Genomic DNA, 223654 nt, shown 5'->3' on the forward strand with positions numbered 1-223654 from the left:
TTTTATAAGCATACTCTTCACTTCTTCATCCAAGTGATTAATGAAAATATTGAAGAGTACTGGACCCAGGACTGACCCTGCGGGACTCCACTAGACATGCCCTCCCAGTTTGACAGCGAACCATTGATAGCTATTCTGAGTATGACTTTCAACCAACTGTGCGCTCACCTTATACAATAGAACCTGAAAGTTATGAATAACTCGGGAATGGAGGTTGTTCGTCACTCAGAACAAAACTTTATGGCTACTCTTTCAAAAGTTTACAACTGAACATTGATTTAATACAGCTTTGAAACGTTACTATGCAGAAGAAAAATGCTGCTTTCCCTTTTTTTTTTATTAGTTTACATTTAACACAGTACAATACTGTATTTGCTCTTTTTTTGTTGTTGTTCAGGGAGTTCAGGGTGCGGAAGGGTGCTCCGGGCTGGGACTGAGGGGTTTGGAGGGTGGGAGGGGGATCAGGCCTGGGACAGGGGGTTGGGGCGTGGGATCAGGGGTGCAGGCTCCAGGTAATGCTTACCTCAAGTAGCTCCCAGAAGCAGCAGCATGTCCCCGCTCCAGCTCCTGTGCGGCCAGGAAGCTCTGCGTGCTGCCCTGTCTGCAGGTGCCGCCCCTGCAGTTCCTGTTGGCCTCAGTTCCTGGCCAATGGGAGCTTCGGGGGCAGCGCTTGGGACGGGGTCTGTGTCCGGAGCCCCCTGGCTGCCCCTACGCATAGGAGCGGGAGAGGGGACATGCTGCTGCTTCCGGGAGACGCCCAGAGTGGGGCAAGCCCCGGACCCCACTCCCCGGCGGGAGCTCAAGGGCCAGATTAAAATGTCTGCAGGGCCGGATGCAGCCCCCGGGCCATAGTTTGCCCACCCCAATCTAGACTGTGTTTCCCTAGTTTGTTTACGAGAATGTCAAGTGGGACTGTGCCAAAAGCCTTACTAAGTTTAAAGACAGATCTGATATTGACCTATTGATATTGACCTATTGATATTGCACAGGGGTGTTTTTAACCTATTGTAGGTACTATAGGATCCCCATTACCGTAGTATCTGAGTGACTCACAGAATCTGGGCTGAGGTTCCTAAGGCTCTCTGTTCTTGTCCTCTAGGCTCTGCTTCCCCACCACACCAATGAGCCTCTGTACTGAGCTCCAGTGCATCACTACTGCTGGCTTCCTGTTCACCAGCGCATGCTGGGACCCACTATTGAGCTTGGGCCATCAGACTGGGCTCTGGAGCAGCTCCAGCCCAAGTAGGTTGGAGCACACACAGTCCGGTGGGAGGAGACTGCTACAGGGGAGGGCAGAACTGGGTTAAATTGGTCCATCTGCCCACTTGGCAGGCACCACAAAATCTGGGTGTGGATGCTAATATGCCAGCATTTGGGATGTTCCACTCCAGGGTTTGATTCAGGTCCATCAACTGCAAAGACCTGACCCAGAGAAAGCATTTATAAAATAGACAAATCAAATGGCACTTAACACTGCCATCGTGTGTTTCCTATGGGAACATCTCAAACCAATCAATGAAAGGTGCGTAAATACCTTTATCCCCATTGTACAGATGAGGAAACTTAGGCCTGGAGAAAGGAAGTGACTCTTTCCTCATCACCCAGCAAGTCAGTGGCAGAGACTCCCAATTCCCTGCCCTAACCACTAGACTACACTCCTCTCCAGGGCTGAGACTAGAACCCAAGAGGCCCAGCTCTGAATCCAGTGCCATACCTAGATAATAGTCCCTTCCCAGAGCCAAAGCCAGAAACCAGGATTCCTTAATCCCATGCCCCCTGCTCTAACCACTCAACAACCTTGTCCTTCCAGAGCTGGTATAAAACCCTTTTTCTCATGCCCTCCACACTTTCCAGTGCACCAACCCCCAGTGCATTCTTCTGCAGAGCAGAGCGTGCAAAGGGTTAAGTTTCAATTAGCATCTCCTTGGGAAGCACAACATTGAAGCAGGAGGAACTTTTTTAAAAAAAAAAGCCTGAGTGCAAGTCTGCTTTTAAATTCAAATGTGCAATATGGGCCAGTGCCTTGGAACCAGACTGAAACAGTGTATTTGGGCAAGGAAACATGGAATATTTCACTTCAGCTCAGTCCAACCCATCTTGATTTACACAGCACTTTGTGTGGAGAGAAAGAAACATTATCTGAGGGCTTTGCAGCTTTAGTAATTAACCCTCTGCCTACCGCCCCATACAAGGGGCAGGTTACAATGGAAAGGCACATGTCAGAAGGAGGGAATGGCTCCAGGGACTGGCAAAGTTAGGCCAGGTTCTCTCCTCTGGTTCCAACAGCATCAAATCAGTGAGGACTCAGAGTTGTGACTCTGATGTGTGGGGAGCCCCTTGGATCAAGACTCAGCAAGGGACCCTGTCTATACCAGAGTGACTACCCCTTGTTAGCAATGGCACAGCTGAACCAGTGCACAGGTTAGTTACAAGTCATAATAATAACAGTAATAACACCTACCTCTGACATAGCCAGTGTATCCAGAGATAAGCCATGCCCAGCACCATTTCAGTCACCAACGTTACACTCTGCTCTGATCAGGGTGCTGTATTGGTCACATCTGCATGGCACAGGCATGTAGGTAGCACTCACTGAGCTTCCAAAGTCCTGTCCCAGCCTGCACTGGGGTCAGGTCAAATCTAGGCTGGATTAACCAGGGCAGCCTCTTCTCTGGTTGTTCCAAAGTCCTGGTCAGGACTCCAAAGGGGAGGTGCGCAGTTACCCTCACGTTACCTGATGTGCTCATTCAGTGACCTGCATGAAAAGAGTTGGGAAGACTTGGGCCAGTTCCCAGAGGACTGGCATGCTCATGACTAACACCCCTTGCTCCCAAGGACACTCTGGAAATCTTTGCAGTAAGGGCAAGAGCTAACCACTCTGGAGGTGCAGTGAACAATCCTCTGTGTATGTGTGCAACGCTAACAGACTCTGGCCATCGGCAGGTAGGATCGAACTGCGGACCTCTGGAGCTTAGTTGATGAACCTCTACCGCATAAGCTAAAAGCCAACTGGCTGTTAGCTAAGGCTGTAGAGCAAACTCATTAATCTCTCTCTCAGTGGTCTCAGTGCCACTAGATGGGACAGAACAACACACCCAGGAGGTGTGTGGGTTACATACACGCACGTGCACCCTCCAGGGCCAAGCTGATCAGCATGTGGGGAAGCCCATACTACATGTGCTCTGCAGATCGATACAGTACTTCTGTCTCCAGAGATGTCAGTCTGACACCTTTTACCAGCAGGAATTCACTTAAACCACCCACCCAACCAATCACAGCGCCAGTTTTCTAAAAGGGTATTGAGTTGCTTGACTGCACCAGCAGAGGAGCTCAGGGCAGAAAGCACACGGTTTTGTGTCAGTGCTACATAAACACTGGCTATTGATAGCCCACACACAGTCAGACAACTCAGTGGTGAACATTAAAAGCCTCTCATATACAAGACTAGATAGAAGATCCAATCATTCCCTGTACTCTTCAACCACACCTTCCTGGCTATTCCAATGCTCTTTGCAGACTAGCTAAACAGACCCCTTTCAGCTAGCAAGTGCTTTGCTGAGCCAGCTGGGAGAGACACAGGCCAAAGAGCCCCTGGAGGGTGACTTACCCAGACAGGCCTGGGTGCCTGCTGGCCACCATTACCTAGAAGCCCAGCTGGAGAGCAGCTCCAGGTGCCTGGGGCCATCTGCCATGGCAAAGCTAAAGGGGAAGGACCCACATTACATCTGTGACCTGAAGATTACAGGGCAGCTCCAAGGTCAGTAAGGGGCAGGGATCTATCCACAGGCTACTGATCTGGGGAGGGGGAATGCAACAGGGCACAGAACAACTAGAGTAAGGGAGGTGGGGAGAGAAGACCAAACCTGGGGGACCCAGCTACTAGGTGGCTGGAGTGAGATATGGGAGATTGAGAGCAGCAGGATCTCGGGAGACACCACTGTCCTCTGCTGGTTAAATGAAAGGATAGGTTTTTTCCAGACACATCCCCGTCATGCAGCCCTTCCCCCCACCCCCACATTCTGCACAGTGAGACTCACCTATACAATCACCCTCCTGTGCACAGAGACACTCACACACCCCTACCTTCCTGCACATGGATACACAACCTCCCCACACCACAAAGATACATTCCTGCCAAGACACCCATTGCTATGCATCCTTCTTCAGAGACTCACTGTGGCAACACACATAACCATACATCAGCAAACAAACCCACACTCAATAGCCTGCACAGCAAGACAAAATCTATATACTCACCCTACCATGCGCATGCACACGGAGGTGCACAAAGGCTGCTGAACTCAAAGAATGACCTGTGGCAGCTTCCATTCCGTATCAGGCCAGCCCTGCTCAGGGTTTACAACAGTTATATTAAGAAAGCCATTTTTCTTCCTTAAGTTTCCACTTTACCAACACAATATGCCCAACTTTGATCATTGGTGCATCCAAAACCACTAAGTACCTGGCAGCACTCCCATCTCCCACAGGCCTGCTATGCCTCTGGCCCTGGGGAAAGCTCCTGTGGAGCTTACAAAGTCACCCAAATAGGACTGCCAACCCTCCAGGATTGTCTGGGAGTCTCCAGGAATTAAAGATTAATATTTAATTTAAAGATTATGTCATGTGATGAAAACCTCCAGGAATACATCCAATCAAAATTGACAACCCTACGCCCAAAGGAGGGTACGGGTGTGACATAATCAGCATGACACGAATTAAGCTGAAGCAGAGGTAAAGGGAAACAGTGGTTCTGAGCACTCCACACTCACACACAGGGTCCCCCAGCTCTTGACTGCAGGTCCAGAAATAGACTCAGAGCATATCAGCTTTAATCATACACTGTAGGGAGTGGAACGCAGGAGAGGGCGCTCCCAGCAGTGAAGCGGGCACAGGAGCTGCTGTTAAGCAACACTAAGCACCTTCCCTTACCTGTGGGTCTCAATCTCTACTTAACTATTTCTATAATATGCCCATCATGATAGTATCTGGGCTCAGTACACAGTATTACCAACCCCAAACACTCAGGCATCATGTGCCAGGCCCCAAAACTTCATGAGATTGACTTAAAAAACATGAGGGTATTTAATAATAATAAATGCGGGACTATTTTACACATATTCTCTGGTCTCCAGGAACAGGGCTTTAAATCAGGAGACTCATGATAACACCACGAGAGCTGGTAGCACTGGCATGTTCTCTGTACAGCACTCCTAGCCCCTGCCAGATCAATACCCAGGAGACTGAGACTAGCACTTGGACCACAACTTGCATGGCTGGGGAAAGCTCTAACTGCTAGGCCAGACACTTCATCACCCCCAGCCTGGGATCTGAAGCCAGGTCTCCCACAGGGTAACAGCTTAGAGCTGGGCAAAATATGCCCATTGCTTTTTGTGGGAAAATAATGTTTACACTGGGGGGTGGGGAAGGTTTTATTGTTATGGGTTTTTTAATTTCCCAATTTGTTTTTCCTGTTTCTTTTGGTTTTGAAAATCATTTTCAGCAACAACTTTCAGTTTTCAGACAAAAATACATTAAAAAAAGATTGGTTTTCAAAAACTGAAGGCTTTTACCAAAACCCAAAGTCTTTACTGAATATTTTCAGTTCTAACTTTAAAAAGTGGAAAATTTCAACCCAATTTAAAATCCCCCAGCAAAGTTTCCTTTTTGGATGAAAAAAACATTCAAAAAAAAAAAAAGTGTCACTGAAAACTTTTCAGCTCGCTCTGCAACAGGAACACGACTCCTTCGGTCTGGAGCCAGTTCCAAAGCACTCCCATCTCCTCCTGGCTTCGGTTCCAAACCCAGCTATCGCATAGCGGGCTGTATGTGGGCCATGCTGTAGCACTCAGCCCCTGCCAGTTCAGGATCTGAACCCAGAGCTCCTGTATGGTAGGAGAAAGTGCCCATCCTTGGGCCCTGGACTGGTCTCCATGGCATTCCTTGCTCCAGCCCACATGGGAAGTCTCCCACGTGGCAGGGCAGCTTCTTCTCTTTGGTGTCAGTTTCCTTGAAGAACCTTTCCTAGAAATGTTGGCGGCAGTACAAGGTGCCATCTGTCTCCCTCCTGGCTCAGAGTTGGGCTCACGCACCAGGCAGGTTGTGTCACAGAGTCTTCTGCTGGCCCAAGTTCCCTTTGAGAAGGAGGAGGCAGGCAAGCGGGTGATACCAGCAGCTCCATACGGACTGACAGGGATGGAGGGGCCCAGGTCTGAGGGAGCAGATACCAGAAGGATCGTCTCGGGGTTGAGAAACTGCAGTGAGATGCAGAAGAGCTGGGTTCAGTTTCAAGCACTGACTCACTGTGTGGTGTTGAGAAGTCACTTCCCCAGCTGTAAACTGGATCACGATTACAGCCGAGTAAATAACTGATCTCTCAATTTGGGGAGTTTCCAACTCAGATCATTCTGGAGTGTTTTTCAGCTTATTTTTTAATAGCTACATTTCTAAACAAAATGCCATTTCAAAATGAAAAATCACAGTTTTTAATTTTGAAGTGGCTGCAATCAAATGTTTCCAGTTTTTTGAATTTCCCCCATTTTTTCCAGACCAAACATTTCAATAAATTCAATCTGAATAGTTTCATTGTCTTGAAAAATGATTTTTTGGGTGAAATTACACTTCCCCTCAGTTATTGTAATAATGATCTTTCCCTACCTCACGGGGAGTTAGGCTGGACACACTGATCTTTGCAAGGGTCTAGGTACCATAGAAAAGCCTATCAAGATAGGAAACACATGCCCATCCCAATGGCTAGCCAGTTTTTGGGCTAAGTGGATCCTCCAGGGAAGGGGTAAGAACAGGGCTCTGATGGAGTTGCTCTCTGAATTCAATCATCTTCAGGTTTCTGATACATCCCTAAAGGAGCAAAACTGGGTCAGATTGGAGCTCAGGCTCCTTGCCTTGCTGTAGCAGCAGCAGGAAGCCCGGGCAGGTGGCACGAAGCAGATGTTAAGGGAAGTGGGGCGAGAAATGGGCTGCAGCAAACGGTGGGGTGACATGGGTCCCAGGCACTAGATTCTCACAACATTTGCCGTTGGCAGGAGATGCTCTCTGAAGGCCAGCAAGGCAGCTGCCATGGTCCATGCAAGCATCACTGGAGTCTCTAGGGCACCTCGCCCTGTTGATGTGCATCAAAGGGAGGCCTAGTGCTCTCTCCTCAGCTGCTGTGAGGCAGGCGCCATAGAAGAGCCGGGAAGCCTGGGATCCTCCATGCAGGATCCCCCCCTCCCAAAACCAAAGAGGGAGGACAAAGCTTAGCAAAGCTGGGGGAAAGTGGAGGTTGCTGACAATCAGGTGCCCCAGGTAACCGTGAAGAGGCCAAACAGCAGCCAAACCCCTACCTGCTGTGCAGCATGATCAGAAATCCAAGGGGGATTCATGCAGCAGAAACCCTGCTTCTCCTTAGGGCTGACAATTGCACTGGCTGAGACAACAGCTGCTGAACACTGATGAGAGCCCTGGCAAAGAAAGAGGGAGAGCAAGTGAGCGCGCAGAGTGCACGGCCTTTACCCCAGGCACACCACAGGCCTGAGCCGACAGCTCCTGTGCTGCTCCAGCTTGGCACAGCTTAGTTCTGTCCTAGCTGCTCATTTGCCTAACGTGAACCTCTGGGGAGGCAGCAATCAGGGGCAGCTACAGCCAATGAGCCTGGCCCCTGGGAAATGGGCCTATGGGGAACAGGGTGTGACTGAACAACTTGGGAGAGGGCATGGGGGCTGCACAGCAAATGGGGAAAGGGCCAGACTCCAGTTAATCCCGTGATGTGGCACTGACCACGTGGCCACCACAGGGCATCCAAAATCTACAGAGACAAGTAGCCCACTGCAGTAAAGAGCCAGAGAGCATCAAACCCCAGCCCAGCCCCGAGAGGGCCACTGGCCTACAAGGAGTATAAGCATCAGACAGGAAAGCAGCTGGCAGATATTTTTTAACTAATTCCCCCCCCCCCCCCCCAAAAAAACAGATTTTTTTTTGGAAAACAAATTTTTTGTGAAAAAATTATTTTTTGTTTTTTGTTCAGCTGAAATCTCCAAAGGAACATTTTTCAGTGTTCCCTTTTTCCCTCTCCCCCCCATTTACAGTGGCAAAATAGTGGGGGAGAGGTGAAAGGGAAAGAAATGGGGGGAGGTTGAGAGGACTAAAAACCAACATTTTTGGTAACTGAAGATTTTCGATAACATTCTGAGTTAACAGAAACGCCTCTTTTTCAAACCTGAGGAACAAAAACTGGTTTGGAATATTTTAATTTTTCATGAGCAATGTCATCCAGTTTTTGCCCAACTCAAGAGGACAACGGGACCTGGAAGTGCTCAGCACCTCTTAGGAACAGATCTCATATCTCCAGACATGGGAGAAAAAGAACCATAAGAGCCTAAGGTTAGAGACCCAGTCATTGCCTCTGCTCTGCCCACCCATGACAGGAAGGGGTAAGAGCCCTTGGCGAAGTCAGATGGGCATTGAGGATAAATGCTGCTGTGGACCATTAGGTCTTATCCAGGCCCCTCGGTCTCTGAATCCCACCATGAAAAAACAGACAAGCATGAAAACTCATCAGATTTTGCCAAGAGCCAGATGGGCCTATTACCCTCTGTATCCCCCCAGCACAGAGCCAAAGGGCAGGGCTTTGTTCCACAGCGGTGCTCTTCCTTCAGGCCTCCCATTGCCACCCCAAAGTTAGATCATACTCTTTGTCCCAGCAACACCCACACTTTCCCCAAAGCCAGAAGATGGTTTTAATGGTTAGAATCTGCAGACACTTCTCACTCGTAAGGTCACTAGGTTAGTTCATTAGCCTGTGATTTTAGACACCTGAGCTGGGTTCACATTCTGCATGGATCATAGACTTTAAGGCCAGAAGGGATCATCATGATCCTTTAATCTGACCTCCTGCACATTGCAGGCCACAGAATCTCACCCACTCCACTCCTGTAATAGACCCTGAACCTCTGGCTGAGTTACTGAAGTCCTCAAATCATGGTTTTAAGACTGCAAGTTACAGAGACGCCACCATTTACATTAATTTAAACCTGCAAGTGACCCATGCCTCATTCTGCAGAGGAAGGCAAAAAACCCCATCCATAAGTGAAATAGGTCAAGTAGACAATCCCCAGCAGATCTGTGTTTACAACACAACATGCACACAATTCACCATGCCACAGCTTCTTCCCACTCACAAAAGATGGATGGGGGCAAAAGAGCCGGGCATCTCCTATGGTTCTATATCAATACATAAGAATAATGTCAAGTACAACTTGTTAATTTTATACTATATACTCCAGTCCTGGAACAGGCATGCTCAAACAGCATTCATGCAATCCCCCGTTTTAGGAATCTGAGCCCAAACTTCAATTCCCAGTTCCCAGGATGCAACTCTGTCTCAAGAGTTAACTCCAGCTTGAGAGATTACGGCGGAGAACAAAGTTCCATACTGATTACCACAGCTCCCTGGAAAAAAACACTTCAGAAGACTAATAACAACATAGTGGTTTCCTCCAGGACTAATAACATGCTAGCCCGCGAAGAAGAATTTGTAACACTCTGTGTAACAGCACCATCTAGTGATCCCTGCCAGGACAATCATGTTTCTGCTCCAAGGGGGCCTGGGACTGAGCTAGTTGGGGAAAGGGACTGGCTGATGATCAGTCAGACTGGAAAACAGGGGTGCTGCGGATCACTGAATTGCATGGGAGAGATGGGGAAGGACAGGGAAGTGTGCACAGAGCTTTCCTGTAGTGCTATAAGCCTGGCCTTAGCCTAGGACTGCCACCCATTCTGGTATTTCTGAGATCATCCTGCTTTCAATGGGGTGAATCCTGTACCCTGCTAGCACAGCTTGAAGGCACATCTAGTACATCTCAGGGTACATTGCCTGCAACATGAGGAGACTGGACTCAACTCAGGAGTCCCTTCCAGTCCTATGTTCCTGTCTTCAAAGGGAAAATGAATCATGTTGGAAATGTTTTAGCTAACACTATGTTAAACATGACTTTGATAAGGACCATTGTGATTAGCCACAGCCAGGTAGCATGCCTGTCCTTGTCCACACTAAGGAGAATGTAATATTAATAGTGTGTTAGTTAACAATTTTTTTTATCCTGATGAGCCCTAAGGGACATTCCTGGGTCCCAAAAATCACTTGGATGGTGATGCTGCAGCAGCATGTTCGGATACAACACAATGATGTTACAGTAAAACACCATCTGTTGAACTCAGATATACCAACCGAGTGTCATTCTGCAGACATCAGAGTCATAACTGCTGCATTTGGGTTGTAGCCTGCAGGTACAGGGATTTGCAAGGTAAGGCATAGGCACAAGTTAAGGCAGTAAAGCAATGAGCCTACAGGCTTCAGGCGTGTGAGACAATACCTTAGCTAAACAAGGCATAAGCCCCAAAAACCTTAGCATAGGCAGGTAACCAGAAGTCACCCCAGATCCTAAGAGAATGCTGTAATGACTAAACTGCCAACAGGTAACCACAGGATTCTAGTTTATACCCGCTTGGGATATTTTAAGTTAGGAACACCCACACATGTCTGACCACAAGAATGCCATGGTAACTAACTGATGTATATTCTAATAAGCTTGAGGTAAAAGGCCTAATAACCTGTGGGAAAAGGGAATTGTAAATAAGGGAAAGGGGAGAAACCCCTACTGAATATGCATTAGGCATAGTGGTGTCAGCAGTTGTATACCTGTCTGTGTGCTTTGGGGAGGGAGAAGCATAGCCTTTGGGAGGTGCCAGGATGACAGCTATAGATAATGGTGCTGAGGAAGGAGATGATGATGATGAAGATAATGACTAGCATCTATGAATGTGTGCATGTGTGTGGGTATGAATGTGTGAGTACGCAAAAGGGTATGGATTTGTGCATTCATGAATATACGTGAATGTGTGTGCAGACACATGCATGCTGGAAAGCCACATACCTGTACAAATCCACATGCATGTTTCAATGTAGGTCTGGCCTTAGGGGCAGGTGATTAGAGTGGTCACCTGGAGTGCCAGCTTCTGAGGGCATTGAATCAACAGCTTGATGGGGGAAGGGGGCACCCCATCACTCAGTGTTTGGCCATTTTGGGGTGTAAGGGGGGCTGTTTGGCCATTTTGACCAGCCTGTTTTTTTTCTTTAACTCAGCCGTTTGCAGGGCGCCAAAAGCATTTTCCACCCTGAGTGGAACACCTACGGCTGGCCTTGCATGAATGTGTATCATATGTACCCATGTGAGTACAGATAGGAATGCATTGTGTGTGAATACATGTGCTTTGGTGCCTTGGCAAGGAAATCCTTGTACCATCTCCTATACAGGTGGGTTTCAGAGTAGCAGCCGTGTTAGTCTGTATCCGCAAAAAGAACAGGAGTACTTGTGGCACCTTAGAGACTAACAAATTTATTTGAGCATAAGCTTTCGTGGGCTACAGCCCACTTCAGGTGGGGTGAGTGTTAAAATTGTTCTAACCGAGGAACAACGCAGGCCGATTCACATAGGGGGCACTGCTGGCAGGATGAAATGGAGAACTCCCACTGGCCAGAGCAAGGGGAAATGAGACTGCTTTCGGGAAACAGCCTCTTGCTGGGTCCATGCAAAGAGAGAGGGAGGGGAAAGGGGCAAAGTTCTCCCCTGGCACCCACCAGCCTTCATTCATAAACAGAACGTAACTCGCTTTGGCATCTACTTGCTGTGGGATGACGTGTGCGTTCAGTGCTTGAGGCTTTCCAGGAATAATAAAGGGGTGGGATGAGAAGGAAAGGAGAGAGACACGTCCTTGGGGGTTGGGAAATGCAGGGAAGACCCCACAAAAGCTTGTCATGAATGTCACCATACATTCCTCACAGAGCGCCAGGCGGAGGTAGGATGCCTTGTTGCTATGACACATTTACTAGGCAGTGAAAGGACAGAGGGGCTGCTAATTCTAAAAGAAATGACATTATAGTCTTCTCCTTCCCTCGCCAATCCCCCCCCCCACATGCACTTGCCTTTTAAATTTCCCCCCCTTACAAGTTACAAGCAATATGCATGGGCTGGGAGGGGGGGAACAACAGTAAAAAAAAAATCTGCTTCACAAATTGCTGCTAGTACCAAATGTCCCTTCTTATCAGGACTGGACGGGTATTCAATTTTCTTTTCAAACGCCTGCCTTCTGAAATGGTAATAGAATTTCAAATCTGGGGGAAAGGGGGGGGGAGCTGAATATGTGAGATAACAATGAGAGAGAGAGAGAGAGAGAGGAAGAAATTATACTAAAAACATATAGTTGGAATCTTTGCAGGAATTAATTAAATACAAATATAAAGAGAAAATTAACAGTCATGCTTAGGAAGGGGGGAAAAGGATATATTTTTAGTTTAATTAACCTTTTTTTGGCCAAGAACAATAAAGGGATGGGGGGGGAGGGGAAGAAGGGCAAAGAGTTCTAATTGTTTTGGCTTCCAGGAGATAATTAAGGAAGCAGACCCTGTTTTGTGTCAGTGTGTGTTTGTGTGAGTTTGTTGTGTGTGTGGTCTCCGGTTTGGGTACGTCGGAATTGTGTGCGTATAAATAACTCATGTGTTGCTCCTAATTGGTTGAGAGAGAAGAGAACTGTCTGAGGAGAATGCAAGTCCCCTATAACAACAGGGACCACTGAGCAGTGCTGAGGAGCAGGGGGGAGTTTTGTATGTCTTACCCACCCCCAAGGTAAGTAGGTAATTGGTAAAATGCAGCAACTGTTCCCAAGAGCTCATGGCCCTCCTACACCCATGGTTGAAGGGTTCGATATTTGGAGATGTAGGTCACTGGCTACCAGATGAGGTGGGAGCACTATATGGAGCAACTGGATGCCAACTTAATGGCACTTATCATCAGCACTCTTCATTAGGGGAGAAGAAAATGGGGGCGGAGGGGAAGGAACAAGGGAAGAACAATAACAACGATCAATTGTTCTCCATGTTCACTAAATGCAGGGCAAGAAGCAATCAGCTTAACCTGCAGCAAGGGAAGTTTAGGTTAGGTATTAGGAAAAACTAACTCTCAGGAAAGTTAAACATTGGAACAGGCTTCCAAGGGAGGTTGTGGAATCCCCATCACTGGAGGTTTTTAAGAACAGGTTGGACAGATACCTGTCAGGATGGTCTACATATACCGGTCTTGCCTCAACGCAGGGAGCTGGACTTGATGACCTCTAGAGGTTCTTTTCAGCCCTACATTTCTATGATTCTCTGAGAAGGATGTGGGGAGGGGAAAAGGGAGTTGGGAGATCTGGGCTGTACAACCAATTTGCATAACCTTGGGCCTGACACATGGAACCTATGTGAGAGAGCTGGGCCTATATGCTGGTAAATGGCCAGCTGGGCATCCAGCAAACTCTCAGTGCCCACATACACCTGCTGTGCCCACCGTTGCAAAGTGAGCACACACCTGCAGGAGGCAGGCTGAAAAACAATCCCTTCCCCTGGCTGCATCTCCATGTCTCTATCTGCTGACTGGGGTAACGGCACCGATGCTTCACTCACTAGCGCTCAGTCCCTTGGCCGAATGGTGCTTGGGAAAGGCCAGTGACTCCCTAGAGTCACTCTTTGTACCGTGCTTTGAAGATACAAACTGCTACGTATGACTCACAGGACAGGTATGGCCCAGGCAGCAGAGTAAGATGTAGCTCACCATTCCCAGCCAACGCGCTCTGCTCTGAGTTCTCCACAGCCCCGTACGCTGTGGTTAGACACGCGGCTATCACAGTCATGAAGCTGTTTCCAACAGACAGCGATGGCAGCATCTGAACTCTGCTCCATAGCAAAGTCTCCCTTCGTCCCAGCAAGCTCAAGGAGAAGCTGCACCTTCTTAGCTACAGCTGTTACCTAATGGGTCAGTCATACTCGGGTTAAGCTCAGCACTGCCCACAGGTGCGCACACACTCATGGGCTGATCCATCATGCTGAGCTAGCCATGGCCTTTGGGGGGCTAAATGTTAATTTGACCACTTGTCTGGAATGACTAGTATGAGTGGCTGAGCTCCAGCTTCCACCAGATCTACTTCCTACAGCCTTAGGCCACTGAGGGGCATGGCTAGACCTTTCTTATTGCAAGTGTGTGTTTTTCACAGGCTTTCCCGAGGTTGCTGAGATGGCACAAAATCTGGTCTCTTCATGCTATTGCAGGTCCTGGAGGGTGGACATACTGTGAGGAGAGCAAAGCTTGGTCCAGCTCCTGAGGCGCTGAAGACCCCCCTAAACACAAGCACTGCAGCATTTCAGTTCACCTGTGTGTACCTGACTACAGAGCTGTTCGGGTTCACTCCTAATTCTTCAGAACCCAAATTATCAGCCCTAAGCCCAGGCACTAACAGTACAACTGAAAGAAACGAATAGGGTCAGAAATCTCTTGCCAGCTGGAGTTTAATGATTTGCACAACAGGAACATGATGGGACACCAGCATGCACACTAGCTTATCACTGTCACTGGATGACAGTTACTGAGCTCTCTGGGCCTGCAAATGGTGGGCATCGCCTACACACCATGGCAATGGGTGCTTACACTGACCAGCCCCTGGGTCAGCTACCATGCGTCCAGTCATGCTGTTTGCCATTTCAGATTACCAAGAAAGGAAGCTGCAGTCTCCATCTTCACATCTGTCAAGCACCCTTCATTCCCTCCCTTCTAAGAGGGGCTGCTGCCACAGAGGCAGAGGAGAGGGAGAAGTTGACTAAGAGAAAGGAGCTCTCATCGGCTAGATAAGCATCACTCTGGGCCTGACTTTACGGAAGGAAGACTTCAGGTTAAGTTGGCAGGAGAGGGAAGGGGCAGACCTGGGCCCTGGTAATTTGGCCCCATTGCAGTGGCCCATAGTGGCCACTACTAAAAGGCAGGGGTTGCGTTCCACGTTGGGTGGCAGGGCATTCTGATTCCCCAAGGCAGGACTGTGGCACTTTCAGCCAGGCCCCAGAAGTCACTGCTGTTATGTGGGCAGCAGGCTCCCTGACTGAGGGAAGCACTGTCAGTTTTCCCTTTCCTCCTCAGTGTACATGACAGGTGGAGTGAAATCACATACAACAACCAACAACTGTGTGGGAGTGTTTTGACAATAGAGCTCCTGTTCCATTTCTCTGCTTCCAGGATGAGCTGGAGGGTTTCAAACTAGTTTGTGTTGTTGGGATTGTAGCATGTTTTCTCTTTGTCCCTGTGGAAAGGCTGCAGTCTCTCTCTCTCTCTCTCTCTCTCTCACACACACACACACACACGCACGCACGCACGCGCTGCATGGCTCTGGAGCAGACAACAGCAGCTCAGTTGCACGAAGCTTCCACCTGCTGGTCTGGGGGAACGTGCCTCCTTCCTAGAATAGTACTTAGAACCCATCATCTTAATAAGGCGTTGGCCACCACTTCTCCCCACCCATGTCTCCGCTCCAACTCCCCCATTAGCTCCCCGCACTCTTCCCAGTGCTCTCACTCTACAGCTCCCTCCAACAGCTGCTCCCACTCTCAGCGAGCTGCCTGCTACCCTGGCTTCCCGGTTCCATTTGGAGCATTCTCCTGCCCACTGAGTCCCCTCTCTCTTCTGAGCTCGCTCTCCACACCCAAACTCCACTTACTCTGTTCTTCTTGCCTTCCCTTCCTTACAGCTTGATCCTTGGAGGTGCTCAGCACCTGCAACTCCCCTGAAATGCAGTGACATGAGGCAGGCAGCAATTCAGTTCCTGAACCTCACAGTCTGCTCCTGCAGTCAGAATCCCCGGCTGGGACCCTTAACTCCTGGCAAGGGGAGCTGGAGTTTAATGCCTCATTGTGCTGACATACCATGCCTGATTAGCACCTAAAATGCTGGACTGGATCTTTTATCCCTCTCAGTTCATTGCTTCCCTCTAACCTGTTTCTTTTGGCTGAGATGGAAGAACAAGGATAATGAAGTGTCTCCCTCTGTAGAAACAAGGCAACAAAACTCCTCTGTAGGAGATCTTGCAGAGATAGCCTCATAGACAATAGGATCAGATGCAACATTTTTGAGAACACCTGAGCAAGGCCTGCTGAGGGTGAACACAGACCCTGCCAGGTTCAACCCCGTTGGGAAGGTCAGTGGGGTGGACTATGCTAATGACAAGCCCCTGTCACTGCACTAAAGTCCCGAGCATGACGGACAGGAGCAGGCATTGAAGAAACCTTCAGCAAGCCTGGAAACAATTGACAGAGGTGAATCGAGCAGCCAAATTCATATATACAAGAGCAGCCCTGAAGAGTTCAGCACTTTACAATGGAGCTGAGAACAACTGCTGTGGATGGGTAGGAATAGCTTTTGGCATGCAGTCATCTTAGAACAATTGATATGGATGGACACGGCTTTATCCCCAGTTAGTAGCATATTGAAACCACCAATTGCTCCTTGTGTTTATTTTAGCCTTGTGGTGTAGCCAGGCAGTGAGTGTCCCGGAGACAGACAGACCCCTGCAGTGACCTGTGCCTTATTCCCATCCTGCATAGGGGAGCACTGCATCTTGCTGAGAAAGGGATCCTAGCACTAACTTCCCAGCCCTGGAAGTCCCAAAATGCAGAAAAAAAACTTCAGAGTTATTCACTTGATACGCCAAAGGGAGCAACCAGGGAGAGGAAGTGCACAGTTTGAAAGACAGCCAGTTATTGGGCGTGAGACAAGGGAGAAAGTCAATGGCCTGTGCTAAACAGGAGGTCAAACAAGATGATCTAAGGAGCTCTTTCTGGCATTAAACTATGAATCCATGAGCACTTTAAAAGCCATGGTCATAGCAGTGGGGTCTCTCTCTCTCTCACACACACACACACACACTCTCTCTCTCTCTCTCTCTGCTAAGTGAATACCAAGGCAACTCAAGATCTCTGCATCAGATTTAGCAAACCATAGGGATTGGCTTCAACCAACCACTGCCCTGGAGCTGAGCATCCCTGGAATAGAGAGGAGGGAGGTCTGAAGTCCAGCCTTAGATCCAGATGCAGAATTTGCAATTGGTCCATGAAGAGACTGATAGCTCAGCACACACACTAAGGACAGGCTAACTTTAAGGTTTCCTGGCTTAGAACCAATTTGAACACTTGGCTGTGAAATCTGCAGCTATGTATATGTGACACTGCTATGTACATATGTGTGACACTAGCCATGCCTTGCCCCATTGTTACTGTGGGGATGAAGAAGCCAGTAGGCAGCCCCCGATGGGAACTTTCCACCAGGGCATAGCTGGGTACCCAATGCAATTACTGACTTGGAAGAACTGAAACTCCCTCCCATGGGAGGTAGGGAACGGGATTGCTTTTTGACAGATGCTAATTTGTCACAAGTAACTAAAACCTGAGACCTGCTGGGGACGAGGCTCTCAGCCTGGGAAGCCATCTGCTAGGTAATGCTTCCACTTGGTTATCTTGCAAGAGACAAAGCAGCATTAGCAACACAATGGTCCCCACGGTCCTGATCCCATTATCCCTGAGTGTTTGCTAGGGAGGAGAGTTGGCAGCGAGAGGGATTGCAGGACACTGTGTAAAGTCACTTTTTTAAACTTGAGATCACAAGAGTCTAGATGAAAAGTCTGGTCAGTTGGAGACTGGGTCAGGGTGTGGTGGAGGAGGGATGAGGAATCCCCTGCTGCCTGAGGTCAGGTATCAGCCCATCAGGTCAGCCTGCTGTATTTAGTGGGAAAAAATACACTTCTCATTCTCTTCTCCCCTTTCTTTGTCCCTTTCACCCTCTCTTCTCCACCCTCTCCCAATCCATCTCCTCTGTTTCATTCTCTCCAGACTCACTTGCCATCCCAGCAGCTTATGTGTCCCCCTCTCTCCAGAGCTAACTCTCTCCAGGATACAGCAGAAGAGCAATAGGGAGAACCAGGGAGAGATGAGATTAGCACTGTGGTTCACCAGCCAGGCCATGTGGAAGCTGTGGGCAGGCAGCAGTGAGGGGCCATATTTCACACTTCGGGCTCTGTGGCAGCACTGGATCAGCTGATGCTAAAAACTTCCATGGTTCACTGTTTATCCTTTTTCTATTCAAGTTGCTTAAATGATTTCCGTGGTGTTCACACACCCCCCCCACACCCTCTCGTGGGGTTGCTCCATTCACCATCCCTGACCTCATACACCCATGCCCTCCTCAACCCACTTGCTCTGCTCATCCTGTCTTGGCTTCACCACATGATTTTGTGCTGCCCCATCTACTCAGTGTCCCCTCTTTCTCCTCCTGAATCACTTCCTGTTGCTAAATCATCCATTTCTCTGTACTGTGCAAGCGACTTTCCCTGGAAAGCATTTTACAAGGTTGGGTCCATGCCAATAATTTGTAGTATGTAGGGAGGGATAGCTCAGTGGTTTGAGATTGTGAGACCAATCCTTGAGGGGGCCATTTAGGGATCAGGGACAAAAATTGGGGATTGGTCCTACTTTGAGCAGGGAGTTGGACTAGATGATCTCCTGAGATCCCTTCCAACCCTGATATTCTATGATTCTATGAAAGCCTTCGAGAAAGAACAAAGAATTCCTGCATGAAAGCAAAAGAGTCTAACGGAAAGAAATAGTTGAAGGAGGACATGACCTAGAAGGGCCAAAGTCTGACCTGCCTTAAAATTCTTCCACTTTGGAATAGGAACTTCCTCAGGATGCTAGATGTCAAGGTTCTTTAATCCACCATTCTGCCATCTTTTTAAAAAAAGATGTTGTTTATGTAGGACCTACAATATTATAATAAATCCATGGCCACCTAGCACTTAAAGGTTGTCCTGATGCTGTAAGACAACTTAAAACTTAGCTCCTCCTGGTTGTTGCTCCCCTACCACTTGAACTAAAGGAGAATTTCTTTTAGTTACTAGCAGTATAAGAACCTGACACCCAGCTGAACAGATCTGATTCTATCTCACCGGGAGGCAGTGGTATACACACTAACCAGCCCCTTGCAATATGCTATGCTCTGCCACTACAGAGCCAGTTAGCTGTGAGCACACTAGTTAACTAACAATCCTACTCCCAAAGCAGTGCTGACATCACTAATGCTGTAGCAACTAAAAGGAAGGAAGGAAGCCAAACCCAGCCACATTGGCCTCAGCCCCCTATAAACACAGGTGAATGGGAAATCCATGTTACCCATTGAAAAAGGAGACGAGAGCTGTGTGGTTAAGACAGGAAGGTTGCTCCATCATCTGAGAGAACCAAGCACAAAACAAGTTGTCATGGAATAAGAGGGAAGGTCCTCTCATGGATCAGTAACTGGTTAAAAATCAGGAAACAAAGGGTAGAAACAAATGGTCAGTTTTCATAATGGAGAGAGGTAAATAGTGGTGTCCCTCAGGGGTCTGCATTGGGACCAGTCCTATTAATATATTCATAAATGATCTGGAAAAAGGAGTAAACAGTGAGGTGGCAAAATTTACAGATAATATAAAACTACTCAAGGTAGTTAAGTCCCAAGCAGTCTGCGAAGAGCTACAAAAAGCTACAAAACTGGGTGACTGGGCAACAAAATGGTAGATGAAATTCGGTGTTGATAACTGCAAAGTAAATGCATATTGGAAAACATAATTGCAACTATACATATAAAATTATGGGGTCTAAATTAGCTGTTACCATGCAAGAAAGAGATCTTGGAGTCACTGTGGATAGTTCTCTGAAAACATCCACTCAATGTGCAGCAGCAATCAAAAAAGCAAACAGAATGTTGGGAATCATTAAGAAAGGGATAGATAATAAGACAGAAAATATCATATTGCCTCTATATAAATACAAAGTATGCCCACATCTTGAATACTGTGTGCAGATGGGGTCGCCCCATCTCAAAAAGATATATTGGAATTGGAAAAGATACAGAAGAGGACAACAAAAATGATTAGGGGTATGGAATGGCTTCTGTATGAGGAGAGATTAACAAGATTGGGACTTTTCATCTTGGAAAAGAGATGACAAAGGGGGGATATGATAGAGGTCTATAAAATCATGACTGGTGTGGAGAAAGTAAATAAGGAAGTGTTATTTACTCTTCATATCACAAGAACTAGGGGTTACCAAATGAAATTAATACGCAGCAGGTTTAAAACAAACAAAAGAAAGTATTTTTTCAAACAATGCACAGTCAACCTGTGGAATTCCTTGCCAGAGGATGTTGTGAAGGCCAAGACTATAACAGGGTTCAAAAAAGAACTAGATAAGGTCATGGAGGATAGATAGATCCATCAATGGCTATTAGCCAGGATGGGCAGGGATGGTGTCCCTATCCTCTGTTTGCCAGAAGCTGGGAATGGGCGACAGGGGATGGATCACTTGATGATTACCTGTTCTTTTCATTCCCTCTGGGGCACCTGGCATTGGCCACTGTCGGAAGACAGGATACTGGGCTAGATGGACCTGTAGTCTGACCCGCTATGGCTGTTCTTATGTTCTACATTCATTAAACAACATGAAAAACACCTTGCCGAATGTCTCTTTAAGAGAAAGAATAATTGTACCAAGGTGGATTATGTAAGCAGCTGCTGACCTTGTGACAGGCCCAAATGTCCATGTGTGAGGTAGCTGCTTTGGGCTGGATCTCTGCTGCCGCCTCTAATACACATTTAAGAGTTACCATTTTAAAAATACCTACAAGTGAATAAGGTTAAAGCTGAGTATCTAACTTGGGCAGGCAGATGCCAGGAAGCACATGTAACACTAGGAAAAACCGACCCAATTCACACATGTCAAAGAAATCAAAGCCCCACAAACTGTTAGGAGCACCAAACAAAGAGGCTGCCTAAGCCCCACCAACCTGAGACTGTCAAAGGGCACGCTTCATTATGTATATTTTAAGATCAGATTTTCCTTTAGACTTATTATAACTACTTCCCCAAAAGTAAATAAAAAAAGCTGTTGCAGGAGAAAAGAAAAGTTTTTCCTCCATCGAATGCAGTTGCTGGTTTGTTGTGGTAGGGTTGCTATTGCATTGTGGTTTATCAGTATCAGTGTTTTCCTCAGGAGGTCTGGACTGTGTATATCAGTGTTAAAAGACCATTTTCAAGCCCCAAGTGAGGTAGCCAGAGAGAGGTGCAGGATGAGTTTGCAGCACACTGCTCTTGAACGTGATTTATCTTTGCCCCTTTATGTGGACTGGCTTGTCTGCCATGCAAGCTGTACCTCCCATACAGTCCCCATGTTTATTCCTCCCCCCTTCCCCCCCCCCCCTCTGTTCCTCAGACGTTCTTGTCAACTGCTGGAAATGGCCCACCTTGATTATCACTACAAAAGGTCCCCTTCCTCCCTCCCCCCCACTCTCCTGCTGGTAATAGCTCACCTTAAGTGATCACTCATGTTACAGTAAGTATGGTAACACCCATTGTTTCATGTTTTCTATGTATATAAATCTCCCCATTGTATTTTCCACTGAATGCATCCAATGAAGTGAGCAGTAGCTCACGAAAGCTTATGCTCAAATAAATTTGTTAAAAGAAAAGGAGTACTTGTGGCACCTTAGAGACTAACAAATTTATTTGAGCATAAGCTTTCGTGAGCTACAGCTCACTTCATCGGATGCATTCGGTGGAAAATACAGTGGGGAGATTTATATACACACACAGAGAACATGCATCCAATGAAGTAAGCTGTAGCTGACGAAAGCTTATGCTCAAATAAATTTGTTAGTCTCTAAGGTGCCACAAGTCCTCCTTTTCTTTTTTAGTAACAAGGTGAGCACTTGTAAAAAGTGACCACAGCAAGAGCCAGTAGAACAATGCAGATGGGCTTAAACAGTGGAGGAATCATAAGGCTAGGAGGATGTCAAGAGGTTGTGTAGTCCATCCCCCCACAGTGAGACAGGACCAAGTAAACCTTTCTGGTGGCCGTCTAACCTGTTATTAAAAACCTCCAATGACAGGGATTCCACAACAGCCTTTGGTAACCTATTACACTACTTAACTGTCTTTACAGTCAGAAAGATTTTCCTAATAACTAACTGAAATCTACCTTACTTACAGATTAAGTCCATTACTTCTTGTCCCATCTGCAGTGGGCATGGAGAACAATTGATCCTCCTCCTCTTTATAACAGGCCTTAACACACTTGAAGACTTATCAGGTCTCTGCCCCCGCTCCCAGCCTTCTTTTCTCAAGATGAAACATGTCCAGTTGTTTTAACCTTTCCCCATATCATGGGGCCCCGCACCTCCCTATGATTCTATGAATTGCAGAACACACAGTCTGCCTCCCAGCAGAGGAGCATGGCTGCTCTCAGACACTTGTGGAAAAGGGTTACGCTTCCCTCGGCTATGCAATCTAAATTGTATTAGGGTGAACTATTTATATTTTGGAAGGGCATCAAGAATGGGCTGTTTTGGCTCCCAAACCATGTTTGGTCCAACATGCTTGGTGAAGCAAGTGTGGCCGTTCTCCCAGATGCAGGCCTTGCTCTGCTTACCCCAGCCTTTGTCACCTGAGTTCAGACTCCTGTAACGTGCTCTGCTTGGAGCTACATCTTGAGACAATTTGCCAGAATAAGGCAAATCACTTAATAAGTGGAGCTTTATGTTGGGACCACACACTACTAGTGCTTAGGGAGCTGCACTGGCTGCCTGTAGCCTTCCAAGAGGAATCCAAGGTGCTTTTAGCATTTGAAGAGCTAAAGGGCTTCAAGGCCTGTCTACTGGAAAGGCTGCCTCCCCTCTCGTGGCACACTGCTATGACTATGGTCAGCTGAGGCTCTTGAGCAGGGACATCCTCAGTACAGCTCTGGTCCATAAGGCTGTCTGTCTGTCAAGGCATTTACACCTTGCTCAGTAACATGGTGTTTTACCGAGGCACAGAAAGGTAAAATGACTTGCCCAAGGCCACACAGAAATGCAGTACAGAGCAAGGAATAGAAGTCATAGGACCCTGAGCCCCACATCTCAGAATCTAACCTCTTAGATTGCAGATCCCATGATAGCCCCCGCCCACGGACTGCCTTAAACCCTCGCACCCCGTCCAGCTGTGCACCCTCCTGTAGAAGAAGCTACTGGGCTTTTCCCCACCACTTGTAATTCCTTGTGATTGTGGAGCAGTGACAGGGGAGCAAGCATAAATCTCAGGGTAAAAGGTGGCATTGGAAGCCTGCAGCAGATAGATACAGCAGCCAAATTCACTCCATGTGCAACGCTGGTCCTCACAGATGCACAGCATTGATCTGTTTAATCCAATAAACTGCAATCCAAGGAAATTATTGTTAATTGGCAATGGCAAACTGGAAGCTAAGGAGTAGGAGGGGGGAAAAAAAACAACCAAACCCAACACAAAACAGGCTTGCAGAAGAAAAATAAGTAAAATAAGGATTAAAGGGAATATCAAGGCTCTTTTATTCAAGCAGCCCATAAAGATCAATTTCTCTGCCTTTGGTGAGCTTTTATTTCAGCTGCTATGATTTAAGCTAAATCCTGAATGGGCATCTCCCCCTGGCTCATCAGGAATCATGAGGCTTGGTTGCCGTTACTAACCAGATTTCTTCAGCAATTAAAAATGCTAATGTAGAAAACTAAAGAATTAATTTGTTTAAAAACCAAACGTTGCATCGTCACATGGCACAAAATCAGATGGCTCCCCCCGTCCATCCCCTCAGTGGGTACTGCCAGTACTGGCACAGCTCCTACTTACTTGCTTTATGACATTTGTAACAAGGAGCTCATTAAATTAATAGCTGTGCTTTATTTTTAATGTTGTGTTTAGCTAATCCTGATTTACAATGGCACTCCCTGTTCATGTAAAATATTACTAAACGCAAAATCATGATGCATTCTATTGCAGAGCCAGAATATCAAAGGAGATGCTCAAGTGGTCCCTGCCAAATAGCTGGCTTGGAAGGAACAGGTCCTCTGATTCTTGCTGTGGGTAGAATCACTCAAGTATCCAACTTGGTTCCTCGTTTAAGTGAGCTCAGGTAGTTCAAAATCTAAATCTCACAAACCAGTTAGGACCCAATTAAAACCATTAGAAACTTAAGAATTGCCCCACCAAATTCAATCCAGGGTGCATCTAGTCCAGTATCCTGTCTCGGATAGTGACTAGTACCACATACTTCTGAGGAAGGTGCACAGTTTCCTCCTGAGTGCAATAAGGAAAAAACTTCCCTCATGGGCATTTATTCCATAACTTTGCTAGTTAGAAATTGGCTTATGCACAAAGCAAAAGAGTTCATATCCCTTCTCTTTTCTCCCTATCTACTGTAGCAGTGGATGTTCTCATTATCCATACAGAGGTATAACCCTGACTAAACTCTTGGCCTCAGAGAGGTCATGTGGCAGTGGGTTCCACAGGTTAATTATACAATTGTGTCAGAAAGTGTTTCCTTATCTCAATTTTAAATTTTCTACTTTGTTTTCCTTTGAGAAGGAGCACTAAGGCCTTATAGTTTGATCATTTGGGGACTGATACGTTGATGGCCTTCCCATCTTTGGAGGGTTCTTGTAACGTATAAACCTCACGTAGCTGCCTCCACACCTGAGAAGCTAGCAAAGCCATTTCAGTGCAGATGTCACAAACCCAATATAATGTTTGAAATACACATGGAGACTGGCAGTGGTCAATAACTACTGGGGCACTGAGCCTTTCACCTCTACAATACCAGGTCAAAAGCAACAAGGGGTAATAGTGACCAAAAACAGTTAGGGTGGGATCCACCAAGGTACTTTGGCACCTAAGTTTCAGGTTTAGGATTCTAAGTCCCAGTTGTCACTCTACAGTGATCTAGAAATCTCCCATCAAACTGCACAGGTGCCTCAACTCGCTTGGCACCTACGTTTTTCAGTGTAAAAGTTCCCTAAGGGCATACATTCCTGCTTCTGGGCACGTGTGCTGCTGCCTTCCTCTAGGTGTCTGGATGCCTGTCTCCCAACCAAGCCGCAGAATGATCCACAAACTAGGGGGAGATAGGTGTTCAGCCACCTAAAAGTCATGTGTGGGGCCTGATTTAGTAGGCAGCCTCCAAGCACACCTACTGGATTGGGTCCCATTTAGATGTGACCAGAGGCTCAATGACTATTTATCCACAGTGGAACAGTCATTGGGCCAGAGAGAGACAGAGAATGGGAATGACTCTACGGTCTAGTAATTACTGCACCCACCTGGAAGGTGGAAACCTCAGGTCCTATCTCCCTGATCCAACTACTCTGTCATCATTTATCCAGAGTGCAACAACTTCAACAGGAGACTGAGGGAGCTCCACATCAGCATAGCCTATAGCTCAGAAGTTAGCGCACTCTCCTGCAAGGTGGAATACCCCCACCTCAGTTCAAATCCTCTTCCCCCCCTCTGGCAGAGCGCTCTAACGGCTGAGCTAAAAGTTTAAGGTGGGCACCACCTCCACCTGTTTCATGTGGAGCAAGGCAGGTGTCTAATGTGCATTCCCTCTAAAAATGTTTTAGGGTATCTCTACATGGCGATAAAAAACCCACTGCACCGTGTCTCAGAGCGTGACTCAGCTGACTCGGGCTGTGGTGCTATAAAATTACAGTGCTGGCTTTTGTGAATCATATTCTCAGGCTCGATCTCTCTCCCCATTCATTACATCAGAGCCTAGGCACCTAAAGTGGCTTTGTGGATCACAGTGTTGTTTCTGTGATCTTCTAGATGCCTAGAAGTTAGGCACCATGATGCTTAGCAATCCAACATCTAGGTTCCTTTGTGGATCCCAGCCTTACTAGATAAGAGCTGTTTGGCAGCTTATAGGGCTGTTTGCACTAGGTAAGTTCACTGGTTCAGGCACAACCAATTCAGCTGAGTGGTGCTAGGCCCACTCTTCATTGCCATGGGTTCATAGCATCCACACTAGAGCCAGCCAATTGTCAGGTTCCCCAATTACTGCTAAAGTAGTGACTGAAGCTTCTAGCCCACTGGTCCCTACGCCAGACCATTCTAGTACAGCAGCATGGGGAAAGCTGTGGCAAAGCAAGTGTAATTCGTAACAGGTTTTTATTATTAAAGTACATTTGATACTTATAAAAACTTGTACTGATCGTGTGTCTCCTGGTTAAGGTTCATGGGGTACCAGACCGAGCCAAGATCACTGAGCACGGCCTTGGCGCCACTCAATTCTCCTGGGTGGGTGAGGTTGCATTGTGTCCTATGTTACACATGTGGTCAGACTAGAAAATCTAATGGTCCCTGCTGGCCTTAGAAGCTATGGAGAGAGCAGGAAACTAGGGAAAAGCATTAGAGGACTGAGCTGAGATTGCTGGCTACTACATTTGTGGTACCCTGCCAGGCTGGCATCATAGTAGCGTACAGTTAAATTGCGCAGACACAGCTATTATTAAGACATGCTCAGAGAAGATACAATCAGAACATTAGTGGCACCACTTGTGCTAGGGTGGAAGTATGGTAGGTGGGTGTGTTGATAATGTATCTTCAATGCACTGCAAGTACTCCACAGCAAGTCACTCCGATGTCGTTAGAGAAAAATGGTGTCACTCCAATAGTACATTGGACTTCCTGTGAAGTGAGTTAGTGGTCTGGCTCTGGTTTCTAATGGACAAGCATCCCGATCACAAGAGACACCACAGTCATTGGTACCAGTTGCCTGACAGACCCAGCTGAGAAACCAAAAACTGCATGTTCCCTGGGCACTGAAATGCCCTCTCAGCCCAAGAAGTGGCACCTTTGGTCAAAGGTGAGGGGTAAGGACAACCTTCTCCAAGTCTATCCACCCAGCACCTCTCTCTGGTACCTAGTTCACGACAAGAAATTGAAAATAGATAAAAGACAAGTTAGTCAGCCTGGGGTTTTGCCCCAGCAAAATCTTTGGGTAAATGACATAAGCACATCTAAAGTGCGACCCGCACCAGCATCCCCTTTAAACTACTGCAGCTTCTCCTTTCCCTGCTCTTCCCTTTCAGTTATTTGCCTTTGGTTTTAGTCCAAGTGGTATATTGCTATTCTAAACCTACCTCGCTTAAGAGATTGAGGGTTTTGGTGCCTGAGTCCCATGCACCTTTGTGCAACTCCATACAGAACCATTTGATGTGAATGGTCTTCCTAGGGCCAATACTAATTGGTGAGCTTCTGTGCCCAGGAGATCAGCAGCAATGTTTACGCTAAAACTAAGCATCTGAAACCAAAGAGAATCAACTCTACACTCCATTGCTCCCACCCCCGTCAAGTGCACATTCCAGGGGAGGCACTGCTCAAGAAGACAGCAAAGAGGGCATGTAATTTGGGGCATTCAAGGACAGATGGGGGTTGCCAGCTGTGGTTTGTTTCAGACTCCAGAGGAGCAGTTGAATTTACCTTTAGTACAGAAACAACAATTTGCTTGTTCGTCTTTCCAGTAAAAGAGAGAAGAAGTTCCTTGCCGTGAGCGGACCGGCTGTGAACATATGAAGAGAGAGAGCGTAGTGCTTAAATGCAAGAAACAAATTTTGGACGTGGAGGCCTGCTAGTGCTAGCAGCTGCTTTAGTCGCTCCCTTTGGCTCTGCCCCAGGTTGCCCACAGACTACCGGTGCAGGTGTCATTAGATACCCGAGGGGGAGGGGTATCATTACTTGCACAGAACAATTGTGGACACAAGGGAGGTCGCAAAACCAGGCTAGGAAGAGATTTTAATCAATCACCTCTCAACATGGAGAACTGGGGAAATGAGGAGACAGCAAGACATGCACACACAGTGGTGGTGGTGGTGGAGGAAGATTATAAGGAGATCAGTTCAAGAATATTACAGCCACCTTCCCCAAGGACAACTATACAGAATTTCATTCAAGAGGAGCAGGTGTTAGGGTACAGGCCTACACGACTCTGTACTGCTGTTCAGATTCTGGTTAAAGATAGCCAGTAATTTCTGATTGTGTTGCACCAGCTGGAGAGGGAAGAGAGTCTGGTAAGAACATAAGAACGGCCATACTGGGTCAGACCAAGGGTCCATCTAGCCAAATATCTTGTCTTTTGACATTGGCCAGTGCCAGGTGCTTCAGAGGGAATGAACAGAACAGGCAATCATTAAGTGATCCATCCCCTGTCATCCACTTCTGGCAATCAAAGGCTAGGGACACTCAGAGCATGGGGTTACATCCCTGACCATCTTGGCTAATAGTCAATATGTATTCTAATGCAGTGTGAGTTGTAATGGCTAATCATGTGTTAGTCTTTGTGTACACACAACAGGCCACTGCAATTGTAGACTATATTTTAAATAGGTACATTTCTACAACAGCAATTGGTAGAGGAGTGGGGGGAGGGAAAGCCGGGGACGTAGAACCTATATTTCTTCCACTCCCATACAGACTGTGACAGTCATTGCAACAGGCCACCATACAAAGTTAAGGACCTGATCGTGAAAGGACCAGTATGTCTGCAATGGAAGCTCAGTACCTCTAGGGATCAGGCCCTGTTTAGCAAGCAAGCTACAGAAAGGAACTTTTAACTAGTTTGGCAATAAAATAAATAATACCTTAAAAGACAAATGGAAAATTCTGCCTGGAAAAGGAGTACACAGCATGAGAACACAGGATTCAGCAGACTATAAAGTGAGACTAACTCTTCTTCCCCAACAGCTGCACAAACCCCTCCTACAAAGATTACAGACATACTTGGCAATTGCCTTCCTCCTTCAGCCTCTCTCATTGTGGACAAGGCAGAGTTGGTAAAAGCACAGATGCAAAAAGAGGATATTAGATAAAGCATCTGGTAAAGTCAAGCGTGAAATATTAACCACAGGAGGCGATGGGTTGTAGTTTTATGCAAGATCACAAATTCAGTGTTTAGAGAGCCTGAGATGCCGCTGTATATTAGAGCTTCCAAGTGCTTGTTGAATGTTGCATTTAAAGAGCCACTGAGGCCTCTTGGAAAATTTTGAACAACTACGTTTTTATTTACTGTATTTTCTCTCTTTTGTTCTTGCTGTTCCCTTCCCTTACCATTATGCTAGGGCCTTTTGCATGAAAACAAATTGTTTATTTAACTCCCATTCATTCAGCCAGTTTGTGCTTGTAACTGGGCATTCTGCAAGCCTAATTTTCACATGCAGTTACCGCAATGGTACACCCCACATGCTAATGACTAGTTGCATTTGTGCAGCCCATTACCTATTTGCACACACAACTACATTAACTGCACAGGCAAAGTAGTTATGCAGATGCTCAGCTGAACTGTCTGAAAATCTGGCTGTATGAGAATTTTGTGCAGGTGAAAGAGGCTGGAGCAATAGTCCTCGATACTGAAGTCCTACTTATCCACTAAATGTGTAGCACAGACTGCAGCAGAGAAAGCTTCCCCCATAATCCTTCAACCTTGCCTTGAAGGGACCCTCTTCTAAGGGTGAGAGTGCAGTTCAGTTTCTACAGTCCGCTCGGTCCTTGTTTATTCTGGTGGAGACTGCTAGGTTGCCAATTAGCGCCAACTGTGACAGGTTGTGTGGTGAGGACAACTATCTGCCACTGAATACTAGGCCGTAATCATAACAAACTTTGCCACTTAGAAGTTTAACTGACACCTGCCATCACAATTCTCCATGAAAATCAAACTCAAGCTCTGCAGCAAGCAACAAAGATTTCTCGAACAGTCAAGGAATCAAGTTGGGAGATAACCCACAGGAGCTGATTAACGCATGGTACAGGGTGTCTCCTGTCTTTGCAAGGCCCTTATGAACACAGGACAGGGGAAAAGGAAGAACACAAACCAGAGAACACTCATTAGAGATGAAAAAGAAAAGGAGTACTTATGGCACCTTAGAGACTAACAAATTTATTTGAGCATAAGCTTTTGTGAGCTACAGCTCACTTCATTGGATGCATCCGATGAAGGTACCCAAGGCTCTAGAGCAGGCACGGGCAAACTTTTTGGCCTGAGAGCCACATCAGGGTTCTGAAACTGTATGGAGGACAGGTGTAGTGTATTGAATTGCTCCCCGTCGGAATGTGCTACTTATGGCTGCCAGTCCTGGTGCTCTGAGCAGCATGTTAAGGGGGTGGGGAGCCGGGGAGTTTGGATAAGGGGCAGGAGGTCCCAGGGGGCAGTTAGGGTACAGGGGGCAGTTGGATGGGGTGGAGGCAGTTAGGGGATGGGGAACAGGGTGGGTTGGATAGGCATGGGAGTCCCAGGGGGCCTGTCAGGGGGTGGGGGTGTGGATAGAGGTCAGGGCACGGGGAGGTTGGATAGGGGGTGGGGTTCCAGGGGGGCGGTTGGGGCGGGGGGCCCTGGGAGGAGCAGGGCGGTTGGATGGGTCGGGGCTTCTGAGGGGGGTAGATGGGGGCAGGAAGTGGGAGGGGGCAGGGGCCAGGGGCCAGGGCCAGGCTGTTTGGGGAGGCACAGCCTTCCCTACCCAGGTGTAGTGTATGAAATTGCTCCCTGTAAGAATGTCTATATATGGCTGCCAGTCCTGGTGCTCCGAAAGTAGCAATTGAATACACTACACCCCCGGTGGCTCTCGCAGCTGCACTGCCCAGAGCACTGGAGGCACGGCAACTTGAGGCTGTGGGGGAGGGGCCTGGGGTTAGCCTCCCCGACTGGGAGCTCAAGGGCCGGGCAGGATGCAGCCCACAGTCCATAGTTTGCCCACCTCTGCTCTAGAGCCAGGATTTCATTTTGGGGTACCAGTGTGAGAATTCCAAATAGATCAGTTTTGTCCCAAGCCCAGATGACTCAGAGGAAGATTGGGGGCATGTGACAGCTGGCATCTTTCAGTGGCATCATTCAGCAGTGAGGGGGCAACAAGGGTGGTAGATTTTCTGGAAAGCAGGTAGAACCACAATTCCATCCTGCAAGGAGACATCCTGACACCTACCAAAACTCATTTCATAGCCATGCTCCTAGGAGAAGATCAAGCCAATATCCCAGGGCTAAATGGCTTTCAGCCTCACTACCTCCTAGACAGCTGGCTTTCTTGCCCCATCACTGGGCTGCACACAATGCGTGTCAGATGGGTTTATTTCAGTCTTTATATGTATTTTGTTCGTGCTGAATTCTTCTGAATCTGGACTTAAAGCACCAATATGTAAGGAATATGAGAGTCATATGACAGTGAGTACAGAGGCTACAAAATGAGTTGACTTCTGTCATGACCAGCCTCACTCCACCATCATCTCATCTACGATTTCTGGTGAGACGGCCCCACAGCAGACTGGGGAGGTGACAGAAGGGCAGAGGGAATAAAGGTAGTTAAACTAATCGAGCGCTTCATTAGGAAGTACCGGGTGGCCTCAGAGTGATACTCTATCATCACTGAGGCTGCAAGACAGTGGTAGTGCACCTGGCCAGCATTAGCCTGAATGAGGGCAGAGAAGTTGCATTTGCGTTTTTATGACTGGATCTCCCCCTCCCCCACTATCCATTGGGTTCATTTTGTGAGCGATCACATCTGTTTATGTTTCACAGACACCTGCATATCTTGAGATGACAGCAACTCCCTGAATGCTGTAATCAGTTATTTCTCAACAGAGAAATTGCCAATTTGGTAAATAAAGCTAATTATGAAAGAACATGGAAATGTATTACAGTTGCCTCAGGGAGAAGATTGCCCTGCGCAGTGCAATATTCAGCTCTGGCATCATAATCCATCACCACCTCCACCCTCAAACTGGGGCAGCTGAAATGCAGGTCATGCAGATTACATGTGCCAAACAAACCTAGGAGAGAGGTGGGACACACCTCTAACAAGCTAACAAGGACAATCACCCCTCCAAGCCAACTATTCCTCCAAGCCAACAGTAATTAAGAAGTTGTCGTCACCTGGAGATGAACCTTACCCCTCTAAATTTCTGCAGTGAGTGGCTTTAGTGCTCTGCTCCACAGAACGTACATGCTGTAGGCAGAGCAGGAGCCATACCCTGCTGGCATGGCAGCAGCACAGAAAGCCCTCCCAACTCTGCCAGCAACAGATCTGAGGGCACAAAGTGCCCAGCTCTGAGTCGCGAAGCTTTCCCTCCTCTCCTAGGGCCAGTAGGTCTGACCTGCACAGTGCAGCAAATTTGGAATTAAAGGGATATCTGTGACTTTAACAAAGGAAGGGCAATGAGTGAGTGAACACAGTGCCTTGTATAGTGAACAGGGCTTTGCAGTTCAGTCCTGCTTGATTAACAGCAAGTGTAAAAGGTCAGGAAACTGAGCTGACATATAGGCACATTTCCAGTTGAACTGCACCCATGACGAGTGGCAAAGTTCAATAATGACTCAGTAGGTGGCACTCTACTACTGAACCAAAACACCCAAAAGAGCTGTGAGGGGCACTGTAATGCTGGAGGTGCAACATTTTGGCTAAGACGACAAACTGAGGTCCTGATCTCATGCGGTTATTGAAGACATGGTCCATCCTTCAGTAGCTTTAGTGCTGGCTGGATGTCATGGCTAAATTCCACCCCTGCTCATTTCATTTTGGCTCTAGGAGAGGAGGGAAAGCTTTGGAGAAGTTATTCTTCATTTCCTGTCCCAAAGTACTACAGAGTGTTCTTGGAATGGGGAATCATGAATCAGGTCCCAACCTACAGGTGGCTGCATGTCAAAGATAGGAGAACAATCTTCGCCTGTGCTATACCCATAGGTACAGAGTGTGCAAAGCAATAGAGATGTGTTCCGTCACAGGCCAGAGCCAGGCAGTGCCGATGCTAGGAAACACCCAAAGAAATACATTCCAAATAGACGGACTGCCTCGCAACATGGATAGGGATGCAGTGCTACACATGCTGTTCCCTACTGCCCCTTGTTCCACAAAGAGGGAACACAATGGAGTGGGGGCTGGAGGGTGAGGGTGAGAGAGAGAGAAGAGAATTTACAGCAAGCGGGGGAGAGAGAGTGCCCAAGAGACTGGTGGAGTGAGGACTCTGTATTAGATAAGAAGATTTTGCAGCATGATTCACCACAGCTAGTTCCCTTTTGGCCAAGGCTTTGTCCCCTTCCAAGTACTTTCAGAAAAGCCAAAGTCATTCGACCCCTGGCCTGAAACAAACAAGATTTTTAATTTACAAACTGTGATTGGAACTATTCCTATCCCTATTCCTGATGCTTATTGGGAATTGACAGATTTTCACTGCTGGCAGGGGCCAGAACGAGAGTAAGGAGCAATTCTCAAACTCAGGGCTGAAAGCATCTCACGGACACAGTAACCATTAGACAGTTTATTGTTCTTAGGAGGGAGCCTTGGAAGGAAAGGAATGTGTCTGCTGGTGTTAAGGACAAGCTAGGAACAGTTAATCCTAACAAGCAGGTCAGGGTTGCTTCCCCCAATACTTCAGATGCCTTTCTCTGGAGCACAAGGACAAAGGCAACAGCACTTGAAACACAGAATGCATAAGTGAAACCAAAACTAGTGCGGAGTTAACTGGGCCTTGGGTCACATGGGCCTCTAAGCTATGTGTCCTGCTGTGGGCACTTATGTTGACAGGCTTCTTTTCACAATGAACGAATATAAAGGGTGAAGCACATTTGGCAGAACAGTGCTGCCCCTCAAGCCCTCCCCCCGCCCCAACTCCAAAAACATCCAGTGAGACAGATACATGCAGACGTTTAGAAGAAGAATTGTGTCGTTTTCTTGGACTGCTACAGACAGAAGGCACCGATTTTGGTCAGCATAAATCCGGAAGGATGCTGGGCTTCCAAGGGCCTCTGTGGTCCCTGTGCTCTGCTCTTTGGTGGCTGCCGGGTTTTATTCATCATTAACCAACATTGCCTGGGAAAGAGGGAAAGAAGAAGACAAAGGGAAGAGCGGGCTGGTTAGTTATTCAACTGCTGACACTGGACTGTTTCTTTCTGAGATGAAGGAGTAACATGGGCAGGGATGAGATATAGCTCACACCCAGACAGGAGAAACAGCACCCTTCAGAAGATTATCAGGTATTCCTGGCTGCAAAACAAAGCAAGATGTGGGGGGAAACAGGGATCATAGAAAAGGTCACTGAAACACCCAAATGGCAGAGGAAGAACATTTCAAAATGTGCAACTGGCCCCTCACCTCTTTCCACTCTGTTCCACCCAAAATCAACATGATCACACCCCAATTTAAAGGTCTGTAACATTTCAGGAGGGAGAAGTTAAAAATCCCAAAGCTCCATTTGCTTCCTGATGAGCTTTGAATGAAGATTCTGGAACTACACAGGGTAGCTCTCAGTAGCAGAGATGTTCACACTGCCATTAAGCTTTCCTCTCAGCCTCTAGCAAAGTCAAAGTTGGTATGAAGGGGAGGAATGAACCCAGTCCCAGCAGTTCACTTGCTCCAAGATTGTTTTCTGGATCGTCACCCCTACACATTGTGAAACAACAACAGACCTGGGTTTCTGCTCAGGCCAAGAAAGATTTCTTCCAGGTTCTCACCTAACACCTCGTCAGCCCTTGCACCATGCAGCTTCTGGGAGTTAGTGGCAAGAAACCCCAAACCAAGCTAAAGCACATTAAACCCTCCTTGTTTGTCCTTAGGGCTGACCCAAACTAAGGCTGCTTGCTAGGGGGTCACTCCCCATCCCCTACAATCTCTGCCTGGCTGACCCCATCTCCTCCTCTGATAGTGGAGCTGGAACAAAAGGAAACACCTTTTTGCCAGACTCCTCTGATAACAGGTAAGAGGGGAGGTAACTTGTGGCCTGATTTGCCACCTTTCTGGAATCTTGGGTCCCACAAATGGTAAGGCTGACCCTGGGACAAATGAAAGAGGCCCAGGATCAAACATGAGGCACAAGCTCTGGTGAGGGGGACAAGAAAAAACTTGTCCAAGGAAAGATTTAACAATGGGGATATAAGGACTTCGGTGAGAAACAGCAGGTCTCTAGCCTCAGATTCAAGAGTCAACGTTCCCAACGTAAATCACACTGGAGACGGATTATTTTTTCCATCATATATTTATACAGTGCCCATCATGGCAGCAACTTGGCCTCTTACTGTAAGTGCCAAACTGACACATAGACAGATCAGGATGACAATAAAATGTCTGTTCCTGCCTTTTGATGGGCCTGGGCCCTGACCCTACCCTGATTAAACAAGGCAGTTTACTGCAGGCCACCATGAACCTTGAGCTCTGGTAGACCAGAAATAGCAAGTTCCCCAGGTGAGGGCTCTCCACTGACAATGAATTCTCTGACAGTGGCATTGGAAAGCTCTGCTCCAGTAAATCAACAGCAAGAGTGATGATCCTCCCATGACGGTCCATGGACAGGTGGGAAGAGAGGCTGCAGTCTCTCAGCTAGGCAAGTTCCAGATCAGCTATGGGGAACAGTACAACACCCCATGGCAGGGTTGACAATCTGGTGCTGTGTTCACTATCTAGGCCCAGCAGGGCTTGGAGCAGTTTGCTCAGCCCCTATGAAGCTGAACACTTCCTATCAATCTATACATACACACACTCCACCTGACACTTGAACAAGTGCAGACAAGCTTAGAAGGGAACAGCACCCTATCCTCCTTACAGACAGTCTGACATGAGAAAGATAGAGGATGAAGAAATAGAGGGTCCCACAGACCAGTCTCACCCCCCACCAAAGTTTGAGGGACTTTGGCTTTTAATCTGAGTGACACAAACCATCCTAAAACCCGGATCAACCTCATGTGCTTTGTCCCCAGAGGAATCTTTTAGCTTTTTTGAACCCTGGTTTCTACTTACACTCCATATTGTGCTAATGGTAAGAGAAGACAGAGGCCACAGAAAACCTGCGGGTCTGTTCAAACCCTTTTTAGGATATCATGGTGGCTGCAGCACATGCCATGGTCTCCCTGTCTTTACTCCTACTTCTCTCATTTCTAGAAATTAAAAGAAAACAGCTGTCCTGTAATGAGCTCCTACCTCCTCCCCTTCCTGTGGATGACAGCACAGCTGATGCCAAGTGAAGGCTTCCCCGTATCAGCAACAGCAGCATCCTACCAGCCACACATTCAGCAAATTGACAGTCTGTCTAAACTACAGTGAAAAGCGTGTTGATGGAACTAGTTATGTTGGTTGTCTCCCCTACTGGGTAAAAGCATGAGGACCATTTTGCAGGGCAAACAGAACCTAGACATATTTAAAGAACCCTGCTAAAGCCAGATACAGAAAGAAGGCTGAGTGACTCATGGATGATAGGGGTCTCACACAGCAATCCAGAGGTTCAGGCTAGATTTGAGCTCTATCCCCCTGTCTGCCTGGTGGTCTTCCTTATGGGAGAAGATGCTTTTCCTGCAAGCACTGGCCCAGAAAGGGGGGTCCTTACAGGAATGATGTCACTGTGCCAGATAATGTTCATCTGGCAGCTGGTGATGTCACTCCAGCAGTAACCTAATAATAGGCTCATGTATGCTGACTGGGTTCCTGCAAGGGCAATTATTCAGCCCATACCTTCTCTACATCCTCAGTATGCTCCTATCTCTAGCATTAAGGAGTGGGAGGGAGTTGGTAGTGATGTGAGGATAAAGAGAAACGTTATTTGCCAAATTATCTAGTCAAAGCTTATCAGGAAATCATCGATATTACTTGACCAGCTCTAATTTCTCAAGTAATTTTCCTGATCATTAGAAAGTTAAAGTTTTATATTCAACAGTACATTTTAAAAACGGCAAAGTGCAATAAGCAAAGAAGCAATACAATTCACAGTAAAATAATTCATTATATTCATTCTGCAACATTTTAGTTAAGTGTCAAGGAATGCTGCATTCTTTAATAAAGCCACTAATGCACCAACTCACCCTTCAATTATATTTTAAAACTTTTAAAAAGCACTTTTTCTTCCTACAGATTGTGATATCAGTTATTTTCATTTGTTTTTACTTGCTGAGAGAAAGACAATTAGCCAGCACTTACTGATTAAAATCAAATCCATCCAACCCCAAACCATCTATGCACCTCTAGGGATATATCAACCTGAAGGTTAAGAACCATTCCTAATCCTAGAACATCACAGGATCCATCTCAGAGGGGTGGGGGGAGAGAATAGAACTTGATGAAACTCCTTGTCTAATAAGCATTGGGCTCCAAAGCTGGCAGGGTGCAGAACAGAGCTGCCCACCTGCTTCCTGCCATGCAGCTCGCATCAAGGAAAGTTTCTATGAACAAAGGCTGCAGTTGGATAGCACTATCAATCAGCCAAGGCTGCTCCCAATGGAGGCCTGATACAATTACATCTAAGATCAACACGCACTGGATGGAGTGACTAATTAATTTCTGCCCTCCTAAGAGGGTATTGTATGTTGTGCTGATGAAGGTTATGGGACTGGCAGTGCTTGGAGACTGAAGTACTCTCAGCACATGGCTGATTGGATACAGGGAAGCCTCTCACAGCCATGACCACTTCACTGCTTGGCACAGAGACTCAGACCCACTCTGAAAGCATTTACCAAAGCAGCACAGACCAGTGCTATCCTGTCTCCAGTAGCATCCAGTGACTGATGCGTCAGAGGGACAAGGAAACCCTCTTAATATGTACTTAGGTTCCTTTTACAAAGAAAGCAAAAAACATGGCCTCGTGTATGAGCTGGCTAATGTGTACACCATTGCTCCTCCTCAATGGAATCAACTGTGTGTCACGAACCCTGTACTGTTAACAGTTAATGATGCTGGTGGCCTGTGATTTTGGTGCCAGAGATCAAAGTTCTATGACCATAGCCACTGTAAAGCTATAATCAGTCATGATGTGCTGCACAGTGAAAGCCCGGGGGAAGGCGTGGGGCGGAGGGGGTCTGATTTGTTACAACATTCTATGCACATACACTTACAATGAAAGTAGAAATTGTCTCACTTATCATAGGCTATCCAATTAAACAAACCGCTGGGTGCTTACCCTCCGCATCCCCACAGTATGCCATTCTAGATTTCACTGAATGAACCAGACAAATCCCTCACCTGGCATACACAGCATTCCATCCCTACACAGGTCCAGGGCAAGTTCAAAGCCAGTCCAAGTCAGCTAGCAACCAAGCGTTGTTCCTATGCGACGGCTGTTCAGTGGCCCACAATGAAATGAGTTTGAAGCTTCAGCTCTGGCACTAAGTATTCTCCTTGTTACAATTTCAGTAGTGAAGCCAGGGACCAAATGGGCATGGAGACCATACTCCCTGGTCACACTTGGAGGCACAAGGGGGGAGCTTGCCATGCTGCTGCCCAGGATATACATGATCTGTAGATGGAAGAATTCAGTCTCTAGGGCTGCCAGTCTAGCATCTGTAAACTAAAGTATGTGTGTGAATGTATTATATTTATGTACCTCACACACACAAGAATACAAGATAGTTCCTCACAACTTCAGCTCTAGCAGGGAAGGAAATTTGTCCAGTCTAGAAAGCATCTCCAGCTTTGCTTGTCTCTACCTCCCCTCTCCTGACATGCAGCAATCTGAACTACTAACCGACAACTCTTCACCACTGTGAGGCTTTGCCCCTCAACCAACAGCACTGAAAATCAGCCAGCTGCTAGGCTTCCAGTCTGTCACCTACTCTCCACCCTTGATTCCATCAGGGTGGACAAGAAAGGGTCAGGCTCTGCAATCATTTCAACTCAAGACATTTTGTCCTTTCCAAGGGCGTGTTTAGCTGTGGGGAGTGGGGGCTCCCCCCTACTCATCCTAGTACCAACGTGGGGGGCCAGGTAAACCCAGCAACAAGGTTTTCTAGTGCTGCTCTATTATCTTCCTCCCTTTTATTCTCTGCCCTGTGCGGTGCCTGCATCCAGAACGGTAGCCAGTTAAGATCACTTGGGTCAGTTTAGAGCTGTAGTGGGGAATCTCTCCCCCTTAGCCCCATCAAGGCTGGGTTGATCTAGCTGCCAGGGTCCTGGGGTTGCCTGGCACTCACAGGCAGATGTGGAACGTTCTCAGTTGACTGCCTCATACCCTGTGAAACTTGCTCCCTCTGGTGGTTTGCCAGAAGCCATGTTTGGCAAACCTCAGCACTGGGCAAGGCACATTTGTTAAAATTAAAGCCTGAGCAAACACCAAGGCAGCAAACCCTGCCATTTGCTGGGTGACTCTGATGGACAATATTTTACATTTGTTTTAATATTATTTTCAGTGCTCAGGTTCCATGGCAACAGGATCAGGATTGCCAGCCACAAGCCAAATCTCTAGGATCCCCCTTCTCCCCTGAATCCCTCCCCCAGAAGGATGGTGGAGAAAAAGGGGAAAGTGGATGTTTTTAGCTTCTCCCCATGGTTGTAGCTGTAACCTCATGCCACAAACCTATCAGTGGACCTCCTTGAGCAGGGTACAATCAGCTGGGTGCAGAACATTAATTCCTCATTGCACTTGTGCAGCAGATGCTGACACCTGCTGCCTTATCTTTAGCACTTCTGAGGAGCTTTCCCTCTCCAGAGAGCTTTACAAACATCAGTTACCTTCCCAGCATCCACCTCGTGGAGATGGGGAAGTGTTATCCTTATTTTACATGTCGGAGACAGGCTCAGAAATGTTAAGTAACTTGTTCAAAGCCATGCAGAGGGAGTCAGTGGCAGAGCTGGAATTATAGCTATGGAGTTCATGGCTCCTTGCCCTATGCTCATACCATACCTCTCCACAGCAGCCTTAATACTGGTGCACATGTTGTCTGCCTTTAGCCAGCATGACTGCAGAAGTGTTTTTCACTTTTGCTAACTTAGAAGAAAAGAAAAGAAAAGAAAAGAAAAGAAAACACAAAAAACATTGCCAGTCCCAAGATGGGTATTCAAGGCCTTTTTACTGGCTAAGGCATTTGCTCCTGGACTATTAGCACCTCAAACTATTTTTAGGGGCATTTGTGTCACTTTGATTCGATGTATGCTGCAGGTATTTTTCAGTTATGTGCAATTTGTATTGTTGCATTCAGTGTACGGTCTATTCCAAGGAGCAGCTGTGCTGACAAATGGATCAACACACTTTTATGCCATACACTTACTGCACAATAATAAAGCAGCTTGATACCTCCTCTCTATCTCCCGTCCTTCAGGATAACACACAGTCCAAGGGTACTGGGGAGGTCCGCTTTCCTTCTCGCAAAGATTTGGATTAAGAGGGGGCAGGAGGGTATTTAAGCACCAAGAAAAATAGTTAATTCAATAAACAACCCACGAGTTCTGCTTCCTCATCCCCTACGCCGTTAATTTTTTCCAGTAGCTTTGCAGAGACAGAGGAGGAACAGAAATAACTAGCTTCTGGCCTACTTTACTCCTGGATATAGAAGTAAGCCGGCATGATGGCAGAATGGAAAGCCTCCAAAAAGGTACAAGGTATTGTGGGGGAACCACAGAGAGCACGTCAGCATGGAAGCCCCCCCACTTGGTTTACACAGCCTGATGGAAAAAAGGAAACAGATCTTCTCTACTTATTTTATTTTCTCCTTGACTTGAGAGACCAGATACACTGTTTGCTTTGCTCTGTCACGCCACTACACCTCCTGTCGTTTGTGTACGACTGGAAGATGGAGTAAATCACTAGCTCCACTAATCTCTAGTTGTTCTGAGACTCACCTGTTTGTTCATGCATTATAACATATTGATTTCCAAGGCACAATCACTCATCATTGTTCTAACTCAGAAAGAGCCCTCATCATTACACCTGCTTTATAGGAAATGTTTTTCCACTGGCTGAGAGTTTCTGCAATTCCGAGAATGCTGTAAACAAACAAACAGACTCCATTTGGGGTCCAGTCCGCTAACAAGTCAGCAGCCCCAACATATTACTACTGCAGGGAGTACACAGCTTTTTTTATTGTGGACATGAGCTGGAAAACGAGAGGAACAAACATAATTCTGTGAAGGGTCACTCCCGAGAGAATGATTGCTAACTTATTGCAATAAATACCGAGGGTGCTTTTTGGTAAATTAATGTCCATTGCATTTAATCTTGCTTTCACCATTAAGAAAGCTCACCAGGCTAGAGCGATGTTCCTTGTGCCTGGCATGCAGACTCCAGCCACGCCTAGGAGGTGATGCAAAACGAGAAAAATTTAGAATAATTCATTTGTGAACTCCTCTTCGCTCCACCCATCATTAAATGGATTTGGAACAGGGTACATTTGACAATTATTAAAAATATTTTTTATTTTTCAATATAGACTTACTGAGGGATGAAAATTGTATAATGAGCCCTTCACTGCTAGATGAATCCTGTTGTTCTGATGCTGGTACCTGCTCAGAGCTTAGCACCTACATCTCCCTATTATTCCAGTCCTGAATCCTCTCATGTCTCGGTCATTGCACCTCAACTCTTCTATGAGGCACTCTCTGCTATTCTAGCCCTGTGCCCCACACACAGCTCTGTCCCTGCACTTCAATCCTGAACTGAAATCTCACCTGCTATTCCTATGCTGACCCCTCCCCTGCTCTGCTAGTGCCTTGCCTTGCTATTACAATCCTGAACTTCTTGATCCAAAAGTGCCATATCATGATGAATTCTGTCAGTCACTAATGTTTTGTAATATGAAAAAGTATCTGCTATTAGACAAGACTCAGACCAAGCTCATTTGCCTTGTAATTTAGCCCACATTTGAAGCCAGCCCTTCTAAGATAAAATGCTGGTACATCTGCCTATTACATCACTTAGTTCTATTGACTGTGCCAATATCTGAACTGCAACATCTTAAAGAAATATGATGTTCCCCCTCTCTCTCACCTCTGCAAGAATAGAACCTTGGATCCCAGAGGCAGCGTCACAGCACACACAGCTAAAGGGGATGGGGAGGACTTATGGCTATTGTCTTATTTGTTTCATACAGTATTTAGTTCATTTTTAGACTCTGTATATAACAACAATCATCAAGACTAGGTAAATGAGTCTCCCGTATGGCAGCACAGAACACTAATCATCAGAACCCAAGTCCAGGGCTGGAACTTGCAGTTTATTGAATATTTTTGTTCAGACACTCTGCAAGTGTCAGTACTACATCTTATTGGAGGAAAAGGACATACAACTGCTGTGAAGTGGGGGCTGAGTTTCTAGTGGCATGAAATGGCTCCACTAGAGTTGGTCAAGATTGCTTCAAAATTAATTTCCCATTTGGATTGTGACCTCTCTCTTTACAACCAGACACAATGATTCCGCCTTGGATGAAGATAATTACATCCCACTATACACATTAGAAGGTACAACCACAACAATGCACTTTATAGGAACAGACTGAGAGAAAGGAATGTATAGGGAAAGGACAGAACACTAGATATTCCTCTCCCGTGCAACTGGAATAATCCCTTGCACCAGTGATGAGCTGCCAAAATCTTAACAACGGGTTTCCTCCTCACCCCACGAGGGGGTCATTGTCCACCCCCGCACCCCAGGACTCCTGCCCCATCCAACCCCCCCGTGGTCCTTGACGACCCCCCCCCAGGACCCCATCCAGTGCCCCATCCACTCCCCTCCCCTGTTCCCTGACTGCCCCCAGAACCGGGCAGGAGGGTATCATGGGCCACCGTAGTGGGTGCCCACCCCACCCCTAAGAGCCGGAGGGTCCTGCCGGGGGGCGAGGTGGAGAGTCCCGGAGGTGCTTAACTGGGGCAGCTCCCAGAAAGCATCTGGCAGGTCCCTCTGGCTCCTAGGGGTGGGGGCACGTAGCTGGAGGGGAGCAGGGGGAGCGGCCGCTCCCCCACTGATCACATCAAAAGTGGCGCCTTAGGCGCTGACTCCCTGGGTGCTCCGGGGCTGGAGCACCCACCGGGAAAATTGGTGGGTGCAGAGCACCCACCAGCAGCTTCCCACCCCGCGCCTGGCCCCAGCTCACCTCACCTCCGCTCCGCCGCCTCCCCTGAACCCACCGCCCCGCTCTGCTTCTCCGCGCCCCCCCCCGCCCCCCAGCTTCCTGCGAATCAGCTGTTTGGCGGGAAGCTGGAGAGGGCTGAGAAGCAGGCCGAGGCTTCCCACTCAGGCCGAGGGTGAGCTGGGGCGGGGAGTGGGGCGGGGAGCTGCTGGTGGGTGCTTTGCACCCTCCAAATTTTCCCCTTGGGTGCTCCAGAGCTGGAGCACCCGTGGAGTCGGGGCCTAAGGTGCCACTTTTGGCTGGTTAAATTTAGAAGCCCCTTTAGAACCGGTTGTCCCTCGCGGAACAACCGGTTCTAAAAGAGCTTCTAAATTTAACAACCGGTTCTAGCAAACCGGTGCGAACCGGCTCCGGCTCACCACTGCCTCGCACTCTTTAAGCTTGTAGTTTACCTTAAACTCAGGAGGGATAAAGGAAATCAGTAGTTACCTGACGTTTTCAAGAGCAAAATAATTACAACTTGTGCAAATTCAACCCTAGTTTTAGGTGGGATTAAAAGAAATGTTGCTAATACTTATAACTGCAGCCAGGGGAACAATACTCACACTTCCAGAGCCAAAAGGAATAGAAAATCACCCCAGTGATGCAACATAAAACTTTGGTCCTAGAAACCGTAACCCAAAAGCATTAGTGAAGTAAGGAGAGAGGGTAGCAATATTGTTGCGGGTGTAGAAAGGTTGTGGCTGCAGGCACTTTTAACCACTGTTGTGTTTTTACCTTGCTCAGAGCAGATCTAAATGAAACAGAGTATATATAACTTGGCTTCTTACCATTGCTACAACCAGTTGAACTGAACAATTGGACCAACAGTGGGAAATTAAAAGAAAAAAAAATACTAGTACAGACACGGCCAAAGAAACTTTGTGGATCAGTCTTGTCACCTCTCTATGCTGCCATTTCCCCACATATAAAATGGGGATAATATTTACCTGTCTCACAGGGGGTTGAGAGTGACAAGGTGGGTGAAGTAATATATTTTATTGGAGCAACTTCTGTTGGAGAAAGACACAAGCTTTAGAGTACACAGAGCTCTTTTTTAGGTCTTGGAAAGGTAATCAGAGCATCACAGCTAAATACAAGGTGAAACAAATTGTTAAGCATAAGGAGTTAACACAAGCTGCAAGAGACCATTCAAGATGACATGGGCAATTAACATCTCAGCAGCTGTAGAACAAAAGAAAAAAGAGGGTTAGCGGGTTACAGATTGTTTTAAAGAGACATAAAACCAGTGTCTCTACAAAGTCCATGGATTTTAGTAAAGTTATGAATGTAAGCTCCCAAACTCATCTTTTGCCGATGTTGTGCAGGTTTCCTTTGAGGACAAGGACTAAAAAAATCAGACGGAGAGTGATTGTTTTGTGAAAAGTGTTTGCCTTGGGATGATAAGGCAGAATCAGTGAAATAATTCTTTTAGTTCTCCATGTTAGTTTGGTATCAGAGTCTGTGGTGGAGCAGAAGTTCAGTTCCTTGGAAAATACAGATAATTCATCTTAAATTAGGGAATTCTTGATAAACTGATGATGTTGGGACGTTGTCTATGTTTTCCGCCTCAAAGAATCCTTTGACAACAAAGATGACATCATCCACAAAGATCATGTCCCCACTGACAATCATAGGAAAAAAGAATAATCTGACAGGCCACCCCCAATGGACACATACTTGATCATTACATTGGGTTTTGGTTTTTTTTTTTGTTTTGTTTTTTTTTTAAACTAAAGCAATCAATCAGACCGGAATCTGTAACAAACATCACACCCACGACCCTCATTCCACCAGAGGGAAGAGCTATAGAGCCCCTGAAATCCAACCACCAGATAACAATCAAACCAACAGACAAAGGGGGTGTCATCATAGTTCTCACCCATGATTATTTTGTCAACAAGGCCAACCCAGAACTCTCTGACACCACCTACTATAAAGAACTCAGACAAACTCGCACCACAATTTACCCAGGAGTTTAAGAATATCAACAAATCCTTCCCCAAACAACTCCAAGAGAAATTCTCTAACCTCACCGCCCAAGAACTCATCCCAGGGACCTTCTATATGTTTCCTCAAATACACAAATCATATCTGGCCACAGAACTCTTACTGAGGGAATATCAGGACTCATAAAAACCATCCTCAAACCACTCACCACACAGAAGTCCATTTTCCTCCAAGACACAATTGATTTCCTCTAGAAACTCGCAAGATTAACAACCTCCCTCGGAACACCAACCTTGCTTCCATGGATGCAATCTCCCTGTACACCAACATCCCTCACCATGATGGCATCACTGCCTGCCTCAAACATCTACAAGACAATGGACAACACTCAGGTATCCATCCCAAACACATAGCCAAACTCATCCATATCATCCTCACCCATAACCATATATTCAAAAATAAACACTTTGTCCAAACCATGGAAACAGACATGGGTCCTAGGATGGCTCCCCAATATGCCATTCCCTGCATGGGCCACCTCAAGAAAGAATTTCTGGCAAAATGCACCTCGAAGCCAAGGATATGCCTGAAATACATCAGCGGTATTTTCACCCTCAGGATAGATTACCTATACTCCCTCAAATTTCCACCACAACTACAACCACCACCACCCATCCATCAGACTGTCTCAAGAACACTCCCAAGCCAGCTATCAATATCCTGGGCACCATAATCAGCTTCAACAATGTAACCCTACAGATAACTGTATACAAGAAACCCCTGGATCACCACACTCATCTTCATAGATCCAACTATCACCCCAGACAGAACAAGAAATCTGTTGTCTATAGCCATATACTCAGACATCATAGAATATGCTCTGAGGAGAAAGTCTGGGATAGACACCTTAACACACTTAAAACCACCTTTGCCAAACAAGGACACTCCACCAAAGAAGTAGATCACATGATGGAATGGGCCAACCAAATACCTCAGGAGAACCTGCTTCAATACCGGGGGGGGGGGGGGAGAAGAGGGATAGGGGAGGGCGGGAAGAACCTCAATGACTACACACCCTTAGTTGTCACAAGAAATCTTCCCCAAACTCCTCTTCTGGCCCTCAAACAATCCTCCAACCTCACCAACAGAAGCAAGCTCCCCACAGACCCAGGACACACCCATTCAAAGCAGCACCACAGCCTGCCACAACAGATGAAAACCCTGTAGACATACTTCCACTGCTATGATGATCAACACCCACCATAACACACCTTTCAAGATAAATGGGTTCTACACATGCCTATCACAACACACGGTGTACTTCACCCAGTGCATCAAAAATCCCAACAACTATGCTCTTGAATGAACTCTCACAGAAAAACGATAAGACACAAAAACATCTTATCACCCATGGGCAAACACTTTTCATAAAACGATCATGCCACATCTCACCTCTCAGTCCTCATCCTCAAAGGAAACCTGCACAACACCATCAAATAGCAAACCTGAGAGTCTAAATTCATAACTTCGCTAGATAGTAAAAATCATGGACTAAGGCCATGTCTACGCTTACAGACTTGCAGTGGCACAGCTGTACTGCTGTATGAGTGCTTGTGTAGCTGTGTTATGCCGATGGGAGAGAGTTCTTCCATCAACTGAATAAAACCAACTCAATGAGTGGTGTTAGCTATGTCGGCAGTAGAGCGTCTCCCGCTGACATAGCACTGAGCACATGAGCGCTTATGCCAGCAAAATTTATTTTGCTCAGGAGGGTGTTTTTTAAACAACATTGAGCAAGAAAAGTTTTGCTGACATAAGTGCTAGTGTAGATATGGCCTCAATAGAGACACTGGTTTTATGTCTCATTACAACAATCTGTAACACACTTACTCTCCTTTGTCCTATACCTGCAGAGGTATTAATTGCCCACTTCATCTTGAATGGTTTCTTGCAACATGTGTTAACTGCTTATGCTTAATTTGTTTCACCTTGTATTTAGCTGTGACATTCCACTTATCTTTCCCAGAGCTGAAAAAGAGCTCAGTGTAGCTCAAAAGCTTGTCTCTTTCTCCAACCGAAGTTGGTCCAATACAGTACATTACCTCATTCATTGTCTCTCTCATATTCTGGGCCAAACACGGCTACAAACAAAACTACAAATCACAGTGGATTGAGAGATTGAAGTAAATAGTTGGAATGTAGTTCAAATCTCTTGAACTAAAGGGATAAGAGAAGTACAAAGCACATGATACAAAACAGTATAAAACAAAACACCAGTAAACTGCATCTCTGCAAGAATGAGAACCAAACCAGGCAATGACTTCTGCAGACTTCTGGGGAAAGGAAATAGGAGGAGAGAGATTGACTCCAAGATATCGAAAGAGTATTGGCTTTGAAGCCTGTAGTTTGGACATCTGAATTCAGAATGTCACTCTGTTACTTAATAAATCTACTTCATCCCAGCAAAAAAACATAAATGGGCAAGACTACAGGAAAGAAATAGAGGAGACAAAAAAGTCAGACATGCAGAAATTCATTTTGGGATCAGTTTACCCTTGGACCCCTCAGGATTTCAGATTCATGAGTGTGTATATATATATCCAATATTCCAAAAATAATTAATTACAGATTCTATGCCGGCATTACTTTATCACAGGGGTGGGCAAACTATGGCCCCCCTCTGGCTCCTACGTGCTCCAATAGCCCCCTGCAATGCTCCAATGGAAGCCGCAGGGGCAATGCCTGAGGACAGGGCAGTGTGCATAGCTGCCTGGCCGTGCCTCCACATAGGAGCCGGAGAAGGGACATTCCACTGCTTCCAGGAGCCACTTGAAGTAAGCGCCGCTCGGAGCTTGCACTCCTGAGCCTCTCCCCACAACCCAACCCCCTGCACCAGCCCTGATCGCCCTCCCGTCCGCCAAACCCCTAGATCCCAGCCCGGAGCACCCTCCTGTACCCCAAACCCCTCATATTCAGCCCCACCCCAGACCCTGTACCCAACCCCCTGCCCCAGCCCTGATCCCCCTCCTGTCCTGAACCCCTTGGTCCCAACCCAGAGCCCCCTCCTATACCCCAAACTCCTCATCCCCAACCCCACCCCAGATGGAACCCTCCCCTACCCACACTCTACTCCCCCGCCCTAGCCCAGAGCCCCCTCCTGCACCCCTGAACTTCTAATTTCTGGCCCCACACTGGAGCACGCACCCCCAACCAGAGCCTTCACCCCCACACACACCCCAACCCCAATTTTGTGAGCATTTGTGGCCCACCATACAATTTCTATTCCTAGATGTGGTCCTTGGGCCAAAAAGTTTGCCCACCCCTGCTTTATCATGTTCAGAACCACTGATATCTGTGAAAAAGCTCCTTTAAATAATTTTTTTCCTGCCTCATTAAATGCCATTTGACTGAGTTATAACTAAAGTCAAATGAACACACTCTAGCCAGACACAAGAATTTTAGATTCTTTATCCCCCTTCCATTGATCATTCAGACTCTCAGCTCAGTTCACTCACTAGACTTCCCACAGAATTAAATTCCATAGTGCATTAGTGAACCAGGCAATTCTGATGCTGTCCAATTTTGATGTCATTGGGAATCCATGTTAATCTGAAACCAAGCCCACTAAGTCTGGTCAAGACATGACTTCCTCTGAAGCACTGTCATTCTGATAAAGAGAAAATACCCCCTGAATTTCTTCTGTATCCCTAAAGACTGTCCAACTTCTCTCCTGCATATCCTTAACCCCTCAAAGCTCCAAACGGCAGCCATTGGCTGGAAGATCAAGGAAAACAGGATGCTGTTCTGTTCCGAGGCAGTCAATGCTGCTCCTTAATCACCCATAAAGGGTGCTCAGAAGCCGTTCTTCCCTCCATTTCCTATTCTGCTCACCGCCCTTGTGGCGCTGTTCCATAACTAATCATTGGATACATTATTAAATTGATGCCTCCTTCTTTCCTTTTCAAAATATCACGTTTATCTTGTGAATTTCAGTGCTCATGAAAGTAGAGACAAGTTCGCAACACCCAGACCCATGTACAATGTCAGCAGTTTTTATGTAAACTTCACCACCACACAACTCTGGCACCATGTCTCAGTCCTGTCCTGTAGCATCACCTGCTACATCCCATTCCGAGACTCTCCTTAGCAGAGGCTGAAAGTCTTGCCATACTATGCAGTGGTTCTTTGATTAATAGGAAGTAAGGGTGTTTAGAGGTGAGAGAGCATGTGTATGATTCAGAATTCCTGGGTTTTATTCCCAGCTCTCCTACAAACTTCACTGAATGACTCTAGGTAAGTCACTCTCTGCCTCAGTTCCCTCTTCTGTAAAACAGGAATATTGCTACTTACACACCACACAGTGGTCCTGCAAGGGTCTCAGTGCATTAATTATTTGCCACTGGAAGATGCTAGAGAAGTACAAATTTTTACCACTAAATTCTCTTGGGATTTATTTCCACAGCAAGATTTGAACTCAGGCTTCAGAAAGAAAAAGCTAATGCATTAATTTGCTCTGTTACCCAGCACCCTTCTGTTTTGCTTAAAAAGACTCCTGCAAAGTACTGTGTATTTTGATTACCACTTCAGCTCCGGGATAACATTTTTACAACTTGCGTAAGGCTAACTCCTCTCCAGTCCAGCCTCATATATTGAGTGCACACATGCGGGCAGGAATGACTTCCCTAGATATCCCTCTTCTGTGCCTAATTCTATTTCTGCTCAGTGATTTAGTGAAATTCCACCCAGAAGTATTATGAGCTCAACTGGCTTTATTTGTTTAACAGTTCCCATTTTCATTAAACTGTTGCCATTCGGCAGCCAGTAATTTTATTTGTATGATAGCTGTATTCATCTCATGCTTATGGGTGTTAACATCGATTTCTCTTCCCCTTGCAGAGAGAAAGGGTGCAAGCAGAGAGTGGAACAGAGGCAAGGCTGCACTCACAATGCCTATTTGCAAGTAAGTAAGGAGTATAACCTTCCCTACCTGCTTTTATAAAACACCTACCAATGACTGACTGTTTGGCGTCAGAATAAATAATCCAAGGGTGAATCAGAAAGCTATTTTACACAGAGATTAACTGAAATGCACAACCGTAAGAGCTGGAGATGAAATACCCTCCAAGCAGGACTGACTCCTTCAGATCAGTGCTGCAGCACTTCAACACTGGAAACTTATCTATAAAGCTACCTAGGCATTTATACCACATTCAGCTCCTGCGGTATCCAACAGTGCCTAGAGACTTGATTAGAGCACAAGGGGAAGAGTAGTTTTATGGTCTTGTCCACACTAAACCCCTGATTGATGGGCCTCTGCAGAGCTGCAATAGCCAAGCACAGGAATGTAACAGGCATTTCTCATCATGTTTTCTGATGTGAACAAACTGACAAACTAGGCTGCAGCTGAAAATTAAACTGTCTACTTCCAAACCCACACCTCATTGGTGGAGACTCCAGCATTCATTCACCAAATTCAATCGTTTCACTTCCTTACATTTGCTGGCAGATCCTGCCTTTCTACTGTGTCAAGGAGCCAGGAAACATGGCAACCTGGGTTTCTCAACTGGCACATAAGGAAGACTTGGCACCCATAACAGGAAATGCATGATCCACTGGATCACTGATGGGCATAACACAAAAGCCTGAATAGAACAGGAAAGCTAACAAATGGATTAAAAATGGAGAGGTGCTTGGCCGTGCACCCACATGCAGATGCCCAGCCATGAACCAATGGTAGACTTGACCAGCTACCAACTCAGATGCATGCAGACACTAGGCCACACACATAGTTGTCATTACTCCTTGACACTGCAGCAAAATGGTTTTGTATAGCTGACCATTTTTATCCAACACACCCAATGCTATTAAACATAATCACATACATTGTGCTACAACTCTGAATGCAGCACTAACAAGTGAAGGGAGAGCAGCAACGACCCTGAGAAACAAGGATGTTTCTCCACCTATTGCCTCCTCCTATACAAGTCAAATCCAAGCCCATTTCCAAGATTAAAATCCATAAAAAAAGCAGTATTTCTCCACATCCTCTCTCTTCCTCAGGTTGGAATGTGACACTTCCTGGTTATGAGATGGAGGCAGCTGGGATAAGACACTCGGGCTGCCTAAATTATCATCTCCCCTTTCCATCGCTGCAAACTTCTAACTCCAGATACATAGAGTGGAGACCTGCTGCCATTTAAAACCATCTTTTACAAACAGGACCTGAGGTGGGATGTTTAACTAGAACAGTTTAAAATGCATAAGAGACTGGAAAAGAAAGCAACACTTTATAAATATACTAGGCAAGTGTCTTGTGGACACAGCTCAGGCCGAGGGTATTTTAATTTTTGACGAATGGTGCTCGTTGCGTCTTGTAATTTCCCTCACTGTGGAGCGTGTCTGTTTGTGATAGATACCAGCACAGCTGCTTGGGTGTCCTTTTATCTGCAGAAAAGTATTGTCTGTTTGGAACCAACTCATCCCGAAACAGGAGCCCCTGAGGGAGGAGAGAGAGAGAGAAGGGGATGAGGGAGCTGTCAAGTGGGAATACATCAATGCTTCTGATGTAAAGGCTCTGGCAAAGAACAGGCTTCATTCTTCAGCTGAATCCTTTCCTCACCCCTCCCTAACCATTCTTTACCTGTAGCACTAACACCTACTTATCCTCTTTCCACAAGGCCTAAACATTTAAACAAATTATTTAATATTTGCATCATGATAGCACAAGGATTGAGGCTATGGGCTTGTACAAATACACAGGAACACACACTTAGCCACCTGAACATCTTATAATCCAAGACAAATAACACAACAGAGAGGAGACACGGAAGAGAGGTACAAAATCAAGATTTACACACCTTTTGTATTCGGGCAGAGACTGTACATATCCCCACTTGCCTTTGATGAACTGGCCAATTTCCTCCAGGCAAAACAAACCATCCAAAATATTTTGCTTTCCTGTAGAGCCTTTCAGAAGAGGATCTCAAAGAACATACAAATATTAATTGAGGCTCATAAAATCCTGAGATATGTGCTATAATGAAAACAGAGCAAACTGACTTTTCAGTTCAGGGGCTGCAAAAAAATAAATAAATAAAATAAAATAATAATAATAAAAAAAAAATCAGTTCTGTTTGAACTGAAACTGAACTTTTTCGTTACAACAAAAACCCACAAAAATTTAATTTTCAAACAAAATGTTTTGTTTGACCCAGTTTTTTGTTTAATTTTGGGTGAGGATCTGGGTTTGTTTTCTTTTTCTTTTTTTTTAAACTTTTTTAATTAGCTAAATTCTAAACAAAAACACAGTTTTGAAGCAAAAAGTTGAAATGTTTCATTTCAGAATGGTCAAAATTAATAATTTAATTTCAAGAGTGTCAAAATGGTTTGTTCTGATTTAGAAAAAAATCCCCATTTTTTTTTTCAGACTACACTATTCATCAAATTTGACCCAAATTCACAAATAGCTTTGGTGAGCTGAAAAAATGCATTTTTCAGTGAAATTATTCATCAAAAAATTTCACCCAGCTCTAGTAATAACCCTACAGTACAGATGAGGAAATAGAGGCAGGGACAGATTAAGTAATTTGTCTATGGAAATATAATGAGTTCAGAGGCAGAGCCTAGAACAGAATCCCTGGGACTCTGGCTCCCTGCTCTAATCAGTACTTCGCACTCCATCCCAGAGGTAGGAACAACACACTGGAGACCTAGGCCCCAATTCTTACTGTAACCATCATACTGCCTCCCTCAAGCAAAACAAGAATCTTGAATTAGTTATTTTTTAGAAAAAGAAAATTATAGTGATTAACTATAGCTAGGGAAGAAAATACTCTTATTAAAACATGATTTTTTCCAAAACAGTGTTTAGAATAGCTATTAATATTTCACTATTGCCATAATTATGAATGGTGTCCGAGTGGAAACAGCCATGTACAGTCACTTCCTGTTTAATCTAGGAAATGCAGCTGCCACATGAATTCATGGAAAAGTTAGAACTTTCAAAAAGTTTAAAAAGAGCTATGCGATTTTAAAATATACCAAGCTACTACTGAATACAGCAAAACTAATTATTATTAACTTAAAACAGAGACATTTTTAATATTTAACTCATAGTATTGAAAGCCTGAGCTTTCCCATGTGTCTCATCTGGATTCCTTCAATCCTACTCTGGATCACATCATGAAGATGGCAGTTTTCCATTTGATTTTACTATATTTAAGACATTCCCAAATGTGAGTGATTTTCTCTTGTCATGAATGATCAGACTTCTGTTCACACTGGGAGTTTTCCTTTAAAATGGATAAAGTTTGCAAAGAAGTTTCCACCCAGGTTTTGATAATGTGGTTACTCAGGCGTCAGTGGGGACACAGGTAACTTGGAATCTGAATTGTAAGGTGCTGGCCTTTGCTGTACAACTGGTACCACTATGAAAAACACTAAGGGCATGGCTACACTGGAAACTTCAAAGCGCTGTCGCGGGAGCGCTCCCACAGCAGCACTTTGAAGTGCGAGTGTGGTCGCGTGCGAGCGCTGGGAAGAGCTCTCCCAGCACTCCTGGTAATCCGCCTCCATGAGGGGATTAGCTTCCAACGCTCAGAGCCTGTTTACACTAGCACTTTAAAGCGCTCTGACTTGCTGCGCTCGTGGGGGTGATTTTTCACACCCCTGAGCCAGTAAGTTAGAGCACTACAAAATGTAAGTGTAGCCAAGCCCTAAAAAAACACTTCCTATGCCATCGTGTTTAAAGTTCACTGTGGTACTTGTGGCTGCTTCTGTACATGGACCAGGAGATCCTGTGCAAAAAGCAGGAACCAAGCCACATTAAGTGTCAATTTGGTGTTTTAATACAGCAAGAGCTACATTCCTTCCATATATTTGGGTGGGTGGGTACACAAATGGTTTTCACTGGTGATCTTCTTGGCCAGGCAAGGACAGCCATGACCAGGGGTTCTCAGCATGAGGCACAGAATTATGGAGACTGAAGGTGATTGCACTGAAACCAGCCAGTCTCTGCTTTCCATCTGTCTGCAGATAAAATAATAATGAAAAAAAAAAACCCAAAGCCAGCCCACGCAGCACAAAGAGGACAAGCGGGTCGTTTAATTGCAGAGAGCTATTCCATTTGTCCCACTCCACTTACTGCAGTGTTTGAACAGACAACCTGCCCCCTTTCATGTGCGCTGCGGTGGCCATTTCTCTAGAGCTGCCCATCATTTCCTTATCAAGCAGGAAAAATGAAGGATCACTAGAGACAGAGCTTAGCCTCGCTGAGATTTCACTCTCTCGGTGGGTTGTAAATGCCCCTATAATGTTGGCTTTTTAAATCTTGGGTTATTATTACCCACAGCTGCCATTCAGCCTGCAGAAAGTAAAGCACTACGGCTTTCAGGACAACACAATGACACTGTGCATTTGCCAGTGATTGGGAAAACAATGCTGTTGAGTTTCAGCTTTACTGGAAACCTTTATGTTGTGGGAGTCTGACTGCACATATGCCTTCACAATAGAACCTGTTCAAACAGATGCAAATAGGGAGGGGGGGATTTTGCACCTGGTTTATGTTACCACCATTCATACATCCCATTTGTCTATCAGTTACTAAATTATCCACAATCCATCAACAATTCAAGTCTCTCTCCAAGAGGCAGAGATTAACTAGGAATCACTATGCAGGAATGCTTCATGTCTCTCTCCAGTGAGATCAGTTCATGAGGAGTGTCCTGGGTGTTTGGGAACCAAAGAGGGTTTTGTGAGCTGTTCCTTTAGAGAGCAATGACAGACACATAAAGAGAACGGAAAACACTACCATCAGGAGGTGAGGTACTGTAAGGCAGGAGGTAATGGCTTTCAGATTCATACCGTGATCCCTTTTATTGAGCACACGTGTGTGCCTGGAGAACTGGAAGCTGCATTTCAGTCCAAGCAATAATGCAAATGAGATTTTCAGGGAAAAACAATGAAGCTAGTATGTAAATATTAATTTAACAATCTACTCTACAAAGCCTCAGCTGATCTATAAATAACGGTTTTATTAAAAGGTGATTCTCAAGGCAGCTATCTTGACTCCCATTCCCACGATCCTGTGCCATCTTGTTTTCATTATCCCTGGAGACATTGTCTCTCACTGTGTATGGCTTGCTCCTCTTCCAGCACCTGCAGTGTAAAGGAGCTCATTCCTACAATACAATACATACTCACAGAGCCCCCGGCAAGACAAAAATCATGAAGCACCGTGCAGACAACAGTTCACAGAGCTCAATTAAAGAGTGCAAAAGGCTTCAGAGAAACAAAAATTAATGCAGCCCTCTTTTAAACAGAACTAACTAGGGAACTGGCTAAGCAGACACTGACAGGCATTCACAGAATGACTGACAAGGGCCCTGGCACTTTCTGTCCATATTTACACCACAAAGCCTGCCAACATATTATCGGGTGTAAGTGCCTAGAATGTGCATACTAGGAAGCTGATGGCACCTTCAACTACTCTAGGCGAGGAGATATCAGACAGCATCACCCGACAAAGGGAGAGTCTTACTACCTGGGATAATGATGGTAACCCAAATCCCAAGGTCCTTCATCAGTTTTTACACACCCATTAGAATTATTTATATTTCATAATAATTATGTATTTCTCTACCACCTTTACAGTTATACACACCAAAATAGTATCTTCCATTGTTGAAATGTAGCCATCCTTAGGGTCACACATGACAGCACACAGCACCACAACAGGTTAAGGCAGGAAGTAAAGAACACTGCATTCTGGTGAAACTGCAGAGGCAATTTAGATTAGCAGAATGCAATTATCCAAACTGAAATGTGGCCAGAAACTACATTCTGAAGTTTTAGGATATTCACGTAGATTTTGTATGTGTGCTCCAAAATGTAAAGTATCTGTCCTCCTTTTGCTTTGAAGAACTCTGACAATATACGTCATGTTGGGCCTGCAAACAGACAGGTTGAATATGAAAGAAAAGGAATGGCCTTCACTACTCACCCTCTCATTTATCTTAGACATATGTTCACTCTGAAACCCACTTATACTTAAGACACTAGCAGTTACACTTTCATTGCTGATCACAGTGCCAGAAACATCAAGCCAATACATTCAGCAAGTGTGCACAATATGCCGGTCACATTATTATTCTACGTTTATATTGCAGTAGCATCTAGAAGCTAACCAGATCAAGGGCCCCCTTGTGCTGAACACCATGCAAACATATAGAAAACGATAGTCCCTTCTTCAAAGATTACAAACTAAAAGATCACAATAATCCATTTCAGGGAAATGGAGATTTCCTATGGTACAGGATTTGAACATGCAAAGAGCTGAATATTCTTTCATTAATTTGGATTAGAGACATTTGCATCAGTTTAAAAATTAGTGTTGAAGTAATGTATACAGCACTGTATATACATTTAAGAGGGTCAGACTCCTGCAGCTTGGCTCATGGGACCCTCAAAGTCATGGTGGGATGTGGTGCGGTTTCTAGAATAGCAGCAAAAGTAGATCAATTTAGTAAGCCAGTACCTATCTGCGAATAGTCCTGCTTGTACTTTACAATATTTACGCAATAGGACACAGGAGGCTCGTCCAGCAGAACAGAAAGCAGAAGAAACAATGAGAAATCACAAGGATTTTCAGGGGTGGACAAGTGCTACAGATATTATCAATTGGTCTATCATTTTTATGATCATAAATAAAGGGCTCAATTAAACTCACAAGTCAACATGAAGAAAACAAGTAATGGATTTGTGGTTAACTTTACTGTATTATCTAGTCTAATAAAAGCTTTTGTAAAGCTAATAGCAATTGACTTAAGCTGCAACAAACAAGGAAAACTCAAGAGAAATGTGGTAAGAACAGCTGAGGCAATGGAACAAGCTGCCGAGAGAGACTGCAGAATCATCTTCACTGAGATCCAAAGCAGATATCAACCCCTTTCTATCGGATGCAGAATTAGATGACCCAGAAGCAGCACTTCCAACCAAAACGACCCTAGGATAGTTCTCTCTTGTAGCTATTATTAAGCTGTGAAATCTTACCCTATACTGGAATTTTCATTCACCAGATCCTTAATTTTGAGGAGTGTCCAGTTATAATCCAGGAGCTTTAACAAACCAGCGCCTGAAGAAAAGTTAAACTAAGTTTGCTTCTCTCTGAAGCAAGTTTCCAGCAACTAGAGCGCAGATGAAATCCAACTTCTCTCGTCCAGACAGAGGAATTCATTCTTCACGCTTGTTTAAACATGGTCACTCACCAAGCGCAGCCTGGCAGCCTCTTTGTAGGCTGTAGAATCTGCTTCACTACCCGGATTTATGCTGAGACAAGTCCATGTCAATGGAGACAGACTGAATCCTTTGGCTCTGGGACAGAAAGATCAAACTGCCGGATGGGCTCTGTCCCTTCCCGGGTACACTGATTTTTATCAACGGGAAAAGCCAATTAAAGTCGATAAAGATATTCTCTGCTGATTTTCCTCTGCCCACTGCTCAGTACTAGAATAATGGATAATACTCTGCCAGTGGGTGTATTTTTCTAAAATCTGTCAGTTCTGACAGCATTTTGGCACCTGGATAACTCAAGATTTATGTCAAGGGTCCAGGACTACACCATCTCTCAGTAGCTGATGGGTACATTTTTCAGGGCTTCCCTAATTAAAGGGATAGAGATAGATGGGATCAGATTGATAGGTTTTGCATTCAGATATTTCACACTCAATTTGATGAAATATAAACCACTCCTGGAACTTCTCTTAAATATGTGAGAGGAAAGAAAAAAAATGTAATGAGAATACAGCAATGGGTCCAAAATACCCTGACATTGTCACTTATTTTCAAATTCCACCTTCTGTTACCCATGGCAAGGTCCTGACAACAGGTGCAATGCTAACTACAAAAGCTAAAAGGAAAACAGAAACTCAGAATGACACGTTTCAGAGCAGCAGCCGTGTTAGTCTGTATCCGTAAAAAGAAAAGGAGTACTTGTGGCTCCTTAGAGAGATTAACAAATTTATTAAAGCATAAGCTTTCGTGAGCTACAGCTCACTTCATCGGATCCGATGAAGTGAGCTGTAGCTCATGAAAGCTTATGCTCTAATAAATTTGTTAGTCTCTAAGGTGCCACGAGTACTCCTTTTCTTTTTACAGAAACTCAGAAGAAGACATTGCTGCTCTCATTGCTTGCTCTGCCGTAAGAGAGACCCAGGAGGTACTGCCCGCCTTAGAAAGATCAGCACAGGCTGGGAATTTTGCATTAGTTTAGATTGCCTCCAAACCATCTGTTGGCAACATCCTACAGCAGATTAGTGGACAGCTTTGACAGGGGAGTTCTGTCTTGTCCTCAGCAGTCAGTGCGGTGGCCGTAATAGATGGGAACTGGAGAGGGAATATAGCATTTGAGCACTTCATACAACTTTTTAGACATATGAACTAATTATCTTCTCAAACCACTTTCTGGTGACATTATTCGCATTCTACAGATGGGGAAACTTATCCAAAGAGTCAAGTGGCCTGATTTTTCAAAAGTGATGAGCACCCACACGACTCATGCTGGTTTCAATCGGACTTGCAAGTACTCAGCACCTGTGAAAAATAAGGCTATAAGTGATTGGTCAAGGTCACACAGCGAGTTAGTGTCAGAGATGATATTAGAACTCACAAGTTCCTAGCACTCAGCCCTATTTTCAGACCACACCATTGTCACAGAGGCTTGAAGAGAAACTCACAGAATAACCCTCTCGAGAAGGGGAGAAAGAAAATATCCTTTCTGTGCATAACTTATGAAATAAAGCAGAATGATTACAATGCAGAGCAACAAAGATGTGAAAGCACTGCTTTCCAGGCACTGAAAGGTTAAAACTATTATTTGAACAGCTGGGAAAATTAAAATGGTAAAATAATAGCTACCCTTCAAAATTCTACAGATGCAGAGACACTCTTCAATGAATAACTGATAAAGGGGAAAAACATTTTAAAGAGAAACTGCTTCATGCATGAAGGTCAAACTAGTAACAGCTTCTGAGAAGTACCTAGATTTTCACACTTGGCAAGCAATGCAGTAGCAGGGTTAACACAACAGCCTTTTACCTCTAGAGACCTTGGCTCAAAGCCCAAGTACACAAGTGACAGCGACCATGGGCATGTCTTACCCTACTCTACCCTTTTTGGAGGTTTATCCATATCACAAAATGATCAAAACAGTGACCGTGTCTACACTAGCATTATTTAAAAATAATAAATAAAAAAAATCCCTATCTCTGCACTACCACTGGCACAGCTCCACAAAAGTGGCAGCACCTCTGGGAGCATAGGGGTGGACAGGACTCGGAAAATTATACTATCCTGGTGCCTAGCCTTATTCTGAGCACTAAAGCTGCTCTGGTAACAGAGTGCAATTTTTAAGAAAAATGTTGTAGACACAGCAAGCGAGGAATGGTTAGCAGACTATTCAGGAGAGATCAAGTGTGGAACAGAGACTACAGCAGGTCAGGACCACAATGAATCAGCAGTGCTGTGTTGAGAACCCAGGTTTGAAACAGCAGAGGGTGCTACTGATTAGGATAGAGGGACATTGGGAGAACTATATAGGGAGCTCAAAGCTCCAATAGCAAGGCATTCTGCAGGTCAGGAATGACCTACATCAGCAGAGCTGGGGATGCTTGTCATATTGCTTGGCTCTTGCCAGGACCATCAGACCCTTCTTTTCAGGAGCATCAAATTCCCCCCTGCCACTCAACATTCTTTTTGTTACAAAAACGAGAAAAACATACTGTAGAAACTAAAGGGTAAATTCACAGCATGGCATGTGCCAATTCATCTACACTTGACAGTTTTTACCTCTCCTTCTCCCCGACCCACTTCATCTGCACAACTTCCTAAAAATACTAAACAAATTTTAAGTAGAACAGCAGCTGAACATACGTAATCAATCAAGGCCCTGATGCTTCGACAAAAACTGCCAGCATTAGAACAGAAGGCAACATCTCCCCACCCAGTCCAGACTTCAGCTCTTCTGATCATTTTGCGTTGACAAATCACAAAGGAAACTGTGGTTTCATAGACTCTTCCTCTGTGTTAAAGAGGGAAGACGAGTGGAAAATGTGTAGCAGCCACTCCTTTGTATTTATTTTGGGAACTTTTTAAGCAGCGGTTTTCATGAAGGATGACCTCCTCACCCCCAGAGCACCCTCTTCCTTAGCGTTGCTGGAGTCTCTCTATATAATACTCCTTACATTGTGTGTGAGAGTTCATTTTCTCTCTGCCTTGGTGCTTGGTTTAACTGGGCCACTCTGGGCAAGGATTCTACCCTTCTCTACTGGGCAGTGATCTGGTGCTCCTCCTTTGTTTGGGCAGGCATCTCACATGCCAATGATACTTGAAGATTGGCTGGCACAGATCCTGCAACTATTCCTGTAATTTACTTTGGGAGAACTGAGGTGATCACAGCTTAAACAGGAATAGGCTTCATCACTTTGAGTATGAGAGACCACCAGGGTGTTACAGTAAAGAGTGGCATTCTTCTCTCTGAATTGGTATTAAACCAAGTGCTAGAAAAGCAATGTGATGTTGGAAGTACCAACATTCACAGCAAGCATAAAGCAGAGTCCCTGACCCCCCATGATCATTAATGATCTTATGGCACATTTTGCAGAAGTCAGGACCACAGTGTCCTGCCAAACTGCAATTTGGATAGTTAGATTCAGCCTAACTAAAATTACTCCTGCAGTGACAACTCAGTATACTACCCTTTGCTTCCTGTCCTAAGCTGTTGTGCAGAGTTGCTGGATTGCTTAATAGGTACTCTGCTTCAACCTTCAGGTGGCTGCATCTCAGTGTGGGAGAAGGGTTCCCTGTACATATAGCTGCACAGCAAAACCATCAAGGAAATTCATCGAGATCTCCACTTACCCTCCTTTACTAGAATGATAAGCTACTAATCTTTTACTTGCCCAAGGGAAACAGAATTTTGTTAAGGTGTAAAGTTGATGCATAATTACGTAAAGCACCTCGGGAACTGTTCAGAGTTGAAATCCCTGGTATAAATGGAAGAGGAGAGAAGGAGAAAAGTGTGAGGATTACACACACAACCCTCCCCCATCGTCTTTCCCAGGGGTCTCCCTCACCATTGTTTTGAGAGTCACTCCTATTCCTCTCCCCTGTGAAACTTCACCTTTTAGCTTTCTAAACCCTTGTTCTGCAAGAGAGGCACAAGGAATACAGACCCATGCTCTATGTTCTTATGAGCCTCCAATACTCAGAGCCTAGAGATTTTTCTGCTCCTCTGATCAGCCATGTTGAGATGTATATATTAAGTAAGACAGGCACTGAACTCTGTCTTGCGCCCTAAGGAAACTGCAGCCTCCTCTTTCCAAACTGCCAGTTCAGTGCTACAAAGAACAGGTATCTTGATGTCAGCTCCAATTCAGATTTAAAAATGAAAGGAAAGCAAAGAAAGAACAAAGCAGAGGACAGGACAGGAAAAGAGAGAGGGAGCAGAGAGAGAGTGGAAGAAGGCAGGTGGAGGACAAGGGCAGGCAGATATAGAGGGGAGGGAAGAAATTGAGCATGGACTCTGGAAAGAGATGCGTAAATCAGGAACATGAAGTGCTAAGAGACAACAGGGGCAGCAAGAGCAGGATTGAGGGTTCTCCAGCTGTCTTTAACACTCTAAATGGCAAAATTCTTGGGATGGTGGTGAATGCCTGGTCACTTTCCTTTTGAGTGCGCATAGTTGGTACATCTTACATTTTATAAGTGGTTTCCACACACACAATATAGCCTGTCCATAAACCTCCCATGGCTTGAATTCTAATCTAACAGCATTTCTTAGAATGGGGGAGAAGTGTTCTAGTGCAAGCTACACAGGTCCTCCATTACTTCTGCTGCTTTAAACCCCTGCTTTCAGGGATCATATCACAACCAGCATCCCTCTGGTGAGGAAGACTGGAACCCCCACCTTTGGAGCTCACCAGTACCAGCCACCCAAGAGGGTAAAGATGTCTATCCCACACCACCCTCAGACTCTGCCAGGTCGTGAAGCAAGAGGCTGGGTCGGTCTGAGATTCAGTTACAAGTTTCCCGCAAGGTGACACATTGCTACAGCAGAGCTAGTCCCATGTATAGCCATGTTTAACTCCTTTGTGAAGGGGCATGCAACCTCTCCCATTTATTTGGGCTGCATGATCTCTTTCTCCACTGCTTCACCATCCATGGAGTGTAGCCACCTCCCCACTATTTCACTGTTCAAACTCACCAGTAGAAAACAGGATGGCTCAAAGAGGGAGAGTCAAAATTTATGGTTGGGAAGAGCGGACTTCCCCTATAGAATCAGGTACAGCATCAAGCTCCAGGGCTAGGTGGTAGAACTACAGTGAAGGGGCTGCACTTGTTCCACAGAGGGAACACAATTCACATCCACCACAGAGATGGAAGCAGAATCTTGCAGGCTTTGAGAGAAGCCACAGTAGAGGATACCAGCTGAGTCAGCAAATCTGCTTCCTACTGGGGATTTTTAAATTGTTTTCCTCCTTGTGGAGTTAGACTTCAGCCCCATCAGCACTATGACAGGCTCTGTGAAAACTTCAGAGATGATCCACTTTATTCTGACTGGCAGCTATGCTAGTCCTGAGCTCCCCCACCGCTCTGCTGATTTGCCTCCATCTTCAATGACAACACTTCCCAGCCTCCCATTAAATCCAGCTGTTGAATGAGGGTCTGTCAATCATGCCACACTGCGCTGAGTGGACTCGTATTCATTGGGGACTGGATCAAGATGACCACACTTACCTTGTGATCCAGATCTGAGTCAAGTCTCTCCAGGCACAGGGCACATGTATTACATCCTGCCAATTACACTGAGTACCTGCTAGTGGGAGGTCTTTGAAGGGTATTTATTGGACACCTCTTCTCAGCTGACAGAGGCGACAGAAAGCATTCTCCATGTAAAAGAGCAAATTGACTCAGATATGTTCTTTCCTATTAGTCTGGTCCTTTAACTCTCTACATGAGCAGATTATGAAGTCCCCCTATCCCCCACCTCAATCACTGCCCTGCCTCCGCAGTAAGCAGTGAAAACAAGCTACCAAGAAATTGACATCTGGCTGACAACTAGCCACAAATAAGGCTGATCAGCAGGAAAAAGTGCTCAGGCCAGCTAGAATTAGCAGCTGCTCTGGATTCAGCTGGTCCCAAATGCTTACATTTTCCAAGCATGAAATATCTGACTGGACAACCCATACCGGGCAAAACTAAAAGTAGCCTTAAAAACATCAGCTCTCTTTTCCTTGCAAGACTATTCAGATGGTTGCTCATACCCAACCATACCACCTCCTGTTTTGTCCTAGAAAGAAAAATGAAACTATATCCATTGAGAGGGGTTTTGTGGGTAGGGCTGTTAACTTCTCATAAAATAGGTCACTCTTACAGTATCCAGCCTTCAGAAAATCAAGGTCATTTCACAGCACAATGGGAGGTTGTAAATAACCTTGCCTTCTCTTTCCACCTCTCTAAAGTCTGAAGGGCTGAAGATGCCCTCTGCATGGTCTCACTACCTTGGTTTCAGCTATTCCTTGACTGAGAACAGACAAGTTCAGCTTGGTTTCATTTTTGTAGGTAGTCACATAGCACACAATATTGTCTTTTATTTATATTTTTACTGCATGGGCCCAGGCTGTAATCTTCAGGCACAGGAGACCTGATGAGACACCCACATGATCAGAGAGGCTTTACTGGGTTTTATGATGGTTTACTGCAGCAAACATCAGGATTTGGCAGTACATGACAATGCTTCACGAAAGGTGACACATGCAGCTTGCCATCTCTCTCTCCCTCTCCTCCCCTCCCTTTTGGTTTGATACTGCATTATGCAAGGAGCTTAAAAGCTATCTGCTGTCTCAAGTCCCTGCTGTTGCTTCTTTGTGAACAGACAGCCCATTTCTGAACAAGCTGGTGCAAAGTGTCAGGTTTACATTAAATGGCTTCTGAAGCACCTTTCCACCTCTGCAGAAAGTAGTGCCAATATGACCCAGAAAAGACACACTGGAGTTTAGGACAGGCTGGCAGGACTGAAATTGATATGGCTTTTTTGGACATTACTCCCACATGTGCTCAACAGCAACCTTGACCTGCTTTCTGATTTACATTGTATAGATGAATTAAGTGCTCATGAACACTGAAATGCAGTCACACATGCAAACACCAGACAGCGTGGCACACACAGTCAAGCTCACCACCTGCTGCTCTTCCAGTGCACCTCAATCCTATTCAACAGTACCCAGGTCATTCCAGTTCAAGGTTCCAACTCTGCCCTCCAAATGCATCTCATTCTTGTCCTATAGTACCACCACTATTCCAGCCACCTAGGGTCTTCACAAACCTCACTACTTCTGACACCATGCCCCTTTGAAAGTGCACTGTGACAGCGGTAACAGAATTCTGATCCTCCTGACTCAAAAGCCGAGGACCAATTTAGCTAAAGGAGGTTCTTAGGGTCCGACTACACAGGGATAAAAGATCCACAGCACAGCAGCGGCTACCTGGGTCAGCTGACTTGGCTCAGGGGCTAAAAATTGCTATGTAGACATTTAGGTTCAGGCTAAAGCCTGCATTCTAGGACCCTCCACCGTCACAGGGTCCCAGAGTTCAGGCTCCAGCCTGAGCCCGAATGTCTACACTGAAATTCTTCAGCCCCAGAGCCTGAGCCCCACAACTCCAAATCAGCTGACTTGGGCCAGCCATGTTTTTTTATGAGAACAAACAGGACAGCTACCGGTCATGAGTAGGAAACACCATGAAGGAAACAAAGCAGAATTTTAAAATTATCCAAACAGGCTATTTTGAATTAAGGAAGCAAAGAATATCAGAGGCTGTTAATGTCTATTACATTTAAAGGTGCCTTTGTTCAATTTGCTTATTTTTCTTCCCAGGCTAGAGCATTTAGACCCACTTTTCAGACTTCCTGAACAGGAGATTGGAAGATTCAATGGATTGAAGGTCATTGGTGGCCTCCATGAAGTGAATAGTTGGGGCTTACACCCACTTCTTAAAAGACAGGTGTACACATAATAAAAATCACCAGCACACGTGTAACTAACTGGCCCTCTTAGTCTCTCTGCTAAGATTGCCAACAAGGATCAAATGTGCACTGGAGAATCAACTTTCCTCTTTCCATGAGTGGAGGTCCAACTAGGTCAGAGTTGAGGATCATCACATACAAAGCAGCATATAGAGGAAGATGGAACCATCGGAACGGTGGTTTACCAGTTCTGGGGTTAGAGGACATCAGTCTACTGGGATTACCTTTGCCCAGCACTGAACTCACTCTTAAAAAGAGATGGGGATTAAATCCCTGTGAGTAAAGGATACAGTGACCATTCATCACAGTAGATGTACAGATGTTCTGCAGAGTTCCCAGATACCTGATCCCAGAGTGCCTATTCTACTGGGAAATTAGGAGTCTTCAAAAAATATGAAAACTGACCTGTGCTTGGCAGGATGGATTGAATCTGGTAAATATTATTTCTCTGTTACTTGATGTGGTGAAGTGGCCCAGCAGATGATCCACTCAGAAAAATAGCAAACTCCGATCTTGTGGACAGTGGTGCAGGCTGATTGGAGTGGAGTAAAATTCAGAGCCAGATGGTTGGAGGCAATGGGACCTGACAGAAAGATAACTGGGCAGAGGGCAAGCAGAGAGTTTGAAGAACAGAGGCAGAGGAGCCAAGATTTTACAGGGTATAAAGTAAACATTTTAAAGATAAAAACTGTTTTCTGGTTGCATTATTTTTAAACCGCTCCCCCTAACGTACCCAGGGAGCCGCCAGCTAGATCATGATCTTCAACCTATCCTCACCGTATCTTATCAGGCTAATTCAGAGCAGGAGGCTGGCTGAACCTAAAGCCCATTTACACAGGACAAACTCAGCATTCATCAGGGACAAAGACTAAACACATTGTCAAAATAATTTTTCCTGCATTTTTGGACATATGAACAGCAGAATGGTAGGCCAGTCTCTCTCTGGAAACTATTCAATACATGTAATGCTGCGGCACCGAGTTACCTCTAAAGACTGTGCATTAAATGTTTGCCTTATATTGCAAAGGTAGCAAGTTCAAATCCTAGCATGTGAGCAGTTTTGCAAATAAATTCTAAGAATACTTTGCATTTATAAAGGCCCTTTCACAAGATTTTAAAGCACTTTACAAAGGTGAGTAAGCATTAACCTCATTTTACAGATGTCAGAACAGAGAGATTAAGTATCTTCCAAAAGGACAAAGTAAGTCAGTAGCAGAGCTCACTCCAGGTTCTATGCTTTAACCACTATAACATAGTGCTTCCCTCAGGTCTTCTTGTATCATTAATTGAAGAGTGTCAAGCATTAAGGAGGCAGAAAGATTATTTATGGTGGTTTGAAAAGGTGTAGTTAGGAGTAATGGCGTGCCATTACTCACAAAATACACATGGAGTCTTACGAAATATCTCCTAGTAAGAAGATCGGTTAGATGGCAGAACAGTCTCACAAAGGGATGGAAGTTGCCTTTACTGGAGATATATACACAATACAAAGTTGAACCAAAACATATGAATTTTAGATTTGGTGAAAGGTGCCAATTTAACAGCCCTGGAGACAGAAGATCTCTATCCACGGAGAGTACAACAAAAGCAGTAGTCCAACACTTCCCCTCCCATGTCCCATAGCCCTAACCTGAAAGCACCACTTCCCAACATCGTGCAGAGGGGGAGGTTCAGTGTCCCTGTCCTCATTTCTATAACTGCCAGCAAAAGCTGCAATTAATGCTTATTGCAATGGTCATGTTTGATGCAGACACTTTCCCATTGGACTAGGAGCAAACAGCCATCAGAGTAACTACTTTCAAACACTACCAACCAGGGATGGATCTGAATTGACTGGCGAAAGGGACTACATCTGATTACTAATCCTGGAGCCATTCAGACCACCTCCTGAAGACAATAAAAGCTAAACACAGCATTTTGGAGTGGATAGAAGGAAGGAACAAACTTCATGTTGTAGGGAACAATTGGGCACTGACCTCTCAGGGTATGAACTACATGGAACCCAATAGTGATAGACTTAAGGAGCTCAATCTCTTCAGTTTAACAAAGATAGGTGAAGAGGTGACTATAAGTACCTACGAGGGGAGCATATATTTGATAAAGGGCTATTCAGTCTAGCTGAGAAAGATATAGCATGATCCAATGGCTGGAAGTTGAAGCTAGACAAATTGAGAGGGGAAATAAGGCATACATTTTTAACAGTGAGGGTAATTAACCATTGGAACAATTTACCAAAGGTTGTAGTAGATTCTCCATTACTGGCATTTTAAAATCAAGATTGGATGTTTTTCTAAAAGATCTGCTCTAGGAATTATTTTGGGGAAGTTCTGTGACCTGTGCTACACAGGAGATCAGACTATATGATCACAGTGGTTCCTTGGACTCCATGAATAGATCTCCAGTTTCTACAGCTCTGATGGAAAGCTATATCCAGGTTGCATCATCCCTCGTAAGTCATAACCAAATTAAGCTCCATTCCATGACAACAGGTTGCACATTTCAGGGCTATTTTTGAACTTCTTGGGAGATTAAAGCCATTTGGCCACTGACCTTGCATTACTAACCTGGCAGTTGCTACCAATTGCAGTTTTTGTGGGTCTGTTTCAGTCTATCCTGAGTCTCAAACAAATATCACTCTTCAGCTGGGAAATCGACTTCTTTCTACTTTCGGCTGCTTGGACACTTACGTCTCACATAATTTTTTTAGATAAAAACGCCCACACGTCCAACATGCCAACACAGTGCTGTGACATCATGAAATCATGAAAAATGCAACACTGCAGCACTACAATGCACTGCTACATTCCTTTTGGCCCTGAAGAACAAATTCCTAAACGCAATAACCCTCACCAAAGATATGCTATGTTCACTCAGGAAGACACTGCCTATTTTTGTGTATGTTACATCACTAGAGAGTTATGCATTCAAACCCAGAAACACAGAATTAGGGAGTCCTGTTAGGTATAATAGTTCTGAATACTCCACTGTATACTCACTATCTAGGAATTTATCCTAAAAATGATCTAGCTTAAATTCGCTAGGATAGAAGAGGTCCAAGCCTTTCCAAAATATTGTATACAAGAGGACATACCCACTTCTTGCTTCTAATTAGTAGTCAGCCAAACTTTGGTTGAAATTTTAAATTTTCAACATCAGCAGAATATTTTCAGTTTTACCCACTCTGAGCCTAACAGCGCTGATACGATAGAGAACTGAAATACACAACAACCCTCCTTCCAGCACTGGACTTATTTTCAAAGATAGTCATTCCAACACCACCAACCAGGTGACTATGGAGGAGGTTCCTACACAAGCAAATACCTGAGATTACCTCTTTCCTTGAAAAAACATCCAGGACTTGTCCAGCTCCTGTGTTTACAGCCCCCACCCTTAAAAATCTCTGGTTTTGACCTAATCCCATTCAAATTAGCTAGTATTCCACAGAAGTGGGTGAATAATTAAGAGGAAATAGTTTATTTCAACTGATTTATCTTTTTTTTATGAATTTTCCAAGAGCCGCTTACAATTTTCTCAAATCTGTTTGCCAAATTTCCATAAACAATTTTTAGCTTGCATATTTTCATGAGCAGTTTGTGGCAAGTATTCAAAATCAGTTTTGGTTGGATATACCAATTACAAGGCAGCTGGCTAACTCTGACTGCACATAAGTTATGTGGCCTGATTTCTGTTCCCTGACTTCGATGTGCATAATTCTTATACCTTGTCTATACTAGGGAAATTTTCCAACTGGTTTAGGTAAACTGATTTTAAAATCATTAAGAGCTATAATGTAAATAAGGTTTAAAATGTTGCGACATGGCCTTACCCATTTTTACTAGGCTGGTTTCAAGACTACCGTGGGAATATGCATATTGACATTAACTTTACCTGGGAGTGGGCCAGGGATAAGAAGAGCCATTAGGAAAGAAGTCAGGCCCTAGAGTAACCTGGTCCCACTGGGACCAAATGAGAATAGCAGATGTGTACAGGAGACTCTTCTGAAGAAGAGAACTTGGGGGTATTCAAGTCCTTCTTTTTTCATTCAAAGTAGTGGAGTGGTTAACGGTGTAACAAAGTGGGAGTTTTTTTGTAATACCTTTTATGAATCCTATGTATGCCTCAGCTTCCCCTGTACCTACACAGCGGGGAATGTGTCTGTTGTTGGGGCAGCACAGACAAAGAGACAAGTGTGTGGGTGTCATCCAGCTATCTGAGCAATATGAACAGGTCATTAAAAAGGACTGGCATAGACTGACTTATCAATGGAAAATCTGAGACACAATGTAAACTCCAATGATTCTACAATCAATCCTCAACTACGGAAGCCCCAGCATGTAGGGTTGTGAACTCAGTATGGCCCTGCCTTGAGAACAAAGGACTGAGAGGCGTGAGGTGGGGAATAAATGCTGGTTGCTGGAGGAAGCTGGGAGCACCGGAGAGGGGAATGAACTAAAAGTCAGGGAGATGGAGTCCGTCACAGCTTGGCTAGCCCATCAGGGCCAGAATGGACTATGGTGTAACTTCTGCCTCTCTGTGCAATCCTTAGGACCCTGATTGTGTGCCAGGTGACTAATAAATTGTTACCTTGTTTTGAAAAGGCTGCCTGTATCACCGTAAATACTCACTGAGAGCATTGTGCCCTGCCAGGGCACAGTACAAGCCTCCCGCAGGAATCTGCTCTGCTTCAGGGAGACACAGAGAGAGTCAGGGAATACTCGCAAAAAGAAAAGGAGTACTTGTGGCACCTTAGAGACTAATAAATTTATTAGAGCATAAGCTTTCGTGAGCTACAGCTCACTTCATCACGAAAGCTTATGCTCTAATAAATTTGTTAGTCTCTAAGGTGCCACAAGTACTCCTTTTCTTTTTGCGAATACAGACTAACACGGCTGCTACTCTGAAATCAGGGAATACTAGCACTGAAGGCCCAGTCTTGGCGGCCATGGACTTGCTCCTAGGTCCATGTATCCTTGCGGCCTGGTCCACTAAAGGGGTCATGGCTAAGAAACTGTTACGGGATACCCTGTGTCTGCATGACACACAACTAAAGATAAAATTCCATGTTGCCCTATCAGGCGAACAAGGACTTTTGCCTAGAACATGCCACCCTGTTAAGCGTTGATCTTGAGGGAAAAGGTTAAGTGAGTCCTGCTGAGGCAGGTGACTTACCTGGATATAAGGCCTCTTTGGAGTGTAGGGGAAATGAGGGATATAGGTTGTGGGCAGAGCAGTACTACAAGAAGAATCTTGGTGCACAGCCAATCATGGGGAGAAGTTCTGAGCTGATTTTTATGTTCAATCATTGCTTTCTTGAATAATGCCAAACTCCAGAAAGGTGACACATTTGGACTTTACATAGCATGTGGACTGTGTAGCACAGATAAGGAAAGGCACTTGTTCACACCGGTTAATACATACTGATGATATGCCATCTTGGAAACACCAGGGCTTTGTGAAGCTCTGTGATACAGAGCAAAATAAAGAACTTGTGCCTTTAGCTTTGTAAATACTGGGTGCATGCAGCAGCCATTTCCATTTTAAGTAGGCCAGCATTTTACTCTGGGACATGCCTCATATATTAAGAGGGCAGTTTATATCCTTTCAGACAAATCCATATTTTTACTTTTTCCACCAATGAACACTAGGGCACATTTTGTGTATGGATCAAATAGAGACTCTTTGGAACCAGGAACCTCTGCCATAGGATCTAAATAATAACCATTTCCAGTTCTTTACAATTAGAAGCAAAATACGGATCATTTTCACCTTTGCAAATAATAGGCTAGGAGAACGCCTGGGTACAGTTAATCTGACGCTGCTCTCCTCAGAGTTTATGACTAAATAAACAGCAGCTGCTTGCAGCTTGCGGCCTCTCCACTGATTCCCTTGTGAGGGCCATTTATTGAGTCATAAACTCTTCCGATAGCGTTATCACCACAGCGTTTGCACAAACAAAGGTTGGAAGAGAAAGATTAAAAACTGTTTTCACAGGGAAAACGAGAGAAAACTTTACAGATCCGTTGCATTTTAAAAGGTAGGTAGACATATGCAGACAGCAGAGTGGCAATAGGCCACAGGAGATGGCTGAGTGCTCCAAGCTCCCGGTATAAAATACAGACTTCTCTGAAGCTACATTTGGATTCTAGAAAGGAAGCCTTCTGAGTTAGAGATATAGTGTTCCATGTGGTGTACTTTGAGTATATGTATGTATCTTTTCAACAAGGTCCAACCTGCTCTACAAGGTTGTTAAAAATCCTTTGGCACACCTCTTCAGAGTAGGCATTCACCTCAGCATACATGGCCGTTTTGCCTCCCTCATACTTTTGTGCAAGGTGGTATGTAGTACAGAGGTAGAATGAAAACGACGAGCGAGAATTGTGAACTCCTCATAACTTTACGTAGGTACCTGCTACTGACAAGAGAGAATGGTAATGTGGCAGGACCCTACTGAGTGAAACCTGTGTGTGGCCTCAGCCTTACATAAAACACACAGCCTGGCCATAAGCTTCTGATGAGCCAAAGGGCGGATTGATGGGCAGCGATCGATCCAGCAGGGGTCAATTTTCCCTGTCTAGCATAGACACGATAAATTAACAGCCGATCGCTCTAGTGTTGACTCTGGTACTCCACCTCAACGAAAAGCGCAAGGGGAATCAACGGGAGAGTGTCTCCCGTCAACACACCACAGTGAAGACACTGCGGTAAGTAGATCTAAGTACGTTGACTTCAGATACATTATTCAGGTAGCTGAAGTTGCATAACTTAGATCAGTTCCCCCCCTCCCATAGTGTAGACCAGCCCAAAATGTCAGCTTGGCTGGTCCAGAAGAAAAAGGTCCTGGTGACACTAGGGTGCAGTCTTAGGGAAGAGGCAACTACTCACACAAAGGCAATCCTCTGCAGGTATCTGTGAGAGAGAGAAGGGTTAAGGTGTCAGGCTCACTGGCTCACTCTTGTAGGTCACCCTTTCTGATGGGAGATTTGATTGTACAATGACAGGTTATGTAACAAATCAGGCAGAAAATTCTCTAACTAAAACCGTAGGTGAAATTCAGATTCTGTCTACTCTCGAGGGCAACAGGGGAAGGAGACTTTTGAAGAGCAAACACCGATAGGGACATATTTACAGAAAAGGGAAACAGGGAGGCAATAAAATACTGCTCAAAGCCTAGGGGGCCAGATTCAGGATGGGGCCCGGAGGCTTGATAAAATACAGAGGCTTTTGCTATTTGCTCACAAAGACACGTTTCCCTACCTGCGCTCCAAGAAACAAATTAACCAGATTTCCATTGGCCCCCTTCTCCTCCCCCTTGGCATGAGAGAAAAGAGCAGCCTGGTCTTTCAATTCTAATTGTATACAAGTTGTGGTAGCTCCTGATGAAACTTGCAGTCAATAACTAGAGACATCTGAAGAGACATAATGGGAACTGTCCCTATAGCTTCACCATTATCCAGCTTTTATTAAGTCTAAAATCAGTAATTTTATTCTTTTTTGTCTGAAGTTCTGCAGAGATATGAAAACAGACCCAAACTAAACAAGACACATCACAAGCAGGCCACTGTGATAGTCAATGTGCTTCCCAGCAAGCAGGACACAGCAAGCTCAGGATGCTGGTGCTCCAATAATGGAGAGTACTTACTTAGGTGGAATAATACCCACTCGAGTCAATACTGAGGCTTCTAAACTTATTGTTAAATAGGTTCCAATAGAGATTTGAAACCCAGTCTCACAAAGTGCCTCCCCAAGTTCTTCTCCTTTGCTGGGAGGAAGAGACATTAGAAAAGTAGATTCATAGATACTAAGGTCAGAATGGACCATTATGATCATCTAGTCTGACCTCCTGCACAACACAGGCCACAGAATCTCACCCACCCACTCTTGCGAAAAACCTCTCACCTATATCTGAGCTATTGAAGTCCTCAAATCATGGTTTAAACACTTCAAGGAGCAGAGAATCCTCCAGCAAGTGACCCGTACCCCATGCTACAGAGGAAGGCGAAAAACCTCCAGGGCCTCTTCCAATCTGCTCTGGAGGAAAATTCTTTCCCGACCCCAAATATGGCGATCAGCTAAACCCTGAGCATATGGGCAAGATTCACCAACCAGATACCCAGGAAAGAATTTTCTGTAGTAACTCAGATCCCACCCCATCTAACATCCCATGACAGGCCATTGGGCCTATTTACCATGAATATTTAAAGATCAATTAATTACCAAAATCATGTTATTCCATCATACCATCTCCTCTATAAACTTATCGAGTTTAATCTTAAAGCCAGATAGGTCTTTTGCTTCCACTGCTTCCCTTGGAAGGCTATTCCAAACTTTACTCCTCTGATGGTTAGAAACCTTCGTCTAATTTCAAGTCTAAACTTCCCAATGACCAGTTTATATCCATTTGTTCTTGTGTCCACATTGGTACTGAGCTTAAATAATTCCTCTCCCTCTCCGGTATTTATCCCTCTGATATATTTATAGAGAGCAATTATATCTCCCCTCAACCTTCTTTTAGTTAGGCTAAACAAGCCAAGCTCCTTGAGTCTCCTTTCATAAGACAGGTTTTCCATTCCTCGGATCATCCTAGTAGCCCTTCTCTGTACCTGCTCCAGTTTGAATTCATCCTTCTTAAACATGGGAGACCAGAACTGCACACAGTATTCCAGGTGAGGTCTCACCAGTGCCTTGTATAACAGTTCTAAAACCTCCTTTTCCTACTGGAAATACCTCGCCTGATGCATCCAAAGACCGCATTAGCTTTTTTCACGGCCACCATCACATGGGCAGTTGATAGTCATCCTATGATCAACCAATACTCCAAGGTCCTTCTCCTCCTCCCTTACTTCCAATTGATGCGTCCCCAGCTTATAACTAAAATTCTTGTTATTAATCCCTAAATGCATAAGCTTACACTTCTCACTATTAAATTTCATCCTATTATTATTACTCCAGTTTACAAAGTCATCCAAATCTTCCTGTATGATTTCCCGGTCCTTCTCTAAATTGGCAATACCTCCCAGCTTTGTATCATCTGCAAACTTTATTAGCAAACTCCCACTTTTTGTGCCAAGGTCAGTAATAAAAAGATTAAATAAGATTGGTCCCAAAACTGATCCCTGAGGAACTCCACTGGTAACCTCCCTCCAGCCTGACAGTTCACCTTTCAGTAGGACCCACTGTAGTCTCCTGTTAACCAATTCCTTATCCACCTTTCAATTTTTATATTGATCCCCATCTTTTCCAATTTAACTAATAATTCCCCATGTGGCACGGTATCAAACGTCTTACTGAAATCTAGGTAAATTAGATCCACTGCGTTTCCTTTGTCTAAAAAAATCTGTTACTTTCTCAAAGAAGGAGATCAGGTTGGTTTGGCACAATCTACCTTTTGTAAAACCATGTTGTATTTTGTCCCATTTACCATTGACTTCAATGTCCTTAACTACTTTTTCCTTCAAAAAATTTTTCCAAGACCTTGCATACTACAGATGTCAAACTAACAGGCCTGTAGTTACCCGGATCACTTTTTTTCCTTTCTTAAAAATAGGAACTATGTTAACAATTCTCCAATCATACGGTACAACCCCTGAGTTTACAGATTCATTAAAAATTCTTGCTAATGGGCTTGCAATTTCGGGTGTCAATTCCTTTAATATTCTTGGATGAAGATTATCTGGGCCTCCCGATTTAGTCCCATTAAACTGTTCGAGTTTCACTTCTACCTCAGATATGGTAATATCTACCTCCATATCCTCATTCCCATTTGTCATGATACCATTATCCCTAAGATCCTCTTTAGCCTTATTAAAGACTGAGGCAAAGTATTTCTTTAGATATTGGGCCATGCCTAGATTATTCTTGACCTCCACTCCATCCTCAGTGTTTAGCGGTCCCACTTCTTTCTTTGTTTTCTTCTTATTTATATGGCTATAGAACCTTTTACTATTGGTTTTAATTCCCTTTGCAAAGTCCAACTCTACTTGACTTTTAGCCTGTCTCACTTTATCCCTACACGTTCTGACCTCAATTAGGTAGCTTTCCTTGCTGATCCCTCCCATCTTCCACTCCCTGTATGCTTTCTGCTTTTTCTTAATCACCTCTCTGAGATGCTTGCTCATCCAGCTTGGTCTACAACTCCTGCCTATGAATTTTTTCCCCTTTCTTGGGATGCAGGCTTCCGATAGCTTCTGCAGCTTTGATTTAAAGTAGTCCCAGACCTTCTCTGCCTTTAGATCCATAAATTCTTCAGTCCAATCCACTTCCCTAATTTCCTTAATTTTTGGAAGTCAACCCTTTTGAAATCAAAAACCCTAGTTCCAGATTTATTTTTGTTAATCCTTCCATTCAGTTTGAACTGAATTAGCTCATGATCACTTGAACCAAGTTTATCCCCTACAACCATTTCTTCTATGAGGTCCTCACTACTCACCAAAACCAAATCTAAAATGGCATCCCCTCTAGTCGGTTCAGCAACTACTTGATGAAGGAATCCATCAGCTATTGCATCTAGGAAAATCTGAACCCTATTATTATTACTAGCACTCGTCCTCCAGTCTATATCTGGAAAGTTAAAGTCTTCCATGATCACGCAGTTTCCATTAGTATTTACTTCATTAAAAACATTAAAGAGGGCTCTATCCATATCCAAATTATATCCTGGTGGTCTATATCACACCCCAAGCACTATCCCAGGGGAGGCTCTACTAGTTTTTTTCCGCAATGTGATTTTTGCCCCGATGGACTATGTCTTATCCATTACATCGCTTCTTATTTCTTTACATTCTACCTCATCATTGACATACAATGCTACTCTACCACCTTTACCTTTATTTCGGTCTTTCCTAAACAGCACATACCCTTCAATACCTGTAGTCCAGTCATGACTACCATTCCACCATATTTCTGTTATCCCTATAATATCTGGTTTCACTTCCTGCACCAGTAGCTCTAGTTCCTCCATTTTGTTACCTAGGCTCCTCGCACTGGTGTACAAACATCTTAATTTTTGCTGTTTGGTCTTGCTCACATTCTGTACTCTATTAGGCACGGTCATTCTACAGCCAGTATAACCTAGACTGGTATCCACACTGCCCTTTCTCCTTATATAAATTCTCCTATCCACGGCTGTATCCTTTCTTACTTTGTTTTCTTCCCTCTCAATGCTAAAATCCAGCATGGAGATTACCTGGACATCTCCCAACCATCTCCCCCAAATTCCTAGTTTAAAGATCTCTTAATCAGTTGTGCCAGTCTCCATCCTAGAAGTCTATATCCTTCTCTACTCAGATGAAGTCCATCTGGAGAGAACTGTCCTCTGTCCATGAATGCCTCCCAGCGGCCATACATCCCAAAGCCCTCCTTATTGCACCACTGCCTAAGACGTCTGTTGATAGTCATAATCTTGTCATGCCTTTGTTGCCCTTTTCTAGGAACAGGCAGAATCCCACTAAAGATCACCTGAGCCTCGATTTCCTTAAGCGTCTTCCCCAGCCTAGCATAGACTCCCTTAATACTTTCCAGCGAGAATCTAGTCATATCATTTGTTCCCACATGAAGGATAATTAGGGGATTCTTTCCCGCTCTCTTTAGGATCCTTTTCAACCTCAGGTCTACATCCAATATCTTAGCACCTGGAAGACAGCACACCTTTCTATTCTCTGGATCAGCTCTGGTTACAGGCCTGTTTATTCTTCTCAGTAAAAAGAGTCCCTGATCACATAGACCTGCCTTTTCCTGGTGATGGTGCTATTCTCCAGTCTATCCCCTGTTCCCTCTGGCTGCAAGTTCTTTTCATTCCTATTATCCCTTGTAATCCTCTTCAACCCATCCTGTATCCTCCTGGGCTCATATTTGGTGTAGTCTCCATTGACTCTTCCCCTTTTCCTATAGGACCAGCTCCTCTTCTCTTTTCCTTGCCCTTCCACCTTCAGTGACTACCTGCTGAGCCCCTTCTTCATTTTCCAACTCTGCAAACCTGTTCTTAAGCTCCATTTCTCCTTCACTAGCCCATCTTTTCCTCTGCCTGGTTCTTTTAGTCACATGCTTCCACTGACCACTTTCCTCACCTAGTTCCAGTCTCCCCTCAGAATTCCTCAATCCTGCTTCCATCTGCAAGTCTGAGCTTTTCCCTTCAGATACTTCATGTCTTTGCTCCATAATCTGCTCAAACCCCTTTCTAAACTCAACCAGACTTTCTACCTGCATCTCCAAACTTCGGATCTTTTCCTCCATCAGCTCTATCAGACGGCATTTCATGCAGACAAAACTCTACCAGGTACCCCCTCCAGGATCATGTACATACCGCAGCTTCCACATCCAGTCATCTTCATTGTGTCTTCCACTACGTGAGCCACTCCCACTGCTGCCTCTGTATCTGTCATAGCCTTCCCACCTAAGTCCTGTTAATCTAGGAAACACAAACCACACCAAAATACCACCACCCACAGAAAAAACAAACCCAAAATAAGCACCACAATACAAACTCCCCTGTTTACAGCTCTGTTTGCTAGCTCCTGTGCCGTTACATTCACTTGCATGAACTGCTTAAGAGGAAGTAAATAAATGAAGAATAGTCTTTGGGTCAAAGCCAGTGAAGAGGGGATTTCCCTTACATTTCCTCTGCACACACCTTCACTTCATCCTTGCCCATTAGCCTCTGCCCCATCAAGCCCACAAGAGTAAAAACAGCCACCATCTTAAGAGGACCCAAAGGGTTTTCCATGGTCTGGCACAGGTAGCAGTATCTTTATGGCACAGAAATAGAGTCCAAGAGCCAAGGGGACTCTTCTTCCCTTGTCTCACGATTTTCATCAGGTGAACAGCATTCCCCCCTTCCCCTTCATAGACTCATAGAATATCAGGGTTGGAAGGGACCTCAGGATGTCATCTAGTCCAACCCCGTGCTCAAAGCAGGACCAATCCCCAACTAAATCATCCCAGCCAGGGCTTTGTCAAGCCTCACTTTAAAAACTTCCAAGGAAGAAGATTCCACCACCTTCCTAGGTAACGCATTCCAGTGTTTCACCACCCTCATAGTGAAAAAGTTTTTCCCAATATCCAACCTAAACCTCCCACACTGCAACTTGAGACCATTACTCCTTGTTCTGTCATCTGCTACCACTGAGAACAGTCTAGATCCATCCTCTTTGGAACCCCCTTTCAGGTAGTTGAAAGCAGCTATCAAATCCCCCCTCATTCTTCTCTTCCACAGACTAAACAATTCCAGTTCCCTCGGTCTCTCCTCATAAGTCATGTGTTCCAGTCCCCTAATCATTTTTGTTGCCCTCCGCTGGATGTTTTCCAATTTTTCCACATCCTTTTTGTAGTGTGGGGCCCAAAACTGGATAAAGTACTCCAGATGAGGCCTCACCAATGTCGAATAGAGGGGAATGATCATGTCCCTCGATCTGCTGGCAATGCTCCTACTTATACAGCCCAAAATGCCATTGACTTTCTCGGCAACAAGGGCACACTGTTGACTCATATCCAGCTTCTCGTCCACTGTAACCCCTAGGTCCTTTTCTGCAGAACCGCTGCCTAGCCATTCAGTCCCTAGTCTGTAGCGGTGCATGGGATTCTTCCTTCCTAAGTGCAGGACTCTGCACTTGTCCTTGTTGAAACCTCATCAGATTTCTTTTGGCCCAATCCTCTAATTTGTCTAGGTCCCTCTGTATCCTATCCCTACCCTCCAGCCTTGTTCACAATGGCTCTTTGGGGATGCTCTTTTACAGAGTTGGCTTTGTACCAAGAACCCCTTACATTGCAGAGTATGCTGAGGAGACTGGTCACTGACCCTCGCAGTTCAGCCAACAACGCCAAACTCTCAGTCCTGGAGCCTCTATTGCTCTCTCATTCTCCTCTCTCCATCATTCTACTGCCTCATTAGAAGTCCCAGCTCTTGGCCTGCAGCCAGACAGCTGCCCTCTCCCCTTTGTTCCTTAATAAAACAGCAGGTTTGCAGAAGTCCAGTGTCATCCTGGTCACTCTTTCAGAACTCACTGGAACCCCAGCAAAGGGCTAGTGCAAGAGAATTAGCTGAGACAGGCCAAGGAACCAGGAAGGGAAGGAAATGCCTCAAATATATTTTCGAACTAAAGGGGGTGGAATTAAACAAGTAAAAAACAAAAGAAAGAAGAGAATTCTTTTATCTATTTGTTAATGGGGTTGGGGATCTCAGGGCACATGCAATACTTCTGGTTCAGGGAGATTTTCAGAGAGAGTAGGAGATTTTTCAAAGGACAAGCTCTGACCAATACAGGCTCTGGAAGAGGTGGAGGAACAGTAGCCATCTATTGAGAGCTGCAATTTTCACTTCTATCATAGTTCAGAGTCCTCCCATCCTGTGTCTAGTTTATACGAGGGGTTCTCACAATAAATTTTTTGATGGCCTCAGAGTTCAGCCACCGCTCTTGCTGTTGGCCGCTATGACAATTTTTCTTAAAATACTTAATTAACTTTAGGAAAAAATAAATAAATATGCACATATACATGTGCAATCATTTCAATTTATTTATGGAAGATTTTGGTTTTTTGCAGACTCAATAATAAAAATAATGTACAGTTCTCTATTCTTTACTGGATCTAAACAGAATAGAAACAAATAAGGTGCTTTGCATATTCTTGTCTTTTGTTGTTGTAGTTTTGTTTTTGGTTGCTTTTTTTTTTTAAAAAAAGACTTACTAGCTAGTAATTCTGCTGCAAAAAGTAGTATCTGTATGTTTGCTAATATCACTTTTCATAGCAGAATTATTAGCTAGTTAGGAGGCTGTGATAAGTGATAATAACAACCGTATAAATATCAATTTTCACAGCAGACTTACTCAGCCCTGGCAAGCCAGGGCACAAATTAAGCCCTGGATGGGAAGGTGGGTAGAGGGACAATGGTCGCCAGGGGAAACGGGGAGGACGCGAGCCCAGGTCAGAGCCCACCACCTCACGGTCCGAGCCTGAGGAGACTGTAGGGGGGCCAGGGACAATGAAGGGGAGGGGAGTGTGAGCCCGGAGCCAGCACCCGCCGCTGCGTGGCTGGGGTTCAGGGCCGGAGCGCAAAGTCCCATGACTGGAACCTGCCACCCGCCGCCCCAGGGTTGATGCCCGAAGCCCAAGTCTCATCATCCCTGGGAAGGTGGGGAATTCACTGGCTGCCTCCAGTGGCTCCAGAGGTGGGGAAGGGTCCAACCCCTTCTAGTGGCCCTGGGGGAGAGGCACTGCTCCCCCCCACCCCCTTAACTGCCCAGGAGGCTGTGGCCATTGTGGCCACATTTGAGAAACACGGATTTAGGTCCTGGGCACCTTTCTGTCACAATCAAGGGAAGCTCTCAGAGCACTACAGGATTCATTAAGTAACATGATGAGCATTACAAGATCTTTGGTGAAGGAAGTGCACTAGTGAGGGAAAAGCATATGTATGCAAATGAACTAAACTCACCTGTATACAGTGGTTAGTGGGAGGCCAACACCCCACTGTCTAGAAATCAAGCTCAGTTTAAAAACACCACAAAGTTGTCTTCCCTCTTCCCCACCCTTCTCCAAGGTGAATCTACAAACGTGCAGAAGAGCTTGAGGCAGCGGGGCATTCGGTATAAGAGGTAAATTTAAGAAAAGTCTTTTTTTTTTTTTTGGTTAATCTTGCAATAGCCTTTCATGAAAAATAGCCAGCAGCCTGTGACCGAGACAATGAACACACCTTGGGGTTCAGAGGACACCATACAGCAGTGGGGTTAACTACCATGGCCAGAGTTAAACCTGGGGTAAGCCAGATAACTCACTGAAGCTGTAAGAGTTTACACCAGGGCTCCATTTGATTCAGTGTTTTCAGAACATTTTAATTCACAGATTATAAAGCCAGAAGGCACTGTTGTGATTATCTCATTTGACTTCTTGTACAACACAGGCAACAGGACTTCCCTGAATTAATTCCTGTTTGAACTAGAGCATATCCTCTGGAAAAACATCCAATCTTGGTTTAAAAATGTCCACTGATGGAGAATTCACCACATATGATAACCTCAGAGCTCACAGTTACCCTGGCAGTAGCCTCTCTTCCCTCTCAGGACGTAGAGATTTCCTTCCACCTTGCCATCGCCTGCAGCACATGCATCCGATGAAGTCAGCTGTAGCTCATGAAACCTTATGCTCAAATAAATTTGTTAGTCTCTAAGGTGCCACAAGTCCTCCTTTTAATTTTGCGAATACAGACTAACACGGCTGCTACTCTGAAACCTGTCATGAATGTAACATGTGCTTCAATACCCTGCCAGCACCTCTTTCCAGCAGATTTCCACAACACCAAGGGAAACTTTCTAGCAAGGTTCACTGTACACAGAATTCTCTGGGAACTAAAATTGCCCAGGTATTTGGTTTATAAAGAAAACCTCACAACCTCCAAGCTAACAGGATCTTTCACTGCCCTCTGCTGTTACCAGTCATTCAGCCTCCAATTTACTCTTTAATAATGTCAGGCTGGGGCTCAGGACTGGCAGCTTCCCAGCTTCTTTCTCAGGCGAGTTGGAGCTGCAGCTTGTGAATATGCTGAAGTTTAATGCAATCTGTCTTCTTTGGTAATCACATTCCATCTGCACTAGGCGCAATAAAGATGTATTGTAATGCATTTGCTAAAGATATATTCTGCTGAAAAGGCTACCAGCCTGATTTACAGAGGGCAAGGAGGAAGCATTGCCTAGCAGAGACTGGCAAGAGATGTGCCCTGCTCTGCACACAGCAACACGGGGCAGAGACTGAGCAGCAGGAGCACAGGGCCTGTTTTACTTTAGAGCTGAGGAAGAAAAAGAAACCACGTTTTAGGAACTGGTGACTTTAAAGATATCAGAGAAAAGACCATTCCCTGGCAGCTTTAACCTTGCTGATTTGCAGACATACAAAGACCTTCTTTATAAACAGAAAGGAAAAAAATTCCAGTAGGACTTGCAACAACATTTGGTCTAATATATCCTGACAATTTTCCCATCTCCTTCTGTCGGGGCTTCTTCTGGGAGCTGGCTGGCAGCTTGTTTCACGTTAGACTTAAATCAGGCAAACAGCTTCCCCTCACAATGGTAATGCAAAGGAGAGAAGCTCCCCTCACAATAGTCTCAGATTCTCCCTTTCAAACAGGTGATCCCATGAGAAGTATCTCAGTCTCATATTCCCTACAAAGCTCTGCTTTTTCCCTGAAGTCCACCCCACCATAAACCACGACACCCTTCAAGAAATTGCTCAATCAGAGCAGATGGCCCTGTACCTGGAAGGACACTTTCCTCTTTCCTTACACACTAGAAATCCCACATCTTATACTCTCCACCACCTCAAAGACTATTTTTGCCAATTGAAAGCCCTGGAAAGTGTAAATTTCTAGTGGAAGTGGTCTGTGAATTGTGCACGTTTTCCATTCCCTTTCTTTTGTTCAAATACTGATGGCCTAATTCTTCCAAGATGTTGAGCAGCCAAAATGGATGGATGTTAATGGTAGCTGTATGCGCGCTGCACCTCTGAAAATCAGATCATAAGGGGTGCAGGTTTCCTATGCTGAGACAGCAATTTTGGGATACCCATAATACCTTAGAGAACACACCTTGGTCTAATTTGCCAATCTAGGGAAACTAATGGCAAGCAGCAACAATAGGAGGCAAGTCCCCCAATTTGGGGTGCAATACTAGGAGACAGAGCACTTAGTGCTCTGGTCATTCAAAAATATTGCTGATGTTGGAAATATTGCTTTGCCATCTTAAACGAGAAGGGTGCAGCTTGCATGGTCCACAGGAAAAGTTGAGATTTGGGGAAAATGACAAGATTCATGAGAAGCTTAGCAGAAACCCAACAGTGGTTGGCAATACTGTCTCAAGATACTAACAAAGAGCATCAGCCCCTGCTGCAACTGGGGGGGGGGCGGGGGTCAGCAGCCTGTGTGGAGGTCCTGGGGAGAGATTGAGGCCTGTGAACATTCTGACCTTGCCATCAGGGCCACAGCAATCTGAGAGAAATCTCCTCATAAGGAAAACACCATACAGAGAGGACAGCAAAGCCAGCAGGATGCAGTGGGGAAGTAACTGTTACCTTCTGTGCTGAACTAACACAGCGCTGGTACTCCTTGGCCAACTCTGAGCACTTGAGCACTTCATGCTTGTTTTCTTGGTAGCACTTCAGAATCTCAGACTGCAGCCCTCCACATATAGGCTCAGTGTTCCTCCGCCTGTAGGGAAAACGAGAACAGGAGGATCTGTGACAAGGGTAATGTTCACTTATTTACTTCAACTCTACCAGTTCCCATACATATGCCAACCCCTGCACTGGAACCACGAGAAAAATCTTCATAAAAAAAGTTATCCAGTAGGAATAGCAACCACCAAAGGAGTGCCATTTCAGTTGAGGAGTTCAAAGCACTTAGCAAATATAAGCCTCAATCTCCCATGAGGTTAGAAGGGTTAACCCTATTCAGTAAGTGAGGAAAGAGAGAGAAATTGCATGATTTGCCCAGATCACACAAAAAATCTTTGGCAGAGCTGGAGGTAAATCCCAGGAATCCGGGCTGAACCACAAGACTCTCCAAAACAACCAGAGGTCTACCCTAAAAGTCGGAGGAGCAACCATGACTTGTTGAATAAGCCATCTCATTCTCCAATTTATATCAGAGCTATTCAAGTATGTCAAAACAAAACAAAACAGAGCAGGTTTGGGTATGTGACTGCAGCTCAAGTAGACATGCATGAGCTAGCTTTAAGCTAGCTAGAGCAATAAAGCTGTGGCAGCACATGTTTCAGCATGGACTAGTCTCACATGTAATTACCCAGGGTTCTAGACAGGCTTGTACAGTCTGCATTGCAGTCCATGCTACCATGGCTTCACTGCTTCAGCACACTAGCTAGGTAGATTAAAGCTAGCTCAGATATATCTACTAAGGCTGCAATCATACCCCATGATTGTCATGTAGACTTGCAGGAGGTGTCTGAAGAGCATCTATAACTTGTTGAATAAATCACCTCACAATCTCCAATTTAAGTCACAGCTATTTAAGCATTTCAAAAAAACCCCCAGCAGGCTTGGGGTCATCATGACCATTCTAGTGGCCAGAAAAAGTAGGGAGTAAGAGTGTGACTAAATCTGTTTTTTTATTTTTTGAAATAGTCTATTTAATATTCATCTATAGGTGACATTTACAGCTACCCAGGGATAATGTGGGATCATCCCTCATATACTGTAAGATATGCATGTACATACAATTCACAAGCAGCAACAGTACAAATAATGGAGAAGGCAGAGGTGAAAACACCAGCAATGATGGTACTTAGATACTAAGCAAAATGCCATCATCTACACAGACAGGCATACACAAACTGCAGGATTTGCACCACACTTTAGAACTTGTGTGCAAGTGTGTGCATATGTTAAGGAGGGAGTGCACACAGGAAGAAATTCTCAGATGTAATCTACTACACCTTAAATCCCCACTTTTCCTGCACTGCTATATTTGTAGGGTCTGTCTCTGAACATTGAACCCAGCTCTTCTTTCCACAGCACTTGATCCTACAGGCAAGTTGTAAACCTGTGCTATGACATCACATTCATTTCCCGAGCAACAAACACAGTGTCATCAATGCATCCATACGACTTCAGTGCACAGTCACAGAGGCGCTGAGAAGGAGTTTCTGGATGTTGCACCTGCTGCATATTCAAGCTATTATTTGAGTCATGTTTCTTTCTACTGGGCAAAAAAACTAAAAATTCTGTGCTTCTTGGATCCTTTGTGATTGTAGTGAGGATGCGGGGAAGGGAGCTCAGACATGAACTTCCAGCCCTCACATTTTTTAGTTTGGGGATGCATTGGGGGGGGGGCATGATGAGGGCAAAATATTCTGTTATATCTGTATACTTCTCTGAGAAAATTGTACTAGGATACTGTCCAAGAAGTACACCTTCAGCCTTGATCACACCACCAAGTCTCAAGGGCAAAGCTCTAGCATTTATCAGGAACAACATGCCCCACACACCAGCCACAGTATGAAAAGTAACAGCAACATTGCTGTGCTTGGATTAGACACAGTCAAATAATTTAGACCCTCCCTCCCCCTGAAATGGTATGGTCTTTAAAAAGAAGGTAATTCCTATGTAGGATCCCTGGAGTATGTTAATTATTTTGTGTGTCATATTAAACAAAAAAATCTTTTAAAAGACTTCCAAAAGTTTGAAATGGAAAAGAACTTGCAGGGAACTTCAGAAACTCATACGGTTGGCATTTTGCTCTGTCACTGCAATTTTAATATCATTCTAATCAACTCAGTGAGTCCTTTGAAACAATACCAAACAGGGCTAGGTCAGGAAATATCACCAAATCCCTCAATTCATTGGGAAAGTTAAGACTTTTTAAATTAGGTTTTTAACTCAGCGTATTAAAAAAAACCTAAAGTGTATTTTGTAACTTCATCCAACAGGAGGGAAGGAGGAAGAAAGATACAATACATTATGAAATCATTCCTCTATATTCACCTGAATTTAACAGTGTGATATAAGCTTCTCAGATGGATGGATACATTTTAGAGTGTTTGGGTTTCACTTTGCCAGTCTCAGAATGGAGGGCCATTAAGCCCTTATTTGTTGGTTCCTCCCCTGCTATGGTGCCTGCCTTCACTGACTAAGATCAATGATAAATTAGGACAAACTTGAGAGCTCATGGCACCCTCTTGCCCAGACTGTGCCAAGGGGCGCAGGCAGCACTGCATGGAGTTAAAAACATAACCAACTTATAGAAAGCAACTGGTGACATGCTTACCACTGCCTTCTCCCCTGCAAGAGGTGAGAGACCAACCCATGAAAAATGACAGAGGTTGCCTGGGGGACAGCTGCATTACCAGTGTATCTGCCACTGCTTCACAGAACACCCCAAACAGCAGAGAGTTTACACAGCAACTGAATTTCAGTTGGCCAGAGTTGTCATAAACACCTTATCCCTGCTTCAATAAATTAATATATTTTTCAATATGAAAGCCAAGATCTAATCTACACACAAGTTGCACCAATTTAAACAGGTTTAGATCAATAAACTAGAGGAATAAAACACAAAGACAGTTAAGTTGATTATTGATTTAAGACATTCTTAAATTGATTTAAGAGTGCCTGCACAAGTGAATTGCACTGATTTAACTAAATCTGTTTTGTAGCCTTACTTAGGTAAATCAGTAGAACTTGTATTTAAACAAGGCCTTTGCTTTCACTCAAAAAAGGAGTCTCATAGTTGTAAAGAAAACCTTAAAAATTTGAAGGAATGTAACCAATGCAGTAAAGTCTGCTGAGTTTGTAAATAGCCTAAAACAATAGCTCTGAAAGGAGTGGACTGTCCCATCTATGAGGTGCCCAATAACCATTTAGATGCCAGGTCTGTTAACTATCTCACTACTGCTCAAACCATGTCACGGATGGAGCAGGAAGATCACAGAACTGCATGATCTACTGCAAGTGAAAGCTGATTTTGGTGCTATAAGCAGGTAGCATCTAGGAGGTTCCACCATTTCTCCCTCCAGCCCTCAATCTGACCTGGGGAGCTAAGAAACTAGAGGGGAAGAGCCTAGCCCAGGGGTCCGTGCAAACCCCCCCATCAAAGGGGTCGTTATCCTGGAGAGCCCAGTGGGACACCTAAGCCCGTGCCTGCCTGGCCCCACCATGCTCCCTGAATGAAGGGGTGCCTGGACTGCTCTGGTGGCGAATGTAAGGCTAAGCAGTTTCTTTCCTAGTTCCAGTGGCTGCTGCTCTTCCTTCTGTTCGAGGCTAGTGCAGGCTCAGGCAGACATCACTGTGCTGCTTCCTCTTGGATCATGTTTTTAATTGTTGTTTTTAAACCTGGGACCTGTGATTGTGACATCACTGCATGACTGAGAGCTGTGGCCGCAAGCACCTGTTGGGCCTATGCCTTCATCTGTCCCTGCTCACGGGTGTTTCTGAACTCCCCCTGAGAAGGAGCCACGCCTGAGGAGCCTAGTGGAATCCAGCAGAATGTCATACTTCAGACACCTTTATAATCTCCTGAGAGTGATATCCCATTTTGGCCTCTGAAGCACCTTCCTTCCCACCCCATCAACCTTGGTTAGCTACAGCCAGTAGGATCAGACTTCTCTGAGGAAGGTTTCAGAGTAGCAGCCGTGTTAGTCTGTATTCGCAAAAAGAAAAGGAGTACTTGTGGCACCTTAGAGACTAACATATGCTCAAATAAATTTATTAGTCTCTAAGGTACCACAAGTACTCCTTTTCTTTCTGGGAAGATGGCATTCTAGCCTCCCCACTGGGCTGCTGTTGGTAAGACAGGGTACTCAGAAAAAAGGGGTCTGGTGCAGTGACACATCTGGGGCTCTCTTTAGAAAGGTTCAAGGCTCATTCTGTTTTTTAAAGGGAAAAATAAAACGTATTCTTTTAAAAAAAGACTATGCTGGCTCCAGAGAAGGCTAGACTCTTAGACCTTGTTTAATATATTGAGTTATAATTCCCACCAGTGTTACTGAAACGGATAGATGGGACTCATCTACGGGGCTGAGAGAAGGACAGGAGGCAGGGTTGCAAGGTTAGGGGCTTGAACAATGCCCCAGAAAGAAAAATGAAGCATATCCATATGAAAGTCTAAATCCATAATCTATGCCCCTGTCTGCATATCGGGCAAGGTGTAAGTCAACAGGTGGAAAGAGGAACAGCTGAGACTAGAAATAAAACAACTCATTAGTTTTGCCTCTCTCATCAAACTGGGGGAAAACAAACCTTTGCTTCTCTGCTGTCCAATGAGAAGGAAGGCTGTGTACACATGAAATCCAGGATTTCAGATCCTCCTCTCCCCCTCCCACTGAGTAAGCTAAATCAGGTCTTTGTCTGGAAAAGAAGGGAGAGGTTTTCTTAAATGAAACAAAGGGCATCTTTCTCTCTGCTATCCCTTGAGGTAAGCATGGAACCAGAGAGATCTTGCTGCATTTCGACACGCTGAGAGTTACCAATTCCTATCTCTTTCCATGTATTCCCTTTATTTAATAAATGAAATCTCATCAACTTATCCTTCTTCTATTATCACTGCTGACATCAATCTGATAATATTGGCTTGGCGTGGAATCGTGCTATTATATGTCCTCCTGATATTTAATTTAAGAGAAACGTCTGCAGTGAGGTGAATATGTGAAACAAGCTTTTTATTACTGGCAGCAGTAAGGACGCTGGGAGTGAATTAGACATTCATCTTAGTCAGGACCAATCTAGTGGCTCAGAAGAGGTTTTCTCTTTAACCCTCTCTTGGCTGTTCAGCAGTGGCAGGTAACTGCTACTCCAGCCAACAGCTGCATTCATCTGTCTTGGCAAATTCATCTCTGTGTGAATATAAACCCAATGAAGAAGTGCAGAGTGCCTGAGAGGTTAAAGCAAGGTTCCTAAAGAATTTCCACCATACATTCTGGGCTAATAAAAGAGTGTTTGTCAAAATGTTTGTCAATTAATCAGACAGTAACACTTCCCCCTCCACAACACACACACTGAGACAGCCAGCTATTACAGGGATAGATTAAGGCAAGATCCTTGGGATCTAGGCCCCAGGGGCAGATGCAGAAACAAGGCAGAGATACAGGCCACAGGGAAGTACCCTGCTGTTTGCTAGTGGTAGGCTGTCTCCTTTAGGAGGAAGATCATGGACTCAGGATTGGGAGGTGGTGAGGAGGAGAGCCTTCTGCATCTGGGAGGAAGACCATAAGGCTATGTCTACACTACGCAGCTTTTACAACCGTGCCGCTAAAAGGCATGCAGCGTAACTGCTGTTTGTTGGCAAGAGAGAGCTCTTCTGCCGATAAAAAAAATTCCACCCCTAATGAGCGGCAGCAGCTTTGTCCTGCCGACAAAGTGCTGTTCACACCAGCGCTTTTTGTTTGTAAAACTTTTGTCGCTGGGGGTGGGGTGGGGGTTTATCACCCCTGAAAGACCAAAGTTTTGCCAACGAATTTCCAGTGTAGACAAAGTCTAAGTATCTGCATGGTGACAGAAGGTTTAACTAAAAGAAGAGTCCATCATGGAGTAGCTCAAGGGTGGTTGTTGCACAAAACTTTGGTAGAGGTAAGTGACATTTAATCTTAAACTTATCCCTGGGGTTAGTTGCACTGAGAAAACAGGGCTGTAAATGCTGCAGTAACAGAGAATGGCAGGAGGATATTCTGTTCTAAAGATTAATGGAAAACATGCTCATTCTTCCTAGTCAGTCAGAAAAGGGAGACCAGACCAGTGCCTGCCCACATAAACCTCTGTCTTTCCACCACAGAGTTGGTTCCTAACTTTCCCCAAGTTCATGAACTTTCAGATAAAGGATTTTGGTTCAGGCCCTGTTCTCCACCTTTCTGGGACAGAGTTCCCAACTCCGGAAGTCAGTTTATTTACCCAACTGCCTCAAAAAAATCCCTAAACCCTTCCAGTATTCACCACTGTTTTGTCCTGCAACTAAAAATACACCAGCAAAGTAAATATCTAGCCCTATCATTTTAGGACATAGCAGCCCCATAGGCCAGTGCAGGAGAGCAATTTCCTGGTGGTTACTATACACCAGGCAAACTACTTGATTGTTACAGAGGTCCCAGATGTAGTCAAAAGATGCCACAGAAGGTTGCTCCTTTACACACTGGTGAACTGTATACTGCAGTTACAAATGAGTTTGTGGGGGAGATGGGGTGGAATCTAAACCTAGACATTTTCATGCATTTACTCAGGAAAAGCACAGGGCTGAGATATCAGGTGGTGGCAGGTCAGAAATGAGGTGCATTGACAGAGCTGTATGACAGCCCAGGGCATAGATAGCTCAGGGTGTTGCAAGTCAGGATTGACATACACTAGTGACTTGTGATAGAGGATACATCTACACTCTGAGCTGGGGCTGTGACTCCTAGCTTGTGTAGACATACTCACGCTAGCTCTCCCCGAGCTGGTGTTCTAAAAACAGTCATGTAACTGAGGTAGTATGGCAGTGGCAAGCAGCAGCACAGGCTAGGTGTGCTAAGTACAAAGCAGCCTGAACTCTGTGGACACATGCTTGGCACAGCTAGTCCATGCCACTATTCACTGCTGCCTGTGCTACCTTGGCTACACTACTATTTTTAGGGGGCTATCTTGAAGGGAGCAAGTGCTAGTATGTCTACAGCAGCTGGGAATCACATAGTGGGATGTTTTTGCATCACAAGGCAGGCTGTGAGTATTTTAGAGCGAGCATGTTGGTGCAATGGTCAGGTACTGTGGTATGTTGTGGTATGATATTGCACATATACAAAAACCTATAAGTGGCTAGCTGAGCTAGAAAACTGCATTCTCCCTTTGATACTATTTGGCTGTCACAGACAGCTTCTCTTTAACATGTTAGGAAAATAACTCTGGAGGAATACATCGAACAGGACAAAGAAAGGTTTCTTCTTTTCTAATTATCGAATCCTTATAACTGACAGACAAAAATTAAACACAACTGAAGCATTTCATTTATAAATAACAAACTCACCACCACGGAGAAAATAGCTGTGGAAACTATCTGGGAAGCTGTCAGCTGGTAATCAAGGAGAAGGACTACAGAATGCTGCAATATCAAAGACCTTGCACCATGATCTCACTACTTGCTTTGGAATTCCCTGCCCCAGCATGGCAGTTCAATAATATAGCTAGAATTAAAAAGGGGGTAGTCATTTGGTGACTGATTTAGCAGGAATATTGAGTGGATAATCGAATAGATCTCTTCCATCTCTGACTTCCATGATCCAATAATATTCTATTACAAATACTAAGATGAGGTACCCAAATTGTATGTTTCAGGAGTATAACCTCTGTGGTCAGGAAAAAAACACTCCTGCTCTTACTCAAGTAATCAAGAATACTGTTCAACAGATCTGGTTTCACCTTCCTCCAAAGCATTGGGATTGGACACTGCTGTGGAATAGTTACCACGCTGGGCAGAACTAAAGCCCCATCTGCTATGACAATACTATGTTATGTCAAGTAAGAGGACAATGTGGACCAAAATAGAGAGAACCACCCCTGGGACTTCTCATAAGGATAGCTCCATTAGCCTCGGTGTCCTAGTTAAATTCCAGTTCAGATAACTAAATTCTGTGTCCTGGAATTCCCTCTGCTGTTTCCATTGGATACAATATGCTGCTTTACTTCCTGTCAGCATAAACAGTTGTGCAGCACTGCAACTGAACAGCTGCTGCATTCCACCCCAGAGACAGCTGCATTTCAGTGGTGGGTGAAGCGATTGCTATATTCTAGTGGCACGGGAGTGCCACTATTGTTAAGGTTGAATTGTGCCACCTGTTTAAAGGTGGACCTTTCCAAGTTCTCTAAAAAGAACACCTTTAGTTGGTTTCTTTGAAATTTAGTGTGCCTCAGGAGGGTGCAGGATAGTGTTAGTGACCAAAATTTGGAGTTATTTGAGCCAAGGGTTCCAGACATACAAGACCCCATAAATAACCATTTAAAAAAAAAAAACACCTGTAGGTGAGGTTTTGTTTTTTGGTATTTTGCACAGAGCTAGAGATCAAACCATTGATGTGATGCAGGTCAAAAAGGTCTCAATCTGTCAAGTTTTACCCAAGTTAGTGTATGGTACCCACCAACAGCACCAACTTTTAATGTGCCATAAATCAGCTATAGCCTGATCCAGAAAGTCTACACTGCAATTAAACAGACACGTGAGCCCGAGTGAGCTGGCACAGGCCTGCCATGGGTGTCCAATTGCAGTGTAGACATACCCTGAGTTTCATAGTACAAGGTAGCAGAAGGAAAGCAGTCTTTGGGAGGCCTATAACTCAGAAATCCGTTTCTCTTACCCCAATAAAAGATATTACCTCACCCACCTTGTCTCTCTAATCTCCTGGGACCAACATGTCTACAACACCACCACAAACAGCAGATTTTAGAGAGAGGCCCCCACTCCCACCCCTTCACCTGAGCTCGCCTGGCCCTCGCTCCTTCCCTCAGCACCTCCTGCCTACTGCGGAACAGCTGATCTGCAGCAGGCAGGAGATGCTGGGAGGGAGGGGGAGATGCTGATCCACGAGGCCGCCAGCGGACGGGAGGTGCTGGGGGGATGGGAGCTGGCTGCCGGTGGGTGCTCTGCAGCCATCATTTTTTCCCCCATGTGCACTTCAGCCTTATAGCACCCATGGAGTCGGCGCCTACGGTATCCACTAAATGTTTCAGGAATCTAACTTGAAGAAAATGTACACTTTTTATATTGCACATGCACCAGTACAGAAAAACAGCTAGAGGGGTTTCCATGCCCACAATTTTATATGGTTTAAACTTGACTCTTGTAAGTGCCTCTCTAAAATCTGCTGTTTGCGGTGTTGTTGTAGACATGTTGGTCCCAGGAGATTAGAGAGACAAGGTGGGTGAGGTAATATCTTTTATTGGGGAAAGAGAAACGGATTTCTGAGTTATAGGCCTCCCAAAGACAGCTTTCCTTCTGCTACCTTGTACTATTAAACTCAGGGTATGTCTACACTGCAATCGGACACCCATGGCAGGCCTGTGCCAGCTCACTCGGGCTCACATGTCTGTTTAATTGCAGTGTAGACTTTCTGGATCAGGCTATAGCTGAAGCTCTGGGACCTTCCACCTCCTAGGGTCCTACAGCCCAGGCTACTGATTGAGCCCAGACATCTACACTGCAATTAAACAGCCCCACAGCTCAAGTCAGCTGGCATGGGTCAGCTGTGGGTTTTTAACTGCAGTGCAGACATACTGCCAGAGGTACTCATGACTGTATGAATTACAGACCTCTTGATAACTGTGAACTCACCCCACAATTAACATATCTAAGGATAAGTTAATCACAAACCTCCAGCTAAGACAAAAGGAGTTTTGCACTTAGGGAATGTCTCCACATCAAAAAAAGAGACGAGCAATAGAGAGCCTTAGAGCCCATGTCAACTGCCTCGGGCTAGGTGGCTCACACTGCAGAGGTAAAAATAGCAGTGTAGATGCTTAGGCTGGAGCCCAGGCTCCAAGATCCTTCCCTCTTGTCGGGTTTCAAGCCAGGCTCCAGTCCGAGCCCGAATGTCTACCCTGCTATTTTTAATACCCAATAATAATACATAGCCCCTGTACTAAAGAGCTTTAACAATATTAAATTTCACAAATACTCCTTTGAGGCAGGTAGTCTCCCTATTTCACAAATGATGAACCTCACTGCTTCAGTTTAACTGACTTGCCCAAAGTCACAAAGTCTGAGTTCAAGGCCAGAAATTATAATTTAGTCTGATCCCCTGTATATCACAGTCCAACACCACTACCCAGCACCCACATACTAAGCCCAACAACTGAAATGCGACCAGAGTATTACAGCCCACAGGATACTAAACTACTATGTGCCACAGGCAGAGAACAGAAGAGACTGAGGTGCACCAATGCCCAAGGCCCCTGCAATTGCAGGCAATTGACTGAGAGGTATACAGATAATCCCAGCAAGTGACCCATACCCCATACGAAAAACCTCCCAGGTCACTGCCAGTCTGGCCTGGGGGGAAATTCCTTCCCGACTCTGCATATGGCGATCAGTTAGACCCTGAGCATGTGAGGAAAATCAGCCAACTCAGCCTGTGAGACACAGAATGCTTGGTGCCACCTCAGAACCCTGGCCCACGCCATCCAGCGTCCCATCACCAGCCATGGCCATATCTGATGCTTCAGACAAAGGAGACCAAGAAAACGCAGAGTACATTGTCAGAAGGCGGGGGGGGGGGGAAGGGAAATGACCCTCTCTGACTCCTGCAGGTGACCAGCTGAAGCCCTGAAACATGAGCTTTTAGGAATATAAAACACAAACCAGAAGGGACAAAACTGGGACCAGAACTGACTGTTCTGGACTCCCATAATGTACTCAGGCAAATACTGTATACCATACTACTTCCCGTGCTCTAACTTGTTTTCTTAACCTCACTAAACACAAGCAGTCATTCTCCATTTCACTGATGAGTGCCCCTAGAAGGCTTCAATTTATATCTCAGGCTGTTTTGCTAGACAAAGTCAAAGTAACTTCAATGACTGACCGATATAATCTCTACAAGTATGGATACTTATGTTATCTGTTGAATGCCAGTACTCTCAAAACTGCACAAAAAGGAGGATGACATGGCCCCATCCCATTGAGCCTGCAAATTAGGTAACTATTCATCTCTACTGGCATTTTGCATGGCAGATGGCAACTTGTGTGTTATAATAGAAAAGACTTTTTCACAGGCAATTCAAATGTATATTTGGACATAGATTCTTTACTAGTGATGAATATAGGATATTGACTTGGGAGGAACTCTGCCAGTTTTGAAGCGGAAAGGAAAATTACAGCCTGTTCTTTTCCTTGCCAGGAGATACTGAAGTTAACAGAAGTTGATCTCATGCCTGCAAACACCACACACCATTTCATCCAAAGATGCCAAGCTACCAAGGTTGACAAGCAAAGATGAAGAGTCTAAAGTTAGCAGTAAAATGGCCTTTGGAAGCGAAACAAGAATGAGTCAGAACCTTGTTGCTGGAAGGAGCTCTCTGAATCAGAAAAGGAGGATGGCTGAGCTCCCCACAAGGCAGAAAAGCAATACAGCAAGCAGTAACTGCATCTGAAACAAAACTTACCCCTACAGGTGACCCAAACAGGCATTTATTTTTTTTTAAAATAAGATAAACAACAACACTTAAGAACAGTTAAGACCTCAGATCAGGAATGGAATATGTGCAGCTCACTGAATGCATGAATTACTGGCTCTAAGAACACAAAACGTTGGGATGATCAGCACTACAGCATTTAGGGGGTAACTGCCTACTGAGAAAATACCAAATCTACACAGATTTGAAAATTCCAAAACCAATTCTTATCTATTGTACCTGCAAAACCTGAGGCCTGCAAGAGAGGAGTTTATGATGTTCTCACAAAGCTAGAGAGATGTTTTCCTTGTAGTGATACCCCCTGCATCATACTTTTTGACTGGATGAAAGGGGGTAAGTATTTTGGCAGCTTCCTACAGTATTTACTTCACCCACCACCAAAATGCAGGCATTTCTGGGGTGGACAGGACAACAGCCACACTAGATACACTATTGTATGTAGTGTATATAATGTATCCGACTGAAGCTTCAGGTGAAATTTACAGAGACAGAATTCAGTTATCCAAATCAGAATTCAAGTGAGACACTGGAACTAAACACTTCGGCTTAAAGACCCCATGGCACTTTCTGCAATCTAATGAGGATGACATCTCTTGCATAAGGTGATGCCTTCAGCCCTACAGCACATCATACTTACACTATGTTGTGTGATTCAGTCACTACTGATTCCACCACCATTCAACCACCCTTTTAAACACTGGAAATTTTGCTGTTGCAGGAGAAACACAAAGCCTTGAACTCAGGTCTTGGCAAGCAAAACAATCTCAACAAAGTATTTAAAGAACACAAGAAATTCCAATAGAAAACAACTTACGTGTACATGGTTTTCAATTCACAGGAAACCATATGCTTTTAAACTGGCACCGAAAGCCTCTCATGCAAGTTAACATGACCAGTACAGGGTACTTCAGCTATTCAGGGTAACTGCCTTCAGCTATTAATGATAATCAGAGTCAGCTCCAGCTTACTGCTGAAAACAATTCTCCAAGGAAGTATCCCTATGGACCACTCTGGAGTCAGTAAGTGCTGCCTTTTACCAAATTAGACATGGGCCTGGAGGGCGTGGCAGAAAAGCTGGGTGTGCACCTGTCCCATCATGCAGGAAAGAGACCTCCAGAGGTCAACCTCAGGATTCAGGGAAGAAGCAGAAGGTAAGGATGAGAAGGGTGAACCAAACTCCAGCAGACCTAGGCATGCTGAAATTAGGCTGAGGGTCTACTGATTGTGAGGTTTCAATGTTAACGGGATTCTATGTGGAAAGCTACTGGTTGCACTAGGGTTTACACGAAAATGTATTTTAGAGGAAGAACTTTGACCATCCATAAAGTGCTCATTGGAATATGATGCTATAAAATGATCTCTCACTCTCTACAAGGAAAGGAAAGGTGCAGCCAATAAAACCATACAGCTTGGATACTGATCTCTGGGGAGACAGCTCACCATGTTGGAGGCTTGTGTAGCTATGTCATAACTATCATCTCCTCAGAAGGAGGAGATTCAGGGCATGTATTGGAATATAGAACCTCTGACCTTCAGAATATCAGTATCTCTCTCCTCAATACCTCTCAAATACTCTCCAATATCACATCCCCTTGTTTCCTATCACCCCACAAGGAGAATTTAACATTCACTAATAAATGGAAGCATCTCACATACAGAGCATATAATTCAGAAGCATGAATACAATTACTGTTCAAAATAGCAACACTGCCCTTGAAATCAGTTGTTAGTGAATTAATGACCAGATTGTTAGAAGTGTTGCCTCAGCTTCGCCTTGGGCTTCTAATTAGCAAACAAGTCATTAATTCACCGGTTACAAGTGGTTTCTGAGGCATTATTGCTTCTGACATCTTTAATTCACCATTTTTTTTTAAAAGGCTTCTGCAGATGACCTGAGCCTCATATCAGTCCCTGGCCATTACCACCACCAGCACACAGAAAGGCAGCTGCAAACATCCAGTGCTGGCCAACCTGAGGTCACTAATCAATATGCAAGACACCTTCCCTGGGAAAGGAAAGAGAAGGCCTAAAAAGTCACTAGTATGGAGTCACGGAGGAAAACTACATCCAGGTGAGTCTCAAACATCCTGAAACTGTAACGTTCTTGCTTCAGTCATGTTGCTTTTCCCACTGCACAATCCCCAAACCAACCATTTCAGTGCTCTGGTTCCATTTTCACTTTTATTCTTGATGAAGTCTGTGTCTTGCAGTAAATTTGAGCTGCCAGCCAACTTTGTTTAACATGTTTTAGACTATGTTAACTGTGGTCTTGTTTTAAGGGGGTACACATTATTGCTACTGAAAGTAATCAGAATCAGCTCTGTCAATGCATTTTATACTATTCACCTGTCTTAGGGTTTTATGCTTCCACCCATCACCACAGTATGAGTGCCTTCCATGTGAAATCAATAGCAATAGTTAAGTCGCTAGTGAACTCCAGAGTCTGCATTTCTTCCCCTGCTAATCCAGTCCCAACCCCCGATCCCCACCCCACAGCTACACCATTGCACCTTGATTTTGACCTACAGCAACTGCTGCACTTATGAGGAGAGATGGTTATTTTCGCACTGGTTTTGCAGTAGTGACAAACCTGTACAGTTTTCGTACACTCATTTTCACTCATCATCCCAAATAATGCAAGAAAGTAAGAGGCAATATTCTAAATATAGAACTGGGATATCGTTAAATGAACTGGGCCTCAGGAGGGATATGCTTTTGTTTAAACACAAGCATTTTAGCAATCCCTAGGAATTGCAGAGTGCAGATGTGATGGGGTGACGACTCACCGCTGCAGCATCTCCTGCTGGTTGTCCAAGTAATTAGCTCTTTTCAGCCAGGAGTACCCTCTGCCGGTCAGTGTCTCGCCTGCCACTGGCCTCGTACCACTCCCAGCCCCTGGTGCCCATCTAGATTAGGGTTCTGCCCCCTGGCAGTACCCCCTTAGTCTGGGTCTACCCTCCCAGGGGAACCACCCACCCCCTATCCCTCCGTTGCCTCAGTGGCTACTGTCAGTCATCGTCTAGCCCCCGCTCCCTGGGGCAGATGCAGCCTGTACCACTCATCATCGGCAAGGGGGGTCAGACCAGCTGCCTCTGTCAAGGTCAGAGCTGCTCCTCTGCAGCCTTAGTACCCTTATGTGGGCCTTTACTTTGGCCTGCAGCCTGGGGCTCTGCTAGGCTGGAGCTCCCCAGCTCCCTCTGCCCTTCTCCAGCACTGGTCTGCCCTAGGTACCCTCTTCAGCTTCCCCGGCAGCCAGGCCCTCCTCTCTCCATGTAGCTAGAGAGAGAGTGTCTCTCAGCTCCTGGCTAACAGCCCTCTTATAGGGCCAGTTGTGGCCCCACCTGTGACTGCTTCCCACAATCAGCCTAGCTTTCCTCCAGCTACAGCCCTCCCTTAGGGCTGTTTTAAGCCCTACAAGGCATGGCGGGGTGACCACCCCACCACAGCTCACTTTATGCAAACTCTCATGTCTTCTATGTGGTAACATTTCACTGTGGCAGTAACTGTTTAAGGCTTTAAGAAGCACTCCCAGGAAAAGTAAAGTGAGCCAACTGGAACATTTATGCAGTTCCAGCACAGCCAGTGCAACCCTCATTATAATACCCACTCTCCCAGAACAGAAAGGACCACGAGAACAGAAAACTTACAACTAGTCTGAGTGCAAGACCCTGAAATCAATGTATAGCTAGAAACAGTATTGAAAATGGATAAGTGCTAGTGTAAATGGGGCAAACTACCTTCAACTCCATTTAAGAAAAGATAATTAACTCGTTTCTATAAATACTTGCTCACACTTTCTGAAATGGCATTAATGCCAGTACTGTCCCATCTACTATAGCACTTGAACCATTTTACATATCACTTCGGGGGAACACATTCCTCAAAGCCAGTTTCAGCAATACTTCAATTTCCCAACTTAGACCAGGTTTGGAGGCACAAGGGGTCAGTGCAGTGCAGGCCAGGCTGTCATGGAATCCCTTTACATGAAATGCATGTGGAACAGAATCACTGAAAGCAAGGCTGGGAGCAACCAGCATGAATAGTGTTAGAAGGAAGGAAGAAGAGCCAGACTCTTCTTCTGTGGGGTAACAGTCTTGCTCTTACCTCAACATGAAGTGAGAATGAGCTCCAAGGGGTAGCTGGTGCTGTATCCCTGAAAGTTACCATCTCCCTATTGCCTAGGCCCCTAATTTCAACCATGTATGAATCTATTAATCTAATAATAGGAGGAACCTCACAGCCATTTTGCTTGAAGCCTGTGATGTCCCTGCCTCTTCCTCTTGTGCTTCAGTACTGTCCACTTAATGTCTGCTTCAGAATTCTACCCGTGTGCAGTCAGAGTAGAAATATATGGGGCTAGTTAAAAATTGTCTCATATCAGACTTTAAGATTTCATGAGCCAATGAAGTAGCACCATGCATGATCCTTCGAACTTTCCCAGACTCTAAAGAAACCAGTCAAAAAGCTGGTAGTTCCTTGGGGATTTGCTCACAATTGCCACTTTCAGTGAAGGCCTGTTGCTGCTATAAAGTCTGTTATGAAATTTAATAAGACCCTCATTTTTAGGGGATTGAACTACGGAATAATTTGCTGTTCCAAGCTCACAGTCTGTCCAGAAGCTTTTTACCCCATGCCTGTGCCAAGTCTGTGCAGTTCTCTTTTCCATACAAAGCCTAGGAGGATACCTACCACTTGTCAGTTTCTCTAACATAATCACCTTAAATACTCATGTCCATTAAGTTTAAAGATCCTAGAATCATTAAATGAACTCTTAGATAGGAGGTCCCATATGGAATAAATCCTGATGGCAGACTTTCCATTGGAAAGTTGCCTTGGTTTCAAAGCTGATCTCTATCAGGATGACAAGATAGGAGCATTCTTTAAATTCTCATTGATAACTGTGCTTGGCATATTCAGTCCACTCAGCATAGCGAGCTAAGCAATAGGGCTCTTGGTAAGCAGCTTCAGAGAGAGTTCAACAGACCATAAGACTATCTCAGAGGGAAATTATTCAGCTCCAGAACAATTTTATCTCTTAACAACTTCCTAATCCCCCTACCCCAGTCTGCAGCTTTACCTTTTAAAGAATACCATATGCCCACACCCATCCATGCTGATCCTTGCTTCCAAATTTAAAAAACAAAAACAAAAATAAGATAAAGTCAAACTTAACAAAAGAAAATAAATGAAATTAAAAAAACAGCACTTTGAGGATAAATCTTGAGTGCCTGCACTAAGCCGTAACTTCTTCACTGATTCTTTTTTCCCCTTAACAGATTCAGGGGCGGTAATAACATTTAATCCTCAGAAGCTAATCTAAATGTAACACTCAAAAGAAGACAAAGACAACGCAAAAGAAAAAAATGTGGCCACTGCCTTTTGGGACTCCTGCTTTATCCCAGGAGCGAGCGCATTAATAGAGCTTGAAATGAAATGCCATTTTATTCTCTGTAGCAGGGAGGGGATTAACAAGTTGTCTTCTCTAAACCCAGTCTGAGTCATGGCTCTCTGAGCACTGAGAAAAGGAAGTGAAGAAAAGTGAAGGGTGGGGAGCACTGGTCTTTTTTTGTACATGCTGCTTCTTTTGTGGGTGGTTACTGATGTGCAGAGTTTGCTAAACACGGAAGGAGGGAGGAAAAGTTCTGAGTTCCCAGACTTTAATTCTACTGGTTAACAAAGGGCAAAATAATAATGCAGCAATTATAATAAAATCAGACAGACAATGTGTCCCTGGCAGTGCTCCAAGTCACCATAGCACGCAAAGAACAAGGGCATGTTACTGAAGGTACTCAAAGAACTGCCCATTTTCCAACGTCTGTTCAGTGGCTTCCTGTTGCTAGGAGGTGGTTCTTGGAAGAGAGACGCAAGCTGGATAGAACCCAGGACCGGACAGTGAGCAGTATGCAGGGAGGATGGCTGTGCAATTTCTTGACATACTTCACAGGAAGGTGGAGTCTAGGTTCAACTAACATGGTTAGGAACAAAGACTGTCACACAAGACCAGACCACTAGTCCATAACACCCAGTAGCCTGCCTTCAGCAGTGGCCAATACCTGGTGCTTCTCTTGCTGACTCACTATGTGGCCTGGGGCAAAGCACTTCATTTCTCTATTTGCCCTCCTGCAAGATGGGGATAATAAGGCTTACCCACCTGGCTCACAGACACATTGTAAAGACTCGTTAGTTAAGATCTGTACAGCACTCTGAATATGTGAAGAGCCATATAAATACGAAGAGAAAAAAACAGTAGTGCACTTGGCCCCTTGTGCAAAGCTGCAGCTGTTTAAAAGAGCTGGAGAGTGAAGGAAAGGGATACTCAGATGCCTATAAATGCCACAGAAGCAGTCTCCGTGATTTGTGCTGCTTTGACCTTTGCTGCAGTATGGTCTCTGCAAAGTAGAATTTACTCACTGTAGGGAAAATCCCATTTTCATTCCCCACCCCTCAGTACACTAAAATACAAATTCAAATGTGGTACTTGATAAAAGGTGACAAAACGCAGGATAGCTGAGTCTGATTAGGTGTGTGCGCATGCAAGGTAGAGAAGGTAAATCCAGTAACCCACCATGATTGATGGGATTGGTGTGTTATGGGCTGAGAGAGATATTATGGAATGGAGACAGAGCATCCTACAGAGAGAAGAACCGCCCCACTTCCCATTTCTTCTTGTTATACAGGAGCAGTGGTGGTCAAGTGCACTGTGCATGGGGCTGGGAGCTGGCAGACCCGAGTTTCATCCCTAGCAGAATCTGTGTGACTTTGTTTGAGTCTGAATTCCTCTATCTGTATAATGGAGATAATCAAATTTATTCACTTTGGTAAACTACTTTCAGATTTACAGATGGTCTAATGCTTCAAGACTAAACAGCATGACTAGTCTGCTCCTTCAGTTGGTTTGTTGCTCATTGAGTTCAGATAGAGGTGGCAAATTCTGCATTCTTCAGTACTCAACAAACAATGCCTGATAAAGGGACCTTGTAGCATAAACAAATGTTTGGTCCTACCCAGTAAGTTCAGAATACTGAAACATATACCCACAAAGGAACTTTCTCTCATTCCATCCAAGACATAGCTCTGTTCTAGTTTTAGGACTGTAAGCAATTTGGGCAGGAATTGTGTGTTCATATATGTTTGTACACCACTTAGTACAATGACGCCCAATCCTAAATAGGGCCTCTGAGAACTACTGCAACACATGCACGCACTAAGATGGTGAGCTGGCAGGGAGAAGCAAGGTGGTCAGTATGATTAACATGGGGCACCATCAACCCCTAGATGGCATATTCCAACGCAGAGCCCAGAATGTAGGGCAGGGGTGGGCAATCTACAGCCTGTGGGCCGAATCTGGCCTGTTAGGGCTTTGGAACCGGCCCATGGGATTGCCACCTCATGGCACTGTGGGCCCTGCGCTGCTCCCAGAAGCAGCCAGCATCAAGTCCCTGCGGCCCCTGGGGAAGGGGAGGGAAGAGGGCTCCACATTCTACCCTTGCCTGCAGGCACCGGAATGGCCAATGGGAGCTTCGGGGGAGGTACCTGCAGGCAAGGGCAGCGCGCGGAGCACTCTGTCCCCCGTCCCCCAGGGGCCGGAGGGACGTGGTACCAGCTGCTTCTGGGAGCAGCATGGGGCCAGGGCAGGCAGGGAACCCGCCTTAGCCCCACTGCACGCCACTGCCACCCCAGAGCTGCTCCAGATTAGCGGCTCCGGGCCAGAGCCCGCACCCCAACCCCCTGCCCTGAGCCCCTTCGTACACCCACACCCCTCCTGTGCCCCAACCCCTTGTCCTGAGCCCCTTTCTGCACACTGCACCCCCTCCCTACAGAGTGTCTCAAATGCAGCCACATGCGGCCACCAGGGGCTTTTCTTGCAGCCACATGTGGTCACCAGGGGCTTTCCTGAGGGGGATGCAAAGCAGTGCCTCTCCCCCAGGGGCCAGAACCACAAACTCTGGAGGAGCAGGCAGCCAGTCAGTTCCCCACCTTCCTGGGGGTGTGAGGCTTGAGCTTCAAGTCTCAACCCTGGGGCGGCAGGCTCCAGTCATGGGACTTTGGGCTCTGGCTCCGGACCCCAGCCATGCAGTGGCGAGTGCCAGCTCTGGGCTTACCCCTATCCCCTATTGTCCCTGGCCCCCACAACCTCCTCTGGCCCCGGACTCTGTACGGTGGCAGGCTCTGACCCTGGGCTCACCTCACCCCCCATTGCCCCTGGTCCCCATTGTCTCCCTACCCACCTCCGCATTCAGAGCTTTACTAGCTAGCAAGTCTTTTTTTTTTTTTTTTTTAAAAAGGCAACCAAAACCAAAAACAACAAAGGACAAGAATGTGCAAAGCACCTTATTTGTGTTTCTATTCTGTTTAGATCCAGTAAAGAATAGAGAACTGTACATTATTTTTATTACTGACTCTGAAAAACAAACAAATCCCTGTATAAATAAATTATGATTTGGACATGTATATGTGCATATTTATTTGTTTTTCCTAAGTCAAGTAATATTTTAAGAAAAACTGTCATAGTGGCTACCACCAAGAGTTGGTGGCCGCACTCTAAAGTCACCAAAAAATTTATTGTGAGAACCCCTGCTCTAAGAATCTCCATTCTAAAAAGAGGTAGATGATACGAGGAACTCTTTCCCCCTCACATTTACCAGCCCTGCATAGCCTGTCCTTTCCCAATAATTAAGGCTTCCAGTGCATGGTTCCCAAGCTATTTTTTCAAGACAACAATGTGAACTTCAAAACAGATACCGCATTGGAGCCAAAGATAGTCCCCGGGGCGGGGGGGGGAGGGGAGGGCTGCTGCCATCTAAGTGAACCCAAAGAAAGTCTTTCTATTTATAGTGGCCAAAGTCTGCTTACTCTTCCATCAGAAAATATTACAAGAAAGGGCAAGTAGGAAATCTCAGAGTGGCTGCTCTTAGGGACACAAAGAGAAGGGGAAGGGACCTCTAAGACCCTAGAACATTCTTGCTAAATCTCAGGAAATCATTAACTTTTGTACTGATCTCAACTGTTTACCATTTCGAGGAATGGCTGCATTACCAGATGGTAACATATGCTGCAGATCTTCATCTTGCAAGGAACAGGGGAGGTCAAATAAACCTCAAGGGAATCCAAGTGAAGGCTGTCCTAAAAACAGGTTTGACACATAGCCTATGACAACAAATACAGAATATAACCTGGGGTCTTAATCTCCTCTAAGAATTCATTATTTATATTGTATATTATATCCTTGTTACATGTATTCTCACCAACTGGCTACACAATTCTGGACGCACACTCAGATAAAATATCTTCTCTCTGCTCCAAGGGGGCTAAAGAAAGGACTGTCAGGTCTTGATTACCACATCTACAATTTTTAAAATTTAAGTTAATAACAATTTAAATTTTACTAAGGAGAGTTATCTGAAAATGTCTGGGATGTATCAGTGCCTTGATTTTGTAAGTACACTGCATGTGAGCTTTTACAGCAAACAAACTGTCCAAGCACCAGTGCAGAATTATAACAAGTTATGTGATGCTTTGGCAGCCAGTCATAATAATAAAAAAAAAATACAATATAATATGCTGTGCACCCCACTTACATACACCTGTATAGTCCATTTATGTAGTTAAATATCATGCAGTCTTGATCCGATCCAGCTGGACTGCATATGTTGTTACTTCAGTTTATTGCATATGCGCCAACTGTTTGTTGTACCAAACTGAGGTATAAAAGTTGCTCTTAACAGTATAATTTCTCTGGACTCATGAATAGTAAAGAATTCTCAAAAACTTGTATTTTTTCTTAGACAGCTGTTAGTAGTACATGTGGAACAATGAGTTGGAAAATGCTACTGGCACACAAAAATGGAGGAATTTAGAAATGAAATGCACTATAGTGGCAAAAGAATACACACAATATTAAAGGACTCCGAGCCACGATAAAAACCATATTTCAGAAAATACATTTCATCTCTGTCACTATAAACACACGACACTTAAAACAGATTTTAGTGTTATTTAGGTGTCACCATTCATGCTATTTACTTTTTACATTTCTCTTGCCTGTACAATGAAAAAAAAGTTTCACTTTCCTGCTCTTATGCACTAGCCCAGCAATGTCTGGGTTGCAAACACTGTGGAGGACAGTTTAAATGTAAACCAAAAATACTTTTTATTGCTATTCTAAAAACCTTGAAAACATTCTAATCCAATTTGTGTTTTCTAGACCCCATCCTCATCTCCTTCTATTTTTATTTTCAAAGAAATTCTACACTTTGACCCTAAACTTTCTCCTTTAAAGTTAGCACAACGAGAGAGTTTACAACTGTTCAGGTCTCTAAATACTTATTCTGCGGTAACATCACACTTCATTTATGTAAATATCCAGAGGCTATTCGCACACAGTGTATTATAAATACAAACAAAACTGTTGAAAAGAACCAAAATGACTTCTTACTTTATGTGGTTCTCTGCACCAGTGGCTGCCTCATGGAATTGCTCTGATGTCAGCTTGTAGATTTCAGCATTCTGAAACAAAGCAAATATTGCTCATCATTCAAGATTGTGCTTTTTTGTATCCTACCCTGTGATGTAATTGTCTTCTATAATAAACAACATTCATTTCTCACCCAGCAGGCACCATATTCTGCTACAAAACAACTTAGGCTCCACCAATATAAAATATGAATATGAAAGAACATATGCACTTCTCAACAGATCACATCAAGGCAACAAACTTGAGGCACACTGCGGAAGACACCTCATTTGGGGAGGGGTAGGCCTCTTGGCCAATGCTCAGTTTGTGTTATTTCATCCAAACTTATTTTCCAGCAGGTGCTTCCAATGCTGCTTGGGGTTTGTTTTGGTTTATTTAATTGCTGTGGGGAGCCTGTAGGTTACTGACTTGCAAGTGTCAAAGCTAGCTGCCAACATTGTTAGCCTAACAAGAGAATTAATTTTATATTTCAATCCCACTGTCCATGTAACTTGCTTTTTAAGGAAAATTCCTTGAGCCAGTTGTAGACTAGTTACCATGTTTCCTCTTTAACAGCATAGTGAAGAGTATCAGACTTGAGTCAATCTGAAAGAGTAGATGCAAACTTATACAAGAACCACCACTTTTTAAAATAAATGAAGAGATGAGATAAAAATAGTCTTGGGGGGTAAAGACTGAAATTCACCATAGGGCCCATCCTTGCTGTTCTCCTACCTGTCTCCTGATTTTGTCATTTTATATTAAAACACAGTTCTCTTCCTCCCAACTTTTTCTCCTGTGATTGCAACTCTGGCCCTTCACATCAACTCTGGCCCTCCACTGCAAGTATTGTTCAGTGGTTAGAAAAGAGAATAGGGCAAGTCACCATCTGTGTGTCTCAGTTTCCCTTCTGAAAAGTGGGGATAACACCTGCCTATTCCACAGAAGTCTTGAGATGTTTAGCTAATGGGAAGGTTTATGAAGTGCTCCGTTGAAAGGTATTTATTTGTCATTTCTATACATATCTCTATTTATGTAACACACACAAACCATAGGAAGGCATTTGTTTTCACAAATTCTGACCTAATAATTGCTCTTAGACCTGATAAATCATGGATCAGTAATCAATCCATAATAAAAGTTTTGCCAGCAAGCTGTCATGAATGTCTTTGTTCGCTTATGTTACATAATCGTCAAACTTCTATGTTGCAAAATCCTTTTTACTTCTTTCAATAACAGAAGTTCAAATTTTAATGGAGCCTTTTTCTCTGCCCTGTAAACAGATCCGATGACTTCCAGCTCCCTGCTGTTGCTTATTCACATATGAACCTACAAAACTTATGTGCCAATTAATTAAATTTGCCATTAAAAATGATATAATGTGTAAACATACGGTTAGTGTTATTCTCCATGAGTTTCATAAGTCCCACTGTTTCTCCAATTACTTCCCAAGCAATTTTCACATTCCATACCACCCGATTTCTCAAAGGGTCTGGATTTGTGAGATCAAAACGAGAGAAAGAGGAAAAGCGAGAAAGAGAGAGAGAGAGAGAAAGGAAGGTAGGAAAATTAAGCATTTTTCCAGCGATAGGAAGTAATGCCATCAGACTCCATTAGCCAGCAGCAATTTGCAGTGGAACAGCAGCAGGAGAGGAAAACAGGAACAAATAGGTTATATGTGAGGCCCAGCATGAAGCTGGCATTTAACCCACCTAAGGAAGGAAAAAGAAGCAGAGTTGTTTGTTAGTAGGACTGTAGAATTAAAGCACTTGTGCAAGGGCCTTTGCGTGGTTTATGAGAGTGGGAGAGTTCAACCCAATGATTTTATTGTGACAGAGGTAGTAGAAATACTGATGATGCCACTACTGCATCAAGTTCCTGCCTGAGGCCCTAGGCAACATTGGGTGGGATCCTCAAACATGGACAGAAGTACTGAAGCATGGAAACAGTAAGACATCAATCCGGCTCTCAACTTGGCTGGGAGGCAGGCAAGTGAGAACCTGCCTGATGGGGAGGGGCACCACAACCTCAGTGATCAGGAGGGAGGGAAAGATGACATTCCTGCCAGACCACATGCCAGACCACCTGGCAAGTCTGATGTGGGTGTCATGTGGGAGTATAATGGTAGATGGGGGCGTAGGAGGCACGGAAAGGAATTTAAAATGCCAAATTTAAAAGGGGAGGAAGGAAATCTAAGCACAGATTCTATAATCCCCTTTCACACTAATCTAGATACCTCTCTGGTTTGCTTTTGGGTTACTCCTCTGTTTTTCATTTTGGGAAGACTTACTGCTTCCAGTGTTATGAATCAATATTGTTAAGTGCTTCCAAAAGAAGGAAAAGTTCCAGATTGGCCATTCAAACTCTGGCTTGCTCAGCAACTAGAAGTGTTAAAAGATTTCCCCATCCCTTTGGGCCTCTTCCTCCTTGGGGGTTGCTCATTCACCTGAGCCAAATGTGGGAGCAGAACAAGGTGGTTGCTCATTCACTTCTGTCCTTGCTTCATATTTATGACATACATAGAACCATACAAATGTAGGGCTGGAAGGGATCTTGAGAGGTCTTCTAGTTCAGCCCCCTGCACTGAAGTAGGATCAAGTAAACCTAGAGTGGACCATACCTGACAGATATTTTTTCAACCTGTTATTAAAAATCTCCAATGATGGGGATTCCACAACCTCCCTGGGAAGCCTATTCCAGAGCTTAATTACCCTTATAGTTGGAAAATATCCCCTAATATCTAACTTAAATCTCCCTTGCTGAAGATTAAATCCATTACGTCTTGTCCTACCTTCAGTGCACATGGAGAACAATTGCTCACCATCCTCTTTATAACAGTCCTTAACGTATTTGAAGATTTATCAGGTCTCGCTCTCACGCTTCTTTTCTCAAGAGTGAATATGATCAGATTTATGACCTTTCCTCATAGGTCAGATATTCTAACCCTTTGATCATTTTTGTTGTTCTCCCTCTGGACTCTCTCCAATTTGTCCAAAACTGACCCAGTACTCCAGCTGAGGCCCCACCAATGCTAAGTAGAACAGGGCAACTAGTGTAGGAATGTTGTATTTAATATATCCAGAATGATATTAGCCATTTTTGCAATTGCATCACATTGTTGACTAATTCATTGATCCACTATTACTCCCAGAACCTTTTCAGGAGTACTACTGCCTAGCCAGTTATTCCCCATTTTGTAACTAATTCTTTTCTTCCTCAGTGTAGTGCTTTGCACTTGTCTTTATTGAATTTCAGTTTGTTGATTTCAGACTAGTTCTCCAAATCATTTAATTAGAACAAATTCCACCCAACTGCCTCTCAATCTGAGCACTGAGCAGGGGTGGTTCTACACTTTTGGGGTTTTTCCCTCAGTGAGAGTAGTTTTGAGAGTTCCTCACATTCAATCTACATCTGCAAAATTTGCTGCCTCTTGTCATAGTTTGAATCCTCCCAGTGTGATCCTGTGCACCACCACATTGTGACAGAACATTCCAATGGCTAATATTAATCCAAGACTTTCTAAGTGTCCTGAAAGCTCAGAACAAGCAGCCAAGTGAAAATGAAGAACCACCTTACCCACATTACACTAGGTGACAATTTCATCAGGTCATCTGTAACCACAGGTACTGTTGGTGCATTGCTCAACCCCAACAGAGAGACTATTGGCCATATATTTATTGCGTAAAGAACCCTACATTAGGAAAGGAGATTCAGCTGCAAGCCTGTGTAAAAAATATGCTCAGAAAACATCCCACACTCACAGTGTTGCCGACTTTCATGATATTTAATGTTTTTCTTAAAGCCCAGCTCCTGGAGACAAGTGGTTACATGAGAATTTGAGCTGCCATTAAAAAAAAAATTCTAAATTTCCAGCCCTTATGGTGCAGAAAAAAAGTTTGATAATGTGCCCCACATGAACCCAAAAGGCTTGAAGGAAAAGAATCTGAAATGTATTTTTATCTAAATCTCATGAGTTTTGGGGGCCTGACTCATGATTTTTGATGTTTCGGGTCGGCAATTTTGGGATTCTGTCTTTAGAGTGTGAACAAGCTACACTGATGCAGTGCAAATTCAAAGGGTTTACCACTTCTGGAAAGTAATTGGTTGATGGTAAGAATATGAAAATAGAGTCTCAGATCTCGCTCTTTCACACTCACACACGCACGTGCACACACCTTGAAATAAAAACTTCCCTTCCCCACTAAAACTGAGGTTCAAAATAAATTTTGGTTAATTCCCCACATACACACAGGCTCTAGTATGTTTTCCTACTCTTCTGCATGTCTGGTTTCTTCCAAGAGAGAAAGCAGAGAACTCAAAATATAGCAAGGAAAGCACTTCTTGGTTTATTTCAGAAATAGAAACAGTTGAAGTGTCATGAGAAAAACCCTGCCAGCTCAGTTTTGCCCTTACATTGAAGTCCATTACATACCATCTCAGTAGAATGTGCATTGTTCACTATGATATGCGAAATACTTGACACAAGAATGTAAGTGAAGTGAGAAAAACCTGAAACTAGTCAGATTTTGGGTAAAATGCTGTGCTAACCTTAAGCAGCAGCAAAAGCTCTAACACCAGAACACAGATTTATCCATCAGGTTAAGAACTGGGTCAGTGGATCAGAGGCTCTTTGGATATAAAAAGATAACAGATACCAAAGCTATCTTGAGATATTTTGACACCTTGGTGTATAGAATCTTGTCAGTGGTCATAGTGCTTAAAGATACAAAGAGGATTAATGGCTGTTGAAATGTTGCCAGCCTAGATGAATGTTAGCGATACTTCTGATGAAGCAGAACAGGCCATTGGAGGCCTTGACAAATGCTGCGGACGACAGTTGCGGGATTAGATGGTGAAATCTGTCTAACACCTGACAGATGTATCACTTATCTCGCCGCTGCCCCCCATGCCCCCAAAATCACCATCACCATGTCTGTGCGCACGCTGCAGTATTCAACAAACTTTCTAATATGTGGCCCTAAAGAAGCTGACAGGAATGGGTGTCACCCATGTCCGCTAAAAGGGAGGAATATGCACATGAGGATTAATACAAAATGAAAGGCGAGGAGAAGGGGCAAGACAAGGGAGACTTTACCATCTCTGCCACAAGTGTCTACAAAAGATTTTAAACCCCTGCTTCCCAATGCCATTGAAGTCAGAGATTAAAACTCACAGAACACTCATGAGAACATGCATGTCTGCTACCTTCTGTCGTCTGTGCACAGAGCTCATGAAGCAGCTGCTATAGATGTTTAGAGCAGCGGATCTCAAACTGGGGTCCATTGACCCCAGAGGGTCCTTAGAGGGGGTTTGCACATCTGCTGGGTGGCCCGCTGAGGTGAGTCAGGGGGTGGAGGGGGTGCTCCCTCCCCGAGCACCACTGTATGGAGCTAACCTGAGCTGCCTGGCATCACCGCTCTCCCCCTGTATGTTCCTTTGTACCCCCTGGTGGTGCAGAGAAATGTTTGAGGCGGGCAGCAACACGCAGCGTAGCTTCGGGAGGGAGCGCCAGAGGTTTTCAAACTAGGGGTGTGGAGGAATGTTTGGGGAAGGGGAAGACAATGCCATGGGGCTCAGGGAGAGAGTGCCGGAGGTTTTCAAACAAGGGGGGCACATAGCAACATTCGGTGGGTAAGCAGCAACACCAGGCTGCTTGGGCCGGCCCTGCATGGTGGAGCTCAGAGAGGGAGTGCCAGAGGTTTTCAAACAAGGGGTGTGGAGAAATGTTTGGGGGTGGGGAGACAATGCCATGGGGCTTGGGGAAGGAGTGCCAGAGGTTTTCATATGAGGGGGGCACAGAGGAACATTCAGGTGGGAGAGAGAGTGGCTGACACCAGGTGGTTCAGGCCAGTCCTGCGGGTGAGTTTCAGGGAGAGAGAACCACCTCCACTCCTGACTAACCTCATTTGGCCACCCAGCCTGTCTAGGTTGGAAGGGGTGCAATCAAAAATTTCAGCATCACTGCAGGAGAGAGATCTCTCCCTGCCATCAGAAGGGGTTGCCTCACAGCTATTCACTCCATCAGTAGGCGCAGCGAGCCAAGGAGACACACCACTTCCCTGCCCTGCTACATCAGAACTTCAGGGAGCAGGATAAAATGGAAGGCAGAAATCTGTGGGTGCACGTGACCCCACGTCTCACACACACACACATACACACCCTGCATTGCTTCTCCATCACACAAGGATAGATAGACTCTGCAGTCAGAAGCAGGAACACCCATCTGACTAATATCTGTAAGTACTCTTATACTCTCTTTCTTAAAGCATTACTAACAGTACATATTTATATGAAGTACACACATAGTTTTGTCGATCAGTTTCTCAGTTGGGGGTCAGTGATTAATACTGCATTTGAAAAAGGGGTCCATCAACAAAGAAAAGTTTGAGAACTTCTGGTTTAGAGGTTGCTCAGAAGGCTACCACTCTCATGGGAGCAAAAGAGGAAGGTCAACCAAAAACTTCAGCTAGCGCAGACTACAACAGTCAGATTTGCTCAACAACATCTCCTATAAGGAGCACATTGGACCTGTGCTCCAGAGACTATAATAGCCTCATTTTTTATATTCAGATGTAACTCAGGTTGTTGGTTCTCAACTATAAGTCATCCCCCATAGATTGGAACCTGCTAATTTGAGAGTTTTTCCCCCACCCATAAATCCTGAAGTTGCAAGCAGATAGTCCCTTGAATTAGTCTTTTTCAGTGGCTGACCCTTTGGTATCGCTTCCCATATACACTCGTGCTTTGGTCTGAAAGAGCTGAGTTTTGGATCTTCAGGACACATTGGATCTTCAGGACACATCTTCAGGACTTACTTCAGTGCAGGAGGTCGGACTAGATGATCAGAATGGTCCCTTCTGACCTTAGTATCTATGAATCTAAGTCTCGGGATGGGGCTGTTGCAGAACTCCTGTTTCTTATTTGCTGACATTGGTCCAGCAAATACACATAGCTGATGTTTTCCACTGTTGCTACATGTAAATGTACGTGAAGGATAATCAACAAGCACTCTTTGCAAACGGAAAAATGAACATATAAAGCATGCTACATGTGGCTCCTGGGAGTAATGGATTAAACTGAAGGGCATCTTTTATGAGAATTTACTTCCTTTCGCCTAGGCTTAGCATGGGGAAAATACAGGGAATAATAGGAGAAGTGCCGTTACTATCCAAAGGCAGCTTCTAAATGAAGCTCTGGCATTTGCTGTTCAAGGTGGGCTCATCCACTCCTACTGGAGCCTGCAGTGAAGTCAGAGTGCTGAATCTGTGACACCCAATTCATTCCCTAGGCAACAGGCTGTGAGATCATAAATGCTACATTAGGATTCACTGCAGAAAAGGAAAAAAGCTACATCTTCAATACTAGCAAAGGGGAAATTAAACTAGTCAGTGGTAGGAGCATATTTCTGTTTAAATAAATCTGCTGCAACTCTACCCATGGGTGAAAGCAGGATAATACTTAATAGAAAGCTTTTCATATCCAAAGTGCTTTACAAATATCAACTCTCACAATGCCCCCTGGGAGGGAGATGACTGACTAGCCCTATCTTGCAGGTGATGAAAATGAGACACTGAGTGGCTATGTGACTTGCCCTAAACCAAAGAAGGGTATGCATCAGAAACAAGACTAGATCTCAGGACTTCCTAGTTCCCAATCCTATACTCAGGATTGTATCAGATTAATAATACATTTACAGTCTGACACTGGGCTTCGATAATGCTGGGGTCACATTCAGCAACCAGGGTGCCTTCAGCAAGATGGCTCCAGAGAGAAAACACTAGTTAAAAGCTTTATTTGTAAACACATATCCTGTTTTGTGCACAGGGCCAAGTTTCTCAATATGTGCCCTTCAGAAGTCCAAATTCAGCAACTCTTCCTTTAGAAAGCCATTATGTCTCATTGAAAATATGAACAAAAGTCTGAGTTTAAAAAACTTCTACTGATATAAAAAAACCTGAATTCTATTTCTCTCCCCGTCCACCCACCCCTCCCTTCATGGAAACAGGTCTTATAGTTCTTTAGAAGTCAGTGTTCCAGCAGCTCAATCCTCACATGTGGTTATGAGACCAATAGCTTCCGGTTGGAAAGACAAGCAGTAGACAAACAAAAACTCAAAGAATGAATAACCCTAGCAATAATAAAGGGAACCAAAAAGCAAAAAATGTATCATGTTACGTAGAAGCAGGACTGAGTTAAAGTAGAAAGCTTGCAAAGTTTGCTGTGAAACATCATTGGTGCTTTAAATACAGAAAAGCAAAATCACCTTCACGGAGAAAGGCCATAAAATGCCAGCAGGCAACAAAGACTCTCTGACAAGGACAGCATCGGTCAATGCAAAAGCCCCAGAACCACATTTAAAATGCCTTGGAAGAATACCCTCACACCCTTTCTTTCTAGTTTAAAGTCTAATATAGGAGTCAGAAGTCCTAGGTGAGGAATTCACAGTAAATGCTGTAATCAATTATACCTGACAACTGCAGGTAAACAGGCCTCACCAGCATTGATTAAGCATCAAGGTTTTTCCAGCATCTGCTTTACAGAACTCCTCAACCTGTTTATACTGCACAGATAAAGCAGCACTCAAAAGCCTTCAGGGCATGACAGTTCCTGCTCAGTGCCTCTGCCTGGGTAGCATGGCAGCACTGCCAGCCACACAGCAACAGATGGATCCTATCAACACATCAGGGTTACAAAAGCAGAAAGGTCTCAGGGCAGATTGCTTCTTACAACTCTAACAAGCATACAGTAACTATATTAAGGCCTGGTCTACACTGGGGGGGAGGGGAATTCGATCTAAGATACGTAACTTCAGCTACGAGAATAGCGTAGCTGAAGTCGACGTATCTTAGATCCATTTAGAATCACTTACTTTGCGTCCTCGCGGCGCGGGATCGACGGTCGCTGCTGTACCGTCGACTCCGCTTCTGCCTCTCGCCGTGGTGGAGTTCCAGAGTCGACGGCAGAGCGATCGGGGATCGATTTATCGTGTCTACACTAGACACAAATCGATCCCTGATAGATCAATCACTACCCATCGGTCTGGCGGGTAGTGTAGACGTGGCCTAAGAGTGGGGTAAAGAGCAAGTGGCTTGTGAGGGGGGCAGGTGGAATCGTCTGCATAGCCAAAAGCTTCAATCAAGATAATGACCAACACTTCATCAATAAACTGAACAGTCTTCAGATAACTGCTGTATATTAAAAGGCGGATATTACTAAATACATTCCACTGCCAACCTCCTCTGAATTAGAGGGATTTTGATTTGTTTAAAAGACTAAGGACTGTCCAAAGGCTAGTATTTGCAGAAGCCTCCACCACGGGTTTCTGAACACCAAAGCCCCTCCTCCCACCAAGACTGTTGTGGCTAAAAGTCTGGGGTTTCTCACCAACAATGCCCCCGCCACACTAAATCTTATTTAGGAACTGCAGGAGGCTGGCCTAGTAAGCAACCTTTGTCCCTCCATACAAGAGACCTGAATTACATTCTCAATCCTAAACTTTTGCACAACAGGTAGTCAAAGAATTCAGCTGACTGGGTTCCAAGTAGTATCCAGTGCCCAGGATGGAGGGCAAGGAGGCCTTACGGACAGGAAGTACATGCAGAGGGGAAGGAGAACAGAAGAAGGTGGGTCATGTCAGTGCACCAACATGGGCACAGAAAACCCCACGGAAAAAAATAAAATTACCTGGCTTTTTTTTTTTTTGGTTTGGAGTTTTTTTTGGGGGGTGGGGGCGGGGGAAGAGAACAGTCTGGCCTACAATTTTCCTTTTTTTCCCCCCTTCAGGTTTTTCCCCTCCAATTGCAAATTACTCTGCATGCAGTTTCCAGCAAATCAAGCTTTGCTAAGTAACCCTGACATGTGCAGGGCTGAGAACCAGCCAACAAGCAATGATGAGATGTCCCCAAAATGATTAAGGAAAATACAGAGTATCTCAGGTTACATATGAAGCCTGTTGTACTTTCGCCTCAGCGCATGGGCGACGCTGTAAGCGCTGTTCCCAAAACCTCTGATATTCAAAAGCTCACTTGGTTGACAGGGAGCCTGTGGGTTTGTGCACAGATTGTCACACAAACTATCAGGTTTTTAGAAAGACGTTCAGACCTCTCTCTGCCTGCGTTATGGAGCACATCAAAGGCACAGAAGATGAACCACACACACAGATCTGACTGAGTGGTGGGTGTATATGTTCAGAGCACTATACTAGTGGGAGGGGGGCGGGGGGCAGGGAGAGAAGAGAAGGGAGGTTTATAATGTGAATAATCAAGGGCAGAAAGTTCCAGAAATTTGACAGGTTTTGGCAGCAATTCTCATCTTTGCATTTATATATTTATGAGACACATTTCCACACTAAGAGCGAACTTGGGAGAGAAATAAAAAATTATACAAGCAGCCATTTAATTTGCCACCACAGTTTTTTCCTCCCTCCCCTATTTCTGAATATATTTGTATTTTGAATGCGTGCTCACTCATATTCAGAGCCTGGAGCTGCAGAAAAGGAGTGGTCTAGTGGTTACACTAAGGAAAAGGAAGCGATTTACTGTGTTGTAACTGGAGTTGGAGATGCATGGTTGCTACGTGCATTCCACTGTGGATACGCATGTGCTCCATGGGCCTGGAGAATTCTTGCAATCCGTGTCCGTTGATCTGAACCTGCACCCCTGCTCTCCTTGTGCTCCATACTGGTTGTAAAGGGTGGTTCAGACTCACCACCTACTCCAGTTCCTTCTCTACTGCGAATCCAGTCATAATCCAAAGCAGATGGGAAGAAAGTACGTAGTGGAACACACACACAGGGACCATCCCGCTTGGAGAATTCCGGTTACAACAAGGTATGTAACTTTCCCTTCTTCTCCGAGTGCTTTTCCCTCAGTGTATTCCACTGTGGGTGACTGAAAAGCAGTGCTCAAAAAGGAGCAGGACAGGAGGATGTATGTAGTATAGCGGCTTGTAGAACAACTGCCCCAAAGGATGCATCAGCAGAGGCGTCTTAGACCAAGGCATAATGTCTTGTGAACATGCAGATGGAACTCCACATAGCTGCCTTGAAAATGTCAAGGAGTACCACCTGTTGAAGTGATGCCACTGAGACGCATTGTGCCCTTGTAAAGCGAGCCCTTACTTTGTGTGGGGCAGGGAGTTGGGCCAATTGGTCGAGCAAGATACTACCAGAGAACCACTTAGACTTTCTGGGAGTATATAGCTTGACCTAGAATTCATTCTGCTACAGCAACAAACTGTCTAGGTAACTTTCTGATCAGTTTTGTTCTCTGTAGACAAAATGTCAAATGTCAACTGAATGTTGAGGGAATGAAGTCTCCTCTCCATGCCTGAGAGGTGGGGCTTCAGGAAAAAAAAAAAAAAGACACAAAAGAGTGAATTGACTTGTTTATGTGAAAGTCTGTAATTATCTTAGGAGTGAATTATTGGTATAAATTGTAGTGAGACTTTGTCCTTATGCAATTTTGTTTATGGTGGATCATACATCTATCATCCTGGCCAAAGTGTTGGCAAGGAGGAATGCAACCTTCATTGAATAGGTGAAGCATAGAATATGTAGTTAGCAGTTCAAAGGATGATTTAGTGAGTGGCGAGAGAATTAAATATAGGTCCCAGTGAGGGGTTGGTTTCTTTACTGACAGAAAGGTTCTGATCAGGCCTTTCAAGAATCTGGTTGTTACTGAGTGGGTAAAGGTTAAGTAACCATCCAATGATGGGGGACATGCACTGACTGCTGCCAGGTAAAACTTCAGTGAACTAAAGAAAAAGACCTGATGTCTTAAGCATAAGGAGACACTGTAGAATAGTGGAAATATCCACTATCTCTGGAAAGAGATGATTTTTGCTGGGCCCAGATAGAAAAAACATTTCCACGTGGCCAAACAGCATTTCCTGGCAGAATGCTTTTGGCTATTAAGAATAGTTTGCACAACTTCAAAGCAGGACAGTTCTAGGGTTGACACTCATCAAAATATCAAGCTGTGAGATCATGTGCTTTGGGGTTGGGATGCTGGACTCTGCCATCACCTGGGTCAAGAGATTTGTAAAGAACCGGACATTGATTGGCGGGCAGGATGACATTCGCAGGCAGCCTGGAAACTAGAAGTGCCTGGGCCATTTGTGGTTGATGAGGATGACTTGTGCTTTGTACTCTTGAATCTTTTGTAGACCCCGAGGATTGGAGGGAAGGCATAGCTCAAGTGATCTGACTAGGGAAGGAGGAGAGCATTGCCTCTGGAGTGCTTTCCTTAGGTCCCCTGGAGCATTATATGTTGCTTTTCCTGTTTTTCTGGGAAGCAAGCAGGTCCCAAGTGGGAGCGCCCCACTACATGAATATGCTGCTCACTACTGAGTCACGTAACTCCCATTTGTGATCAATGGCAAAATGCCTGCCAAGGCTGTCTGCCAATGAATTCTGGGCTCCTGGAAGACACATTGCCAATAGGGCAATATGGTATGAATGGTAGAAAGGCTTTGCAAGCTTCTCAGAATGCTGAGAGTTCCAGAAAACTGGTGTGCATTCTGGTCTCTCAGGGCATTCAAGTGCCCTGAAACATGTAACTATCCATGTGAGCTCCCCAGCTTAACAGGGAGGTATCTGTAATGATCATCTTGCTGGGTGTAAAGGATAGGAAAGGAACACACAAACAACACTGGTTCTTGATTCTTTTGCCATGTTACTGAGATCCTCACCCTGGTAGGAATTGTTACTATGGTGTTCATCCAACATTTGGTTTGTACATAAACTGTTTGAAACCTATCCTGAAGACAACAGAGGCGAATGGCATAATGTAAGTGCATGATCCCATGTGTCCTTGAGGAAAAAGGCAAGTCCAAACAAACCAGATTATGCACAACCCTCAAACATCAATCACACTGCTCGTGATGCAAAATCTGTCCTTTGGGAGATAAACCCTTGCCCTGAGTCTAAGGCCTTGTCTACACTACACAATTTTGTTGACAAAAGTCAGGTTTCGTCGACAAAACACTGGAGGTGTATACACAACAATGCTCCTCCTGCCAATTTAACTCTCCTGCTACACTGACATAATAAAAAAAGCTGTCAACAAGCAGCATGAAGCTTTTTGCAACAAAGTTAAAGCAACCCAGTGTCAGTGTAGACCAGTGGTTTTCAAACTTCGGGTTGCAACCCAGTACTGGGTTGTGGAATGCAAGGCACTGGGTCACCTTGCTCAGCACCCAGGGACTCTGGCGGCCAGCCAGTAAAAACTAGTAGTACCTACCGTTCTGACACACCGCACTGCACCCCAGAAGCAGCCAGCAGCAGGTCCAGCTCCTAGGCAGGGCTCCGCGCATTGCCCTGACCCCAAGCACTGGCTCTACACTCCCATTGGCTGGGAATTGGCCAATTAGAGCTGGGGGGGCATTACCTGCGAGCCTCCACCTAGGAGTCGGAACTGCTCCTGGCTGCTTCCGGGGTGCAGCACGGTCCATGGTGCCATGACAGGCAGAAAGCCTGCCTCTGCATCCCGGCTGCACCATTGACCAAGAGCTGCCGAAGGTAAGTCCTCCCAACCCTGGAGCCCCAATCCCCTGCCTCAGCCCTGAGTGCCCCCCCAACCCCATGTCCCAATCCCCTGCCCCAGCCCTAAGTGCCCCCCCAAAGCCAGAGCCCCAACCCCATGCCCCAGACCTGAGTCCCCTGCCCAAACCCAGAGCCCCAATCCCCTCATCCCCAGTCCCACCCCAGGGCCCTGAGCCCCCTCCCACACCCTGAACCCAATATTCCCGCCCTCACCCCCACACTCTAATCCTCTGCCCCAGCCATGAGCCCCCTCCCACGCCCCTTATCCCCAGTTCCGTTGGGTTGCAGTCATCAACAATTTTCTTCAACTGGGTCGCCAGAAAAAAAAGTTTGAAAACCACTGGTGTAGACAGTGAGCTTGCTTATGTTACCTTAAGTGGCCTCCAGGGGGTGTCCCACAATGCCCATCATGACTGCTCCTGTAAGCAGTTTCTACTCTGCTGCCCTGCAGCCAGGTACACGGGCACATGCCCCTCCCACTTTAAAGCCCCAGGAATTTTTGAAATTCCACTTCCTGTTTGCGCAGGGTGGACAGCTCACATCGCATCTTCCCAGCTGACCGTGCCCACTTTCTGCAGCAAAAGCACTCCCACCTGCCGTACATCAGAGTTGTTGGATCTGTAGGGACTGTGGGGAGAGGAGGCTGTGCAGTCGCAGCTCCGATCCAGCCATAGGAACTTTGACACCGACAAGCAGATAGCTCGTGGCATGGATGAGAAAGGGCACAAAAGGGACATATAGCAGTGCAATGCTAAGATCAAGGAACTGAGGCAGGTGTACCAGAAGGCAAGAGGGGACAACCATCTGTCTGGTGCGATGCCAAAAACATGCCACTTCTAGAAGTGGCTGCACACCATCCTCGGCAGCAACCCCATCTCCACCGCCAAAAACCCCGCAGATACTTCGAGGGTACTGGAGGCAGCTGAGTCAACCCCAAGGACAAAGAGATGGATTTGGAGGTTGAGCTGGAGGACGACGTGAGACAGGCAACAGATATGTCTGGTGGCATGGCAGCAATGACCTCTTTTTGATTCCAGAGTGGTTTAGCCAGTTCCACCTCTGGCGTCCCTGAAGCTGGAGAGGAGAGCTCCGGTAAGTTCTCCTTTTGCTTTGATAGTGCACTGTTACATGAGCTAGAGGTGTCCTTTATTTTGTTATGTGGTGCACGTGGGAGAAGGGATGAAATTACCACCACCAGGTGCTGTTTGCATCTGCTTCACATTTCCCTATGCAGTTACACAGTGGGGGGCCTCGTGGAGAAGTTTGTTAATGCACACACATCTCCTGGGAATCCTCCAGAGATCTCTCTAGGAAACTTTCCTGCAGATACTCTGCAATCTTCTGTCAAAGATTCCTTGGCAGAACTGCTTTGTTTATTCCCCCGTTGTAGGAAACTTTGTCGCACCAATCAGCAATTACTTCTGGAGGAACCAAAGAAATACGCAGGCAAGCAGCATACAGACCTGGTCTGAAGTCACACGCATGCAGGAGATACATCCTTGCATCTTCGGTTACCCTCAGTAGTGAGATATCAGCTGTGATCACCCCCATCTGTGGAAAATGGTGCCAGTATTCAGAATAACATACCTAGATGCTTGTACTGATCCCCTTCTGAACTCACTCAGACCCTTTGTCCAGTTTTGAACCCCCACCCCGGTGAACTCACCATGTTTAGTGCTGGCTGTGCTGTGTGCTTGCCATGGGAAAGTGAGGAAGAGGTCTATGTAACTATGTAACTTTTATGATTCAAGACTGAGGGCACACACAATATTGACTCTGTGTATTGTTTCTTTTGCTTCTGCAGCTGTGCCCTTGAGGGCCAGCTCCACACCAGCAGAATGCCTCCATCAAATAAAGTAGTGAACGAGGAGGAGTAAGGAGGACATATTTCATAAAGTGCTGCAATCATCAGATCAGGCCAATAGCGAGCATGGAGAGACACAATCAAAATACTAGAAATGAATAGCCAGCAGATGATACAGGGCCAGGAGCAGATAAAGTTCATGTAGGACCAAACAGATACTGAGGTCCCTGATTGCGCTGCAGCAGGAACACATGTGTGCTTGACTCCCCCTGTAGCCCATAAAGAACTGCCTTCCTTGCTCTCCCAAAACTTCCAACACACATTCCTCTCACGTTCCTGGCCTGTCAAGTACCCTTGTACTCCACCGCAGGGACATCTTCCATACTGACAGCTGGACTTACACACAGCTGTGAGATCCTCACTTCAGAGAGTGCTGCTCACTGTCATGTCCCTTGTAAGAAATGTTGATCTGTGTATTGCTGTTTAATAAAAATTTAGTCTTACAAAGACAGTGATTCTGTATTTGTGACCTACACAGGGTGGTTGCCACAGAAATTCATACACAGTGGCAACTGGCACATTTGCAGACTAAATTAACACTCAGGCAGGAATCATTACAGGAGTCATTCAATGTGGCAAGTAAACAATGCCTGGCGCAATTCATTACAGAAAGACATTACTGGGACTCATTGTCAAAATGCTGCTTCAAAGCCTCACAAATTTGAATCGCCCCCTGTTGAGGCCCTCTTATAACCCTGGTGTCTGGCTGCTCAAAATCAGCTGCCAGGTGACCCACCTCTGCCCTCCACCCCTGGGGAAGCTTTTCCTCCTTGGCTTCATAAATGTTATGCAGAACACAGAAGGCTGTTATGACCACAGGAATATTTTCCTCATTGAGGTATAACTTGCCAAAAAAGCAGTGCCAGCGACCTTTTAAACTGACAATTACACATTCTACAGTCATTCTGCACCTGCTGATTCTGTTGTTGAAGCACTCCTTGCTGCTGTCAAGGTTTCTTGTGTATGGCTTCATGAGCTATGGAAATAAGGGGTAGGGACTAGGTCTCCCAGGATCATTATGGGCATTTCCACAGCCCCTATTGGAGTCTTCTAGTCTGGAAAGAAAGTCCCTGCACACATCTTTATATACAGGCCAGTGTTCCTGAAGATGCGTGCGTCATGCACCTTCTCTGACCACCCTGTGTTGATGTCAGTGAAATGACACTGGTGATCCACCAGTGCCTGCAATCCCATAGAGATGTAGCCCTTTATGTTCATGTACTCCATCACAAGATGGTTTGGAGCCAAAATTACAACATGCATGCCATCTATCACCCTGCCACAGTTTAGTGAATGTCACTACCGCAAAGCCATCTGCTATTTCCTGCACATTGCCCAGAGTCATAGTCCTTCATAGCAGGAGGCGATTAACAGCCTTGCACACTTGCATCACACAACCCTTATGGTGGGCTTCCCAACTCCAAGATGATTTGCGACTGACCATTAGCAGTTTGGAGTTGCCTGCGATAGGCACACACTTTTCCATCATTAGGACAGTTCTCATTTTGGTGTCTTTGAGACACAGGGCAGGGGCGAGCTCCACATGGAGTTCAAGGAAGGTGGCTTTGTGCATATGAAAGTTCTGAAGCCACTGCTCATCATCCCATACCTGCATCACAACCGATCCCACCACTCAGTGCTTGTTTCCTGAGCCCAATAGCAACAATCTACTGTGTGCAGCTACTCCGTGAATGCAAACACCAATCTTGAATTGTTTCTTTCCACGGCACACAGCAGGGCAGGCACCACAGATTCTTGTGGATCTTGTGGATCAGATCCACAGCTCATGAAATACTGCAGGATCAGCCATGTTGTGTTGATAGCACTTATCATAAGAATGGTGAGCAGTGCAGGATCCAGGCTGTCAGGCAGAGATGGTGGGCACAAAGTTTACAGGGGCAGTTGAAAAATGGTGCGAAACACAATCAGAAGCCTTTGGAATTACGGAACAGAGAAAACTGCATCATAGGGAAGTGATCCCACCCCCCAGGATGCACCGCTATCCATTCCCAGAACTCTAAGTGGGAGAAGGTGGTGATTTGCACAGTGAGATAGCTACCCATGGTCCACTGCTCTTCGGTGCTAGAACACCAACTGTGGACATGCTCTGCTGACACAAAGAGCGTTGTGTGAACATGCACAAGCGATGTAATTACAACCGTTTACAATCATTGATGTAGCTTAAGTCAACTTAACTCTGTAGTGTAAACATGGCCTAAGGTTGCTCCTATAAATTCTTTAATCTGCGTTGGGATTAGCATAGATTTCTCCATGTTCACAAAAAGAAAAAGAGTACTTGTGGCATCTTAGAGACCAACAAATTTATTTGAGCATAGACTCTTGGGGATGACAGATGCTGAAGCAGCGATGAGGTTGATATGAGGTCTTCCTGGTGTGTCCTGCCAAAGAGAAGCCAATCATCTAAATCTAGGAAGAAGGGTGACAACAGTTTGCCTGAACTGCTCTACTACTACTGGAAACACTTTGGTGAAGACACTGGGTGCAGTTGCTAGGCTGCAAATGGGAGCACCCTGTATTGACAATGGTTGGAACCCACCATAAACCAGTTATTTTGTGCTCAAGAATAACTAGTGTTTCCTTTTTTGGCTTTTAAATATTGTGTTTCAAAATGGGCTAAGATTCTTCCAGTGGTAAGTAAATAAATAAATAAATAAATGGTAGTTATTCTGGGGGAGAGAGTCCTGCTGGCCTGCAGGAAAATGGCAGGTAAAGCATTTGGCGGGAAGAGAGATGGGAGGGGGGGGGGGAGAAAGAAGTCAAATAATATTTTTTAAACCATTTCCTTTTCCACAGTTTAACAGCCACATTCTCTTTGTTTTTAAGTATATTCTTCTTCTCCTTCATGTAATTTTTGGAGCTTTCCTGATTCCTCTGAAGAGAATGAAACATCGAGGAGGCTTCTTTGTTGCTGGCAAAGAGCTTAAAAATGATAAGTACATGAACCAATCAGAGAGGAGGGATAACAACAGCCAATGAGATTAGAAATAGATGCTCAGTAGAGTTACTGAGACGTAACCATGATTAGGCAAATCAGACAACCACAGCAGAGTGCAGGGTACTGCATAACTGAGGAGGAAATCTACATCCCTGCACTCTGGCTGAGACATTTCCATCTGACTAGATTATTATTACAATCCTCATATATGATATCAGATGTGGCCTTGAATGCTATTAGGTCACCACAATTTAAAAATTATGGTCTCATTGCAGGATCAACTAGGAAAAAGGGTTTCCTTCCTCACAGCTCACAATAAATAGTTTATTATCTATTTTTCAAAACAATATTTAAACCAGGAAATTGCTGTTGAGATGAAAAGTCAAGTTTCCAAGGGCATCCTGGGAGCACAAATGGATGAAGTAGGAACACATGTACTTACCAGAGTCAAAACAATAAATTTAATGTAAACACATCCACATTCAGAATTCATTCTCTACACACCAAAAAGGTCTCCTCCTCCCACAGCAAAGGGTATTTCATACAAAGAAGGAATTTGGTCCACCAGCTAAATGAGAAACCATCACATATAAACCTCCTAAAACAATTCTAGATACTTACACTTAAATTACAGCTGAGACTTCGTGGTTGTAGCTAACAAAACATACAGAAAGGAAAAGTTTTATTTTTTTAAGTGACTTTAGTACAGGTTAAAGATGTATCCTTATTAGACAACTGCACTGGTGGGTAGAGCCCACCAAAAACAATGAAATCTCTCCTTCCACCGCAGCTGAGTTGGGGCCATAGAGTCTGGAAATAAACAAATCATGAGGGACAAAAAATGAAAAAAAAAAAAAACCCAGGAATGCAGTTGCAGGTAAAAAATATTTTTGTCTACAGTTGTAGAAACCTCCCATCATGCATACCAAGAGCCCCTGGAAAATGAAATTCTTGATCCAGAGAACAAATGGATAAACCAAAATGCAAACTTCTCCACCCTGCCCTGCATGCCTGGTCTCTGACCTGGAGAGGCAACCTCTGTATTCATGGCCAGGTCACTCCTTCCCCATCTTCTGAGACTGTCAATTGAGATACAAATTTTTTAGCAACATGAATACTTATATTCTAACAAGACCAAGACTCACCGTTTCACTGCAACCCAAACCGCTGCATAGACAGCAAATGGTAGCCACAGTTAAACCAAGCTGTAATTGAATGAATGACCTAGAGGTGAAAGGTTTCAGAGTAGCAGCTGTGTTAGTCTGTATTTGCAAAAAGAAAAGGAGTACTTGTGGCACCTTAGAGACTAACAAATTCATTTGAGCATAAGCATCCGATGAAGTGAGCTGTAGCTCACAAAAGCTTATGCTCAAATAAATTTGTTAATCTCTAAGGAGCCACAAGTACTCCTTTTCTTTCTAGAGGTGAAAGGCTCCATAACCCATTCTCATTACTAAGTACTGCCCACTTATCACATGAAAGGCAATTTTGTTGTGCACACACAATTGTATTTGGAAAATTGAGATCCCAGTAGATTGACTCCAGAGAGCAGCTGAAAGCTCCCCAAGACATTTACATGTCCAGTTGGGCATAGAGCATAACATTTTTAATGTGTCCAAATGAAAAATGCACATACTGAAAGAGAAAAAAAAAAAGGGACTCAATTTCTTATGTGGTCACTCTGACATAGACATTTTCCCCCTTTTTAAAAAACAAACAAACAAACAAAAAAAAACCACATACAAGCCTGCTCAAAATTTGTTACATGCCCAGGCTCATCAGGCAATTTCTTTGTATTGCTTGATGCACCATAATACACCTTCTGGAACAATCAAGAAGGGAGAAAACCAAGAGTTGCTAGTAGATCAAGACCTGCAAGCCCATGGCAACCCATTTTCTGTAACCAGAGGGCACAAAATTGTAAAGTCTCAGCTTTTATGAAGAAAAAAGAAAAAGTAAGTTTATAACCCTCTTTCCTCAGGAAGTCACTTCAAAATATAATAGCTGGGAGGAAAGCTTGTCATTGCCTAAAGATCACCAGTTATTCACAGTCCTCTCAGACTACCCAGTGCTAGAATTTGGGTTCCAGGGGGGAAAAAAAACCCCCACACACACAGCTGTAGGGTGGCAGACAAAGAAGGAAGAGGTACAATAGAGAAAAGGCTGCTCATTCCCTCCTCTTATTATTTATGCTTTTTTCCTTCTTTTTTCTTTTCTCTGTCTCCCCACCCCTCCCTTCTTGGCTCTCACCTTCATATTGCCCTTTCTCCCCTCTTACACCTCTGATTCCTTTCCACCTCCAAAAGCCTGCCACAATCCAGTCCTCCCCTGTGTTGCTGGCTCTCCGCCTAGGCCTGTAACTGCACTGCACTAACTTTTGCAGCAGCTCCCATGGTCTCGGACGTCACTGGGTCTTACTAGGAAAGGGTGAAGATTGGCTTACAGAGGGGTGGGGGGCATGAGAAGGGAAAGTCCTCATTCGGAATCTTCCTGGAGGGCAAAGTGGCATTATAATTGTACAACAGACCTGAGCCTGGTCCCTGATGTGTGTAGGCATTCACACCCCAGCCCCTTGTCAATTTCACCACCTCAAGTGGCTAATAGCCTGTCTGCTGGGGAGTACAAAAAACAGGATAAAACACTGTTTTCTGTGAATCTTACAGGGCCATTGCCAATTTTTTGGGAAAAGCAGTTACTATTTTTATAAATAAATAGAGAGACTTCAATTCATTAATGCTGAATGTGGTAAGATCATAATGAGCAACTCAGTTAATTTTGGGGGAGAGAGAGGGGTTAAGGGAGAGAGCGGGGCTGCAGTCATTTCTTGGGGGTAGGAGGCATGTTGCAAAATGTTTTGCAGGCTTGGCAAAAAAAAAAAAAAAAAAAAAAAGTGCTAAAGACCAGCCCCAGTGACAGAGGATTTTGTGACAGATGAAACAAATACCATTTGCTAGAGTCCAAGAGCTCATAACAGGCCCTAAGGTATACATATATTTAAGGAGGACATTAAAGCACATTATTTACAAGTTGTTCTGTCTCTTGGGTATGTGTATTATATGCCCAAGAAATTGGAATAGCTCCATTATTCATATACTTCTTTAAAATGCCTGCCTGATGGGGAAAGCCTTCAAAGAAGTGGCCCTGGGCTGTCATGAAGCATATATTTAAACACCCACAGAAAACTATTCCTATTAGAAACACACACACACACACACACACACACACACACACACACACACACACATATATATACTGTTACTATATCTCACGAGGAGGAGGTACACAGTAAGTTCAGTATCTGGACTGTTTCTAATTTAGTGGGGAACTGAGATACTTCATGCAGCTAAACCATGTTATGGACTAATCACTGTCTGCATCATTTCTTCCTCAAAAATCAAGACAAGTACACAACAGAATTTTAAAATAAACTTTGTGCTTAAAAAAGTTCAAGGCTTAAACCCAAGCAAGTAAAATAATTGTTATTTAAAAAAATATCCACAGAACTGAGGCCTTCTTTGCCACATTTCAGCCGGGAGCAGGTTTTCCACAGCCAGGTTAAGAGCCCCTGCAAGAGGGGAGAGGAGAACAATTATTGTACCATAAAGGTGAATACAAGTAAGGAGAGGTACTGGACTGTGAGCCAGAATTTCTGTGTTCTATCGCTAACTCTGTCACAAACTCACTGTGTGACCTTAGGCAAGTCACTTTTCAAGCTCCTCTATGAATTGACCATAATAATATTGACTGGTCATCTCACAGGGATGTTCAGAGGCTAAAATTCTTCATTGTTTGGAAATCATGGGATCTTGGAATCCCTGGAAAGGAAACACTAGTGAAAGACAAGTTTTTGATAATAAATTAACTGTAAGGATCATGAATGTGATCAGAAAGACTTTATTCTCTCCTATTCAAAGTCAATCTTTGAGATAATTTGGTCATTACACCCCTGCTTCTGCAAGAAACTTCATATGAGTTGTTCCTGCACAGGTGCAGGGCTCTGCCTACATGGAACAACTTGCAGGATTGAGACCTAAAACTGGGATAGTCAAAGAGAAGCGTAAGAGACTTAGGTGCCCAAATCCCCTCAAAGTGCCTGAGGCTCCTTTGAATATCTCATCATAAGTTACAGAACATATTTCAGTCAGAACATTTTTTTTCCTATCAACTCATGAAGTCATTTTTTTCCCTTTCCCACTCTACAGATTAATAATGTAACCAATACTGCAGCTAACTGTAATTATATACAAGAACTAACTACATACCACCTGGCTAAACAATTATTTGGGTGCAAGAGGTAGGATTGCTATTTGTTATACTGGGACAGTGTACATGGTACTGTATAGACTTACTGTGGTATGGTTGTACAGCACCAAGAAAAATACTGCCTGTAAGTACAAGAAGGGCATAGCCACGTAGGAAGAATAAGGAGTCCAAAGGCTTAGAATAAGGAAATAATGGGATGAAATAAAGGAAAATAAAGGAAAAAGACTAGATATGAAAAAGAAGTGTCCACAGTGAGCTTTATTAGACAGTGGAACAAGCGGATAAGTGGACTGGACTGAACAAAGCACTCATCTTCTGTAGAGAACAACTGTATTCTGACAAAGAGAGACAAGATTATGTCCTACATCATTTCTACCTGTAAAAAGTCTTCATGTACTTCCATTGATGGGACCAGACACCAGATTATTATCTATATTCAGCTGCTAAATTCAGTGTTAAGGCACCAAGTTCAAAACCACACATTGCCACATTTATTTCATAAGCAAGTCTAAAGATGGATTATTCCAAGATGAAGCAACCCATAAGCATCATTCTTTTCCTGTACAAAGGAACCTTAAACACACCAGAAAAACAAAATCATCATGAGGCTCAGGCAGATCCCCATTCAGCACACAGGCTGCAAATGCATCTCTAAACTAATCATGAAGACTGAAAAGGAAGCAGACACTTAGTTGCTGTTTGCATAGAAGCTGCTTATAAACTGATGTCAGGCACCATACATCAGTCAACACAGTACTTAAGGTGAACATACACTGAAGTGAAGGCAGGCAGACAGTGCTGACATCTAGCACATTTTATTTACCCTAATATAAATGTTTTTTGAGTTCATCAAATTACCACTCAATTTCTCTGGTCTTTGAAAGCAGGTGCACTGAGATATATTAACTACTAAACTTTACAGGCTTTTAGTGAAACAGCGATTAATGGGTGAATCAAGCATAGAGCACTGAAAGCCAGCTTGTAAGTCTAGCCAATAGACATGCACAGTCACATTTCACAGAAGACATAGCCACTGCACGGAAACACCAATAAAAGCTCCTCCAGCTGAACATTTCTAGACCCTGCCAAGACATATGCAGGCCAATGGAGGGATGTGGGAGGCAGGTAACTGGAGAAGAAAACAGGGAAAGTAATTTTTTCAAAAAGTTGACATATGAAGTATATAGTTCTACTAGTGGAAGGCAGCATAGGAGTGAGAGGTCAGAACTTGTTTCAGATGGCTACTCCACAGAGTTCAGAAGGTTCTCTCCCCTCTATAACATTGGGTCTGCCTTTAAGAAAAGTAGTTTAACTTAATACATAAAAAGGTACACTAACTCCCCTTTGCTAAATCCCCAAAGGTTTGAAGGATGACTATGCTGTGGCTTTAAGGACTTCGTGTCACATCAGTGAAGCAAGCATGACAAGAGTGTCTTAGAATCACCCCTGCCTGATGAGGCATGTTCATGCAGGCTCTCCAGACAGACTAAGTAACTGAGGAAACGGTCTGGAGGAACAGAGAGAACCGTATCAACCTATTACAGGAAGCTACACTGGGGGATTATTTTTCGTCTGTTCGTGGATCAAACCATCCGCTTGATGAATTTGGCATTCTACTGTGTTGCTCCATTGGCTTGATAGACAAACCTCTCACAGTACTTCTCTGTACTTGAGAAAACTATTATCAGTCTACAATGCTTTTGATATCAGAATGGTAATTCGGGTGGTGGGAAGTTCAATAGAATAAGAAATGCACAAAAATTATTTTACTGAAGTCAAATCAAGAATGTTCAGATTCTTAAAACAGATCAGAGGAAATCAACCTATCTAGTGATGGGAAAGGAGGAGTTACTTCAGAAAGGACAATGATTTCTTACAGCACAGAATTTGGTTTTATACCAGCCTCTCTTATTCTATGTGTCTGAAGCACTTGACAGAGTGATAAGTTAGGTACTAGCAGTATAGTGACTGGAGGCAAGCAGAGCAGCCATTACACAAATAGCAATAGCTCACATGCAGCCTGAAGACATTACACCTATTTTACTGAGAAAATAAATGGTGTCCATGACACCTGCCAAGAGATATCAACTCATCTAGCAAAGGGCAATGAATATTTAACTCCCATCTAGATGGGGTTAACATCCCATCCCAAGGAGAGCACCTCAGCATAGTCCTTGGCTCAATACTAGGTATAAGCACATTACATTTCATTGATAGAGAAACTCCACATGGACTCCCCCAGCTCCTTCTGGTCCGTCTTAGTAAATTGTTTCAGTTTTCCCTTCATCAGATATCAGCTGGCAGTATTATTTTTCGGATGAGCATCAATGAGTTTGCTCAAAACTGTAGAATACAGAGAGGACATAATGGGATTGCACTGACAGTGGACCACATGAAGAGACAATCTAAATTAATTTTTGTTTTAAGAATTATTTTAGATTTCTCTCTTCAGTGGGTCAATGCTGAAAGACTTAAGAAAGGTGTGTATTGTAAGGAGGAATTTGAATGAAGAGGGAGTGTTTGATATGCCAAAAGTGGGAGACTGCTCTAAGGAGAAGGGGTAAGAAGAATCAATATCAATAAAAATAATAAACAAAAACAACTTAGCACTTCCATTGTGTTTTACATGCCCTAAATGCTTTACAAACATGAATTAATGTTAAGTGCATAGAAGGAAGGAGATTAATTTAACCAAACCAAACAAAGTGAATGCCACACACAAAATTATGAGATCCATGAAACTAAACAGAGGGAAAAGCACATTAGATCTTCATCAATAAAAATGGTATTTATTTAATGCATCCCTTTCCAACCTACAGAAATATGCTCCAGCTGCAACTACCTCTTCTGGTACTTAATGCTTTGAAAACCTATGAGCGGGAATTGTCGCAAATTAATGTATCTACTGCTCAACACTATCAATAGCTACATACTAGAAGTTACTGTAGGAATCAGTGCTTAAGAAATCAAAAACAGAGAAAACCTCACTCTACAGCAGGGAGCTCTGTTTCATCCACTGAGATTACCCTGAGCCTTTCTGTGCTATTTCACACTACGCAACAAGCTACCTATTTTTTGCTTTATTGTAGTATTGTCCTTAACTACTCCAGGTCAGGTTAAATGGAGAAACGGGGAGAACAGCAGAAGAAATCAAGCAAATGTCTACATTTCCCCTGGAAAATAACTGTATATTCAACAAACCCCATCAGCATCTGAAGGGTTTAAAAGGCGGTTGAATTGGCTTTTCATTCCACTTTAGTAGGGATGCATCTGCCATTTGCAGTGGCGAGCACCCACACTTCACACCCCCATATAAAACGCATGCAATTCTCATCCAATTCTGAACAGAGTATATGCTCATTTTTTGTCCCAAGTTACCACTTCCTGGCATTTATTGGTAACTTAAACATTACAACTCAGCCTAAGCTTCCTACCCAAGCTTAATTGTTTCTATGATTCTCTCTAAAGGACTTCTCTTTCCAGTCCCTCGTTCTCCTTATCCAGAAAAATGCTCCAGTAAAAACCCTCTTGACTGGAGGAGACCTATTTCAAGACCTATCTCCTAGCATAATACTGCAGGAATTACACAGGATCCAATACAAGATGGCTCAGAGTAGCACTGCATCCCTATACAGGATATTAGAATCTGCTATCCTCCTACACAGAAAATTTATTCTTATTCCATGAGTTATAAAAGTTGACAATGATTACCCATTCTAACTTTGGTCTCAGAATTCCTATCAGAGGTTGTGCTTTCTTTCATGTTACACTCCAACTACTGCTGAAAGAGACCAGAGGGACTAAGGTTCCTAATATCTGCTAAAAAAAAACCTGGTCACTCACATTCTCGTAATTGTTGTTCTTCGAGATGTGTTGCTCATATCCAATATAGAGGTGTGCGCACTGCGTGCACAGTTCACTGGAAGATTTTTCCCCTAGCAGCACCCATCAAGTTGGTGCCTTCATGGTGCCGCATATAGGGCCCTGCGAACCCGCCACCTCTCCAGTTCCTTCTTGCTGGATACTCCAACCGAGGGGAAGGTGGGTGGGTTTGGAATGGATATGAGCAACACATCTCGAAGAACAGTTACGAGAAGGTGGGTAACCGTTTTTTCTTTGAGTGCTTGTTCATATCAATTCCAATTAGACGACTCCCAAGCCTTACCTAGGAGGTGGGGTCAGAGTTTATGGAATCACTGATTGAAACACAGCCCTGCCGAACACTGCATCATCCCAGGCGTGCTGGGTGATGGCGTAATGTGAAGTGAAGGTGTGGACTGAAAACCATGTAGCCACTCTGCATATCTTCTGGATTGGTATCTGGGCCAGGAAGGCTGCTGAAGATACCTGAGCTCTGGTGGAGTGTGCAGTCAGAGCGGGGGCAGGGACCTTAGTGAGATCATGACAAACCCGAATACAGGATCCACAACAATATCCTTTGCGTGGACAACAGGGAGGCCTTTCATCCTGTCCGCCACAGCAACAAACAGCTGGTTTGACTTATGGAACAGCTTAGTTCATTCAATATAAAAAGCTAATGCACGCCGTACATCCAGGGAATGGAATCTCTGCTCATGGCTATTGGCATGGGGTTTCAGGAAAAAGACAGGAAGGAATATGTCTTGACTGGCATGGAAACTCAAGACCACTTTCATGAGGAACGCTGGGTGGGATCACAGTTGCACCTTCTCTTTGCAGAAAATGGTATACGGAGGGTCGGATGATGGTAAATACCAGAGGTGCCAATGATAGGCTGAACAGTAGTATTGTGAATTGGTGGTGGGAACTCCCGACTGTAAATCTTAAGAAGTGCCTGTGAGGCGGGATTATGGAAATGTGGAAGTAAACGTCCTTCAAGTCAAGGGAGGCATACCAATCTCCTGGATCCAGGGACAGGATGATAGTGGCCAAAGAGACCATTCATGAACTGTTGAGATTGCACAGGTCCAAGATGGGTCTGAGGCCCCCTTTTACTTTCGGTATTAAGGAATACTGGGAATAAAACCCCTTTCCCTGAGCTCTGGCAGAACCTTCTCCACACCCTCGCTGATAGGAGGGTTTCTACCTCCTGGATGAGAAGTTGTTGCTCATGAGAGGGGTCCCTGAAGAGGGACAGGGAAGGGGAGTGAGGGCGAGGAAAATTGGAGAGAATATCCCATCTCTACCGTGCGGAGGACCCAATGGGTCTGAGGTGATTTGGGACCACGCTTGATAGAAATGGGATAGATGTTCCAAAAACGGAAAAAAAGGATCCAGTTGAGAGGTTGGTATAACGCCCTCAGGCGCATCCCCAAAATGTCTGCTCAGGACGTGGTGGCTGCCTGGACAACCCAGACCCCCTGTTAATCGGGAGTTGACGATGGCGGTTCTGGTTTCTGGGACGCTTACGGTTCTGGTCCTGCCTAAACTACCCCTGGTGTGGTCGTGTTGTGGGTTGAGGCCTAAATTGTCTACACTGGGTGGCACGGGTGTGCACACCCAGCAATCTTAGAGTGGCTCGGGAGTCTTTCAGACTGTGAACTCTCGAGTTTGTTTTCTCCAAAAATAATGTGGCCCACTCAAAATGGTAGGTCCTGAATTGTCTGTTGGACCTCCACAGGGAAGCCAAGGCCTGCAGCCACGAGCAACAGCACATTGCAATGCCTGAAGACATCATTCGTGTTGCAGAGTCCACTGAGTCTAATGCCACTTGCAACGATGTCCTGACGACCATCTTGCCCTTTTCCATGAGCGCTGAGAATTCCAGTTGAGAATCCAATAGGACAAGGTCAGAGAATTGGAAGATTGCGTCCCAAGACTTGAAGTTATATTGGCTAATGATTGCCTGCTGGTTTGCAATCTGAAGCTGGAGCCCTCCAGTGGAGTACATCTTTCTCCCAAAGACATCCAGCTTCTTTGCGTCCTTAGCTCGAGGGGTAGGTCCTTGTTGCCCTTGCCTTTCCCTTGCATTGACAGCCACCATTACCAACGACTCTGGCAGGGGGTGGGTAAACAAGTATTCATAGCCCTTGGAGGGTGAAAAGTACTTTCTCTCCACTCCCTTAGCTGTAGGAGCCAGAGAAGATAGTGTTTGCCACAGGGTTTTTGTGTTCTCCTGAATGGTCTTTATCAGGGGAAGAGCCACCTTGGTGGATCCTGCTGGAGATAAAATGTCTACCATTGGGTCTGATACCTCGGTGACCTCCTCCAGTTATACCCAGAGGTTCTGAGCGACCAGCCGCAGAAGTTCACAGTGGGCTCCGCTGTCAGGAACAGGGGTCCCTGGATGTCCCGAGGATGTCCCTGCCACCACCTCATCTGGAGTCTGGAATTTGGGAGGGGCCCTCCTGCCAATCCCACTCCTCAAAATGCTGTGGCTCCACTCCAACTCAGAGTCCGCTTCGGAGCCGGCCACAGTACCAGTCGAAGCAGCAGCCACGGTACCATCCATGGTACTAAGTGTAGCCACAGTGCCGGGTACGATGCCGGGTCTGTTGTCAGTGCCAGGCGTGGTACCAGTCGTGGCACTGGTGGTGGTAGCAGTGGCTGATGCCCGGGAGAAATCCCCGGCCCTAGACGCAGTTGGACACGACAGAAAAAGAGAGTACCGAGGAGGACCCCTGGTACTGCTGGTAAGCCTACGGGGTCCAGAAGGGCCACTGGGTCTGCATCGGAGCCAGTACCTGCCATTGCGGTGGTCACGGTACCGGGGGAAAGGTTTGGGTCATCTCCGCTGACTGGGAGTGACGGCGGCTATGACGTCAGCTTCTCTGGGACATACGATTGAGTGTCAGATGAGGCTGCGCGCAGGGATCATGGCAGTGATGTGCCCGTTGGTACCGGGGCGATGTAGATCGTTGCCAAGTCATAGCTGACTTGCCCCAGGACTTCACCAGTGGCCTCTGAGTCGCTGGGGGACTCGGGACCGGTGCCGTGACACCATGGTCGGGGGAGTTCGGACCTGTTAATGTTATCAGGTCCTACGCCATCTCATAAGTCTCGGGTGTGAAAAGATCCTCCACCTGGGTCTCTGCTGGTGGCACCGGACTCACCAGTCCCTCTCGTGGGCCCGGAGTCAATGGTGCCATCCACTGAGCTGGAGGGAAGGTACTGTCTTGCACCAGTCTCCCTCCCTTGGATTCACATTCTCATGCGCGGGAAGGGGATGCCCTCTATCAGTCTTCCTGTGCTTCTTCTTTGGGACAGGAGACCATGAGTGGTGCAGAGAATGATCCTGCGCCATGCTCAGCGGCGGGGAGTGCTGGTAGTCTCTCACCCCAGAGTCCTTCCTCGGCACCTCCCGGACCGAAGTCAATGCCGCGTCCGTGGGCCTCGACTCAGACTGAGGGGCCAAGAGCTGCTTCCAATAGCAGCAACTTTAGTCTGTGATCCCTCTCCTTCATGCAGGAGCAAAAGCTCCTACACATCTTGCACCCATCTGCTTGATAGGACTCCCCCAAGTATTTTACACAAGCTTGTGCAGGTCGCCCTTTGGCATAGGCTTCTGGCAAACTCCACACTGTTTAAACCCCTGGGTCCACGACATGCCCTGGGCCTAGGAGAGGAATTGGGAAGGAAAACATCCCCCCCTGCCCAGTACCCCAAGTCCAGATGTCTAATTAACTATCTTTAACTATTTACAGAAAATATGCTTGAGGATCGCTCGTACGTTCTGACAACCGCCACAGATGGTAAGAAGGAACTGGGGAGGCAGTGGATCATCAGGGCCCTATATGTGGCGCCATGAAGGCGCAACTCCAGACGGCTCCAGAGCTGACCCAATGGGTGCTGCTAGGGGAAAAACCTTCTGGTGAACTGTGCATGCAGCGCGAGCACACCTAGTTGGAATAGATATGAGCAAGCACTCAAAGAACTAGATGTACCCGAGACTTCACCCAATCAGCATAAAGGCCAAAGAAAAAAATTCTTCACATTTCTGTAGCAGTACTGCTTCAAAGCACTGGGCAAATACACTAATCCTCACAGCACCCCAAGGGAAGCAATTATCTATCTACAAGTTATTCTTATTTTACAGATTCAAAAACTGAGGCAGAAAGATGAACGATGTGCCCACATTCAAAAAGAGACGAAACTACCATCAGAAATCAGAACTGCCTTTCTTCCAGTCCTGTGCTCAGACAACGAGATATCACTGCCTCTCTGAAGGTTACAAATTAGAGGGATAATTAATATATTTACCCAGTCTAGTCCTTCAAATTAAGGTCTTCAGCGAAATAACATCTTCAGTGCTACATCCCACAGAACTTCTAAGTTCAGTTCTGGTGACCCTCTGTGATAAATGAAGGGTGTGAGGAAGCTCCCTTTTATGGACACCCAGCAAGCCAGCGAGCTATAAAACTCCTGTTAGTAGCTATTCTCTGTTTGCTTTACCTGTAAAGCATAGGGAGTGGGCACCTGACCAAAAGAGCCAATGGGAAGGCTAGAACTTTTTAAAATGGGGGGGGGGGGGGGAGGGGAAACAAAAACAAAACTTACCCTTTGTCTGGCTGTGTTGCTCTCCCGGAGAGCAGAGACAGGGCTGAAGCTAGAAACTACTCAGCTGAAACGCCAGATATGCAAGTAGATCAGGAAATGTCTAGGAAGACGCAATTAGGTTTATCTCTTTTATTTCTTTATGGCTTGTGGACTCCTCTGTGCTAACCCCAGGTGCTTTTGTTTTACTTGTAACCCTTAAACTGGACCTCAGAAAGCTATCTTGATGCTTAATCCTTGTAATTGTTTTTTTTTTTTTAACCTAGCAAAAAGCCTAAGTTCCAGATGTATTTTCTCTCTTTTGTTTTTAATAAAATTTACCTTTTTCAAGAACAGGATCGGATTTGTGTGTCCCTAAGAGGTTTGTGCATATGTTGTTTAATTATCTGGTGGCAACAGCTGATTTCCTTTGTTTTCTTTCTCAGCTCTTCCCGGGGGGGGGGGGGGGCTGAAAGAGCTTGAGGGTACCCCATAGGAAGGAATTCCCAAGTGTGCCTCCCTGAGTTCTCAAAGGGTTTTTTTCACTTGGGTGTAAGCCGCATCTACCCATCCAAGGTCAGAGAAAAGCTGTAACCTTGAGAGTTTGATACAAGCCTGGAGTGGCTGTATTAATTTTTAGAATCCTTGCAGGCCCCCACCTTCCGTACTCAAAGTGCCAGAGTGGGAAATCAGCCTTGACACCCAATCTTAAAGGCACAGCAGGAGAGAGGTTTCAGAGACAGGCAACAAAAATCAGAGGCCTGAAAAAACTTTAATAGGATGAGAGGTTGAAAAGGTAGGGATTGTTTAGTTTAATGGAGAGATACGCAAGAGGGGATTTGACAGAAGTATAAAAAGATAATGAATGGCACAGAGAAGGTAAATTGGGCACTCTCATTAACCCTATTATATAATACAAGAGCAAGGGGACAGTCAATGAAGTTAAAAGGAAACATTTAAAGCGGATAAAATAAAACGTTGCAGAATGCATGGTTAACCTGTGGAATCCACCGCCACAATATATCATTGAGGCCAAGAACTCAGGAGGATTCAAAAAATGAATTACACGTTTATATGAATAATGGGAATATCCACAGGCTCATTCAATGGTGTAAATTTTTTTTTAAGGGATATAAACCGTCATGCTTCAGGGCATATGTCAACCTCTAACTGACAGACATAGGTGAGGTTTTTTGTAGGAGTGGGTTGGTGAGATTCTGTGGCCTGCATTGTGCAGGAGGTCAGACTAGATGATCAGAATGGTCCCTTCTGACCTTAGTATCTATGAATCTATGACAGCAATCAGGATGACACTTCCCCTGTGTGCGAGTTATTCCATAATTATGCACAACATAGGGTAGTCATTTTTTTTTGGGGGGGGGGGGTAAACTTCTCCTGTTGAAACATCTGAAATTGGCCACTGGACCAGATAAAGCGCTGGTCTGATCCAGATGGCAATTCTGCAATTCCTATGAAATACGCTTCTCCAGTGTGGTGTGATTATCTGATGTCCTATGAAGTGAATGGTTGGTTACTCAGTGGGAAAACCTCAGATGGAGAACTAGGTCTGTTCCTGAAGCCAGCAAAGTGGTTAAAAACATCCCTCGAAAACAGATAAATACAAAAGTCTGCTGCTTTCGCATTCTGTTACCACACGCAAGTGGGGACCAAGCCAAACCCATGCTTCAGATAAGCAAAGTACAGGCAGGGAATTCCTGACAGCTTGTTCTTTCCAAGTATGATTTTGGGTTCTTTAGCTCTATATTGAATCATCACCTCCCCTTCGCCCCCAACTAGCCACCCCCAAACAATCTAGCTTTGGCAATCCAAATGTCCTGCCGTGACATTTTGAAACACTGGAGAAGGAAAACAACAGCTGTTCAGATGCTCCCCCCAACTCGTCTCCCACCAAATCTCAAAGGAAAAAAAAAATGAAAAAAAAAAAGGTTCAATTGGAAGATTCTAAAACAGTGACTATAGAAGCAGTCAAGGTCTGTGTGTATTCAGCAAGTGAAAGTGGAATTATGTAAAAGCAACAACTAATAAAAAAGATTGTTCTGTGCTGTGTTTTCCATCTTTCCAACCATTATAAGAATAAAATTAGCCACAGAGAAAATCGAAAACCTTTTTCAAAACTAATACAATTAAGCTTTATTACACTATTTCAAGTACATCTCTCTCATCTCCCAACCTAGCTCCCACACCTCCTGCTCCAATCTAGACTAACAGTTGGAGACTTTCTTCTGTTTTGTTACCAGTAAAATGTTCATGTTTAAGGGTCAAAACAATCTACTGTTTTGAGGCAGGAAATAAAGTCTGCCCTTATTACCTACTCACTAAAGAAGGAAAAGCTCTATGCACCAGCAATTTGAATGGGACTAAAGGTCTTCCATCTGATCTCAAATCAAGTGAAACTCCTGTAGCCAAAGCATCAGTCACCTTGTATTTAAAAGGTTAGTCCTACACAGGAGGACTGCAAAGGGAACCAAAGAATATAAAAAGGCTTAAGGGGAGAGCAAGGCAGGGCTGGACACAACTTCTTTCCAGCCCACAAGTCTGTAAAAAGAACAGACACAAATACTCCTAGCAGTTTCCACTTTGGGAAACCAAATCTAGAGGGAAAAAATATGAGACACACAGCATGAGACAAAGAAATTGCAAAATTCCCTTTACATATGAGCATATGGAAAACTGTGATAGTTAGAGTGATAGCGGGTGGATTGTTTGTGCAGTGGAATCTCAATCTCCATTATCCATAAACTGAATTAAAACCTGAATTTATTGCAGCATTAAGTGGTAGTTTTAGTAGTTTGTTTTTTAAATTAATTATACAGATAAAAGCGTTGCCACAATGTGCAACATGAAACTGCTCCTGGATATGTTTCATCATTAATGGCATTAAAAGGTACAGTACAGAACAAACATGCACTAGCAAAGGGAGGGAAGGAGGGAAAAGGAAACTAGGTATGCTAATAGGGTCTTCCCATTTTTAAAATGTAATTTTCCAGTGAAAATGGGCCACTATCACACTGCATGTTAGTAGTAAAGCAGATGCACAAATTCCACTGTCTCTTTGTGATCCACCTTCTCCCTCATTGCGTTTTTCTCAGGCATGCAACATCACTAGAAGTCAGAGCTGTGAAACCTCTCTGTCACAAGGTCTAATTGCTTTCCACTGTAGAACATTATTCTTTATGTTTATTAAAAAATAAATACTACTACTTTCATTTTGTCAGGGAGAGAAAACCACTTCAGTTCATAAGGAACAGTGTGGCTGCTCCGATTTTTATTACATCAATTTTTAAAAACTCATCATGTTAAACAATTAAACAGAAGCAAATCCCACATTTAGAGGAGAGATTCAAATCCCTAAATGGATTTTCGAAGGTCATTTCAGGCTTAAAAGATGCCTGACAGTGTCTCTTTAAATCACATTCATTTCAAAAGCTTATCCAGCACGAGACAGACAGTGCATTGCAGCAACACACTTTGATCTGTTGGGATCCTCTGAGAAAAATTAATAATACAACTTTAATTCATATGTATAGCAAGATTTGAGATTATCTTTATTTTTTTGGCCATGGATTTTTAACAAAGGAATAAAAACAAGGCAACTTTGCTTTCAACTAAACCCTGTGGTGAGAGAGAAAAATAAAAACCTGAATTATTATAAACTAGTTTTTAAAAAATCATCCAATTAAGAACCAATTATCTTTCAAACGTGAGTTGTTTAAAGGTTCTGTTTGTGGAGCTGTTTGATTTAACTGCATAAGGTGGATGTGGGGGATAAAATACTGGGGACTGACAGTTCCAGGTTTCAGCACAATGCTTCTTGTTTCTCTTCTCTGCTGATCCACTTGGATCCATGTCTGATCCCATTAGCATTCAGCCACTGCAAATGAAAGACAACATAGCTTTCCTTACCTTCCTCTCAATGCGGGCCAACTGCTCCTTACAGAAGGCGTCTCGTCGTTTCAGCTCCGCCTCCTTGCACTGTAGCTCCCGTGCCTAGGAGGAAGAGCAAACAGCCTATCAACAGATCAGGATGGTGAAGAGGAGAGCTAGAGGGACAAGAATAGCAGAACAAGATGAGGACTGAAAGGAGTCCAGAAACCATACATCACCCAGGACTGGTGTAGAGAGGCTCAAACCAGGTCTCTCCAAATAGAATTCAGTCAGACCTTCACCACATTAAACATACACTTGCTTTAATTTAGGATTGCTCTCAAAGTTCTAAAGAGCTGTCACCATCACACTTCCGTTCTCTACCCAACATGTATTCCTTCTCCCTATTAAAAAAATGGCAATATAAATCATCTAAGATGCATAATCATAGAAGTGACCCATATGACAAATGTAGGACTTTCCCCTGCCTTTTCCAGATTTCCCATCTAGTCTAGACCCAAATCTCTCATATAAAAGGACTTCTACCACTTCCCTTAGGTGTCTAGATGCTTTAAAATACACAACAAAAACCCACCTTCAAGCTCCTACCACTTGGGGTTTAAGAGAAGTCACACAAGAGAGTCAACTTATTCTTAAAATCTTGAGGGTAACCCTGAATATTCAAACCGTATCCACACACACTTAATTGCCCATGCATTTGCTTTTATACTTACTTAGTGCCTAAATAAGGTGGCAAGTTTCTTTCCATCCCCATTGCCTATTGGCCCTCCCCCCGGTCACTTAGTATACATGGCCCCCAACCTTTGTTTTAGGTCTTATCCAACACCCTTTTTTAAAAAATAGGATTTTTTTGCTTCCTTGTAATAAAGCACATGGTTATAGTGTGTTTGACTCTTCAAACAGCAAGTCAGGCATCCTAACACAAGCTTAAAAGTATAACTTAATCATCAGCCAGAAAAAACAGGACAAGAAAAATATTATAGGAACGTAGCTTCCCCATTCAGAGAACAGTTTTGTACAGTTAGGAGTTCACTGCACTCTCTCCCCTATGTTGGAGTGGCATTGAGATAACAAGGCATTGATGGAACTGAACTGATATTTCTTATTAACAACTTAAAATAAAAATCAGCAACATTAAAATTGCAGTTGAGGAGGGGAGGAGGATGGGACCTGTGCCCCCAAAAGTCTGCATGACCACCTAACTTATCACCAGGCAGTGGACCTTTCAAAGGCAAAATTATTAGACCGTTTCATATGAATGCAAACGCTGCTAATACATACACAGATCCCAGCAGCATCATTCTTAACTTTTAACGATGCCCAGTGCAATTGTAGAGGATGCCGGTCCGATAGGATTAAGCAGCCTGGACAAGAATGTCCCCTGTGGGCTCAGATCTGTCATTTTACAGCCAGCAGTCATTGTTAACGAGAAAAATTACATCTGAAAGCGAGTTGCTGTGTGTTTCCTTCCATTTGCTCTCCTGATGAGGGATACGCTGTGGTATAATGAGGGGATCTTTTAAGTTATGGAGGGATGGGGGACGGATAAGGATGCTGGTAAAATAGCAAGGAGGCGGCTTTTTTGTTACATGCATCTTCACAGGGATGGTAATGGTCAACTTCTTTGAAGTGGTAACTAGATTTGAACCTTTCTGGTTCCCACACTTGCTTTCCCTGCCATTTAGGACCAGAATAAGGCACACACATTATAGGCCTGTGCCTAAAGCCCCAGCTCCAGGAGTCATGTGGTTAAAGAAGAATTTCAGCTTCCATATTAAAAAAAAGTTTCTATTCCTCATGGCTGCAAAGAAAAGCTTAAAATGTGACTCAGGCGTAATCAAATCCCCAAGTCTGCAGACGGCCTCGAAAAGACTAGTACCTTTCGTAATTGTTGTTCTTCAAGATGTGCTGCTCATGTCCATTCCATTGTAGTTCTGCGTGCTCGCGACATGCAATGGTGCTGGAAGTTTTTCCCTTAGTGGTATCCATAGAGGACTGGCTCTGGCCTCCTCTGGAATGGTGTGAGAATGCACTAGTATAATGGGTGCCACTGGCTCCCCCCTCCCTCAGTTCCTTCTTGCTGGAACTCCAACAGAGGGGAAGGAGGGTGGGTCGTGGAATAGACATGAGCAACACACCTCCAAGAACAAAAGTTACGAAAGATAACCTTATTTTCTTCTTCGAGTGCTTGCTCATGTCCATTCCATTGTAGATGACTCCCAAGCAGCGTTATCGGAGGCAGGTAGGAGTTCATGGACATGTCGATTGCAACACAGCTCTGCCAAATTCAGCGTCATCTCTGGCTTGTTGGGTGATGGTGTAATGCATTGTGAACGCGGGTACTTAAGACCATGTTGTGGTCCTGCAGATGTCCTGGATAGGGACATGTGCCAGGAAGGCAGCCGAAAATGCCTGAGCCCTAGTTGAGTAAGCCTTCACTTACTTCACAGCCTGCACCAACTCGTAACAATTAGGGATGAAGGTGGTGAACCAACAACATTCTCTGAGAGGACACCGGAAGGCCCTTCATCCTGTCTGCTACTGTGATAAAGAGTTGGATCAATCTGCAAAAGAGTTTGGTGCGCTCCAGGAAGAAAGCCAGGGCACACCTGACAGCTAGAGTGTGCAGCCGCCTCTCCTCATTGGTCATGTGAGGCTTTGGACAGAACACTGGGAGGAAGATATCCCAGTTGACATGGAAGTGCGACACCACCTTTGGCAGGAAGGGGCCTTGTTCTTTTAGAATACCGTGTATGGGGGCTCCGAAGAGCGGGCTTTAATCTTGGCAACATCTCACCAAGGTAATAACTACAAGGAATGCAACCTTCCACGACAAGTGGGAAAGGGAACAAGGAGCCATACGCTCAAAGAGCGGACCCGTGAGCCTGGAGAGAACCAGGTTGAGGTCCCATTGTGGAACCAGGTCCCAGATCGGCAGAAAGAGTCTTTCAAGGCCTTTCAGGAACACTGATCACCATCTCATGTGAGAATACCAATCTACCCTGGATGTGAGAATGGAAGGCCGATATGGCTGCCTGGTGCACCTTGATCAAAGAGAAGGCAAGACCTAGGTGCTTTAAGTGAAGCAGGTAATCCAGGATGGACTGCAGAGACTACTGGGTCGGGGAGATAATCTGCTTCGACGCCCAGCAGGAGAAACGCTTCCACTTTGCCAGACAAGTTGCGCTGATGGAAGGCTTTCTGCTCTCCAAGAGAACCTGCTGTACCTGACTAAAACAGGCTTGCTCCTCTGGATTCAACCACACAGCATCCAAGCTGTAAGGTTCGGGTGCAGAAGTCGACCGTGATCCTGAGAGAGTAGATCCGGGCAGCTGGGAAGTGGCCACAAGGTTGCTATGGCCAAGTCCATGAGCATGCTGAACCAATGCTGGGGTGATCATAATGGACCTGTGCCTTGTCCCTCTTGATCTTCAAGAGGACTTTGCTGATGAGCGGAATTGGCGGGAATGCACACATCAGGTCTCCTGACCAAGACAGGAGAAAAGCATTGGATAGTGAGACTCTGCCAAGGCCTTGGAGAGACCAAAATTGATGACACTTCCTGTTCTGTCTGGTGGCGAGCAGGTCCACCCGGGGAGCTCCCCACTTCTGGAAGAGCATTCTGATGACCTCCAAGTGAAGGGACCACTTGTGGTGAGAGAAGGACCTGCTGAGGCAATCCACCAGCGTGTTCTGGACGCTGGGGAGGTGCAAGGCATCCAGGTAGATTGCATGCTGAATGCAGAAGTCCCACAGACAGAGGGGCCTCCTGGCACAGAGCCAGAGGAGCAATGTCACACTGATGGAGACCGCTGGAAGGGTCCCAAGGCAGGTTTACCCCTCAAACAGGGCACCTCAATGGCCAGCATGGGCGGCACCAGAAGGGACAGAATGTCCTTAGTGGCCTGAAAGGCCTCCAGCATAGACAGCACCTCCACATGCCGAGAGCCTCTTCTACTTCACAGGGTGGCGGGCGGGTCTTGAAGTAGGCTCAACAGCACAGCGGAACCTGGCCACCATCTGGAGGGAAGAGCTGCCCCATGTGGGTCTTTGCTCTCCTCCAGCTCTGTCCTTCCCTTTACAGATCGTAGGAGAACACCCCCTCCTGGTCGGTCTTTGCTTTTTAGCTGGTAAGGGGATGGGGATCGGCGCCAGTTGGAGGCTGCAATGCTTGGAAAAGAGTCTTGTCGGCTCTGAGGCCAGTGCAAGGGCCGACCCCACAAGGAGCACTTGGAGACAAATATCCCGCTCCTTTTTCATCCATGGCCTGAAGCTCTTGCAAATGTGATACTTGTCACTCACATGGGTTTACCCTAAACTAGGGTTGGGCAAACTTTTTGGCCCGAGGGCCACATCTGGGTGGGGAAATTGCATTCAGGGCCATGAATGTATTGCTGGGGCAGGGGTGTGGAGTGCAGGAAGAGATTCAGGGGAAGGGGTTAGGGTGCAAGAGGGGTTCCAGGTCAGGAGGCTGCGGTGCTGGCGGGGTGTGGAATGTGGGAGAGCGCTCAAGGCAGGGGGTTGAGGAGCAGGAGGGGTTCAGGGTGCAGGTTCTGGCCCGGCGCTGCTTACCTGGAGCGGCTCCGGGGTGGCAGCGGCACACAGCGGGGCTAAGGAAGGCTCCCTGCCTCCCTGGCTCTGTGCCGCTCTAGCACCATGTCCCTGCAGCCCCTGGGGGAGGGAGGGGGGGTAGAGGGCTCTGCATGCTTTCCTCTCCTGCAGGTACCTCCCCTGAAGCTCCCATTGGCAGTGGTTCCCCATTCCCGGCCAATGGGAGCTGCGGTGCCTGAAGCTGAGAGCAGTGCGTGGAGCCTTTGTCCCTGTGGCCCCTGGAGGGGGGGGGCAATGGTGCTGGCCACTTCCAGGAGAGGCATGGGGCCAGGGTAGACAGGGAGCCTGTCTTCACCCTGTGGCACCATGGGGATGGCAGTCCCGCTGGCTGGATCCAGCCCGCGGTCCGTAATTTGCCAACCCCTGCCCTAAACACTTCAAACAGCTTCTATGGGGATCACTGACTGGCATAGGATTTTTACAACAGTCACAAGGTTTGAAGCCCGGGGACCGGGGCATGCCCCATCCCTAGGCTGAGTCCCATACTGGACTAACAAACTATTTGTAATTTAACACTAAGGGAACTATTAACTATACAAACTTTAAACAACCAATTCACTACTAGACAAGATAAGAAAACTTGCCCAAACAAGGAGACGTCCCAGCACCATCACTGGCGGTAAGAAGGAACTTGGGGGTGGGTGGGGGGGAGCCAGTTGTACCTCTTATACCGACACATATGCGTGCCACTCCAGAGGGCGCCAGAGCCGGTCCCCTACGGATACCAGTGAGGGAAAAACTTCCAGAACCAATGAAATGTGACGAGCACACCCACCTACAATGGAATGGACATGAGTAAGCACTCAAAGAACAACAATAGTTTTGAGCATGGAGAACTGCCCCATGCATCTCAAAAGGGTGTTAATAGCAAGGAACTGCTGCTGTGGGGGCCTCACCAAGACTACCCCAACACAGAAGACTGTCTGTGTGCTTTAAAACCAGACGAAAAAAGTGAAGTAGGTCCAGCAACCTACTCAAGTAGATACTGCAGCTGCTGGATAAGTACTGGGAGGACTCCTGCTACAATGGGTCTATCCTAAGCCAATCAGAATACATTGGTCAATTATGGTCCATTGAGCTGTTGTTATTCTCCTGCACCAGCATCCAACTTCTATCCAATAAAATAACTTATCAAACATCAACCCTGAGAGAAAAGGTGCTATAACTGCAAAGTCTTATACAGGAATGAGCTTGTTTACAAGACAAACAATTTAAAACATAGGTTTCAGAGTAGCAGCCGTGTTACTCTGTATCCGCAAAAAGAAAAGGAGTACTTGTGGCACCTTAGAGACTAACGAATTTATTTGAGCATAAGCTTTCGTGAGCTACAGCTCACTTCATCGGATGCTGTAGCTCACAAAAGCTTATGCTCAAATAAATTTGTTAATTTAAAACATAATCACCATCTCTGCTTCTCCTCACCAGTTCATGAAGTAGCAGGAAACCGTTATACTGTGGGCAACATTCTATTCCAGTGGCGTGAAAATATAGCATAAGGAATAATACTGCAGGGTTGGGAAGGGTGTTGACAAGACAGGAGCCTACCTATCCTTCCAAAGTACTATGTAGTCCCCATTTATCACAGTACCTGTGTACCCCACAATCTTTAATAGATCTGTCCCAAACAACCTGTGAGGCAGGGCTGTGCTAGTATCCTAATTTCACAAATGGGGCACTGAGGCATAAAGAGACTAAGTGACCTGCCAATGGTCACACAGGAAGTCTGTGCCAAGCAGGGAATTGAAGCCAGGTCTCCTGAATCCCATGCTAGTCCCCTAATGACCGGACCATTCTTCCTTCCAATACCTCTTTTCCAATGAGCTTCTCTGATCATTCTCTCCACTATCACCATTATCCAGTTGAACTACAGACCAGAGATTCTACTGAAAAAGTTTTACTTGTAACTCAGACATGTTTTCAATGATTTGCTCATTTTAAATAACTTCACTGAAGTGCTTTGAGAAAGTCTATTTAGACACGGATCTGCTTGAAAGTTGCTTTCTATTTTCCTCTACCCCCAGCTGTTATGACTAGGAACTTTAGTACACTTTATCATAATGTTTGAAGTATATAGGGTACAGTCAGAGCATGTGTCATTTGAAATATTCACTATACCAAACATTACAAAACTGGGTTAGGCAACTAGGGACATTTTGCCTTAATGCAGGATATTTATTAAGAGCTCCTCTTGTCCTGCTGCTTATTCCCCACCTGAAATCAGAAGCCTGTGATGTCCCAAACAGAGCTGGCTGCTGTGGAGAGGATTATAAATTTCACAGAGGATTGAGACTGCAGGAGGCAAACAAAGCATCAGAACCACTTTTAATGTAAAAAGTTTCAGTAACAAACGATGGAGGAAGAAAGAAATATGTAACACCACACTGGTTTCTAAATAGGATGCTGCTGATCCATTTTGTGTCCATGTTTAAGAGGCTGAGTTGGGCTTGGGCATGTTGTGTGAGGAGTGATTGTGTTCCAGAGGAGCATTTGAGAGTAGAATACTAACTTCTCAACAACCAAATTCACACTCCCCTTCTCAAATGAGTGATATATAAGCATATCTAAAGCGAAGTGGAAACCACTTAGGGGAGATGGAATGTTTCACTAAAGGGGCACACTAGGCAAGGAGATTGAGGAGGCAGGGCAGAATGGACAACAGAGAGGACAGCACAGTGCAAATGGCCTCTTCCCTCCTATGCAAGGAGGAGGGCATAAGATGCCTGAGAATTGTCCGTAATTGTATTGGGAACTGAGGGCTTGTTTACATGCCGCATTACTGCATGGTAAGCTAAGGTGTGAATCTACAGGGCATTAGCTTGCTGCAGTGCGCTTTGTCATACTTCCATTTCAAAATGGAAATAGGACAAAGCACACTACAGAACTTTTAGTGCACTAGTTAGTGCGTGGCAAGCCAGGCTGTGACTGCACATTAGCTTGTTGTGCACTAACTCACTGTGTAGATAAGCCCTCAGTGCTCTGTACTCTCAAGGTGGAATAGTGAAGGTCCAGTGCCAGTGCACTACCTCATCTCTGTTCAACAGAGCAGCTGTTGCACCAGGGTTAGCGCCTTCTAATTCCAAGACTCAACTCTTAACCATACATCAAACAGATGTTGGTGAAGTTTATTCAGTGAGAGGGGGAGAGTGTGGAAGGGCCTTCCGAGGTTCCTCCTAATTTCTCTCTTTATATCTTCCTCCCACCCTATACACCAAAAGGCTCTTGGTAGAAACAATCTTCTTTTCAGCCAAGGAAGTCTGGACTTATCTCCCCAAAAACCACTGCTCTTGGGTCAGCCATAAGGAGCTGTTGCAGAGCAACATATGGCCTTCCTTCCATGCGCCTCTCACTTCACCATGTAAGATGTTATGCATAATTACGAAGGCACCTGTGTTGGTTACTAAACTGGTTGGTTATTCATCATTGAGGAGTTGAGTGCACTGCTCCCACAGGCACAAAGAGCAAGAAACAAGCTCGGTACCCAATCTGAGAACTCCAGTGCTATGGCAACATAGTACTGGAGTTTTGAGGACTTCGGAATCAGTCTTCTCATGCAGGGCTCATGGCAGGTATCATCCCAACTGTGTTAATGTATGTTTTATGCCCTTTAATCAAAATACAGTTCTCAGTTTTACATTTTATTTATCTCTTTTCACTTGTGCAAAGGTCAGGCTTCCAGTACACATCTGTGAGATATGTACATGCAAACCAGAGAGAAAATTTACAAGTAAAAGGAAGTTTGTTGGCAGGGCCATATTAAAGTAGGTTAAACAGGATTCAAGAATGAGGCACAGCAATAGTGCACAACTCACAACTGTCACCAGGCTGCCTCACTTAAACAAGACTATCCAGGACCCAAAATGTGGAAAAGACAAAAATCCATTTTAGGAAACTGGTTGTCTCTATGCGAAGGGAGGTTTGACATAGGAGAAAAGGTCCATAACACAGCCCATGGGAGTTCTTCCCAGAGGCAATTCACAGAATCTGGTAACCGATACTTCTGAAATTCATTTATCCATGAACACCACTCAACTGGGCACATATGGTCTAAGAACTTTTACTCCTGGGGGAATTCTGCATCACTGCTCACACACAGAATGTATGTCCCCTGCAGATTTCTTTGCTTCCCTGCAGAAAAATGACTGTGACAGGGAAGCAAAGGAAAGCCACAAGAGCGGTCATGCAACCCTCCCCAGCAATATGTTTCAGGTGCCCAGGGCAGCCGGCAGAGAGGTAAATCACTGTGGGGGCAGGACTGGGGAAGACCCGGCTGGTGGTTCCTACCCTGCGCCGGGCTCAGCTGCTAGCCCCAGCTGGGCTGGGGAGGATGGGACTTTCTCTTCCCCTGCACTGCATCTGGGGCAGTGTCAGATCCACTCCCAGATTTCTCCTCCAGCTGCAGGAGACTCTGCAAACTCCTCCCCACCTCACACCCATGTGCTTTCTGCACACATCACTCCTCAGCTACAGGGGGAGGAATCACTGTCGGGAGCTGCTCCCCCATCCACCCAACCCCCATGCATCCAGACCCCCTCAAACCCAGACCCTCACGATGAGCCTCATCCTCCCCCCCGGAACCGAAATCCCCACCCTACTGAGCCCCAACCACCTGCACCTGGATCCCCATCCCCACTAAGCACCACTCCCCAGCATCTGGACCCCCCACACCTAGACTCCCTCGCCCCCTGCTGAGCCCCAACCATCTTCACCTGGATTCCCTGCAGACTCCCATTACCATTGCAACCAGAACCCCCCAACAAACCCCTGTGCATCCAGATCCCCCCCGCACCCAGATGTCCAACTGAGCCGCCCACACTCAGATTGCCCCACACAGAACCCTCTCAGCCCACACCTGCATCCCCCCACACTTGGATCCTGCCTTACTGAGCCTGCCTGCCTGCACCTGGTACAGAGGGGCAGGGTCTTAGGCTGTTTCTGGGGCAGGCCTGGTCCTTGCACTATGTCAGGGTTGGATGCAGCCTCACTGCTGAGTCCGTGTCCCGGGGGGGTGAGGGGGTGATCTCCCACCTCTGTGCAGCCAGTGGCCTGTGCTCCCCAATCCCAATACCTCCACGTTTATTTGACAAATAAAATTTGGAGAGTTTTGCAGAATTTTAAAATATTGTGCATAGAATTTTTACTTTTGTGGCATAGAATGCCCTCAGGAGTAACAAACTCAACAGTATTTTACAGGGTCAGAGGCATGGGACACAGCACCTCCTTACACCCCACCCCACTAGAAAAAAAAAATCTAACCTCTCTTACAAATGCCTTTTTTCTATTTTAAATTATTTTAATGGGGGGGGGGGGAAGAATCAGTTTCCCCAAATGAATCCAGTAGCATAGATAAGAGGTCTCATCTGGAGCACCTCAGTCTAAAAATTGCAAACACTTGTTGCTTGTGCCTGCCCATATGTCTTCTTCAGTCACTGGAGCAGACAGGATATTGAAGAGAACCCTGTTCAGGACCCCAGGACTGGAATAACAGGTGTGCTACTAGTCAAGATTGAAGTGCACCAGCAAAGTATGTGTTCTAGAACTGGAATAGCTGGAGTGCTGCTAGTCAAGACTAACGGGCAATGGCTAAGCTGAAAGGTGGAAGACAAGACTGAAATAGTAAGGGATTCTGTAAATCAAGACTGAGATCTGTGTATGGAGGGGCATTCAAGATTGAAATAACAAAAAGGTTATTTAAATCAGGATTACGTTACATTGGCAGAAATCTAGCCAATCAACAGTGGTTGGTACAGTTCTCAATGTCTAGTTTAGGCAGCTCAGCCCTGCAAAGTCACCCTGGAGTTCTTTGTCCCCAAAGTATATTACAGGTAGAGCCCTGTGTGGATTCAAAATTTATATCAGCACTCAATCCTCAAAAGTGGTCTGTGGATATAAAGCGGATATCTGTGGATTTGCAGGGCTCCAATTACAGGTTCTCTAGACTCCAGTCCTACTATCACTTCCACTGAAATCAAAGGAAGTTTTTAACCACCAGCTAGTGGGTTCAGACTTAAGCCCTAATGAGAAACATTGGAGAAACCTTCGTTTCCTCCCTGCCTCTGCTACCCACTTAGCCCCACATACACATACCCATCACCCTATCAAGTTTGGTCTCAGCAGCTGTAAGCTACACAAAAGGAACCAGTGAAAATCTTTATGGAGGAAATAATATGCAATTTTCTAGCTGAACACCTTTTAAAATGTAATGACAAAATAAAATCGTGCATCTGTGCTCGGCAATAACAATCTGTATGCATGCGGTAACAATATGACAACTTGGAATAAGCAAGATGCAGACAAAAAGAGAGCTTACCCAGGCATCCAAATCTGCAGGCTGGGGGGGGGGGGGGAAGGAAAGAGGGGGAAGGGGGCGGAAAGAGGGGGGGAAAAAAGATATCAATAACTTATGGAGGCTGCCTACTGCTGCACAATACAGCTCTTAATATAATGAGTTCAGAAAAGTTCTTTAAAAATGGCAAGCATTTTAACAGTGCTCCTATCTCCCCTGTTAGCGACAGTGCTGTAAATAGAAGCTGTTAAATGGGCTTAGGTTTGGTAGTTAAAGAAAAACAAAACAACCCAACCCCCACCCACCCACCACGCACTCTCTCTATCTCTCTCTCTCTCTGCAATGAATGCCGCACAGTGCTCCCTATTGAGCAGATGATAGGCAAAGACAGATGTGATGCAGCCAGAGTCATACAAGGGACTGCACAACATTAGAGATACTGATATCAGTAGCAGCACACAGCAAGGGGTGTGGTAGTATCAGGTGCACTGTGAGGGACAAGGTCAAAAGCCCCGCTGCTTCCAAACCCCCCAAGAGGAGCAGGTACAGTATCTCCTGCACAAGAGCAGTTTTATATACTCAAGGAGACCTTGCTAGCAAGTCATCTTCACTCATGTAGTTGCACCGGATACCTTACAGTTGACAGCTCAGTCAATGAAAATTTGATCAGTCAATGACCAGATTTTCAGCCATGCCTTCTTTCATAGGCAGACCAATATTCCTACAGTATATAGTCTGAACCTCTCTGCCAAATCCAAGCTGTCTTGTTTTGTTCCCTCATCTTTTGCTTGTAAGGTCATTGTTTAGGGACTCCACAGTGAAGATGCACAGATTACAAGGATTTCAGTATCTCCTGTCTCTCACTTTTTATTATTATTTTTGATTTAACCAATAACCCGGCAGCAGCAAAGCAAGTACAAGATGATAAACATCTCTAATGCCCATAAACAGCCTGGCTTCAGACTGAGATGTTTACAAGGCAGTCAGAGTGCTTATTCGTTGTCAAGGACTGCTGCATCTCCCCTACTTCTTGGGGATACACTTGCTTGGCAGAACATTCTGTAAGTGGTTACTTTGGAAGGGCTTGCCTTTTTTATCACAATTATTTATTGGAGGGGGTTTGGAGAAGCAGGAGGGATGTTCTTGTTGGTTGTAGTTCAGTGCCAGAGACAGCAGACAGCACAGAGCAATTGGTTTATGGAAGCTGCTGTTGTTTTAATGGCACAGAGCAGCCACCTGAAGTTGTGGAGGGATGAAGCGTGATTAGTTATGCAACCAGTCTGTCCTGATCCTCTGCAACAGCAGAGAGGGGTGGAACTGAACGTCTACAGCTCATCTGGGTAAAGTCAATTCCCTCCTTTCTGCAGATGCATCACAACCAGAAACAAGTCTTCAGTCCATCAAGCCAACATGTCAAGCATCACTAACAATCGACAACTGATCATGACAGTAGCCCGGTTTCAACAATATTTTTCTTCCTATCTTTATTTGCAGTTTAGACAGGATGTGCTGGTTTAGTTTATTTTAACCTCTCCATTGCTGTACTATACTCTGCCCTCAATAGATGGATGAGAGGGAATGGGTGCAGGTTGTAATGCATATTATTATTTCAGAAGATATGCCATATACAGGTAGCTTTCTGCTGGTTTATGTCAGTCATCAATAGGACACTTAAGTAATTAACTATCATGCTCCTAGGGGAAAAAGATGTGCATCAAAAATCCATAAATGTTGGCACTGACTCACTCTCTTTTGGGCAGCCTCAGCAGAGATACAAAATATTAAGAATGAACTTGCCCCATCACATTTGAGGGGGCCTCTCCATGTCAGGTTTGAGATGCAATGGTGTATATGTGTGGGGGTAACTCTGCAAGGAAAGTTTGTATTACTGCCATCCTATGCCTGTTCTGTGGATACAAGGCTTCACTCTCAAAGACTTTAAATTTGGCACTGTTCACAAAGAATAAAATTCATTTTAAGAGAGTCATTAAATGGAAACAGAAAAGTTTATCACAGTCCAAAATGTAACTAGACCAGCTCCTGTACTGGAAAAGTCAATCACATCCTGAGTAAGGGCCCAGCTAAGAGGAAAATAAGGAAAGAGAGATTCAAAAGAAAGCCACCTCTGGGGTCTACTAGGTTAAAATCTGCCATTTGGCAGGCCTGTGCCAACAGGTTTTGATGGACCTGCATTAACTAACATTGGCTGACAACAATGTACCCAGAGTGCCTAAACACTTGTTTCAGAGTTTAAGTTGCCTGGCTAAAAGAAACAACGTCTTGTATATCTTGTTTCCCAGCTGTGTAGACTCAGCTCTGAATTGCCAGCTAAAGGCTTCCATATTTTATGCTCTCTGCACCAATACTTAAGCCACATTTTCAAGCCTTTGATCAACTCTGCAGCATCCCTGTGCTGAGACAAAAAGAGTACAAAGTTAGATTCACTTCCCACACAACCCGCTATGGAGGAATTACAGTAAACCATACCGCTGGTAGATTACTTTGGAGCCCAAAAGAAACAAAAATTCTTCCTTTGACTGTACCAGGTGCGTAAGGTTACTTCCGAAGCTGACACAGATGTCAGCCCAGGAAACCTTCATTCTGGACATCCACATAGAAAAGGACCGATGCCTAAACTGCCCTGCAGTGTCTACCTGGAGTGGACTCTGGCTATGTCCAGGAACTATGCAAGTTATAAGTGTATGTCGGGAAAGTTAATATTCAAGTAGAGACTTTGCACCAGGCAAGGGGTAGAGTCCCAAGTATCTATTAAGTGGTTCTCGGTCCAGTACACAGTGAAATCATCAACACATGATGTCCCTTTAAAATGAGTCATCACAACCTCGTGGTGCATATCTGTCCATTTGTATGGATCTCCGACATTTCATTCCTCTGTATGATACAAACACATTTCAGCATCTAGCCAAATCATTTCTGCCATCTACCTTGCAATGTACTACAATCAGGTGGTTTCAGAGTACCAGCCGTGTTAGTCTGTATTCGCAAAAAAAAAAAAAAAAAAAAAAAAAGGAGTACCTTTTAACCGCCCCTCCCCCCACTCTCCTGCTGGTAATAGCTCACCTTAAGTGATCACTCTGGTTACAGTGTGTATGGTAACACCCATTGTTTCATGTTCTCTGTGTGTGTATATAAATCTCCCCACTGTATTTTCCACTGAATGCATCAGACGAAGTGAGCTGTAGCTCACGAAAGCTTATGCTCAAATACATTTGTTAGTCTCTAAGATGCCACAAGTATTCCTTTTCCTTTTCCAATAAGGAATGGGCTTTGGGGCAGGATGATGCCAGTGAACAGCACCAACAATTGCCTTGGAGTTATTTCAGCAGCTGCTATGTTGAGATAGGTCATATGCCCATCCTGCAGAGTGCCCAAAGGCTCAGTAGGAATCTGGGCCAATGGCTAGATGTCTCCTTCATTAAAAGTCAGCATGCCTGGAAACTGGCACAATGGTTTATGGGACACTGCCAGCTTCAGGACAGTGGAGTGTGACAGGAGTGAGATTGAGACAGAACCTACAAGAGACTTGAGCAAATCTGACAGAGCAGATGCTTGGATACAGGGAAGGGCATAAGTTCACAGTAACCTAAGCAGCTGCTGGTAACTCCTTTAGGGGTAACACAGCAGAGTTTGAGGAGCTCTGCATCAGACATACGGGCATCCGGATGGCCAGACTTCATCATTTGAATGGGCAAACAGTGAGGTTTCTTCAAGGAGAAAATCTGGAAACTAAAATGTTTCCATGGTGATAAGTATTAGAGAACTTTGAGGTTGAGACTAGACCCTCATTACCCATGTATCTGTCTGTCTCACATTTCCAGACCCCTCCCCTACTTAACATTTCCACTTTAATGGGAGACAGAAGCCAACATCAGTGTTAAAGCGTAACAAGGCAGAGATATAGCCAGCCAACTGAGGTAGGGGGAAGAGTCTCTCAACTGAGCTGCAAAAAATTTCAAGGAAAGGTTGTGCTGAAACTGCCAAAGCCTAATGTACACCAAACATGTACGATTGTATAAACATAGAAGATGGAAAGTCGCAGTAAAGGCCTCTGTACCTTTATGATTCAGGGACAACAGCACCTCTAATGCTTATGGAGTTGCTACAAACAGGTTTGTAATGTCCATAGCTGATGGGTCTTTTATTTTAAATTAAAAAACTATCTATCTATTTTACAAATTTCAAAGTAAAACCAGATGCTTTCATTGTTTACTTTAATACTTACCTCCACTTCATATTCATTTTCAGGCTGCCATGCAGCCAAGAGTACATCCGGTTCTTTCACTGCTACACTTAACCACCCCATATACTACCATCGCTATACACACACAGCTCATAACACAGGCTGCCACAAGACAAGCCATTCAATGTCTACAGGAAGTCTGTGATGAGCGGAGGCTTTCCAGACATATGCTCAAGATGTTCAGGCTATGGCTACACCACGAGACTTTTAGTGACACAGCTGTGCCGCTACAGCAATGCCGCTGAAAGGCGCGCAGTGTAGCTGCTGTTTGTCAGCAGGAGAGAGCTCTCTTGCCGAAAAAGCGCTGCTCACACCGGCACTTTTGTCTGTAAAACTTCTGTCGTTCGGGGGGGGACGACGGTGTTTTTAACACTCCTGAACAACAAAAGTTTTGCCAACGAAGTGCCAGTGTAGACAAAGCCTCAGTGTCTGATAACAGGTGAAGTAGCAAGTAGGCCAGGTGTGGGCAAACTACTGCCCAAGGGCCGGATCTGGCCCATCGGCCGTTTTAATCCAGCCCTCGAGCTCCCACTGGAGAGCGGGGTCTGGGGCTTGTCCCGTTCCGGCACTCCAGCCAAGGGGCAGGGTCGGGGACTACTCCATACGGCTCCCAGAAGCAGCGGCATGTCCCCCCTACGGCTCCTACGTGGAGGGCAGCCAGGGGGCTCCACTCTGCACGCTGCCCCCGCCCCAAGTGCTGCCCCCGCAGCTCCCATTGGCCAGGAACTGCGGCCAATGGGAGCTGTGGGGGCAGTGCCTGGGGATGGAGCAGCATACAGAGTCACCTGGCTGCGCCTCCGCATAGGAGCCAGAGAAGGGACATGCCACTGCTTCTGGGAGCTGCTTGAGGTAAGCGCCGCTCGAAGCCTGCACCCCCGTGCCTCCCCCCGCGCCCAAACCCCCTGCCCCAGCCCTGATCCCCCTCCCGCCCTCCAAACTCCCCGATCCCAGCCCAGAGCCCCCTCCTGCACCCCAAACTTCTCATCCCCAGCCATGGAGCCCCCTCCCGCATTCTGAACTCCTCATTTCTAGCCCCTCCCCGGAGCCCACACCCCCCAACCAGAGCCCTCACCCCCTCCTGCATCCTAACCCCAATTTTGTGAGCGTTCATGGCCTGCCATACAATTTCTATTCCCAGATGTGGCCCTTGGGCCAAAAAGTTTGCCCACCCCTGAACTAGGTAGTCTAAACCTTTTCTTCCTCCCTTAAATTCCTCTTCTGCATACAAGGTTGAGTCCCCGAGTCTCCCCCCCACCCCCCAACTTAAAGAGGAAAATGGCTCTCAAAGGGCATCATGAGTTTCCACAGTGATTGTATCTCACTTATTCCAGACCACATTTACTCAATCTACAAGTTAATAGATCCCCCTCCCCATTAACATCCTGCATCATAAACCCACCCAAACTCCAAAGCTTATCCTGGATTCTCTCTGGATCACTCATTACCACTGGTAAGGGACGCAGTTTACTCATCTATACCACCTACTTTTAATCCTGGGGACAGATGATTGACAGTAGCAGTACTGATCACATGTGCCTGTCCTCCACACGTTTAGACATGGGGGGGGAGAACCACACCCAATGCTGGTTTCTCTCACCCCACTCAGAAGACAGATACACCAAGTTTTTGAGTTAAAACACATCAGATGGAATATTTTATCTACCATTGCCAATGCTATATGAAAATTAAGATTACATGTTTACGTGAGCAATCCACCTGCATCCCTCAGGGCAGCAAAAAGTGATCAATCCATTGGGTCAGGAAAGAATCTCTCCACTCCACCCCACAACATAAAGCATTATGCAATTGCATTACAGGCAGCAGCAGCAGCTTTCACCTGCCTCTGAAGCATCAGCTATTGGCAACTGCCAGCAGCAGGATACTTTACTCGAAGGTCCAGTGGCCTAATCCAGTACAACAAATCCTTTGTTCCTGCCAAACTTGCTACCACAAGATTAAAAATCTAATTTCTGTTCATTTAAGAAGCTTTTCTCAAACGCTCTTTGGTCTGAAGGAAATACAGTCAGCTTTGGAGCTGCTTTTTAATACAGGCTAAGGTGGTTTTATTAGCTATGATGCTTGGATAAGGAAATCCTATAAAATCTTCCGATATCATGGTCCTGAATCTCTCTCACTCAGTCTCCATTCTCTATCCAAACTCACTTTGCAGGTGGAGACCTGGCGGTCCAGTTTCACACATCACTGCTCGGATTTCTACCCAGAAAGCCCAGAAAGTCTTGTATATTTTCCAGTGTTCTCTACTCCTTCAGCCCCAGACATATACAAAAATACACTTACCCAGAAATACCCAATCAATATCTTTCAGGATCTGGAATCCAGCCTAATAGGACACTGGAATGCACATGTAAAAAGCCCCAAGAAAATCATACAGGGGAGAAAAGGTTTAGTATAAATTGATTGCCTTCTAAATCCATGAGGAAAGGAACAAAATAGATACATGGAGACATATAGGAGATGCCACCCACTTTAATTCCACTCCTAGAAAACAAGCATCCCCATCATAAAGTGGCATTTTAGTGCGGTTGATTATAGTTCAGAAATTGGAGCTGGAAAAAGCTTTAAATTAGATATATTAATAAGGATTGCCAGGGGCAGGTGAAGGGATTGTAGATTCAGAAATGTAAGGCTGGGAAGGACCTTAAGAAGGCACCAAGTCCATTCCCCTGCACAGAGGCAGGACCAAGTAACGTAAGCCATCCATGACTGGTGTTTATCCAATCTGTTCTTAAAAATCTTCAATGATGGAGATTCTACAACCTCCCTTGGAAGCCTGTTTCAGTGCATAACTACCCATATAGTTGAAAAGTTTTCCCTAGTATCCAAGCTAATTCTCCCTTGCTGCAGATTAAGCCCATTACTTCTGATCCTACCTGCAGTGGGCATGGAGAACTATTGATCATAGTCTTCTTTATAACAGCACTTGATATATTTGAAGACTGTATCAGATTCTCCCCTCAGTCTTCTTTTCTCAAGTTTAAACATGCCCAGGTTTTTAAACCACCTTTCCTCATAGGTCAGATTTTCATTTTTGTAGTTGTGCACTTGATTTTGCCTTTCTAAATGAAATACTTTGCTCTTGTCTTCATTGAATTTCCTCTTGTTGAATTTAGACCAGTCATCCAATTTGTCAAAGCCATTTTGAATTCTAATCCTGTCCTCCAAAATACTTGAAACCCCTCACTGCTGGTCACTGTCAACAAATTTTATAAGCATACTCTCCACTCCATTATCCAAGTCATTAATGAAAATATTGACTAATACCGAACCCAGGACTGAGCCTTGTGGGACCTTACTAGATACCCATGGCAGTTTTATAGCAAACCATCAATAACTACTCTAAGGATGGTCTTCCAACCAGTTGTACACCCACCTTCTACTAAATTCATCTAGACCAGGCAGGGGTGGCCAACCTGGGGCTCCGGAGCCACATGCGGCTCTTCAGAAGTTAATGTGCAGCTCCTTGTATAAGCACAGACTCCAGGGCTGGAGCTACAGGCACTAACTTTCCAATTTGCCGGTGGGTGCTCACTGCTCAATCCCTGGCTCTGCCACAGGCCCTGCCCCCACTCCACCCCTTCCCGCTCCCTGCCCTGAGCCTGCCATGCCCTCGCTCCTCCCCCACCCAAAGAGACTCCTGCACGCCATGAAACAGCTGGTCGGGAGGCGCGGGGAGGGAGGAGGAGGCACTGATCAGCAGGACTGCCAGTGAGTGGGAGGCTGCTCACGTATTACTGTGGCTCTTTGACAACGTACATTGGTAAATTCTGGCTCCTCCTCAGGCTCAGGTTGGCCACCCCTGATCGAGACCATATTTCCCTAGTTTGCTCATGAGAATGAGCCCATGTGGAACTATGTCAAAAGCCTTACTACAATCAAGATATCACACTTACTGCTTCCCCGCATCCACTAGGCCAGTAACCGTACCAAGGTAGGAAATTAGGTTGGTTTGACAACATTTGTTCTTGACAAATCCATGGCTATTGCTTATAATCCTATTATTCTCTAGGTGTTTACAAATTGTTTTATTATACCGAGTACAATATCTTTCTAGGTATCAAAATTAGTCTGACTAGTCTATCGTTTCCAGAGTCCTCTTCGTTTCCCTTTTTAAAGATAGGTACTATGTTTGTTCTTCTCCAGTCCTCTGAAGTACACTATGGAATGGACTGACTTCATTGCAACATCCCTCACCTCCATGATCACTAAATAGAGACAAGCAGCATTGATTAAGTTTCCTCACCTACTGTTCTGTTTATGCATGCACCTCATTCCTGGTCTGCTACACTCCCCTTCATATCACTCTTCAAGCTCCTCCTATGAAAAGGCTGCCAATTAAGTTGTATCCACTAGGGACTCATTCTTGCTTCTGGAGACCTTGCTTCCAACTCTGCATTTTAGGCAGTGTGTACACTGGTTCTTGGCCAAATGCACTATCCAGATTTTACAAGGCTCTGATCAGAGAGAATGCTGTCAGGTAACATCTTTTAATGATGGCTAAGTACATCATAATGAAGCCATTTGCAACCCAGCAAGCGTGTAGATACAGCAAAGAGGAGAACTGCAGGCTATTGTAGAACTATATACTTTTATTTTTGCATTGCAATCTCCAGGGCATGATTGTATCAAGAGAAATTTGCAATATATGTCAATGCCAGCAAAATTTTGGTTTCCATTTGATAGCACAATTTGTAAACAGAAGTTTTCCATGTTGTGCAAGTGCTTAATATGTGTAATAGCTACACGAATTCGATGCCAATTTACATTTTCTGGGCAATGCACAATTTCTCTTGCACTCACTAGGAAATATCGGGTTGTAGAGGAAGGGTCTGCAGCTTGAAAAGACCACAGAGTTTAACTCCCTTATGCAAGGATGCAGTAGCAAGTATTAACCTCTCACCAAGGAGCACAAGCAGGAACTAAATGCTGCAGTGAGGTTTCTGGTTGGTCTAGTAGTAGGAAATTGTTAGGGAGCACTAATAAGTTATCTTTAAAACAAAAAGATTTAGTTTGGCTCCCAAATCCAAATGGTGAGTTTATGAAATTTAAATATGCTATCCTACGCTAAACCTTCTGTCACGTGCTAAGAAATCATGGAAATATTCACTTCTAAAGCGATCACAATCTCTGTTAAATGAACACTGCTCAACATTGAGTTTTAAAAAGCTATAAAATGTAGTGGCTAGAAGAATTGGTAGAGAGCTAAGAGACTCGATTCCATTGGTTTCAGTTTGCAGGAATCAATCCAGCTCTGAATATGATGTAAACTTCAAACCAAAACCCGTCTTTTATTGTACTAGATGCTATTTATACACACACCTACACACAGTTTGCTCTCTAATTACAGCTGCAGCACACGCAATCATTTTCTTGCTTTGAGCTGCTTTTGTACCCTACAGCTCCTAATAAAGAGAGTCAATAAAAGCCACTCCAAGAACCTGTTGATTGATTTATTGATTAAATTATGGATTAAATAAATTTACCAGTGCAATAGATTAGAAATAGCCAAAGTGGAAAGTGGCTTTGCATATACTCATTTGGAGGCTAAAGCCTGAAGGAAGACCTGCAAGCTGGGTACAGGTTTGTTTAGTAGTAGGACCCAGGCTACCAATTAAGGGTTGGAGCTGAAATACTTACTTATGTCCCCTTTTACTGACTTGGTTAGTCAAGTCCATTCACAAAAGAACAGAAAGCTAAGGCTTTGGCCAGTTCTGCTCAGCACAGTAAGAATTAATGCAGTCAGTGGAAATAGTTGAGAGTAAACTCAGCTACATGTTAGTTGAAAACAAATGAGAAAGAAGAATAAAAGACAAAAAAAAAGCGGCAGGAGCACAGCCAACGCTATATAAGAGAGTTTAGGACAGGAAGTAAAAAAGAATCATCCAAGCAGAACTTCAGAGAGGGGAATTTAGAGAAACAGTGTCCATTTCTCCAATTGAGATATGTCCAGAGCAGTGTGGCGAACAATTTCTATGCTGGAGAAAAGGGCCACAGAAACTTTCAGTGAGCACAAACTATCAGGTCCTGGGTTATACCTCACCCTTTCTTCTCCAGCAGCACAAAGCCTTCCAACCTCATGATAGCAGCACTGGGTCATTTGTTTATTTCAACTTGTTGAAGTGCATCCATCCAACACTGATCTAGGGTTACCAGATAGCAACTGCGAAAAATCAGGACGGGGGTGGGGGGTAATAGACACCTATATAAGAAAAAAGTCCCAAAAAACGGGACTGTCACTTTAAAAATGGGACATCTGGTCACCCTAACACTGACCATACTTACAAACTTCATTAATAAAAAACTACATAACAAATAGGGCCCAATTCTCCTACCATCTGCTCAGACCCACTACCCTTACCCCAAACCCAACCTCCAAGGGGGGGAGGGGGAAATCAGAGAGAATGATACATCTTGCACAGAGATCTGAAGATCAACAAATTAAAGCTTCGGTGAATAAACAAACAAAGCAAATTTCTGTAGGTGAGTAACCCTCCCTTCCCTGAAAACGCTCTTCGTGCAGCCCCCTCTCAAATAAACTAGGGGGATATAGTTCCTGAGTAAATAAGAATTGAGTGCAGAAAGTTTCATGTCAATTTAGAGCCATCACTTTTCAGGCTGCCACACAGCCAAGAGTACATCAAGTTCTTTCACTGCTACACTTAAACATTCATTATGAAAGAAAGGAGCCTTTGCTCAGGTATAAGATATTGTATGGACCACAATTTCACAAGCCTAATTTTAGTTATCTTCACTGTAACATTTGCATAGCGAGGGCATATGAAAAGGATTAGGCAGCTCCGCCAGGGACATTAGTGACTGCAAATTACCACCATCTGGGCAGCCTGAGTGAAACAAGCTAAACTAGACTAGAAGACCTGTTCCAGTTCCTACCAGACAAGTGCCCACATCACAACCTCTGTCACTGCAATGGTTACTATAACTAGCGATGCTTACACACAACTTGTCCTTCTGTACACTGACCAGCCACTGTAATGAGCATTGCATTGACAAACTCAGTTGTTAAACTGATTTTAACCAGGATTCAGATTCATTGTGAAGATAAGCCCAAGGAGGCCAAGAATTGAACAACATTCTCCCAGACAGAAGTGGTCTCCTATGAGGCAGGGTTGAAGAACATTGGCAAGGGCGGGAGCAAAGGGAAAAGCTTCTGCCACTATCATCTATCTGCGTAAGTGTTTATACTACACATCACCATGGTATCAAAGAGTCTGGATTGCACTGGGGATAAAAACAGGAGAATTCAATGTCCAGGGCTGTCAGTGATGCTTTTTCACTAGCACAAAATAAACAGAGAAAAAAAACACTCAGCTATATAGACAATAAAGAAGCTTCATGAAAGATTTTTTCCCAAGACCAAATTCACAAGCTACTAATTAGTAAGGACCCCCGGCTTCTCCATACAAACCCTGAGCCTCTTTAGAAGAAAATGCCAGACTTATTAAAACCACCTTTAAAATAAAAGGCTCCCTCTCTCTCTTAATATACATGATCAAACACAAAATTCACTCAGAGAATCAACCCTCCCACATTCCATTTTGTTCTAGAGTATCTACCCCACAAAGACCCTAAAATCCTAGTCTTAAGAGATCAAGCTTTCCTCTGGATTAGTATCCCCTTCACATCCTGAGTTGTGGTCATATAAACCCTTTGCACCTTTTCACTCTATTGAATCAATCTCCCCAGGCAACTTCTGGGGTGGCACTAAGCTCTCCCCACTCCCTCTGGCTCTTCTTCCCTCACTAATTCTGTGCTCAGAACTGTGAAGCACAAAATTAGACATTTCAAATTAAGCAAAAAGAAAGAGACTGAGAAAAACTTATTAAATCAACATTAGCATCAACAGAGCATCTTTAAGAGAGAAACTCATTTGCAAAATATTGTAAAACCCCTTACGTTGACAGAAATGAGACAGGCAGCAGCTTAAACCTTCCTCCTCCTTGCTCCATCCCTCTCTCCATACTGGTCACGATGCCTGAGCAATGCTAGTAAGGTCCAAGAAAACAGCCCCAAAGATTGCAGAGCCTTTCTTGAACTTACAAGCTCTGGAATTGCTAGACAGCAAGTACATTGCTCAGTTGCGTCTGGTACAACATGACACCTTGGCCTTTTGGAAAAGCGTTTTGTTGTTTTTTTCCTACTTCGATGTGGGGGGGAGACACAACAGAAACAGATTCCTCCTGCGGGCTATTTTTCAAGGCAAAGCAGGGCTTTGCCTCCTGACATTGACGTACAGAAACTGACATGATGGGGACTAAGCATGGAAACTGATGGAGACTTTTGCTATTACAGATGATATTGGCCTGAGCATTTGGTTTGAAATACCTAGACTCCCTGGAGTCATAGCTTCAACTCCCAACAGGATAAGTTCAGCCCTTCCTCTTTTCGAAGTAACATCTGAAAATTTCATGCAATTCACTGTCTGCTATGCAATCATATGAGGTCTTAAAACTGATGAGCTCTGCTCTTTGTGACCTCTAAAGTTCCCATGCCAAAGAGTTGGAGTTTGCCCCTAATGTCCCCAGCTAAACTTTTCACTGCATATGCTACTGTGCACTTATCTGGCTGTCTGCCACCCCAGCATGGTGGTATTCCAGCACTGCTGTATGTAGAGAGCTTATAAAGTGCTTTGGGTAAAGAATGCTATGGAAACAAATTATAAAAAAGTTAAGATTTTTCTCACAGTATTTCAAGGAATGACTAAATCAGTGTTTGAAGTATTTAATTAGCTAGGAGAAAAGGGGGCAGGATTTCTCAGCTCATGGATCATGACCCAAAATTGGGTCAGCAGAATCCGTGAAATGGCTGTGGCAGGGTCAACGGGCATTGCTACCACAAGTCTGACCCCGGCCCTGCATGTATGCGCCGTGGCCCAGCGTTGCTGTCACGAGTCTGACCCCACCGGTGCACACACCACAATCTGCCATTGTTGTTCCAAGTCCAACCCTGCCCATCCATGCATGAGGCACAGCTCAGCATTACTACGACATACACATGACAAGTCACAATGACCCCATCAGTGCCAGGCAGGCCCACAGCTAGATTCGTGGAGTGAAACTCAGGTCAGACTTGGTGGTGACAGCTAGAAGCAGACTCGCACCTTTAGGCCACTCATTCACAGAGTTAAGGGGCTGTGCTACACGGAGCTCTCCTTCCCCTGCGAGTCCCCCAGTATTAGCTGGAAAAGGACAAAGCATGCTGGTCCCAGTCCACGGAGGAAACGGGTGAGGTCAGTGCTTGGAAGGCGGAGCTGGGAGAGGGTCGCAGCAGAAAGGGAGGGAGATGCTCAACCCATTGCCTATAATAATTAGTGAGGTGTCTGATGGCAGCAGGACCTGTAGATTAGAATGTGAAATAAGGCGGCACGCCACATTCCCAGATAAGGCCAAGCATGTATACGTCAGGGAGTGGGGGAAGCATCTTCATGGTCACTGCATGGTCACTTCTGCCTCAGGGGATAAAGAAGGGGATGTGTTGGATCCCCTCTGGACCATGGCAATCCCTGTCCCATGCACTGGAAAAGGGCCCACTCTCCTGCCCCCCTCCAGGGCAGGACACTCTCTGGCTCCCTACACTGGGGCCTATCCTGTGGTTGGGGAGCTGGAGCAGATCCCTATGGAGCATGGCACTGGGTCCTGGCATGCCATTCCCTCAATATCTGGTCCACTCTAAGGTGTTAACCCTTTTCTGGACAGTGCCCAGACTGGCCCTTGCCTGGATCACAAGCCTTAGAAACACAAAAAGCCCACAGAGGGAATGGAAGTGGCTGAACCAAGAGAAAGAGACACCTGCACAGCTCTCCAGTCATATGACTCCTTAATATGAGGCCAGGCAGGACAGACATAGGCTGATAGGGCAAAGGGACACACACATCAGTTCTCAGCGTCCAAAGAAAGAGTCAGGTTAATAGCAAACAAACCACATATGAGGGAGAAGAAGTATAGCTACTTCGGGACCACATCCTGCTAGGCCGTTAGAACTCCAGCATCAGAATTAAGTGGAGTTTAGCCATTAGTGTCATGGCTGATTAGTGTGTTGTTTTGAATATCAAAAGAGGGTCCTTTCCACCCTAGCCCAACTCTCCTGCCCTTTCTTTGGTTCCAAAGCAAGGACCTCAGAATTTCTGTGTTGCGATCCTATGCCAGGCCAAACCTGCAGTTCTCGCAATATCTCTGTAAAGAGTTATTTAAATAGCAGCAGATACCAGCGATTAGCCAATCAAATGCAACATTGCATCATCTTACTGTAATCTTGCGGTGGAGAAGTTGGTGTATTTTAGTCAGAAGTGAGTTCTGTAGTCAGTAAAATGGAGAAAATTTTAAACTGTGCTGTTGCAAGTGGCAGTGAGAGTAGGAATTCTTCACAATGTGAAGAGAAAAATAATCATACATATGACCCTGCGTATTTAAAGTTTGGAGTTTTGCTCATGAGGACCAAACAGGTGAACACAGGCCTCAAATGAATAGTTATAGGATGAAAGCCTAAAACCATCAAAATTATTCAGACATTTGGAGACAAAGCACCCAAGCTATCAAGACAAACTAGTTGATTTTCTTCAACAAAAAAGTGAAGATTAGGAAATAACACAAAAAGTTCTTGAATGCGTATATCCTGTCCAAGGGCAAGCACTGCATGCCTCTTACCTCATTACACACTGCCTTGCCAAATGTAAAAGAGCTCAAAAAGCTGAGAAGTTCATTTTACCTTCTGTTAATGACATGTGCACTGAGCAGCTGGGTGAGTCAGCTGCTAAAAATTGAAAAAATGAAAGTCCATGTTTCCAATGACGCAATACGGAGAAGGATTTGTGATATTTCAGAAGATGAACAGACAATAACTGACCATTTTTCAGCAAGTGACTTTTGCTTTACAGTTAGATGAATCTACAGAAATGTGGCAAACCATGCCATTTAGTTTATGGAAGGGACTGTGATACTCAAGAACAGAACCTAGTTAGTGCAGATATTCCTACTTCCATTGACCTATTCGTTGCACTGGATAATTATATGCAGTCAGTGGGATCGAGCTGGACAAAGCATGTTAATGTTACAACTGATGGAGTCACTTCAATGATAGAGAAATACATGGGTGTTGTACAAAGGATTCTTTGAGAAGCACCCAATGCAATGTGGAACCACTGCTTCCTATACAGGAACGCGTTAGCAGCTTTAAAGACATGATACCCGAGTTTCACAAAACTCTTATAGGTTTCAGAGTAGCAGCCGTGTTAGTCTGTATTTGCAAAAAGAAAAGGAGTATTTGTGGCACCTTAGAGCCTAAAATTTATTTGAGCGTAAGCTTTCGTGTAGCTCACGAAAGCTTACGCTCAAATAAATTTGTTAGTCTCTAAGGTGCCACAAGTACTCCTTTTCTTTTTACAAAAACTCTTACAGACGTTGTGAAACTGTAAATTATGTCAACCACAATGGCGAGAATTCAGCATGCTTTCAGGTTCTCTCTCAGGAAATGGACAGTGAGCATGTCCATCTGCTTTTCCCTGCTGATGTTTCTTGGTTGACTCATGGCAAGGTTTTGTCTCATGTATACAAACTGACAAATGAGTTTGCAACTTTTCCTGAAGAAGATTTAAAAAAAAAAAAAAAAAAAAGGCTCATCTAGCAGAGCACTTCAGTATCAAGACATGCCATGCTCACCTTGCATATCTGGCAGATAGATACAATCAGCTGAATGATTTGAAACTTACTTTACAGGGCAGAGGGCACATTTTGAGAAAACAGACAAAATTTTGCATTCAAAAAACAAAACACACACTCTGTGTAATAAACATGTTCCTAATGAGTTAGAAACAAAAAACAAACAAAACAACAGGAAGAGTCTGCTGGCCAGGAAGCACTGAAAAAAAAATTATGTTATCACTTAACTAAATTACACACAAGATTCTGCATTACTTTCCAGATGAGCAACTCAGGGATGAAAAAATGGATCCATAATCCATTTGGAGTAATGCTGGAAAATGAGTGTCTGTCTGTCTATGGAGGAAGAATCTCAACTGGTGAAGCTGTCTTTGCGATCGCAATGTAAAAAGAAAATACATTAAAACGAATCTTTCCCAGTTTTGGTGCAGTGCTTCAGGTGAATATCCCATGCCTACTAGCAATGTTATTCAAGCTATTTTGCCATTCAGTAATACATACTTCTGTGAAATGGGATTTTCAGCCTTGAGTTCAAAGAAAAATAAAAGCAGGAACAGACTGGATGTTGAGCATGACCTGCAGATTGTGCTGGCTACAATTATACCCAACTTTGATAAAATGGAAGCCAAGAAAGCCCAGATTTCTGATTAAGTGGAACCTAGGATTTATATACAAATACTTACATACTAGATTTTAAATATTTGCTGCATTTAGTACTTATGTTAATGCATATATTCATACATAAGGAATATTTAATAAGCCAGATTTTTTTTTTTGCACAAAAGCTACTTACTGGGTTGCAAAAGACCATCAAGGTTTACAAATGGGTCCTGAGCCCAAGAGGGTTGAGAATCACTGTCCTAAGGGCTAAAGCAGAGGACAGAAATCCAGATTCTAGTTCTATTCCTGACAACAGTGGGCAAAATAAAAATAAATAATAAAAATAATAATATAAAAAAAATATGCTAGATAGATGAATTGCAAGTATGTACCACTATCCCACAGGGGCTGAGGCATTTTACTGCCTAGTCCTGCCAAAAGGACATACAAATTTCCCCAGTATACATGCAGTGGGGAACAGTCAGAGGGTTACACATCTACCTCTCTAAATGCAAACTCCCCTAACAAAGTAGTGGCATCTTACGAAAAGCAGTGAGCAAGAGAGCCCCCAAAACTGATGCAGTTCTGACATGAAAGCCAGCTAACAGACATCTCTTTAGAGCTATAAGAGACACCATTAACAGACTGATTTATTTGTATTACAATAGCATCTAGAGGCCCACATACTCCAGAGTACTAGATACTATACAAGTAGGACAGCCCCAGCCCCAAAGAGCTCACAATCTAAGACATAATGTAACTATAGTAGGGGTGAGCAAACCACGGCCTGCGGGCCACATCCGGCCATTTTAATCCAGCCCTCGAGCTCCCACTGGGGAACAGGGTTTGGGGCTTGCCCCACTCCAGTGCTCTAGCCAGGGAGGAGGGTCGAGGGCTGCTCTGCACGGCTCCTTGAAGCAGTGGCATGTCCCTACTCCGACTCCTACGAATAGGAGCAGCCAGGGGCTCCGCCCCAAGCGCCTCTCCTGTATCTCCCATTGGCCGGAAACCACAGCCAATGAGAGCTGCAGAGACACTGCCTGTGGATGGGGTAGTGTGCAGAGCAGACCCACCTGGCCGCACCTCTGCGTAGGAGCCGGAGAGGGGACATGCTGCTACTTCTGGGAACTACTTGATGTAAGCGCCACCTGGAGCATGCACCCCAACCGTCTGCCCAGCCCTGAACCCCCCTCCCACCCTCTGAACCCCTTGGGTCCCAGCCCTGAGCACCCTTCTGCACCCGAAACACCTCATCCCCAGCCCCACTCCAGAGCCTGCACCCCCAGCCAGAGCCTCACCCCCCCCACCTAATCCCCCCTGCGCCAGCCCGGAGCCCCCGTCCGCACCCTGAACTCATTTCTAGCCCCACCCCGGAGCCCGCACCCCTAGCCAGAGCCCTCACCCCCTTCCACACTCCAACCCCCATTTTGTGAGCATTCATGGCCCGACATACAATTTCTATACCCAGATGCGGCCCTCGGGCCAAAAAGTTTGCCCACCCCTGATCTATAAGCTAAGCGGATAAAGGAGAGGGAGGAAAAAGGAAATAGTAACAGGGACCCCTATCTGAGAACAAGTGTGCTTGTTAAGAAGTTAGCCGCTCAACACTCCTATTGCCTCTAAATCAGAAAACAGTAGGTACCCTACAGTGACTGTGGTTGTTCGAGATGTTGTATTCCATGTAGCTCACACTGCAGGTGCATACGCATCGCATGCACCAGAGCTCAGAATCTTTTCTGAGTAGCAGTGTCCATTGAGACACTGTCTCCTTGTGCCTCCTGGGCAAGGGCATAAGGGGAAGAGCAGACACAATCATTCGTCAGTTCCTTCACAGCCTGAAGCCCAGGACAGCTGGAGGCTCTGAATAGTGGGGGTGGAAGGTAGGCCATGGGATCTGTGCTAACTACATCATCTTGACGTTACTGGAAGGTAAGTAACAGTTCTTTCTTCGAGTACGCATCAGCATGTATTCCACTGTAGGGGACTTGCAAGCAGTATTCTCTCAGGATGGTGGGAAGAGAAGCATCAGCCCATCAGAGATTGGAGTATTGCTCTCCCAAATTTGGCATCTCATCTAGCAGCTAAATCCAGAGCAGAGCACTTGACAAATATAAGTGGATTGCTCCACATTGCAGGCTTACAGATTTTTGATACTGGCACATTTCAGAAGCAGGCCGAGAACATTGCTTGGGCTCTGGTGGAGTGAGCCTTAATAGTGAGTGGGAGAGGTAGACTGGCACAGTGTGCTACAATGCAGTAACAATTTTTGATAGTCTCTGCAATGAAACAGCCTGGCCTTGGAGTGGCCAGCTATAGTCACAAATAGACAAGGGGACAGTCTTAAAGATTAGCTCCTGTCAGCATAATATCGAAGATCTCTGGATATAACCAGATCATGTAGCTTCTTCTCCCATTGTGTGGGATGCTGTTTTGAGAAGAACAAACAAGTCAATTGAGTGGTTTAAAAGGAACTCAGAAGGCACCCTGGGAATTAATTTTGCATGAGGTTGCAGTACCACCTTATTCTTATGGAATGAAGTATATGGGGATCTCCACCATGAGTGCCTGAAACTTGATCACTCTCCTGGTCAAGGTAATGGCCACCAAAAAGACCATCTGATGGCAAAATAGTCAATGAAGCACTCCAAGAGGGACTCCATCAGCTTTAGAAAGAGAATATTGAGCTCACATGGTGGAGTAGGTTCTCTGACTGTCGGGTAAGTAAGCATTAGGCCCTTGAGAAACATGGACACTGTTGGGTGAGAGAAAAATAAAAACAACTGTAGAGGGTATGCTGATTTTACTGTCTGATGGAGCTTGACTGAGCTAAAAGGAAAATCCAACGTATATTAACCACAGCAGATAGTTGAGGATCTTCAGTACCAGGAGCCTGTACTGGATCTAGGCCATACTGGACAGCCTATATTGAGAACATTTTCCATTTGGCACATTAAGTTTTCCTGGATTTCTTGAACTTATAACGAGCGGTTGGAAAAACCTGGTCCTAATCTTGAGACAATAGGTCAGGTCAATATGGGAACCTGACTGGCGATTGCTTTTTTGATGTCATCTTTTAGCTCCTCCCTGCAGTCTTATGGGAGCTTAGAAAGGAAGGAGGTTACCCTTCCCCAAGTAAAAAGCAAACAAACAAAAATACCAAAGTGTTTTGCAAACAGGGCATAGTAGTGCATGATACAAAGTTGGAGGGAGGCAGGTGAATACTCCTTTTGACTGAAAAGGTACAATTTCCTGGAGTGTCCCTTGGGTAGACTTGGTCTTTTACTGGACTGCAGCTTCTATTAAAAGGCCTTGGAGTCAGATCGGCCTTCACTTGTTCAAAGGTTTGGATGTTTCTCGGCACACTTGAGGGTATGGGGAAGCAGGAGTGGGGTGTGCTGTAAACCCTGCGCCAGGTCCATAATGCTCTCCTTAATTGGGAGGGCAATTCTTGATGATGCTGATGATACCACATGGCTTGTGTGTGTTCTCTTGGCTACCTGTTGTCTCAATGTCCAAGGTTTCAACTATCCTCACCAGCAAGTCTTGGAAGACCTTAAAGTAATCTGTGGCCAGTGTAAGGGACATGATTGCGTCATCATGAGAATATAAGGAATGCTTTGATGGAAGGATAGCTTGAGTGTTTCTAGAGTTGCCTCTTCCCCATCACAAGGGTCTTCCTTTAGTTCAGGTATGTTGGGTCTGGTCAGTGATGTCATTGGTGATCCGAGACCTCCTCCTCTTCCTTGACACATACAATAGAGGCCCCTTCCTGGACACATGGGGTGGTATGCCCAAGCAGGGATAGAGTAAGGTCAAGACAGTTGATTATAAGGGTACTGGGCCAGACCGGCAGTGGACAGGTCACTGCAGTCATGCTTTGGTGCCCCCTATGGAACGTTTTCAGAACTCTCCACAGGACTCTTTTCTGATCTGATGGGGGATGGTTCCCTACTTGATTTGTGTGTGTGTCAGGGGTAGGGGGGGTGGAGTGAATAGGAGATGGCAAGGAGAAATACATCACCAAAAACAGTGATGTCATTGGTGTCAGGATTGCTAATGCCAGTGCTTGTTCAGGTGCCGAGGTGAAAAGTGATGTCTGTTCTTCTAAAGGTGTATCTTGGTGCTAGGGATGGCTCACCAACTGGTGCTGGTGTTGGCGCTGGTGCAGGTGTGTGTCAAAGCCCGTATAATAGCACCTTCATCTCCTGCACCTTTTGTTCCATTAGTCCCTTGTTCAATGCTGACATGGACTTCGAAAGTTTGTCCCTGGAGGGATGTTTCAAGTCCTCTTCACAGGAGAAGCCTGTTGCACACTTGGAGTCGTGCTTGCACTTAGTAAAGGTCTGCTGCTTGGCACTTTTGGAAGTAGATAGCATGGTGACTGGTCTCCTTGTCCCAGAGTCTGCGATGACATGTTTAGCACCAAGATCATCTATGCCAAGGCAGTCAGTATCATAGATTATATGGCCAAAGAAACATTGTGATCATTTAGTCTGACCTGCATAACAGACAATAGGACTTCCCTGAATTAATTACTCTTTCAATTAGAGCATATCTTTTCTGAAAAGAGCTGATCTTCATATAAAAAGTGTCCAGTGATGAAAAATCCACCACAACCCTTGATGAGTTGTTCCAATGGTTAATCACCATCACCATTAAAAAAAGTTTCTCCTTATTTCCAATGTGACTTTGTCTAGCTTCAACTTCTAGGCCCTGAATCTTGTTATACCTTTGTCTGCTAGATTGAAGATCCCATTATCCAACTTTTGATTACAGTTTACAAGTACCTACATGGGAAACAGGTTACCCATAGCCTTTTCTTTGTTAAGCTAAATAGATCGAGCTCCTTGAGTCTATCACTATAAGGCATGTTTTCCAATCCCTTAATCATTCTTATGGCTCTTCTTTGAACACTCTCCAATTTACCAACATCCTTTTGGAATTCAGGACATTATATTCCAGTAGTAGTCACATCAGTGCCAAATACAGAGGTATCAGAGTAGCAGCCGTGTTAGTCTGTATTCGCAAGTGAGCTGTAGCTCATGAAAGCTTATGCTCAAATAAATTTGTTAGTCTCCAAGGTGCCACAAGTACTCCTTTTCTTTTTGAGATACAGAGGTAATATAACTTTCCTACTCCTACTCTATATTCCCATTTATACATCCAAGGATCACTTTTTAGTCATAATGGTGCACTGGGAGCTCATGTTCAGCGGATTATCCATGATGACCTCCCCAATTCTTTTCAGAGTCACTGCTTTCCAGGATAGAGTCCCCCATCTAGTAAGTATAGCCTATATTCTTTGTTCTTAGCTGTATAATTTTGCATTGGACTGTATTAAAAACACATATTGTTTGTCTTGGTCCAGCTTACCAAGCAATCAGAGTCGTTCTGTATCAGTGACCTATCCTCGTCATATTTACTACCGCTCCAATCTTTGTATCAGCTACAAGCTGTATCAGTGAGATTTTATGTTTTCTTCCAGGTCACTGATAGAAATGTTCAATATAGTAGGGCCAAGAATGGATGCTCGCAGGACCCCACTAGGAACACACCTGCTCTATGATGACTTCCCATATTATCTTGAGATTTCGCAGCCAGCCAATTTTTAATCCTTTTAACGTGTGCCATGTTCCTTTGGTATAATTCTAGTTTATTTTTTAAATCAACATATTATGCAGCATGTGCAAGTATATTTCATCAATACTATTACCTTTATCAACCAAATTTGTAGTTTCAGGTTAGTTTGACAGGATCTCTTTGACTTAAACCTCTGCTGATTGGCATTAACTGTATTGCCTTCCTTTAATTGTTTAATTAAAAAGGAGTCTCACATTAGCCACTGGAGCTCTTGGTGTTGGTACTGGTGGTTTTGGTGTCCTTTTATATTACTTCTCCCTGCTCAAATCAGGCATATGGTGACTGGTTACTGGGGCAGTTGCCATGAATAGACTCCTCAACTCGCATTTGGTGGACCTCACCTCTCCTGGATTGGACACAAAAAACTTTCATGGATCGCTCAAGTAGACTTATTTTGAGCCTCATCTCGATTTTGAGGTGCAGAACAAGGAATGGCAAATTGAGCACTTGTCAAGGCTGCATCCTTCCAAAGCAGAAAAGGCATCTGCTATGCCAGTCATTTAAGGACATAAGACCATTGCATGATGGACTGAATTTAAACCCCTTAGGTTTGAGTCTGGGGTAGAGGAGGTCCCCAGTCCTTTTTTTGGGAGAGATGGGGGGAGTCCAAATGAAGAAAAAATTAATAAGGAAATGAAGAGGGGTTTCTTTGCAAAAACAAACTTGGAATAAGTTAGTAGTGGGTCAGACACTCATCAGATTCCATCTCACTGCCATAGGCAGTAAACGGGAACTGATGTAGAGACACGGCCACTTATGCCCTTAATGAGGAGTAACAGGGTGCATGTGTGACCCCAATGGACTACTACTTCTACTAAGGAAAGCTTCCAAGTTCCCACCCAGGAGGCATATATGTGCCTACAGTGGGACGCATACCGACGTATACTCTAAGAAGAATGGAATTTCAATTTTCACCTTCAAGGGCAACAATGGTAATATAAGAGTTCCCAGGGTGATCCAAAACAGAAGGATCCAATGAAGGTGAACAATTTATCATCAAATTATCAAGTTAAATTGCCAGGTAGACAAAAGAGCTGGTCTGTTAATCTAATGAATCATTAACTCTTCAATCCTAAAGATGTCTCCAGCCTCTCTTGCATGCTGTGAGAGGATCTTAAATCAAAATGCATTTAAAAGTCCACCACATATACAAAAGTAATCTAACCAGGTGGCTCTGCACAAGAGAAATGGAGGGCTAAGCAAAAAAAACCAAAACAGTTTGCCTTCCTCCCTCTCTCTGCCTTGCTGGGGGACTGCTGAACAAAATCTCTCTCACGTATTGGTCGAGTATCCATCACTGTAGTACTTAAGTAGCAAATAAAGTAACAGAAATTCACATAAATGTTGTCAATAGAGAAGATCAATGGATTCATTTTGGTAGGAGAGATGATCCTCTCACACACACACACACACACACACACACACACAGCGATCTAGAGAATGACAATGCTGAAAGACTATGATCTTAGTATACCCTCAGAATGGAGTTTCAGAGACTTCCCTGAGTAACAGAGAGTCTATTCTTCCTGCACAAGAACTATTATAGCATTTTTATGGCCAGTGCTCCCAGTTCATCAACCATTACCCCATCTCTGCAGACTTTCAGTGTTGTGGTCAATTTTTACCACCACAGAACAATGAAGACCTGAAATTGCCTCTTCAATCAACTCCCAGCTCTGCCTTCTTGCAGACCCTCAGTCAATTTGATAACGTGGCACATACCAACTCCTATGAACAAGTAATGAACGCTATGCATATTTATAAAGGCACTTATATCTGAAGGTCTGGGAGAACCTTCAGAAAGTTACAACTAAAACAAAGAATTTTAAAAAGCAACAGGCCCAATAACCAAATAGGTCCCAGAGGGATATTTTTACAAAATATGGATACTTAACACTTTTCTTCTTCAAAGAGCTCAATGAACATTAATAAGTCATGGCAACACCCTTTGAGATAGGCATTATTTCCAAGGAAACTGGGCAAGTCATTCAGCCTCCGTGGGCTTGTCTACATTGGCAATTTACAGCGCTGGAACTTTTTGGCTCAGCGGTATGAAAAAACACCCCCAAGCACAGCAAGTTTCAGAGCTGTAAAGCGCCAGTGTAGACAGGGCACCAGCGCTTGGAGCCGCACTCCCAGTGCTGGTAGCTATGCCCATCGTGGAGGTGGGTTGCTGCACCGCAACCACACAAGGCACGTTAAAGTGCTGCCATGACAGCTCTTTAGCGTTGCCAGTGTAGACTAGCCCTGTGTTTCAGATCTACACAGCAAATAAGACTTGGGATCAGGATTAGAACTCCAGAATTCCTGACTCCCAGGCCTCTCTTTTAACAACTGGATTACATCTCTCTTGCTCCCCCAGACACAATGCACACCCCAGCAGAGAACTAAACTGTAAAATAAATGAAGTTTTCAACCTGGCCTGGCCAGATGTCACATATTTGCTCATATGGGTTGCAAAAAGAAAATAATTTCACAATCACAGGGCATCAGCTGATAAGCCCCTGCCTCTCATCATCTTGTGATAATAGTACAATCAGTAGATCTACCCCCAAAACCTTCCCGATCTACAACGAATAAGAAACAACATCATTTGAAACTAGAGGAAGGACTTGGAGCTGCGAAAGAATGAAATAGGATTTGATTCTTTAAGAGACTCAAACAGCTGAAGCTATCAGTTTATTCAGATAACCAACACTGCCCACAACTATTATTTAAATCGAGCTTCCAGTCTGTCTACCTTGGTCACTGTGGGAAGTTCCAACTACCAGCATTAAGGGAGTGGACTCCTAAGGAAGACATGGAAATAAAGTGAAGTGAGAGAGAGCAGAATAAAGAGTGAACAACTGAGGAAAACCGGGAGTCATGCTGGAGTTTGCTTTCAATATTAACACTTGGCTGTGGTGTTCAGCCCATCTCAGAGACACCAGCAAATGCACCCCCATCATCAGTCAGTTCTTCATGCAGCAAATCTGGAATTAATGTTCATGGGTTCTGATGAGTGACATAATTGCAATTTAAAAAGGGCAATTAATCATCAGCTGTGCTGCTGGCTGTCTTATCAAGCTGGGATCCTCTCCCTCCACAACAAGGTAACAAAGTATTTTTCCTCTCTTCTCATCCCTCCACCCCCCCCCCCCCGCACCCCACCCTCCAGGCTCCAACACCTCAGGTAATGCTTATTTTAAAACACATCCCCATCTGGATCATTTTCTGCCCTTTCCCCCGTCTGCTCCTGCATTATCCCTGGCCAGTCCACTTGCCATTTGAGTAAAGAATGCTCCGTCAATAGTTACCTCACTAGTGCTAACTAAGATATTCAAGAGGCTCTCAGTTCCAGCACCTCTACTATGCAGTTTCCCTCTCTCACACTTTACTGGGTTCACATAAGGGAACAAAAGAAACTTTAATAAGAGTGCCATCCCATCCCACCCTCACTTGGAGGGCATACACTGATGCTTTTAATACCACAGTTTGTTTCTGCTGATAGAGCGAACAAGACAGCTGAAGGCTCCAGACCTGGTGGGGGAGGGGAGAGAAGGGTGCACTGATGAAGAGCCAGGAAAGTCACTTTCAATAGATATCTGGCAGGACTGATTTGTTCAAATCTCACGTCATTTGCACTATTCTTATGGGAGGGTTTTCCAGCATGGCCTGGAAGTGATCAGACTCTGGGATTAGTTTTGCTATGTCTGGAAGCTTGTTCCACAGCTGAACCTCTATCTCCAGATATGGAAGGAATTTTAGCAGTCAGTATTTAGAGGAAAGGCAATTCCAGAGAGGTATAAAACTCAACAGGTGGCACTGGGGTTAGGAGAAAGGAAATTCTGGCAGAGCATTCTTATAGCTAAATAAGGGGAGAGAATACCCCTTCTCCACAAAAAGTATATTTTAGCAGAATCTTCCTTTCAATCAATCAGAATAGGAAAAACAGGGTTTGTAAAATCCACTGGGGACCTCACCATGCAGACCTGATCATTGGAAAATACTTGGATGCTATGATACACACCATAGAAAGTTTTAAGATAGACAGATTTAGAGCTCTGTAAGCCCTGATGGCAACATACATAATACACAGAAGATTACATCCCTGGCCAAAGAGCCTACATTAGAAATCACTGGAACCAAAAAAGAGATTGCCTTAGAACAGGCATCCTTGATCCTTGCTGAAGGCAGCTGATACATGCTGAAGAGGAACTTGCCTTATATTACTGGTTGCATATGGTCCCACCACTCATCCAAAGTTGGTGGATGAATATAGGCTTCCATCTCAACAACATTAGAAAAGGAATTGATTTCTTTAAAAATATGAAAGGACAACTCTCCTAAGAAGAAATTAGAGAAAGGATGGAAACTGGCTCAGAGTTCTCAGTCGCTTGCCAGGGTACCAAACAACAGTTGTCAGCAGTCTCTGCCAGCAGGTGTCATCAAAATTTTAAAATCCAGTCACTGCAGGTATGTGGCAAGCAAGAATCTCATCACCTGAGCTGCCATGTTTTTTTTTCTCCCTTTGAAAGGTGGCTGAGAGGGGTAAGTAGTCAAGGGAGGCTATTTTGGTTTCTTTAAGTTCTATCCCAAATAAGTTTGGAGGCTGACTTTGGGAAATCTGCAGGCCAAAAACCCTAACAGCCACACCCGGTCTGCAACAAATGAAACCATACAAGCTGGCAGCTATGCTAAATGTCAAGGTTTGCTGCTGACCAACTAGGCCCTGACAAAAGAAAGTCCTGGAAACTTCTCAAACGCAAAAGATATTCAATGAGTTCCTCCCAAAGAGGAGGGGGACATATTTGGCACACTATCGCATTCTCTCCCCTCCACCACTGTTTAGATCCCTAGGTGGCAAGTGCATTAGAGCCCTGCAAGCTTATCACTGCTGCAGTTCTGATAATACTTTACATAAAGTCTGTGTTATCTTCCATCTGGAAATTTCAAGCTGCTTTACAAATATTAATAAACGAAGCCCCGCAAGCTCTCGCCTTACTAACTCCATTTTACTGATGAAGAAACTAAAGCCGGAATAAAGTCACTCGCCCAAGCTACCCAGCGCATCAATGACAAAGCAAGGAAGAGAACCTAGATAAAATGTGGCTCCCAGACCAGTGGCTTACCCACAAAAGACTTTCCTTCCTCCCGAGATCAGGAACTCACACAAGCTCTGCCTTAATGTCCCACTCCTCCCCTTCACACTCCCCCTGGTTAGCTCCAGAAGCTGACAACCTACATTTCCTGTCCTAAACAAAAAAAAGTCAGTACTCCTGTTTTCTCTTCACCCAGATTGTGTGGGGATTTGGACATCTGAAGATTGTGTGGCTCCCTCCCAACTGGACTCAAACTGATCCCCCCTGCCCTTCACACACATGCATCCATGACTCATTATAGCCACCAACTTTCTTTCCAAAGAGGACTGGATAGGACTCTCCTTCCTCACCCCATAGCTGCTCCTTAATGGACCAGAGATGTTGTCATTGAGCAATACCAGGTACTTGACCTAGGAGACAAGCAGGCAGCCTTCTCAAGAGCAGGGAGTAAGAGTCCTATATCTGAACTGGATTTCATGTACATCAGAGCAGAGTGCAAAGTACAGGGTAACAGGGCTGGGGTCCCCAAAATATTTTAATGGACTCCATTGTGCTCCATCAATAACTGCATTTGCAGAACATTTAAGTCAGGGAGTAAGTTTGAGGTGTAGGGAAGAGGAGAGGTATGCACGGTATAATCCTCTGGCCCAGGATGGGGTTTCTGGACTCTAGTCTATACTATCACAAACACTACCTTTTCAAATATCCCTTCACTAGAAAACAATTAGAAAAAAAAAATCTCTACAGTTAAATATTTGTGCTTCCATATCTTTCTCACTCCCATAAGTTTAGTCTCTCCCCCTCAGCATTCTCCCAATCTTCTATCTCCAACCCGCTGCTAGGAGGTTCTGATAAGCCTTAGCTCGTTTTCCTTTCAAATATCTATGGACTCCACACAAAATATCAACCACTACCAGAAGATCTGGGATCCAAATCCCACATTACACCTACCTTTGCATTGCCCACATGCAGAGATCAGCAATTAACCGGGTATTGGGTAAGGCCCAAAGCACTACAGTGTTATTACACACTTATCTCTACAAAACCACCCTGCACAAGTGACAATTTTCCTGGGGGAAGGGGGGTTTGCAGTTTTGGGATAATTAAAGCAGAAACGACTGTCACTGCTGTAGATAATTATGCATTAGCACTGAAATTACTTAATGGAATAATATAAACTAAGCCAAATGTTTTTTTTTAAAAGGGAATTTAGTGCCTGCGAAAGGTGCCAGACTGACACCCCTGGAGACTGAAACCCTCTGTTATTCATAAGTATTCAAAACAGGTATAGTATGAACAGCAGCAGGGCAGACTTCCACCCACTCCAACACCAAGACCTGTTAGAGTCAAAACGGGATTTCAGCCTCCATGGCCATTCAATCCTTGGCCTCTGCCAACACTGCTACACGGGTCAATCAGTGCTAAATGGGAATGGGTTTATAACAAGGACACTGGCCTGGATAAATGAATTGAATCAACAAACAACTCACATAAACCCACGAACAGCTGTCAAGATGACAACCACTTCCAGTGCCAACATGGGTGAGATTCAAACCAGTTACTTAGAGGTGATGGGGTATTGGGTACATGATCTATGACTAAGCTATCTGCTCTGACCAAGTCCAACAGTTTTTACTTCCCCTTTGTCCAAACAATCAAACCTGCACTCTCTCCCTCCACCATTCTAATCTAGATCAGGTCTCAACAGCCTCCACTTCCTTGTTAAAATGAGGACTCTCAAGGTCAGTCAGAATTTATAAGGCAGCCATTTCATCTTTTGTGCCTCTCTGGCTAGATTCCTCCTTAAAAGCTGCTGAACACTGAGGATTCTGCTCGGTTTGAAATGACCTGCCAACACCAAGGCCAATTAGGAGTTTTAGGGCGATGCACATTAGGGTTATTATAGGCGGCAGTTATGCAGCCAGAATAAATCTTAGTTGAACCTTTAAGTGGTGTCTGTAACTCAGATTTCCCCTTCTTGAAGTAGAAGCAAGAAGACAGACCTGCTCCCTAGAGAAATCTGCAGGGATTCAAGCAAACCAGCAATATCTCATTCAAAATGGGATTCTGCACTTACAAGGGTATGAGAGAACCAGGGCTACAACCATCAAAGATCACAAGAGCTGTTGTGTGTTACATACACACACTTGGTAAAGTCCAATTTAGTTTATTTAAAAAAAAATCAATCAGATTTTTCCATAGCTAGCTAGGACAGCTCTATGCTTTAGATCACAGCTAATTAGAAACTCAGAATGGCAGCAAGACTGAATTCAGATACTCCTGTTGCAAAGCACAGGCCCCTGCCACTAGGGCTAAAGGACAATCTCCTTTAGCTGTCAGAAATATACGACTGTTCTGACACACAGTCAAGCAGGTCCGATTCCAGACAGCTGAGGGCAGTGGGTTAAGATAAGCTAGTTTATTACTATCCACAAAACACAGAGTAATGTATCTAGAAGGAAGGCTGGGATGGAGGTCAGTAGTAGTAAGTCTTGAGGAGGATCTTCTGTGAATCTTAGGATCAAGCATGGGGAATTGCTTTGGTTGCAGTTCTTCTCTGACTGGGCTCCAAGGAGTTGCACTAGCTGCTACTAGGGATCATCTAACCCTCAAAACAGAACTGTTACGCCCACACTAAAGAACCTGGACTGCAAAGAGACATACCTGAGGTAGCTAAAAGGATTTCATAGCATTTGTTCAGAAATGTGTTTCCTTCTTGATAGTTTTTCTCATCCTGTGCTGCAATTTATAGATTCCAAATCCAGAAGAGATCATTGTGCCCATCTAGTCTGACCTCCTATATAACACAGGCCACAGAACGTTCCTCAAAATAATTCCAGAGCGTATTTTTTTAGAAATGCATCCAACCTTGATTTTAAAATCGACAGTGATGGAGAATCAACCACAAATTGTTCCAAGGGTTAATTATTGTCACTGTTAAAGCCTGAATACACAAGGATATAACTGGCAGCTGCTAGATCTGTGTGTTTAAACAGACGGAGAAAAAGCCTCAGGGGGCGTGACGAGAAAATGAAAAGGTGGTGGTGATGGATCCAACATAGATCTTTAGGTTTTAACATGTTCCAGTATACAGCAGCCCCACAATTCCAACAGAATATGTCTCTATAGAGAGATCAGTAGATGGCCAGAACATGGTAAAAACTTGCATTCAGAATGAAAACATGGTATATTCCACACCCCAGCCCAGAAGAGACTAGGGACAGAATCAAAACTTTGAGAGAGTTTATTGGTATGCAAGCGATTCAAGGCCTCAGCAGTTATTGAAAGAGAACACTGGAAGGGTGACTTGGTGTCCCTTTACTGCCACCAAGTGGAAATGTTTGCCAGTTTTGTGAAACCCTTCTCAATACAGCGGACAAGAGAGGCTCAGGAAAGGGCTCATCACTGGCAAATAACTGAGGAAGCATTTGTTACATTTTTCAGCCCCAATATAAAAAAGTGCTATAGCCAAGAATGACATCTCAATAATTGGAGCAGCAGCCGAGACGCTATATAAGAATATACAGAGCACACTCCACACTGGGCAGTGGTTTTGGTCTATGGAAGATGATTAATTTCTGGGCCCAGAAAATGAGGCAAATAACTGATTTCCTAGGTCCTAAGTGCAAAGGGTAGAGTATTATGGTGAGAAATCAGGACTGTATAAGCACCTGCTGTTTTGATCCTACTTATCAGACTCTTGCCTGCACTACTGGGTTTTAGAGAAAGAGAGAGTCACACTTAGCCAGCCTGAGAGAGTTTTCACCGATGGGTCACGACAAACTCATTCTCCTAGTGAATGCAAAAGACTTCATGGGAATCAAGTTCACTCAGGGCCACTAACCAACTGCAAAACCAACAACAGATTAGAGCGTCACACAGCCGGAGACATACTTTAAGGCAGCTATACGTATGTAGAGATATAAACATATAAAATACACTTCAAGAGTAGGGGTCAGCTCATTGACTTAATGGTAAGTAATGTGAATTATCAAGCAGGAGACCTAGGTTCAACTCTCAATCTGGGTATTTAGCTCCTTAAACAGGCAAATGACTTGCTGAACAACAAGAGGTAGCCTAGTACAACTCAATAGCAACACCTGCTGGAGCAACATTAATGAAGTTAAATTATTAAAAGGGTTTGTTTTACTAAAGCTGCAAGTTTTCATCATGTTTTATGAACAGAGAGTAAGACATTCCCTGCCTGAAAAGCTTAGTCCTGTCCTTCAAAGATGGGGAACATAGAATTTAACATTTGTGCACACACATTTTATCATCGGCATGTGCCTATCCCTGAGATTCAAGTTTGATTGTGAAGCAAAACATATTAAATTCATATTGGAGCAGATGAGCTGGAGGTGGTCTCCTCCAATTGCCTCAATCCTATCTGAACAATCCCTTGGGTATCCTGTGAACCAGCTTACTTTCTCGAGGGAATGGCCAGCATATCAACAACCTGTGGCCATAGTGCGTTTACCATGCACACCTGTCCCATCGCCACAAAACAGATAGGTAACCAAGATCATTAGAGTTGCTTTGCCTCAAGGTGCCTTAACAGATTCCTCATTAATACTAGGAAAGGACCCATTATAGCTAAGTTATAACACAGCTAATGGTCTCAGCTTAATTTGGGCAAGCAGAAAGTTATGCTGTACCTGGACTCATTGCAGTGAAAATATTAACTTCAAACTCCAGGTTTTGCCTCATCTCTGGAAAGTATGGCTGCCCACACAAATTACTTATAAGCCACTTCAAAGAAAATAATGCAGCAGAATAGCTCAGGTGGCTGAGAATGGGATAAAGAGCTTTTCATCTTTATATTATCAATTCCAATTTGGACCAAGGTCATAGTGAGCAGCAGTCTGGGAGCTACACGGGCTATCGAACAGCCATCAGATGGAAAGTTGAGTTGGTAGGTCTCAGGTTCAGTTACCAGTGGAGAAATGCCCACATTACTACAGGCACTGGTAGAGGCATCAAGTATTGACTGGGGCATGGATACTGAACTCTCCTCTTCCTCCTGGAGTTGGCTCTAGCACAGCGAGTCTTGTGCTCCACTCCTCAAGTGGAAAGGGGACTTCAGGACTGTCAAATTGATAACCCTGATGTGCACAAAGTTTAGAAAAATTAGACAATAAAATGATCAATTAAAGGATGAAACTCTTGACCAGGTGGGGATGTTTTGGAGAGAAGCAACTGCCTTCTATGAACAGAATTATAAGATGGGCTCAGGTTTAAACCATTTTAAAATGTAAAGATCATTTTCGACTAAAATTTTTTAAATATAAACAATGAAAGCTTCTTATGCCATTTTTAAAATCTGCACCCAAAAATGTCACATTTATACAGCGAGATGGGGGGGGGGGAATTGATGAGCTGAATTGGAATTGGCAGAAGTAAAATGTCTTGTCCCCCCCCAAAAAAGAGATTCCATTTACCTATTAAAATAAATTATATGGGATATTTCCTCATATATAGAGCTCTCGCTCTCTCACACACACAAAATATTAGCGGTCAAATATTTTGGAAAATAAATTTGCAAGTGTTAAATTGGGAAGAGAACAGGTTCTGTTGGAGCCAGTCACTCACATGTTGGGATTCTCGAATTTGCACAAGGGAAAAATCTACTAATATGGAGTGGTATGGTTTTAATATGTGGGTGTGCGTTATTACTGTAAGGGGAGCTGAATGTCAATGATCGCGTCTGTTCCAGTCATTGAAAAAAAAAAAAAAACTAACCAAACAAACCTACAGGTTTAGAAAAGACTGAGTCTGAAGATTTGTTTGCTAGATGAATGGTCTGAGCCAGGTAAGCCAATAGTGACTCCTCATATCCCAGAGCAGCTGAAGACCTACTCAATGTCTCAGAGGACGTATATGGAGGCCTGTCATATCTTTAATTTTAGGAGCACTGGAACTTTAACAAAGACATCATTTCTCCAAAGTGTTTATTTACCTCCAAAGTTTAATAGATGTTAAATGAAAAAAGTTTTTTAAAACTGTCATAACTAAAAGTCTTCCCCATCCTCTCAGTTGCTCAGGTTTTCACTCTCAACTCTTATGGTATCATTCCTCTAAGTTTTCCCATCACCAGAGTCTTCCAAGTAGATAGGGCCTGAATTTCAAATGTAACACAAAAGAAAATAAATCAGCACTCTTCCCTTCCCTCCCTCCACCCCCAATCTTTTAGGTCCACCTTATCCACTGTTTAAGTAAAAGCAAAAAAGGCACAAACTAACTGTTTCTCTCTTTAGCAGATGACTTTTAAAGAATTCTATTAACTTCATTATCTGATAAAAAAAACAATTAATACGTCAAATTCTGAACTCTACCAGCCTTCACAGAACTCCTTTTAAGCAGCATTACCACGCAAGGTTTACATATAATATATATCACATATACACAGAGAATCACAGTGAACAAGCACAGAACAATGCTATAGAATTATAATCAATGACATGATCCAAAAGCAGAAAGAATGCCAGCCATAAAAAAACAGCAGCAGGAGTCTGATTCACATGACTAGTTGATGCACCCTTCATTTATAATGCAGTTAGAGGGCTCTGATGATACAGGGATGGACTTTGTGGACAAAGTTGGACTGGTTGTAAGGAGGTCAGTTACTTCTGGAACACATATTTCTCACATCCTTCCTAACTGTGTAATATACATAGTAAATTCTTTCCAGGAGTTTGCATCAGGAAGTAGGAATGGTGCTCATGGAAAGACTATTTTAAAAACAGTGAAATTCCACTACACATGGGTATGTACAGACACAATTTGGAAGAAATTATACTGCTTCCAATAGGAAACTTTAAAATAAATAAATAAATATTTTTTTTAAAAAAACAACCAACAACCACCCAGACACCCAAGAGTTAACATTATTGGTTTCTCATCTAAATCCCTTCCAAGGAGGTTAAGCACACAATAGACTATCTAAAGCAACAGCTAGAGAGGCTGTTTGAAATTCCACACATGTGCCTCAGCAATGTATTTCTATTAATGTCCAGTGTGTGTCAGCATGAAGATAAGGTACCAACATCATGTCCAACCAGCCAGCTAGAGAATGGGACGCGGTGTAAAACATTGTCTGATACTTAAAGTCCCTGAGAACAGTGGCGCTTGCAATCTCACCCTCCACACACATGCACCTGATAACACCACCACCAAGAGAAGGCAACGCAATGAAACAGTCCTGCAGCTTTGAGGAAGAAAAGAGATTGAGAGCGAGGGAGCAGGAAGCTGGGAAGAAAGAAAAACTTGATCAGCCAAAAAAAAAAAAAAAAAAAAAAAAGAAGGAGGCAAGTTTCAGGTACCCAGCTTTGGCAGCTGTGCAGGAACGATAGGATGAAGCTACACTAACTGGGAGAAAAGTGGAATTTGCTCTTCACATCAACTTATTTAATCCTCATCTACTTTATTTTATTTTTAAAAAGTAAAACCACACACACACTCCTTACTGCTACTTTTTAATCTCTCCAACTACACCATGTACACTCACTATATCCCCCATAACGATACATAGATATTATTCCATCTCAAGGACAGGCTAATCGTCGTCATCCTTTGCAGTCCCCTCAGGAACACTTCATACAGGGCTTGTTGAGAAAGCAAAAACAAAACAAAAAGTTAATTAAGCTACCATGATGGAAGGGTGTGAAGTGGGAGGGCCTTGGTTAGATTTTGGGGTGTTTATGCAAGATGAAAGGAATTGGTCAAATGCAATGCTCACCACCTAGTTTCCACATTATCTAGAAACGCAGAGCTACCCACCAAGTTTTTCATTTCATGTAAGTTAGATCATTTGCTAGTATACTGTATACCCTTTAAATTCACCATCTCATCTTTCTCCCAACACTCCATACCCATCTCAATAACATCTTCCAGCCAGAAGGATCCCAAAAAGAATTACAAACTGTATTTCTAAGAATCATTGATCCAGGACTGAAATGCAGTCACTTCTGGGGTGGAACACAGCAGATATTCGACAGTATAACCAAATACTAAACTAAGTTCATATAAGACTCCAAACTCAAAATTATGAGAGGCAGAGCAATTGCCCAAACTGAAGTTACAGTAAGGCATTGAAAATAATACTTCTAATCTTACAAAAAGTGACATGGAATCTGTAGTGATTTTATATGAAGAATGGTACCTGCAGCAGCACCACACTGATTCAATAGTGACTCCAAAAAAAGGGCTACCCACTAAAACTTCAGTGTAATACTTGAAAAGTGGTGCTACTCTCTCAATTTGAAGAGCTGTAATGCCTAACCAGGCCTTCCATGTGGAATCAGAGCACTGGTACTCATGCCAGAAAATGACTGCTGGGAGTAAGAAGAACAGAATTTCACCTATGCCATGAAGTTGGGGCCTTTGGTTATACAGGGATGATAAAGGAGTAGCTTTGATGGATTCCTTCACCGTCAGATATCAATTTATTAGCCTTGCATTTGTCTGTCAATTGAACAATTTGTGGCCATGTCCTTTTTCCTCTGCTCCCCTCCTTCAGGGATGGGATAGCTTTGCTGTAACTCTAAAGCTAACCTGTTTTCACTTTATGGAACTTGTATAGGCAATGCACCAAGGATCATGGTGGAACAGGGAGTTCATACACTTTAACGCATCTGGAAATCAATGTCCCCACAGTCTTCTAGCCACTCTTTGGTGGCTTGTGACACACACTGTTTTTGGCACAATTTAAAGTTACTGCTCATGAAAGGTCCAAGACTATAAATAGAATGAGCTGCTATTGGTCAAAACAGAAATATCTTGACAGAACTAAGGACTGGAATACCTGTGAGTGCTCTATGGGAAGATTAAGGTGCATTGGCAGAGTGATATTGGATAAGCTTGCACAGTAGTGACTTGCACTGCTCTTGGCTCCAGCTACTGCAATTAGGCACTCACTGCTGTGAGCACTAAATTTACTCACAACATTATATTTTAGATGTTAAGGATTTTCCTCCAAAGAATCAGTGATTTATCCATCATTCCACAGCTCCAATAGAGAAGAGATTCTGAACCTCCCAAACCCATTGCAACCCCTGCTAGTGCAGGCTTTCTAAACCAGAACAAGCTATTTTGACAGTAGATTCTGTGGAGTGAGTGAACTTTGTAGCAAAAAAAAAACCACAAAATGCGAGAAAGGAAGCCAAGTCGAGCAGCCCAACAGATTACTTCAATTTGTTGCAGATGTATGATTTAAAAAGAGGCCAGCCCAGTGATAAGGTCCTCTAGCCAAGGCAGCTATAAAAACGTGAAGCTCACATTAGACCATCAGCTGCTGAAAACTGCACAAACCCTCCAAACACAAATTAACCTTCAGAGTCAGACGATAAAAGAAGACTACAGTAGCAGAAAATAGAAGTGATTTTTGGTGCATTTAAGGGGGAAAGAGAAAAAGATTGTTACAAACCTCTGATCACTAGTACTAGTACACTAGTACTAATCAACCTTAGAGTCACAGCCCAAAAGTGGGTCGCTAGAATATGTCAAAGGATCGCAAGGGCTGGCTGGGCTCAGCTCCCCAAATCCAAACATTGTGACCTGGTGCATAGGGTTACAACCTGCTTGGGTTTGGCCCAGCCACCCCTTCCTTCATAATGATGGAGGCCAGCTGGGCCAAAACTTGAGTGAATGGCGCCGTGGCCCTATGTGCCAGGTTGCAACACTACTCATGCAAATTTGGCCCTGACCAAACTGTGTGGCACTGTGACCCTGGAAGTCACAATACCCAGAGCAGGGAGCAAAGCCCAGCTAGCCCAAAAGGACAGGAATCAGGAGCAAGTGGTTGGTGTCACTTTTTCCAATCAATGATGGCCTCCGATGTAATCCCTGCCCTAGAGCAGGGCAACACCCGGTCTTCCATACTCCCCGTCTTGCCCTTCAGCCCAGGCCACATCAATGTACTTCTCCCCCACAGTCCAGGAACCTCCCCCGTCATACCGCCCATCTTGACCCCCAGATCTTCCCCCACAGCACCCACAGCTTCTTCTGGTCCTCAATTCCTTCCTCCAACCCCTCCTACTTTATTCTAAGCCCCCAAATTCCACATCTCTTTAACCTCTGCCCCTCATGCACCATGTTCCGGGGCTGTATTTTCTCTGTGGAGCTATCAGCCTACCACCCCTCCCCCAGACCCCTCTGTTCCATATCCTTCCCCAGTCTGCCCAGAACCCCAACTCCATCTTCACTACATCCCAGGTCCCTCAATCTCCACACTTCACCTCTAGGTGCCCAAATCCCTCCCACTCCTTACCCTCCGCTTCCATAAGCTATTGGGTGGGGGGAGGGAGCAAAGGGGCTGTGTGTTTTTCAGAGGCGTCTCAGCTCGCTGCCCCTCCATCCAGTTGTTCACATCTGGAGAACGTGAGTATATGAAGTATACTTATACTATACATAGAGTATATGAAATCATAGCTCCAGGCCCCCCACACACTGCCGATGGACCCCTATGAGGGAAGTGGGGAAAAAACTGGTCTGGGGGCATCACAGAGGTACCTCTGGATTGTGACAGGCCATCAGTGTTCACAAACGGGACCTGAACCCACGACACCAGCGGTTCTAAAACTTAATTACACTATGACCCCTTTCTAACAACAAAAATTACCACATGACCTCAAGGTGGGAAACTGAAGCCTGAGTCCGCCCGAGCCCAAGCCCCACCACCCCCGGTAGTGGGCCAAAGCAGAAGCCCAAAGAATTGAGTCCCGGGCAGGGGGCCTGTAAACCTGAGCCCCACAGCCCAGGCCTGAAACCAAAGCCTGAGCCCCACCGCCCAGGACTGAAGCCCTTGGGCAGTGAGGTTCGGGTTTGGGCACTGGACCCAAGAAAATCTAATGCCAGTCCATTAAAATGGAGTTGTGACCCATTTCGGGGTCCCAACCTACAGTTTGAGAACCGCAGCACTACACTATGGGTAGCTGCGAAAATAAACAGCACATAGGCAGCCTCTTATCCCTGCCAGATAATGCCTTTGCTGTCCCCCAGTATAAGAAGAGAAAAAGAGAAGTTTTGGCCAAGGACACCAGGTCAAATCCAGAGAAGTGCCATGGAGTCTTTAATGTCCATACAGAACAGACAGAGCATAAATCTAACCACATGGAATTCAGCTCATCAAAGACAAAGAGAGGGAAATTCTGGAGCTGTATTATCTAGCCCAGATTGCAATAAATTGTGGGGAGGCAGAGAGAGGAAGTCATGAAGCTGTACCGCCTGGTGATTTAATTCCCCCCGTTAATTTCTTGCAATAGATAGAGGAAAAGAACTGGAGCTACATAAACCAGTCCAGACCCCTCAGCAGAGACAGAGAGGCACATTTAAGAATGCTGAAAGCATAGCATTACAACTCCCATTTGACCACAATAGGAGGATGTTTCCATATCCCACATTACAGGGGGAGCCAATTCCAGCAGGCCTGCTGGCTAAGCCCTGGTCTACACTATATAGTTAGGTCGACATAAGGTAGCTTATATCGACCTACCTATGTCAGTGCACATACTACAGCCTTGCTCGTCCCGCCGCTGTAAGTGCCCTACTACACCGACATAATAACTCCGCCTCCAAGAGAGGCACAGGGCTTATGTCAGTGAAGTTAGGGTGATGCAGCGTCCATGGAGACACTGTTATATACATAGGCGCCAACTCCGTGGGTGCTCCGGGGCTGGAGCACCCACGGGGAAAAATTGGTGGGTGCTCTTCACCCACCAGCAGCTCCCCGCCCCAGCTCACCTCCGCCTCTGCTTCTCTCCCCTCTCCCCCAGCGCTTGCTGCCACGAAACAGCTGTTTCGCACGGCAAGTGCTGGGAGGGAGGAGGGAGAACGCGGCATGCCCGGGGAAGAGGTGGGGCCAGGGCCAGGATTTGGGGAGGAGTTGGAATGGGGGCGAGGAAGGGATGGAGGCTGAGCAGGGCCGGGGAGGCACAAGCACCCACCGGAGCTGGAGAAAGTTGGCGTCTATGGTTATATACACCCGCTGTTGGCTGTCATTCTTGTCAATTTCATTTTCACCAAGGAGCTGTGAAATTTACAAGAAAGTACTCCCTGCTCCCAGCAGGGCTGGTGCCGAGGAGCCAGGCTGCCCCACTCCCAGCAGAGAGGCAAGGAGCTGGGGCAGTGGGGAGCCCAGGCAGCTGCCGCACACCCAGTAGGGAAAATGGAGCCAAGAGTGGAGAGGGCTGCCAGGCTCCCAGCGGGGAGCACGGAATGGAGAGCAGGTGGGGGCAGCAGTGAGCGGAGCTGAGAGCCCCCCACACTGCCCCTCTTAGGTCAGTGGAAGTGGTCCTGCTGTGAATGAGCATCACCAACCAAAGGAGGCTAGTATGGACATGAATCACTGCAATAAATTACTGCTGAGGCTGTAAGTCGACCTAATATAGGTCGACTTAAGTTTTTAGGTCTAAAACAAACAAAAATATCACACAAAATAATATGCCAACTAGACAGATAACGTTGACTAAATTAGTATAATAGCCTTCACACCGGGCAACCTTGTTTTACTAAAAATAACTACGCAGTGAGAATAGTGGAATTTCTGTATAGCTAGAATGGTAACTGGTCTTCAGAATTATGCAATGAAGTGATAGTCTTCCAAATTACAGTCATCAGTGTGAAGGAATTGCCCAGTATTAAATCTCCCCACCAGCACAATATGGGGGAACGTGTCACTGGCAACCAAATGCCCTAGGCCTGCAGAAGGGCAGCTGCAACCCTAGTTGGTTGCTGAAGAATTGCAGCAAGCTGTACTTCTCTTTACCTCTCTCATTCTTACAAAGCTTAAGGCTACCAGACTCTCTAGATCTGCTACTGTCACCAACTGAAACAGGATCTGCTCATTAGAAGCACTGACTCGAAAGAAAGCACGAGTCACAGTCAGTCATTTGCCTAAGAAAGTTAGCAGCTAATCAGAACTTCTGGCCTGAAGCTGAACGAGGCTGCAGTAAAGAAGAAACCATGCTACGGATTTGTCTGTTGCTGGGTTCCACTTCAGGATAGATAATCAGATTTTTTTTAAAAATTGGATTTTTTTAAAAATTTAAATACATTTCTTTTTAAAAATTAACCTATGTAAAATTAAATTTTAAGTTATGAAAATGTATGTTAATGCTAAACTACTTATAATCTATTAAAGTCATTAAATTAAATAGTAATATTCAAGCTGCACATGTTTGCTGCCAAAATTTTGAATAAAGTCAAACCACTGAACTGGCAGAAGTCACTGACTAAGCACCTGGAATCGGAGTTTGTTGAAGTGTTATACCAGCTTTTGATAGCAGCAGCCTATTCCACAGGTACAGAGAGAATACTTTCTTCATTTCAGTTTATTCAACTAGTTCAGTTCAATGGCTAATTCACTGAAAGTTGAGAATGATGAAAAGTTAAAAAAAAAAAAAGCGCAGAATAGTTCATTCTTCTCCGCTAATTTATGAATAAAAATACGATATGACAAGGTGAGATCTACTAGTTCTAAAATCTTGAAGGACATAGCAACTAGAACCAGTTTAATTTATTAACTACAGATAATACTTTGTTTAATAAATCAGTTTTAAATGTAACATTTTTATAAATATGCTGGATATAAGTAAGTAAGTTTAAGGTATGTTTTTTACTAGCTAAATAAAACACTTAAAAATCTAGTAAATAAAAAAATGTGTCATTTTTATTGTTAGAAAACGGTGAAAGCAAAAAAATTAGGAATCTGAATAAAGTATGTTAAGCTATATAATTGCTTAAATTAATGTATACAAGTACAGTGTATCCTCCTGATTACCAAAAAGTAATTCTCATGCCAACCAAGAATCAACCTTTTTTTAGGAAAATAAAAATAGTCAAATGTAAAACAAGATTAAAAGTTATTTAAATCAACATATCCTGCTTCCTGATTTTTAAAAATAAATAAATTAAAAAAAAAAATCAATCCACATTGCCATTCCACCCACAAAGAAACTGCTGTTAAATGGAGAAACATCTCCAGTATTTAAAAAAAAAAACAAAACACAAAAAACCACAACGCACAACCAATGTGTAGAAACAAAATTCATGCTTTACAATGGTGCTGTGAGAGATACTGATCTAGCATTCATTGATGACAAATACAAAAGCAAAAACCCACACAGTCAGATTTCTAGAACCCTGCAAATCCGCGGGTACCCGCTTTATATCCGTGGACCATTTTTGCAGATAGCAGCACGGATGTGGATACAAATTCTGTATCAGCGCAGGGCTCCAACGGTAAGAGCCGGGCAGATAGCTGTGAGGAACCAAGGCACAGTCCCTCCACCTGCCCTGGGCAGAGGTGCCTGGGGCGGGGGGTGTCAGGGACACAGGGCAGGGGCTGCTCGGGCCCCCTGACCAGGGAAGGTGGAGGGTCTACCACATGGCTCCCCACAGCTGCCCGTCCTGCTCTTACCATGGACAGGCTGCAGTGCCGAGCCACCCCACCTCACCATTTCAGAGGCCACTTTCAGCACCAGCTCAGCTATATCTATTTCTGATACCAGCAGTCAGCAACAGGGACATTCACTAATGTAAATCCTAGCTTGTATAACTGTAATACAGCAAGCAAGATTAGTTTTAAACATAAACAATTGCCTGGAAGCTGATACAAGCTTTGCACCGACAGACTGACTGAATCTTTCCCCTCCTCCTGTGGGACCAAAGGGGAAAGGCAACTCCTCATCTGATCATCTCCCACCTTTCCATACAGAAGCCTTGCCTACACTGACAAATTTCTCAAACTGTCCTTCCACTGTATTAACAATGGTGGTTAAACTTGCATGAACTGGCCATTGGCGTTTTAAACAGTGTCACCTAGATCTGCTTTGAGTTGGGTTAGAAAAACAAAACACTGGTTAAAATGCCAATGGCCAGTCTATGCTCGCATTCCCACTGCTAGTACAACAGTGGGGAGTTTTCAGAGATCTACCAATGTAGACAAGGTTCAAGAGCTTGGAGTTCTGCAACACATAAGGCCAGCTCCAAAAATCCAAGACCGTGGTCATGACCAAGACCAACATTCATGCTTACTTCATTCCAATCTCAGGAAAAAACTTAAGAGCAACTAGGTTATTTCTTTGCATGAGGTGTGACCCAAAGAATTGGACTGCCCATGATTACTTACAGTCACCATATACCTGAGCAATTAGAGAGGGCACAAACCACAACATTTGGTTACGATTACCCCCAGTCCAAATTCCAATGTAGGCTCATCTCGAGAGCGAGTGAGCAAGAATCAGTGGATATCAGATTTTCTGCCCAGCTGGCAGAGCACGGCCAAGAACACACTTCATGAGAAGCCACCATTCTACACACAGCACGAGGAATTTCATCCCAGCAGATGAGGAGGTCTGCTTCCACCTTAGCTCATTTCCACACAGCAACACAATGCCTTCTGCTCACATGGGGAAAAAAATCTAGTTATGTGAGGTCCGAGTCTACCCTCACCCATTCTGAATTCACCCTTTTCTCTTAAGGGGTGGGAGGGGCCATGGGAAGAAAGACTTTTGGGTCAATAAATCTGACAACCATTATTCTGGGGGGATTAAACAGGGAGATAAAAACTTCAGGGCTTTGCACAAATCATATTAGTTCAATTCTCAAATCCGGGTTATGCTTCTTTTCAAAGTATTAATTTCATTTATTCTATTTGCTCTCCCTCTATCCTGATAACACTGGTGCACACAGCCCCTGAACGAGATCCTCCTATAAAATAGGTTATAATCCTCCCTTTCTAGAGTGGTAATGAGATGTCTTCGCTTAATCGTGTTTATTTCCTGCCTGCTTCTCCCCATCCCTATCCTACATTGATTTGTTTCAAACCTTTTGGTTAAAGTCAGCAGGCCTGAAAAGTCACTGCTTCTGACTGGGTGGCTGACAGATGCATGCTAAATGGCCCCAGCAGATTAAGGAGATGTGTGCAGGCAGCCTCACTTGCAAAGTTGTTGTTGTTGTTTTGGTAAAAATACAAGAATTAGGAGAGGAGAAAAGATTGTGGTTACATAGAGACAAAGACGAAAGAAAAGGTATCTGGTTTAGAGAGAGGTGGGACTATGCAGGGCTAAACCAAGGGACAGAATAAGGGAAAAACTGATTAGGAAGCTGTAATCCTAGCCCCGCATGCTAAAATAAAAAGGGCTCATAAGAACAGCTACATCTGTTCTCTGCCATTTGATAGCACCTTTCATGTGAGAATCAAAGCACTTTACAAACACCGATTAAGAATCAGAGCCCCTCTGTGAGGTACTGCACATATAATCACCATTGTACTGGATGTTTATATTATGAAGCACCTATGGGACCTGATCAGCATCAGAGCCCTGTTGTGCTAGATGCTGTACAAAGATACAGGAAGAATCCACTATATGTAGAGAGGAGTTAAGAGTTCATGCTTAGAGACTGTTTCCATCCCAGCTGGTTCCACACAATGGTGCAACACCTATGGCTCCTTAAAGGGTAAAGTTAGTAGTGCTGTGAAGTTCCTGCCATGAAGGGTTTCCTATGTAAGAAGTTTTACAACTAGAGAAACAGGGACCAAAAGGATAAGTAACTTGTCCAATTTTAAAAAAAAAAAAAAAAAAAAAAAAAAAGGAGCTCTTGCCAGAGTTTAGAATAGAAACCAGGGGGACCTTACTCCCAGAGTCCTGATCCAACCACTAAACCACATATTTTCTCTGCTTGTTCTAAATTGAGGCCCTCCTATAAATAATGACTTAATTACATACATAAGCCTGCAATAGGGTCCATTACTGATGGATGTGATGATCTATACCTCGGGGGAAACACCCTACACCCCTATGTTCATTTTGATAAAATGACTGTGTGGTATCCAATGCAAAGTTTGTCATGTTGGGTGTCTTCGGAAGGCTCATGATGCATTGAGCATGGTTGTTACAGTGATGTTATAGTAACTGTTACAGTAATGTTATGGTAAGGTTATAATTTCATATATGTAGTTATGCGGCTGAAAATGTATTCTCATGATTTAAAGCAAGCCCATGCAAAAACTCTCCACAGCCCTGATGAGGCAGTTCACACCTCGTCAGGGCATGGATGGGACAAACCCAGCCCAGCCTCACAGGAACAATGGACACTGGCTTAGGCAGGAACAAAAGAATCTGTTAGACCCTTGAGGGAGTCACCCCCTTCCTTTGGGTAGTTTGGAACTGCGATGGGGTAATGCTCACCTGAGTCTGAAGGGAGGTGGAGGAGGAGAAAAAGGCAAAGCCATGAGGAAATAAAGGACACGATAAAAGGGAAAGACATTTTGCCATGCTCTCTCTCTTCCACATACATCTACAGACATCACTATCACAAAGCAACTGAACCACTGATTAAAGGGGAGAGGCTGGCTGAAGAGCCAGCCTGTGCTGAGAAGCCTCTAAGTTTGTAAAGACATTGAAAGCGTTAAGGTCAGTTTAGAATGCATTTTGCTTTTATTTCATTTGACCAAATCTGACTTGTTATTGATCTTTACAGTTAATAAATCTATTTATTTTACGTGAAGCAGTGCGTTTGGTTTGCAGTGTGTCAGAGGCTCCCCTTGGGATAACAAGCCTGGTACTTTTCAATTTCTTTGTTAAATTGACGAACTTATATAAGCTTGCAGTGTCCAGTGGGCATAACTGAACACTACAAGATGGAGATTCGTAGGGTTGTTTCTAGGACCGGAGATACTGGCTAGTGTCATTCACTTGCAAGTAACTGGGAGCAGCTTACATGCCAGACCCTGTGCATGAACAGCCCAAGAGTGGGGGTTCTCACAGCAAAACAGGGTAAGGTTGGCTCCCAGAGTCAAGGATTGGAGTGGCCTAGCAGATCACTGGTTCAGACAACACCAGAGGGGAACGTCACAATTGGTTAGTGTGTTTCTGATCACAGGAAAGCATACAATCCAATAAGACTGAATCATCATCTTACACAAATACTATTAATAAAGGTCAGTGGATGAAAACTGTAAAGAACACAGATCAAATATCAAGTGCCTTTCAGCATAATCAATCAAAATGAAATTGTTTAAAATATAGCTGTTGTATTCAGGTTTATGGCCTACAAGTGGCATGGTAAAGAGAGAACATGGCTACATAGTAGAGCTGCCTACTCAAGAGAAGGGTATTAAAAGCCAAATTATTTCAGCACCAAGAGCTTACAGCAAATCTAGAAGAAATTAGCTTTCCAACAATATGTGGCATGATCTTCAAGTCCTAATACATTTTGAATAGCTGAAGGCAGACAACTCAGTTGCCCCAAATAAAACAACAATCCCATTTTTTTTTGACACTCTTCTTGTGTAACAGCACAGAACACCTGAAAAGTTTACTCCCCCTGGCTTCTGTGTGCATGACAGTGCAATCTTGACTGGCTGTATAATACAATCAATACCCATAAAACCACATACACACTACTGTTTATCATATGAAGTTAGGAGCAAGAGAGAAGGCAGAGGGGTCAAAGGATGGCCCAAGTCCATCACTCCCCTCATATTCCAGGCTTGAGGACAAGAGCCAACACTCAGCCACCATTCCAGACTAAGGGACGAAGGAGCTGGAAAACGGAGGAATCCTGACAAACAAGGATACTGAGAAGTGAGAGCTACCATTCAAGTAATACAAGGAACTGCAAGAGGGGGTCCTGGGCCTCCAAAGACTAACTGGGAAGTTTTGGGGTGATGTGGAAAGACATTCATTCCTAACAAACAAAGGTCAGGCAGTTTGAGGAGCCAGAGTGATGAACCTTATATTCAAAGGATTCCTGGAATTGAGAGGAAATAAACCATGTAAGAGTCCCCATAGTAAAGAGTTGACACATTATCCAGGAACAAATAGCCAGCACCCTTGCCTGACTCTTGTCAGAACAAAGTAGACAACCCAAAATTTCTCATTGATTTCTAAGGTTCTCGGATTTGTTTCATGTCAGTGATCAATGGAGGAGACTACACAGCAATAAACTTTACCACAGTTTCTCTAACACCACATTCTGGGCATAAACTGCATATTCACTACTTACTTTCCATGGGTTACCCAAGAAAAATCCGATTTCAACCCGCTTTGTGTTTGCAAACTGTCACATACCCAGCAACTCCACGATTCGTACTCTGGAGGATTAAAGTGCAACACTCTGATGTGATTACAACATTTGTGCATAAAAGGTAGGTCTACACTGCAATTAAAACACCCATGCCAGGATCGGATCAGCTGATTCAAGCATGCGGGGCTCAAGCTGTGGTGCTGTTTTACTGGGGTATAGATGTTCAGGCTCAGGCTGGAGCCCTGGGAAGGAGGAAGGTCCCAGAGCCTGGGCTCGAGCCCAAATGTCTACACCACAATTAAATAGCCCCGTAGCCCAAGCCCAAATTGGCAATGAAGGAGCTGCAGATGTTTGTTTAATGTAGTGTAGATATACCCCAAGAGTCAGGTCCTAGCTTGTTCCAGCCATAAGGGCACATTTCAGTGATAATGCTGACACACCTCAGTCACATTCTTCCCAGACAGCTCTTGTGTCTCTCACTCCAGGAGAGAGGGCTCTCTCACTGAGCAATGCCATCTCCTCAGATTTAGAAATTAATTCATTGCCAATTTCTACAAAGGTCTGTTAATTACATTTATGAAAGGAACTATCACCCTCCTAGTGGGAATGGAGTAAGTGCTACTTACCCAGATGCACAGCTCTTACCTGCCTTAGATAGCAACTCCTTTTTTGTATTTAACCCTTCCACCAGAGAGATCTTTAGACTCTGCTGTTTCTCAAAAGGAAATCACTTGCCTCACAGGGGTCACTTATGAACCACATCAGGGAGATCAATATCAAAAGGCAGCAGGCTAGCATGTTGGCTCAATAATAAATTATGATAGCTGTTCCAAAGTGCTTCATAACCAAGTTACACCTCACTACCCCACCAGAAGGCAAGTATCAACACCAATTTACAGATGGAAAAATGGAGGCACAGAGGGATTTGTGATTTAACCAAACCACACAGCAAATCAGTTTGGGGGGGCGGGGGGAGTGGGGCATGGGAAAAAGAGGAAGGGATAAAACAGGAATAGAACCTAGAACTCAACTCCCAGCCCTGTTCCCTCCCTCATCTAGACATTGTCCTTTTAACAAGTAAATGTGACTCTCGGTGAATTAGTCTAAATATCCACCTCACTTTCTACTGATAACCAGGACCAGTTTCACTGTAGCAAGCATCATCCTCACATTGTTATAACGGGACAGCTCATGCCACTACAGTTAAGAACAAGAAGCCAGTTCTTGTAAGACACTACTCCTGACTCTTCAGGTGTTCTTGCAACTTTACTCAACAGTCCAGATACAGCAAAGTTGAGACAGGTCAAGTTTGTACCTACATCAAAATACCCATTTCACACGCGTAGTAGCTTAGCAGAGCTCCATCCAGCCCAGGCTGCCACAATGCTAGTCCCTCCCAACCCTACATTTGCAGCAGGCTCTCTTGCCAGCCATCTCCACTCCACTCTCCCACAGACAATGCTCCCACCTGCATGTAGCCAGATGCTATACCATTCTCATAAAAGCTCAGCCTAAGGTTAGTTACATGACAGACTTGCCAACTACAGCATAAGCCAAAAAGCAGGTGAAGTGTTATGAGATGATGACTACCATGGACTTGGGACTAAGCAGCAGTTGCTGAACTCATTCCACAAATAAATGGCATTTAACTGATCCCTCAAAGGGGAAAGGTTTCAGGCCCTCCTCCTGCCTGGGAATATGTTGCTTTGTACCTACCATCCGAGTTGCTTTCTGCCTCTCTTCATTGGTGCTGTTCTTTTCCCGTTGCAGGTTTGTATTGAGACACTCGCTGCCTGCCTCACGTTCCCTCTTGGCCAGCCGGAGCAGTTCCTCTTGGACCAGTGCCTGCTCTCGCTCATACCTGCATCAGTGCCAAAGAAAGGCAGAGAGAAGGTGCTCAGCAACAGGCTCATGGGATAACCTGTCCTACCCTTAGCCAGGAACAGAAAGAGGTGTGATTTACTTGGGACAAAGCCTGCTCACAACTCCCAGGGTTCTGTGGGAATTCTGGAGCACCATGAACTGTAAAGGTGACCTGAAAGTTCAGTGCTGAACAATTTAAAAAACAAGGGGGCACAAAGCACATAAACCTATAGTTCAGTTAGGTCTGGCTCTTAAACACTTGACAGTCACCTCAAAACAGTCAGAATAAAGGATTTAATAAACTATATATAAAGCTGCTTTAAAAAAATAAGATGCAGGCCACAAAAAAAGAAGTTTGTCTGCCTAGCTGAATTTTACTACCACCACTACCTTAGCTATTTGCTTTGCTGGCCTGTGAGATAGAAGGAGCCCTCTGCAGAGTAAGTGGGATGATTGATGTCGGGGAAGCAACCTTGAGACATGTCCACAGTCTAAGCATCTGAACCTGAAGGACCACTATGGAGCAAATTTAGTGCACCTAGATTTGTCTACACTGCAATAAAAGACTGCAACATGGCCACAGCCAGCCAAAGTCAGAGGACTTGGGCTTACGCTGCAGGATTAAAAATTGCAGGGTAAATGTTCAGGCTTCGACTGGAGCCCAGGCTCTGAGACCCACCCCCTTCACAGGATTTCAGAGCCCAGTCTGAAACCTAAGGGTCTACACTGACATTTTTAGCCCTGCCACCCAACTCAATTGACCCCGGCTCTGAGACTCAGAGCTGCCGGTATTGTTTTTCGCAGTGTATTCATACCCCAAGTGACTGCCACTCAGACCCTGGGAGTTCCACATGCACAGAGGAACAGGCTCATCAGTACACAAGAGACCCAGTGGACCTCTATGCCACTTTCTTTCTTTCTCTGCAGCATTCACTACAGCATCTGTCCAGAAACAGCTGAGTAAGCCAGGACTGAAGACTACCAGCAATTCTGATTTCACCATCTCTTTAAAGAACAGAACAGAACCAACTTCCCAGAGAGTTCACTAGGTGCGTCAGACACACAGTTATGGACAGTGGGTTTGATGCACTGCTTTTACAAGCTTAAATAATCAACAATAGCACTGAAGAGGACTCATTTTCATAATCCCCAAAGCTGGACTTGTGTGACATGCAGAGAAAGCATGGACACAGTAAGGAGAATTCAGAGTAGCAGCCGTGTTAGTCTGTATTCGCAAAAAGAAAAGGAGTACTTGTGGCACCTTAGAGACTAACAAATTTATTAGAGCATAAGCTTTTGTGAGCTACAGCTCACTTCATCGGATGCAAGGAGAATGTAATGCAGCAAAGGAAGAACAGGAAAAGGCAGTTAGAGAAACTAGAAAAACATATGGCAACAGTTTTATAAACAGACAACCCTCCTCAATAGGGAAGTTAGACCTCCTACTGTCCTCCACCCTTGGAAAAAGCAGCAGAGACTCCTGAGGGGGAGATACAGCAAGGACCACATTTCACACAACTCATCTCATTCTCACTGTACCTTTACATGCACTGACACCTTGTTAAGCCAAAATGCCCCATACAGGAAAAACCCACAGCACAGTGGAAAAGGCTGGCAACCACCAGGTCTAGTGGAGCAGACATCAGGAGACGAAGCTGATGGTGTCTGGACAAACATTATTTCAGGTATAACTACAGAGATTCTCACTCATATGCAGAGTTAATCTGATCAATAGATTTGAGGTCTGGGCAGAAGTTTCTTCAAGGACTCAACAACAAGAGTCTTAGGGGTTTTCACTTTCCTCAGGAGGCAAGAACAGGCAGACACAACTTTAGGCTCCAGTGGACATGTGTTTCACATGATTTTCTGTGGGTAGTGGAGAAAGCATTCTTCGCTCCTCCGACGTTTCTCTAAACACACCTTCCCATGGTTCCCAGCCCCCTTACCTGTCTCAAACCCCAGAGTCACGTGCTCTCTCAACAAAAGATGCCCAGTGGCCTTTGCCTACATTAAGATCTCATTGAAAACATACTACGCAACAACACATACAATCATCACTGCTCTGAACTCTAGAATGCAGCATTACACAGGGCATGTATGTGGCCCAGGCAGCACAGGTGGCTGTCTCCTGACAGGAAGACCATCCCCCTACCTTTTGTAGAGGTCCTCCTCCGCCTCAGAGGGCTTCTGACCAGAGCTACTGGCAGTTGGTGGATGGATTCCTGAAGAGAGGAACAGAAGCAAGTGATGACTGTGGAAGAAAACACTGGCTACCATCGCTTCATGAGAACGGACATCAGAAGGAAGAGGAAAATTCTCAACCAATGAGCAACACTCTACGAAGGGAGCACTCAGTACAATAAGAAAAGTCAAGGGGAAAAAAAGAAAAAACTTTTCAAAAGTTTTATGGCTGAATTTAGCGTTCATGTAAGCGAGTGGCTGACAATACTGCCTTGAACAAGGCATAATGACAGTGTTAGGCAAGCTTCCTCCCTCTGAGGATACTGATGCACTTCAACCCTGACTCATCTCAAGCGCTCATGTTATTTTAACCTATTTTACACCCCTTTTCCCCAGTTCTGCAAAAGCATCTCTCTCCAAACCTGCTGCATCCTTTGTTATTCCAGCACTGGTCTCTCCTAAGTAGAGAGCAAATTATAAAGTGGTTTGGGACATTCACAGACAGGGACAAGGATGAGGCACCACTAAACCCACTTTTAAACAAGACTTCGGCCACAAATGAATGCTGGTCTCTAGCAGGAAAGGAATGATTCACCAACGCTCTGCTGCACTCTGGATCCCAGAATGTTCCCGTTTAAGGCTTTTATGGGAGCAATGACAGATGTACCAACAATATACATTTGAGCACCATTGAGTAAAACAAGAATCAGCTGACTTGAATGAGAAAACAAGTAATTAAGCATGCAGCTAAATAGCTGAGCTTTGCCAGTTTCTCCTCTTCTCTTTCTGGTAATAGCTAGTGTCAGCCAATGAAATTTTTCTCTTCTGAACCTGCAGAATAACATGACATACATACAGCAGATTCCCTGTCCACTGAAAGGAGCTGATATGACTAATGCCCTTTTAGAAACATGGTTGTAAGTAATACTCTGAACTGCTACCATACCTGTCATCCAAAGATCTCAAAAGAACCTTACCACACATTAATGAAGTCACACAAATATTTGAGGAAATGGATATTACTACTGTTCCACACATAGGGAAAACAGGGAGGCACTGAAAAGTTAGATGACTTCTTTAGAGTCATACAGATTCACTGACAGAGCCAGAAACAGAACCCAAGATTCCCAACCATTCTAGTTACCATACAACGTTGTCTATCTCACCCAAAAAAGCTTTCTTGCAACAATATGAATGCCCAATCTGTGTAATCACACTGATACCCAGACAAGTGGAAATGCCACTCAACATAACAAGCGTGTCCTGACAAGGTACAACTATGTTATAAAGGCATTAACCACACCTCAGTGACCACAGTGTCAAAATTTTAGACTGCAGACACAGCGCAGACTGACAATACCTGTAGTAGACTTGGGCTTCCCTTTTGCAGCTTGTGGTGATGATGCAGTGCCATAGGATGAGGGAGAAGGAAAGGAAGATGGTCTCTGGTCCCCTTTAAGTTGAGAAGTTTCCTTCATTCGGTTCACTACATCTTCAGAGAGCTAGAGCAATTTGTTGGGAAGACATTAAGTTAGTCAATTCTTGATTTTTATTTTGCATTAAGAGGAGTTTTCAACAGGTAATTATTTTTTAATCCTGCTTCAAAATACTGCTAGTTATGCTATTTTAAAACATTATCTGAGAGCAAGTTATCTGTTGTTGAATTCACATTCAGCAAATATATTACATCAGGAAGTGATGGAGTTCAAGTAATTGAGTCTTAAGGCTATATTAGACAACGAACTAGAGGACAAACTATAAGGAACAATCCTGTACGCACCAGGGGAGAGAGGGAGGCAGGGAAGGATCATTACTTAGTAGATCTTCAGTTTCTATTTTTATAAGTCTAGGCAGAGTTTTCCACATAACAATAATGAAATGGAGGAGACGAATGTGCCCAATTCCAATTTTATTGCTTATTCCCATACTTGGGTGCAGAACCATGAAAAGGTAGAAAATGCACCCAAAAATCTCCTGGGAATTCAATTCAGAGTGCTTTTCTGCCCTTGCTTTTGATGGCATAGACAGGGCTATCTGTTCTTCTGATACACCAGTCAATTTTGTACTGGCCACTCCAACCTAATGGACAAAATTAAGGGGTGCTCAATTTCCATGCCCAGGCCAGACTCCCATTGACACACTTCAGAGCATAAACCAGAACATGGATTTTAGTTATGCCACTACTGCTTAAGATAAGCAGTACTTTAACATCTTGATTACATATTGTCATTTTGTCAGGCTGGTCTTAGGTCTTCAACTCTGTTCCCTTCTGCTTGCACTATAAATGAAACACACACAGCACCCTATCAACAGATCCCAGGGAACACAGCTCCAGGCATACAACATGCATTGTAAAATAATCTACATAATAACTATGATGTTTTAGTGATGACAAGGACAAAATTAATAACTAGAAAACTGAGTACTTCCTTGAAAGAAAATGAACTGTCAACACTAGTTATAAAGTATCTGAGCTTTTTGTAAAAAAACAAAATAATCCCCTTCGAGTTCCAAAAATGAGGAATCCCATTTCATTTCATAAAAGCTTGTGACTGGATTCAGCTTTGCAATTCAAATGAACGAGCCAGGGAGGCCCCGTTCATTTAGTGTGAGTTCCTATAATGACAAATATCGGGACTCCCTCCATTTAGTCTGAACTCCTAGAGATCAATGGAATGGACCAATAACCATAAATCAACAGGTTTCAGAGTAGCAGCTGTGTTAGTCTGTATCCGCAAAAAGAACAGGAGTACTTGTGGCACCTTAGAGACTAACAAATTTATTAGAGCATGAGCTTTTGTGGGCTACAGCCCACATCATCGGATGCATGCAGTGGAAAATACAGTAGGACAATTTTATATACACAGAGAACATGAAACAATGGGTGTTACCATGCATACTATTACGAGAGTGATCAGTTAAGGTGAGCTATTACCATCAGGAGAGAAAAAAAAATCTTTTGTAGTGATAATCAAGATGGTCCATTTCCAGCAGTTGACAAGAACACGTGAGGAACAGCAGGGGGGAAAAATAAACATGGGGAAATAGTTTTACTTTGTGTAATGACACATCCACTCCCAGTCTTTATTCAAGCCTAATTTAATGGTGTCCAGTTTGCAAATTAATTCCAATTCAGCAGTCTCTCCTTGGAGTCTCTTTCTTTTTGAAGTTTTTTTGTTGTAATTTTGCAACTTTTAGGTCTGTAATCAAGTGGCTAGAGAGACTGAAGTGTTCTCCGACTGGTTTTTGAATGTTATACTTCTTGACGTCTGATTTGTGTCCATTTATCCTTTTACGTAGAGACTGTCCAGTTTGGCCAATGTACATGGCAGAGGGGCATTGCTGGCACATGACGGCGTTGTTGTAAGTCAGCCATAAAAACGTTGGCATACTATGGGGTCACGCGGGTACCCATAGCAGCGCAGGGGCAGAAGGAGAGGTCCCAAGATAGTCGGGACCTCTCCTTCTGCCCCTGCACTGCTATGGGTACCCGCATGGCCCCACAGTATGCCAACATTTTTATGGCTGAATTACAACAACGCTTCCTCAGCTCTCGTCCCCTAATGCCCCTACTCTGCTTGCGCTACACTGATGACATCTTCATCATCTGGACCCATGGAAAAGAAGCCCTTGAGGAATTCCACCATGATTTCAATAATTTTCATCCCACCATCAACCTCAGCCTGGACCAGTCCACACAAGAGACCCACTTCCTGGAGACCACAGTGCTAATAAGCGATGGTCACATAAACACCACCCTATATCAGAAATCTACTGAGCGCTATACTTACCTACATGCGTCCAGCTTTCATCCAGACCACATCACACGATCCATTGTCTACAGCCAAGCTCTAAGATACAACTGCATTTGCTCCAATCCTTCAGACAGAGACAAACATCTACAAGATTTCTATCAAGTGTTCTTAATACTACAATACCCACTTGCTGAAGTGAAGAAACAGATTGACAGAGCCAGAAGAATACCCAGAAGTCACCTACTCCAGGACAGGCCCAACAAAGAAAGTAACAGAACGCCACTAGCCGTCACCTTCAGCCCCCGAATAAAACCTCTTCAGCACATCATCAAGGATCTATAACCTATCCTGAAGTATGATCCCTTATTCTCACAGGTCAGTCCTCACTTACAGACAGCCCCCCAACATGAAGCAAACACTCACCAGCAACCACACACCACACAACAAAAACACTAACCCAGAAACCTATCTTTGCAACAAAGCCCGTTGCCAACTCTGTCCACATATCTATATAGGGGACACCATCATAGGGCCTAATCACATCAGCCACACTATCAGAGGCTCATTCACCTGCACATCTAGCAATATGATATATGCCATTATGTGCCAGCAATGCCCCTCTGCCACGTACATTGGCCAAACCGGACTGTCTCTATGTAAAAGAATAAATTGATAAAAATCAGACATCAAGAATTATTACATTCAAAAACCAGTCGGAGAACACTTCAATCTCTCTAGCCACTTGATTACAGACCTAAAAGTTGCAAAATTACAACAAAAAAACTTCAAAAAGAAAGAGACTCCAAGGAGAGACTGCTGAATTGGAATTAATTTGCAAACTGGACACCATTAAATTAGCCTTGAATAAAGACTGGGAGTGGATGTGTCATTACACAAAATAAAACCATTTCCCCATGTTTATATTTTCCCCCTGGCTGTTCCTCACGTGTTCTTGTCAACTGCTGGAAATGGGCCATCTTGATTATCACTACAAAAGGTTTTTTTTCCTCTCCTGCTGGTAATAGCTTACCTTAACTGATCACTCTCATTATAGGTTTCAGAGTAGCAGCCGTGTTAGTGTGTATTCGCAAAAAGAAAAGGAGTACCCGTGGCACCTTAGAGACTAACAAATTTATTAGAGCATAAGCTCATGAAAGCTTATGCTCTAATAAATTTGTTAGTCTCTAAGGTGCCACGGGTACTCCTTTTCTTTTTACTCTCATTATAGTGTACATGGTAACACCCATTGTTTCATATACTCTGTGTATATAAAATTGTCCTACTGTATTTTCCACTGCATGCATCCGATGACATGGGCTGTAGCCCACGAAAGCTTATGCTCAAATAAATTTGTTAGTCTCTAAGGTGCCACAGGCACTCCTGTTCTTTTTTCATAAAATCAAGAAGTTTCTCTAATTGCAACACCATTCAGCTGAGCAGCAACACAAAATTAACAAAGCAATTCACTTTGCTGTGTAGTTGGTACATGGAGCTGAACGCTAAATAGGCCCAGCTAAGCAGCAGCAAAGAGAAAATTGATTAGGATTAGATTCTCCTCTATATCAAAGATCTGCAAGAGGAATCTGAAACAACCCTAGTCAGATCCTTGTGATTGGAAGCTGCGGAAAAGAAGTGAACAATCTTATCCAGTCTCACTCAGCAGGCCCTTTCACACGGGGCTAAGCAAATAGGCAGCTCAACGGAATACAAATGGTTCAAAGGCAAACTTGCAAAAATGTAGAGTAACAGAAGAGAAATAAAAAGACAGAGATAAGAAAGCTTATGCTCAAATAAATTTGTTAGTTTCTAAGGTGCCACAAGTCCTCCTTTTCTTTTTGCCAATACAGACTAACACGGCTGCTACTCTGAAACCAGAGATAAGAAAGAAACCAAGAAAAATGCACCCTAGTGACACCACCAATTCTATCTCTAGAGTGTCCTATCATGATGCAGATAGGGCCTCCTTCCTAAGCTCCAATTCCCCCCCTGGAGAGGCAGCAAATCTTCAATCATAACTCCTATCTTCCTACCTGTCTACATTGCACCAGTTGCTATAGTACCCCAGAGGATATTAATTAAGGGTGACGGTCTCCTCCCTTGGACGCTCTCTTCCTGCCCTTAATGTAAAATCTCCTTTAACCCACAAGAAGTCAAGAGTGCAGGATGGATTAAACAGCTCTGGGGAAAGGGGGCGGGGGGATGCCATTTAACACACTATAAAGGCAGCAATGCTATGGTTGGGTGTCGCTCCCTTTTCCCAGCCCCTCAGCACCTCTCCCCACAGCCCCAGCCCCAGCCCCCCTCCCCTGATCCCCATCCCTTCTCCTCCCCCATCCCAGCCAGTTCTCACCCTAATGCCCTGCAGCACCCGCACTCGCTCCTGCTCATCCAGCCCGAACGAGACCTTCCTGTTCCCGTAGCTGCTCTCGCTACCCCCCATGCCGGCGGGGCTGGACGGGGGTTATCCCACCCTGTCCCTCAGGTAAACGGGGGCACACACCCTCCTCAGCGGCACACACTCTCTCCTAGTTCACCAACCAACAAACCCGCGTCTCATTGGCGGCTGGCACGGGAGCAGCCAACGGAGAGGCACGTTGCTGGCGATGGCCCGCGGGGCAGGCTGGGAATTGTAGTCTGGCGGCTATAGATGTGCTTCCAAGGGCTCTGTCCGGATAGGACAGAGCGAGGGGCCCCAGGCGAGCAGCAAGCATGAGAGGCGGCGGCGGCCTACCCTCTGCGAGCCCAGCTCAGGCCTGAATTAGCCACTGGGCATGATAGGCTGAGCCTAGGATCCTAGCCTCCCCCAGGGCTTGAGGCAGGCCAACCCCAACCCTCCCAGAGGTGCCTAGCCCTGCTGTATAGCAGTACTGCCACCGCCTAAGCTTTCCACATCATGAGCTGGGCAGGCCTTCAAAATATGGTGTTGTTTTTTTTAAAGAAATGTATGTTGGGCTATCATTTGTCTTCTGAGCCTTTAGTTTCACTTGCTTTGCATCTTTCATGGATTTTCTCCACAATCGTGAGGTCTTATAAACTTCCTTTAAATTAAAGCGGAGAGTCTCATATAATCTCTTGCCGGCAACACCTGATTTTTTAAAAAGGGACTTTTTTATGGGGCTGGTGGGGTGAAGGAGCCTTTGACAGGATTTTGTGTACAGGCAGTTGTCTTTCTTCCCTTGGAGTCAACCCTCCTCCACTCTCTTTTAGTGATTTATGGCTGCAGGACCTCTTAGAAGACATAACAGAAGAGAATGGCCATAGGTTTTACTAAAGAAACGGTGAGTAGCCATATGCTTTAAAAGAGAAGACTGAAATGGGTCAGATGTATGAATATTCATAGCCAATAATAGAGACAGACTGAATGCCCATAGACGTGAGCAGTAAAGGTGGAGTTATTTGAATGCAGAGACTAGAATGCTCATAGACTTAAATTGAAAAGAAAGGGGTCCTGCTTATTTACCTTGAAAGAACTTTAGAGAGAAGAGTGCCCACAGCCTGTATCATGTTAATGGACAAAAAGAAAATAACTCATTTCCAAAATATTTAAATAAAACACATTCACCTCTGCAAGACAGTTTCCCAATGCTGGATTTTCTGTCCAATGACAGAATTATAGCTAATCTATTAAAAGGCCTCCTTAAAAAGATATTGCCCTCAATCACACTCAAAGAATGATTCCTCAAAGCAGCTAACATTCCATTTCATTCTACCTATACATTACAGAAAATACCTCAGTGCCGTGGTTCTCAACCAGGGGTACACATACCCCAGGAGGTACGTAGAGGTCTTCCAGCATACATCAACTCATTCGGATATTTGCCCATTTTTACAACAAGCTACATAAAAAGCACTAGTGAGGTCAGTTTAAACTAACAGTTCATACTTGTTTATACTGCTCTAGATACTATTCACTGAAATGTAAGTATATTTATATTCCAGTCAATTTATAATAATTATAATGGTAGAAATAAGAAAGCAAGCAATTTTTCAGCAATAGTGTGCTGTGACACTTTTTGTATTTTTATATCTGATTTTGTAAGCAAGTAGTTTTTAAAGTGAGGTGAAACTTGGGGGTACGCAAGACAAATCAGACTATTGACGGGTACAATAGTGTGGAAAGGTTGAAAGCCACTGCCTCAGAGAATCTATAGTGAAGCAGTTGTGTGGACTCTTATAGGGGGCATAGCTAAGCATGGGATATTTGTTGAAATCCAAAGTAATTTTAAGCTAATTAGATAATATAACTTATTACTGCTTTATCGGTCTATGGGAAACAGTGGTAAATCTCACTGCCCAAAAAATATGGTGAATTATTTGACAGCTTGATCCCAATCTCTTGAATTTTCTCATAAAAATTGAGAAATAAAAGAAGGCCCCATGTACGTTCGGTGCCAGACAAATGGACACACAAAAGACAAGGACTGTGATCATCCAAATACATCATTACCCCAATAGATGGATTTCATTACAAAAAGCCTGGAAAATGGCTGCCTTGCACCCTGCCAAAAGAATTTTAATTTTTCAAAAATTTGCATCTGGCATACAAGAACAGAAGGCAAGATTCAATCCTATTACATAGCAGCAACCGGAGAAGAAAATCTGCCACTATTTGGTCTATCCAGTTATCCTGAGGGTATAGGTCATTCTAGAGATTTTAGGATCTAGATACACAAGGCTTTCTACAGGTTTCAGAGTAGCAGCCGTGTTAGTCTGTATTCGCAAAAAGAAAAGGAGTACTTGTGGCAAAATTGTTCCAATGATTAATTACCCCCACCGGTAAAAATTTTTACCTTATTTCTAGTCTGAGTTTATCTAACTTCAGCTTCCAGCCATTGGATCTGGTTATGCCTTTGTCTTCTAGATTGAAGTCTTTTCTCTATGTGAGCATTTATAGACAGTGGTCAAGTCAAAGTCACCTCATAAATCTTCACTTTGATAAACTAAATCAATTGAGTTTCTTTAGGCAAAATCCAAACAAAAAAGAAAGCAATCAGAATATCACATGGGGGTGGGGGGAATGGAGAGCAGGATGCTCATATCTTAGTTCCCAGAGATTGCTTTGGATTCAGTTGATTTGATGGTGATAGCATAACAGCTGTACTGTTGCCTGAATGTAACAAGAAATGCCTCCGAAGTCCCCTAGTGAAGATGTCACTAGTCATGGGGACTGTAAGATCCTGAAACATGCTCAGGATGTTCATGTTCTTTTCTCTCTAAAATGTCCAGAAAGGGAGTGGTCAGCTATCATGCTCCCATCAATTTGATCATTCAATCCAGTTTCTACTGTTCCGAGCATAGGCATTTCTTTCCATTTCACGGAATTCCTAGTCCATCATCATACCAACATGTATCCTCGGAGGGCATTCCACCATTCAATCTCATCTTAAACTCAATTAATGCAATTCCTTTGACTGTAGTTTGTGCTTGTTTTTATCACCAATTTTAAATAATGCTTTGTTGTTCAAGATAACCTTTCCTTACCTATCACCTACTTTGGTTCAACAAGGCTTTTATGAATTATTGCTATTTATTATGTGTATGACCGTGACACCCAGAGGTCCCAACAAGGAGCAGAACACCACTTGTACTAGATACTGTACATATCCATAGTAAAAGATATGCCCTGGCTCAAAGGCTTTACAATCTAAACAGAAAAGGCATATAAAGGATGTGGAAAAGGTATGCAGATTGATCAGAGTGGTGACTCACAGACCTGTTATTTTCAAAGGGGCTCTTCCCTAGCTCACTTTTTAAGCATCCCACACAACTTAACCTCTCTATTATTTAACTTTCCTCATTTTCAGAAGTCAATTAATCACTTACAGATACAAAGTAAAAACTCTTAATATCTTGCTTGCCTCTTTATTAGTTATACATTTGGGACAGAGGTGTTCAGGTAAAGCTTAATAATATTAATTTAATAAATATGAAAACCACAGCCTCACCCAAACAATGGGGCTCTGGCCAAACACAAGGGTCCCTCTGTGTGTATCCAACTGCAGAAATCTAGGCCCACTAGATTGTCAGCTCTTTGAGGTAGGGCCTTATCTTTTGTCCTGAGTCTGTATAGTGCATAGAGCAATGGGGTCCTGGTCCACAATTGGGGCTCTTGGGTTCTACCATAACACAATAAAAATATTGGTACACAACGTGCATTACAGGGGCGTCTATGAAGGGAAAGAAAGCAAAACATTTAAAACACCCTTCCCCCAAATAGCCATCTGGGATCTCCCCTAGGAGATCCTCAGGAATTTAGGGGGATGGATCTAGCAGCCTATTCCACGTGGGGGGCAATCTCTGCCATCTCCTAATGGAAAAGTCTGGGAGGAACTTGGTGAAGGGATGCTTACAAAGATTTCTACCTTCTAAGACCCACCCCCGCATCAGCAGGTTTTACTGCAGGAGGACCTGATCCAGTCCTATGGTACAGACAGGGATCCCTTAGCTCTAGCACCACATACATTTTAATGCCTGGCCACTATTTTGGTTTTCCTCCTGTGCCACCCATGCTGCGTAACGCTACCATTCAATAGCCATCTTATCTATGCAACTGCCCTATTAGGGGCACCAAATACAAATGCAGTTGGACATAAAAGCCAAAAGACACAAGATGCCCTGAACCACATTCACCCCTGCAATTGCTCATCCCAAACACAGCCTGATACCCAGAGCCGCTGGCCCTTCACCATAAACCGCCAGCCCTATAGACCCCATCCCCAAGGTACAGCCTGCCATTCTGAACTACTGCTCCTGCCACCCCTTCCCTAAGCAGCTGCTCTTGCAGCTCCTCACCCTGAGCCACAGATATCCCAAGCCTCTGCCCCAATCATCCCTCACTCCAAACCACCACCAGTCACCCCAACCATCACTAAAGCCCTTGAGTCCCCTGCTCAGTCCAGGGCCTGCCACCAGACATTGCCCACAAACACAGGAGAGACAAGCGTCCAACTAGCTGCAGGTTCACTCCCCCCACCTCCCCTTTTGTTGCCAGCCTTATGTCCACTGCCAGATGCTGCCATTGACCTGCGGGAGCAGGCCAATGAACTACCCACATCGATGATGGTTGCTAGGCAACATAGCATTAGCAGCCTGTCTGCCTGACAGCTGACAGAATAGGAACAGCAGTACCAGCAACACAGAAGCAGCATCTGCACAGATAACCCAGGTTCCCTCCAAGGAGGAGCCAACAAGTCCAAGGAGCCCATCAAGGCAGCCAGACCCCACCAAAGGTGAGCACAGGGCAGCATCCCAGCCCAAAAGAGGTGGAGAGAACAGATCACAAGGGTCCATTAAATCAGCTACAGAAAGGCAATGGGGGGGGGGGTTATTTTTAAGAGTATTTTTCTAAATGGATCTTAAAATTCATGTCTCTCAAATAAGTTTATCTGCAAACAGTAAACGTACATCAAGCTGCTTTGTCATAGGCAGTGGCCGCAGCAGCATTCTGCACAAGCTAGAGTCTGGATGACTGGAACATAGATAAGGGAGCTGTTAGAGTCAAGACAGGAAGAGAGATGAAAACTGAATGACTGTTTCAGCAGACGAAATGGTATCCACACAGGCAACGCTGGGGAGGCGGCTCAGTTTGGAGTAGTGCTCTGGAAGGTGGGGTTGCGGTCGAAGGTGGCAATAGCGTTGTGGACATCTGGTAGCAAGTTGCCCCATTCTGGAGTAACCTCTCTGGCCAGCTCAGGATCAGTGTTCACCAGCTCTGAAGGCTGCATCAGGTCTGAGACAGGACTATGGAGTGTGTGCAGCACAAAAGAAGTTCCAGGTAGCCCACTCTTCAGCACCAGGAGGAAGAAGAGAAGGATAGCTGAAGTCTTAATTGACTTAATTACTTGGAATTGGGGGCCAGTCACTTCAACTCCATACTGTTACATGGTTATTGCTAAGATAAAAGACTGTACAAAAATCACAGGCTTTCCCTTTGACAAGGGGATGTTACATAAAGTATGTCAGATATATTTTTAAAAAGTTTCTGAAGACCATTTACACAGCCTGGGTGATTTGAGAGAGAAAGTGTTACTATTTATACCAAACTTCATTTTATTTATTTTACAAACAAAAATATACATTACTCTATTTTTAATCTCCCTCCAGCGCCCCCAAAAACACACACACACTTCTACTCATGGACCATATCTTGTGCTGGTCTCAGAGACGTTATAGACATAAAAAGACAACAGAAGGAAGATCAGTCCTAGACCTAGTGCAGAAGCTCCTCAGCAGAAGACAATGTGGGACATTCAGAGATGATATTGCGGAACACTGAATCTTGGAGAAGGGGAACTTATGGACACACTGAACATCTGCCCAGCTGATCCTTTCGCATTTGATTTAGCAGATAATAGGTTGTATTCATAGTCTGTTCTTCACATCACCCAGGCGAACAAGAAAGTCCTCAATTTCAGGGTCTTGAGGAGTCTCAGCATTTACTCCTTGGGGTGGGATAGGTCTATACAAACAAGACTAACACTCTTGAACCTGTCTGCAAAGCCCTGCCTGCCCTAGGGAATTTTTTCCAAGAGTTCTCCCGCCGTTGCTACGCTGGTCCAACTTCAGTGGCGTCAACCATCCTGGTGGCCTAGTGCTTCCAGGATTTCAGGGAGCATGCCATCTAACCCTACCCACAGATGCAGTGTTTCAAGCACCCTCTCCTAGGATCCCCACATTGCTAACACCAGTGGAGCTGAACTGGTGTCCGCAATGGTAGGAAATAGCAATATTTCCCTAGTGTGGAAAAGGCTGACCTGGCCAAGTAGCTTGACAGAAAGGAAGACCAGTCTCAGCCTCCTCTTGTCTGTGTCATTGCAGGCAGTGGGGATTTAAAAGGCTCTAAGGAGCTACATGAACAGCTCAACAGGAGCAAACAAACGTTTTTCTTTTAAAAAAGTAGATAAAAGTTTTAAAAATAAACCAAAGCAACTTTTCTGTCATGTCACAGCACTGTCTTCAGATCAGCAGGGCAGAATCCAAAGGCTGTGGAACGTTGTGGCCATAGAGAGGCTGTGCTGCTCCTTAACAAGAGGAGAAAAACAAGATGCCTACATGGCTTCAGAGACCTGCACTAGCTTCCAGTTCTCACTCCAGTGGTGTTTCCCCTACCCCACATTGGGCACTTCCGGAAGCTGGCTGTGTTACTTTTTCCCCCCTCCCACTCATAATTCAAACCACCACCACACCACAGGATGACCAGTTCCTAAAATCTTTGCTCCTTCGCTTTCTTTGGCTGCCAGGCACAACAGTCATAGGAGAGACACACATAATCCTCAAATGTTTAAAATATTCTCACCCGGCCATCTCTAATGGAATGCATCCACTTCTTATGTCAGAGCCTCCACCACCCCAGAGATCCCCATCGGAATTGCACCCCCGCAGTGCTACAGGCATAAACTTATTTGCCATCAGTGAATACAAACCAACCACAGAGGTGCCACAAGACTGGCTGCTGCAGCTTTCAGTGAAACAGCCAGGTGTTTGGACCATGATGAGGTCCAGGAAAGCCATGCCAGATTGGAGAGATGCAAGTTGTTCTTTCACTGTGAGAAAGGTAATGGCAAGGTCCTGGATAGTCTTTAAAAGAACCACGTTCGAAGTGCAAGGAAATAATTTCAATACATCCAGCTATAAAATCTGTTTAGGCCAGTGTGACTGTGCTAGGCTGCAAGCTGTAATGCATCACAGGTCAGGAGAAGGAAGCTGCCACAGAAGTAGTAGCAGTTTGCCCATCTGCCTGCATCCCATCTACCACCCAACCTAAAACACTAGTCACCTTGATCCTAGCACTCTGGTGGCTTCCTAGAGTTCACCAGTTATTGTTCATTGGCAGCCAGGACTCATCTGGGGCTTCTGCTCTGCCTCAACCATCTGAACTCCTCTGGAGCCTTCATCTTCAGAGCCAAAAAGCTTCCTCCTCTACAGCCCTCTTAGAGCTCTGGAATTCAGCCAGGATTGTAAAGCAGAGTGCAGATCTGAAAAACCTCACACTTGGCCAATTTTATTCTTAAAATTCAACCCTAATTCAGTGTAAAATACATAGCCGCTTGTCACCGCAAGTTCACAGTACGAGTTCAGTTACGCATAAGCATGGTCTTCAGAGACCCTTCCATAGCCACTCTCTCTCCAACAGACAGCAATGCTGGCTCTTTAAAAGTCTCTTTCCTTGACCCAAGATATAGCTGATCTGCCAGATCCCAGACAGTGCCCCTGTAATGGTCACAGGGCACATTTAACAGTTTGCTCCTCAGTGAGCCTTCTCCCATACACGCCCAAAACACTCCTTGTAATTCCCATTTTACTACAGTTCATAATTTCCATCAGTATCTGCTGGAATTGGGAAGTAGCCCTGCTCTCCCAGGCTTCCTCTCTCCAGACAGCACTCTTCCTACAATACATGCAGTATGACTTGGGAAATGGGATCTGTTGAGACAGCGCATGAAAGTGCCTTTGGCTCCAGGTACTGAATGCTTCGCACATATGCGCCATGGAGAAGCCAATCTCAACTCGCCGACCCCAAAATCCCACTCCCCTCCCAATTACACAAGGGTTTTCAGTCACTGAAAAGGATTGGGTGCCAGCCAGGCCCATCTTCTGGGTCACAGCTACATCTGGAACACCAAGGATCAGGAAGGTTCAGCATTTAGATATTTATGAACAAAGCTGATCTAGGCTGTTATCACATGAAGATACAAAAGGTCTTTCTGGGAGGGCTGGAGCTGTTTTGTTCCATGATGGGTTTTTAAAAGCCCAGGGGAAGAGGGAAAAGCCACACCAAGTGACTGAGAACCAGTCTGTGATGCACATCCTAGCAGCTGTGTAATCCGGGAGGGTGGCATCATGCTGGAAGTCTGGATTGCTTTAGGCATTGATGGCTTTCCAGCGGTCACTGTCAATGCTGTTGACACTGCCCACATGGTAGGGCATTGAGGCGACGTCATCCAGGTAGGCTGTGGTGTCGATCTGGGTGCTGGAGTAGAAGCTGGAATCCACGCCATCTTTCTTGGTCACAGCATAGGCATGGGGGAGGTGCACATCTACATCCTCAGGCTCGTCCACTTGGCATTTGTAGGAGAAAAGGATCTTAGGCTCAGACCTGGAGTCAGGGAAAAGAATTAAGATCCTTGTTAAGTGCTGCAGTATCACAAGAGATGCAACAGCTGCTACAAGGAACCTGCATTGTCCTAAAGGATAGTCAGCCAGAGCACACTATCCCATGGTGCTAGCAACAGGAGAGTTCCATGATCGAAACAGCAGGGGGCTCTGCAGCTGAGCAATGAGGTACCTCGGCAGAGCTACGATTGAACAGCCACGGCGGGAATGCGGCGTGTAGAGGAATATGCTTTCGTCACAGCACATTTAACTCCTAAATACCAATGGTGAAATCCTGGTGTCACTGAAATCAATGGAAGTTTTGCCACTGACTTAAATGAGGCCAGGCTTGCATCTTAAGGCTCCTCCAGGGGATTTCAGACTTGCTCCGAAAGGAGGCTTTTTTATCTGAAGAACCAGCAGTTTCCATCTACAGCCAATTCCAAACCAAACTTAGCCCCCTCCAGACCACATATGAGGCCCCAGAGACAGTTCTACTTGTTCTGAGAGTACTTCAAGCCCTTAAATGGGGTTAAGAATCTGCTGCTTCCTCCCCCACTGGCAAGATTCACACAAACATGCCTTTGTGTTTTGTTGTGTCCTGTTCTTGAAACATTGGTAAAATGAAGACACTGCATTTCCTCGGTCTGGCCACACAGTGGCACCTCAAGCCCAATAATCAGTTACTCAGAGAGCATTTGTGAGAGGCGGAGTGATGTTCCAGGAGTTCCCAGACTCCGGTTTTGGATATCCATCATGCTAGCTAATCCACAGACCCTTTTCTCTAATTCCATGAGAAAATCCAGGACCCAAAATACCGATTTAATCCTGCTGTGGGACTCAGGCTCCCACTAATCAGTCCATTATTCATTTCAGTGACCAACAATTTAGCTCTTACTAGTGCTTTGCAGACATTAACAGCTTAATCCTGACAAATTCCTGTGAGGAGTTTAAGTATTATCCCCATTATACAGATGGAGAAATGTAGTCCCAGAGAGGGGAAGTAATTTACCCACAATCACATAGGGAACAAGCACCACAGCCAGGAACAGAACCCAGTTCTCCTGAATCCCTACCCATTGCTCCATCCACTGCTTTTATTTTACAAATGGGGCAAGTTGGGCACAAAGATCAACTGACATCAAAACCCCCTGTTGGTTTGGCTACTCACCCAAAGAAGCCTTTCAGGAATGCCACATAAATGAGAGGTGCAAAGAAACTGAAGTAGAGGAACGTGGTGACGTCAACACAGCTTTGGAGGCAAGAGGAGACATGCAGTCATTTAGCGTCTGCTGTCTAACGAACACAGCCATTCCATCCAGAGTGTCAAAGACACACTGGGCGGGCAGGGGGGAAGGGAGGGTGTGGGGAGAACAGCAGGAAGAACCTTCTATGAAACAAGTACATGACCTTGGTGCAAATTAATGAGTTCTGCCATCAAAGCCTCACCATTCCCAGGCCCTCAAGGACAGAACCAGCAGGCCTCAAGTGTCAACAGCACAGTCTCTCAGTCCAGTACATCCCAATTTAAACTCTGGGCGAGCTCCTTAATAGCAGGGCATTGCACCCTATAGCAGATCCTGCCAGTTCCAAAGCACAACTCAAGGGGAGTCCCCACACTACTTCTGGGAAACTGTCTGTCTCCATGTCTTCCATTAATATCTACTGAACATGGTCTCTCTCATTGTGAAAACCCCAAACAAGACGAAGCCAATGGCTAGTCATCATTGGAAACAAGGTGCTGCCCCACCCTAGCACAAGAGGCCAGTGTGGAGAGAGCTAAGGAACAAATCCACAAACCCCTCATTCCCAGTAGCTTCCTGCACTGTTGCTTTTCCCTGGTGTCTCCTACAGGGAGATCTTAACAGAAGTATTGTTTAATTCATGCCAACTGCTTTATTTCCCTTTAAGGACAGTCAGGAAGTTCATTATCCCAGGACTGTGCCTATGGCAGGGGGAGGTGGTGACATAAGGCACTCATTAAATAAGTCATCTTAATTGGGCTACAGACTTCTCTTCCTCCTGCCAACCCAAGGACCCATCTACAGTAGGTGGCAGGATGCTGGGGCCCCCTGAATACATACCACAATCCTTCTATGATATCCACGCAGAGAAGGGTGCTGCCCAAGCCCTGCACCAGATTCAGCAGAGCGAGAATTCCAGCATAGACATAAAAACTCTTCCTAGCTGTAAGACAGACAAGGACACAAGGATGAAATCTAACCCCATCAGGACTGACTGAATACATGATCATGATAGACAATCTCTGCTTGATGGAGGCAAATAACACATGTGACAGGTTTCAGAGTAGTAGCCATGTTAGTCTGTATTCGCAAAAACAAAAAGGAGTACTTGTGGCACTTTAGAGACTAACAAATTTATCTGAGCATAAGCTTTCGTGAGCTACAGCTCACCTCACAAAAGCTTATGCTCAAATAAATTTGTTAGTCTCAAGTGCCACAACACATGTGCAGAGGGGAAGTGTGTCAAGCATTTAAAGGGAGAGTGCTATGGAATGCTTGGAATGCAGGAAGTCCATGTCCCATATTTCTTCCCCATACCACATCTTGTGCCAGGAGCTCTGCTGGAGACCAGGAAATAAACAGCTATATATTTATATGGTATAATGGATGAAACCACAGGTTCATGCATCATCAAGAAAAAGGTGGAGTTAAAAAGGGTGGTGTCAGGGCAATACATGCAAGCCTGTTACAGCTGGGCACGTTGACCCGGCATTGGTTACAAGGCAAACAAATGTGTAGCACAGGTGGCAATCTTGGACACAAAGGCCTGTGACTGAACCGGAAGAGGTGCTGCGGGTCAGGAATGAAGGGCATTAGCAAAACTGCATGGAGGACAGACAAGAGGCATTCTGCATCAGGTGTGAGGGTATCGGCAGAACTGAAAGAGGCAAAGACTGGAATAGCAGGGGATACTGCAGATCTGGAGCAAGGTGCATTGGCAGAGCTGTGGTCTGGCGAAGCCAGCCTGGAACCTGCCTGCAGCATGTCCTCTCGCTTTGGTGAGCATCACATTGACAACTTTTTTTCATTTAAAGAATGAATAATCTAATGCAAGTATTCCAATAACCTGAACCACCCATTCCCCAGTTCAGCTACTGCAGCCATTTCAGGATGCTCCAGATGTATCATACTAACAAAAATGGCAGAGTTGCCAAACCAGATAAGACTGGCTAGTAACTCCCAAGCAGTCAGTCTGGAAAGCTTAGAGCTTTTCCTTCCCAAGTAGCCAGCCAGCAGCTGTATGCCAACATGACGCAACCTCATGTGCTACACAACAAGGGGCTTTACCTTTCAGAAGCCAAGCCCTTCCTTATGGTACTCACCACACCTTACAAGACAGTCTTACTAGGACTCATTACACCTCTCCCCACACCCACAATAATGGAAAAGCCCCATTCTCTTCATTGAATGAGTTGATGGTCACAGTGGGGACACAAACATGCTCTCTCACTCTCTGTCATCTCAGGAGGGAGAGACTCTGAAATGCAAGACATGCCACAATGCAGGGATTTCACCATACAAGAATTAGCTACTTGTGCTTTACAGAGCCCCAAAGTAACCCTCATTTACCATGGATGCCTACCTGCATCCCATTGTGCTCGGACATTTTTGTCTGCCAGTATGAAAAAGTGCTGGCAGCTGGAGGGCTAATACTGACCAGCTACACCAAACCTACAGTATCCAAACCATGCAGAAAATGGAGATCCTACTGAGCAGCAAACCTCTACTCAATCCCTTGCCACATAGCCAATGTCCCAGTCACTGGTTGAGGAGAGGTGTGTGTGTTTGCTGTAGATTTGGATACAGGGGATACCTAAGGAAAAGGCAAACCAACCCCCACCCCCAATACGTGGTTCTGTCCCAGCATTGACTGGTTATGCCATATGAAGCCTGGTGTGTCCACTTACATGGAAGAGAAATCCGGTCTTTCAGGGGAGTTTTTGGAAGAATCACCACCAAGGAATAGACCTGTTGAGGCAGAAGGAAACAACTAGGTCCTTGCCCCTTGCAAACTGTTCTACAGTTGGCTTGGGGTTAAACTGCAAAAATCTCAAGGGAGTGGTGGGTGTGCAAAATGCCAGGCACTCCATTAGCACTATATAAATATGAATTCACAGGTAAAAGGAAGGGAATACAGGGAACCAAGCCATTGATATTGAAGCCAATGGGAGCCCTAGGTGCTCAACACCTTGCTGGCTCAGGCCTTTAGGGGCTCTTCACTCTGGAACACTGGGAAAAGGCATCAAGCAGAGCTAAAATTTTGCTGCCAGAAATGCCCCTCCCACCCAATCTTCATCTGCCCTCCCTACCCCTCTGAGAGGCATCAACTCCCAGGTGTTCCCAGTTACAGCACTGCACACAGGGAGTTACAAGAGACTAAGCAGGTCCCCTTGGGGAGCCAGGAGCTGTCTAGTGCCTGGGGTTTTGCATTTGACTACCTGGACCCAATTCTCACTATGCTGTTTAGAAGACATCAAGCAGCTAGGTAAGCAGAGATAATAAACACACTGACTAGGAAAAAGGTATCAATTTGTTACCTCTCCAGACTGTCTTTCCATGTGTCTCAGGGAGGGTCAGAACGTGCTTTGTCCTTACCAGAAAGAAGAAACAAGAGCTGGCGAGCCAGAAGTGCCTTCCTCCATGGCCGTAGATGTTGAAGTCTTCCGCTGAGAGGTGAGCATCAGGGTAGAGGATCTCCAGTGTCCCCTAACAGAGATAAAGGCATTATCAGGACACAGCCCCTTACAGACCCCTCTATCTCCCACACACACACACACACACACACACCCACCCCCCACAGGATACCAGACAATGGATATTTGCACATGCTCAGACAACTGTTCCACTGAACCCTGCACCTTGCATTGCTCAGACATTCCCTCCCACCCCCAGGCAATTCAGCCTCACCTAGGAAGACAGTGGATGAGATGTGGGTGAGAAGCTGGGGACTCCAACAGAGCAGAAAGAGTGGAAAGGAAGTGGCAAGGGTAGGTGTCTGTTTAGTAACAGATAAGCAGCCATCTGAATGTATGTGCAATCACATGTTATTGCAAAGGGAGAGACTTTTCCCCTGGGGCCCGGGGAGCAAGCAAGCCAGGGGACCAGCCACAGTGCTTGGGTCTGGAGGAGAACAGCTCCTGTGATATCCCAGAAGACAGAACAGATGGGAATCAGGAGACTGGACTCAAAGGACCGCTGGTTCTGACCTGGAATGGCAAGTGCCGTATTCCCTCCTCCAGAACTGACACTTCCTACTGTAACATCCAATCTGTAAAACCCTTGCATTTGTGCACAGCTGGGAAAGGAGACCCAGTCTCATATACCTGGAACACATCTGAAAGCAAGCTAGACAGAGATCTGATTGCACAGATAATGAAGAGAAAGAGGGAGTTACTGAATCCAGATACAGCTCAGCCACTTGGTATTTAATGAGGCTCTTCCAGCGTATCATGTGGTAACAATCAGCTCACTGCCTCTGTATGTGAGAGCCCGAACACTGAACAATGACTGCCCTGTTACTCTGGTACTGCCTCAAATAGAAAAGCTATTACAAGGGGTTGGCCACTGCCACTAGTGAAGATGAGAACTTGCCCAGACACACAGCACATTGTTCAGAGAGAGTGAGACGCAGCTAATATACCAAGTGGTAATGTGATGGGAAGTGGCAGCTCTCAGCTCCAGAAGAGGCAGGAGAGGTGAGGCTGTGAGGCCCACTGGACAGCTCTAGTTCAATAAGCATGTCCTGTTTCTCCTTCCAGTTAGGATGGAACCAAAGACTGGATTTGCAGGTAATTCCCTAGATGTGAAAAGCTCCAGCACCCACTCCTCAATCCCTTCAAGCAGCCAGTCCCCGCCCTAACCTGGTATCGGATTCCCTAACCCACCACTGAGCTAGCCAGTCCCCTTGACTTGGGTTGTTTTCAATCCACTGCACTAGAGGTGAAAGGCTCCAGTCTCGCAGAATGGAGATTACTCTTAGCCATGCTTCTTTCCTCCCCAGACTCCAAATCAACAGGCCCCTTTCTCCACACAGCTGGCCAGCTCTTCCCAGGCAAACACTGATCAACACCAAACAGCGCATTCTCCTTCGCTAGCGCTAGCTTGCAAGCCCCAGTGTGCTCACCTGGGTAACAGAGTAAGCCAGGGACAACACTGTGGTGATCGCCAGTACACGCTTGACACTGGACTTGCTCTCGAGATGACCTGAAAAGAGCAAGGAGAGATCATACCACCAGTCACCCTCACCACATCACCTGTCTCCAGGAGCTGCTGTCACACTAGAAAGCCTTTGTCCACCTCCATCCGCAGTAGGAGGATTACAGCTCATTTAACCCACGGCAGCTGTATTACTGCCCAGACTGCTTAAGCCTTTCACAGGACTCAGCATGTCACATCTATAAAACAGGAGAGTCTGACCCGGTTTCCTTCCCACCTGTCCCCACCCCAGAACAACAACTTCCAGTACAGTTACAAGTCAGAGTGAGCAGCAATGTTATCTACACAGAACTGCTGGAAACTCTTCTCTTCAGAGAACAGTTAAAGGAGGAGTCAAGTCAGGGCCAATGTCATTTGGGAGAACCTGCATTGAAATTGTGAGCCCTCTAAGGTGGGAGATCCAGTGTTTGGATATTGCAATGATGAGCATGACAAAAATATAGATGAGTACACACATGCACCTGAGGACTACTCAATGCTAAGGAGCATCTCCCTGGGCTCGAATGAAAGCACCTCTGACAGGCTGCAGAGGAGGCTTCATCCTGCCCATGCCACTAAGAGGGAAGAGGCAGCAAAAGAAGGTGGATAGAAGGGCCACGGAGGAATCTCTCTCCCAAAGACAGTGGGGTTCAAGCAAATATAATAATGACTTTAAGAAGAAGTTGCCCATGGGAAGAATTTGCATGCTGGAGGGGACATTTTCAAAAGTCTGCTTGTTCACCAGCATCCTCTCCTTCCCCCAATTTGCATGCACCATCACCACAAGCGCACGTGTGACTCCAACATTCATGTGCTGTCCTAGCCACTACATGAGCCACACAGGAAATTGCACAAATGACCCCTCAGATCATTTCCAATAACGAGAGTCTTACTTGTCTCCCATCTTTATTCTAGTGATGCCCCGCTTCACAGGATTACCCCATCCCCGCTCCCCCACAGGCAGAGGCCAGGCTGCGCACACCACCTCCACGAAAGGGAAGACGCACATCCGGAGCACTGGAAAGCACCTACCGAAGGCAAGACCTAGAATCAAAAGCACCTTTTGGCACCTACCGAAGGCAAGGCCTAGAATCACCACACTCAGTTCAATGGCCAGGAGGAAGAATCTTGTGATCTCCCACAGGATCTAAGAGACAACAAAGACCAAGGTTAGGAGGGCCAGGAGCCAAGGGGAAATTTATTCAGTGAGACTCCACCCCCTTGTTCTGGGGGAAGACACTCTTGAGATGGAGCTGATCGTTCCCATACACCGGGGTGGCCAAACTTACTGATCCTCCAAGCTGCATATGATAATCTTCAGAAGCTTGAGAGCCAAGCACACCTGCTCATGGCTTCTGCCCTGTGGCAGGGTGGTGGGGCTCAGGGCTTCAGCCGCATGGGAGGTGCCTGCCAGTGTTTGGGGCTTCAGCAAGAGCAGGGCTGAAACCCTGAGTCCCGGCTGGTGCCTCCTGAGGGGCTGAAGCCCCTAGATCCCCTCCCCACATGGCAGGATCCCCTAGCCCCCTCCACCCCATTTCAGGGCAAAAGCCCTAACTTCTCCCCCCCCTCAGGCTGGTAGGTGGAGAATGCGGGGCTCCGCAAGCCACACTGTAACTATAAGAGAGCCACATACAGCTTGCAAGCCGCAGTTTGGCCACCCCTGCCATATACCTTCCTCACCTTTTGCAGAAGATGCAGAGGAGGGTGCCAAAAAGTAACTAA

The 223654-nt window shown here is 44.8% G+C and overlaps 2 protein-coding genes across 19 annotated transcripts in view; both read right to left on the reverse strand.

Annotated features, from left to right (window-relative positions):
• Positions 1–4624: 4624 nt before the first annotated feature.
• CHCHD6 (coiled-coil-helix-coiled-coil-helix domain containing 6) lies at positions 4625–207148 on the reverse strand. Of its 12 annotated transcripts, none has more exons than XM_043519169.1 (11): positions 206654–206818; positions 202229–202370; positions 200840–200909; positions 198541–198685; positions 150551–150571; positions 139651–139734; positions 104632–104702; positions 87294–87401; positions 82614–82749; positions 7341–7457; positions 4625–6251 (listed from the first exon to the last, which is right to left on the reverse strand). In XM_043519169.1, exons 2-11 carry the CDS (start codon positions 202344–202346, stop codon positions 5700–5702), a joined length of 1422 nt encoding a protein of 473 aa, XP_043375104.1. In that variant the 5' UTR covers positions 202347–202370; positions 206654–206818; the 3' UTR covers positions 4625–5699. The 12 variants fall into 12 exon arrangements, with proteins under 12 accessions (XP_043375104.1, XP_043375102.1, XP_043375107.1 ...); XM_043519172.1 differs by lacking the exon at positions 206654–206818 and adding an exon at positions 206974–207148 and having other exon boundaries at positions 4636–6336; XM_038409070.2 differs by lacking the exon at positions 206654–206818 and adding an exon at positions 206974–207148 and having other exon boundaries at positions 4638–6251.
• Positions 207149–212654: 5506 nt separating this feature from the next.
• Positions 212655–223654, reverse strand: part of TPRA1 (transmembrane protein adipocyte associated 1) — a 24622-nt gene continuing 13622 nt past the window's right edge. For all 7 annotated transcript variants that reach the window (XM_038409864.2, XM_038409862.2, XM_043519176.1 and 4 more), the window contains exons 5-11: positions 223007–223079; positions 221862–221941; positions 220334–220444; positions 219646–219706; positions 217799–217901; positions 216886–216966; positions 212655–215718 (exon numbers count right to left, since the gene is read on the reverse strand). In XM_038409864.2, coding sequence (XP_038265792.2) covers positions 215484–215718; positions 216886–216966; positions 217799–217901; positions 219646–219706; positions 220334–220444; positions 221862–221941; positions 223007–223079 — 744 coding nt within the window. In that variant the 3' untranslated portion in view covers positions 212655–215483. The remainder of the gene's footprint in view (positions 215719–216885; positions 216967–217798; positions 217902–219645; positions 219707–220333; positions 220445–221861; positions 221942–223006; positions 223080–223654) is intronic.

Source organism: Dermochelys coriacea, chromosome 7, assembly GCF_009764565.3.
Source record: "Dermochelys coriacea isolate rDerCor1 chromosome 7, rDerCor1.pri.v4, whole genome shotgun sequence".
Taxonomy (NCBI): Eukaryota; Metazoa; Chordata; order Testudines; family Dermochelyidae; genus Dermochelys; species Dermochelys coriacea.

Excerpts from the sequence above, each read along its gene's own strand:
- CHCHD6 (XM_038409070.2), bottom strand. The coding sequence starts at position 207,063 with ATGGGGGGTAGCGAGAGCAGCTACGGGAACAGGAAGGTCTCGTTCGGG. Across the intron at positions 202,371-206,973 it reads GGGTGCTGCAGGGCATTAGG|CTCTCTGAAGATGTAGTGAA; the intron begins GTGAGAACTGGC and ends AAATTGCTCTAG. Across the intron at positions 87,402-104,631 it reads GGTGCAGAGAACCACATAAA|ACAAAGACCTGATTTAGCTT; the intron begins GTAAGAAGTCAT and ends CTTCTTTTCCAG.